Source organism: Thamnophis sirtalis, unplaced genomic scaffold, assembly GCF_051295495.1.
Source record: "Thamnophis sirtalis isolate CommonGarterSnake01/CBP01778 unplaced genomic scaffold, rThaSir2_p1.2 scaffold_11, whole genome shotgun sequence".
Lineage (NCBI taxonomy): Eukaryota > Metazoa > Chordata > Lepidosauria > Squamata > Natricidae > Thamnophis > Thamnophis sirtalis.
Genome location: NW_028261391.1, coordinates 10520231 through 10775043, shown reverse-complemented (window position 1 = coordinate 10775043; position 254813 = coordinate 10520231). Strand labels below are relative to the sequence as shown.

The 254813-nt window shown below is 42.3% G+C and overlaps 1 protein-coding gene across 3 annotated transcripts; it reads right to left on the bottom strand.

Moving 5' to 3' along the window:
* Positions 1–16079: 16079 nt before the first annotated feature.
* PEX5L (peroxisomal biogenesis factor 5 like) lies at positions 16080–218398 on the bottom strand. 3 transcript variants are annotated; one of them, XM_087725198.1, is made up of 15 exons: positions 217940–218398; positions 78832–78897; positions 73759–73863; positions 55677–55788; positions 44735–44941; positions 41983–42109; positions 40042–40138; positions 34116–34211; positions 27445–27561; positions 24433–24576; positions 22307–22377; positions 20582–20779; positions 20197–20362; positions 17945–18102; positions 16080–16860 (listed from the first exon to the last, which is right to left on the bottom strand). In XM_087725198.1, the coding sequence occupies exons 1-15, from the start codon at positions 217958–217960 to the stop codon at positions 16656–16658; spliced, it is 1890 nt and encodes a 629-aa protein (XP_087581324.1). In that variant the 5' UTR covers positions 217961–218398; the 3' UTR covers positions 16080–16655. The 3 variants fall into 3 exon arrangements, with proteins under 3 accessions (XP_087581324.1, XP_087581325.1, XP_087581326.1); XM_087725199.1 differs by lacking the exon at positions 78832–78897; XM_087725200.1 differs by lacking the exons at positions 73759–73863; positions 78832–78897.
* Between the last annotated feature and the right edge of the window lie 36415 nt (positions 218399–254813).

Genomic DNA, 254813 nt, shown 5'->3' with positions numbered 1-254813 from the left:
TTTAATCCTTAAAGACTGATGGTTGCTAAGCAGTTGCTTTGAACTAGGAATTCGTCACTCTGCTGGATGGAATCTATTTGCTAGCATGAAAAGTTGCTTATCTGGAGCCCTAAGTTTCCGATTAAAAAGGAAAAGGTAAAAAAAAAAAAAAGACCCCAGAATATTTTGCAGACTTCAGAGCTTGAAATTAAACCTAATCATTGAAGCCAAGGTGACTTATATTGTCTCCCAATACAGTCTGAATGTTCTTTTTTTTTTCCATTTGGGATTCGATCACACGCCATGATTTTTTTTTTAAATTTCTGCACTGGATGATTGATGGCCTTAAAGTTCCTGTCTAAGAAAGTGCCCATGTCATCCACTGCCATGAATCAGCGTACACACAGTTGCGTTTATATAGCTGTGTAACTGTGTCCCTGCCACCATTCTGCACAAGTGTTTATGTGGGCCTGTGGATGGATAAACATCAGTAGGGCTGTTTTTCCTTTTCTGTTACGAATTGCGAATAAAGTTGTAAACATGCATCATAGAAATGCATGGGAAATGGCTCTCAATATTGTCTTGTGATGGGATGTAAACTAGCTAGTCCTCACTGAGCAATGGCAGTTGGGACCAACAGCTTGGTTGTTAAGCGAAGCAGTCCCTCCGTGAGAAGGGTCTAGGACAACTTGCCATGGCCAACTTGCTTGGCCAACTTGCCATGGCCAACTTGCTTGGCCAACTTGCCATGGCCAACTTGCTTGGCCAACTTGCCATGGCCAACTTGCTTGGTCAACTTGCCACAGCCAACTTGCTGCGGAATAAGAGTTACACTAATACCGAAGAAATGATTGAATAGAATCATTAAAGAAAGGATGTCAAAGGAGGGACAAAATGAAATGTGTATGACAAAAATTAAAGTTATTTTTAAAATTATTTTAAATAATAAAACTGAATCGTAAAATTTCCCACGGGGAGCTGTTCCATGCCGAATTGGCTGTGGTGAGTTGGCCACGACGATTCGGCCGCGGCGAGTTAGTTGCGGCAAGTTGTGCCAAGTGAGAATCACATGACTGTAGCTGTGCTTATGATCTTACTTCAATTTTCCTTTGGTTCTTGCTACTTTCTTCAGCTGAAAAGATCGTCTTCCTCCTTCTCTTTGAGGACATCTTGGTATGAGCTAAATAAGCAAATAATTTAGCAGGGGTGTCAAATTCAAAGCCTGTAGGCTGAATCCAGCCCAGAGACTGCTTAGATCTGGTCTATGGGGCCACCCTGGAACCAGCGAAGGACCGGCTCGCGGTGCCTCTGCCAGTGAAAACAGAGCTGGGTAGAGGGTTGTAGGAGGTTGTGGCAGTCGAAAATGGAGCTCTGGAACCCATTTTTGCGGGCCAAGCACTTGGGCTACCACAGGAGCCCCTGACACAAGTGACAGTGGTGGGTTTCTACTGGTTTGGACCAGTTCAGACTGTTAGCTATGACTGCAAGCCGAGAACGAATCTGTTCTCTGTTTCCATGAAAGTGGGCCCGCCCGTCCCCGGGTTATACTGACCTTTATTTCTGCTTCCGAAGTCCAGCTGATCAATGGCAGCAGATTGAATTGCCTCCCCTCAGCTGCTTTCCTTGCTCCTTTCCTTGTTTGCAATGTGGCGCAAAACAAAGTTGCGCTTGGCGCACGCAAAACAAACCAGTTGTTTAGCCAGTAGGAACCCACTCCTGACAAGTGACATTGACGTGGCCATGCCCACCCTGGCCACACCCCCAGCCCTGGTGGAACACAACCCTGATGTGGCCCTCAATGAAATCGAGTTTGACACCCCTGTTGTGAAAGCCATAAATGTCAGGATTGATTGCTCAGTTGTTTTTTAGCACTGTTTGAGTGATGGCTAAAGGAAGCCGCCACTAAGCAAGGACTATTTATATCCCACTATTGAGCACCCTTGGATATCGTTCACTGCCAGAAAGCCATTTTTGGCACCAACACGATCGCAACACACCCTTTGGAACAAAGGTGCACCCGTCCTGTGTTTTTATTGCAAAGTTCAGCATTTTAGCATTCAAGAACCCGTGTTGTTATATGCCTTCCACTGAGAATTTTAAAATGGTAGCCCTGGTCATTTATAGAGAAATTTGATGAAGCCAGCCTCAACAACGAAGCAGTAGAAGTGATGTGCCAGTGCCTAGAGGCTGTTAGGGTCTGGATGGTAGCAAACAAGTTGGCACTCAATCCAGACAAGACCGAGTGGCTTCTGATGTTCCCTCCCAAAGATTAGCTAAGTATTCCATCTCTCAGGCTGGGGGGGTGAAATTATACGCCCCTCAGAGAGGGTCCGCAATTTGGGAGTCCTCCTGGATCCCCAGCTGACGTTAGAACACCATTTGTCGGCTGTGACCAGGGGGACCTTTGCCCAGGTTCGCCTGGTGCACCAATTGCGACCCTACCTGGATCGGGAGGCCCTTCAGACAGTCACTCACGCCCTTGTGACCTCAAGACTGGATTACTGTAATGCGCTCTACATGGGGCTGCCCTTGAAGAGTGTTTGAAGACTTCAGTTAGTCCAGAATGCAGCCGCGCGAGCGATTGTGGGTGCACCCAGGTACACCCACGTCACACCTATCCTCCGTGAGCTGCACTGGCTACCCATTAGTCTCTGGACCCGCTTCAAGGTGCTGGTCATCACCTATAAAGCCCTACATGGCATCGGACCTGGGTACCTGAGAGACCGCCTCCTGCCGATTACCTCCCTTAGACCGATCAGATCTCACAGGTTAGGTCTCCTCCGGATTCCATCTGCCAGCCAATGTCGGCTGGCGACTCCCAGGGGGAGAGCCTTCTCTGTTGTAGCTCCAGCCCTCTGGAATGACCTCCCCATGTAGATCCGGACCCTTACTACCCTCCCGAGCTTCCGCAAAGCCACCAAGTCCTGGCTGCTCCAGCAGGCCGGGGGGCTTGTGAAATATCCAGCCCCACGTTAACTGTGAATGTTGTGTATTTTAAAGTGTTGTTTTGTTTATTTATCCCCTTCCCTTGTTTATTGTAATGCCGCCCGGAGTCCTTCGGGAGTGGGCGGCATACAAGACCAATAAACTCAACTCAACTCAAACCAACAACGACATATGAGAAGAAACAGATTTGTGACAAAGCACACCTGTGCTTCCCAAACTTCTTTTCATTGCCCGAAACCACTTATCAGAATGTCCTTTTGATTCAGTGTTGGTCAAACATTTTAAATCAATTTAAATATTCCTGTTGTGATCCGATAATCGATCGTTACTCAAAGAAAAAAAACAAACCACTTTTATCCAAGTTTGGGTTATTTATCCAGGTCTGGGAAGCATTCGGATATACTGTCTTGATATCTGGCAAAGGTCTTTTAATAATTTAATTCTTGAGTGGAAATGATTGCTTAGTAAAAGTGCTGACCGATTGAGTTTTTTCCTCTTTTTCATTTTAAATACAAATCATGCTGACTCAACAGTAGTTTGCAAAGAAGTCAGTCTTCCAGCTCTTTCTCATTGCTGCATATTGGAGACTTTGCTTCTGGTTTTTTTTCTTTTTAAATATCTCTTCCTAAACTTTTTAATAGCTTTTCTAGAGGTTTTAATCTGTGTTTTGGTTGTTTACATAAATCATAACCCCGAGAAGCATTATTTTTTTTTCATATGCAGTAACATTTGATCATTGAGGTATTTACAATGGCATGTAAAATCATTTCTAATAATTGAAAAAGAAACTCAAATTGCAAGGGCAAGTAACTTGGATTAAAACAATGGAAGATTTGAAAGTGATTATAATGGATACAGGGATGCAGTGGCTCAGTGGCTGAGACCCTGAGCTTGTCGATCAGAAAGGTCGGCAGTTCAGCGGTTCAAATCCCTAGCGCCGCGTAATGGAGTGAGCTCCCGTTACTTGTCCCAGCTTCTGCCCGTGACCCGTCAAAACCGCATTCCACAAAGCGCGGTCGACGAAATCGCGTATGTGACGTCATCACAGCGCGACGAAAAAGATCGAAAAATTGAAATAAAAATTAAATTACAGCAAGCCGATTCACATAAAGATAAGGGTTAGGGTTAGGGTTAGGTTAAGGGTTAGGGTTAGGTTTAGAGCGTTAGCGTTACGTTTAGCGTTAGGTTAAGGGTTAGCGTTAGGTTTTTCGTTAGGTTTAGGGTTAGGTTTAGGGTTAGGTTTGGGGGGGTTAGGGTAAGGTTTTCGCTTTATTTTTACATTTTTCGATCTTTTTCGTTGAGCTGTGATGATGTCACATATGTGCTTTCGTCGACCGCGCTTTTGTCGACTGCGGTTTTGTGGTGGAACCGCTTCTGTCAACCTAGCAGTTCGAAAGCACATAAAAAATGCAAATAAAAAAAAAATAGGGACCACCGGAGAAAAGGTAACAGTATTCTGTGTGCCTTCGCCATTTAGTCATGCTGGCTACATGACCATGGAGACATCTTCAGACAGCACTGGCTCTTCAGCTTTGAAATGGAGATGAGCACTGCCCCCTAGAGTTGGGAACTACTAGCATGTATGTGCGAGGGGAACCTTTACCTTATGATGGATGCATGTATGAACAGATTTACATTGTGACACATTTATATACGTATCCCCTAACACATACGGAAAGGTGGGAATTATAGTTCTTTATGTTTGAGGTCAGAATTCTATATTCTGCAGTTTAAGGGCTTGTGTCTAGAAGCTCACAAGACAAGGCATAATAATACATATTACTGTTATAAATAATAATGCTGCAGGGCATCGTTTTTCAACCTTAGCAAGTTTTAAGATGTCTATTCTGCTAGAATTCCATGGCCAGCATACTGACTAGTTAATTCTAGGAATTGAAGCACACATATCTTAAACTTGCCAAGGGTTTAGAAACCCTGCTATAAGGAATATCTTGGTCTCCTTCCAATTCAATCTGGCAACTCTTGCTACTTCTCTGCAGGCATCTTGGCATACTGAACGTTCTTCCAACCTTGTCTGGAGCTGCTTTGCTTGGGGGGGTTTTCAACACAAATTTGACCTTCTGTATCAGTGGTGGGATTCAATTTTCAACTCTCTTTCTAGAGTCTCAACATCTTTTTTACATTGTGGAGACCAAAACTGAATGCAGAACTGTCATGGTTACCTCCAACAAAATCTATGCCTCACTTGTGCGAAGGTGCAATACAAAGAAAGCTTTCGTCTGCTTCCTTGGCCTAATTCAGTAACAAATACAAGAAATTAACTTCAAATAATAAGAAATGCATCACCAGTAGCAGAAATAATCCGTGTCAATGTCAAGCTAAGCAATGAACTTGAAGCCACAGAGAAAAGTTTATTTTTTTTAAAACTTATTTAAAAATCGCACAATTTTATAGAAATACAGGAAAATAAAACAGGAAGGCATGCTTCCATTACTGTACAAAAATACATTGACTGTGGTGCTCTGCAGATTTTGTCAGCCATATAAATTAAACACAGTTTTGATTCCATAAAAGTTACAAAATAAAAGCGTAAGTTGCATTAATGAGCATAGCAAAAAGAAAATCACTTTAAAGATGCAGTAAACTGTAGAAATTTGTATCTGCTGCTAATAATGCAGTAAATATATGGTAGCAAAGTTTTTCTATTGATTGGAGGTGAACCTTATTGGCTTACAAATGAGACAATAAATCCAGGTTTATCCTATCGCATGAAAAATGAACGGAACAAATCCTAAGAGGAAGGATTATTCTGCTGATACTTGCATCTTTGTTGTGTAGTCTGGAATAAACTTCTAATTTTGCAAAAATTGTGCATCTGCTTTCCCACTTGTTCAAGATTGTTTATATTCTCCCTGCCAGAGTCTAGCAATAGGTAAGGGAGGAAAAGTGGAGTGAGCAATGTAAAAAGTTGCAGATCTGAAGGGCGATTCCTTCAAAACAAACACAACCAATTTAAGCATGCTTTTTAAACATACTAAATGACTACACAATGCAGTTGGATCTTGAATGCATGGCCCCCATGCGCTAATATTTAGAGAGCTTGCCAGAGCTGATGCTGAATTCCCTTGCCCCCCTCAAAGTATGAAGTTCCATGAATTATGGCTTCTCCAACTGGTGCCCTCCAGTTGATACCCAACATATCTAGAAGACATCAGGTTGGAGACAAAATTGGCACTGTATACAGGTAGTCCTTGAGTTATGACCAGTTTGAAGTTAAAAAAAGGGACTTACAACCCACATTGAAGTTCTGAATTTCATTACCTCCCCTCCCTAGAGTCACATGACTGCATTTTTGGCAATTGGCTTGCATTTTCGGCCATTTGTAGCGTCCACAGTCATGTGACCATGATTTACTATGGTTCTTTCTTCCAGAAACTGACATTTACATACTTCTGGTTTTTGGCAAAACACCCCCACCGAGAACAATGGTTTTACTTAATGATGGCTGTTTGCTTTATGACTGCCAACAGTTGTTTTGTAACTCGTGTTCACTTAATGACCATTGCAAAAAAAAGATTGTAGGATGGGGTGGGGTTATACGAAGACCCATTTTATGACTATAATAAATTCTGATACAAATTGCAGGCCCAATTATGGTCATAAGTCAAGCACTACCTGTATAGTGATGTCAGTCCTTTGAATGTATTTTCCATGTGCCAGCAGTCAATGACATAGAGGAAAAACATGTAACATGTAAAATGCAGAAAAGTTGATAAAAGAACAGCACTCCTTAGAGCGAACAATGACCCTCCCCCCCCAAATTCATGTAACAATCCAATAATTGCAAGTTTGATGCTTACACAAATTAACTTATATATCATGATGTAAATGGGGGCAGATTCTTTCTTCTTATCGACTGTAGTTCAAAAGAAAATGCCAGGTAAATGAGCTTAAATTCCAAACATCACACAGCAAAAGCAGCACAAGATTCTCCTGTAAATTATATGCTTGAGTTTCATCTAAACCTTATACTTGAGTTATCAAATATATATATATATATGTATATTTATAAATATATCCTCTAAATGTACAGCGGGTAGCATATATTAAAAGCTGCAAACTCTTATGCAGTCTTCATATCATCTATAAGTCCTAGAAATGATGCAGACAGAGGAATAGAAAACAGAAAGACAGAAGTCTCACAAATGCAGGAATCTTCGACTTGTGTACAGAACTGTAAGACCTGAGGCTGATTCACACACACAATGGTTTCACTCTCGTGCGGTGTTTCTCAACCTCGGCAACTTGAAAAGAGGTGGACTTTAACTCCTAGAATTCTCCAGCAAGTTTTTCTGGCTGGGGAATTCTAGGAGTTGGAAGTCCCCACCTCTTCAGAAATTGACAAAAACTGAGTTACAGTGCTGTCCTGCTCTGTGGATCTATCACCTACAGCTAAGTGGATGCGTTGCCTTGATTTGGAGGGTGGATTTTGCTTGTGAGAGTTATTTCTAAGATTGATTCTGGGATGACTTTCCAGGTCTCTGATCGTGGTCTGATGCTAAGGAGATGAGGGTCTGTTTGTAAACCTGGCTTTCTTTCTTTTTTTTTAACCATAGCTACTCTTACCTATACATTACAGGCGCGCACCCCACAAATACTACACTCATGTGCTCCTTCTTTCAATCACTATAGAGATTATTAGTCATTCAGATCACAGTTGTCCCAAAGGTGCTTTTTCAGGAGGCAACTGGACTTCCTTGTTTTTTCTTTGAAGATGTTTCATTTCTCATCCAAGAAGCTTCATCAGCTCGGACTGGATGGTGGGGAATGGAAGGATTTATATTCCTTGCAAACAGCTGGTCATTTGCATCCTTTTAGAGAGTCGCTGAGGCCACTTGGAGGTTTGACTGTATCCTTGTGGTCACCTGAATAGTATTAATGGTTCCTGTAGTCTGCAATTTCCCCCCCTCCCAAATCCATTCATATTCCCACACCATTTGAAGGGTGTTTAGGGTTTTCTAAAAGTTTAGACTTTTAGCTATGCAATTTGGGATAAACGCCCTTCAAATGGTGTGGGAATATGAATGGATTTCCAGGGGGGGAAAACGTAGCAGACTACAGGAACCATTAGCACTGCTCAGATGACCCTGAGGACACAGAGAAACCTTCAAGTGACCAATGACTCTGTAAAAGGATGCAAATGACCAGCTGCCTGCAAAGAGTATAAATCCTTCCATTCTCCACCATCCAGTCAGAGCTGAAGAAGCTTCTTGGATGAGAAGTGAAACATCTTCTAAGAAAAAAACAAGGAAGTCCAGTTTGCCTCCTGAAAAAGTACCTTTCGGACTTCTTTCAATGGTGTTTCACAGTTCAGCGAACTATCTTCACACACGTAAGAGATTGTCCTATCCATAGAGCAAACTTTTCCAACCTCAGATGCCTTTCAGAGTTGCTAAAATTAACTCCTATTATCCCCAAGGAACATGGTCAGTGAATCTGCTAGCTACAGATGCTGGGATTTTAGGGGAGACTAGATCTGGGAAGCTGCTACACAGTACGTTTTGCTCTTTCTTGTTTTCTTTGTGAATCAACAAAGCTGCAAGTTTGAAGAGTGGAGAACTTTGGCTTTCTAGAAATGATCTATCCCAGTGGTCCCCAGACCCCGGAAGGCCGTAATGTCACAGGCTCTGCAAAAGTTTGGGGGGAAAAAATGTTACGATTTAAATCTTGAGTTAAGTCTTGGGAGTCCATCGCCATGGCCCATGGTCCCAAAAGGTATTTAAATGGGCGGGGTCCATGGTGAAGAAAAGGTTGAGAACCACTGACCTACCCCAAAACTTCAAGATAAATTTCAGCTGCAGAGTCAAGATAAATTTCAGCTACGGAGAATATCTGATTGAGCCAATTTCCGGGATATACAAATAGAGATCAAATCAATGTCTCTTCATTACATCCATTGTGTGACATGAATATATTTGGGTTGTTCCAGAGGTGGGTTGCCGATTTTTTCTACTACTGGTTCAAGTGCGGTCCCACGCGCACTCCTGCGTGTGCATAATGCTTCTGCGCATGCACAGAAGCGTCCAGGTGGGTGGGCGGAGTCTCCTACCACCGCTACTACTGGTTCACCCTATCCGGGCCGAACTAGCAGCAATCCACCTCCGGGTTGTTCCATCTGTGTAAGGTATTGTTCTTTTATCTTCTCCTGCACTTGGGTACATGCTGAGTGTTACATTATCATCTTAATGCTTCTCATCCTCCCATGGCTGCTAAAAATCTCATGCTTTAATGATACATCTTCCATGGCAGGAAAGATGGATGTATAGGAAGCTCTTGACTTACAACAGTTCGTTTAGTGACGGTTCAAACTTGCAACAGCACTTAAAAAGTGATTTATTATCCTTTTTAAAAAACATTTACAATCGTTTTCACACTTAAGACCTCATCACAGTCATGTGCACAAAATTCAGATGCTTGGCCACTGACTTGTATTTATGACGGCTGCAGTGTTCAAGGGTCCTATGGGCACCTTTTTGTGACCTCCTGTCAAAGCAAAATCAACGGGGAAGTCAGATTCACTTAACGGTGCTACTAACTTAACCCCTGCAGGGATTCAGTTAACAACGGTGGCAAGAAAGGTGTAAAATGGGGCAAAACGGAGAGATCCTAGCAGTTCTAAAACATTTGGAGACTGGGGAGAAAAGATCCAAAAGGACATACCCTGTTTCCCTGAAAATAAGACCTCCCTGGATAATAAGCCCAATCGGGCTTTTGAGCGCATGTGCTAAAATAAGCCCTCCCTGAAAATAAGGCCTCCCCGAAAATATTACCACACAGCATCAGCCACGAGGTAACCACGCTCACCGCCTCCTGCCCCTCAAAAATAATAAGGCCTCCCCGATAATAAGGCCAAGCGCTTATTTCAAGGGGCAAAAGAAAATAAGGCCCTGTCTCATTTTCAGGGAAACACGATACATGCCCTAAGAAAACTGGCTCATTAATGTTATTTTCTCAGGGACTGGTTAAGCCAGCTGTAACATTTACCAGGTTTTTTTAAAAAAAATCTGGCAAGCATTGTAATTGTACACTCTTGTTAAATATGGCTACATGCAGTGTACTGGTACCTGAGAGTCTATATATATATATATATTTTACAAAAAATTATCTCTTTAGCACAAACTTTTACCTCTATAAGAGCAGACACACACTCTCTCTCACCCTCATACATACACACATATACAAGCACACACACAAATATATAGTAAGGGAAAAGAAGAATGGTAATGAGATGGTATTTTGCTAACTTAAGTGGATATAGCTATGTATATTAGATAAAAATAGAAATATCCTGTAAAAAACATGATTAAAATTTAAAAGGGGCAAAGAGAACCTATAAGACCAAAATGACTTCTAAAAGGACAAATGTGATTTTTACCCTTATCGAATAATATTGGATGCATGTATAAAATGGCCAGGGGTTTTTTATTAAATGGAAGAAGTATGCATGCATAAAATGGAGGAGAAATTGTTGTCTGTTAGATCCAACATCCCCTCGACTGAAGAAGTCCAATGCATTGAAGGTTTATTGTGTCTGCAAGGGGAAAGCCAGAACATTTAAAAAATGTACCATATTTTTCGGAGTATAAGACGCACCAGAGTATAAGACGCACTGGAGTATAAGATGCACCAAGATGTTGAAGAGGCAAATAAAAAAAAAGTTTTTGCACTCTGCAGACCTCCCAAAAATGGGTCTGTTTTTTTGCCAAAAAAAGGGTATGCATAGCCTTCAAGAGGCTTCCAGAGTGCTCCTGGGGGCTGGGGAGGGCAAAAATGAGCAAAAAATGGCCTGTTTTTTGCTTGTTTTTGCCCTCCCCAGTCCCCAGGAGCACTCTAGAAGCCTCCTAAAGGCTACGCATGGCCATTTTTGCAAAGGGGTGGAGGGGTTTCGGGAAGCCAAAATGCTGTATTCAGTGTATAAGACGCACCCAGATTTTCACCCTCTTTTCTGAGGGAAAAAGGTGCATTTTATACTCCGAAAAATACGGTAATTAAAATAAAAAGGGGTCTGCCTTAGCAATAGGAAGAAGGTCAGGCAGTAGCGGGTACCACTTTGAAGTTGCTGGGTTGAATTTCTTCTCCATCCTATCATCCTGAACCATTTCACTGATGCTGTTGCACCACTTGTGAGCAGCCAGGAAAGCACCGTGCTAGACTCTTGTGAAAAGAGAAGGGAACAGAATAACCTTGACACAAGGTGGACCATTTGGGGGACAGAGCTTGTGTGTTGCATGTCATGCTACCATGATTCAGCCACCAACAACATCCGGCTAGCGGCAAGCCCCAAATTTAATCCACAGTCAGTCCTGATTGAACATTTATAAAAGGAGAGGAGCCTCCACATGAAATATTCGGTCACGTAGGCAGCCGATCTCGTCAAAGATCCTTTTCTGGGCTTGCCTCCTCTCTCCCTTATAAGGTACCCATCCATCAGGGGTGAAATCATCCCAGCTGAACTGGAAGGGACGATTGTCTTTGGTTCTGCAAACCGGTAGTAAAAAAAATGCTTCTGAGGATCGCGCCGCACCATCTTCAGAAGCTTTCCCCCCACTTTTTAAAGCATTTTTCCCTGCTGGTTCCGACAGGAAAAAATGCTTTAAAAAGCAAAAAAAGCTTTTGATAATCGCGTGGATCAGCTGTGAGACGTGCGATTGTTGGAACCTCTTTTTCCACTTTTTAAAGCATTTTTCCCTATTCGCCCAAACGGGCAGGAAAAAAAAATGCTTTAAAAAGTGAAAAAAAGTCAGCCACGCCCACCAAGTCACATGACAGCCCCCCCAACAAGCCACGCCCACAGAACCGATGCCAGAAAAAAATAGATTTCACCACTGCCATTCATGCCATTACACTGACATTCCAGTCTCCCATGAAACAATATAATGGAGTTCTTTCAGTCCCGCTAATGAACTCTTGCATCTCGACTCTCGGAGAGCCATCCGTGAGGCAGGAAGGGACTGAGGTCTTTTGCTCACTCGCCATAAAAATAAACGGCACTTTCCAATAGATATGCACTGGTAGCTTTATAACCTCACTGGAGACGCTGGGAGGGGTGAGGGAAACAGCAAGATGGATTGCAGCATTTGCATCTAAATGTTATTGCGTCTGCTAAGGTCCCTGCTTATTAGAAGCGAATCGCCTGGGCTGTGCTGAAAATACATTTGATTTCAGGCTGGTGGGAAGCCTTGCAAATTCACCTGTGGATCGACGTTTGGAGATAAGAGTGGAGTGTTGTAAGAGTTAACAAAAAGAGATCCCAGATATTTGCTTTCATCTGAAGATACATGTACCATGCTGTATGCAGTGGTGGGACTTGAATAACTAAACTACTGGTCCCCTGGCTGGATAGGCGTGGCCGGTTGGTCATGTGACTGGGTGACATGTGACTGGGTCATGTGACTGGGTGGGTGACATCACACCCAGCTCCACCTCCTGGCCACTCGCCTCAAAGGCAGAGGTAGGATTCAGCCTGTTGGGGCTAATTCCACCACTGGCTGGCCCTGCCCCACCTATTTTTCAGCCATTTTTCAGGCCAAAATGGACTGAAAAATGGGGGGGGGGGAGCCAGTGGTGGGATTTGCCAGTTCGCCAAACTGCGTGGAATCTTAACTACCAGTTCACCTGAACCGGTGAGAACTGGCAGTGGCCCACTTCTGACTGTATGTATGTATATACTGTACTGTATATATGTATATAATCTGATATCCTGTGGTGGATGGAAGTCCAGAACTGCAGGAGCAAAGAAGGGCTCTTTCCCAGAGGGCAAAGATAGTGTCTCTAGGAATATCTGGTAGGCAGGAAGAGGGCGAAGGTGGCACCACCCTAGCAGTTCACAGAGTATGTAACAGAATAGCAAAATTGGAAGAGATCTTGGTGGTCAGTGGTTAAATGCAGCACTGCAGGCTACTTCAGCTGACTGCAGTTCTGCAGTTCGGCTGTTCAAATCTCACCGGCTCAGGGTTGACTCAGCCTTCCATCCTTCCGAGGTGGGTAAAATGAGGACCCAGATTGTTGTTGGGGGCAATATGCTGACTCTGTAAACCGCTTAGAGAGGGCTGAAAGCCCTATGAAGCGGTATATAAGTCTAACTAACTGCTAACTGCTAGTCCAACCCCCTGTTCAAACAGGAGATCCTGTACCATTTCGGAAAAATGGTTATCCAATCTCTTTTTAAAAAAAAACAAACTCCAGTGATGGAGCGCCCACATCTTAGTAGTAACTGAACAATTGCAATAATTCACTTAACAACGGTGGGAAGCAAAGACGTAACAAGGGGGCAAAACTCACTTAACAAATGTTCACTTGGCAACATAAATTTTGGGCTCAGTTGTGGTGAAAAGTCGAGGGATACCTGTATTTGTACAACTATTACCTTCACGCCCAAGATCCCAAGCCCTCCTGTCTCTTTGTTGTGTGGGAAAGAGCCTCTGCAAGTCGAGGCTATGTTCCACCACATTTCTGCCTCTGAGCATTGTTGAAAACTGACAGCATGTTTTCCCAGCATTTGAAACCAGGGGTGGGATTCTACCAGTTCGGACCGGTTCGGGCGAACCTGTAGCTCCGACTATCAGCTGGGAGCGAACCGGTTCACTCTGACTTTGAAGTGGGCCCACCCACCCGCTCCAGGGTATACTCGCCTATATTTCCTTTTCTGAAGCCCAGCTGATCGGAGCAGCAGAGTGGATTCCCGCGCTTCAACTGTTTTCCTCGCCAGCAGTAATGCTGAAGGTGAGATTTTGGTTTATTGCGCATGTACACGCGGCGCATGTCAGGCATATCAGGTGCGTGGGCGAGCGCCCAGTGAACTGGTTGTTAAACCGGTAGGATCCCACCCCTATTTGAAACACCACAAAGCCTTTAAAATGAACACGGAAATGGAAAACCCTATCACCCTATCACTCTTTCTCCATCCAGAACATGCAGAAAAATCCCACCAATGGTATTCTTCCATCCACATGTGACCTTTTGTCAATGAGTTAAGGGGATTTATTTTTTATTTTTCATGAGGCACTTTATTGTCTTGAGGTACCTGGAGCCAATAGATCGCAAACTCCTGCATTTGTGTTTAAGGGAAACTATACAATACAATACAATAGCAGAGTTGGAAGGGATCTTGGAGGTCTTCTAGTCCAACCTTCTGCCTAGGCAGGAAACCCTATACCGTTTCAGACAAATGGCTATTCAACATCTTCTTAAAGACTTCCAGTGTTGGGGCATTCACAACCTCTAGAGGCAAATTCTGTTCCACTGATTCATTGTTCTCAATTTGCTTCTTTCCTAGTGGTCTTCGTGGGGTATATCTGTGTATTTTTAACCTCCCTTTAACGTTGACCAAAAGATTTGGCCATGTTTCTCTCAAGGATGGAAAGCAATTTTGCATTCCATCTGCAACTTCTTTATTATAGCAATAGAAAAGTGGGCTGGAGTTGCTTTGTTTGCCAAAGCAAGAATATAGAATAACAGAGTTGGAAGGGACCTTGGAGGTCTTCTCATCCAACCCCTTGTTTAGGCATGCTACCCTACACCACTTCGGGCACTGATCCGCCCATATGCACAGTTTCTTGAGATAGGTGAAGGAACAGTTGTACCTTCTCTCATTGCTAATATTTGTCATCCATGTTATCTCAATGCTCCACTGTAATTGTGTAACTTCTATTTTTTTTTAAAGATAGCCTTCTTCTTATGCTTTCCCAAACTTAGCAACTTTAAGGACCGTGAACTTCAACTCCCAGAATTCCCCAGCCAGCCATGGGAGTTGAAGTCCACACCCCCTAAAGCTAAGAAACCTTGATTTAGGCCAGGGGTCGGCAACCCTAAACACCGAAAGAGCCACAAAGGTCCTAACTGGAAGCCCTCCCATTTCAATTCTGAAGCTGACCGGAAGTCCGGTTCCCCCACCATGGAGTCTCCTCCTAGCATGGCCTTCTTTTTCCTCTACCTTTCCTAACCAAAAGCCCTATCAATTGTGGAGCCAACCGGTGACAGGGAGCTGCAGCAGAGGGATGAAAGAGCCACATGCAGCTCCGGAGCCACAGTTTGCTGAACCCTGGTTTAGGCCAATGCAACCACATCTACAACTTTTGAGGAGTTGAAAGCACGGCGTATGGTCTTCCTTTTAAAAAAAAGCAAGAAAGCTAGATTAAAGTGCAAGTTTTATAAATTCTATCTAAGTTGTGAGCTCTGCTCAAAACAAGGATCCGCAGATACAATGGCCAGATACCTGCTGAGACATAATGCAGCCAGCTGCTAAAAAAAACCTCCTGTTTGCTTTTCACCATACCTGTGGCCAACAGCGTTGGCCTGTTCGTTGAAGGAAGCACATTGCTGTTGCCTAGCAACTGCATGAAACCTTCTCTGACCACTTTGGGGATGGCAGCCATCTTGAACTGATTCCAATTACAGGTAGTCCTTGACTGACTTTTGTTCAAAGTTATGACAGCACTGGAAAATGTGACTTATGACCAAGTTTCACCGTTACAACCTTTGTAGCAGGATGGCGTGATTAGAATTCAGATGCTTGGTAACTGGTTCATACTTAGGACCACTGCTGTGTCCCGAGGTCATGTGATTCCCCCCTTTGAAATCATTGGACCGGAAAACCAGTTTTACTTAACCATCGGATTTTGAACTTACCAACTGCAGCGAGTCACTTAACAATGGTGGCAAGTAAGGTCGTAAAATGAGGCAAAAACTCACTTAACAAATGTCTCGCGTCACAACAGCAATTTTGAGCTCGATCGTGGTCGTAAGTCGAGGATTACCTGTACATTCTGGCATTCTTAAGTAACATCCCGCCCAATATTTCAGTGCATTTCAGAAACACCTAAAACAGATGATTGAAAGCTAATGTTCTGAAATAAGCTAGCTGTCCAATGTTACAAGGTGTGGTGTTTGGAGCTAGAAAGACAAAAGGGGCAGAGGTCACCCAGATACCTGTCTAAGGTGCCCAGTTAGGTCCAGCCCTACTCTTACCTACCCCGACATCTAGTGCAAATAGCAGTTTACAATTGCATGACACACAGCCCTGATAGATATTATTTGACATGCACACATAGTTTTGGAATTGCGTGAGAACTCTGTTGGATGGGATTCACCGGGTAACAGCTTTCAGAATAAAAATTCGGCTAATAGAATTGAAATCCCTAAGTATCTGCCAGTTTAATACAGGTATGGAGAAAACACAGCTATCTAACATGCACATATACTGAAGATCACATCTGTGGGAAATGAAACCTTGAGTTACCCATTTCCCCCACTGATGCGATGGGTCAAGGGCAGCAAATCCAGTGGACTAGAAGACGACTTTTAAGAAAACGTGCCCTTTCTTCCTGGTTTATGTGCTCTTGAGTCTCTGTAGCATGGTAAGGCAACCTTCCTTTCTTCTTTGTACCTATGGATGTTGTATAGAACATGCAAGCAAGGTTGTTTCTTGAAGTGATGTTACTTTATCCAGATAGCTGTTCTTCTCTTAATTCCATCACAGACATCCAAGCCCCGTCAGGTGTGTATTTACAAAATGTTGTGCTTATGAATGTCTTCCCCCCCCCCACCCCTCCTAGAAGATCTGATGGGATCTGCAGATCCTTCACACTGGAAAGAAGTCCAAATTCATTTCTGTTCGTGTTGTTGTTGAGGTTGCGAATGTAAAGGAGGGGGAGAGCATTGATACGATTCATTTGGAAGATGTGAGCGAGAAAGACCGAGAGGGATCGTAGTTACGACTCGATGTTGAACGCTTTTAATAGCACATCCAGGTCACCCACATTGGCAGCCTGAAAGAGTTCTGGCTGGTCCATCATAGACAACGCAATCCGGAGAGCAGCCCAAATATTACCTGAAATTACCGGCTGAGACACCTGCTGTTGATTCCGACTCTTGCGTTGCAGATTGAGAGCTGTGAGGAAGTTGCTCACCGCCTCTCTGCAGGTTAGGAAAACAAAACAACAACAAAACATGGGCAAAAATAATCCACACTTTCCACAATATCTAACCACCAAAATAGTCAAAGCACTACTCAAGTGACCCTAAGGACACAGATAAACCTCCAAGGGCTTCAACGACCCTCTAAAAAGGATGCAAATGACCAGCTGTCTGCAAGGACTATAAATCCTGCCATTCCCCACTGTCCTGTCAGAGCAGAAGAAGCTTCTTGGATGAGAAGTGAAACCTCTTCAAAGAAGAAAACAAATAAGTCCAGTTGCCTCCTGAAAAAGCACCTTCAGGACAACCATGACCTGGATGACTGAGACTGTCTACAGACTCTCAGCTGTAGAGATGAAGACCCTTTGAGATGAACACCCTTTGCATTGTGTGGGAGTAGGAATGGATCTCCAGATGGGGAAAAAACTGCAGACTATAGGAACCAGGAACACTTACTCAGGTGACCCTCAGGACACAGATAAACCTCCAAGTGGCCTCAATGACCCTCTAAAAAGGATGCAAATGACCAGCTGTCTGCAAGGACTATAAATCCTGCCATTCCCCACTATCCTGTCAGAGCTGATGAAGCTTCTTGGATGAGAAGCGAAACATCTTCAAAGAAAAAACAAGGAAGTCCAGTTGCCTCCTGAAAAAAGCCCCTTTGGGACAGCCATGACCTGGATGACTGAGAATCTCTGCAGACCTTTAGCCATACAATTTGGGATGAACATTCCTTTGAATGGTGTGGGAGTAGGAATGGATTTCCAGAGGCGGGGAAATTGCAGACTACAGGAACCAGGAGCACTTACTCAGGTGACCATAAGGGCACAGACAAACCTCCAAGTGGCCTGAATGACCCTCTAAAAGGATGCAAATGACCAGCTGTCTGCAAGGAATATAAATCCTGCCATTCCCCACTATCCTGTCAGAGCTGAAGAAGCTTCTTGGATGAGAAGCGAAACCACTTCAAAAGGAAAAAAAACACAAGAACATCCAGTTGCCTCCTGAAAAAGCACCTTTGGGACAATCATGGTCTGGATGACTTAGAATCTCTACAAACCAAAATGCATATGGGCCTGCTTACCTGTATGCACCTAGGTTGATGCAGCTGATTCCTAAATTGTATCTAGATCTTATAAAGCCAGGTTGAATCTCTAAGGCTCGAGTGTAGGCTTCTACCGCTTCTTCACTTCGATCCCCATTTGCTAAGGTTGCGCCTAGACGGTTCCACAGCGAATAATCCTGACAAGACAACAACAATTTAGGTGTAATCAGTGGTGGGATTCAGCCAGTTCGCACCACTTCGGGTGAACTGGTTGTTAACTTTCTGAGCAGTTTGGTGAACTGGTTGTTGGAAGAAATCGTTAGGGCAGAGAATGGGTTGTTAAAATATTTGAATCATTGAGTATAATACTTGTGCATCAAGTACTTTGATATGGTTTTTTTTGCTCATTCTGTTATCAGAGGTAGGTTCCTACTGGGTTTGGACCGGTTCGGCCAAACCGGTAGTAATTTGGCGGCCTTGGTCGCTGGAACCGGCAGTGACCCAGGCTTGCCACGCCCCCGGACCGGTTCTCCTGGTGGCGCCATCTTGTTTTTTGCTTCTGCACATGCACAGAGCAATTTTAGTGGTACTGCACATGGGTGCACAGCACGCATCAAGAGCATGTGCGTGCCGTGCCCCTGGGCAAACCAGCAGTAGCGGCTGCTGGAACCCACCCCTGAATGATATGGGTGGTAATAGTAAGTGTCTTCTCCTTTCACTAGTATGACATGTAACTCAATATTATTTTCTGAGATTGTCTGAAATGTTATAGGGTTTCCTGCGTGACTAGGGGGCTGGATTAGAAGACCTCCAAGGTCCCTTCCAGCTGAGTCCTGTTTCCGAATTCTGAATTCAAGATAATTTTCTGAGATTTACTCCTAATTTTTTTTGTTAGGCAAGCCAGAATTGGAAGAAGAGCTGTCACAGAAAGGAAGGGGCCAATCTGTTTTCAAAGTGCCTGAAGGCCAGACAAAGGATAATGGGTGGAAACTGATCAAGGAGAAATTCAACCTAGAATTAAGGATATTTTTTTCTGACAGCGAGAACAATCAACCCATGAAACAGAAGTTGCCTTTGGAAGTTCATCACTGGAGGCTTTCAAGAAGAGACTGGACTGCCATTTGTCAGAAATGGTGTAGGGTCTTCTGCTTGGGGGGGGGCTGGACTAGATGACCTACAAGGTCCCTTACAACTCTGTTAATCTGCTAAACTATTTAAACTACTGTATTTTTCGGAGTATAAGACACACCTTTTTTTCCTCAAAAAAGGGTGAAAATCTGGGTGCGTCTTATACACTGAATACAGCATTTTTGGCCTCCCGAAATGGCCGTGCATAGCCTTTAGGAGGCTTCCAGAGTGCTCCTGGGGGCTGGGGAGGGGGGCATTTGCCCAGGTTCACCTGGTCCATCAGTTACGACCCTACCTGAATTGGGAGGCTCTCACAACAGTCACTCGAGCCCTTGTGATCTCTAGGCTGGAATACTGCAATGTGCTCTACATGGGGCTGCCCTTGAAGTGCATCCGGCGACTGCAGTTAGTTCAGAATGCGGCCGCGCGAGTGATAGTGGGCGCACCGCGGTTCGCCCACATAACACCCATCCTCCGCGAGCTGCACTGGCTACCTGTTGATCTCCAGGTGCGCTTCAGGGTACTGATGACCACCTTTAAAGCCCTTCATGGTAGTGGATCTGAGTACTTGAGAGACCGCCTTCTGCCGATTACCTCCCTCCGACCGACAAGATCGCACAGACTGGGCCTCCTCCGAATCCCATCCGCCAGTCAATGTCGACTGGCGACTACACGGAGGAGAGCCTTTTCTGTTGCAGCTCCGACCCTGTGGAACGATCTCCCCGTCGAGATACGCACCCTCACCACCGTCCAGGCCTTCCGCGCAGCCCTCAAGACCTGGCTCTCCCAACAGGCCTGGGGATAAGTCTCTAATTTGCCCCACCCGAGTGTTGAATGTTGTATGCAAGTTGTGTTTTTATTACTTTATTTGTTTGTATATTGTTTGTTTTGATTTGCACCCCCTCCCTGGTGATTGTAAGCCGCCCTGAGTCCCCTCAGGGAAAAGGGCGGCCTATAAACCCTAATAAAATGAAATAAAATAAAAAAAATGAAAAATAGGCTGTTTTTTTCTCATTTTTGCTCCCCCAGCCCCCAGGAGCACTCTATAAAAGGGGCTTGAAATTAATGATTCACTTTAGGCACTTTAATAGCTAAAGCGAACACTAATTAATAGTTTAAAGGGCATTGGGCAATAGAAATAAACATTTTAATGCCAAACTTACCTCTGGGCGCACAGTGAGGGCTGCATTGAATGCATCTATTGCTCTGTTAAATTCCCCATTCAGATGGAAGAGCACTCCAAGTCCCGTCTGCAAGTCGGGGTCAATCAATTCACCATTATGATGAGCTCCTTCAAGAAATAACTCCTTCACTTCTTCCAGCAGGGAACTAGAAATAGCGCCGGGTAGAGATAAAGGTAGAGTAATACAAGAGCAATGAAACTATGGCCCGGGGGGGTCTCAGAACAGATGGTAGAATTCATTTGCTCCCATGTCTCCCTCCCTTTTTTTCATGGAAAACACGATTTAAATTCAGGCTGAGTTGGGTGATGTTTCAGTGTCCCAATTTTTTTTCCTTGTAAATCGGGTAATCCGGGATTATTGTTACCTTTCATCCGCTGTCTTCGACATCCTCCTGGGCAATGCCGGAGAACCTTTCTTGCTTCTGAAGAGAAATCTGTACTTGGGATTCTGTTTGATCCAGCCTCTCAAGACTTCACAGGCCTCCTGCTGGTGGCCAGTGTTTGTGAAGCTCACGGCTAAGGCCATGAGGGCTTTCAGGTTGTTTGGCTGAAGCTCTAAGCACCTTGAGCAGAGGAAAAAGGAAACTTGCTTAAGCAGATGGTTCTCAGTGGGCTGAAGAGATGGACTTACGATCACCAAGGCCCAGTGGTGGGTTTCAAAAATTGTTCGAACCTACTCTGTGGGTGTGGCCTCCTTTATGGGAGTGGCTTGCCACCCATGTGACCAGATGGGAGTGGCTTGCCGCCCATGTGACCAGATATGAAGATGCCGACGACACTTGTCAGAACCACCTTAAATTACCTCACACACAGCACTGGCATGCATAAGAATATGAGGTAAACTTGTTTTTTAAAAGGCATCTTTGGTTTGCGTTAAAACAACTTCAACACACGCAATGTTCTGATTGCACCACAAACGCAGTAGTCATCCTTACCTTTCACAGAGGCACTGAGTTTTATAAATATGAGCATGATAGTGTAGAATAATCATATCCAAGGACCAGTGGTGGGTTTCAAAAATTTTTGGAAGCTCTTCTGTAGGCGTGGCCTGCTTTCCGGGTCCACTGGTGGAACCTCTTCTAACCGGTTCGGTAGATTTGACGAACCGGTTCTACCGAATAGGTGCGAACTGGTAGGAACCCACCTCTGCCAAGGCCTCTTGCTCTATAGCAACCAGGGGTGGGCTGCTGGTGGTTTGCATGGGTTCGGGTGATCCTCTAGATAGGATTCTGCCCGGTTCAGTGAATCTCCAAATGCCACCCCTGGTTGGCCCCGCCTAACCCTCCCCTCCCAGGAGTCTCCACATGGCCCGTTCATCATTCCAGGTAAGTGCAGGGCCTGCGTAGAGGCTCGGGGAGGGCGAAAAATGGACACTCTGGAAACGGGCCTGTTTCTGTATTGTATTGTATTGTATTTAATAGATTTATAGGCCGCCCAATCCCGGAGGACTCCGGGCGGCTTACAGAAAAGAAACAAATCTTAAAAATAAAGAATTTAAAAAAAAACAGAGAAGATAGATTAAAACCTCATCATGCACCCAATCTGGTCAGGGCTGGTCCTGGGTCATGAGGTCAACAGTCCCAGGCCTGCCGGAATAGCCAGGTTTTGATAGCCTTTCGGAAGGCCATGAGAGTGGGTAGGGTCCGGATCTCTGGGGGTAGTTCATTCCATAGGGCCGGAGCGGCTACAGAGAAGGCCCTCCTCCGGGGAGCCACCAGCCAACATTGTCTGGCTGATGGCACCTGAAGAAGTCCCACCCTGTGCGATCTTATCTTTCGAACTGCCAGGTTGGCAGAAGCTGGGACAAGTAACGGGAGCTCACTCCATTGTGCGGCACTAGGGATTCGAACCACCGAACTGCCAACCTTTCTGGTTGACAAGCTCAGTGTTTTAGCCACTGAGCCACTGCATCTCTTCATTAAACTAGACGTAGTTTAAGGAATGACCAATTCCAGGGACTGGTCTTCATAAGTTTTAGCCTCCAGTCCCCTAAAGATATGTCCATGATTTACCGGGACTCCCTCTTTCCCTCTGAAAGCAATAAGGTACCCACTGGGCACATAAAACCAACAGTCATTAGCATCACTTACCGTTGGAGGGCAACTATGGCTCCCTGTTCATTTTCATTTTCTGCTTGGGTTATTCCAAGAAACTGCCAGGCCTGCAAAATGGGAAGTGTGAGCATTATACCATGCTAGGTATCAGCATAATAAACTCTGGGAAATTATTTTGTTATGAATGCCATGTCGGTCTTTATTTTAAAAAGCAAGGCTGAAAAAAAAGTGTGCTTTATTCTGGCAAGATTGATGTCAAGCTCAGAAATAAAAAAAAGATACACTGGGGTTCTAAGCAGTTTCCTTTAGATTTCTACAGACAGAGATCTTGCTAAACTAAAGCAGACTACTTGGACCATTAAACCTATATACAGGGAGTTCTTAGGGAGGAGCTTTCTTCACTCTCTTCTCCCACACAAACCATCTAAATTCCTCTGACATGCAACCCCTCCTTCCTGGGAATCCAGACTACATTCCACCACATTACCCCCTCCATTCTAAATCCTGAATGTCGACTTCAGAACCAATCAAGAAGATGTCGATTCTGACTGGACACAAGGATATGGTGCTCAAGGGAATGTAAAACAGTGTTATCACATTCAAATTATATATAAGTGAGAAAGCACCAAGGCTATGAAATATACCGTATTTTTCGGATTATAAGACGCACCTGACTATAAGACGCACCTCTGCATGCCTCATTTTTGGCCCTTTTGGGGGCCTCTTTTCGGCTCTTTTCCAGCCTTTCTTCTACCCATTTTTGACATGTTTTGGGGGCTTTTGGGCCTGTTTTTGAGGCCTTTTTGCCCCGTTTTTGAGGCATTTCTTGGCCCATTTTCAAGGGTTTTTTTTGGCCCGTTTTTGAGGCTTTTTGGGTCTGTTGGGGGAGGGTTTGACACATTTGGGGGGCTTTTTGGTCCATTTTTTAGGCTTCTTTTGGCCCATTTTTGAGGCTTTTTGGCCCATTTTCAAGGCTTTTCTTGGTCCATTTTCAAAGCCTTTTCCAGCCCCTTTTAAGACTTTTCTTGGCCCATTTTGAGGCTTTTCTTGGCCTGTTTTTGAGGCTTTTGGGGGGCATTTTTGAGGCTTTTTTGGCCCATTTTTGAGGCTTTTTGGCCCATTTTCAAGGCTTTTCTTGGTCCATTTTCAAAGCCTTTTCCAGCCCCTTTTAAGACTTTTCTTGGCCCATTTTGAGGCTTTTCTTGGCCTGTTTTTGAGGCTTTTGGGGGCCATTTTTGAGGCTTTTTTAGCCCAGTTTTGAGGCTTTTTTCAGCCCAGGTAGAAAAAAGGCATCAAAAACGGCCTGAATAAAGCCTAAGAAACTGCAGAAAAAACAATTACTGCCAACCTGCCTTCCATTGACGACTTGTATACTGCACAAGTAAAAAAGGGGGCTTTTTGACTCCTCACATTCTGAACAGTTGAAATTGTTTCAACTCCTACCCTCAAAACGACGCTATAGGGCACTGCACCCCAAGACAATTAGACACAAGAACAGTTTTCCCCAAACTCCATCTCTTTGCTAAACAAATAATTCCCTCACCGCTGTCAAACTATTCATTAAGGCTGCATTACTATTACTATTAGTCTTCTCATCATTCCTATCACCCACCTTCTCCCACTTATGACTGCAGGACTGTAACTTTGTTGCTTGTATTTATATTGATACTGATTGTTTCCTAATTGCTTATTTGTACCCTATGACTATCATTAAGTGTTGTACCTTATGAGTCGATGAATGTATCTTGTCTTTTTATGTACACTGAGAGGATATGCACCAAAGACAAACTCCTTGTGTGTCCAATCACACTTGGCCAATAAAGAATTCTGTTCTGTTCTGTTCTGTTCTGTTCTGTTCTGTTCTGTTCTACTCTACTCTACTCTACTCTACTCTACTCTACTCTACTCATCAAATAATACTCTAATCAAGGCATTAATAAAGGAGAACACCACACCTCCACCAAAACTGGAGGGGCAAGCTAATGTTTATCAACAGAGAGCAAACCCCACATTGATGATGTTACCTAGTTGGGCAATTAAAAGTCTGCACGCAAACAACCAAGCTCAGAGAGCACCAAGAAACCCAAAGCTGTTTCTTCACAACTGATAAAAGACTCTGAAGGGAATTTTAACTAGTTCCAGATATTCAACAGGGTAGATACCTCAGCATCATGTGGGTCTTGGAGAATAGCTGCCTCTAAATATAGGATGGTGAGGGGCAAATCTCCTTCCCTCAGTTTCTTTAGTCCCTCTTCAAAAGCACCAGGCCAATCTTTGAAGGGATTTTCGGTGTGAAAGTAATAACCCTGAAAAAGAAAATTAAAGTGTTGGCAGTTAGATAGGGACACTTACCTAGAAAACTATCCACATGATCGTATGGAGATCTATTCACAAGAAAGTCTCAGGGAGCCTGGGAATAAAATTTGACTACCTTAAAATGAAATTACATGGGATTGTGGAAATACCATTCCCAAGAAAACATAAATTGAGATTTGAAAGAGACACCTATAACAATAGAAAAAGAAAGGGAGGGAAGAAGGAAGGAGAGGAGAGGAGGAAGGAAGTAGTGAAAAGAGGGAAGAAAGAAGGGAAAGGAGAGGAGGATGGAAGGGAGAGAAAGAGAGATAGTAGGGAAGGAAGAGGAAGAGTGGAGGAGAGGTAAGGGAAGAAGAAAGAGATAAGGAAAGGTGGGTAGAAGGGAGAGTAAGAGAAGGAGAGGAAGGAGGAAGGGAGAAAAAAGAGAAGGAGAGAGAGTAGGAGGGGGAAGAGAGAGGGTAAGAGTAGGAGAGAGGTAAGGGAAGGAAGAAGGGGAAGGAGAGGAGGTAGGAAGGAAGTAGAGAAGGAAGGGAGAGAGAAAAGAAAAGAAAGAGAAAATAAGGTGGTGTCATAATAGATGCTTGGGATGGTAAACAATACAACCCAAACTGTACTCTATAATCTCTTAAAGGGAATAACAATAGTATAAGATTGGCAAAGAAAAAGAATAACCATGTGAATGTTTACCTGGAATTGTATGTGTATATATAGCACATTAGAGATAAACAATATTTGGTTATAAATAGCTAACTATGGAAAGGGAAAACACTAACTGCAAAGAAACCGATACGGAACTGCTGTATGATATGTGATGGAACTTCTTGTTCCTATGTTGTCTTAAGTCATGTGTTTGTTCTTGTTGATGTGTTTATGTGTGTAAAATAAAAACTTTAAATTTTTTTTAAAAAAATCAAATCGTCGATTGCCTTTCATTTATCCAGGAAGGTATTTTTGGTAAGTGTCTGAATAGCTTGCACATTATTTTATGCAATGCAGGGGGTTATTTTCAGCAATGGGACTACAGCAATGTTAGCGAAACTTTTTGGGCCTGAGTGCTGAAACGGGAGTGCACACATGCACGCAGGGGGGGCACCAGAAAGTGGAAGAACAGCTCCCTGTCGCATGTGTCAGGAGTGCCAGAAACTGGAAGAGCAGTTCACCGGAGCGCGCATGCGCATGCTGATAAGCCGATCTTCTGGTTTCTGGTCAGGGGTGGGTTCCTGCCAGTTCTAACATCTTCTATAGAAGAGGTTCCACAAATCTACAGTGCCATTTAGAACCGGTTCCAGCTCCCTCCACTCGCCCGTCCACACATCATCAAGATGAAGAGCGAGAGGAGGAATTCTGGGAGTTGAAGTCCACAAGTCTTAAAGCTGTCAAGTTTGAACACCCCTGGGTTTTTTTTCTAAAGGGTTAGGGGTGCCAGGGTCTTGTAACTTGACATCTTTAAGACTTGCATGCTTCAAAGAGTTTCTGAGCCAACATTTTGGTTGCTAAGCAAGAGCGTTATTAAGTGAGTTTCACCACATTTTACAAGCTGGCCACGCCCACCCAATCACATGGCTGGCAAGACACGCCCACCTGGTCACATGGCTGACAAGCCACTCCCACAAAGCAGGCCACACCTACAGAAGAGGTTCTAATTTTTTTTTGAAACCCACCACTGTTTCTGGTGTGCATGAGCGCATGAAGATCAGCTGGCCAGCATGCATGCACGTACCAGGAACTGCAAGCTCAGCTTCCTGGTGCGCACATGTGCACCATGGAGTTGCTCTTCCAGTTTCACACATGTGCAAAACCAGCTGGCCAACGTGCACGCACGCACTTGTACCCTGAAGAACAATGGGCAACAGCTGGTGTGCCTGGAGAGATGGCTCTGGAGCTGGAACGAAAGATGGGAGTTCAATCCCACTCCATATGCAGCACTTGGGTCTCGAACATGGGCTTGCTAACCTCCATCCCAGCATCCTAACCATGTAAGCCACCATAATCCACAGAAAGGGGTTTATTGAAAAAGATCCATGGTGTTCTGACCTAGGCTTCCACAGCAGCACGGAGCCGAGTCCTCGTCCCAATAAACCCCTTTCATTTAATTTACAGTGAATTCCTCTCCAGCAAAGTCTTTCCTCTCCCACAGTCTTTCAAGATAGTTCACAATTACCGACCTTTATCAGGCTTGGAGAGTGTCCAGGTCGATATCTCTCAGACGCCACAATACTTGGCAAGAATGCAGGAATGAACTAATTGTCTCCTGCAAACACCCATTCCCCTTTCGCTCCTCTTTTATTTTCTCTGGGAGGGGCCATTCACCATCCACCTGTTGCTTTACTCCCAAGTCGACCCTGTTCCTTAGCTGTTCCCTTCATCTGACAACTCTGTGTATGAGCACACTGGGAACAGGCTCCAGCTGTTGGCCTGCCTCTCTGCTGTCTGACTCTGACAACAGCTGATAACTGTCGGACGGCCCTGGCCCCATCTTTGCCTCTGATGCAGAGCCCTCATCAGAGTCTTCCCCTGACTCCAGAACTGGCCCATGTTCCTCTCCGATCTTCTCATTGTCCGAATCTGCTGCCAGCTCTGCTGGCCCCTGGCAGGCCACAACACATGGTAGGAGGTATTATCATGGAGGAAAGTGTTTCTACATATTAGGTGCCTTGAAGAGAAGGCCCATTTTCTAGGTCTCAAGAAGTGACCATTTTTAATTCAGAGCATGCCAACTGTACGAGATCATACAAATGACTGGGATAGATGGTCCTTTAGATAACCAGGTCCTAGGTGATGATGTGCAAATTTGCCTTTTACTTATCTTGGACTACCATAAAGATATTCTTCTCCGTTCTTCCACAATCCCAGCTTACCTTCTCATTAATGGAGACGGCCACTTGTCCTTGTGTTTCTTGGCTGTCTGAAATCCACTTTCTCCGAGCCATTTCTTCCCACTCTGCCTGCATCTTGTCCCAAAACTCTGTGTCTGACTAAGGAGAAAGGAACCAAACAAACAAGCATGAAACATGGAAGAAGTAGAATGGAACAAACAATTCCTTTAGCCCAAGGGGTCGCCAATCTGGGCAACTTTAGGACTTGTGGACTTCAACTCCAGAATTCCTCAGCCAGCGCATTGAGTTGAAGTCCACAAGTCCTAAAGTCGCCAAGGTTGGGACCCCTGCTTTAGCCTAAGGTAGGAGTGTTAAACTCGATTTCATTGAGGGCCGCATCAAGGTTGTGCTTGACCTTTGGGGCTTGGGGGTGTGGCAGAGGGCATGGCCAGGGCCAGCCCGATGCCCCTCATGTGGGGGGCATCTGGGGTGGTCTGAGCGCTCTGTTTTCGGTTGCAAAGGCCTCCTGCAACTGCCAGCAAAAATGGAGCTGGGCCAATCACCAGGAGACTGGGAGTTCTAGCCTTAAATAAATAAATAAATAAATAAATAAATAAATAAATAAATGCAACACAACTGGATAAATGAATGAACTAATACATATATTTATTCCTTGCTATTTGTCATTATTAAGCCTATATTTTTATTTCCCCAACAATAATATTGTGGTTTTTTTTTTCCCCTAGTGATTATGGAAATACTCTAACAAATGGTGTCATTTATACATACAGTGTTTCTTTTCCTTCCTTCCCTCCCTTCCCTTTTTCCTTTCATTTCCTCTTCCCTTTCCTCCTTTCCTTTCCTTCCCTCCCTTCCCTTTTTCCTTTCCTTTCCTCTTCCCTTTCCTTTCCTCCTTTCCTTTCCTTCCCTCCCTTCCCTTTTTCCTTTCGTTTCCTCTTCCCTTTCCTTTCCTCCTTTCCTTTCCTTCCCTCCCTTCCCTTTTTCCTTTCCTTTCCTCTTCCCTTTCCTTTCCTCCTTTCCTTTCCTTCCCTCCCTTCCCTTTTTCCTTTCGTTTCCTCTTTCCTTTCCTTCTTTCCTTTCATTTCCTTCCCTTCCCTCCCTTCCCTTCCCTTCCCCTTTTAAAATCCACTCTATCTAGAAATAAATTACCGCTCTAACTAATGGTCCTTTCCACCCCTATCCTGAATACTATAGTAAAAAATTGTTCTACTTATCTCTTTAAGTAAAGTATTTTAGAGAAGGATGCTATTAAAAACAGCCTCTTTATTTTTGACTCTATGTTTTGTAATTGAATAGCATAATCACTAGCACTTTATGGATATGTGGAATCTAAGCCTGGTATAGGGGGAAAAAAGCTCAGCTCTCTCACATAGCTAAGAAAATCTTAAAAGGCCCAATATTATGCATTCTGTTCTTAGAAAGGGAGGGGGGATGTTTATGGAATATTGCAAACATTTAGCATTTCTATAGTGCTGCCAGACCATTTCATGTTATCTCAATAGTTCCTTATTATTTCATTTATAATGCCCCTAAGACCATTTTCCAGACAGAAAATGCAATTTAAATAGTCCATACCAGGTCCTGAAAAACAGCCAGTCTCTCTGGATAAAGTTTCAATCTACATTTGTGTGCAATGTTAGCCACAAAGGGGGTCAGAAAAATCAAGATGGCGGCTGCTTTTAATTCCCCTCTGCCTGTGGGATTGTGCTTGCATCAACTTTTCCTTCCTTAAAATTTGCATTTATAGAAAGGAAAAGGAAAAAAAAAACCCTAAAGTATTCAAAATATTGCAAGTAGTCCTTGACTTACAACTATAATTGAGCCCACAATTATGGCCGTATGTTGTGACAGTCATTAAGTAGGTCATCACATGACTGAGCAACATTTTTTTTTGCAGCCTTTGAATGAGTGGTCCCCAACCTGTGGGCTATAGCCAATGGTGGGATTCAAATGATTTAACAACCGGTTCTCTGCCCTAATGACCAGCTGGGTAGGTGGGGCTCGGTGGTCATGTGTCTGGGTGGGCGTGGCCAACTCAACATCACTCACACCGATGGGCGCTTCGCCTTAGCTGTGACAATGTCATAAGGGTTAACTGGAGAGGCAGTTTCTATAAGCAGAGCAATAAAGATGAGGCTAGAAACAACACCAGAATGTTTCCTTCCTGCCTTCCTTACAGGATTAGCCCTGTGAAGTGGAAAAAAACAAAAGGAGATTTCTTCCAACAGCCAATTCTCCGAACTGCTTAGTTTAACAACCAGTTCTTTCGAATAGATGCCAACTGGCTAAATCCCAACACTGTGGCCCACTACTGTCTCGTGGCCTATTCACAACTGGGCCACATGAATGGTTGGCTGGCACAGCCCCATTCGCATGACACCCTGGGCACTTGAGGCCTCGCTCGTGCGAGCAATGGGTGCGGCTATCCCCTCACAAAACCATCCCCCTTTCCCCCTCTCCCCCCTCTGGGCTGCAAATCCAGAAAGGTTGGGGAAACTCTGCTTCAAGTGAATGCTCTGGTCATAAAGTGAAGACTGTGGTTGTAAAGTGAGTGCAGCAGTTATTAAGTTAACAATGCAATCATCAAGTGAATCCATTGTTGGCTATAGTTGTTTGTTGTTGTTTTTTTGCCAGAAAACAGAAGTAAACACCTGTTTCTGTCAAACACATCACAAAACACGGTCTCATGATCATGAGATGCTTCACACAGCCACAAATGCAGGACAGTTGCCAAGCGCCCATAATGTGGTCACGTGACTACGAATGGGGCATCAGAACTTCAAATCTGGGTCATAAGTTCTGGTTTGGAGAATCTTGTCAAGGGAAATTAGGAGATTCAGGCAGTTTGAATGAGTTAAAACGATTTATTGCAAACTTAAGCTCTCTAGAAGAATCTGACCAACCAATGGTCAAGGGAAATGAGCGGGAGATAAGAAAGGCATCCAAGGTGGGCTGGACTTAGATCTCTCGTGGGCAGACTTATGACGCATTTGACCCCTCCTTCAGGTTCAATTTGGTCATCTTTTACATCTCCTGTCATAACTTCAAACAATTGCTAAACATATTAACAATATTAACTTCAAACAATTGCTAAACATCCATATTTCTTCCTTAAATTATGTTATTGATCTGGAAAGGAAGAAGGAAGAAGGAAGGAAGGAAGGAAGGAAGGAAGGAAGGAAGGAAGGAAGGAAGGAAGGAAAAATGCTACGTTTCTCACCCCTTCTGCCAATGATCTATGCCAGTGTTTCTCAACCTTGGTGATTTTAAGTCTTGTGGACTTCAACTCCCAGCACTGGCTGGGGGATTCTGGGAGTTGAAGTCCACAGGACTTAAAAGTCACCAAGGTTGAGAAACACTGATCTATGCAAATGATGTTGCGGGGGAGTGTTGTGGGGGATTATGTGCTGCGCCTGCTTAATTGTGAGACAGTCACAAGTTCTGGAAACTGTATTTGCTTATTAAGGGCACAGCACACAGTTCAGTCCAATCTCTGCTAGACTTCAAATGGAAGCACAAGGGGCACATTTTGTAATTATGAGAGAAGAGGAAAACCAGGTGTTTAGGGAGATATTTAACACCACTCTAGCCTCACATATTTACATTGCTTTAATTCAGTTTACTGTGTGCAAACCTGCCCAGGTTTGGACTATTTTAGTGCCATGCATTTAATGGAGATATTTTCTTAACAAGCAATCCCTTCTAGCTGATGGGGTGGTGGGCGGGGGTGGTGGTGAAGAAGAGACAGGACATTTTCTTTTCGCTCCTCTGCTTGGCAAACTGCCACTAAAGTAATTAATTTCTAATTTTATCAGCAAACACACTCTGTGATTTAAGTTCCGTCCCTTCCTGTCCATTTCCAAAGGACTCCAGAATATAAATGTTTTTGCTTTGTTTCGTATCGAATACAAAGAGTAAGCTCAGAATTGGGGCTGTAATAAAGGTTTTCCCTGTGACACCAGTCTACGGAAGTGAAAATTGGATTTTGAAGAAGCCAGCTAGAAAGTGTATTGGTGCTTTTGAACTTTGTTATTGGAAAAGACCGCTGAGAATATCACGCACAGCCAAGGAAACACACAAATTGATCACAAAACAAACTCAACCCAGAATTGTCACTTGAGCCACAAATGGATAGGCTCAAATTGTCATGTTTTGGATACATTTCTATAATGCTAAGCAGGGTTCTTTTACTGCCGGTACACTCAGGGTTTGATGCACACCAGAGGTGGGTTCCTACCAGTTCGCACCTATTCGGTAGAACCGGTTCATCAAATCTACCGAACCGGTTAGAAGAGGTTCCACCAGTGGACCCGGAAAGCAGGCCACACCTACAGAAGAGGTTCCAAAATTTTTTGAAACCCACCACTGGCAAGGATCTTGTAACTTGACAGCTTTAAGACTTGCATGATTCAATGCCAGAGTTTCTGAATAGCTACTTGGACCGACCTAAGTACTAATTCATAATTTCATATCCGGTCACATGGACGGCAAGCCACTCCCATCCGGTCACATGGGTGGCAAGCCACTCCCACAAAGGAGGCCACACCCACAGAGTAGGTTCCAACAATTTTTGAAGCCCACCACTGATGCACACTACGTGTCCATGCGCAAAAGTAAAAAAAAAACAACAACCATTGCTACTATGCATAAGCAGAAGCAAAAATCAAGATGGTAGCCCCTTTGGCGGCACTGATAGAACCAGTTCGGATGTGTGCACGGCTGAGTTACTACCTACTTGGCCAAACCGATAGGAATGCACCTCTGATGCTAAGATAAGTGAAAGGAAACCAGAGAAGGAACATGGCTAGCATGCTGATCTAGTACAAAGGAATAAATAACAACAAGGTCACACCGATATGTTTAGCTAATTGATGTTATTAATAGTCACACCATGCTGTAATTTCCATTGTCTGCCTTTATGAGTGTCTTGTCTTTGAAATGCAGTTTAACCTCTGGTTGTGCTTTGGCACAAGGCTGCTGGGCTTTGTTTGATACCCAGGACATTCTGAACTGGGTCAAACCAGGGGCAACCCACCGGAAGTGGATTCGGGTTAATGTCAGCGTTCCAAATATCACCCAAAATTAAATCAGAGTCCAAGGCAGAACTTTCCTCAAACTTCCAATTTAGTCAGAGAGACATGTTGGCACATCTGTGGAAAACCCGAATCTGAAAGCTTCCTGGGTTTTCCACCCAGTTGAAAGTTCATGATCTTGCCCCCACACCCACAAGTCCGTCACAATCTTTCAATCTTGGACCAATGGTCCAATCTTCCATTGCCATGCTGGCATCTCCATCCATCCATTTCCGGAGAGGTGCAGAGACAAAGAATGACCTTGGGCTTCTAGAAAGGAATGTTTTATTTTGACAACAACACATTCTACTCCTTACTATTCCCCCTCCCAATTATCCTACTAATGAAACAGCAGAGTAAAATAATAGAGAGTGTGGTAGGCCAAAGATCCTAAAAGGAATATGACTGCAGGCCTGACACTCTGATTAGCACCTGCTTGGATTTAGATAAGGGACAACAGAATTCAAGGGAGGTAGGACTTATTTCACTTGTCACTATGTAGGGATTCTAGGCTGATTCCTCTTTTAACGCTGCCCTCAGGTTCTGCCACTCTTTCTCCTACACTATTACAGTACAGGGAGCCCTCAACCTAGAACAGTTCATTTCGTGACAAAGTTACAATGGCACTGAAAAAACTGACTTATGACCATTTTTCACGCTTATGACTCTTGCAGCATCCCCATGGTCCCGTGATTTACATTTGTGACCACTGACTCACATTTATGATGGTTGCAGTGTCCCGTGAGTCATGGGATCACCTTTTGCAACCTTCTGACAAGCAAAATCAACGAGGAAGCCAGATTCACTTAACATTACTAATATTCACTTAGTATTACTAATTGAACCGCTTCAATGATTCACTTAACAACTGTAGCAAGAAAAGCAGAACCACATGGGTTTGTGGTTCTGGGCAGCTGACAACATGGAGTTGAGAGTGGGTGGATTTTTATACCTTCTTTAGGCTTTGCACTCGAGCTTCCTATTCCTGTGCAAGAACATGTATTCTATTGGCTATTGTCAGATTCCTATGGAGCCACGGAGGGGTTATGTAGGGGTCATAGCTGGCTCTATAGGCAAAAAGAGAAAATGCAAATCCTAGGTGTTTGTCTGAGCTAATCTGGTTTACCTCTGTCTTATTTTTTTATCTGAGCCCCCAGGTGAAGTTTGGACTTAACGTAAGTTTGGGCTAGGGGGTCATGCAGGGGCTTGTGTTCTGAAAGGGTGTTGGGCAATTCCTAAGGGCCTTTGTCCTGGGTTGGATCTTGGGTGATGGCTGATTCTAATCCTACCATTCTGCCTTTCTTTCAAAATATCCTGTCTTGAATACCAAATCTGCATTTCTAAAAAGCTGCCTCCTCAGTTTCTGTTCAGGGGCAGGGAGATTGAATCTGCTTTCTGTCTTTTAAGAGCATGTTTTTTTTTTTTAATATTCTCCAAAATATTTCATTCTTTTTTTGGGGAGGGGGGCACTACTATAGTATAACACTACTATAGTTTAGATGGCTCATTATCACATTGTGTTTTTAATCAATGTCCAGAGTTGAGTGGAAGGCAAGGGGCCTATTGCAGGAGATGATTTCTCATTTCAATTGTACTAGTTCTTGAAATGCCAAGGAATACCTCAACTGCAGCTTTAGCGCGTTCAAATTCCTCTTCCATGGAATGATTTCGAGACAGGAGTGGTCCTGCCATCCATTGCTCTTTGGCTGACCGGCCCTGGAAGAACATCACAGTCAGAAAATAAGGCAAACTGAAGCATGATATTCATTGAAAGAGTCAGAATCAGTCAATGCTTAGGGCTAAATTGAAGTTTGTAAATTGAGGTTTATAAAGATATTTTCAAATTGAGCTTAACTCCTAGCGATTGCATCCTTTCATTTTTTTTTTCACTCGGATGTAAAAAAGTATTTCTTTATTCAAATTTACTATAGCTGCTAAACTTCAATTGACTCCTTTTTTTAGGAATAAATTTTATTTGTACATTTTTCTTTAACATAGATGAATGCTTAATAAACAGCGTATTGTCTGGTCAATTTACTTATACATAGTATCAATAATAACAACAATATTTACTTGTATATAGTGATATTCTTCCAACTTCTAATTTCTACCTTTATTGTCTAACCATTTATAAAAAATCCCATGTTAAAAAATATTCTGTATCTTCTTTATCCTTTATCCTTTATCTTTAACGTTAACCTACCCATTTCCGCACAGTCTAATACTTTTTAAATTATGTTTTCATCTGTAGGAATGTTCTCATTTTTCCAATATTGTGCAAATACAATTCTTGCTGCTGTCAACACATGTAATATTAAATATACAACCGCTTTGTCATGTTTTTCTGCTAATATACCTAACAAAAATATTTCTGGCTTTAAATCTATATGTTTCTCTAGCCATGTATGTATTTTTGTCCATTTTTTTCGCCATCGCTACCGGTACGCTGCTTGTGGTCTGTTCATGGACGCGCTGGACATGTGCAGTACGCAAGCATGCACACTCCATTGCCCCTGCGACACCCAGATGTTCATTGGAGGTCATGCAGGTGTCGCACGCTATGCACATGTGCGCAATTGGCCCGGTTGCTTCAAAAGCAGGTATGGAACCCGGGCGGGCAGGTGGGCCAAACACCACCGTATTGGTACGGGGGCCACTGCTCCCGACTTCTAGGTGGAACCCACCACTGATCTGATTGCATTTCCAACATTTGTCGGGCAAGTTTGCTAGCCTTGCCGGTGGTAAATGCCACCTGTAAAACATTTTATGTACTGCATTTTTTGGAGTATAAGACGCACCTTTTCCCCTCAAAAAAGAGGCTGAAAATCTGTTTGCATCTTATACACTGAATACAGCATTTTTTGCGTCCCGAAACCCCCCCTTCACCAAAATGGCCATGTAAGCCGTTTTTGCTCAATTTTACCCCCTCCCCCAGCCCCCAAGGAGCACTCTATAAGCTTTCTAAAGGCTATCCATGCCTTTCTTTTTTTATGAAAAACGGGCCTGTTTTCGTGAAAAATGGACTGTTTTTTGCTTGTTTTTGCTCCCCCCCCAGAGCACTCTGCAAGCCCCCTAAAGGCTATTCATGCCTTTTTTGTGGGGGGGGGAAACGGGCTCATTTTTGGGAGGTTTGCAGAGTGCAAAAACCTTTTTTTTATTTGCCTCTTCAAACCTTGGTGCATCTTATACTCTGAAAAATACGGTAAGTTTTCCTTATATGCAGTTGCCATTGTAAATTTATAATTTCTATCTCAAAGATTTTGCCATTTGTCAAATTCTATTGTATATCCAGGGATGCAGTGGCTCAGTGGCGAAGACGCTGACCACTTTGGGACAATAGGGACCACTTTGGTGGGAAGGTAACATCGTTCCGTGCGCCTTTGGCATTTAGTCATGCTGTCCACATGACCACGAAGATGTCTTCAGACAGCACTGGTTCTTCGGCTTTGAAATGGAGATGAGCACCGCCCCCTAGAGTCGGGAACAACTAGCACATTTGTGTGAGGGGGGAACCTTTTACCTAACATAGTTACTTTGTGAAGGGGTCATGTGGCTGGCATGACTCAATGCTGAAGGCGCACGGAATGCTGTTACCTCCCCACCAAAGGTGGTTCTTATTTTTCTACTTGCATTTTACGTGCTTTCGAACTGCTAGGTTGGCAGACGCTGGGACAAGTAACAGGAGCTCACTCCATTATGTGGCGCTAGGGATTCGAAACGCCGAACTGCCGACCTTTTTGATCAACAAGCTCCATGTCTTAGCCACTGAGCCACCACGTCCTAACTATGTTAGTTAGCAAGTTAACAAAATCCAAGTCATGTGCCCTTCCCTCACAAGTGCTTGGGGAAAAATAATTATTTTGAATAGAGTGGAAAGTACTTTGCTAGATGAAAGCTGGAATCATGGCTGCCTAACAACAATATTGGGGGGTCAAAGGCCAAGCTTTGCCTCGTTGTTAATCTCTTCACTTTGCCTGAAGTGAAGCCATTGCTCGATCATAGCCCAGTCCTTTATCAACAGCAGTGAAGCTCGCATCAAACATTTTCTCATCAATCTCAGCTTCTAAGCGCCCCGCTGTTTTCATTTTCCACTTTGACCAGGATTTGTAGTGATTTGTCGATATACCTGTACTATTCCTAGCTTTTTCCTTTGTTCCGGCTCTTTCTTTGGATTCCTCCCATGGGAACAAGTACAATGCAAGTTGATAAGCCCTTTTTTTTCCATTGAAAATAAAAGCCCCTTTCTAAACTCATGGACAGGGTGAAAAGAAATTTCAACTTTCAAGGCAGGGATAAGCCACGGAGTGACCTTAAAACGTTGGCTTTGCTGAGCCCATGATCTCAATACTTCTCTGAGGTCAAACTCATTAACCAGAAGTTCTTCCAACAGAAGGGGGAAAACAATATGTGCTTACATGATTTTACTTTGGATCATCATTATTTTCACAGTTACTCAGTTTTAAAGGGTGGCCAGAGTGCATAAAACACTGAGCTAGGTCTTGGGGTTTTTTCCCCTTCCTTTGGGTGGGTGAAAAGGATCTTCTGATCTTAGGCTGAGCCAGTGGTGGGATTCAACTAACTTAACAACCGGTTCTCTGCCCTAATGACTAGCTGAGTAGGTGGGGCTCGGTGGTCATGTGACTGGGTGGGTGTGGTCAACTCAACGTCACTCACATCGACCCATGCTTTGCCTTAGCTGTTAGAATGTAATAAGGGTTAACCGGAGAGGAAGTTTCTGTAAGCAAGGCGATAAAGATTAGGCTAGAAACAACACCAGAATGTTTCCTTCCTGCCTTCCTTACAGGATTAGCCCTGTAAAGTGGAAAAAAACAAAAGGAGATTTCTTCCAGCAACCAGTTCTCCCAACTGCTTAGAAAGATAACAACTGGTTCTCCTAAATAGGTACGAACTGGCTGAATCCCATCACTGGGCCGAGCACTACTGAATGAAAAAGAAGTTGGAGCAGGCTGGGGGCTGGGGAATTCTGGGAGTTGAAGTCCACACATCTTAAAGTTGCCAAGGTTGAAAAACAGTGGGTTAGAGCATGCTGCTTCACAATTCTCAGCTGATTAGGATGGCACTAGAAGTGTAATAAGCCAGTGGTGGGTTTCAATTTTTTTAGAACCTCTTCTGTAGGTGTGGCCTGCTTTGTGGGAGTGGCTTGCTGACCATGTGACCAGGTGGGAGTGGCTTGCCGACCATGTGACCAGGTGGGCATGGCCAACTTGTAAAATGTGGTGAAACTCACTTAACAACGCTCTTGCTTAGCAACTAAAATGTTGGCTCAGAAACTCTGGCATTTGAATACGCAAGTCTTAAAGCTGTCAAGTTACAAGACCCTCACACCCCTTGAAAAAGCATATTCGGGACCACCATGACCAGAATGACTGAGAATCTCCATAGATATTCATGCATATTCAACATATTCCATCCCTCTACTGTTCCCTTAATATTGCATATTTTCTGCATCTATGGAAGGAGAGGAATACTGGTGTACCATAATGGTTAAAATATTTCTCTAGCCTGAATTGGGCTTAAGCAAACTCAAGCCCTTGTAACAACATTTGTGGTAGAGTGATTCCTGTTCATATCACTTCTGCATTATTGAGTTACTATTCTGAATAAAGTATGCCCCACATTCATAGCTGTTCTGCAACTCTCACTGTTTTTTCAAAATGTTGATTTAATTCTTGTTATGTTAAGTACACATCAGAGGTGATATTCAGCAGTTCTGGAGAATCAGTAGCAGAAATTTTGAGTAGTTCAGAAAACTGGTAAACGCCACCTCTGACTGGGCCTGCCTCTTCTCTGCCTCCTGAGTCCCAGCTGATTTGGAGGAAATGGGGATTTTGCAGTAACCTTCCCCTGGAGTGGGGAGGGAATGGAGATTTTACAGCATCCTTCCCCTGCCACACCCACCAAGCCACGCCCACAGAATCGATAGTAAAAACTTTTGAATCCCACCACTGGTATGCATAGTCTTAAAAGCTGCCAATCAGTCAACTGATGAAATCAAAAACAATTCTGCAAGAGTCCAGAGGTTAAATCTGACATAATCAAACATTTTTTTAAAGGCATGCTTTCTTCTCAAGTGTCTTCAATCTTTGTGCAAGATATTTCAATGTGCATTAATTTATATGAACTTTTCCAGATGGGAACAACTGACCCCAGTGTTTGATTGATTGGCTGACTGATTTAGCATCAGAATATTTCCTGTTCACTGCTGTTCTGAAGAATGGATCAATCCTGCTTCAGGGTAACATTTAATAAATGCTACCCTAATGGTTTCTGTGCCCTTTCAAGTAGTTGTGCTTGGGAGATACATCAGCAAATGACATGGCTAGAGTAACCATCCTTGTTCTTGAAAGGGGATTGGACAACTTGCCACAGCCAACTGGCTGTGGTCAACTCACCATGGCCAACTTGCAACAGCCAACATCAACGCCAACTCGCTTTCCCGTTTCCATGGGAAAACTCACCGCAGGACAATTTTAACAATTCTATTTAAGTATTTTAAATAAATAAAAATTATTTTAGGTTTTGCCATTCACATTTCAATCTGTCTCTCCCTTTGCATCTTTTCCTTAATGACTCTATTCCACCAATTCTTTGACATCAGTGTAATTCTTGTGCTGTGATGAGTTGTCTTGACCATGGCAAGTTGGCTGTGGTGAGTTAGCCATGATCAGTTGGCCACAGTGTGCTGGCCATGGCGATCTGGCCATGGTGAATTGTCATAGACCCAAGGAATTAAACTCAAAAGGTTTCTATTGCTAGTTATCCAGATTATGACGCCTATGCATAGAGATTACAGTTTAATATAAAGGGTATAATTTGCCTTTCATAAAGGATTCTGGTTAGTCCTAGAGGAAATCAACCCTGACTGTTCTTTACAAGGCCAGATCCTGAAGATGAAACTCAAATACTTTGACCACGTAATGAGAAGGAAGAACTCACTGGAGAAGAGCCTAATGCTGGGAAAGACTGAGGGCAAAAGAAGAAGGGGATGACAGAGAATGAGATGGCTGGATGGAGTCACTGAAGCAGACAGCATGGGCTTAAATGGACTCCAGAAGATGGTAGAGGACAGGAAGGCCTGGAGGAATGTTGTCCATGGGGTCACGATGAATCAGACACGACTTCGCAACTAACAACAATGTGTAAATACACAATATAAGAAAAGGAGCAACTTTGCAATTGCTAACTTTGCAATTGCAATGATTAACTGAACAACTGTGGCAAGAAAGTTTGTAAAATGGGGGAAAGCTCACATAACAACTGTCTCCCTTAGCAGCAGAAATTTTGGGCTCAATTGTAGTTGTTAAATCACTTGTAAATTGTACCTGTAGATCCTGGACTGTTTTTATAAGGGCATCATAAAAATATTACATTGAACATCAACTACTATTAATATTACTAATAGCATTCATAAAGATGCAGATATCAGGATTAATATTATTGATTTGCAAAATATGAATGTTATCTGGAATATACAATTTTGGCCTGCTTGAAAACATGACTAGTTGAAATAAATGCCCCCTCTTACCTTTGGTGCGGGGGCTAATTCTAAATCCGTGGTTGAAATAGATTCTAATGTGGTTTTACAGGTGGCCAGTTCAGGCTGGGACCTGTTTTCTGCCAACCTACAAAAGAACAAAATTGTACATTCTCAGACTGCAACACCAACATAACTGGCCTTGATTACATCACTTCCAAATCGTGGTCCTAAGCCCTTTCGCAGTAAACAAAATTCAGGGCACAAAGTGGATAGCAGAAATACAAGAAAGGCCCCGCATTCTCAGCCTTCAGTTGCATGAGGATTTGGGTGAGGGTAGAGGAGAGGATTGCATCCTTCCCCTTCGTATCTATCTATCTATCTATCTATCTATCTATCTATCTATCTATCTATCTATCTATCTATCTATCTATCTATCTATCTATCTAGCTATCTAGCTATCTGTCTATCTATCATCTATCTATCTATCTATCTATCTATCTATCTATCTATCTATCTATCTATCTATCTATCTATCTATCTATCTTCCATCCTTCCATCCATTCTTCCATCCATCCAATTTTAGAACCATCTAACTCCAATGATTATGAAAAGCTACACACCTCTCCATTCTCAAGGTGACTGAAATACACGTGATTGTAAGAATGAGTAAGAATGAAGAATTGTTAGAATCCATGGGCTTTTGTTTTCTGACCATTTTATGTTCAGGTCATGCTTAACTTGAAATACTAACAAGCATTTCTCTTTGTGCTCTTGGTTCTCTTTCTGTAGTGTATTATTATACATTGCACACATGTCTTATTCTGAGCTTTTCTTTGCTTTCCCATTGGTTTGGGTGATCTCCTTACAGGCATGATAGTCAACTCAACTGCAGGTGTGGGATGGCAGGCTATGAATGGTGTATGGCTAAGGAATTAACTACAGGTTGCCCAGTATCTGTACAATAATAGAATAACAACGTTGGAAGGGATCTTGGAAGTCTTCTAATCCAAGTCCCTGCTCAAGCAGGAGACCCTATACCAGTGGTCACCAACTAGTGGTCCATGGACCACTGGAGGTCCATGAGAAAATTTTGGTGGTCCGCAAAAAAATATTTGCATTTTTATATTGCACTAAATCAGGGGTCCTCAAACTACGGCCCCTGGGACAGATACATGTAATGGACATTTTTATTGCTGCAGAGAATCTTGCCTTTTGGGGTCTTTTTGACAGGAGGAGAGGAGCAGGAATTCTGACTTAGAGTCTGCTTCAGCCTCCTGGTGTGGGGCTTTGGGCAAAGGCTGGAGGGAAGTGCCACTGGTGACAAAGAGCCGGAGGGCCTTGTTCCAGTGGGACTGCATCATGGCCTGGAACTGGCTGACCATCTGAGCCCGCTGAGCCTCCAGGTGCCAGCACCTGGCCTTGCACTCCCACAGGTCTTCCCTCTGCTTGGAAAGCCTATGCTCGTAGTCCTCAGTGAGGTGCTTCTGCTGAGCCTCCTTCTTGGTCAGATCCAATTTGAACTGAGCTGCTTTGCCAACTCTTTCTCGTGGTAGCTACTTAGCTCCAACAAATGCTTTCTATTGGGGCCCTAAGGAGCACGGGTGGGCAGGCGAGGAGTGGCGAGTAGAGGCTGGAGAGGTGCCCCTCGATACAAGTGACATTGAGTTGACCAAGCCCACCCAGTCACATGACCACCTGGCCACACCCACCCAGCTGGTCATTAGGCAGATCATATTAATGGTCCGCGGGATTTAAAATTATGAATTTAGTGGTCCCTGAGGTCCGAAAGGTTGTGACCACTGCCCTATACCATTTCAGACAAGTGGATGTCCAATCTCTTCTTAAAAACCTCCAGCAATGGAGCACCCACAACCTCTGAAGGCAACTTCTGTTCCACTGGTTGTTCTCACGCTTAGGATGGTACAGAAAGATGGTTGATCTCATCCAATGCCAGGATTGGCCTCAGATAAAGTTAAAAGTACAAATTACCACACAAATTCTTTGGGTGGTGCTTTAGAAGTGGATGATTTTCTCTCAGAACCTGAAGAACCTTTGCCAGCTCTTTCTCCACGATGCTTGACTTCATCCCATTTTTCTAGCTGAGCCTGGATATTGGCTAGATAAAAGAAAAGAAAACGAATTTTCAGAAGAAAAGCATATATGAAGACTCTCTTCAACATAGGAGCCTTGTAGTTTTATTAGCAACAGCAAGAATGGCTAGCTACAGGTGGTCCTCGACCTACAACAATTTGTTTAGCGACCATTCAAAGTTACGTCGGCACTGAAAACAGTGACTTATGACTGTTTTTTTCACACTTACAACCGTTGCACTCAGGTAGGGTGTGTCAAATTTTTCAACTTTCAATTTCCAAACATTAGGGGGGCTGAAAAGTTGCGACATTCCTTGGGGATTGTAAAGATGTTTTGGTTACTTTAATATAATTTAGATGCGTTTGGTAAGTAACTAGGTAATTGTCATAACTTTTTAAAACTCTGTTTCTTTCATTTGGCGTGGCTGCCCTTCCCATGGTCGCATGATCAAAATTCAGAAGCTTTACTTGCCACAGTTGTTAAGCGAATTATTGCAGTTGATAAGTTAGTAAGCCAGTTGTTAAGTGAATCTGGCTTCCCCACTGACTTTGCTTGTCAGAAGGTCACAGAGGGGAATCACATGACCTTGGGACATAGCAACCGTCATAAAGACGAACCAGTTGTCAATCATCTGAATGTTGATCACATGTCCATGGGGATGCTGCAAAGGTCGTAACTGAAAAAAGGTCGTAAGTCACATTTTTCAGTGCCGTCGTAACTTTGAACAGTCACTAAATGAACTGTTGTAAGTCAAGGACTGCCTGTACTTCTTTCTTCCAAGATGTTCACTTGACTTCTTGGTCCAGCCTATTGTCTGGACTGGAATGATGATCTTTTATTTCAGCATGAATTAAGGCTGACCTGGATTGGTTTTTCCATTTCAGAAAGGTTAGCTAACTCAGTGCAGGAAAAGGGCATCGGAGAAATAGATTCCCCCCCCCCCTCAAAACCAAAGAAAGGAGGAAATTGTCCCGAGCCCCCTCCTCTATGATTTTTATGTATGCTGTGTTGCAGTAGAGAATACAATAACAGCCTTAACCAGTTAGGGGATAACAACTTGGTGGCTTCATTCGCATCAACTACTAAACTTAGTTAGAGTTAAACTTATGTGTATTTTGGTTGGGTTGAGAGAAGCACAAACCCAGACAGATTTATAGTTATAAAATAGAGTAGAGTAGAGTAGAGTAGAGTAGAGTAGAGTAGAGTAGTGTAGTGTAGTGTAGTGTAGTGTAGAGTAGAGTAGAGTAGAGTAGAGTAGAGTAGAGTAGAATAGTGTAGAATAGTGTAGAGTGTAGTGTAGTGTAGTAGAGTAGAGTAGAGTAGAGTAGTATAGAGTGGAGGGGAGGGGAGTAAAGTAGAAAATAGAATAGAATAGAATAATAATAGAATAATAGCACAGCACAGCACAGCATATTCTTTATTGGCCAAGAGTGATTGGACACACAAGGAATTTGTCTTTGGTGCATAAGATTGTACATAAAAGCTATAAGTGATAAATCATGATCATAGTCATCCTAAAAATACATTTGTCATAAATCATACGGTACAACTCTTAGTGATAGCCATAGGATGCTAAATAAGCAATCAACATAAATCACACTAGGAAAACTAATAAAACAATATAAATCGTAGAGATACAAGCAACAAAGTTATGGTCATAAGTAGAAAAGGAGATAGGTAATAGGAAAGATGAGAAGAATTGTAGTAATAATACAGCCTTACTAGGCAGTTTGATAGTGCGGTGGGAGTATAATGTATACATTTAGAAAATGTACACTTAATTTAACAGGTTGGTTAAGCTTGTGTGAACATAGTGAAGTAATTTCAAAGGTCAGCAGATAAACAGAGTAACAAGTTGAAGATATTCTCTGAAAAAGAACGACTTTTTCCCCTGATCCATAAAACCAGCTGGAGAAGAAGAACCTTAGAAGAGCTGTAGATCATTAGAGGCCACAACTGTGAAGGTCCAGCATTTTGTATGCTGCTTCTTCCAGCTGGATCCCTTCTACATGTGTTGAACTACAACTCCCAGCATCCTCCCCTAGACAGAAACATGGGACTTCTAATCTAGCCCATCTGAAGGGTACCAGGCAGTGTGGTATTCAGTTGGTTCAGACCGATTTGGGCAAACTGGTAGGGGCGACCTGCGGGTGGCATACCCACCCGCCCTGGCTCTATGTCATTCTATTTAGCCATGTTTTCTAAGCCGCACATATACATACAAGCTGTGTGCGCGAGCAAAGTGCATGCATGGAAGACCACACAAATGTGCAGAAGGGAGGCAGTATTCATCTCTGTTTCCTAGCCCAGGGAGGTACTCTTGTCCAAAGATACTTACATGGTCATTTGGCCAGCACAAGGCACATGGAACACCATTACCTTCCCACCGAAATGGTACCTATTTATCTACTTGCATTTGCATGCTTTTGAATTGCTAGGTTGGCAGGAACTGGGACAGGTAATGGGAGATCACCCTCTTATGCGGCACTTGGGTCTCCAACCTGGGCTGTCAGCTTTCCCGCTGATAAGCTCAGTCTTTTTAACCACTGGGCCATCGCTGCCCCTAAAGATGGTGGATATGTCTAGCAATACCATGCTCTGTCTACCGTCTTCCTGATCATGGTCCCTGTTGCAGGTAAAAACTACATACCTAAATCCAATGATTTCTCTGGACCCTTGAGTGGTTGGATCTTTTGTTCGGTGTCCACAAAGATAAGATCTGGTTTGTCCGTCTTTCTTCTGAGGGTCGATCCTTTCAAGCTTTCCCTTCTTGAGGAATTTTCCCACTTCTTCACTTTGCTTTGGGTTTGGGAAACAGGTTCACTGAGGTCGAGGAGATCCAGACCTGTTGAAAGGACTAACACAGGACCATTGTGAAAAAAGAGAGAGTCATTTTAATGCCTTCGCAATGCTTTGTAACTCCAATGTTTGAAAAAAATATGCTGAGTTTCCCTTGTCTTTGTTAAGGTGGAATCCAAATTAAATGTAACATGGGATAATTATGTATGTGTATCAGAGGTGGTATTCAGCAGGTTCTGACCAGTTCTGGAGAACCGGTAGTGGATATTTCGGAGAACCGGCAAATACCACCTCTGACTGGCCCCGCCCCCATCTTTTCTCTGCCTCCAGAGTCAAAGCTGATTGGGAGGGAATGGGGATTTTGCACTAACCTTCCCCTGCCACGCCCACCAAGCCATGCCACATCCACCAAGCCACGCTCACAGAACCCATAGTGAAAAATTTGAATCCCACCACTGGTAACATGGGATAATTAAGTGTGTGCGTGCGTGCGTGCGTGCGTGCATGCGTGGGTGCGTGTGTGTGTGCTTGTGTCTGTGTTTGTGTGTGTGTGCATTTCTGTTGGCAAGGGAGGGTAGATTCCTGTATTTCAAGTTTGGATTGAAAAAACATGGTCTGTAGGAAAGGATGGTGACTCTAAATGAATCCCCTGCTTACACATATGATTTTCATTTATTATAGCCCACAAAATTACCACATTTACTTTTTATATTTTGAGAAAAAATACCACATTTACTTTTTATATTTCAAGAAAAATTGCATTTACTTTTTATATTTCAAGAAAAATTACCACATTTACTTTTTATATTTCAGGAAAAATTACCACATTTACTTTTTATATTTCAAGAAAAATTACCATATTTACTTTGTATATTTCAGGAAAAATTACCACATTTACTTTTTATATTTCAAAAAAAATTACCACATTTACTTTTTATATTTCAGGAAAAATTACCACATTTACTTCTTATATTTCAAAAAAAATTACCATATTTACTTTTTATATTTCAAGAAAAATTGCATTTACTTTTTATATTTAAAGAAAAATTACCATATTTACTTTTTATATTTCAGGAAAAATTACCACATTTACTTTTTATATTTCAAGAAAAATTGCATTTACTTTTTATATTTGAAGAAATATTACCACATTTACTTTTTATATTTCAAGAAAAATTACATTTACTTTTTATATTTCAAGAAAAATTACCATATTTACTTTTTATACTTTCCAGCTCGTAGAGGTTCTGCACTAATGATTTACATAAGGGGATCAGCTCAGGGGCTCTATTAACTTGTACCCCACTAATCAAAATCAACCTTTCTTCTTTTAATTATTATTTTTTCTTTGCTCCAGGTAATTCAAATAATCTCTTCGATAAACCTGATACCGTAGTATGGTTGTCCTAAAATGTATTCAGATGGTTTGCCACTCTCTCCTCCTGTGATTTCCCAGTGTAGCCACCAAACACACTGGAATTTTTCCTATGAAAATACCAATCAGGTGATTCTCTTAGCTTCTAAGAGTGATACCTCATCCGGATACTGCCACTTGCTGAGGTGCTTTGAGTTGTTGTTGTTAGTTGTGATGTCGTGTCTGACCCATCACAACCCTATGGACAATGTTTCTCCAGGCCTTCCTGTCCTCTACCATCCTCTGGAGTCCATTTAAGCTCAGGCCTACTGCTTCGGGAACTCCATCCAGCCACCTCATTCTCTGTCATCCCTTTCTTCTTTTGCCCTCCATCTTTCCCAGCATCAGGCTCTTCTCCAGTGAGTCCTTCCTTCTCATTAGGTGACCAAAGTATTTGAGTTTCATCTTCAGGATCTGGCCTTCGAAAGAGCAGTCAGGGTTGATATCTTCTAGGACTGACTGGTTTGATCGCCTTGCAGTCCAAGGGACTTGCAAGAGTCTTCTCCAGCACCAGAGTTCAAAGATCTCCATTCTTTGATGCTCAGCCTTCCTTATGGTCCAACTTTCACAGCCATACATTGCAACTGGGAAAACCATAGCCTTGACTATACACACTTTTGTTGGCAGGGTGATGTCTCTGCTTTTTAGTATGCTGTCTAGATTTGCCATAGCTTCCCTCCCCAGGAGCAAGCGTCTTTTAATTTCTTGGCTGCAGTCCCCATCTGTGGTGATCTTGGAACCGAGGAAAGTAAAATCTGAGGTCCGTTGAGAGTGCTAGCCAAATGAAATTTCTTGCTTTAACCCTAATTCTGATACCTCAAGACAATAGAAGCACTGAGGGAGACCCAAAAGTGTCCATGGATGTGATCCCAGCCACGAGTCCTTAACTATCAATACTTTTCCTCACATTTGGTCAGCTGGTGATTTCCTACTATTTCAGAAGGGACTTAAATTAATGTAGAAACATGATAAAATGGCTGCACAAAGCAGTGTCTTGTTAAGGAGACTGAAGGATTCAATAAAAGCACACCGATAAGATTCCAAATGAAAAACTGAACCAATTGTTGCTCATAACATTTAATGAGCATTTTCATTTTCCACATATTTTAAGTGTTTGCATTAATTAGGAATGTCCAGGCAGATAATTATCTAGGACTAAAGATAGGATTAATAAAATCTGTGCTGTGAATTATGTAATTTTTATTTCACTTCTAGTTTTCTCTTTATACTTTTTTAATCTTTCAAAACAGTGGTGGGTTAGGGTTAGGGTTAGTCTAATTTTTTTACTATTGGTTTGCTCGTGCGCACTTGCGCGCAACCCTTCTGCACATGCACAGAAGCGGGCAGGTGGGCGGAGCCTCCCACCACCACTACTACTGGCTCTCCCAATCTGGGCCGAACCAGGAGCAACCCACCTCTGTTTCAAACCCATCTCCTTAGGCATGAGAATGATCCAAAAATGAAAATGTTTAAGGCTTGTTATTTCAATGGAAGGCTTTAAATCTTATGGTCGGTGTTGACTGGCTTTCTTTGGGGGGTGGGAAAGGACTTCAGCGTTCTCAAATTTGGGATTTTGTTTTCCATTACAGGAAGACGTTTGTCATGTCTGGTTTAACCTTGGCAACATGGCCAATGTCAAAATATTCACTCAAAGTTCTGCATTGGAGATTATGAAGTAAGCAATTTAAAAGAAAGAGGCCGTTGCAAGAGCAACACAGAGGTCACATATTTTTAGGTGCTCATTAGCAATTTTGATTGAAGGCCAAGGTCTTTGTGGTTTTGAAGATTGTCCAGCCATCCTCATTTCTTAACCAAGCTCTTATAAAATTCCCTTGTTTTGGGGGTTGGCTTGATACATGGAACTTATACATCATGCCAACCTAATTAATCATGGTTGGGAAGGACCTTGGCAGCTCACTTAATCCAAACTACTTAATCACGGTTGTTAATGATTTAGCCAACTCACTTAATCCAACCTACTTCATCATGGTTGGTAATGACTTAGACAACCCCCTTAATCCAATCTACTTAATCATGGTTGGTAATGATTTAGTCAATCCACTTGATCCAATTTACTTAGGAGGGGTGGTAATGACTTAGCAGAAACACTTGCACAACACACTATGTCTAATTTTGTCAAGGTTTGTGTATGTGGTTTAATGTGCAATGATCTGATTTGTTCAGTCTATGGTTTCATGCATTTTGAGAACTAAGAAAATGAGTTGATGCTGTAACTTGGTTTAAGTGGGTCATAAGCACAGCCACTGGATCCAAATATTAAGTTGATTGGAGTCACTCAACATGCAGAAATAAAAATCAATCTGTAGTTAATACCCAAACATGTGGTGTGTATGCAACTGTTATCTCTTTAATTTGGGATGGTTAAGATTATTATGTTAATATTTTCCTTTTTATTCTTTTTATTTCTTTCATATGCTGTTTTTGTATCCCTGTAAGCTGCTTTGAGTTGCCATGTGCGAGTAGGCGGCAATATAAAATTTTAAAATAAATGACAAATAATACATAAATCTGGAATAAACACAGTCATGGAATGTGATTTTCAGCAGCAAAGAGATTGAGCAGAAAGGATTTGCATTACTCTTTCCCATCATATTGAAAGTCTTTGATTTTTAAACCAGTGAAATTAGAGAGAATTAGGGATATCCTAATTGCATATTCCTTGCTTTGTGTTAATTGTCATCTGCAGTAGTTTTAAGTGAACCCTAAAACTATATAGTTCGATTACAACAAGTTATGCTCAAAGTTTGCTTACAGAGTATTATGTGCTTCAAGCAGAAATAAGGGGTAGATACAGGTATATTACAGTACAACCTGAGTCCTATTATAAGCACTTTTTCACTTTGTCCAAACCTCATTGAGCTAATTCTATAAATAGCAATCACGGTTTATATTCATTGTTTCCTAATAGGATTTGATTGCTTATTTGTACTCTATGACTATCATTAAGTTTTGTACCTTATGATTCGTGTTGAATGTATCTTTTCTTTTATGCACACTGAGAGCATATGCTCCAAAGACAAATTCCTTGTGCATCCAATCAAACTTGGCCAATAACAAATTCTGTTCTGTTCTGTTCTGTTCTGTTCTACTCTGTTCTGCCCTGCCCTGCCCTGCTCTGCCCTGCCCTGCCCTATTCTATTCTATTCTATTCTATTCTATTCTATTCTATTCTATTCTATTCTATTCTGTTTAGAAGTGTTAAATAGAAGCCTGGCATGATTAAGTGTTAGTTGTGTGAATGTACAGCAAAATTTCAGTATCAGGAATCAGCAAGGAAGGATACAACAGATAGTCCACGACCACAATTGAGCCCCCAATTTCTGTTGTTGACATTTGTTAAGTGAGGTTTGCCCCCATTTTATGACATTTCTTGCCACCGTTGTTGAGTGAATCGCTGCAGTTGGTTAAGTCAGTAACCTGGTTTGCTAAGTGAATCTGGCTTCCCCACCGTCTTTGCTTGTCAGAAGATCACAAAACGTGATCACATGACCGTGGGATGCTGCAACGGTCATAAGTATGAACCAGTTGCCAAACATCTGGATTTTGATCCCCTGGCCATGGGGAAGGCTGCAAAGGTTGTAACTGCAAAAAACAGTCATAAACTCCACTTTTTTCAGTGCTGTTATAACTGTTGCAAGTTGAGGACTATCTATGTATGTATACTATTATTAAAAGGCTGGAATCAAGTAGGCAATGGCAAGGGATTGAATCAGGGGTGGGCTGCTACGGGTTCAGGAGAACCCATGGCTAACGTTGTGGCCAGTTCAGAGAACCTCCAAACCCATCCTCCCCTCCCAGAAGTCCCCACGCAGCCCATTTTGGATGTAAGGTAAATGCAGGGCCCACGTGGAGGCTCAGGGAGAGGGGGGAAATGGCCTCCCAGAAGGTCTCTGGAGCCTGGGGGAGGAAGTTTTCACCCTCCCCAGGGGCTCGAGGAAAGCCTCCAGGCCTGGAGAAGATGAAAACACCCCACCCCCCGGCTGCCATGGTGCAGGAGGCTGAGTAGGCCATGCCCACCATGGCCACGCCCACACAGCAATCAGGCATAGAACCCATTGCTGAAATTTTTGAAGCCAACCCTTGGATTGAATCCTACAAAAGGACTGACCCAGTGGTGGGTTCCGGATCCCGTTGCAATAGGGTCCAGCGTCCACCACATGAATGCGCACAGTATGTGCGCACATGCGTGCAGTGCATGCATGTGTCCTTACCTCCTGCGATGCTCTGCGACGCCTCTGTGATGCTCCAGCTGCTCGGCGGAGCATTGTGCAGGTGCCATACACCCCGTGTGTATGTGCGGAAGCGCCAAACAGCTCAAATACAGGTAAGGACAGTGGGCGGGCGGGTGGGCCCTCCAGAGCACCGTACCGGAACTGTACCCGGTGCTCTTGGCAGGCACCAGTACACCCGCACCGGGGCGTACTGTCTGCAACCCACCACTGGACTGACCTATAGCCCAAAATAGCAGTGGCCCAAGGCTTAAGATCTGTGTAGTTAAAAAAGAGAAACTGACATATCTTCGTCATTCTCTGGTCTTATCTTACCATTCAGGTAAATAATTAGAATAATTATATTCTAATAAAATAATCACGTACATTGTTTTCATTTTGGATGATTTCTTTTTTTTAAAAAGTAACTATTAAAAATTACATTTCCAAAAATGCAAACTAAAAAAAAAAGAAAGATTAAAAACAAAAATAGAAAATGCAGAAAAGAAGGAAAAAAATAAATATGCAGTAAAGAACAAGAAAATAAATATAATAAACAAAACATTTTCCTCTTCAACACAAGTATAAACAATTTTAGTAATTTATCACCTTCTCTTAAAATACAACTATTTATTTTTCCTCATAACCTATTTTTTTTATCTTTATAAACTCCCTTTTTAAAAGACTCCCTTCTTATGACACTGCAATCCCTTAATTTGGGGGAGAGTTGGGGCAACTGGATGGAGCTGAGTATTTAGTGGCTGGATGCCCTTCCTGATAACTATGAAGAGTTCCCAGCAGATATTTTTTCTTTTCGACCTAAGAGAGAAACATCTGCCGCTACTTAGGATTGAACTTTCAACCTTCTGAGTGAGAAGACAATGTCTTCACCACTAGGTCACCATGCCGCTCATCTTTTATCTCTGAATAAAACCCTAAACCTTATCATTTCAGTCTGATCAGCTAAAGCCCATTAAGAGTTACGCAAAATAACAGCATATCTATTTTAACCTTGATCAAATAAATCAATTTTATATCCCTTTCTTCTACTTGTAACAATCTTGATCTTTAATCTCTTCGAATAGACTTCTTTTTTCTTTGTCCTTTTTCACACAATTCTTTAAGGCTTTAACAAGCCGCCTTGTAAATCCAATATAAGGAGATTATCCAGGTTACTCTCCCTTTTATTTAGACCTCAGTTGATTTCTTTCGTATGTCTAGTGTAGCATCTTTTTTCTGTATCGTTCTTGTAGCCTGTCATTTTTAAATCCATTTCCAGATCTGTCTCAATCTTGACAGGTAAAATTTGTTCTTCTTTCATAACATCTGAAAACACAATCTATTATAGAAGCAGGCTTAACATTAACTTTTGAATCCATTGTTCAAACTTAACCTTCAACATATCCAAGGTTAAAATACTGTATCTTGCTTCATTCAGTATTAGTAAGTCATATTTAAGTGTTCTTCTCCTTTAATTGGGATATTGAGTTCTTTCTGGTTCCCTCTTTGGAGGCTCTTTTGAAATTATTGTCCTACATGCTCATTTGATTATGTAGAATAGAGGATATAAAGGTCATATTCAAGGTGTGACTACAAATATTGTTAGAGAAACCAGAAATGAATGAGAAGACAGACAAAATTTACCCTGTTTTAATGCATATTCTTTCTTTTCTTTTTTCTCCCTCCTTCCTTCCTTCCTCCCTCCCCCCTCTTTCTTTCTTTCTTTATTTCCTTCCTTCCTTCCTTCCTTCCTTCCTTCCTTCCCTCCTTCCTTCCTTCCCTCCTTCCTTCCTTCCTTCATCAAGAACCAGATCCAGCCTTGGGTGGAATGGCAATAAGACTAAAGAGCCTTAAAATTCGATCTAAACCTAATACTGTTTGTCAATCCAATATGCAAAGGTGTATTTCCCCAATGACAGCTGGGAGGACAGATTAATTTATTTGCAACCGTGTATTCAAATCAGCTCATTTGGATGCATACATAACACATCCCTTGCATGCAAATGGTTTGTGGTTCAACCTTACCAGCCCCTACACACACAAACACCCTTAGAGGGTTCTTGCCACTCAGAATGCATATGTGATTTGACAGTCTCACTTGGAATATGTAACACAACTATGTTTCTATTAGACTAAGCTAAGTGAAATAACTAGCAAAAATGTTTTAGGAAGACTGGATGTTGCCATTACATTTTCCTTCTGTAGCCAAGATTTGTTGGGATTGCATGATGGTTGGAAATTCTAAGAATGACACTTGGAGGGTATCAGGTTATTAAAAAATAGAATTTATAGGTCCACAGTGTTCTTCTCTTTGGTTCACCCCAGATAAGTTGGATTGCAAATTTCACATTTCCCAGTCAGTTTAGGACAAAGATCATCTCAAGGAAGTTGGGTTGGAGAAGGATGGCTAAAACAAGTTGTAGTAACTTCTGAAGGTGATAGAGCATGGGTGTCAAACTCAAGGTCTGGGGGCTGGATCTGGTCCACAGGGTGCTTAAATCCAGCCCGCAAACTGCCTGGAAATATCAAAGGACCAGCCTGCAGTGCCTCTGCCAGTTTTTGGCTGGCAGAGTGCTGCTGGAGTTAGTGGAGGCTGAAAACGGGGTACATGGGGTCCCATGTCCCATGGGGTCCCTCCTGCAGAGTGCAGGAGGTCGTGGAGGGTGAAAAAAAGTTGTGGGGGCCCGTTTTGGCCAACAGGGTACTGTAGGAGATGTCCACCCCATCTTCCCCCTGTTCCCCCCTCCACGCCAGGGGTGGGTTTCTGCCAGCATTACTGCCAGTTCAATGTGCACACGGTTTGTGCATTGCCTGTAAATAGGTCTGCGCATACGCACAGCATTAAAAATGTCAAAAAAACATGCCACAGCAACCAGGAATTGGTTCGGTGGTATGGCGAGCCTGCCGTCCCTACTGGTTTGGCGAGCCAGTCACAATTTCTACTACTGGTTCACCTGAACTGGTGCGAGCTGGTGGCAACCCACCTCTGCCCCATGCCAGCCTGCGGAGAACTATAATGCTGATCCGGCCCTCAAAGAAATCCAGTTTGACACCCCTGTTATGGAGAAGATTTTCTCATGTGTTGCCATCAGGCGAATGTGAGATTGTACGTTTACTGCTGTAAAATTGCCTTCAAATCTTAGGCAAAAAGCTTTTGCCTTTATGAAGTACTAATGGCTCCTGAACCTCTTAAAATTTCCTTTATGAGTCTTCCACCTTTTCCATCACTGTCAGTTTTCTTGTGAATCTCTCTCTTTTTCTCTCCCTCTCTTCCTCTGTCCCCCCCTTCTCCCTCCATCCCTCTCTCTTGACTTTGCAGAAATGCACTCCTAACTTTTTTAAAATGAGATTTCTTGGAAATCTTTGCAAAAAGAATGGCCATGAAATTGTATGGAAATAGCAACCACTTGTCTTGAATGGTATAAGGTCTCCTGCTTGATCAGGGGATCGGAGTACTAGACCTCCAAGGTCCCTTCCGAGTCTGTTATCTATATACGTATAAGTGAAATACCACTCATGCATCATCACAAAATCTCCAGGACCATAAAGCCTACAAACTTGAAATTTGGCAACTCTGTTCCTGTTAGCTTCTAGGTGCTCACTTTGACCAACAGAGCATTAGTATTTCTTATATTAACACACTCCGATGCTGAAGAGTTAGATGTTCTACTCCCCTTCCCCACCTGAAAAGACCTCTGTTCCAACTGCCACTTGGGCATGTGCATGGTCAGCGCATGACTCATCCAGTCTGTGGGCTGGGATGAGGATCAATGGGGGTCAGCCTGAGAGAGAGAAGGGGATAAGATAGAAGAGGCCTCTGTGGGGCAAGCCTGTGGGAGAGAAGGGGATAGGGGAGGATAAATGGGGCCAGCCTGAAGGAGAGAAGGGGATAGGAGAGGATAAATGGGGTAAGCCTGAGGGAGAGAAGTGGAGAGAAAGGCCGATCATAGCTACTCATTAATGTTCAAGCTTTAACTATTAATTTATCAAGCTCAATCACATAATTCCATACCGAAGCAAAATATTATTGTCCTTTTCTCTTCTAGAGAGAAATTTCTTGGCATCATGATATTTTTATCCAGGCTGACCTGACCTGCTAGACATCAACAGGAGCCAAGCAACTTGTCTTTACACCTTGTTTGCCAAAACTCAGTTTTTTTGTGCTACTCGTATTCCCACCCCCCTTACATTTATACTGAATTTTTAAAAGCAACGGTGAACTTTATTTAGCATCAAAACTATCTTCATATGCCAGATGAAAAATGTATTCCATCCAGAAACCCAGCTCTATGATTAGCCAATAACATTTTGTTTCAGGAGAGTTTTGGTTGCCACGATGTAGAAAAGATGTGGAGACTCTAGAAAGAGTGCAGAAAAGAGCAACAAAGATTATTAGGTGACTGGAGGCTAAAATATAGGAAGAACGGTTGCAGGAATTGTATATGTCTAGTTTAATGAAAAGAAGGACTAGGGGAGACATGATAGCAGTGTTCCAATATCTCAGGGGTTGCCACAAAGAAGAGGGAGTCAAACTATTCTCCAGGGCACCTGAGGGTAGAACAAGAAGCAATGGGTGGAAATTAATCAAGGAGAGAAGCAACTTAGAACTGAGGGGAAATTTCCTGACAGAACAATTAATCACTGGAAGAGCTTGCCTCCAGAGGTTGTGAGTGCCCCAACACTGGAAGTCTTTAAGAAGATGTTGAATAGCCATTTGTCTGAAATGGTACAGGATTTCCTGCCTAGGCAGGGGGTTGGACTAGAAGACCTCCAAGCTCCCTTCCAACTCTGCTATTGTATTGTAAACCAATGATATGAATATCTAAGAATATAGCTTTCAACTCACATGCCAAGTTCTGTGCTTGTATATATGCATGCAGCAGTCCTTTCTTTTGCAAGCCTCAATGATGCTCATCGGTTTTCAATTGTTCTGGACATAGTTGAACATTATCAAATACCACAAGCTATAATCATGACTTTCTAGCCCATGTGCCATGAAGAACCCACGGATTTCTTCCCCCGCAAAATGAGAGAAAAACCATTATTGTTTCTGGCACGGAGCTTCAAAAAGCAGTAGGCAGAGGAACAAACATCAGGCAGAATTTGGAAACGAACCACAACCGAACAAGAGTGAATGGAAGAGCTGTTACCTGCGGTATTGGATGTCACCGGACGTGCAATGGCTTCTGATTTGGTTTCGCAAAGAAAGTCATCTATGGAAGGACTCAGCAGGGGTCGGCTTTCTTGTTGCTCATTCACAAGCTAGTGACAAAAAAGCAAGAGGAGAGGGTTGGATGTGTGTGCATGTCGGTACCGCTTAACTACGCACACAAATGTCACAACAGCATCAAACGGCTTAATATATATATATAAATATATATTAGTCCATTTCTGAAAACATCAGGTGGCTTAAATTGGCATACGGTTTTCCTTTGAAATTAAATGAGATGAATATAAGCAACTAAATGAGAGGAAGCAGAAAAAAAAAGATAAAACAACACTCATCAGTACCTAACTTCAGATTTCAGACGTCTGCTAGGAGGGGGGTTATCGTCCTTTCAATAATTATATGCTAATCAGGTTCCAAAGGGCATGCTTTTTATGATTTGGGATCTAATGAATCCCCAATTTAGCTGGGTTCACACAACAGGTTAAACCCCACCCTCTTGTTAGCAAAATACAGTTGCTGTCCTTGTGTAACTTGCTATACTCAAATAAATAATGGATTAAGGTTTTAGGCTTATCATGGTTTAACCCGATGAGCTGCTTTCTTCAATCTGTGCCAGAAATCTATTTAGCCTACTTTAGCCTGCTGTGCAAATCCAGCCACCCGAACGGGCCGTGCAGATTCACCTGCCTTTTTGCATTTATGCATTGTTCCCTTTTCGGCAACGAGTTAGAAATACGGCAATATGCCTTTTCTCAAGAAAAGAGAGCCCACCTCAACTGCAAAAAGCAAGAGAAGGCAAGAGACCAGATCCATCATCCAGGTGCCTTTCCTTTCCATCCCTTGTTCAATTCGGCTGGATAAACCATCTCAGGCACATTTCAAAAACTTTTGGAAAACAGGATGCTATGGATGTCATCTGCATGAAGGCAAGAGCCCTTATAAGGGCAGAGGGTGCATGTGAAACTTCCATTGCCGTCTATGTTGGCTCAAAGTGAAACTTTAGATTGTCATATTCAACATTGGCCACTTCTTGATGGACTCCTTCCATCCACAGATGTCAGTGCCAATGAGGAGGAGAGTGAAAGAATGAAAATTAACCCTTAACCCTTTTCCCCTCTAAACTACGAAGATCTAATCTATGAAGTTCTCTCAAGAGCCTTTCCGCTCTAATTTATGAAGATCTCCTAAAGGTCTTTCAACAAGATGTTTTGGAGCACCATGAAGAGCCCTTATAAGGGCAGAGGGTGTATGTGAAACTTCCATTGCCGTCTATGTTGGCTCAAAGTGAAACTTTAGATTGTCATCTTCAACATTGGCCACTTCTTGATGGACTCCTTCCATCCACAGATGTCAGTGCCAATGAGGAGGAGAGTGGTCATTTCAGACCAATCATATCTGACAACTCAAGAATGAAAATTAACCCTTAACCCTTTCCCCCTCTAAACTACGAAGATCTAATCTATGAAGTTCTCTCAAGAGCCTTTCTGCTCTAATCTATGAAGATCTAATTTATGAGTCTATGAAGATCTCCTAAAGGTCTTTCAACAAGATGTTTTGGAGCACCATGAAGAGAACATTTGGTGTCTAGCATGCTAATTATGTGCCCACGTGTCCATTAAAGGTTCTGAATCTGAAATAGGAAATTGCAAGGTGAATTAAAGTTTGCTCCTGCACCTTCTTGAACATTGACCTCACACATAAGAAATGGCCGCTGATTGCATCTCTCTATTTGATTGAGCCTATTGTTATACATCCTTTCATAGCTTGTTTTTCCGGTGAGACCAGTGTATCAGGCTAACTTGGTCTACCCAATTATGAGACAGAGCATACTGCTTCCACTTTCGCCTTTCGGCCACAATCCAGGAGCCTTCACATGCAGTCACTTTCAAGACAAACTATTTTTGTGTTGAATTTACATTTATTGACCAATCTAATCTATAGCTTATAGATCTTTTCTGATTCATCCTCCTCCTTTTCTACACCATCAATGCTTTCTATTCAAGATCCAAAATGTTGAATGGCTACATAATATTCTATTTATATATTTCCCTCGAATAGCAATGGCAATAGCAGTTAGACTTATATACCTCTTCATAGGGCTTTCAGCCCTCTCTAAGCGGTTTACAGAGTCAGCAAATTGCCCCCACAGTCTGGGTCCTCATTTCACCCACCTCAGAAGGATGGAAGGCTGAGTCAACCTTGAGCCGATGAGATTTGAACCGCCGAACTGCAGATAACAGTCAGCTGAAGTGGCCTGCAGTACTGCACCCTAACCACTGCGCCACCTCGGCTCTAAGAGTCTGAGATGGTGTATGTCTTATCTGATTTCGTCTCATAACCAGAGGTGGGTTGCAAATCCCGCCGCTACCAGTTTGCTCATGCATGCACTCATGCGCAATGCTTCTGCGCATGTGCAGAAGCATCTGGGTGGAACCTGCCGCCAGTACCGGTTCACCTGAACCGGGCCGAACCGAGAGCAACCCACCTCTGCTTATAACTATCATTCCCACTAGGTTGGAGTGAGTCCCAACGATTGACTGAAGTTATTCGGTAAGCTTTCATAGCTGAAGGAAAATTGTAACTTGGTTTTTTCCCCAGGCTCACTTGCTGCCTTAGGTGCCATGCTAACACCCTTCTAATGATTTAAAAATTATCCATCAACTTGAGGAGGAAACCCACAAACAGATATAGCAATCTAGCGTCCAGGGATGGGCTGCTGGGGGGCTGCAGGGATTTGGGACAACCTCTAGCTAAGATTCTGTGCAGTTTGGAGAACCCCCAAATCTTACTCCTGGCTGGCCACGCCCTTCCTGCCCCTCCCAGGAGTCCACACGTGGCCTGTTTTGGATGCAGGCAAGTACAGAGCACATGTAGAGGCTCAGGGAGGGCAAAAAATGGACCTACCGGAAGTTCGGGAAGGCCCATTTCTGGCCTCCAGAGGGTCTCCGGAGCCTGGGGAGGCTGTTTTCACCCTCCCGGAGGCTCACCTAGCCCATCTTGGCCATGCCCACCCAGCAATCGGGCAAACAACCTTCTGCTAAAATTTTTGAAGCCCACCCCTGACTGTCTACCCATGTTAATATCCAGATGATAGATTAATCCAGATGATAGATTTATCAGAACCAATGGCATTACGCTTGGTCTCTAGAAGGAAGACTGTATTCAGTTTAATGCATGGAGGATTGGCTCTCTTTCCAGGCATCTGTGTATTGCTGAAGGAAACAAAGTTAAGGAAGGGTCAGGTTTCCTCCCCAGGGATGCTTGGTCTAATGGAGAAAAGGGGTGGTATTTTAGCCTTTAAACCTCCCCCACCCCAAGAACAGGGGTCACATTGCTTTGGCAATATCATAATGCAACCAGCCACATGCTTTGCAATCCTTTTGAGGCTGAAATTAAAGTATAAAAACAACATGGTTCCCAATTGCAAGAACATTTTCCACTTCTGGAGTTAATGTTGCTTGCAAAGTTGGAAGTACAGGCAGTCCTTGACTTACTCACTGGCTGTGATTCCCTTAATGACCACCCTGCTTAGCAACATAAATTCTGATTGTGGTCATGTATTGAAGAATATTTGTAACTATTACTGTATTGCCTTCTTCCAGATTGCTGGTTTTAAAAAAAAACAACGTTCTGATTGGGCTAAAGTTTTAGAATTTTCAGGTGGTCACCCATTCAAATATGAACCATAGCCAGTCCTGCTTAGCTTCGCCCAGATAATATAGGTGCTATCATCCATTTAGCCATAAGAATGGGAAATTATTTCTTAAATAAAGTCCTTTAGAAAAGAAAGGAAATGTCCAAGCAAATGAACCGCAGTGGCACAGTGGTTAGAGTGCAGTACTGCAGGTTATTTCTGCTGATCACTGGCTGCCAGCAGTTTGGCAGTTCGAATCTCACCAGGGTTCAAGGTTGACTCAGCCTTCCATCCTTCTGAGGTGGGTAAAATGAGGACCCAGATTGTTGGGGGCAAATAGCCTGACTCCGTAAACCGCTTAGAGAGGGCTGTAAAAGCACCATGAAGCAGTATATAAGTGCTATTGCTATCTGTGGGTTCTGCTTTCTGCAATACTGGTTTGAGCTCTGGGTTCTTTGGAGAATGAGTGCTCTGTCATACACTCATGAATTTTGCAACAAATTTTAAGCCGTGATTTTCTTGAAAAAGAGGAAAGAGACCAAACACAGGTACTTACGACCACAGATGAGCCCAAAATTTAATGTTGCTAAGGGAGACATTTGTTAAGTGAATTTAGCCCCATTTTACAACCTTTCTTGCCACCATTGTTAAGTGAATCACTGCAGTTGTTAACACAGTTAACAACACAGCGATTCAGTGAATCTGGCTCCCCCACTCACTTCACTAAGCAGAGGGTCACAAATGGTGCTCATATGATCCCGGGACACTGCAAACTCTCCTAAATACGAACTGGTTGCCAAGTGTCTGAATTTTGATCATATAGCCATAGGGATGCTGCAACGGTCATAAGTGTGAAAATGGTCATAAGCAGGGGTGGAATTCAGCTGGTTCAGACTGGTTCGGAGGAACTGGATGCTAATTTTACATCTGGTTCGCTGAACCAATAATTGCAAGAACTGGCTTGCCCCGCCCATCCTGCCCCTCCCCTCCCAGGAGTCTCCATGCGGCCCCTTTCGGATGCCAGGTGAGTGCAGGGCCTGCGTGGAGGCTCCGGGAGGGTGAAAAATGGGCATCCCGCAAGTTCCGAAAGTCTGGAAACAAGTCTGTTTTCCAGCTTCCGGAGCCTGGGGGAGGCTGTTTTCGCCCTCCCAGAGGCTCGAGGAGAGCCTCCGGAGCCTTGGGAGGGTGAAAATGCCCCCCTGCCATGGTGCAGGAGGCTGAGTAGGCCACACCTGTCACAGCCACGCCTACCCAGCAACCAGGCAGAGAACTCATTGCTGAAATTTTTGAATTTCAAGTTAGCTGTTCTGTTATTTGGAACACTGACATTGACATCACTTGTATTGGGGTTGCCTGTGGTGGCCTAAGCGCTCTGCCTGTGAGAATGGGCTCCTGAGCTCCGTTTTTGGTTGCGACGCCCTCCTGCAGCCCTCTGCCAACAAAAATGGAGCTCGAGAGAGCCGCCCATGGCCTTCCAAAGCTCCGTTTTCACTGGCAGAGTCACCACGACCTGGTCCTTCGCTGTTTTCAGGGCAACCCTGCGGGCCAGATCTAAGCAACGCACGGGCTGAATTTGGCCTTCAGGCCTTGAGTTTGATACCTCTGCTCTAGGGCACCAGAGAACAAGAAGTAATGGCTGGAAGCTTGTTAAAGAGAGATAGAAGTAAGGAGAAGCTTTCTGACCAAGCAACTAATCAGTGGGGCAGCTTGCCACCTGGTGTTGTGGATGATCCATCACTGGAGGATTTCAAAAAATAGACTAGACAACTCGTTGACTGGGATGGTATACTTCTGACTTGAGATGGGAGTTGGACTAGAAGACCTCTGAGATCCCGTCCACTGCTATGATTCTACAGCCTTAGGCAAACTTGCATCTCATATGCAAGCACTGTGCATAGAGCAAGTCAAATAGATTGTCATGGCAGACAATAGGACAATTTTTGAATCCCACCACTGGTCAGAAGTCATTTTTTTCTCATGACTTTTCAGTGCCGTTTGTACGGTCACTAAATTTAATTTAATTTGATTTAATTTAATAGATTTGTATGCCGCCCAATCCCAAAGGACTCCAGGCGGCTTACATAAAACAATTTAAAAAAGATTAAAAAAGATTAAAAACACGAGGCAGAACGACTTAAAAAACAGAAACACAACATGCACTCAGTTGTAACGGGGCTGAAGCTCAGTCATGGGCCGTTGTAAGTCAAGGGTTAGCTGTACGCCTTGTTTTTGTTATATCTGGGAAAATAAAATTTAGAGGAGTTTCTATTCTGCTGGGATTCACAGATATTGAGACCTAGTGGGGTTTGACCCATGTAAGCAATTGCTACGTCGTTTACCGCGCTTTGTAAAATTAAATGGATGTGTCAATCCTTATTTACCTGAAACTACCAGCTGCAAGTGATAAGATTTCATATGTAAGATTTCTCTTACATTGAAACACTTTCACTGATCAGATGTCCCCCTTTCCAATATTCTATTCATCTATTTATGGACAGAAAGCCAACCCTGCTACGCGGCTGAGTCTTTGTAATCAAGTTAGCCGTTCTGTGTAACGAAAGAATCCAGCCAGCTAATGCATTATCTGGAAAGATTAATTTAGACCATGTTGGCTGCCCTGTGAGATTTAAAAAAAAAAGCTCTCTGAGCTGGCACCCTTCAAACATATTAGAACTGAAGCTGTTATTAAGGAATTAATTAATTCTGCAGATGGAGTGGCAGGTTTTCAAGCCTAACTTTAAACAGAAGCTTCTTCAGGAAGAGGCAACGAAGGGGGGGAAAAAAGTGTGAAACAAGGAATAATTTAGTGTTACACATTGAGTGAGGAGAAAGGCGATGGTATGGGATAAAGGACGTGGATGTGAATAGGGATACTCAAGAATTCTTCCATACCACAAGATCAGAATTCCAAAGGACTTTTGCAATTCATTTGTTCCCTGTAGTGCAACGTGCAATCTTCCAAATACTTGAGGGAATGTCACAAAATTGACATTCTCTAGGGCAAGGGTATCAAACTCAATTTCATTGAGGGCTACATCAGGCTTGTGTTTGACCTCCAGGGGCTGGGGTGGGCGTGGCCAGAGTGGGCATGGCCAGCTTGACTGTCAGGCCTGCAGCCAGTTCCTTTTGGGATCTTTGGCCTGCCATACTAATATTCTATTCTACTATGCTGTTTCATTAGTGGGTAATTGGGAGGGGGAATAGTAAGGTGTAGAATGTGATGTTGTCAAAATAAAATTCCTTTCTAGAATCCAAGGTCATCCTTTGTCTCTACACCTCTGCACCTGGATGGGTAGAACTGCCAGCATGGCAGTGGGAGATTGGGCCATGTGGTGGACTTGTAGATGTGGGGGCAGGATCTTGAACTTTCAATTGGGTGGGGAAAACTGGGAAGCTTTCAGATTTGGGTTTTCCCAGATATTCCAACATGGCTCTCTTAATAAATTGAAACTTTGAGCAATACTTTGCCTTGGACTCTTATTTAATTTTGGATGTTATTTGGAACCCTGACATTGACATCATTTGTGTTGGGGTTGACTGTGGTGCCCTGAGTGCTCTGCCAGTGAGAATGGGCTCCTGAGCTCCGTTTTTGGTTGCAACGCCCTCCTGCAGCCCTCTGCCAACAAAAATGGAGCTCGAGAGAGCTGCCCATGGCCTTCCAAAGCTCCGTTTTCACTGGCAGAGGCACCACGACCTGGTCCTTCGCTGTTTCCAGGGCAACCCTGCGGGCCAGATCTAAGCAACCCACAGGCTGAATTTGGCCTTCAGGCCTTGAGTTTTATACCTCTGCTCTAGGGCACCAGAGAACAAGAAGTAATGGGTGGAAGCTTGTTAAAGAGAGATAGAAGTAAGGAGAAGCTTTCTGACCAAGCAACTAATCAGTGGGGCAGCTTGCCACCTGGTGTTGTGGATGATCCATCACTGGAGGATTTCAAAAAATAGACTGGACAACTCGTTGACTGGGATGGTATACTTCTGACTTGAGATGGGAGTTGGACTAGAAGACCTCTGAGATCCCGTCCACTGCTATGATTCTACAGCCTCAGGCAAACTTGCATCTCATATGCAAACACTGTGCATAGAGCAAGTCAAATAGATTGTCATGGCAGATAATAGGACAGACTGCATGTGTATAGATAAAGTATAACGGTAAATGTTCCCCTTGCACTTATGTGCTAGTAGTTCCCAACTCTAGGAGACAGTGCTAATCTCCGTTTCAAAGCCGAAGAGCTAGCACTGTCCGAGGAGTCTTTGTGGTCATGTGGCTGCCATGACTAAATGCCGAAGGCGCATGGAACACTGTTACCTTCCCACCAAAAGTGGTTCCTATTTTTCTACCTGCTTTCAAACTGCTAGTTTGGCAAAAGCCAGCAAGTAACGGGAGCTCACTCCGTTACATGGTGCTAGGGATTCAAACCCTCAAACTACCAACCTTTCTGATGGACAAGCTCAGCGTCTTAGCCACTGAGCCTTATAGATAAAGTATATTTTCCTCTAAATGAGAACACATAAGTGCATATGTGAAGTGTAGAAAGGGAATGGTGAATATGTTTTTGTGGCCCTGTCCACTGGGGACCCACAGGTGGTCTTTTCCTAAACATTGGTGGCATTCCTGAAGAAATTCTCAACTATTAATCTGGCTCTTGGCCTAAATAGATGAGCATCCAGCTTGCTTCTCTGGTATATTGTTTCTCAACCTTGGCAACCTGAAGATGTGTGGATTTCAACTCCCAGAATTCTGAGAGTTGAAGTCCACACATCTCCAAGTTGCCAAGGTTGGGAAACCCCAACCTAGTAGAAGATAGTTCATCGCTTCCTGGTTGTTGATCTAAGCACACAAACAGATGGACACCCAATTCCTTTCCATATTGAAGATGGTCCATCACTTCCCAGTGAGGTCCATCCCACCACCAAAGAGTTCCTGCTCTCAGGAGCTGCTACTAATACTACTTGAAACAGGATTCTCCTCCATTTGCTTTAGTGTGGTGTCACCGGTTACTAATGGCAAAATAAGGTTTATGTGTCCTGCAATTCCAGCCGAATACAATTAAATCAATATGCCATAGTTAAATCAATAATGGCTTAAATCCAGCCATCCATTCTTCTATAACTGCCCATCTCAGCCAGGGGAAATGGGCTGTTTACAGTTCTAAAACTATAAAACACTTAAAGATGCCATGTTTGTATCCACTCATAATTATTAATTGGGACACTGAGAATTTGGAAGGGGGAGGAAAGATGGAGGCCAGGAGAAGGCCCAATCCAGTGTTCACCCTCAGGGACTTACCTTTTCCCTGCACTTAATGGGAGCTAGTCTAGAATCACATTAGCTGTGTAAAGAGATTTATAACAGTCCTACCCCTATTTGTGAGAGTGCTAGCTCAAGAAAGTTTATAAAAGCAGCTTTAAAAATAACCTTGGAAGGAACATAGTCAATAAGAGGCTTTTAAAGTCTGCCTTACATGAAGTATTTAACTAGGAGACTCAAAAACTCAGCAGATTCAAATACATAATGTGTTAACCTGAGTTTTTTAATGGCTTAGTGTGTGAGGGTAACCTTACCTTATGAACTAATTTTAGGATTCTGTTTTTTTGCCAAAAGGGTCCCATTTTTCGTAAAAAAAAAGGGCATGGATAGCCTTTAGGAAGCTTATAGAGTGCTCCTTGGGGCTGTGGGGGGGTGTAAAATTGAGCAAAGAATGGGTCTTTTTTGCTCATTTCTACCCTCTCCAGCCCCCAGGAGCTCTCTAAAAGCTTCCTAGAGGCTATGCATGGCCATTTTGGTGAGGGGGGGGTGGGGGTTTAGGGAGGCAAAAAATGCTGTATTCAGTGTATAAGATGCACCCAGATTTTCAGCCTCTTTTTTGAGGGAAAAAGGTGTGTCTTATACTCTGAAAAATACGGTAAAACATGCTGGCAATGGCATGGGCGACCAGAGAATTGGTTCGGAGGGCGTGGCCAGCCTGGGTCGCTGCCGGTTCTGCAACCCAGCCCAACATGCCACTACCAGTTGGCCGAACCGATGCGAACCGGTAGCAACCCACCTCTGCTGTCCCTACCTTATGAAACACTCTCCCCTCCTCTGCCCTCCCCACACCCCCATGATCTGGAATTTGCATTTCTTTTTAGTGAAACAGGAGCTTTCCAGAATAGGCTATCAAGTCCTTAATCTCTCAGTATTGCATGGCAGCTTATAGCAATAGTAGTTAGACTTATATACCGCTTCATAAGGCTTTCAGCCCTCTCTAAACGGTTTACAGAGTCAGCATATTGCCCCCACAGTCTGGGTCCTCATTTTACTCACCTCGGAAGGATGGAAGGCTGAGTCAACCCTGAGCCGGTGAGATTTGAACCGCCGAATTGCAGCTAACAGTCAGCTGAAGTGGCTGCAGTACTGCACTCTAACCACTGCGCCACCTCGGCTTTTATAAACAAATCAGTCATTCAGCTAAAAAAAACAACAACCCCTATTTCATTTCTACAAAGAAATGGCAGTTTGGCAGGGAGCCAACATTTATTCCAGGCAATGTTTAAAACATGGCCTTTCAGAGGTACTGAAAGCTGATATTATACATGTCCTCCTGAAATAAATAAAACGTTGAATAATTAATTTACAAATGGTCCTACATAATCTAATAACTGTTGCGGCTGAACAGTTTTATTGGTCTTTAATTTGAAAAAAAAAATGATTTGGTAAGGTGCATGCAGATCACGTAGTTGTCATGTCCAAAAATCATAGAAGAATCCGTCTCAACCTTAGAATTCCCAGAAGCTGTCCTTTACTTTGCTTCTGTGAAAATTGAAATCCCCAAGGATGGAAACCAACATTTCAAAATGTTAGGGATTATTGAGGAGCGCCTCAAACTAATTTTCACTAGGGCCATGTTAGATTACAGGCAATCTACAGTTTAGTAAAGGTAAAGGTTCCTTCACACATATGAGCTACTTGTTCCAGACTCTAGGGGGCGGTGTTCATCTCTGTTTCAAAGCCGAAGAGCCAGAGCTGTCCGAAGACATTTCCGTGGTCATGTGGCCGGCAGAACTAAATGCCAAAGGCGCACAGAATGCTGTTACCTTCCCACCAAAGGTGGTTCCTATTTTTCTACTTGCATTTGTACATGCTTTCGACCTGCTAGGTTGGCAGAAGCTGGGACAAGTCACAGAAGCTCACTCCCTTATGCTGGAGTAGGGATTTGAACCACCAAACTGCCGACCTTTCTGATCAACAAGCTTAGTCTCTCAGTCCCTGAGCTACCACATCCCTCAATTTATAAACATTCAATTAGTGACTGTTCGAAATTGTCACTGGAAAAAAAGTTAATTAGGACTGTTTTCCATCCTTATGATCGTTGTAGCACCCCCATGGTGCTATGAGATTTGCCTTCAGAGGGCATTGTTCAATCCTTACATGATAAACATCACAACAGTGGCTCTTTAAAATATACTACAAGTATGCAGCTTGTAGTAAGCCCCATTACACCTTAGACAGCTTAACTAATCTCAGAAAAAGCTAAGGTGATTAGGCCAAGTTAATATTTGAAAGATAATTATTACAAAATCCCAAGGTTATAAGATACACTTGGAAGTTGAAAAAAAATCATACAGCTAATCCTTGGCATATAACCATTCATTTAATGACCGTTTGAAGTTACAACAGCAGTGAAAAAACTGATTTATGGCCGTTTTTCACACTTACACCTCCATGGTCATGTGATCAAAATTCAGTTGCTTGGCAACTGGTCCATATTTATCATAAGCAAAGTCAACAGGGGAGGCCAGGTTCACTTAACAACGGCGTTACTAACTTAGCAACGCAGCAATTCACTTAAGAACTGGGGCAAGAAAGGTTGTGAAATGGGGCAAAAGTTCATTTAATAAGCGCCTCGCTTAGCAATGGAAATTTTGGGCTCACTTGTGGTGGTAAGCCAAGAATTACCTGTAGATTATTCTGGAAAATGGTTCAGAGTTGAAGTAGGCTGCAATCTTTAGAAACCTGAAATTGCTGTGATTCCAATACATTTGGAAGACGTCAGGTTGAGAATGCTGCTACTTTTAGTTATCAAGCTCTTGTTAATGTTGTTACCATTCTTGGACATTAATGCTGCTGGGTAATTGCAAGCCATTAAAACAATAATGGTGCTGTCAGGACTTGGAGTTCTATTCAATACATTCGGAAGGCATTGTTCTGACCTAGGCTTCCCAAGAGCAGGAAGCAAACTCTTTGTCCTCAACAAAAACCCTTTCATTAATTTACTGTGAATTCTGCTCATTCACATCCAGCAAAGTCTTTCAAGGGAGGATTTACAGTCACAGACCTTATCTGGCTTGGAGAGCTGCCAGGCCGATATCTGCGAATCAATTAAACGAACAAATTGTCTCCTGCAAACTCCACTCCCCTTTCGCTCCTCTTTTATTTCCTCTTGGAGGGGCCATTCATCATCCACCTGTGGCCTTACTCCCAAGCCAATCCCTGTTCTTTGGCTGTTCCCTTCATCTGGCAACTCTGCGCATGCGCACACTGGGAACAGGCTCCAGCTGTTTGTCTGCTTCACTAATGTCTGACTCTGAAGCCAGCTGATAACTGGCATATGGCTCTGGCCCCCTCTCTGCCTCTGACAGAGCCCTCATCAGAGCCTTCCCCAGACTCCAGGACCGGCCCATGTTTCTCCCCAACCTCCTCACTGTCTGAATCTGCTGTCAGCTTCACTGGCAGGCCACAACAGGCATGGTTGAGAAGCTAAGGTAGACAATCTAATTTAGAATGAAATTAAATGTTTTCCTTTTCTACATTAAGCTGAGTTTGTAGACTACATACAGCCATGTCATGGAAACCACTGAAAATAGGCTCCCCATGGATAGACTCCAGCAGTGAAGAAATATCACACATCCATTCGGGTTGCATCCAATCATTTTTGATCCCACTCGTATCAACTCCAGAGGAGAGACGATTGTGCTGGGAAACAGTCACATGACCAAGGCAATCCCTTTGATCTATGCCTTTATGCATTAAGAACACAACATGGGAGTCTCTAGCATAGAGAGAATTCTTAAATGGCTTCCCTGCTACCGACGAAACACATAAAGTTGGATCTAAAACTTCCTTGCAGCATTACACGAGGTCAGACAAATGCTCACTATGAGAGGTGCGTGGGGGATCAGCATTACAAGGCAGCAAAGTATTTATAGCAGTCTGCAACACGATCAAAATACAGCAAAGCAGATCCGGAGGCAATTATCAGAAGTACGTGTCCACTTAACGATGGCAAAGATGAGGTCAGTTCACACACAGGAGGACAAAAACATGCACAAACCAAGAACGGTTCACTCTGGAAAACTCTTACGGTTACTGGAAATAAAAGCAAAATGGGCATGAAACACATTAGAATATGAATCAGGAGTTCCACTCTCTCGTTCAATGTGCCTGATTCATAAACTGGTTTGCATGTAAAACCAAAGCAGGATGTATCAAAGCAAAGCTTCCTGCACCGTCACTGTAAATATCTATAGGTCAATAAAAATGTGGCATCAAACAGGTTGATTTTCCTACAAGGATTATTACCTGTGCGTAATATACATATACAAAGACCACTCAGGTATTTATTTTTCTTTGCATGTTTGTGAAGGAGCTGCCCTTGGGAACTGGCAAGGCGTTAATACAGATTCACTTAAAATACAGACAGAATCACAATCTTCTTACATAGTGGGAAACCAATATGTTTTCACTCTAATACCTGGTGGGACCATGGCCTTCTGAAGTTATCTATTTACCTTGACGTATGTGTGTGGATAATTCAATATTGCAAATCTGTAAAAGGCAACTGAGAAGGAGTTATTTTAAGGCACAGAAGCATATTGGCAATTACTAATAACTTGAATTAAGCTGCTTTGGGATTTTATACAAATGGAGTAAATTAAATGAAATAATTGCAAGGTTTGAGCTGCCTTTGAATTACTTGGAATCCTTCAAGTAATTTAACATTCAGGGGTATTTGAATATGTAGAAATAATCATAAAAAGGTGGGCTGGTATTTTAATACATGCATTTGCAAATTGTTGATAACAACAGGGCCTATATATCGTTTATGATTGCTATGGTTACCATTATTTTAAGCATAATGTACAATTCAAACTGGCGAATGGTATAGAATTCATTTATTTCGGTTGAGGGGGAAAAATCCATTTGAATAGCTCCCATGAAGTTAAAAAGGAACATGATTCACATGAGGATGAAGCAGCTTTTGAAGCTGAATTTCCTTTGCAACCAGAAATACTTTTATTCAACGTTTGATTAAGCCATGTGTCATATTGAACTTCTTATGCTAATTATTACATGTTCCTTATTGGAAAACATGTTTGATTTGTTCCTTTGAAAGATGGAAGTTATGGGGGCTATGTTTTGATATAGAAATCATTTCTAACTGGAAACTTTTCTTAGATTATGGTTTAGTGTATGGATTTATGCCACATCCCAAATATTTCTTATTATACATTTAGTTTATATTTTAACTGTACAAGCAATTAGAATATGCGATTCTATAGTTATAATTAGATCATCTATAATTAGAATTATGTTGCCTATAATTCTAGCTATTATGTATATACCGTGTTAATCAGATACTCTTCATTTAAAGTTTTTAGGTAAAGGTAAAGTTTCCCCTTGCACATATGTGCGAGTCGTTCCCGACTAGGAGGAGGTGCTCATCTCTGTTTCAAAGTCGAAGAGCCAGTGCTGTCTGAAGACGTCTCCATGGTCATGTGGCCAGCACATGATGCCGAAGGTGCACGGAACATTGTTACTTTCCTACCAAATGTGGTTCCTATTTTTATACTTGCATTTTTTACATGTTTTCAAACTGCTAGGTTGGCAGAAGCTGGGACAAGTAATGGGAGCTCACTCCGTTACACGGTGCTAGGGATTCAAAACGCTGAACTGCTGACCTTTCTGATTGACAAGCTCAGCGTCTTAGCCACTGAGCCACCATGTTAATCTTAATTTAGTCTTAGTTTTTGTTTTACAAACCAATCAGAGGTGGGCTTCTCCCAGTTTTACTACTGGTTTGCTTTGCATTCGCACCTATCCACACAGTTCAATGTAAATTGTTCTTTGCGCATGCGCAGAACAATTTACAGTGAACTGCGCACACACGCGCACTACTAAACAACATGCTAGCAACTGCAGTGGCGACCGGGAAACTGGTTTGAGGGCCTGGCCAGCCTGGGTCGCTGCTAGTTCTGTGACTCAGGCCAAAATAACACTACCGATTCGGCCGAAGTGGGCCGAACGGGGAGCAACCCAATTCTGAAACCAATGTAACATTTGTATACAGGAAGAAGTGGTAAGTGGGGGCAGAGTCAAAAGAGGGCTTATCTTAGAATCCCTATGTAGACACAAGTGAACAAAGTCCAATTTCCCCTGAATTTCGGTAACTCCTAGCAGGTGCTAACCTTAGTTGAGACTATTCCTGTGCATAGGTATGAGTAGCAATAAATCAGTTTAATTGGACTTTCATGAGTGGATCTGATCTTCCCTGTGTTTGAGACAGCTAAAGAAACATTAATCTCCTTGACAATTCAGATCCTATGTTTACTTACATTTACTTTCTTAATTACATGTTACTATTTTTTTTTTTGGTATGTCTCTTATCTATCTTGGTTTGGTTATAGTAATGAGTTTAGTAAATAAAATGAAGTTAAAAGCATAAAGCCTTTGGGCTGTGTTTTGTTTTAAAGGTAACTTTCCATTTATTCCATAGAAAAACAACAATAATAGTAATAATAATAATGAGTATTGATCCAATAATTAAGGGAAGAACCAAAATTTAGAGTCGCAGCCCACATTTTAATGCAGAAAGTCTAAAAAAAAATAACAGTATTTCAGAGTTAATATTTAAGACTGGCCAAGGCACTTGAGGGTCCATAGATAGTACAATTCAGAACCTTAATTAAAATAGTTGATTATTAGGGTTAATTTAACAAGAGATCCCTGTCCAGGCTGTTCCTTAGAGCCCTTCCTGTTTAGTATTACTGCATCCTGTGACAACCTATTTTCCCCTCTGTTTTGTTATGCATTCAGATGAAAGATGCAATTAATGCCATTGTGTAATCAAACTACTGAAAAATCCTTGAGATTATATTATGACACTAAATTTAGCAATTTCCTCCAAATGCTAAATGTTATTCATTTTATCTCAGGGATCTGAATCAAATGTCTCCATTTATTCCACCCAAGCCTTGTTAGCTAACCACATTTTACTGAGTAACTATTTATCGTCTGGTTTATCATATTCAAAGCTTTTCTGCAGTTTCCTAAAACAAGCCTATTTCATAACAGTGAGAAGTCAACTTGTTTTTATATACGATACCTAATGCTAATCACAGTATAGATTCAAAAGTAACGCCAATGTGAAACAAAATGGAAACTTGATTTTAGATTTTCATGATTAGAATGACTTTGTTATTATAGAAATGGCTTGAAATGTTGTGAAATGTAAAGCAAATGTTTGAAGTATTTGTATTTCACTGTACAGAAAAAGTCAGAAAGCACTTTTTTCTCTCTTTGCATTTTCTCTCTCCTCTTAGTTTTCTAACTTGTTTTTTCTGTATTTTTATCTTATAATGAAACAATAATTAGTGTAGTGTAGTGTAGTGCAATGCAATGCAATGCAATGCAATGCAATACAATGCAATGCAATGCAATACAATACAATACATTACAATACAATATAATATTTATATGCTATGTGCGCAGTTAAAAAAGAACCAATATTTATTGTCCTCTCACACCAGGAATTAGAAAATTAAGGACATTCATTCCTGTTGACCTTAGAAGTTAATATATTGATTCTCAATATATTGTTGACTATATATATATATATATATATATATATATATATATATATATATGTGTGTGTGTGTGTGTGTGTGTGTGTGTGTGTGTGTGTGTGTGTGTGTGTGTGTGTGTGTGTATGTATATGTATATGTATATGTATATGTATATGTATATGTATATGTATATGTATGTATATGTACATATATATACATATATATATATATATATATATATATATATATATATATATATATATATATATATATATATATATATATATATATATATATATATAGTTTCAACTGTAAGACTGTTTCAACAAAATAGGTTGGTCATTAGATTGCTTGTTTGATTGTTGGCTTTTGAAGAAACTCTTTTTCAGTTGTGCCTTGTTTCATTGAATCTGTTAATGTATAACCTAGCTTTTCTAAAGTTGAGAACTGCAGACTGCAAAACTGAAGACAATTGGGTACAATTTGGATAAGATCTCACATGAGCCACAGCAAAAAGAACATTCTAAAGAAAAATGACCTCCACAATCAACATGGCGGACTTGGGTGAAGGAGGTAGGGATGGTAGAAATCAGTAAACATGACTATTTCAAAAGCATTAAGTACTGTGAAGTACGGCACAAAACTCAACAAACCAAGTATGTTTTATCTTTTTTGCGATTAATGTTCATTTATATCACTGCTTTATGTAACTATGGACAGCATGGATCACAGCTGGCAATTTTGAACAGTTTTAGATGCTTTGTTAATGACTAACATGCACAATCTTGTTGCGTATGCCATTTTACTTCGAACACCTGCCTTAAAAAAAAATCCAACATTAATGCAGAATATGTGAAATGGCGAACCAGAGGTAATCTTTTTCTCTGCCTTATACTATATTTTATGTCTTTCATACATTTTTGAAAAATTTTGTAGTATAATATAGTATTATAATACTGTAAGACGGACCCTGAGAGCAATGCCAAAGGGGAAAAAAAATCATAAATAGAGCTATAAATAAATGCTGGACATAGTTTATTTTTTTTTGTAAAGGATACAGGTGAAAATATTCTACTAAACACATCAGCAAGGTGATTTAAAAAATTTAACATTTTTCATCTATTATTATTATTATTATTATTGCCAATATGCCTTCAGTGTAATTTGGATGGAGAATATGTGGATTGAAATAGCTCTCTCCCAGTGTGGTGATAAAGTTAGAACAAGAGGAGCGGGAGAGAAAACGAAGAAAGAAAAAGATACAGCAAGAATAAGAGAAAGCAGAGAGAGGGAGGGAGGGAGGGGGAGAGGAAGAGAGAGGGAGGGAGGGAGAGAGAGAGGTAGGTTGGTAGGTAGATAAGTATAATTGAACATAGAAGTCAAGAAGAATGGAAGACTTCTAGAAAATGATTGTGCTACCATATCTCAGCGGAAGAGAACCAGTGACCATGGGATGGCAGCAAATAGATACTAAAATGATACTTCTCTACTGCCACCTAGTGGCTGGGTGTTTGCAACCAAAATATGGCAGCTGTACTAATGGTTGATCTCCATTTGCATTGAAATACGGCAGCTTCCTCCTTCAAATCCGGACCATTCTGCCCACCTGTGATTTCATAGTAAGGAGGGGTTTTTCCTCCGGAGACTCCTCCCTCGGTATCTCCTTCATCACCATGGCAACAGCCTTATCTGCCGCCCTAGAGCCTTTACCCTATAACAGTGAAATCAACAATGACTTGTGTCAGGAGGAAACGTATGACATTCCTGTTACAGATGTAGAAATAGCTTTAATATGACATTATTATCATCAATTTCAATTCCCTTCCTCGTCTCCTCCCGCCAAACAAACACACCAAAAAGCAAAGAAGTTAAACTAACATGTAAAATAGTGGAAGCAAATTGTTGGTGCTGGAAACAAAAATGAAAATTTTAAAGCAGTTAAGCAATCATACAAGTATTTGCACAGCTGTTAACAATAAGATGTAATATACATATTTATAGATGCATGGTGTCCAATCCAACATACTTTATCAATTTCCAAGTAATAATCGTTTGTTTTAATCCCATTTCAGTTTTCCATAGATGATACAATGGATTATTTAAAGCAATTTTTCATGGTGTCTAACCAGAAAACTTGGAGCTACAACATTAAGGAAAACATGTCCTTAATGTGGCCTCTAGAATTTGCTGCTAAATTGCCATTTTCCTGGGTCAGTAAGAGGATATGTTTAAATCCATTGGGATGACTGAATTAAGTTCAGGTTAAAATTATATTATATTTATAGCAGTAGACTTATATACCACTTCATAGGGCTTTCAGCCCTCTCTAAGCGGTTTACAGAGAGTCAGCATATTGCCCCCAACAATCTGGGTCCTCATTTTACCCACCTCGGAAGGATGGAAGGCTGAGTCAACCCTGAGCCGGTGGGATTTGAACCGCTGAACTGCTGATCTAGCAGTAGCCTGCAGTGCTGCATTTAACCACTGCGCCACCTTAGGATTTTTCCTGGCCAAGTCATTTTAGAAGCACATCTTACAGCACACCAAAGGCCATAGGAAATTCCCCACGCCCTAAAAATAGCCAAATCCTCCTATATTTTGTTTCCCGGTGGGCTGCAATTTCATAATTTCATTTATACAATAAGCAGGATGAATATTTGGACTACTTACTGCCACGGGTTAAATTATAAATCAGCCTCCAGTCTGAATCTCAGAGAGGCTGAACTCTGGAGAACTCTTAAGCCATAGCACTTCTCCGTAAAAAGATAATTTCGTTCTATTTAAGATTATTGTGGTGGACAAGAAGGCCTATCTCTCCAAGTTGCAGTGAGACACACAAAATAATGTACAGGTAGTCCTCAACGTACGGCCACAATTGAGCCCCAAATTTCTGTTGCCAAGTGAGACATTTGTTAAATACGTTTTGCTCCATTTTATGGCTTTTTTGATAAATGGATCACTGCAATTGTTAAGCTAGTAAGACAGTTGTTAAGTGAATGTGGTCACATGACACTGGAACACTGCAACCGTCATAAATATGAGAGCCAAGGTGGCGCAGTGGTTAAATGCAGCACTGCAGGCTACTGCTAGATCAGCAGGTCAGCGGTTCAAATCTCACCGGCTCAGGGTTGACTCAGCCTTCCATCCTTCCGAGGTGGGTAAAATGAGGACCCAGATTGTTGGGGGCAATATGCTGACTCTCTGTAAACCGCTTAGAGAGGCCTGAAAGGCCTATGAAGCGGTATATAAGTCTATTGCTATTGCTATAAATATGAGTCAGTTGCTAAGCGCCTGCCTTTTGATCAAGGGACCATGAAAAAAAGTCACTTTTTTCATTGTCAGGGTAACTTTTTAACGGCCATTCAATGAACTGTTTTAAGCCAAGGATTACCTGTATATGAATATTCCAAAACATTGTGTTTAATGTGGAGGTTTTGCTAGGTTAAGAAGATGCCAGATCAAAGTTAAAGTTGTAGGATTGGTCACCATGTGCGGTATTGATTGAAAAAGAATTTAGATCACAATGAACATCCCCCCCCCCCCAATTCTTATTTGCAAATACCATCCTGCTGAACCCTTTGATTGTTGTCAGTCTTCAGAGACTCTGTATCATTAACATAGTAATTCTGAATTGATCAGGTTACTGCTTTCTTCCATTGTGTCTTTTCTCTTCTTTTTTTTTTTTTGGAGACCAGAGATCGGGATATAATACAGCTCATTTCCCATCACCTGCCATGTAATGGAAGCTTCAGTGGGCCAATTATCTGAAGATAATTTTAACCATGCACTGCATGGCACAGTTAGCTAGAAAAGTATCTTAATGGCAGAAGCTACCCATTGGCACATGGCAGTGTTTTCCTCTGCAATGGAATTGCTAAAGAAGAAGAAGTATGATGATTACTAGGACATTGAGAGTGACATACCAATATTTGCAAAAAATAAAATAAAAGAGAGAGAGAGAGAGAGAGAGAGAGAGAGAGAGAGAGAGAGAAAGAGAGAGAGAGAGAGAAAGAGAAAGAGAAGGAGAAATTAATTTAATTCTCTCTAGAGCAGCAGTCCCCAATATTTGCAGCTCGCCGGGGTGAGTGGGTGGAAGGGAACTGGACTGCGTGAGTGAGCAAGTTGAACTGCGCGTGTGAGCATTCCAGCCTGCTACCCGCGCGGCCTGGTTTTAAATAGGCTACGGCCTGGTACTAGGCCACAGCCTGGGGGTTAGGGACCCCTGCTCTGGAGAATGCAATGACTCCCTTCTTTAAAACACAATTAACAAAACGCAGGTACAATATGTGTTGCCTCAGGAGACAAAGCAATTCTAAAATTCATTTTTTTTAAAGAAAAGTAAAGATAGCAGGAACCAAGGAACTTCTCTGGGAAAAACCATTCTGATGACAGGAATTTTTCCCCCCTTCAAACTGGCTTTGATATCTAAGGCCAATTGGGTGACACATCTTATTCAGATGCATGACTATAATAAAAAAAAAAACCCTTCATTCCTAAACAATATTTTGCTGACGTATAAACCATTTTAGTTCAATATGGCAGAATTTCAATTCTGCCTTTCTTGCTTACAACAGAAAAGTATCTTTTGGAGAGGTCCTACATCAATCAAACACTATTACAACTGTGTTGTAAAACCATGTAGGTCTCTGGCGTTTCTTTGAATTGTGTAATTGTGCTGTGCATATGTGATGAGGTCCTCTCCAGTAATCTGACAATGTTGATCAGATGTTCTCCTGATTTATGATAAAATGCAATTATGATCACCCTAATATCAGGTCAAAGCTGCCTGCAGGTAGTCCTCAATTTGGGACTGCCATGATTACATGCCGGTGCCAACTACCTGAATTTTGATCATGTGACTCTGCAGATGCTGTAACGGCTGTAAATGCGAGGACACAAGTTGCAGGTTACTTTTTTCAGTGCTGTGGCAATTCTGAACAGTTGCTAAATGAATGATTGTAAGTCGAAGTTCTACCTGAAGTCAACGGGAGCAAAAGATTACGGTAATAGCTTAGCTATGCTAAGTGTTGACTACTATGCTTGAGTTATTCTTTGCGTGGAGACAGCAATATCCACTTCAGTGACTTGAATTATAACTACCCTTCTATCCTCCTGATAGGGCTATAATGGGTTCTTTGATATCAACTATCAATAAAGGAGAATATTTGCCACTCGGGGTTGAAATGAGGGATCCTTGGTGCTCTCTGAATTGGCTGTTTTGTTGCAGATGTTTCATGACCAAACTAAGTACGTTGTGGCCCGCTGGTGGCTAGCAGAGCTGGCAGCAGAGTCTGAAAGTGAGGAGGTTGGGGAGGAACATGGGCCAGTCCTGGGGGCTGAGGAAGGCTCAGATGAGGACTCTGCGTTGGAGGCAGAGAGGGAGCTAGACAGCAGTGAGGCAGAGGAACAGCTGGAGCCTGTTCCCAGTGTGCTCATGTGCAGAGCTGCCAGAAGACAAGACTAACTAAGAAAGCAGGGTTGACTTGGGAGTAAAGTCACATCTTGCAGGCGATTGACCCCTCCCATAGGAAACAAAAGAGGAGCGAACAGGAGTGGGCTTTTTCAGGAAACAATTCTTTCATTTGGTCATTTCAAGGGTGGAAAGTTCTGTTTGTGACTATAAGAGACTGTGGACCACGTTTTGCCATGCCCTGAGTTTGGAAACAAGTTATTTGGCAGTTTTCCAAATGAGATAAGGTTCGTAGTGATAAACATTCCTCTGAAAGGCTGTTTGCTAAGCCTTGCGGACTGTGAATGAAAGGAATTCACAGTCGTGCAAATAAAAGGGGTTTTGCCAGGACCAAGACTCTGCTTTTGGCTTTTTAAGGAAGCCTGGGTCAGAACAGTAACATCATTAGTACAGTATTGAAACATCTTCAAGAAAACAGCCAAACTCAAAGAGCACTAAGCCACCCTTATATACATCTTAGGTTCTGCTTATTCCCATTATTTCATCTGCTTATTTTTCTAAGCAGGAATTATGATGTAGAACTTCATTGGAAGTAAAAACATGAAAAGCCACAAATGTGGCACCTGTATCTTTATTAGCAATATCTATATATCAGATTTTAGGGCAATGTTGTTTCATTCCATCCAAGTCAATCGGAGTCTGCTTGATAGTATAAATAAAATAACAATACAATTTTGTTTGTTGCTTATACAGTGCCATCAAGGAACCACAGTTCTGAATAACACCGGTGTCCAACTTAACATTTGGAAACAAGATACAAGATACAAGAATCTCCAGTCATGTCCAAAGCATGCTTATATAAAATACATCAAATCTAAACATGCTTCCTCCCTTTGCACACTTCTGTTTTATACCCAAACTGCAAAATGCACAGTGTTGTGAATTGTAATCGGGATATGGTATTTTATCCGATGAAAAGCACATTCTGTTTGCTAAGCGTCAACAAAACATTATCTGGCCAAATGTGCAGAGTTTTATGTATGATTCACTCTGTGGCAGTACCCTTGGATGCGGTAAATATATACAGTATATATAAATGGGGCTGTTGTTGCACTAGCGGTAAATAACATGCTTTTTTTTTTGGCAAAAGAGCGCACGCCTTTCGTGCTGAAGGTTGGAATAAAAGCAACTTTCGTCAGTCGGAAAAGATGCATTAGAAAACATGCGATGCTTTTGAAATGTCTGGCACAGGAGGAGGAAAAAACCCACCAAGGCAAAGAGGAGCTTGCATTTTTGAAGCCACAGCCACTTTTTCTTCAAGGTCTCACCTACTGCCTGAAAACAGTCATGATACTAATATTAGTGCTTGTTAATCTGTCAATCAATCAATCAATCAATCAAATCATCATTATCATTAATCCACTGGATGGCTGTAATCATCATGACACCATAACATTCTATTTGTTTGTTCCACAAGGATAATCCACCATTCCTGTTGTTTTCCGCTGTAGAAGACTGCAAAATCCTCACAGAAGGTGTGTTGGATGGCGAAAAGCCTGGAAAAATAGGGTGCTGTAACATAGAACCATAATCAGCTTCAAACATGCTCCTTTCCTGGCTGAAAACAGTTATGATACTCATATTAGTGCTTGTGAATCAATCAATCATCATCATTAATCCATTGGATAGCTGTAATAGCAATAGTTAAATAGCAATAGTTAGGCTTATATACCGCTTCATAGGGCTTTCAGCCCTCTCTAAGTGGTTTACAGAGTCAGCATATTGCCCCCAACAACAATCCGGGTCCTCATTTTACCCACCTCGGAAGGATGGAAGGCTGAGTCAACCTTGAGCCTGGTGGGATTTGAACAGCCAAACTGCTGAACTGCAGTGCTGCATTTAACCACTGCGCCACCTCGGCTCCACAACGTTCTATTTGTCCCGCAGAAGGATAATCCACAATTCCTGTTATTTTTGCTGGAGAACACTGCAGACGTTGTATCGAGGAAAGGGCTGGGAAAACAGGGTACTATGACACAGAACATAGGTAAAGGTAAAGGTTCCCCTTGCACATATGTGCTAGTCGTTTCCGACTCTAGGGGTCGGTGCTCATCTCCGTTTCAAAGCCGAAGAGCCAGCGCTGTCTGAAGACATCTCCGTAGTCATGTGGCTGGCATGGCTAAATGCCGAAGGCACACAGAACGCAGTTACTTTCCCACCAAAGGTGGTTCAAAGTTTTCTACTTGCATTTTTACCTGCTTTCAAACTGCTAAGTTGGCAGAAGCTGGGACAAGTAACGGGAGCTCACTCCATTACACGGCGCTAGGGATTTGAACCACTGAACTGCCGACCTTTCTGATCGACAAGCTCAGCATCTTTAGCCACTGAGCCACGGCGTCCCTACAGAACATAGTCAGCTTCAAAATTTCCCCCAGTTTCTGCATGTAACAGCAGATCCAAAAGATCTGAGAATGGCAATTGAAATTTTAGAGTGATTAATGCCTGCAATTAATGGCAGCAGGTGCAAGTTCTAAAAAGTGAAGTAGCAAATAATAATAACGCATAATTAATTAAGGGAATTTGCTGCAAAGAATCTTTCTTAGGACTCTCCTAAATTCTGTTTTTATTATAGCAAAATTCACTGAGATTCTTTGGCAAGGCTGTTGTTCTTAAGATGTGTCTTTAGAAAGCTGTTACAGTTTTTATTAGGACTGGGAGAAAAAGTACTTTAACCAAACAGTCATGGAACATTTATCGTATCTCCAAAATAAAATAAAAAAAAACCATTTTGTGAAAATGGGTTGTCTATCATTTTATTTCTATAATATTTTTTTTAGTGATTCTTCAATAGCTGGGAGACAGTCGTAAGAAAATCAACCAAACGTACCTTCGATCAGAAATCTTTTACATGAAATGCATAATAAAAAAAGAACAACAATACAAGAGAAATACGCTTTCCCTTGTACACAAAATCTGAAAATGGGAAAATATAGTAGGACAGGTGACCTAAGTAACTTCCATAAAAGTTTCTATGTTAAATTGTGAATTGGAGGATGTCTGAGGAAGGGTTAGATAGCCTTAGAGCAGGGGTGTCAAACTCGTATCATCACGGCGGCGTCTCATGATGTATCGCACATTTCCCCTCCCCCCTTCGCTAAACTGGGTGTGGCGGTGGTCAGCATGTGACACATTCGGCCTGCATTAGACAGCCCTGCCTTAGAGGAAACAGCTCTGGCCTCCTTTGAAATGCACCTGGAAAGCATATGAGCTTCTTTAAATAAAGTTTGCTGACACAGCTTATGTCCATTAACAAGATGAGGATATTTTGGTAACTGCTTTGTTTTACAGATAATATGCGTTTTCTCTGTAATCAACTTGTATTTCCTTACTGTAACTTATCTATCTATCTATCTATCTATCTATCTATCTATCTATCTATCTATCTATCTATCTATCTATCTATCTATCTATCCATCCATCCATCCATCCATCCATCCATCCATCCATCCATCCATCCATCCATCCATCCATCCATCCATCCATCCATCTATCTATCTATCTATCTATCTATCTATCATCTATCATTATCTATCTATCTATCTATCTATCTATCTATCTATCTATCTATCTATCTATCTATCTATCTATCTATCTATCTATCTATCATCTATCTATCTATCTATCTATCTATCTATCTATCTATCTATCTATCTATCTATCTATCTATCTATCTATCTATCAGGCAAACACCATTAATTCATCACGAAATCTCCAGAACTGTAAAGCTGACAAACTTGACATTTGGCATGTATGTTCCTCTTGGCTTCTAGTGTTCACTACGAAAGGATTTTTCAAAATGACCATTAGATCATCAGTATTTGTTATACAGTAATTAACACTCTCTGATGCAGGGGTGGGTTCCTGCCAGTTCTAACCTCTTCTATAGAAGAGGTTCTACAAATCTACCGTGCCGTTTAGAACCGGTTCCAGCTCCCTCCCCCCACCCATCCACACATCATCAAGATGAAGAGCAAGAGGAGGAATTCTGGGAGTTGAAGTCCACAAGTCTTAAAGCTGTCAAGTTTGAACACCCCTGGGTTTTTTTCTAAAGTGTTAGGGGTGCAAGGGTCTTGTAACTTGACAGCTTTAAGACTTACACACTTCAATGCCAGAGTTCCTGAGCCAACATGACTGGAGGAGGAATTCTGGGAGTTGAAGTCCACAAGTCTTAAAGCTGTCAAGTTTGAACACCCCTGGGGTTTTTCCCCCAAAGGGTTAGTGTTGCAAGGGTCTTGTAACTTGACAGCTTTAAGACTTCTGTGCTTCAAATGCCAGAGTTTCTGAGCCAACATTTTGGTTGCTAAACAAGGGCGTTGTTAAGTGAGTTTCACCACACTTTACAAGTTGGCCACGCCCACCCAGTCACATGGCCAGCAAGCCACTCCCACCCAGTCACATGGCTGGCAAGCCACTCCCACATAGCAGGCCACACTTACAGAAGAGGTTCTAAAAAAAATTGAAACCCACCACTGCTCTGATGCTATGGAGGTCTACTCCCCCTCCCCACCTGAAAAGAACTCTGTTCCAACTACCAGTAGCCTCACATTCCATTACCTCAGTTCAAACTGGCAGACATTCCAGTCCTTCCCTCAGGATCAATCTGGGGCTTCTTACAGTACTGAACCTCACCAAAATATCTAAGCCTTCCATCTATGGAACTGCTTCCAGACTCAAGGTGGCAGGACTGATATTCCCTTATGTGTTTCAAACACTGACCAGCACTGAGCCAATGGATTGTGAACAGAATTTCTCCTGCATAGCCCAATCACATAGTTTCATCGCGAAGGGCGGGTATCCAGCTAGTAAAATATAAATGCTGACTCAACCATTGGACGTAGTCCTTTTCCAGCCTTATGGGAGGACCCACTTTTTGTTAAGATCCAAAATAAACATGTCACTCTTCATACTGGGCTTGACCTAGACAGTGTGCAAGACAATATGAAGCTGAAATACAGCTAGTCCTCGACTTACGACAATTCATTTAGTGACCGTTTGAAGATACAATGGCCAAAAAGCGACTTATGATCGTTTTTCACGCTTATGATCTTTTTCTATGCTTTTCATCTGGCCTGAACTTCTGGAGCTGGTTTGTAAAAAGTGTGCATGCTCTAAAATATTCAAACATCGCCTATTTAAATAGCGGTTTCCAGCAAAAGGCCAGGAGAGAGGAGACCGACTTTTACAACCAAGAGGTAAATATTATTATAAGTGTAGCTCAGAACGAAAGCTGTAATATACCTTTTCTATGATCTTAACTTACTTCGCTTAAAATAACTAACTTAATGAACTGTGCTAAAATTATTATTTGCCAGGCTCTGGAACAAGATGATGACAGTCCCTGGGAATTTCCCCACTTTTAAACCCACTCAAAAGACTTTGTGGTAGAAATAAACTGACATCCGACTCTTTTCCTGCCAAATTAATGCCTAGGGAAGTGGCAAAGCTTTGCTTCAATAATGATTTAAGTAAAGCAACTCTTTGAAGCGCCTTCATTACACAATGCGTTCCTTCTCTAATGAAATAAAGCTGCTACATTACTTTGATTTAATTGGTCCTCTTATCAGTCCCAATTCCTGGAAAAGGTTCCCACATGTGTCCAGCAGAGGTGGGTTGCTGCTGGTACGGCCCGGATTGGGCAAACCAGTAGTAGCGGCGGCGGGAGGCTCTGCCCACCCGCTCGGATGCTTCTGCACATGCGCAGAAGCATCGTGTGCACGCACGAGTGAACCAGTAGGGAAAAAAAATTAGAAACCTACCACTGGTGTCCAGTGCATGATCAAAACCTGTTGTAATTACTACTGAATGTACAAAAACTAGGGAACTTACTCTCCCAAAAACTAGTCCCTTCTGAGAGACTTGCAGACAAACCTTTTGATACGCAAAAGAGCTCAGCTTAACCAAAGAAGCCACATCAAAAACATGAACCTTTGGTGCAGAAGTGAATAAACTAACATTTGAAATTAAAGAAAAGGAAGACACTGAATATTTTGAGGTATCGGATCTGTTCTGTCGATGGTTAGATGAGAGAAACAGGAGTTAGAACTTTGAAAATTACAAGAGAAAGATTAATTTTATTATTAAGGTTGTTTACTGTAACTTTTTAATTTTGATTAATCTTGATTAGTATTAATCATTAATATGTATTAATATCATGAGGGAAAAGCACTGTTATTATGAGATTACTATTGGAGAATGCTATTATTGTTACAACTCAAAAGAATTGTAACCAGACAACACACTGTTTATATGGATTTTGAACATGTTGCTCTTTTTATCTATGTTAATACAAAAAATTGTTAAAAAAACACGAACCTTTGCTTTGCCTTAATAATATAATAAGATCCACCTCCTTTGGATCTATTTTTGTACCCTTTCAGGTTTTGCAGTTAAGTTGATATATAGTGCTGAAGAAGGCAGCTCCTATCTAGTCACCAAACGTGGATGATACAAATGGAGAAGTTGGGAAAGAGGCAAGAGCATTGCATGTGTGAAAAGAAGACTAAAGGGATCAGTGAGAAAATAACCCGAGGTTATGCTACATCTAAGTTTTAAAACAAGGGTAGTATTATAGATAGCAATAGCCTCCCTAAGTGGTTTACAAAATTAGCATATTGCCCCACAAGTACCTGGGTCCTCTTGGGGTGAAGGATGGAAGGCTGAGTCAACCTCGAGAATCGAACTGCCAAACTGCAGGCAGCCGGTAGTCAGCAGAAGTAGCCTGCAGTACTGCACTCTAACCATTGCGCCACCATGACTCTTGGAAAGGTAACCTCGGATTTTGCCTTCAATGGAATGCTTAGGAATTAATTCTTGTTTGTCCAGCACCCTTTCACCTGACCCTGTTTCTCAAACACCAATGAAGTACTAAATGAACCTGTACGGGTGGTGTCACAATATACCAGGAAGCTCTTAAGAGACACTCACTCCTTCTCCTCCTCCTCCTCTTCCCTGCCTTACTTCCAATTTCCACCTTTCTTTTTCTCTTCCCCATATTTAGGAGGCGGAACCTTATAATCGAACTATCAAGTTCGATAGAGGTCAGGGACTGACCCACTCTTTTGTCTGGATGTCTTCCCAGCCTACAGCTCTACCGAGTTCTTAGTACCCTGGGTTTACAAGCCAACATTCTCACTGACTAATATGTTGTGATCTGTGGAGAATTGCTCCCAGCCCAAAGATAAGGGGCAAATTTGAGATCCATGGTTTAGCTGTTATCAGGCCAGGTATTTCATTACAAGCACTGTAAATAATCGATCTATCTTCCCATGTCCCAAAGTATAATACTACTGGTAATATGTAGCATGTTCACAATGTCAACCTTGAGAACCTCTACATGGGGCAGCCCTTGAAGAGCATTCGGAGACTTCAGCTCGTCCAGAATGCAGCCGCGCGAGCGATTGTGGGTGCACCTCGGTACACCCACGTTACACCTATCCTCCGCGAGCTGCACTGGTTACCGATTGGTCTCCAGATACGCTTCAAGGTTTTAGTCGTCACTTATAAAGCCCTTCATGGTATTGGACCTGGGTACTTGAGAGACCGTCTGCTGCCAATTACCTCCCAAAGACCCATTAGATCTCACAGGGTTGGCCTCCTCCGGGTTCCGTCTACCAGCCAATGCCATCTGGCTACTACCCGGAGGAGGGCCTTCTCTGTGGTAGCTCCAGCCCTCTGGAATGAACTCCCCGCAGGGATTCGGACCCTCACCTCTCTCCAGGCCTTCCGAAAAGCCATTAAAACCTGGCTGTGTCGGCAGGCCTGGGGTTGATGAGTTCCCTTCCCCTCTCGATTGTGTGTCTGTTGATTATTTTAAATGCTTGTATTTGTAGTTCTTGTGTTTCCCTTCCACTCTTGGGTTTGTGAGCCGCCCTGAGTCCCGCTGGGAATAGGGCGGCATATAAATAAAACGAAACCGAAACCGAAACCGAAACCGAATGTCATTAAACGTATTAACTGCATCCAAATTAGGGAGAAGAGAGTTGTTGTTTTTTAAAAAAAACTTTAAAGTTTGGTATCTATTAATTGTGACAGCAACTTAGCTTTCCAGTGTTATATTCTGGGATGAAGGGAGAGTAATATTATTTTCTTTTCATAAAGGAAGCCCCTTAAAAAAAAAATTGGCAGATGAATTTGTAATATGGAAACTTTAAATTCAACACGCCAGACGCAAAAACTGAAACCTGCTAAGGTTTTTTGGCACGCTGTACTAGGACACAGGCAAGCTTTATTTTCAGAGAATTCATTCTAACATTGAGAGCTAAGTCTGATGCTCTAGTTTTCACCCAGCAGTAGACGCAAGAAAGAAAGGTAATTCCTGGGATTCAAATCAAGATGCTGAGAAAATCCATTGATGCAAGTTTAAAAATTGGGACATATTAAAGCTACAGGAAACAAAAAGTGAACATAATAAAAACATGAACAGAATGCTGGCAAGGAAAAGCATTTCATGGCCAATGAGGGCAAAGTGGATAAAGATAAAACCTGGCAATGACTTATAGTATAGAGCCTTAAAAAGAAAAAAAAAAGAAAGAAACCGAAAGCTTAGATTTTGGCTATGCAATATTCAAACTAATGCAATCAAAGCCAGAATGCAATCAAGGCCAGAATTGAAAAAAGTTCAGAAAGGGATGAAAAGCAAAAGAAACAGTAGAACATATACTCAGTTTGTGCAACAGGATTGTATAAATTGATTATAAACTATGACATAAGGTAGTCACCAAACTGATTCACTGGAACATCTGAAGAGGAACTAAAGAGCCTCTTGATGAGGGTGAAGAAGGAGAGGGCAAAAGTTGGCTTGAAACTCAATATTAAGAAAACTAAGATCATGGCATTCAGCCCTCTCAATTCCTGGCAAATAGATGGGGAAGAAATGGAGGTAGTGACAGATCTTTTTTCCTGGTCTTGAAGATCACCGCAGATGGGGAATTGCAGCCACGAAATCAAAAGACGCTTGCTCCTGGGGAGGAAAGCTATGGCAAATCTAGACAGCACACTAAAAAGCAGAGACATCACCCTGCCAACAAAAGTGCGACCAGCCAGCGGTGTCTGAAGATGTCTCTGTGGTCATGTGGCCGGCATGACTAAATGCCGAAGATGCACGGAGCGCTATTACCTGCCCACCAAATTGGTCTCTATTTTTTTTACTTGCATTTTTACGTGGTTTCGAACTGCTAGGTTGGCAGAAGCTGGGACAAGTCATGAGAGCTCACTCCATTGTGTGGTGCCAGGGATTTGAACTGCTGAACTGCCGACCTTTTGATTGACGAGCTCAGCATCTTAGCCACTGCGCCACTGGGACCCTGCATTTGTAGATTACCCATAAAATAATAATAATTTTAGCTCAATCTAGCATGTTGCTGGAACCTAGTTTGGGATTTTGCAAGTGGCCTTTTCTTTTCGAAATCAAAACTATAGGACAGTGCCACAAATAGGCACTAAGGTAAATGATGCTTTAAAGATCAGTAGTTTAATATATCGATCCCTTTACAAAACATTGGGAATATGACATTGTCCTCATATGATGTTCCAACTCAATGCTTGACAAATGGGTTAGATTTTCTCTGTTCCCCACAGTAGCAAACCTCCAACTACAATGTTTGCCAATACTAATTTATTCTCCTATATAACACAGCCTTTCTGGAGTGGTTTATTTATAAGCCTAAAATAAACTTTGATAATATGACCTCAGATTTTGCCGGCTAGGTGCCCTTCAGTGCTATAAGGTTGCAATTTTTGAAATGTCCAGGAAGTACAAATATTAGGTAATTTTATTGCATCCCTCTTGGCTTTTATCCAGATAATAAAGTCAAAGTTTATTCCCACAATAGCCAACTTAGGAAATTATTTAGGCTTATAGTCACCCAATGAGTTAATAGGGTTGGGGAAAAAAATCTGAACCTGGGTCTCCAGATTTCAAAGATATAATTAGTTCACAGGGAATATATGACCAACCATGCATTGGACTATTGAAATGCAAACTGTTCCCTTCTTATACTTGAGATTTGTCATATACATAAACACACACAAATGCATACACAAACACAGACACACAATAAGGGACAGCGCCCAACACATATCATCATTCTAATGAAGTCTTGTCTTGTTGTGGATGGCCCTGAATCAGTCTGATTTCTAATTTAATTTTAAACACAAAATGAAGACCTATTATTAAACCAGGAGGCAAAACCGCTAATTGGTTAAATTACTGTATATACTCGAGTATAAGCCTAGTTTTTCAGCCCACTTTTTGGGCTGAAAAAAGCCGCCTCGGCTTATACTCGAGTCAGTGAAAAATTTGCCCGAAATGGAGGAGAAAAAGGGGCGGGGCCATGCCGCTGGGTGACACTCGTGAATGGCCCAGTGCCCCTGTGAGTTTCCCCTCCCTCTGTGTCAGTTTGCCGCGCAGCGCGCACCGCACCATCCCCCCTCCTCACGTTCTAATGTAATGCAGGGCTATCTTACGATTCCCCTTCCTCCCCCTCCTGCCGCTCTGCAACGATGTCCCACCTCCTCCTTGTTATGGCAAGCAGCCACATAGCGATGTCCCACCTCCTCTGGTACAGTGATCCAATGATAGGAATCACTGTGCCGTGTGTCATAGGAGGCGGGACATCGCTCCCGCGGCTGCACGGGACATCATCATCACAGCGGGACATCAGCATCATGAGGTGAGTGAAGTATTTCATTGAATACACCGCTAGTTTACTGTTTTTCTTTGAAATAAATATTCAAAAACATTATTGGTATCTATTTTTATTTTTGAAATTTACCGGTAGCTGCTGCATTTCCCACCCTAGGCTTATACTCGAGTCAATAACTTTTCCAGTTTTTTGTGGTAAAATTAGGTGCCTCGGCTTATATTCGGGTCGGCCTATACTCGAGTATATACGGTATGTATTGGATATTGTATCTATTTTTAATGATGCACTTCCACAGGGCGTGTTGAAGAAACAACCTCTAGGGAACATTAGGCTTAAAAACATTAGTCTTAAATGTGTGATATCCCACCTCGTTTGCCTGTCTATGTGAGTGGGACTTTACACAGAGTGGAACAAGTTCTACATTTAGGCAAGAAAAACAAAACACACAGGTACGGTATATGTGGTACCTTGCTCAATAATAATAACTGTGAGAGGGATCTTGGAGTCCTAGTGAACAACCATTTAAATATGAGTCAGCAGTGTGCAGCAGCTGCCAAAAAAGCCAACACAGTTCTAGGCTGCATAAACAGAGGGATAGAATCAAGATCACGTGAAGGGTTAATACCACTTTATAAGGCCTTGCTAAGGCCACACTTGGAAGACTGCATTCAGTTTTGGTCGCTATGGTGTAGAAAAGATGTGGAGGCTCTGGAAAGAGTGCAGAGAAGAGCAACAAAGATGATTAGGGGACTGGAGGCTAAAACATATGAAGAACGGTTGCAGGAATTGGATATGTCTAGTTTAATGAAAAGAAGGACCAGGGGAGACATGATAGCTGTGTTCCAGTATCTCCGCGGCTGCCACAAAGAAGGAAGAATCAAACTATTCTCCAAGGCACCTGAGAGTAGAACAAGAAGCAATGGATGGAAACTTATCAAGGAGTTAAGCAACTTAGAACTGAGGAGAAATTTCCTGACAGTGAGAACAATTAATCAGTGGAACAATTTGCCTCTAGAGGTTGTGAATGCGCCAACACTGGAAGTCTTTAAGAAGATGTTGGACAAACATTTGTCTTAAGCGGTGTAGAGTTTCCTGCCTAAGCAGGGAATTGGACTAGAAGACCTCTATTCTATTCTATTCTGTTCTGTTCTGTTCTGTTCTGTTCTGTTCTATTCTAATTCTGAAGTGAAATTATCAAAACTAACCACTTCACAAACAGATGGCAGAACATAGAAGAACAAACTCATCAGGACAAGATTCAGTGGCCCATATAAAAAGAAAAGGCCACTCTTTTGAAGATAGCAAAGCCTACATTTTGTACAGAGAAGACCACTGGTTTGAAATAGAGGTCAAAGAAGCCATCTATGTCAAAATTAAAAAGCCTTCTCTCAACAGAGGGGAGGGATACGATATCATCTATCTCCAGTTTACAACACAGTCCTTCCAAGAATGCTCCACACCCATTTGCACTACTCAGGTGACCCTGAGGACACAATAAACCTCCAAGTGGCCTCAATCACTCTCTAAAAGGATGCAAATGACCAGCTGTCTGCAAGTAGCATATGATCCTTCCACTCCCCACCATCCAGTCACAGCTGAAGAAGCTTCTTGGATGACAAGCGAAACATCAAACCAAAAAAGTCCAGTTGCCTCTTGAAGAAAGCACCTTTGGGACAATCATGACCTGGATGACTGGGAATCTCCACAGATATTAAAAGTAACTAAAAAGTGACTCAGCAATTCAAAACTATAACAATACCTTTTATTTTAACAGGGGGAAAAAAGAATTCTCAACTTAAAAATTGTTCATATTTCAAGAAGTCCTTGATGAAAGATCTCTCCAGCTTGATGTGTACAGCTAGGCAGAGTAGAGTGAGTCAGGAAGTTGTGGTGACAACCATTATATTTATCTCCTAAGGGGGCACGATGGCTCAGCAGTTAAAGATGATGAGCTTGTCAATTGGAAAGCTGACAGTCCAAGTTTGAGACCTGAGCACCATGTGATGGGGTGAGCTCCCGTTATTTGCTCTAGCTCCTGCCAACCTAGCAGTTCGAAAGCATGCAAACATGAGTAGATAAATATGTGGGAATGTAACAACATTTTGTGCGCCTCAGCATATAGTCATGGTGGTCACATGATCACAGAAGTGTGTTTGGAAAACACTGGCTCCCTGAGCTAGGAAAAAGAGCATCGTCACAAAAACTCTTGAAAAGAAGTATCTGACAGCAAGATTTCAAATTACCTCCCATCCTAGTCCTTAATAGCCACTATTGGGGGTGGGGGGATCATACATGAAGTGATCCTTAGTTTCTTGTAATAATAGAATAGAGTAGAGTGGAGTGGAGTGGAGTGGAGTGGAGTGGAGTGGAGTGGAATGGGACGGAACGGAATAGAATATTTTTTTTTATTGGCCAAGTATGATTGGACACACAAGGAATTTGTCTTTGCCGCATAGGCTCTCACTGTACATAAGAAGAATAAAATATATTCATCAAGAATAAAAAGATACAACACTTACTGATAGTCAAGGTTATTAATAAGCTATCAAATTGTACTAGGAAACAAATAAAAACAATATAAATCGAAAGACTCAAGCAATATGGTTACCATATTTTTCGGAATATTAGACGCACCTTCCCCCCCCAAAGAGTGTGGAAACGTTGGTGCATCTTATACACCGAATACAGCCATTTTTGGCCTCCAGAAGCCCTGTCCCCGCATCCAATTTTTGTGAAAAATAGACAAAAAAACTTTTTTTAAAATAAAAAAACAGGGGAGTTTTTGCCTTCCCACACCCCTCAGAAGCACTCTGTAGGCTTCAGCAGGGCTGCGGGAAGGGAAAAATGCCCATGTTTTGGTAAAAAAACAGGTGAAAAACGGGCTGGTTTTTGCAAAAATGGGAGCGTTTTTGCCTTCCCCCATCCCCCAGAAACACTCTGCAGGCTTCAGCAGGGCTGGGGGAAGGGAAAATGCCCCCGTTTTGGTGAAAAACAGGGGCATTTTGCCTTCCTCCAGCCCTGCTGAAGTCTGCAAAGTGCTCCTGGGGGGCTGAGGAGGACAAAAACTTTTTTTCTTACTTACCTTTTTGAAATCTTGGTGCGTCTTATAGTCCGAAAAATACCGTATATTCATAAGTGTGGAGAGATAGATACTAGGAAGGAAGAGAAGAATAATAGTAATATATTCTTAGTAAATTATTGACAGTGTTGTGGGAATTGGTTGTTAAGCAGAGTGATGGCATTTGGGGAAAAATGTCCTTGTGCCTAGTTGTATTTAGTATTAGTATTTATTGGTTTTGTATGCCGCCCACTCCCGAAGGGCTCTGGTGTTCTGGTGTGCAGTGCTCTATAGTGTTGTTTTGAGGTTAGAAGTTGAAACAATTTATGTCTAGGATGTGAGGGGTCTGTAGATATTTTCAGAGCCCTCTTTTTGACTCGTGCAGTGTACAGGTCCTCAGTGGAAGGCAGGTTGGTAGCCATTGTTTTTTCTGCAGTTCTAATTATCCGTTGAAGTCTGTCTTTGTCTTGTTTCATTGCAGAGCCAAACTGGACAAATTAGACCAGAGTATTAAATCTGAAAAAAAATTAGCATTTGTAAATCACTGCTTTGGTAGAAAACCCAAAGCAGAAACAAATATTTTGACTGAGATTGGATGTAAACCTCAGCACAGTTCTACTTTGCATGTTTTATTTAGTTTTATTTCTCCTAACATTTTCATGGTGTATTTTAGCTTTTTAAAGAAAGATGTTACATGTATAATTGCTCAGCCAGGCCGGCACAAAAATTAAGTGCTCCCAAGAATGCACTCTTGATTTTGAAAAAAAAATGCCTGCCTTTTCTTGATTTATTTAAACCAGATTCCTTCCAGCAAGCAAGGAACCAGCAAAAGTGCAGTCATCCATTCAAATTTGGCCGCTGGCCAATTGCTGAAGTCATTACCCTACCTACCACCTGATCCCCTCTTGATCCATTATTAGTAGTAACATGTCACCTTTCTGGTTGCTGGTCCTCCTATGCAGCTGTTTTGATGAAGATTCAGTTCTTATAAGAACTATTTAATGAGGTTTTAATTAAACTACAGCTATAGAAAATTAATTCGAAAGCTCTAAGACAATTAGATGGGGCTTGTCACTCAACCAAAGTACTTAATCATTCAAAGATGTCAGAAGGCAAAATAATTTAACTATCTCACATTGAAGCCCCTGATTTTTTTTTTTAATTGCAGGCTTTGAAGAACATAACAGTCTCTAAAACTCAGGCTAGGGTAATTGTTAAGATGTTGGCCTGGGATTGAGAAAATACAGTTTGAAACCTACATGTGATCTTGAAGTAGGTGAGCTTCATGTATTCTTTTTGAGTGCCCCCAACTCGCGGGTCTATTGTTGAGAGCACTCTGAGAAGGGTGGCATATACATTTATCCATTTTATTTATTAAGACCCGGTCTAATGACCTATGGATGCTATCATAGATTTCAAATGCCTAGGAAATCTGGAGTAGCTTTCACAAAATCCCTGAAGATGTAAGATGACATCCCAGGCACTGTGTCTCCCTACCCCAGTGGTTCCCAAACTTGGCAACTTTAAGACTTGTGGACTTCAACTCCCAGAATTCTCCAGCCAGCAGAGCTCTTCAACTCTGGGAGTTGAAGTCCACAATTCTTAAAGTTGCCAAGTTTGGGAACCACTGCCCTACCCAAATCTTTAGAAATAATCTAGACAGAACTACATTTAAAGAACTAAACTCTCACAGGTATCTTCATATACAATCAAGGTTGAATCCTGCAGAAAGATTTTAGTATGCTGAGAAAGTTTTATGCTCTTTTTATAGCCTCCCTCCCTCCAACGCTACCTAGTTTGTTAATGAAACATTATCAAGAAAACAACCAAGCCCAGAATCAAACCTTCCTTCCTTCCTTCCTTCCTTCCTCCCTCCCTCCCTCCCTCCCTCTGATGATACATAGTTTGATAATGAAACATTATCAAGAAAACAAACAAGCTGAGACAGCACCAAAACTCCCTTCCTTCTTTCCTTCCCTCCCTCCTCTCTCCCTCCCTTCCTCGGACTTGTCTGAAATATTTACTCATTTTGACTAAGCCAAGTCCAATAACATCAGAGAATTCCTGGAAGCCTGGCACTTAAGCTGAATCGGCCATCAATAGGCTCATAGAGATAAACAACATTTATACACCCTTCAAAAAAGATAACCAGAAAGCTAAAAAGGGAACAAAAAGACCCATGCACCACCATACCTACAATCCATACCCAGATGAGCAGAGAATAACACCCTGTGAATTTATTTCTCCATCCTTTTTATTCTCTTTATTTACAATCATATTTAAATCTTTCATAGTCTGAGAAGAGAGAGATAGAGCTATGAACACAAGCTATTTCTGCTTTTTTCAAATTCTTAAGGTTTAGATACAGATGCGTAGCAGCAAATATTAATGTTTTATGGAGAGGAAATGAGGAGATGGAAGATGAGTATGTACCTATTAAAAATTCCTTTAGGATTTTGTCTTAATTGATTTAAAAAAAAAACACCTTTTACATTTAAAAGTATCATCTGAAAACTTTCATTTATATTGTAGTCTGTCTAATTCTTGGGGATGATTTAAATGTTGTATAAATGAAAGTGCAGTAACAATGCAGAAAGAAGAAAAAAAGTGCCCATGAAAACTGCACAATTCTAAAATAAGAACTATACACAGCATTATTCCCATTCTTCCACTTTTTAATATAACCATCACAAACACATTATATGCAGTAGTGGGATTCATATTTTTTTTTTACTAACAGTTCTGTGGGCGTGGCGTGGCGGGCGTGGCATGGCTTGGTGGGCATGGCTTGGTGAGCATGGCAGGGGAAGGATACTGCAAAATCCCTATTCCCTCCTCATCCCACTAACCTGCTTTCCAGCTTCGTTCTCCTGTTCAGGGCAACAAAAGAAGATCAGCTGGGAGGCAGCAGGGGCGGGGCCAGCCTATTTGCTGGTTCTCTGAACTACTCAAAATGTCTGCTACCGGTTCTCCAGAACCTGTCAGAACTGGCTGAATACCACCTCTGATTGTATGGGCCCTATTAACATTTAAAAAGAAACCTGGTTTGCACTCCTTTGAGCCTATTTAATAATGTATTGCATTGTTTTTTTTAACTGTTAAGATAATGGCAACACCAGAAAGTGCTACTCTAGCTGACATCACTAACATTTCCTGGAAAAAATCAGTAATTCAAGACCGATTGGTTTTAGATATGAGACCCCCATGGTCAAGAAATCAATATATGTTATTAAAACAGTAAGATCTGCATCAGCTTCTCTTTCTTTGATCTCAGAATGTCTTTAATCTTAGGGCTATTTGTTTTTTCTGAATGAGAAATTTCATACTCTTTTTAAGGAAAAAAAACCTCCTCCTATTATTATTATTATTATTATTATTGTTGTTGTTGTTGTTGTTGTTGTTGTTGTTGTTGTTGTTGTACAATTGTTTCACAGCGGCCAGTTGTTTCACCGGATTTGGCATTGGTTACTAGTCGGGCCCCACCCAGGGGCCTAGGACGTCGTAACGTATTTTCGTAATATGCGTGCAGATCCAAGCAGTGCGGCTTTTTGCATTTGACTGATGGTGATTTTGTCAATTTTTAACTGTTTTAAATGTAATTCCAGTGCTTTTGGAATAGCACCCAGTGTGCCAATTACCACTGGAATTACCACTGCTGGTTTGTGCCATAGTCGTTGAATTTTGATTTTTAAGTCCTGGTATTTTGCGATATTTTCATGTTCCTTCTCGGCGACCCTGCTATCACCTGGTATTGCGATCTCTATGATTGTGACCTTATTTTTCTCAACCAGTGTGATGTCTGGTGTATTATGCACCAGTATTTTGTCCGTTTGTATACGGAAATCCCACAAGATTTTGACCATCTGATTTTCGGTGACTTTTTCAGGCTGATGTTCCCACCAGTTTGTTGCTGTTTTAATATTATAATTTTTGCACAAATTCCAATGGATCATTTGTGCTACTGAATTGTGCTGCAATTTATAATTAGTCTGCACGATTTTTTTACAGCAGCTGAGGATGTGATCAACAGTTTCCCAACTCTCCTGGTTTCTAGACTGCTGCCTTAACCATTACACCAAACTGGCTACATCTTTTTAAAAAATTAAAATTGAGTCTTTATTAAGCCATTAACCCAGAACAATAAATATCATGATTTTATATTAAATTTGGCTTATTATATTGCATAAGTGGAAGCAAAAATTATTCTAATGCTAGAATTACATTATACTTTATAGCTGAATACAGTAATGTTTCTCCCCCCTCCAGCTTCAGTGAAAAGCAGATAATTTCCAATGCCTTTTCTCAAAAAGCAGGTATACAAAATTAATCAGCCTTCTAGCATACATTCATCATATTGAATGACTCACTAGCTATTTTTGTACAATAGACTTAATCAGGTGAGTTAAAAGACCCAGCAGCTGCACAGCTGCATTTACACCACAGGCTAACTTAGATCAGGGTTAGCCTTGATTTAGCCCAAAATAGAATTCTTGGGGTTAGTATATGTGGCTCAGTGAATTAGCTGAACCCAGAAAATGAAAATTAATTCAATAGCCTAGTTAGTGCGCTGCGGATTTTGTATATCTAGGCAGCTACTGAATCTACTTTATAAAAAAATATATAGAAATATTATATAAAAGTATATACAAATGCATAGGTACAGAATAGGAGTACTACTGGCTCTACAGCAGTAATTGTGAAAGAGAGGTATGGGGTCTTAGTGGGCTACTATTTAAATATGAGCCAGCAGTGTGCTGCAGCTGCTCAAATAGCCAATGCAGTCCTAGGTTGTAGCACAGATACATGGATAGCATCAAAATCACAAGAAGTGACAATACCACTTTACATCACACTAGTAAGGCCACACTGAGATACTGGGATGCTGGAAAGTGTGCAGCGAAGAGCAAGAAAGGTGATAAGCACCTCTGCCCTCTGGAATATCTTTCCCACTGGTTTGAGGTCCCTGATTTTCTGGGCGAGCCTAAAGACCTACCTCTGCCAATTAGCTTGGGGCTCCAATGGGAAAGAATTACAGTGGAAGTGGTTGATTAATAAGAGATCCCACAATCCTGGCTTCCTCCCCATCTTTAATTGGATAATAATGTTTGGTTTGTATTAACTTATATGAATGGATGGATGCATGAATGGATGGTTTGGAGGCTAAATCATATGATGAATGGTTGAGGGAGCTAGCTATGTTTAGTCTTTCAAGGAGAATGCTTAGGAGGGGGAGGACATGATAACTGTCTTTCAGTAATTGGGGGAAGAGTCACAGAGAAGAGGGGATTGACTCATTCTTCAAAGCAGGGGTAAAATTCAGCAGGTTCTGGAGAACCGGCAGCAGAAACTTTGAGTAGTTCAGAGAATTGGCAAATATCACCTCTGGCTGGCTCCAGAGTGGAGTGGGAATGGAGATTTTGCAGTATCCTTCCCCTGCCACGCCCACCAAGCCACGCCCACAGAATAAGTTGAGGACTGCCTATAGGCTCACCAAATCCTGTTTTGCCTTTTGAATCTAGAGGATAACTTTCACCGCAATCACAATTTTCGTTTTCTATTAACGCTTGTAAGGCCTTTGTGGAGCCCAGAAGCATCACTGGAAATTGAGATGGAGTGCATTGAGTCTACGCATGTAAAAGCAACATTAAATGACAAGTCGTTATTCCCTTTTCTGAAGCCCAGCTGATAGGCACAGCAGATTGGCATGCCTCAGTTGTTTTCCTCTCCAGCAGTAATGCGGAAAGTGATTTCTCTGTCAACTGTGCATGGGTGTGCAGCCCCCATCCGGCGCTTGCACGAGCGAATCTGGCGCACATGTGCAAAGCATGCGCTCAGCAAACCAGTTGTTAAACCAGTAGGATCCCACCCCATTTTTTAACTGATTTGGATAAGAGGTGTTGTGTGAACTCTTCCAGCATTTTGCCTTCTGCTGCTCTTCAATCTTCTGCTCCCAACGACTACATTATCGCTTGAGCTGGTTTCTTAGCTCCCATTACCCCGAATGACCCCAGAGTACAAAACGCACTGTGGTGTAAGCGATTTGGAGGAAAGTTATGCAACGACCTAGATTAGAAGGGCAAAAGGTGATTCAGAGCGTGGGAGGACATGCCTGCTGCTTCTACCAAAAATGTGTTCACCTTCCAATGAACACCTTCTCTTTCCAGGATGACGTTGCCAATCACCCAAGCTGATAAAAGACTCAGCTGCTTTAATACAGTTAATACAGTTTAATATACTGTATTTTTCGGAGTATAAGACACACCGGAGTATGAGACGCACCAAGGTTTTGAAGAGGCAAATAAAAAAAAAAAGTTTTTGCACTCTGCAAACCTCCCAAAAATGGCCTTGGTTTTTTTGCAAAAAATGGGCCCGTTTTTTTTTTAAAAAAGGGGCATGAATAGCCTTTAGGAGGCTTATAGAGTGCTCCGGAGGAGGGGTGGGCAAAGATGAGCAAAAAACAGCTCATTTTTCACAAAAATTTGTCAAAAAAGGGCATGGATAGCCTTTAGGAGGCTTATGAGTACTCCTGGGTGCTGGGGTAAAATTGAGCAAAATATGGCCCATTTTCTACTCATTTCTGCCCTCTCCAGCCCTCAGGAGCACTCTGCAAGCCTCCTACAAGCTATTCACTGCCATTTTGGTGAAGGGGGAGGGGTTTCGGGAGGCAAGAAATGGTGTATTCAGTGTATAAGATGCACCCAAATTTTCAGCCTCTTTTTTGAGGAAAAAGGGTGTGTCTTATACTCCGAAAAAATACAGTAGTCCTCCTAGATCTATAACCATTTGTTTAGTGATTGTTTGAAATTACAACAGCACTGAAAAATGTGACTTTATGACCGTTTTTCTGTTTTATGGCTTTAAATCTCTTTGGCTGCCCATCCTGGTAGTCTTGGAATTACAACCATTTGCTTTGTTACTGTTTGAAGTTATAACGGCAATGAAAAAAGTGATTTATGACCAGTTTTCATATTTATGATTACTGCAGTTTCCCTATGGTCACGTGATCAAAATTCAGATACTTGGCAACTGGCAGGTACTTATGACGGTTGCAGTGTCCTGGGGTCATGGGGTCACTTTTTGCGACCTTCTGACCTGCAAAATCAACGTGGAAGCCAAATTCATTCAGTAACAATAAATTAACAACTGCAGTGATTCCTGTAGCAACTGTGGCAGGAAAGGTGTTAAAACGGGGCCAAATCCTCTAAACAGCTGTCTCATTTAACCACAGAGGTTTTGGGCTCAGTTGTGATCATAAGTTGAGGACTGCCTATCTGCTCACCAAATCTCATTTTGCCTTTTGAATCTAGAGGATAACTTTCACCGCAATCACAATTCCCGTTTTCTACTAACGCGCGTAAGGCCTTTGTGGAGCCCAGAAGTGAATTGAGTCTACGCATGTAAAAGCAACATGAAATGACAAGTCATTTGGCTGTGAGCAATTCAGGAACAGACAAATATCCAATTTCCAGAGCTTACGTCCCACCTCCTTCAACGCCTCGTCTCTGCATCTCCATCCTATGATAAAAAGCCAGTATATTGGAATTGCTCACGATTGTATCGCTGTAATTAAATGAGGATTACAACAACACAGTATTGAAAAACAACAAATAATGAAGCAGCCCAACGAGATGGGACTTTGGACCCAATTTTTGTTCAGGGAAAAATGTGTATTCAGTCAAACCTAAAGGGATGGGGTATCTAGCAATACAAAAATGAAATAGACCAAAAAGAAAACCAACCAAACCCCATAGAGCTACAGTTTAATGACTGTACTCAGCAGGGTGATTCGCTTTCTAATGTTGTCTATTTTTTTTATTTAGGGTTGCACATTTTAAACATTTTGATGTATGTGTATTAGGATGGAAACGCACCAAAGGGCCTTTTTGGATGGACAAACCTAAATTTCTCCTACGTTCTGAATGAGTACAGTGTTTAGGAATCCGGTTAAAGATGCACAAGAGTGAGGCTCCCCATTTTAATTCAAACCCCAGATGTGCCTGCCAGAAGCCTGAGAATGACCCGACACTGAAATTCATCTCTGACAGAAAGGGACATTTTGTTAAACGTTATCAGTGGAAGCATATTAATTACGTTTAACTGAACTTAAAAATAAACTCAGTACAACCTTTATCTCCTTTCCCCCCATTCTTTCGCAATTTGGGGTTTCTGGCACACGACTCATAGGTCATATTATTAAAATTAGACTGGCAGCCATTTTAACAATAGCAATAGCAATAGCAATAGCAGTTAGACTTATATACCGCTTCATAGGGCTTTCAGCCCTCTCTAAGCGGTTTACAGAGTGAGCATATTGCCCCCAACCACAATCCGGGTCCTCATTTTACCCACCTCGGAAGGATGGAAGGCTGAGTCAGCCCTGAGCCGGTGAGATTTGAACAGCCGAGCTGCAGAACTGCAGTCAGCTGAAGTAGCCTGCAGTGCTGCATTTAACCACTGTGCCACACTCTGTCCTAATGCCCTGAAGACTTGGTTTTGCCAGTGGCCTGGATAACCCAGAGTGAATGACACACATAAGCTAAAAATCCATGTGAGACAATGTGATGGAGTGGTTAAGGGTTGAAGCAAGAATGGGAAGACTCAGGTTCCTTGAGTCTTTTTCATCCATGGAAACTTCTTGGGCAATTTTTGGCTACATACTCAGTCTCGTTCCAAGCTACCACACAGGGTTGTGATGAGTGGGGATAAAATAAGTGTGGAAGTGTTATGGGGCTGCCTTTAGTCTTGGAGGAAACACTGGGTCTAAACCTAATAAACTGATTAATAATGTGATGCTGATATAGTCCTTCAGACCAGGCTTATGTCAAGAATTAAACTTGCTGCAAAGCTTCTTTAGAGATTTTCTTTTCTTGGAAAGCTACGTCAAGCTATGTAATGCTGTGTGCATTTCCAAATTGGATTATAGGACAAGGCAATGCCTTTTGTTGAACTGTAATTCTAATCAGGTGCATCTATGGCAAGAAGATAAATCAGCAGTTAGGAATAAGGTAAAGGTAAAGGTTTCACTTGCACATATGTGCTAGTCGTTCCCAACTCTAGGGGACGGTGCTCATCTCCGTTTCAAAGCCGAAGAGCCAGTGCTGTCCGAAGACATCTCTGTGGTCATGTGGTTGGCATGACTGAACGCCGAAGGCACACAGAACGCAGTTACCTTCCCACCAAAGGTGGTTCATAGTTTTCTACTTGCATTTTTACATGCTTTCGAACTGCTAGGTTGTCAGAAGCTGGGACAACTAACGGGAGCTCACTCCATTACGTGGTGCTAGGGATTCGAACCACCGAACTGCTGACCTTTCTGATCGACAAGTTCAGTAACAGCCACTGAGCCACCTTTTCAGTTAGGAATAAACGCCCATAATTTCTTTATTGCTCAAGGCACCATCGTATACAATAGTGGTGGGTTTCAAAAAAAATTGGAACCTCTTCTATAGGTGTGGCCTGCTTTCCGGGTCCACTGGTGGAACCTCTTCTAACCGGTTCGGTAGATTTGACGAACCGGTTCTACCAAATAGGTGCGAACTGGTAGGAACCCACCTCTGGTATACAAATACTCCTTGACTTTCAACAGTGACCATTCAAATTTATAATGGCCCTGAAAAAAGTGACTTATGATCATTTTCCACACCACTGCAGTCATCCTCATGTGATCAAAATTCAGGCGCTTGGCCACTGATTCATATTTATGACGGTTGCAATGTCCTGGGACATTGCAAAACCTGTCCCCACATGTGGATCATGTTTTGCGACCTTCTGGCAAGCAAAGTCAATGGGGAAGTCAGATTTGATTTGATTTTGATTTTGATTTGATTTTAACTTTATTTGTATGCCGCCCTTTTCCCTGGGGGACTCAGGGCGGCTCACAATTCAGGGGGAGGGAGGTACAAAACAAGTTATACACATAAAGACAATACATCATTAAAAAAACACAACAGTCATACTATTCGGGTGGGGTTGAAATCTTTAGCCCCAGGCCTGTCGGGACAGCCAGGTTTTAAGGGCTACGCGGAAGGTCTGGAGGGTGGTGAGGGTATGAATCTCCACGGGGAGTTCGTTCCATAGGGTCGGAGCAGCCACCGAGAAGGCTCTCCTCCGGGTAGTTGCCAGTCGACATTGACCGGCTGATGGAATTCGGAGGAGGCCTAATCTATGGGATCTTATTGGCCTAGTGGAGGTAATTGGCAGTAGGTGGTCTCTCAATTCACTTAACAACTGTGTTAAGTTACTAACTACTTCAGTGATTCACTTAACCACAGTGCCATGAAAGGTCGTAAAACGAGGCAAAATTGACAACTGTCACTTCGCGACACAAAGTTTGAGCTCTATTGTGGTCATAAGTCGAGGACTAGCTGTAAAATGTGGGAGGTTGAACCAAATGACAGGCAGGTTGGCTTGGCTTCAAAAACATTATTGATGAGATTTTCCTGACTGTATCCTGGGCTACAGTTTCAGGACATCTTCCTGGGAGTCTCCCTTCCAGCTTCTGCAGGAGGCTGTTCTCATCCATCAAAATCAATTTTCCTCAAGGGAGGGCAGGTCGATGTAGCAGAACTGCTCGGAGTAGGAAATCATAATTTGCTTGCTGGTCGAGAAAGAACATTTTCTACCTAACAAGTTGAAGGAAGGGCTGAATTAAAGAAGCTGGAGACAAATCTTCGCCCCACATTTTTCTCTCATAATTTTGGGTTGTACTTTCAAGAGCTTGAGAATTTAGTTTTCTTCCTGAGGTAATTTTTGGATGTATTTGGTTCGAAGGTGATGGAGGTGGCTTCTTATCGTTGGCTGGGAGTTGCATATTCTGTGGCATGGCTTTGAATCTCCTTGGCTGCCCATCCTGGTAGTCTTGGAATTACAACCATTTGCTTCGTTACTGTTTGAAGTTATAACGGCAATGAAAAAAATGACTCATGAGCACTTTTCATACTTTTGACCATTGCAGCATCCCCTTGGTCACGTGATCATAATTGAGGTGCTTGGCAACTGGCATGTACTTATGACAGTTGTTTTAAATATTGAGGGAAGACGCAGGAGCCATGGCTGAGAACAAGCTGTTTATTAGGTACAAGATGACAGCGATTCAAACCGGCGGAGATCGCGCCAAGGTATTTATACCCATAATGTAACTGATTAGAACCAATCAGGGGCCGAGGACTATCCAGCAACTGCTGACGCAGTACCTCGGCCAATCAGGGAAGATTAGCTGGCTAGCAACAAGCTATGCTGCGTCCCAGCCAATCGGGGCGCAGCATAGGCTGTTGCTGGCCCTTTAGAATAACTTGGAATATTCTACAAGTTGCACTCTCCTGGGGTCATGTGATCCCCATTTGTAACCTTCCCAACTGGCTTCTGACAAGCAAAGTCAATGGGGGAAGCCAGTTTCGCTTAAGAACACACAATCTGAGGGTCCTTGGTACTTTCTGAATTTGCTTGTTTTCTTCCAGACGTTTCATTACCCAACTAGGCAACATCATCAGTGCTAATAAAGTGTGCAGTTTGTTGTCAATTTACTAGAATATTCTAGTAGAATATAAACTGACAATATAGAATATAAACCTCACTCCTTATCAGCACTGATGATGTTACCTAGATGGGTAATGAAATGTCTGCAAGAAAACAAGCAAGGTCAAAGAGCACCAAGGACCCCCCATGTCAACCCTGAGCTACAAATATTCTCCTTTATTAGTAACTCTAAATTTGCGTAACAACAACAGTGATAATAGAAGAGAATAGAATAAGATTTGCTTAACAATTGTGGCAAGAAAGATAATAAATGGGGCAAAGCTCACTTAACAACTGCTTTGCTTAACAACAGACACTTTGGGCTCAATTGTCAAAGTGGCGCAGTGGTTAAATGCAGCACTGCAGGCTACTGCTAGATCAGCAGGTCAGCGGTTCAAATCTCACCGGCTCAGGGTTGACTCAGCCTTCCATCCTTCCGAGGTGGGTAAAATGAGGACCCAGATTGTTGGGGGCAGTATGCTGACTCTCTGTAAACCGCTTAGAGAGGCCTGAAAGGCCTATGAAGCGGTATATAAGTCTACTGCTATTGCTATATTGCTAATTGTGGTCAGTCAATAATTCCTCATTCAAAAATGCATCCTGGGAGGAATTCCTCTATGGTGTCTCACTTTGCGACTCAAGTGCAGAAGAGAGCTGCTGGGAGTTCGCAGGGGTTCGGGAGAACCTCTAGCTGAGATTCTGTGCAGTTCGGAGAACCTCCCAAAACCCACTCCTGGCTGGCCCCGCCCCACCCACCCCTCCCACGTGGCCTGTTTTGGATGCAGGTAAGTGCAGGGCACGCACGGAGGCTCAGGGGGGGCCTACAGGAGCCCCCCCCCGCTATGGTACAGAAGGCCAACAAGGCCATACCCACCATGACCATGCCCAGCCAGCAACCAGGGAGAGAACCCCTTGCTAAAATTTTTGAAGCCCACCCCTGCTCAAATGATGTGGCCAGAAGCTAAAGAAGCCGCAGAAGAAATCTGGAAGCCAGATTTGGCTATTGCAATGACAAGAGAGTCACCCACTATCATTGGACAACTCAAAATTATATAATGGTAAGAAGAGCTATTCTTACGGTGAGTCCTGGTGGCGCAGTGGCTAGAATGCAAATCCATGGCAATTCACCATGGGCAAAGTGGGATAAGTCACTGGCAAGAGTTACATTAGCATCAAAGAAATGGTGGAATAGAATTATTTTTTAAAAAAGGATGCAAAAGGAGGGACAGAATGAAATGTGAACGACAAAAAATAAAACATTGTTTATTTATTTTAAATAATGAAACTGAATTGTTAAATTTTCCTGCATCAAGTTGGTTGTGGTGAGTTGTCCCATTCCATTAGAAGGCAGAATTGCAAGCAAACTCTGCCCACAGTCTGGAGTTCAATCCTGAGGATTGGAAGGATGACTTCCAACCTACCGAGGTTGATAAGATGAGGACCAAGTTTGTTTGGGGCAATATGCTGACATTTGTAAACTGGTCAGAGAGTGCTGTAAAACACTATGGGGTAGTATATACGGTAAGTCTAATCAGTGTTTCTCAACCTTGGCAACTTGAAGATGTCCGGACTTCAACTCCCAGAATTCCCCAGCCAGCATTCGCTGGCTGGGGAATTCTGGGAGTTGAAGTCCGGACATCTTCAAGTTGCTAAGGTTGAGAAACACTGGTCTAAGTGCTATTGTTATTGCTTTTTTTAAAATTTAAATTGCATCAACATTTTCTTCTGGCTTAAAAGATGCTTCAAAGCACCTTTTTGAGAGGTGTTTTAAAAAGAAATTATCTTTCATCACACTAAAAGAAAACAACAAGATAGATGGATGGATGGATAGATAGTTTTTTCCAGCCCCCTTCGAGGTTATGACTGTTGTTGTATTTTAAATTTCTGTTTTCTATTTTTATTTTTGTACCTCCTCCCCTTCTGATTGTTAGCCGCCCTGAGTCTTTCGGGAATAGGACGGCATACAAGTCAAATAAAACCTAAACCTAAACCTTTTTAAATGCTAATTCTTTTACCAATTAGTAGTTTGAGGGCGAAAAATACTTTCTAGTGACTCCGGGCAAATTACTCGGCAATTAAAATGTGCATTGTACCTCCAATTAATGTTTAATTACTGAAGGATAAGTGCAGAGAAGTCAGAGGTAGAGGATAATTATTATGCCAATTAGAAAAAAAACCCTGATTTTTACCTCCAGCATTTCTATTTAGAAAAAACATGTACATATTTAAGTAATCTCTGCTAATGGAGTTTTTTTTTTTTTTTAAAGAAACACCTATGCTCACACTTTGTTAGAAAGGCAGATTATAGTAAACCTAAAGGCTGGGGACAACCAGATGTAAGTAAGCCTTGAATAATGTGCAGTTACGTATTTTCCATTAAGAGCACATCAACGCAGGACATGCTGTAAAGGAAATAAATGCCCTTGCAATACATTATTTAGTGATTGTTCTGGTCACAGATGGCATCAAGTAGACTTATAAAAATCTAGCCCATGTATAGTAAATTCTACAGCCAGAAAAACCACATTTTTCACCAGAATCATTTTATCTGCATTATACATTGTTTCCAAAATTATTATTTTTTTCCAAAGACATTTGAGATGTAAATGATCATTGAAGTGCGTGGGCCATAGTGAAAAAAGACATCAATTTGCCCCAAGAAAAGGGAGGATAGCTAGGTTGCAAGATGCTATATTTGTCAGGGGCAAGAAATCAGAAAGCAAGGTGGTTCCAATGGCTACAGGTTTATCACATACTAATTTACTCTGTACAGGAATCTGAACTACTAACAGTCAAGGCAAATTGGCGGTAGATAAGAGTCAATGGAATTCAAGGTGGCTTGGATTTAGATCTCTTGTGAGCATGAAGGGACTCAAGGCTGATGATGTGGTTGATGCCTCCCTCGGTTTTATCCTGGTCATCTCCTACAATATTTTTGCCACCAAGGCACAAAAATACTTGCTTAATACTCATTGCAGATTAACTTCCATCAGGTTTTGGTTTGAGGATAAACCTAGAAAAAGAATTAACCAAAGAGTGATTCTTCATTAAAAACTGAAAGTGGTTTGTCAGATGCAAAGAATTGGGACCATTAAGTTCCAGTTAAGCTCATGCTTATACACAAGAATCTAGTGAACTATTGGTCAGCTCTAAATTGGCGCTAGATAAAAGTTAACAGATTGACCACTTGTGGGAACATAATGATTCTAGGTTGATTCCTCTCTTGACTCCTCCCCTGGGCCCTTCTGGACCTCTATACTATTCTAGATAATAGTTGATCTCACAGATGGTGTCCTTAATCTTCCAAATCTATTCCTCCAGAATTTACTTTCATACTTTCTATTTCTCCACCCAAGCAGACATCTCTCTCTTCTCTCTCTCTCTCTCTCTCTCTCTCTCTCTCTCTCTCTCTGTCTCTGTCTCTGTCTCTGTCTCTGTCTCTGTCTTTCTCTCTCTCTGTCTGTCTCTGTCTTTCTCTCTGTGTCTATCTCCTCTATTATTTCTTCATCCACAAACTCCTTGATTATCATTCCTCTTCAAGCCAACTGTTCCTCATTAATGCCCCCAGACAGCTTAATTAGTGATGAGGAATGCTGGGAACTGTAGTTCAATCATTTCCGGGGGCCATAAATTTATCGCCCCGTTTCTGCAAGAAAAGATAATTAGAAATGGTGATGCTGTCCTGAAGATATCGATCTTGCCAAAAGGAACCTTGATAGCCCTCAAAGGGCATTCGGGGTTCTTTGGAATACAATTCTAATTGCTAGTGCTATATTAAATCCTTCCTGGCAAAGCTACTTTAAAAGGTCCACCTATATAAAGTAAGATGTATTCGATTATTCATTTCCTGAGCCAGTGGCTCCTTGAGTTAATATCCTGCATGACAGGACTAAATCTATTAGAAACTATTTCAGGGCCTGTTCTAATTTCCCCTGGCTCTCACACATTTCTTTTTCAAGGATGCTTCTTTGCCAGCCTGAAAGCACCGAGAACAATGCGAGTGTCTGGAGTTCTTGTTCAAACCAAGAATGGAAGAGCAACTCCATCTCGGCTGATGGAGAGACCTGCCAATTTCCAATGGATCATTGGCCTTGCTTCTCCTTTCCATCGCTTTAGCCAGGGCTGAGATTCTCAGCCCAGAGTTAATTGCATTTTCTTGGCAGAGGGCAAGCAAAGGGATTGCAAATTTATGAAGCCGATTGAAACACTAAGAATGACAAGTATTCTGACTGACGACTGCCCAGCTTCTCACAAGCAAACAAAGGGAGTGTGTTGTGGCCCACCAGCAGAACTGGCAGCAGATTTGGAGAGTGAGGAGGTTGGGGAGGAACATGGGCCAGTCCTGGAGTCTGGGGAAGGCTCTGATGAGGGCTCTGTGTCGGAGGCAGAGGGAGGGTGGCGCAGTGGTTAGGGTGCAGTACTGCAGCCACTTCAGCTGACTGCTAGTTCTGCAGCTCGGCGGTTCAAATCTCACCGGCTCAGGCTTGACTCAGCCTTCCATCCTTCCGAGGTGGGTAAAATGAGGACCCAGATTGTGCAGGCAATATGCTGACTCTGTAAACCGCTTAGAGAGGGCTGAAAGCCCTATGAAGCAGTATATAAGTCTAACTGCTATTGCTATTGCTATGCCAGTTATCAGCTGCTTTCAGAGTCAGACACCAGTGAGGCAGATGAACAGCTGGAGCCTGTTCCCGGTGTGGGCATGCGCAGAGTTGTCAGATGAAGAAAACAGCTAAAGAACAGGGTTCGACTTGGGAGTAAGGCCACAGTTGGATGATGAATGGCCTCTCCCAGAGGAAATAAAAGAGGACTGAAAGGGGAGTAGAGTTTGAAGGAGACAATTAGTTTGCTTAATTGGTTCATGAATCTCCGAGACTCCTTGCCAAGTTTTGCAGATATCAGCCTGGCAGCTCTCCAAGCCAGATAAGGTCGGTAACTGTAAATCCTCCCTTGAAAGCCTTTGCTGGATGTGAATGAGCAGAATTCACAGTAAATTAATAAAAAGGGGTTTTTGTTGGGACAAGTGGTTTGCTTCACGCTCTTGGGAAGCCTCAGTCAGAACAGAGTGGTGGGCTTTTTAAAGATTCGGTGATGGGACAAACGAGGTTCGGCCTGAAAAAGCCCTTGACTTACAACCACAATTGAGCCCAGAATTTATGTTGCTAAACAAGACAGTTGTTAAGGGAGCTTTGCCCCCTTTTACGACCTTTCTTGCCCCAGCTTTAAGTGAATTGCTACAGTCATTAAATTAGTTACACAGTTGTTAAGTGAATCTGCCTTCCCCATTGACTTTGCTTGTCGGATGGTTTGCTTAAGGGCGATCACGTGATCCATGGACACTGCAACCATCATAAGGATGAGTCAATTGCCAAGCGGTCGAATTTCTATCACGTGACCTTGGGGAAGCTGCAACGGTTGTAAGTGTGAAAATTGGTCCCAAATCACTTTTTTCAGGACCGCTGTAACTTTGAGTGGTCGCTAAATGGTTGCCAGTCAAGGACTACCTCTATACCTCCTATGAGCCTTGGTGGAGTTACAATAATGTAGATGAAAACATAGTCACCATCAGTGACCTGAACAAAGCAATTAATATAGCATTGAATTGTCCTACGGTGAGTTGTGGCGAGTTGGCCATGGTGAGTTGGACACAGTAGTGTATTTTTTGGAGTATAAGACTCACTAAGATTTTGAAGAGGCAAATTAAAAAAGAAGTTTTTGCACTCTGTAGACCTCCCAAAAATGACCCTTTCTTTGCAAAAATGGGCCCGTTTTTTCTCTCCAAAAAAGGGCAGGCATACCCTTTAGGAGGCTTATAGGGTGCTCCTGGGGGGCTGGGGGGCACAAATGAGCAAAAAACGGCCCATTTTTCACTCATTTCTGCCCTCCCCAGCCTCCAGGAGCACTCTGAAAGCCTCTTAAAGGCTCTGCATGGCGATTTTGGTGAAGGGGCAGGGTTTCAGGAGGCAACAAATGCTGTATTCAGTGTATAAGACCCACCCAGATTTTCATCCGGCGCCTCTCCGGTGGCGCAGTGGTTAGGGTGCAGTACTGCAGCCACTTCAGCTGACTGCTAATTCAGCGGTTCAAATCTCACCGGCTCAGGGTTGACTCAGCCTTCCATCCTTCCGAGGTGGGTAAAAGGAGGACCCGGATTGTTGGGGACAATATGCTGACTCTGAAAACTGCTTAGAGAGGGCTGAAAGCCCTATGAAGCGGTATATAAGTCTAACTGCTATTGCTATTGCTATTTTTTTTTAGGGAAAAAGGTGCGTCTTATACTCTGAAAAATGCAATAGGTTGTCTTAGACCCTGCCATAGTAGCCCCTTGTAATAGTCTCAGAAACAGTATATCTAATTGTTTCTCAACCTTGGCTGCTTGAAGATGTGTGGACTTCAATTCTCAGAATTCCCTAGCTAGCAGTTCATACATCTTCAAGCTGCTAAGGTCAATCAACACTGATCCAGTTAAATGATTTATGCCTGGTAAAGGTCCAGTCTCATTAGTCTCATTATTATTGAAGCCAGTTGAAGCAATTTGAATTGGTAGACCAATTTTGGTCTCCCTTTTTACATTAGTGAATAGCGTTTCTCAACCTTGGCAAATTTAAGATGCATTTTAATTTTGGGAGTTGAAGCCCATGTGTCTTAAAATTTCTTAGAATCTTTATCTTAGATTGAGAAACTCTGTTCTTCTTAGGCTCCAAAACCAAAAATGACATGTGGTGAGTTCTATGGTGTTTCCACACCTAGAGACAGAATCTTGCCCGATTAAGCACTCTACTATCTGCATCTACAATACAGTAAGTGAATTATTAAGGAGGGACTGTCTTCATCCTCTTTCTCTCACACAAAATATCTGAGCTGAGTTCTCTCTTATTCCTCTACAATGGACCTCCTCCCTTCTAGGAATCTAGTTTACTATAGCCCATCGCAATCATAGACAGTAAGGAACTGATTGCAAAGAAAACTGGTTTGGCTTCATAGACGTTTCTTCTTGGGGGGGGGGGGAATGAATTGGAATTGGAATTGGAAAAAGGAAAAGGAATATGCTAATGACAGGTCCATTAGCCTCCTTAGCAGACAATAAATATTCTATTAATTTACATAATACCATATTTTTCAGAGTATAAGACGCACCTTTTCCCCTCAAAAAAGAAAGGCTGAAAATCTGGTTCGTCTTATAGACTGAATACAGCATTTTTGAAACCCCGCCCCTTCCTGAAACCCCGCCCCTTCACCAATAACCTTTAGGAGACTTCCAGAGTGTTCCTGGAGGCTGGGGAGGGCAGAAATGATGAAAAAGTGATCAATTTTTTGCTCAATTTTACCCCCCCCCCGTCCCCAGGAGCACTCTATAAGCCCCATAAAGGCTGTGCATGCTGTTTTTTTTACAAAAAATGGGCCCACAAACAGCTTATACCCCAGTGCATCTTATACTCCAAAAATATGGTACTCAAAATTTCTGCTACTCTTTCTCCAGAACTGGTCAGAACCTGCTGAATACCACCTCTGCCCACCTTCCTTCAAAATTGAAGGTTGGACACATTGCAATCCTGCTTAGGCAGATGATGCCAGACCACTATCTCCAAAAGGCCTAAAGTGCGTTTTAGCCCTTTAAGCTATATGTTGCTAAAAGTGACGTATCTAAAAATTAAACTCTTATTTTTTGTTAAGCACCCTAACAATTCATAATCTCCTTAACTGAACCAAATCTTCAAGTTATTAATAGTGTTCCAATATCTCAGGGGCTGCCACAAAGAAGAGGGAATCAAGCTATTCTCCCAAGCAGTTGACGGTAGGACAAGAGGCAATGGATGGAAACTAATCAAGGAGAGAAGCAATCTTGAACTAAGGAGAAACTTCCAGACAGAACAATTAATCAGTGGAACAACTTATCTCCAGAAGTTGTGGCAGTGGTGGGATTCAATTTTTTTTACTACTGGTTCTATGGGGGTGGCTTGGTGGGGGTGGCATGGATTGGTGGGGGTGGCTTGTTGGGCATGGCAGGGGAAGGATACTGTAAAATCTCCATTCCTCCCCACTCCAGGGGAAGGATACTGCAAAATCCCCATTCCTTCCCAATCAGCTGGGACTCAGGAGGCAGAAAATAGATGGGGTGGGGCCAGCCAGAGATGGTATTTACCAGTTCTCTGAACTACTCAAAACTTCTGCTACTGGTTCTGCAGAACTGGTCAGAACCTGCTAAATACCACCTCTGAGTGGTGGTCTTTTAAGAAGATATTGGACAACCAATTTGTCTGAAATGTTATAAGGTTTCCTGCCTGAGCAGGGGATTAGACTAGAAGACCTCTAAGGTCCCTTCCAACTCTGTTATTTCACATGTGGGATGTGTTCCGCAAAATGCACAGATATCAGGCCTAGTTGTGCAGTGTTTTTTATGATTTAGAGGTGCCCTTATTCATTTTTTGCTGCACTAAAACTATTTTCAGCCACAGTCTGGGTACAACTTCTATTCTGAGCATAGCTGGGACCATATAGAGTCAATGCGCTGTTCCCAGGACAGGGTGCAATCAAATACTTAAGGAACAAATATCAAGTCCCTTTGTGTTCCTAATATTATTTTGCACAATGAGGCCAGAGGGATCAAAATTGTGACTCATATTTGGGCATCCATCCTCACATTTTGGCTAAAGCTCCTCCCTCCCCCCCCCAATTTTAACTGATGATTTTGTTTTATCCTGAGTAGGACATTGCGTGATAAAGGGAAATACTATGACCTCCTACTTGAAGTTTCACACACCATTGCTTATTTTAAGTCTGCAGGAACGATCCAAATCTCCTAAGAAATGTTGAATTTTCTACCCTAACCAGTTCATCACCTCCAAGCTCAGCACGCTGTGAGAACGGGAAGCGGTATAGAAATAGATTAAACTGGCATGTATTTATGATGGTTGACATCGATGGTGGGATTCAAAATTTTTACTACTGGTTCTGTGGGCGTGGCTTGGTGGGCGTGGCAGGGGAAGGATGCTGTAAAATCCCCATTTCCTCCCGATCAGCTGTGACTCGGGAGGCAGAGAATAGATGGAGGCGGGGCCAGTCAGAGGTGGCATTTACCGGTTCTCCAAATTACTCAAAATTTCAGCTACCAGTTCTCCAGAACTGGTCAGAACCTGCTGAATACCACCTCTGTGTGTCCCCGAGTTATGTGATCACCTGTTGTGACCTTCTGACAAACAAAGTCAATGAGGAAGCCAGATTCAATTCACAACCGGGTTATAAACTTAACAACTGCAGTGATTCGCTGAACAACTGTGGCAAGTAAGTTTGTAAAATGGGGCAAAATTCACTTAATTCTTGCTTAATGTCTACGGAGATTCTCAGTTATTCAGGTTGTCCCAAAGGAGCTATTTCAAGAGGGAACTGGACTTTCTGGTTTTTCTTTGAAGACGTTTCGCTTCTCATCCAAGGAGCTGAAGAGCTAAAGAAGCTTCTCATTCTGAAGAGCTGAAAAAGCCTCTTAGATGAGAAGCGAAATGTCTTCACAGAAAAACCAGAAAGTCCTGTTGCCTCTTGAAAAAGCACATTTGGGACAACTATCTTGCTTAGCAACATAAAGTTTGGGCTCATATCTGGTTATAAATCAAGGATTAAAGGTAAAGGTAACACATACGTGCTAGCAGGGGTGGGCTTCAAAAATTTCAAGAACAGGTTCTCTTCCCGGTTGCTGGGTGGGTGTGGCCATGGTGGGCGTGGTCTAGTCGGCCTCCTGCACCACAGCAGGGGGAGGGTTACCTTCCCCATGCTCCGGAGATTTTCATCGAGCCTCTGGGAGGGCGATAACCAGTGGTGGGATTCAAATAATTTAACAACCAGTTCTCTGCCCTAGTGACCAGTTGGGAAGGCGTGGCTCGGTGGTCATGTGACTGGGTGGGTGTGGCCAACTCAATGTCACTCACGTCGATGGGTGCATCATCTTAGGTGTTACAATGTATAATAAGGGTTAACCGGAGAGGCAGTTTCTGTAAGCAGGGCAATAAAGATTAGGCTAGAAACAACACCAGAATGTTTCCTTCCTGCCTTCCTTACAGGATTAGCCCTGCAATGTGGGAAAAAACAAAAGGAGATTTCTTCCAACAACCAATTCTCCGAACTGCTTAGAAAGTTAACAACCGGTTCTCCCGAATAGGTGCGAACTGGCTGAATCCCACCACTGTGTGCTAGTCATTTCTGGCTCCAGGGGGTGGTGCTCATTTCCGTTTCAAAGCCGAAGAGCCAGTGCTGTCTGAAGACGTCTCCGTGGTTATTTGGCTGGCATGACTAAATGCTGAAGGCGCACGGAATGCTGTTACCTTCCCACCAAAAGTGGTTCCTATTTTTCTACTTTCATTTTTACATGCTTTCGAACTGCTAGGTTGGCAGAAGCTGGGACAAGTAACGGAAGCTCACTCCATTATGCGGCGCTAGGGATTTGAACCACTGAACTGCTGACCTTCTGATCGACAAGCTCAGTGTCTTAACCACTGAACCACCGCGTCCCTAAATCAAGGATTACCTGTAGCACAATTTGAACTCTCTGAAATACAGGGAAACAAATGCCAGATTACAGAGAAAAGATCACCTTTATGTCTTAATTATGGGTTTTCAGAAATATATCTGGTTGCCCAGCAGTTATAGAATTGCAAGGTTAGGTCCAACAAGATTTCCCTACATTTTACAAGGATCTTAACATTTCAAAGTAGTAGAGAGAGGAACAAAACCGTTAATTCGATGACCTCTGCTAAATGGAGAGTGAGTTTAAATAAACTTCATGGTCCACTTTGCTGCCCTTTTTCCTCTCTGAAAATAAAAGTGGATTTTTATGTTCCAGCTGGTGAGACATCATTTCCTCCAGCTGTACATTCTATGCTTGTGCGCAGAGATTTTTTCACTCTTCTGCATATTCTCATCTCATTAGTCAAAGTTATCATCATTTTAACAACTGTGTTCCACCCTGAAGAATGTATTGGTTTAACAGTTCGATCCACCTACACCTTTTTTATGTATATAAAAAAGGAATAAAACAACTATAGAACCCTCCTACACACCTAACATGCATTTTTAATCATTTCTTTGTATTATATTCTCGGCTGAGAGAATTCAGTTTTTGAGGGTTTTTTTTTTGGGAATTAGCACAGACCATTTTTACTCTAATTAGTTTCTAACTAGTGGCTTCATCTCTCTGAAAATGCACACAGAAAGATCCCTAGGAAAGTAGTACAGTGTTCCTATTACAGGTAGTTTGCAGTTTAACAGAGTTGGAAGGGACCTTGTAGGTCATCTAGTCCAACCCCCGCCCTATCCTCAACTTACGGCAGCAATTGGGAAAGGATTTTTCCGTTGCAAAGTGATGTACCCGTTCCTGGATTCGGAAGCTCTGCTCACAATTACACATGTCCCAATTATGGCTAGTTCTGGACTTATGACCACAGGTGTGAGCCCAACGTTTATGTTACTAAGTGAGAAATTTGTTAAATGAGAAATTTGAAACGGCATTGAACACTGCAAAAAAGTCCCCCCAAAAGTCACATGACCCGTGGGACACAGCAACCGTCATAGATATGAACCAGTTGTCAAGAATCTGAATGCAAATCACATGACCATGGGGATGCTGTAACATTTTTCATAAGTGTAAAAAATGGTCCTAAGTCCCTTTTTTTTCAGTGGCGTTGTAACTTTGAACGATCACTAAATGAACTGTTGTAAGACGAGGACTACCTGTAGCTCCATAATAGACTACTGTATTGCACTCTACATGGAGCTGCCCTTGAAGAGAATCCGGAAGCTTCAACTGGTGCCAAATGAGATGGCATGGGCAGTTATGTGCCCCCCCTTAAGTGAGCAAATGGTACGGCCCAGTTTTGTGAGCCTCTCTGGTTACGAGTTTGCTCCTGGATCAGTAGTGGGTTCCGGATCCCATTCCAACCAATACGGTTGGAACAGGCCCAGCATCGCCCACATGGACGGGCGTGGCACGCTTGCACACACATGCAGTGCGCTCATGTGTTGCAGCTGCAAATGACGCTTCCACAAGCGTCCGTGATGCTCCAGCTGCTCGGCAGAGCATCGCGCAGGCGCTGTACATGCCACGCGCCTGCGCAGAAGTGCCGAAAGCTTTAAAACACGGTAAGGAGCTTGGGTGGGCGGGCAGGTCCTCCGGAGCACCGGAACGGAAGGGTACCCAGTGCTCCGGGCAGGCTCCGGTACACCCAAAATGGGGCGTACCGCCTGCAACCCACCACTGTCCTGGATCCCATTCAAGGTGTTTTTTTACCTTTAAGGCTCTATGTGGCACAGAGGCTGGTTACCTGAGGGACTACCTCTCCCCTCAGGTATCACAGGAAAAGCATGTTGCACGTCTTGTCTGAAAAGAGTTCCATCTTTTGGGAGAGTTGTGGTGGCGCAGTGGTTGGAATGCAGTATTGCAGGCTAACTCTGCTGAGTGCCAGCAGTTCGATTTTCACTGGCTCATTTTTTAACTCCGCTTTCCATCGTTCCAAAGTCAGTAAAACGTGAACCCAGATTGTTGGGGGGCAATAGGCTGACTCTGTAAACCGCTTAGACAGGGCTGTAAAGCATTGTGAAGCGGTATATAAGTCTAAGTGCTACAGCTATCTGATGGGACCTTGAAGGAAAGACTTTTTTTGTGCCATGGGACCTGTTCTCTGGAACTTCATCCCTCCAGAGGTGAGATTAGCCTCACGGCCTTCTTGGCCTTCCAGAAAACTGTTAAGACCTGGGTTTTCCTAGTAACAGGGAGCTTACATGTTGGTTGCTTGAAGTGCAATGTTGTCCTGCTTTTGTTTTTGTTTTTATTTTTGTTTACTATTTTAATTGTTTTTTATTTGTTTTCTAGTACATTTTTGATAGTGGCTTTTATTCAGTGGTGGGATTCATTTTTTTACTACAGGTCTGTGGGCGTGACTTGGTGGCCATGGTGTGGTTTGGTGGGCATGCCTTGGTGGGTGTGGCAGGGGAAGGTTACTGTAAAATTCCCATTCTCTCCTCACTCCAGGGGAAGGTTACTGCAAAATCCCCATTCCCTCCTCACACCAGGGGAAGGATACTGCAAAATTCCCATTCCCTCCTCACTCCAAGGGAAAGTCACTGCAAAATTCCCATTCCCTCTTCACACCAGGGGAAGGATACTGCAAAATCCCCATCCCTCCTCACTCCGGTGGAAGGTTACTGCAAAATCCGCATTCCCTCCTCATTCCAGGGGAAGGTTACTGCAAAATCCCCATTCTCTCCTCACTCCAGGGGAAGGTTACTGCAAAATCCTCTCTCTCCCCACTCCAGGGGAGGTTACTGCAAAATTCCCATTCTCTCCTCACACCAGAGGAAGGTTACTGCAAATTCCCAATTCTCTCCACACTCCAGGGGTAGGCTACTGCAAAATTCCCATTCCCTCCTCACACCAGAGGAAGGTTACTGCAAAATCCCCATTCCCTCCCGATCAGCTGCAACTCGGGAGGCAGAGAATATATGGGGGCAGGGCCATTCAGAGGTGGTATTTGCCGGTTCTCCGAACTACTCAAAATTTCCGCTATTGTTTATGCCATCCAGAGTTACTTTGTGATGCCAGCTGAGGAATTCTGGGAGTTGAAGCCTGCAAGTCATAAAGTTGGTGAGATTGGGCACCCCCGATCTAATCCATAACTTTCTCTTTAAATAATTGAAGGGAACGATACCTATTCCAGCTACCTGTGTTCTGAGCTGCACTATAAAGGTCAGTCGGATGGGGACCATCGTTATAGGTTATCGTCCCTCCACCCAATCACCCTGCAAATTCTGAGCGTTTCAACATACTTGCAGGACACCTCGATGGCAAAGACACCGGCGTTATTTGTCATTAACCTTGTCAGGTTCCGAAGGCTTAAAAACTTGTCATGGGGAAAAAAAAACAGAGTTTTTTTTTTTTCTCTCTCAAGCCATTGCTTTTAGAGTTGTTTACACTTTTTTTTCCTTTTTGGCAAAATTATCTTTGGTTGTTCCTGTTCTTCAATTGCTTGGGAAGCTAATTGGGTCTCTGGGCACCCCGCTCAGTGCAGCTTCGCTGTTGTGGCGCTCATTAGCAATTCTGCAGGTGCTTTTGAAAGAACATTCAAGCTTTCAAGGTTGAAGCCACACTTTCCACCGGAGGTGGGGGTGGCCGACTGTTTCATCTCCCTTGACACTTCCAGGGACACTTTGAACTTGCTGGTTCAATATTTTTTGGGTGGAGGGTTGGGTAATGGAACCACCTCCCTGGTTCCTCTGGCTATATGACGTACGGCATATATGGTACACACCAAGCTTAATCTGATTTAACCCAGTTAATTGGGTATGTGTAGTTTAATGAAAAGAAGGGCTAGGGGTGACAGGATAGGAGTGTTCCAATGTCTCAGGGGTTGCCACAAAGAAGAGGGAGTCAAGCTATTCTCCAAAGCACATGAGGGCAGGACAAGAAGAAATGGGTGGAAACTAATTAAGGAGAGAATCAACCTAGAACTAAGGCAGGGGTCAGCAACCTGTGGTTCTGAGCCGCATGTGGCTCTTTCATCCCTCTGCTGCAGCTCCCTGTTGCTGCTCAGCTCCACAATTGATAGGGCTTTTGGTTAGGACAGATAGAGGAAAATGGATGCCACACTCGGAGGAGACTCTATGGTGTGGGAACCGGACTTCCAGTGGGCTCCAGAATTGAGCTTCCAGTTAGGACCTTTGTGGCTCTTTGAGTGTTTAAGGTTACTGACCCTTGAACTAAGGAGAAATTTCCTGACAAATAGAACAATTAATCAGCACCTCCAGACGTTGTGAATGCTCCAATGCTGGAAGTTTTTAATAAGAGATTGGACAACCATTTGTCTGAAATGGTAATAGGGATTCCTGCCTGAGCAAGGGGTTGAAGGTTCCTTCCAAGTCTTCTCTTCTCTTCTCTTCTCTTCTCTTCTCTTCTCTTCTCTTCTCTTCCCTTCCCATTCCATTCCACTCCATTCCACTCCACTCCACTCCACTCCTCTCCTCTCCTCTCCACTCCACTCCTCTCCTCTCCTCTCCACCCCACCCCACCCCACCCCACTCCACTCCACTTCACTCCACTCCACTCCACTCTATTCTAGTTTTCCAACCCATTTTCTGTGTTCTCACAGTTTATACCAAGCAATAAACTCAGAAACTCAACTTGCTGGCTTTACACAGGACCCTAAACTATAGGAAAACAAACCAAGTACAGATAGTCCTCAACCTATGACCACAATTGAGCCCAAAATCTGGCTTTCCCCATTGACTTTGCTTTTCAAAAGGTAGCAAAGGGTGATCAAATGACTCCGTGGGACACTGCAACTGTCATCAGTATGAGTCAATTGCCCAGCATGTGAATTTCAATTACATGGCCATTGGGGTGCAATAGTTATAAGTGTGAAAAACGGTCAATGCCATTATAGCTTCAGATGGCCCCTAAACAAATAGTTGCAAGTCGGGGACTACCTGTAGGCAAAAAGAAAGATGACAATGGGTTGCTAAACTATTACAGCATTCATTGTATGATTGTGCCATTTGATTTATGACTGTGGCGTTCGCCTGACAACCACAGCATTTGCCCAAGAACTGCCCGCAAAAAGTGTTGCAAAATTAGGTTGCTCACCATGACGATCTGTTTAACAACTGGCATGAGTTACAACTGTAATTCTTGGCTCAATTATAGTTATAAGTGAACAACTACAATATGGTACGAAATGGTGACACCAAGCCATACCCTGGGTAATAAAAGTATAAAGGTAAAGGTTCCCCTCCCACATATGTGCTAGTTGTTCCCGACTCTAGGGGGTGATATTCATCTGTTTCAAAGCCAAAGAGCCAGCACTGACCGAAGATGTCTCCACGGTCATGTGGCTGGCATGACTAAATGCTGAAGGCGCATGGAACACTGTTACCTTCCTACCAAAGGTTCCTATTTTTCTACTTGTATTTTTTACATGCTTTCAGAATGCTAGGTTGGCAGAAGCTGGGACAAGTAACGGGAGCTCACTCCGTTACGCGGCACTAGGGATTCGAACCACCTAACTGCCGAGCTTTCTGATCAATAAGCTCAGTGTCTTAGCCACTGTTTCTAAACCACCAGTTCTTTAACTGACCCGGTTAAGCAAGCAGTGTGATCTTTACATGAGTTAAAACCTTATTTTTGCCAAAATGCTTCCGCCCCCTATCTCTGGGAAGTCCACTGAAGGCAAATTCACATCTCCTTGTCATTTGGTGACATATATCCTCGGAAATTTTATTTTGCTTTTTTACGTAACTGTAATGTATAAGGGACACGGTGGCTCAGTGGCTAAGATGCTGAGCTTTTCGACCAAAAAGGTTGACAGTTCAGCGGTTCGAATCCCTAGCACCGTGTAATGGAGTGAGCTCCCGTCACTTGTCCCAGCTTCTGCCAACCTAGGAATTTGAAAGCACGTAAAAATGCAAGTAGAAAAATAGGAACCACCTTTGGTGGGAAGGTAACAGCATTCCATGCGCCTTCAGCATTTAGTCATGCTGGGCACATGACCACAAAGACGTCTTCGTACAGCGCTGGCTCTTTGGCTTTGAAACAGATGAATATCACCCCCTAGAGTCAGGAACAACTAGCATCTTTGAAATGGAGATGAGCACTGCTTCCTAGAGCCAGAAATGACTAGCACATATGTGCGAGGAGAACCTTTACCTTTATATATATATTTCTAATCGTGTTTATTTCACAAGTATGTTTTCATGTGGTTGGGAAGCACTACAGCGTTCTTCGTTGTTCTTTGGGGCCTACAGAATGCTTTGTGTAAGAGCAGAGACATTGAGATTAACACTTGATCAACAACCAAGAATTAAACAATATCTCAATCAAGGAGCCATCAAAGCAGACAAGCAAATTAATAATAAACAACAGCCTTATAAAGGAACCACCACAACCGTTCTCACCAACACTGAGACGGCAAGCCACTAATATATAAAAATTAAGAGCAAACTCTTACAGCACTGATGACGTTACCTAGTTTGGTAATGAAAGAGTATAAGAAAACCATCAAATCCAGATGTCAGCATTCCGAAATTATCCAAAGTTAAATCAGAGTCCAAGGCAAAGCATTGCTCTAAGTTCCAATTTATTAAGAGAGACATGTTGGCACATCTGTGGAAACCCGAATCTGAAAACTTCCTGGGGTTTCCACCCCAGTTGAAAGTTCATGAACTTGCCCCCACACCCACAAGTCCATCACATGGTCCAATCTTCCATTGCCATGCTGGCATCTTCACCCATCCACTTCCGGAGAGGTGCAGAAACAAAGAATGAACTTGGGCTTCTAGAAAGAAATGTTTTATTTTGACAACAACAAATTCTACTCCTTACTATTCCCCCTCCCAATTACCCCACAGCATAGTAAAATAACAGAGAGTGTGGCAAGCCAAAGATCCTAAAAGAAATATGACTGCAGGCCTGACACCAGGGACAACAAAGAACCTCAACGTTACAAATATTCTCTTCTGCTGGCGCTTTGTATAAGCATTGTATAAATACACATAGAAACATATTCTTTGCTCAACGGAAGAGCAGCCACATTTATTAATCTTCTAAGCTATCAGTTGCTTGGAATTTCTATTTTACACTGTAGGAAAATACCAGTTGGATTTTTTTTTTAAAGCGAGAATTAAGCCCTACTAAACTTTTCCCGGGAATCATGCTTGTCCTCACCAATATGCAGACATGAATAAAATTCATTTTCCAGTTGCAAAGTTTTATTCTAACAATGGTGGCCTAAGGAAAGTAAAACAACCCAACAAGACAGACACAGACTTCAGAGGAAAATTAGAACTGCAGAAAAAAACAATTACTACAAACCTGGCTTCCATTGAGGACCTGTACACTGCATGGATCAAAAAGAGGACTATGAAAATATCTACAGACCCCTCGCATCCTGGACATTGTTTCAACTCCTACTCTCAAAACGATGCTATAGGGCACTGCACACCAGAACAACTAGACACAAGAACAGTTTTTCCCCGAACGCCATCACTCTGCTAAACAAATAATTCCCTCAACAGTGTCAAACTATTCACTAAGTCTGCATTGCTATTACTATTAATCTTCTCATCGTTCTTATCACCCATCTCCTCCCACTTATGACTGTAACTTTGTTGCTTGTATCCTTACAATTTATATTTATTATTTCCTAGTATGATTTGATTGCTTACTTGTTCCCTATGACTATCATTAAATGTTGTACCTTATGATTTGTGATGAATGTATCTCTTCTTTTATGTACATTAGAGCATATGCACCAAAGACAAATTCCTTGTTTGGCCAATAAAGAATTCTATTCTATTCTATTCTATTCTGTTCTGTTCTATTCTATTCTATTCTATTCTATTCTATTCTATTCTATTCTAGTCTAGTCTAGTCTAGTCTAGTCTAGTCTAGTCTAGTCTATTCAGCAGTTTTAATTCCATAATTTTGCCTCTGATGCGAAATAAAGGAGGAACACTCTCAAGAGAATGGGACTCTATCAGTTCTGAAGCCTGGTCTATGCCTCCAAAGATAATCTGATAAGGTCTGAACTTGTAAATTCTATTCATTGCCATGTTAAAATAAAAAAGCAAATGCTGTATGTTGAGTAGAAAAAAGGGCCACCAATATCTTTGTTTATAGAAGCCCTAGTTTCTAACCTGCATATGATTTTCTACCAAATCTACTGATTTTATAGCCCTGCTTATTTCCAATGAATATCCACGAAGACATAGTTGGATGCTTAGCTGAAAAAGGAGGTATGGCATTCATTGGAAGGAAGCCAAGTGGACATTACATGTTTACACAGGAAAAGCATTACTCCTATTTTGCTTAATTACTGTATATTTCAGTATAATCTGTGGAATTCTACGGAGGTGCCCTATTGTCTTCCAATATATGCTGACAAAATATATTTTGGAAGGTAGCGAATGATCCTAGATTTTCCTTCAACGAAAGTTAGGGCTATTGTTCTCATTGAATATTGAGTGGGACAGCCACTGGTATTCCTTTTCTAAAATATTTATGATGTTGAACCGAACTTGTATGATGAACCTTGTTAAGATCATCTATAACAGATACTGGCTAAAGATAATGGAAGTTGAATACAGCTGAAGGCTAGAGTAAGCCATAAATACTCTAAAAATGGATATAAACTGTCCATGGTACTGAAATTCTTCTTTCAAAGTGTGCTCTGCTCTTATTCGGGATTCCTGCCTAAAAGCCAATTTCTCTTATACGTCATTCCATTCCATCTAGACTTACAGTGTCAAGTGAGATTTACAAACCTATGTATTTTCATTTTTCACTAGATTCCCCCCTCCCCTTCCTGGTCTAGTTAGGTATCTTGTTTTTCTGGAGAATTTGTGAACCTTTCCACTTCAAAATTAAAAGTAAGAATACTCTCCTGGAAGACAATTCAGTTTTGTTGAATGCAGGTAACACTGCTAAAGCATTTTGTGAAACCTGGAATGCTATATTTCTTCTCTGTAAATGAAACTGATTTTATACCAAATTATCTTCGCAACAATCCATTTTATACCCTCATCATCTCATAGTATCAGCTGTGTCCAACCTATTTTCAGACACATAGAGCCCTTTGTTCTATGTTGAAGTAGTATTATCCTCAATAGACTCCTTAATTACCACTATCTGCTCCTTCTGTCTAACCTGCTGTTCTGCAAGCCATCTGTCACTTTGATTAATGTTCAAAAAAGTATTCTCTAAATTCAGTTCTAATGATCTAAGTTCAACCTTTTTTTAAATAGATACACCAGAATACAATCTGGGTATCTTTAACAAGCACCATGATTAATGTTGCTAAGGGTCTTGTAGAGCCATGGCTGGCATATCTATGGTAGCTGAGGGTCATTCTTAACATCTGAAAATACCAGTGGACAAAATGATAGTGCCATGGGGGGAAAGATTTGCTTTTTTAAAATTTTCTATTAAAGTATAGAATACACATTAACAGAGTTGGAAGGAACCTTGGAGGTCTTCTAGTCCAACCCTCTGCTTAGGCAGGAAACCTTACAACACTTCAGACAAATGGTTATCCAACATCTTCTTTAAAACTTCCAGCGTTGGAGCATTCACAACTTCTGGAGGCAAATTGTTCCACTGATTAATTGTTCTACCTGTCAGGAAATTTCTCCTCAGTTCTAAGTTGCTTCTCTTCTTGATTAGTTTCCATCCATTGCTTCTTGTTCTATCCCCAGGTGCCTTGGAGAATTGTTTGACTCCCTCTTCTTTGTGGCAACTCCTGTGATATTGGAACACTGCTATCATGTCTCCCCTAGTCCTTCTTTTCATTAAACTAGACATACCCAGTTCCTGTGATTGTTATTCATATGTTTTAGCCTCCAGTCCCCTAATCATCTTTGTTGCTCTTCTCTGCACTCTTTCTAGAGTCTCCACATCTTTTTTACATTGTGGTGACCAAAATTGGATGCAGTGGTATTAACACTTCACGTGATCTTGATTCTATCCCTCTGGAATATATATTCCTTCTCAAAAATTTAGATCAGTGGTAGTCAACCTGGTCCCTACCGCCTACTTGTGGGTGTTCCACCTTTCATGGTGGGTGGTAGGGATTTTGTCTGATACTGAAGCACTTTCCTTTTTTAAATTTAATTGACTTCCCTACTTTATAAATCACCATTACTGTGGAACCAGTGGGCAGTTAGAAAATTTTACTACTAACAGAGATACAAAAGTGGGCGGTAGGTATAAAAAGGTTGACTACCCCTGATTTAGATAGATGAAAGATAGCTAGCTAGCTAGATAGATAGATAGATAGATAGGTAGGTATAGATGGAAATATATAGATACAGATATATAGATATAACTTGCTTTCATTATGTCACTTTCTCAAAAACAAAATCTGAGCAGATAATAGCCAAAGCAGAATATCTTGGTGCTAGATCTCACTTAAGAGTTTTCACACTGGCTAAAATAAGAGTGGGCTGCTTTGTGCAAACCAAGGTATTCTCAAAGAGTTTAAACTTGTCATTTCCTTGTTCTCTGAGAAACTAATTAAACATCAAACAAGTATTCCTACTCTTTTTGCTCTTATGATGAGAAACACAAGTAAAAGTCTAATTTACATCAGTTCTCAGCAACGGATGGGTAGGAAAAAGACAATTCATACAGTTCACACCTCTCTGCTTCCCACCCAGTGATATCTTATAATTTGCCTTCTTTCATTTCTTTGTCTTTTCCCTATCCCTTGACTTTAAAAATGCCCTAAGAAGACAATATATGGACAGCTTACTTACTTATTTATAGTTGCGTGCATCATATATCAAATGAAAATACCCATGTTGAGAGATTAGCATCACTGTAATTGTCTCCATGAAAATATAGAGACCTCCATAGTAAATTAAGCTTGTGACAGATTGGAAGTTAATAGCTTTACAATGCCGTAGGCTTACAGAAATTATTGTTAACTTCGTTATATGCAATAAGAGAGATAAAAAAGCAACTGTGAATAACAATCAAGTATTTACTGTAGTAAATTAGAGTATCAAATCTGGACTGCCAATCTCTAGATCACCACTAGAGGGCAACAAGGAATTAGATTAGAGCTTTCTGTTTCTCTTTGCTGCCAACTATTGGTGGTGATTGTTGTTGTTGTTGTTGTTGTTGTTCTTCTTCTTCTTCTTCTTCTTCTTCTTCTTCTTCTTCTTCTTCTTCTTCTTCTTCTTCTTCTTCTTCTTCTTCTTCCTCCTCTTCTTCTTCTTCTTCTCCTTCTCCTCCTCCTCCTCCTCCTCCTTTCCCTCTTCCTCTTTAAATAATTTCGAAATCTGAAAGTCTTACAATAGGCTTTATAATGCAAATCCTGCAATCTATTGCTATTGGTGCCACATTTTAATAGCGCCAGCATGCTTTAACATGCCCATTCAGTTCTGCAGTCATTATTTGGGGGGAAAAGTGAGGTGCAAAGTAAATTTGAAGAAGAGCAGAGTTCAACATTTTCACTTACAGTTCTTCCATCCAGACAACTTATACTTCTCCTGAGCTGAGGACATAATTTACGGGCCAACGCATAAGGACACAATAATACAATAGCTTTCTCATAGCCTTAACGCTGTAGCAGCAATCACTTTGAATTGTCAGAGTTACACAAGGGATAATTCTAACTGACTATCTAGGTCAGGGATCTCAAACTCAATTTCATCGAGGGCCGTATCAGGGCAGTGGTTGACCTCAGGAGCCCTGGTGGGCGTGGCCAGCTTGACGCCACTCCCCAAACTGCTGACATGTTTCCTCTTCGCAATGCGTAGACCGGGCCGAAGGGATGCTGGATTGATGTTTCCTCTTCACGTTGGGTAGACCGGGCTGTAGCAACACAGGTCAGCCCCTTACATTTTCAAGGATGGCCCCATGGGCCAGATCCAACTACATTGCAATTGAATCTGGCCCTCAGTTCTTGAGTTTGACACCCCTGATCTAGGTAATACAAGTTGAATCAGAGGAGGAAAGACTTGGAAAAGGGGACTAGTATAAATCAATCTAGACACAAAGGGCCCAAACTGGAAGGTGTGCACCCACCCGTGAGCATACGGATGCCCCACAGCACCAGAAACCCAATAACCAGCTGTCCAGCACACATGTGCACCTCGGAAACCTGACCAGCTGGCCGACACGCAGGCATGCCTTGAAAACCCAGCGACCAACTGGCTGGGACACATGCGCATCTTGGAAACCCAACCACCAGCTGACCGAGCTGGGATGATAGTGCACATGCCCACAGACAGGGCTCTGTGTGCCACCTTTGGCACGCATGCCATAGCCTTGCCATCATGGATCTAGGCCAGTGGTTCCCAAACTTGGCAACTTTAAGATTTGTGGAGAGCTGGCTGGAGAATTCTGGGAGTTGAAGTCCACAAGTCTTAAAGTTGCCAAGTTTGGGAACCACTGATCTAGGCTGTAGCAATTAGCAGGAGTCCAATCAAACATTAGAGGTGCCAAAGCATAATAACCAACAACAAAGAAACAAGCTAAGCACTATTGAATAGACCTTGTTCTGGCAAATATTCCATTAAGGGTTTACTCATAAGCGAGATCTTAGTCACAACTAGGCAGCCAACAATTAAAAATAAAGCAAAATCTAAAAATGCAAGTGTAAAAAAACATGACTAGGAAAGCACACAACATACTTAACAAGGTTAGAGAAAGAGCTGGTGTTTGCATTTATACAATATGTTAAGCTTAGTAGATTATTTTTGGTGGTTCGGTATGTAGCATATTATGAACCACAGCAAAAGGTTAACCACATTCAATGTGATGAATATTATTTCCAACTTCTGAATTATAATGGAAGCACGAACTTTCATAATTATCTTGCCCAAAGCTTGCCCCAGGTACGAAGTATGTGCCTGACTACAGAAGGTGTTGGAGATTTTGCATTCCTATATAAACTTGGATGTTATGCCAAGATGCAGGCAGGTCATATACTTCCAACATGTAAGATCTAGCTAGCTGTTGTATCAGCTCCTTCTGTCCTCCATACCCTTGCCTGAAATAACTGTTCTCTCTTGTCAATCAGAGTTTCCCCTCTGCATATCTGAAGGAGGTGTGCACAGTGCCCCAATTTCAAACTAGTTCCTTAACTGTTCCAAGCTTGAGAGAAAACCCATCTGATTCTCTGCTTTATCTCAAACCTGGAATAGAAGTTGCCATTTTGACCCAAGCTCAAGATTAAAAACAAAGGACGTCTTCTTATATTGTCCTGAGTGTTGGGCCATCCCATGACGTACCTGGTATTTTGTTTTTCAGTTTGTCAGTCGACCAACTAGAGAGGATTTGTCTCCAAATGTAGTCAGGAGACTCAAGTTCATTTCTGTAGCCATTAAAGGTAAAGGTTCCCCTCGGACATATGTGCTAGTCGTTCCCGACTCTAGGGGGCGGTGCTCATCTCTGTTTCAAAGCCAAAGAGCCAGAGCTGTCCAAAGATGTCTCTGTGGTTATATGGCTGGCATGACTAAATGCCGAAGGTGTATGGAATGCTGTTACTTTCCCACCAAAGGTGGTTCTTATTTTTCTACTTGTATTTTTACGTGCTTTAGAACTGCTAGGTTGGCAGAAGCTGGGAAAACTAATGGGAGCTCACTCTGTTATGTGGCGCGAGGGATTTGAACCGCCAGATTGCTGACCTTTCTGATCGACAAGCCCGCATCTTAGCCACTGAATGACTGCATCCCTTCTATAGCCATTAGGCAGAACCAAATGAATGGATTGTGGCCAAGAGCCAAGGTGGCGCAGTGGTTAAATGCAGCACTGCAGGCTACTGCTAGATCAGCAGTTCAGCGGTTCAAATCTCACCGGCTCAGGGTTGACTCAGCCTTCCATCCTTCCGAGGTGGGTAAAATGAGGACCCAGATTGTTGGGGGCAATATGCTGACTCTCTGTAAACCGCTTAGAGAGGCCTGAAAGGCCTATGAAGCGGTATATAAGTCTACTGCTATTGCTATTGCTATAATGAGGAAAAGCGAGTTAAACTGGAAGGCTGGGTAGCACACCTTGGACCCAGGAGAGCAAATTTGAAAGGCATTCTTTTAAAAAGTTTTAAAAGCATACCAGTCAGGAGATTGGTTTCTCGGCTTTCCTTCGCCATCAAGTCAGTTGGTGCTTTTTCAAAAGGCAACTGGACTTTGTTTTTCCCTGAAGACATTTTACTTCTCATCCAAGAAGCTTCATGAGAACTATTCTATTCTGTTCTATTCTATTCTATTCCAATCCATTCCATTCCATATTCCATTCTATTCTATTCTATTCCATTCCATTCCATATTCTATTCTATTCCACATTCTATTCTATTCCATATTCTATTCTATTCTGTTCTGTTCTATTCCATTCCATTCCAATCCAATCCATTCCATATTCTATTCTATTCCATTCCATTCCATTCCATTCCATTCCAATCCATTCCATATTCTATTCTATTCTATTCCAATCCGTTCCGTTCCATTCCGTTCCACTCCACTTCACTCCATCCCATCCCATCCCTACAAGGCCAACAATTGTTACCAATAATAAACAGTGTTCTAAGTTCAGAACTGATGAAACCTCTTTGATGAGAAGCAAAACATCTTCAAGACAAAACAAAGAACGTCCACTTGCCTTTTGAAAAAGCACCTTTGGGACAACCAGCTGACATAAACAACATCACAACATCACAACACAAGCCTTGTCCTTCTTTTTAAGAAAAAAAAATCTGCTTCCCAACATTTCACGCGTGGCCCAAAGAGGCACAGTTGTGGCACGCTGCAGATGCTGCTGGGTACACCTGTCACAGAGTGACGGCTCTTGTCACTCTGAGCTGTCAAAAGCTTTTATGATAGTCTTTTTCCAGCTACCGTTCAGAAAATGTCATGCTTGGCAAGAACCAAGCAGGTTTCCACACTGTATGTCGGACATTAATACGATCGAGCGGGTCCAGAGGTACTTCATGAGAAAAGTACTCCACTCCTCTGCTTACAATAAAATCCCTTATGCCACCAGGCTCGAAATGTTGGGCTTGAACAATCTGGAACTCCACTGCCTGCAGTCGGACCTAAGCATAGTACCCAAAATTTACAACGTCCTACCTGTCAATGACTACTTCAGCTTCAACCTCAATAATACACGGGCAAACAATCGATACAAACTCAAGGTGAACCGCTCCAAACTCGATTGCAGAAAATACAGCTTCACCAACAGAGTTGTCAACGCCTGGAATGCTCTACCCGACTCCATTGTTACATCCTCAAACCCCCACAGCTTCAACCTCAAACTGTCTACCATGAACCTCACCTCATTCCTAAGAGGTCCATAAAGGGGGCGTGCATAAGCGCATCAGCGTGCCTACCGTCGCTGTCCTACTGTTCCAGTGGTGGGATTCAGCCAGTTCGCACCTATTCGGGAGAACCGGTTGGTAACTTTCTAAGTAGTTCAGAGAACCGATTGTTGGAAGAAATCTCCTTTTGTTTTTTTCCCCACTTTACAGGGCTAATCCTGTAAGGCAGGCAGGAATCCTGGTGTTGTTTCTAGCCTCATCTTTATTGACCTGCTTACAGAAACTGCCTCTCCGGTTAACCCTTGTTACATTGTAACAGCTAAGGCGAAGCGCCCATCGACCTGAGTGACCTTGAGTTGGCCAAGCCCACCCAGTCACATGACCGCCGAGCCCCACCTACCCAGATAGTCATTAGGGCAGAGAACCGGTTGTTAAATTATTTGAATGCCACCACTGTACTGTTCCCATTTCATTTCCTTTATTCATGTCTATGTTGATACTTATACCTGTTATCTTGTACAAGTTTGTCAAACTAATGAATGAATGAATGAATGAATGAATGAATAAATAAATAAATAAATAAATAAGTGGATTTTAACGCGACCCTAGCTGTGTTCTAACTTTCCAAAATGTGCTTGCAACGACCCTCAAATGAGGGAGAATGTAGTTCCGACTCCATTGATCAAAAAATATCATTTGTCTGTGCCTCAGGTTATTGAGCTGCGTATCCCCAAACAGTTGGAAATTAATGCTGAAAATCACTGAAGGTAATGACCAGTAACAGAACAGCTGTAATAAGACATTATTGGAGAGAACGGATGCTCCATACCAACAGAAACTCTGTAAATACTGTATGTCATTGTCACAGGAAGGGATTTTGTTCAAAAGAAGGGCAATCATGATTAAGCAAGGATCAGGTGAGGGCTGAGGCAATTTGCATCCTCTCCAAAAGAGTAATGCCTTTATATTTTTTTTATCCCCGTGTTCCTGTAATGAGTAAGCGCAACCAAGCAAGGAATAGTTATTAGAAAGCATGCCAGTAAACACATTCTCATTTGCCTGCTAAATTTCTTACCCTGATTCAGGCAAGTGATTCATCAAATTAGAGCTTTCATCATTAAATGAGACAACAGGCCCAAGATACTTCTTGCTTGAGGCGATGAAAAAGATGGCTCCCTCATTCACGCCACGCACAAATTCTGAACTGGAGAGGCAGTTGTGTCTTTGTTTTTGTTGTTGTTTTGTTTGAACTCTGGGCATGGCATTGTGTTGTGAACTGAGCTGACTGCTGCAAAAAGGGGGTTAAATCTGGACAGTCCCATAGGTAACCTGCTTTTCATAAGGGGCAGTCTCTGTCACAGTCACAAGTTCAGGACTACCTTCATATAGGTACAGGTAAAGGTTCCCCTCGTATATATGTGCTAGTTGTTCCCGACTCTAGGTGGCGGTGCTCATCTCCGTTTCAAAGCTGAAGAGCCAGCACTGTCCGAAGACATCTTTGTGGTCATGTGGCCGGCATGACTAAACAATAAACACTGAAGGCGCACAGAATGCTGTTACCTTCCCACCAAAGGTGGTCACTGTTTTTCTACTTGCATTTTTACATGCTTTCGAACTTCTAGGTTGGCAGAAGCTGGGACAAGCAACAGGAGCTCACCCCATTATGCAGCGCTAGGGATTCGAACCGCCTAACTGCCGACCTTTCTGATCGACAAGCTCAGCGTCTTAGCCACTGAGCCTAACCCTAACCCTTACCTTAATATATTAAACTATAAACTCAACCAACCAAGCTTAAGATTAACCAGACTTAGCATGCTAATTAAATCTATCCACTGGGTCTTTAGCTGTCCTGGTTAAGTATACTTACATGGGCTGAGTTTTAGGCTTTATTGCAACGTGTAAGTCTGCCAGGCCAGGTCCTTGTCCCCCCAAATCCCAAACCCCATACAAACCTCTATTTATCTGCTAGTATCTTTTGTAGAATCTTGAATTGAGCAGATAAATGAACACACCAAGATAGCTTTGGAAAAGGCTGTCTGTTGTTAGGGTCTCCTCAGTGGTGGGATACAAAAACTTTTACTACTGGTTCTGTGGGCGTGGTTTGGTGGGCATGGCATGGCTTGGTGGGCATGGCAGGGGAAGGATACTACAAAATCTCCATTCCCTCCCGATCAGCTGGGACTCGGGAGGCCGAGATTAAATGGAGGCGGAGCCAGTTAGAGGTAGTTTTTACTGATTCTCTGAACTACTCAAAATTTCCGCTACCGGTTTTCCAGAACTGGTCAGAACCTGCTGAATGCCACCGCTGGTCTCCATTCATCTTGGATTCTTAAATAACTTTCCAACAGGAAGACATTTTTTCCTGTTTTTATGTTAAATAAGTTAGCCTAAGTCAACCCTTCCTCCCAGGAGGAAGAGGAGGATGGAGAGGGATAAGGAGAAGGGCCGAGGTGGCGCAGTGGTTAGGGTGCAGTACTGTAGGCCACTTCAGCTGTCTGTGATCTGCAGTTCAGCAGTTCAAATCTCACCGGCTCAAGGTCGACTCAGCCTTCCATCCTTCCGAGGTGGGTGAAATGAGGACCCAGACTGTGGGGGCAAGTTGCTGACTCAATTTGCTAAAAAAATCTGTAAACCGCTTAGAGAGGGCTGAAAGCCCTATGAAGCGGTATATAAGTCTAATAAATAAATAAATAAATAATAAATAAATAAATAAGTAAATAAATAAATAAGATGAGAAAAAGCAGAAGTGACAACCAGGGAATAGGCCTAGTGTCGTTTAGTCTGAAAAAAATACTGCCGTATTTTTTTTAATTGAAAAATATTTGAACATTAGTATTGGCAGTAATATAAACATATTGAATACACTTCTGATGGAAATGTGTTGTGACTCAGCAGTTCTGCTGAGAGTCTTTTCGGGATACAAGATTCAGTATGCAGCTGGGGCTTGTGGGAGGAAGTTTGGAGATAAAAGGACGGATGCTGCCACGCCCCAGTCGCTGGAGTCAACGTCGTTCCTTCGTGTGTTCCGTGTTTGGTACAACATTGCTTGATGATTTATGCTTGTTACACTTGGATAAGTGCTTTGGTGTTTCATGTAAACCTGATCCGTGGAGACGGTGGAAGAAGTGCAGTGTTTGTAAGAGCTTTTGTTTTTGAATTCTTATCGGAGATTTGTGTTTATGTTATTTCTGGGCTCGAAGCCAGTTTGAACTGAGAACTGATAAAGAAAGACTTCCTTTTAAGTTGCCTGCCTGCGTTTGTTAACGAGCCGTGAAGGGGGGGACAGAATAGAAATGTATTTGAATATATTCTTTCTGATTTGGGGGTAGCATGACTCTGCTTGTATAATTTACTCGAAGAAACTGATATTGTCTATGCATTATTCAGCCTTACCCTCTTCACAAAAGACTATTTTAAGAACTGAAAAGTGATGCCAGAATGGTCCTTTTCTTCATTCTTTCAGAGTTCTAATACTAGACTCTGTAGACAGGTATCATTAATTAAACCAATCTTCAACTCTATAAGGCAGTTCTGGCGAAGTCACAGTTCCTTTTAATGAATTGTCGTGATTAAATGATCTACGGATAAGATGGATAGCAGACCAAATTTCTTTCACTTTTAGTTATCTTTACTATTTTTCTTCTCCAGCGTTCAGAAAACAATTTACATATGTTGTGCATTTTTGCTCTTCGGCTAAAGGACAAGAAGACGGGTTATTTTTATTCACGTTTATCTTACCAAAGCTTGGGAAAAAAAGATAACTTTTGCTTCTTACTTTCCTTTCTAGAGAAAAGTAATATAATATACATGAGATAAAAAGCGTTTATGGGGAAACTGATCAATTGGTAATGTATTCTGACCACCTCCTCCATCCAGTAACGAAAGCCGAGACAAGCTTAACTAGAATGTACTTTAATAGCAAGAAACCAAAACCTCGGTGGCTGAAAGCTAAGCATAACAAACAGATAAGGACCTTGGCAGCAACTCAGACAAACCTTGGCAGCAATCCATCCTGCCAAGTTAGTTACAAAAGTTCTCGTTAGTCAATGCGTGACTTCTGCAAGAGGGGTGTGTGTACAAGCAGTCTTTTTATAGTCTGGAGAGGAGCCTAATGACCACCAGCTGAGTGCAATTACCTCCTGTACTTGCATAACTGTTCCTGATGCTTATTAGCTCTTCGATTCTGGGCATCCAGGAACAACAACTCACTGCTGGCTTCTGGATCACTCTCCCTTGTCTCCTCCCCACTGGTCCAAGGCTCAGGCACCACCTGGTGGCCAACCAGTCTCTCTGCGCTCTGCTCGGAGTTGGAACCCTATCCAGGGTCCTCCACATCCTTCAGAGCCGATTCATAGGGCCCCTCGCTGTCGGAGTCTGGTGGCAGCTCCAATGGCACCTGCTGGGCCACAACAGTAATGTATCAAGTCATCGCCAATCCTTAGTGACTACAGATTTTCCCTGTGACAATTTGTCCCCAGTCTGGTCTTTCAGTTTTCCAGTGGTGCACCTGTCAGCTGTCCCAACTAGGTCAGTTAGAAAAAAAAGATCCTCAGGCCAGAGGTGGGTTGCAACCGGTTCACACCAGTTCAGGCGAACTGGTAGTGGAAATTGCAACTGGGTTGCTGAACTGGTAGGGACTGCAGGCTTGCCACATGCCCGAGCCGATTCCCCGGTCACCGCGGCATAGGTTTTTTTGGTCATTTTTTATGTTTTGCGCATGCACAGACCTATTTACAGGCAACTGCACATGGGTGCGGATCGTGCCACAGGCGCGTGAGTGAGCGAAATGAGTGCACATGGACAAATTGCACGGGCACCAAACCTGCAGTAATACTGGCAGAAACCCACCCCTTTACAAGTGGTTACAAAAGAAGCAAAGCTGGATCTGAGGTTTTCACGCCCAAAATTAACTTTTCCCTGTTCCCTTCCATCCCCCTGGTTGTCAAGAAGTGTTCAATTAGGTGTTAACAGATTGTTTTGGGAAACAGCCCCTATCTTTTGCAGCTGGCTGCATTCCTTTGCTGGACTTGGCACCACCAGTGATTCTCACGGAATGGGTGGGAGGCTTGATTTCATTTCCTCATGGTATCCCTCCTGCCTGTCCCACCCCACAGCTGCCTCATCCCGTTTCTATGGCTGGCTGCCAGCAGCAATGCAGTACACCGCATAACTGAATAGCAATAGTACTTAGACTTATATACCGCTTTACAATGCTTTACAGTCCTCTCTAAGCAGTTTACAGAGTCAGCCTATTGCCCCCAACAATCTGGGTCCTCATTTTACCGACCTTGGAAGATTGGAAGGCTGAGTCAACCTTGAGCCTGGTGAGATTCGATCTGCCAAACTGCTGACAGCCGGCAGTCAGCAGAAGTAGCTTGCAGTACTGCACTCCAACCACTGCGCCACCATAGCTCATGAATGGCGGCCCTGACAGCACTCATCACCATCCCCTATCCATCTTCCTTCCAATGGGAAAACTAAGCTGTCCTTAAATTGGTGGCATTCGACATGTGGGACTACTATTCCTAGCCTCCACAAATAGTATGGCTTTGGTGGCTGAGGATGACAATCTTTTTAGATGTGGAGAGAGCAGCCTGGAGAATGTGGTCAGTCCATGTATTCAAATTGTATTGAATATCGCTATATTGTATTGCTAACTAGGACATACAAAACCTTTGCCAGACCAATTCTTGAATACACCTCGTCTGCCTGGAACCCACACTGTACATATATCAGACATTAACATGATTGATCGGGTCCAGAGGTATTTCACAAGAAGAGTCCTCCACTCCTCTACTCAGAATCCCTTAGTAGAATCTCTTATGCCACCAGGCTTGAAATTTTGGCCTTGAACAATCTGGAACTTCGCTGCTTGCAGTCAGACCTAAGCATAGTACACAAAATTGTCTGCTACAATGTCTTGCCTGTCAACAACTTCTTCAGCTTCATCCACAATAATACACGGGCAAACAATCGATACAAACTCAAGGCGAGCCGCTTCAAACTTGATTGCAGAAAATACGACTTCAGCAACAGAGTGGTCAATGCCTGGAATGCTTTATCCGACTCCAGAGTTACAGCCTCAAACCCTCTCAGCTTCAATCTCAAACTGTCTACCATCACATTCCACAGTGGTGGGTTTCAAAAATTGTTCGAACCTACTCTGTGGGTGTGGCCTCCTTTGTGGGAGTGCTTGCTGCCCATGTGACCAGATGGGAATGGCTTGCTGCCCATGTGACCGGATATGAAGATGCCGACGACACTTGTCAAAACCACCTTAAATTACCTCACACACAGCACTGGCATGCATAAGAATATAAGGTAAACTTGTTTTTTAAAAGGCATCTTTGGTTTGCGTTAAAACAACTTCAACACACACAATGTTCTGATTGCACCACAAACGCAGTAGTCATCCTTACCTTTCACAGAGGCACTGAGTTTTATAAATAGGAGCATGATAGTGTAGAATAATCATATCCAAGGACCAGTGGTGGGTTTCAAAAAAATTTGGAACCTCTTCTGTAGGTATGGCCTGCTTTCCGGGTCCACTGGTGGAACCTCTTCTAACCGGTTCGGCAGATTTGACGAACCAGTTCTACCGAATAGGTGCGAACTGGTAGGAACCCACCTCTGACATTCTTGACCTCATATCATTCCTAGAAGGTCCTTAAAGGGGGCATGGATGCATAAGTGCACCATCCCTGTCCTACTGTCCCCATTTATTTGTACTCATTTCCTTTGTTCATGTCCATGTTCATACTTATACCTGCTATCTTGTACATGTTTGACAAATAAATAAATAAAGTAAGTAAATTTACTTGCTTTAAAGTAAGTAATAAAATAAATAAATGCTGCCTTTGGTTTTATTTTTATTTTATAGGCAGAACTATATTGCCAGTAACTAAACCAAGATAAAGGAAACAAATGAATTCTGTCCAAGGAAAAATCTGGTTTTCCCTCAGTGGTAGATAAGCTCATTTTTGGGGAAATTGAGTGTCTTTTGGGTTGATTTATTTGTGCATTGTCTGATATACTGGTTATGAACTTAATTTTGATTTGTAATCATGGTTTTCTGATTGATTTTTACTTGATGTGTGCTACACGGAGTCACTTTTGAGTTGTACAGCTGTATAACTATACAATCCATCAGTCACTCAGTCAGTTAGTCAATCAATACCTCCTTCTGTAAGAACCCAGCTCGCTTTTAATGTTTGCTTTTGGGGTCTTTCTCGAAATAAATGTTTCTCACTTCAACCTCCATAATTCCTCAGCCAATTTTGGGAGCTGAAGTTCATACAACTTAAAGTTCAATCAATCATAATAGAGCTGGAAGGGACCTTGGAGGACTTCTATTCCAACCTCCTGCTCAAACAAGAAGTCCTATACCCAGTGGTGGGATTCAAATAATTTAACAACTGGTTCTCTGCCCTAATGATTTCTTCCAACAACCAGCTCACTAAACTGCTCAGAAAGTTAACAACTGGTTCGCCGGAAAGGGTGCGAACTGACTGAATCCCACCACTGCCTATACCTACAACTTCTGAAGGCAAGATGTTCCGTTGGTTAATTGTCATCACTGTGATGAAGCATCTCCTTAATTCCAGATTGCTTCTCTCCTTGATTAATTTCCATCCATTTTTTCTTGTCTTGCCTTCTGGAGCTTTGGAAAAATAAGTTGACCCCCTCTTCTATGTGGCAGCCCAGCAAATACTGGAATGCTGCTATCATGTCACCCCTAGTCCTTCTTTTCTCTAGACTCAGTTCTTGAAATCGTTCTTCATATGTTTTTGCCTCCTTCTGCCTCCTTAATCATTTTACTTGCTCTTCTCTGCACTTTCCCCCCCCCCCTAAAGTCTCAACATTATTTTTGTAATGTAGTGCTTGAAACTGGAGGCAGTATTTCAGGGGTGGTCTATACTAGAACTTTATAAAACGGTACTAATATTTCACGTGATTTTGATCCTATGCCTCTGTTTATACAACCAAGGATTGTGTTAGCTCTTTGGGCTGTTGCCACACACTGCTGACCGACTCATGTTTAAGCGATTGTCCACTAGGACTCCATCTCACAGTTACTGTTTTTGAGCCAAGCTTTACCTAATCTGTATTTGTAACTATGTTTTTTTTTTCATGCGTAGGTATAAAACCTTGCTTTTCTCCACATTACATTTCATATTGTTGGATAGGACCCGTTGTTCAAGTCTGTTAAGATCTTTTTGGATCCTGAGCTGGTCTTCTGGGGTGTTGGCTATTTCTGCCAGCTTAGTGTCATCTGCAAATTTGATGACATGATCCTTCTATTCTCTTATCTAAGTCATTTATGAAGATATTGAAGTGTACTGGGTCTAAAACGGAAGTTTGTGTTACCCCCACTGTTTGCTCGATGCTTTAAATATATGCCCCTTTGGAGACAAGGGTAGCACTCTGAATTCTTATTTTCCTTTAAGTCAGGGGCCAGCAACCTGAGGCTCTGGAGCTGCATGTGGCTCTTTCATCCCTCTACTGCGGCTCCCTGTTGCTCAAAACATGCGTCACAACCGCCAATGTGCAACACCCTCCAGCATGAAATTTATTGAGCTTTTTGACCCCCTGTAGGCTAAAAATGGATAAATCCAAGGAAAGAAAAGTTTCAGAAGAAAAACAGAATGTTTAGTTCAACTACATATGCCACTTCTGCGGCCGCTCAGGAAATGGTCAGGCACAGGAAAGGTTTTGTGGCTCCCAGTGTTTTCTTTTCTGTGGGAAACGGGTCCAAGTGGCTCTGAGTGTTTAAGGTTGCTGATCCCAGCTTTAAGTCATTGCTATCCTTAATATGAGACAGTGTTCACTTCAGGAGTGGGTTCCTGCAGGCACTACTGCCGGTTTGCTCATGGGTGCGCTATGCGTGCATGCATAGCTAATAAAAATTGTTATGTGCAGAAGCAAAAATCAAGATGGTAGCACCTATGGTGCTGCTCAGGGAACCAATTCGGGGGGGTGGCAGGCCTGGGTTGCTGACCAAACCAGTCCGAACCAGTAGGACCCAGCCAGTGGTTCACTTTCTTGCAGAAGATTCTGTTTCTTCAGATCTTGGAAGGCATAAATCCACAGGAGAAATAGTGGTTCGGATTCAATGGAATGGAAGAACTCAACAGGGAGTTTCTATATGATTTGTGCCAGGTAAATGGACCATATTCAGTCAACAGAAGCTGCCAGACCAACTGCTCCAGTTTTTGCCCAAGCAAAGACATTCCAGCTCCTAGATCAAGGTCATACAGATATAGAATTCACATCGCAATGAGGTATACCAAAACATGTGCTGAATCTAGTACAATGTGACATTGGTGGCTGCGTAATGAATTTCCACAACCGTTGGAGATTGCATTATCTCCTTGCACCCAATGAATCTATTTGACCACGGCTGCAAATAGCTAAAGATAGAGGACGTGCTAGTCGTTCCTGACTCTAGTGGTCGGTGCTGATCTCCTTTTCAAAGCCTAAGAGCCAGCGTTGTCCAAAGACGTCTCCGTGGTCATGTGGCTGACATGACTAAATGCCAAAGGCGCACGGAACGCTGTTACTTTCCCACCAAAGGTGGTTCCTATTTTTCTACTTGCATTTTTACATGCTTTCGAACGGCTAAGTTGGCAGAAGATGGGAGAAGTAACAGGAGCTCACTCCGTTACACGATGCTAGGGATTCGAACCACCAAACTGCCGACCTTTCTGATCGACAAGCTCAGCATCTTAGCCACTGAGCCACCACATCCCTCTTATACAACTGTATGCAAGTCCTAATCTGACTCCTCTTGTTATTCAATGATTAATACCTTTCCAGTAAATAGGAAATCTTAAGAAAGGAAATAACGCAGAGAGCCAGCAATTTTAATTAGGAGTGATTTAAAGTAAATAGCCTTGAAGGCGACATGATCCCTGATGGGATGGGTAAAAAATAATGTCTTCAATACTACGCACCTTGGTTGTGTCTCATTTGCTCTCATTAAGTTGACCTCCTCGATCCCAGGTGTCAAATATTCCGCAAAGACAAATCGTTTCAACAAGAGAGCTTCTGCAGGTGTGTGTGTGTGGTTTTTTTGCAGACCACAACGCAACTGAGTAATAAGCAATGAAGCTACCGTTACCAAACTGCTTCGGTTGTTTCAACACTTTTGGGATTGTAGAATGTTAGCACCTACCCCTCTCCTAGAAGAATGAAATATTTTGAGAAATATCAAAAAGGGGACTGGAGGCTAAAACATATGAAGAACGGTTGCAGGAACTGAATATATCTAATTTAATGAAAAGAAGGACTACGGGAGATATGATCGCAGTGTTCCAATATCTCAGGAGCTGCCACAAAGAAGAGGGAGTCAATCTATTCTCCAAAGCACCTGAGGGTAGAACAAGAAGCAATAGGTGGAAACTAATCAAGTAGAGAAGCCACGTAGAACTAAGGAGAAATTTCCTGCCAGTTAGAACAATGAATCAGTGGAACAACTTGCCTCCAGAAGTTGTGATTTCTCCAACACTGGAAGTTTTTAAGACGATGTTGGATAACTATTGTCTGAAGTGGTGTAGGGTTTCCTGCCTAAGCAGGGGGTTGGACTAAAAGACCTCCAAGGTCCCTTCTAACTCTATTATTCTATTCTAAAAAGGCAGAATATTATATTTCCCTGGATGGGAAATGGAGAAACATGCTCTTGGAAACCAGCCCCAACCTTCCTTAATAGCCCCCAGCAGATGTCAGCACTTAAAAGATAAAGAGATAGCTGGCTCTATTCATAAGCAAATACCCTCACTCAGGATCCAACAAAGGTAGGATTAGCCTTCAGCCAGAATCGGAATTGCCCAACACCCTTTCAGAATACAAGCCCCTTCATTGCATCATCTCAATTGCACCACCCCCAGCAAACTCCAACCAAACCTAGCTCAGACAAACTCCTAGGATTTGTACATGGCCCCATGGGAGTCTGACAACAGCCAGTAGAATACATGTTCTCGCAGAGGAACAGGAAGTTCAAGTGCAAAGCCCAAGAGAAGGTATAGATGCTCCTCACTCTCAACTCCATGTAGTCAGCTGCCCAGAACTACCTATCTGCTTCTGCTTCATCAATAAACCATCTTCCCAATCAACCTCCAGCCTCCATTTTGTCTCCAGCGCCTTTCTCCCAGCTTGGACCTGGGCCTGGATATTTCTTCCAACAGGAGGATACCCAGGAAGGAAGTGCATGCTGTTTATTTCAAAGCACTGGCATTCCAGAATAAAACGAACAAAAGGAAATGGAAAGAGGGTGGAATGCAGCGCTACAATCCATATTTCATATAGAGAAAATCACAGACGAAGTCCCTGTTAGAAACAGGACATAGAATCTGTTCTGACCACCCTTCTCTGTCCAGGAATGAAAGCCAAAAGCCACATAAACAAAAAGGTTTCTTTTAATCAGTCCAAGCTCTTGTTGGCTGCAAGTCCAAATAAACAAAGATAATTAGCTCTGGCAGAAAGTCCTATAACTAACACCAAAATGCAAACCCGGCTTCTCTTATCTCAAACCACTTATCCAAGTTGGCTTCTCTCGGTTTGTGAACGTGAACAAGAACAATCACTAGAACGGGAACAGAACGTTGACTTCTGCAACCAGGGCGTGGCACCAGCAGTCTCTTTATAATCAGGAGAGGATCCCAATGAGCAACAGCTGCTCGCAATCATCTCCTGTAAGTACTCAGTTTTTCCTTCCGTCGAGTAACCCTTCGATGGGGTGCATCCTGCAACAACTCCCAAGTGTTTCCCTGAACACTCCCTCTGATCCAATGCTCTGCCGCCACCTGGTGGCCAATGGCTCCTGCTGGGCCACAACAGAATCCTAGGGCTGGAAGGGACCTGGGAGGGCTTCTAGTCCCTCCCCCTGCTCAAGGCAGGAAACCTAATCCCATCCTGGTAAAATGGTTGTCCAGTCTATTTTTGAAAAACCTCCAATGATGGAGCATCCACAACTCCAGAAGGCAAGCTAAAGAAGGACTAGAATTCACTGTCTCCTACTGATTAGCCCATAATTACCCAGCTGTCTTTCAAGTCTAAGGAGGGACTAGAACTCCCAGTCTCCTGGTTTTTAACCTGGTGACTTAACCACTAAACCAATTAAATTACAGAAAGTCCATAACAGTGGTGAGTTCCGGATCCTGTTGCAACCGGTACGGTGCAACGGGGTCGGGCGTCCACCATATGAATGTGTGCAGCGCGTGCATGCGTACTTACTGCCTGTGACACTCCAGTGGCTCGGCGGAGCATCGCGCAGGCACTGTACACTCGGTGTGTGTGCACGGAAGCCCCGAAAACCTCAAATACTGGTAAGGAGTGTGGGCGGGTGGCCCTTGTGGAGCACTGTATCGGAAGGGTACCTGGTACTCCCGGCAAGCACCGGTACGCCAATTCCAGGGCATACCAGTCGTAACCCACCACTGGTCCATAACAATCCTAGTAGTTTAACAATGGACCCATAAACATAGAGAGAGGTTCCCTTTCATGAAATTTTGCAATTCTATTATTCTACTGCCTTTTTTTAAAAAAAGTACTTTAAACATATTTTGGTTCAACTGCTAAGAATGTTTTTTTATAGCCAAATGCAATTTTCACTCATCCTTTAATCTGCAACAATCTTGTGATCTCAGTACAGAAATAATACTGTACGTTTAATGACCTTATGACTTTAGCATTGCCCTTAGAAAATACAGCATGTCACTCTCTCTGATGGGTTTTTTTTAAAAAAAAGGCAGCTATCCTTAACACCTTTTCTACACAATTTTTTCTAATTTATATATTCTTTTAAAATGTATCTTCACATTTGTATTTTGTGGACAATGTGTGAGACTCTGGGAGACTCTGTTAATAGGTGCCTGCTCTCCTCCTCCTTGTGCAGGGTCTGATTTTCAGAACAGTGAACACAGGGGTGAAGTCTACTTACTTTTGCTACCAGTTCAGTAGCAATGTGAACGCGCGCCACCTCCGCGCATGCACAGGAAGCGGTTTCATTTATTTCACAACCGGTTCAGGCGAACGAATAGCAGTTTTACTACCGGTTTGGGAAAACCGATAGCATTTCACCCCTGAACGAACACCATTTCATTGCCTTCTAGTGCTGTGGCAATATTCACGTCAAATTGGATGAAACTTTTCCTCACAATTTTTGCTTGTTCTCCAAGTCCTATTCAAACATGTCCATGCTGTACCGCACTGGCGATCAGTATTATACACTGGTTCACCCTATGACAACCACCATGTCAGTTAACGCCAAAATGGATTCAGCTAAACTAGAACAGGTTCAAAGCAGGGTGTAAGTAAGGGTGTTCAATAATGTGCCACGGTTAAGGTGTTAGGCTAGGACAGGGGTGAGCAATCTGCAGCTCTGGAGCCGCATGTGGCTCTTTCATCCCTCTGCTGCGGCTCCCTATTGCCGGTCGGCTCCACCATTGATAGGGCTTTCGGTTAGGTCAGGTAGAGGAAAAAAGATGCTGCGCTAGGAGGAGACTCTATGGTGGGGGAACCGGACTTCCGGTTGAATTGAATGGGGGGGCTTCCGGTTAGGACCTTTGAGTGTTTAAGCTTGCCGACCCCTGGGCCAAGATGACAGAAATCCAGGTCCTTCTTTAGCCATAGAAATTCCTGGATGATTTTGAGCCATTGATTCTACCTGAGCCCAACCTACTTTACAGGGCAGTTATTGTGTAGCTAAAATGAATGTGTAAGTAACTTTGAGCTGCTGCTGGAGGCTTTAATTTGGATTCCTCAACATGTTTTTCAAGTTCTACGATTCCTTAGTTCGCTCTGAAGATATCTCAAGATTTCTTTAGAAAAGTTTTCAGAGCTCTGTATCTAGGGCATGTACTATTATTAATCCAGCCTTATCTCCAAATTTATTGAAGCACTGGGATTCCTTTTACTTCGGCATTTAAAGATTTTCCCCCTAGAACCTTCTTCCTTTACTAAATCGAAATCTTCTCTCAGACCAAACACATTCCATTCTAATTGATTCCGATCGTTTGCATGGGGAACAAATAATGAGGTTAGACAGTTTGATTCCCTTGTTCTCATCTCATCAGTCTCTTTATAACTTAAGTCACAAGTTCCAAAGAAATGTCAAAATTCATCAACATCTCTGACAGGGTTGCTGGCTTCTTGCTAACTTACATAATAAGGAAAAGTGTCTGTCAAGCAAAGAAATTATCATGAACTCTAGGAAAGTTCAAGGGACTGAACATATACACATTCTTACAAAAGAATCTAATTAAATATAACTCCTCCCAGTGCCAGTAGATATAGTAATCAATAATTGAATTTTTAGATGAACCAAAGAAAGAAAATAGCATAAAGAAGACCATAAATAAGAAAATGAATGAGATCTTCACAATCACTGGTTGTAATTAAGGACCTAATTTGGTTCTCTGCTGATTTCTTAGTCTTGACCACAATCAACATCTCAGACTAGAATACCGTGTTTTCCCTTTGATCCCCGAAATAAGCACTTGGCCTTATTTTCGGGGAGGTCTTATTATTTTTGAGGTGCAGGAGGCTGCTGCTGTGTTACAATATTTTTGGGGAGGGCTTATTTTCAGGGGAGGGCTTATTTTAGCACATGCACTCAAAAGCCTGATTGGGCTTATTATCTGTGGGAGGTCTTATTTTTGGGAAAACAAGATAGTAGATAAAATGGATACAATAAATAAACAATTATCCCATATTATGGACACTTCAGGATGGAGAAGTGGTAATTTTCTGACAAATGAGTGTGTGATACTGGGGGGGGGGCATGATAGCAGTATTCCAGTATTTGAAAGGCTGCCACAAAGAGGAGGGGTGTCAATTTATTTCCCTCAGCACTAGAGGGCTGGAAAAGAAATGATGTAATTGCTAATGTTGGATTTTCCCCCTTACCAGAGGGTGCCCCCTTGTGGAGTACTGTGAAGCTGTTACCATGGCAACTCCACTGTGCTGTACAGTAGAAGCCATTTTACGGCACTACAGTAGAAGCCACTTAAAGGCACAATAGACTACATCTTAACAGAACACCCACACCGAGGGGCGTTAGGGGTGTCTTATTCCCACAATATTTGTTTTCAGAGTGTAAGTCATCTGTACACCAAATTTGGTTGAAATTGCTCGAGGCGTTCCAGAGTTATGCTGGAACATAGACACACACATCCATTTATATATATATATATAGAAGAAGACGAAAAAGATTTCACCTGCTGACCTTAGATGCAGTGGGAGGGAAGTTATCCTATCATTATTGCTGAACTCAATGTTAATTTAAATAGGATGGGAAAAAGTGTTACCACCTCATCCTTTGCCTCAGGCAGCAAAATGCCTTGTGCAAAGCCTCTGGGAAAGATTGTATGGGATTGAAAGGTTCTGATCATAGCTGCTCATATCTTAGTCACCTCCCATGGGAGGCTACTGCAATATACTCCACATGGATCTGTCCTTGTAGAGCATCCAAAAGCTTCATCAGGTTCAGGACATGGCATCGCAGGAAGTTTATGAGCCCCTCTTGTTCCACGTTAGACTCCTGCTCCGTGAAATGCACTAATACCAGTAGACTTCTAGATGCAAAGACACGATCTCATTGGTCATGTCTAAAAATGGCCTGATTACTTGCAGGAAGCCTTATTATTTCTGCCTGCTCCAGAATATCTGGCACATCAATGAAGAAGTACCATCGTATGAGACACAGAAATGAAGCTTTTTGTGTGCCCTCTGGCACTAGGACAGGGGTCGGCAATCTTAAACACCCAAAGATCAATTGTTCTGACCTAGGTTTCCTGAGAAAACAAACCACAATCTTGGTCCCCAAAACCCTCTTTTATTTATACAGCTATGAATTATGGTCATTCACAGCCTGCAAGGCTTCACAAACAGTCGGTGAAGATTCTGATAGATGTCTGCTCGAGTTACCACAGTCTTTCAGGGGAATGTTGATAAGCACCCACCTTTATCTCCCTTGAAATGCTGCCAGAGACCTAATTGCCAAATTAGGTTTGCAAGGCCAAACTTAGCACAGAGTCAAACAGAACTTTTCAAAGCTTGAACTGACCAGATGAACTAATTGCTTCCTGCAAAAGTTCATGTCCCATTTGCTCCTCTTTTATGTCTTATGGGAGGGGCCAATCATCTCCAAGTCTTACTCCCAAGCCAACCCTGTTTTCTTAATTGTTCTTGCCTTCTGGCAGCTCTGCGCATGAAGCCCACCACTCTGTTCTGTGGGCTTCCCAAGAGCATGAAGCAAACCACTTGTCCCGACAAAAACCCCTTTTTATTAATTTACTGTGAATTCTGCTCATTCACATCCAGCAAAGGCTTTCAAGGGAGGATTTACAGTCACTGACCTTATCTGGCTTGGAGAGCTGCCAGGCCGATATCTGCAAAACTTGGCAAGGAGTCTCAGAGAGTCAAGAACCAATTAGCGAACTAATTGTCTCCTGAAAACTCCACCCCCCTTTTGCTCCTCTTTTATTTCCTCTGGGAGGGGCCATTCATCATCCACTTGTGGCCTTACTCCCAAGTCGACCCCTGTTCTTTAGCTGTTTTCTTCATCTGGAAACTCTGTGCATGCCCACACTGGGAACAGGCTCACTGATGTCAGACTCCGGAGGCAGCAAATAACTACCAGATGGCCTTGGCCCCATCTCTGCCTCCGACGCAGAGCCCTCGTCTGAGCCTTCCCCAGACTCCAGGACTGTCCCATATTCCTCCCCAACCTCCTCACTGTCTGACTCTGCTGCCAGCTCCACAGGCAGCCCCCCATTCAATTCTGGAGCCAGAAGTCCGGTTCCCCCATCATAGTCTCTTCCTAGCACAGCGTCCTTTTTCCTCTACTGACCAGAAGTTGGTTCCCCCACCAGTCTCCTCCTAGTGTGGCATCCTTTTTCCTCTACCTGTCCTAACTGAAAGCCCTATCAATTGTGGAGCTGACCAGCAACATGGAGCCGCAGCAGAGGGATGAAAGAGCCGCATGTGGCTCCAGAGCTACGGGTTGCTGACTCCATAGATTATATTAGCCCCGAAGAATTGATGTCCATACATCTTAAAATTGCCAAGGTTGAGAAACACTAAATGATCGAACATTTGACTCTGCGATGAGTCTGACCTATGAAATTTCACTACAAACTTAATTCTCAGGAAAATAACTTCTGTGCTTCAAATAGAGGGTTTTTTTTGCACTTTGAACAATACTTGATCTGTCTGTCTTTGTGCTAAGTGCAATCATCAGTGTGCTTGGGTCAATTAAATATTCATTTTAAAAAGCCTGCTACAAACTTATAAAGTCTTAACAGGGAAGAGAGAAGTCATGGGTCAGCCATTTTAGATGCATGCCGGCTGGGGAATTCTGGGAGTTGAAGTGCTCGACACATGTTAAACCTGCCAATGTTGAGAAACGTGGCTCTAATTGATTGAACATTTTATTTTGCATATGGCTCTGATATTTGAGATTTGACCAAATATTATCACAAACTTTGAAAGTCCTAATTCTAAAAAAAAAAAAAAAAAAAAGACTTCTGTGCCTCAAATTATATTTTGGATTTTGCACAATAGTTGATATCTGTCTTTTGTGATCAGCATGTTTGTGTCAATTAAATATTCATTTTTAAAGTTTGTTACAAACTATTCTCAATTCTAGCAGGGAAAGAAGAAGTCATAAGTCAGCCACTCTAGATGTATGCTGGCTGGGGAATTCTGGGAGTTGAAATTCTCCACATATCTACTTCTTCTTCTTCTTGTGCCATATCCGTCATCAGACGCTGGAGATCATGTTGGCAATTCTATTTTTATCAACAGCCACATGAAAAAATGCGGCTGAGTTTTGTCCAAACCAGTCCCTTAGGTTTTGAAGCCATGATGTTCTTCTTCTGCCTGGACCTCATTTGCCTTCAATCTTTCCCTGGAGGATTAAGTGAAGGATGCTGTATTTTTCTGGGTGTCGCATCACATGTCCAAAATCTACAATCCACATATCTACAAGTCAGTGATGGGATTCAAATAATTTAACAACCAGTTCTCTGCCCTAATGACCAGCTGGGTAGGTGGGGCTCGGTGGTCATGTGACTGTTTGGGTGTGGCCAACTCAATGTCAATCACGTCGATGGGCGCTTCACCTTAGCTGTTACAATGTAATTAGGGTTAACCCGGAGAGGCAGTTTCTGTAAGCAGGGCAATCAAGATGAGGCTAGAAACAGCACCGGAATGTTTCCTCCCTGCCTTCCTTACAGGATTAGCCCTGTAAAGTGGAAAAAAACAAAAGGAGATTTCTTCCAACAACCGGTTCTCCCAACTGCTCATAAAGTTAACAACCGGGTCTCCCGAATAGGTGCGAACTGGCTGAATCCCACCACTGCTACAAGTTCTTAAAATTTTCTTCCAGGTTGAAGACCAGAATTTCATTTCCCTATTTGGATCTATTGGTTTCTCGAATATTATTGGCACTTAAAATCTATATGTTTTTTTTTAGAAATATGCATTTCAGGACTACAAAATATTCAGAATTTTACAACAGAAATTAAAGACCAGATGCGATATTTTAGGCCTTGTTAGTTTTCGAAGGACGGCCACTCAAGTAAAACACTTTGCACCTCAGTCAACTCATATGAATGTTTAACCCAACACTGGCTTCATAGCTGCAGCTGCACACTGAAATAATACATGAATGAGGTGGTCAGTTCACAAACTTTATAGATAGCTGGGCCCATTCATCAAATACCGTTCCAGACACTGAAGTTAAAGGAAGGAAGCATAACATAATTGTAATAAATAAATAAATAAGGGCAATAAAGACAATGATGGTGGATTAACTGAAGTAGAGAAATAAGCTGTCAGAAGCAATCACTCTGCGTTGCAACTCTCTGAACAGGACTACCCAGATCTGTATTTAGCCTGAGCAATTATTATCTCTGGTAGGAGTAGATAACATGGCCTCTTGTCCATCATATTGCAATGTTTAATATTTTAATTAAAACCCTTGAAGATAACATGCTACAGATTAAAGTTCCAGCCTCTAGCAATGTTTTATTTTATTTTATTTTCAAGGGTCCTGAATTGAAGTGGTGGGAGGACGAAGCCCAGCACTTTGTTGAAAAAAACTGCCTGTTTTCCCAGCAGAAAAGAGATATTCCATACTCTGGAACTTGAACTTAAAGGGTGTTCTGGACAATCATCCCTTATCTTTCAAGGCCTTCTGGAGGAATATGTGCCTTTTCCTGGATTGGCATGGTAGCAACATGGTTCCAGGTCAACACTGCACCACAGACCGTGGTGGGATCTTACCAGTTTAACAACTGGTTCGGTGTCACGCACTGTGTGTGCACGCAAAGTTTTGAGAAAAGAGCATTACTGCTGTGGAGGAAAACGGCTGAAGTGCTGCAATCCACTCTGCCGTGTGACTCAGCTGAGAGGATATAGGTTAGTAAAACACAAGGGTGGGTGGGCAGGCCCAGCTGATCATCGGAGAGAACCAGTTCTCTCTCAGCTGATCGTTGGAGCTACCGGTTCGCTCGAACTGGTCTGAACTGGTAGAATCCCATCCCTGAGTCTGCAGACATTTGAGTTAAGTGGAATGATGAAGTGGTTGGCAATGCCTTGGGATGTCATGGTCAAGTTAAAATTCTAGATAACGTTTATGTTGCCATCCTGGGCAAAAGTCTATTGTGATTCTCAGTTATCCAGGTCTTGGTTATCCCAAAGGTGTTTTTCCAAAAGGCAACTGGACTTTCTTATTTTTTTCCTTGGAAAAAGATTCTCATCCAAGAACTGTCTTCAGTTCACTGTTCAATTCTCGAACTGAAGAAGCATTCTGTCTCAAATGTAGAATCCAAATTGAGTAGATCCATTTTATGAAATCCACACCCAATTAAATGTCTTTGCTTCCCCTAAGAAGTTTTTCCCCTAAAAAGGCTCTTTTGAGATGACTTGTCTTCCTTCTTTCCTTCCTTCCTTCCTCCCTCTCTTTCTTTTTCTCCTTTTCTGTTTTTTCCTTCCTTCCTTCCTTCCTTCCTTCCTTCCTCTTTCTTTCTTTTTCTATGTCTCCCTCCCTTCCTCCCTCCCTTTCTTTTTTCTTTTTTCTTTTTCCCTTCTTTCCTTCCTCTTTCTTTCTTTCTATTTGTCCCTCCCTCCCTCCCTTCCTTCCTCCCTCCTTCCCTTCCCATGTCTATTCAAAGTACATTCAACTCAGTAAAAAAAGGGGAAAGAGGCTTTTTAGAAGGAGAATTTAATGAAATATAAAAGTACAAGCATGCTGTAGCTTTTCCCTCATAATACCCATCACTGCTTTCCGTTTTGTTTGAAAGAAAGTTGAAATAAAAATGGGAAACTTTAAAAATACTCATCTGTAAGTATAAAATAGAAGTGCAAAGTCATGTAAACTTTAAGACACATTTAATTACTTTAAAGGTCAAATTGAACTTGACTGGTGATTTCATTGGCAAGAATTTGTACTTTTCTTGGCAGCTGTGCAGAAATGGCTTGCCAATGCTTTTTTTTTCAGGTTATATTTTAAATTTCCTAATCTGGGTTACAGTACTGTGATCTCTTGGTGGCCTTTTATCCAATTATTAGCCAGATTTAATTATTCTTAGATTTTTTAATAGATTAGCTAGATTCTGTGATCTAGCCCGATGTAATTAAAAGAGAGATATAGTAAGTAGACATCTAATCAACAAGACATCTAATCAACCAACAAATCATTTTTCATTATAAGAGCAAAGCTCAGGTTAAGAATCCAACCTGTATTGCAAAAGATCACAAATAAAGAAACCAACTTGGATATTGTTCGTTCTCTTTGTGTGTCTCTGTCTCCATCTCCCTCTCCTTCTCCCCCCTCCTTCTTTTAAACAATTTTACACTTGGTCAAAATGTTACCGTCTTTGCAAAAAATCATTCACCTTTTAAGAGGAAATTATTTGTGATGGGAAATTGCGTATGTATTTTCCCTCTGGAAACTTTCTGCAATTATCCAGACATTCTAAATTACTATACTGTCCTTCTACACATGAACTCTCAAATAACTGCCTTTTTAAGGCAGATTGAAGAGAGGTGGTATCATAGTAAGGAAGTCACTTCAAGGCACTAAAACTGATAATTTATTGGAGACATCCAGTTCTTCTTCACATTATGAGAAAGGTGGGGCTAGACGAATCAAAAATTGGGATTAAGATTGCCGGGAGAAATATCAACAACCTCAGATATGCAGATGATATCACTCTAATGGCAGAAAGTGAAGAAGTACTAAAGAGCCTCTTGATGCAGGTGAAGAAGGAGATTGCAAAAGTTGGCTTGAAACTCAACATTAGGAAAACCAAGATCATGGCATCCAGCCCTCTCAATTCCTGGCAAATAGATGGGGAAGAAATGGAGGTAGTGACAGATTTTATTTTCCTGGGCTCCAAGATCACTGCGGATGGGGACTGCAGCCAAGAAATTAAAAGACGCTTGCTCCTGGGGAGGAAAGCTATGGCAAATCTAGACAGCATACTAAAAAGCAGAGACATCACCCTGCTAACAAAAGTGCTTATAGTCAAGGCTATGATTTTTCCAGTTGCAATGGATGGCTATGAAGATTGGACCATAAGAAAGGCTGAGCGCCAAAGAATTGAGACCTTTCAACTATGGTGCTGGAGAAGACTTCTGCTAGTCCCATGGACTGCAAGGCGATCAAACCGGTCAGTCCTAGAGGAGATCAACCCTGACTGCTCTTTAGAAGGCCACATCCTGAAGATGAAACTCAAATACTTTGGCCACCTAATGAGAAGGAAGGACTCACTGGAGAAGAGCCTAATGCTGGGGAAGATGGAGGGCAAAAGAAGAAGGGGACAAAGAATGAGGTGGCTGGATGGATGGAGTCACCAAAGCAGTAGACGTGAGCTTAAAGGGACTCCAGAGGATGGTAGAGGACAGGAAGGCCTGGAGGAACATTGTCCATGGGCTCATGATGGGTCACACACAAATTCTTAACTAACAACAACAACAACAGTCCTTCCTTCCTCCCTTCCTCATTCCTAGTTAAAGAATTCAACATCACTTTTAACTGGTTGCTAAAGTAACCTGCTTGTACTCACTTTGCACAATATGTTAAGCAGTAAATGTGGGCTGTCTTCACCCAACATGCCAAGACATTAGCCAAACTTAGTGTCTGGTACAAATACATCTGCCAGATCTTTAGCTGATCTAATTAAGTGTGATATCCAAGTGCGATGTTAAGTGCTCTCACTCAGCCACAACACAATGCAGAGCAGGCAACAGGATCTTCAATTCATCCAGCCTCGAATTAAAGGATTTTAGATGAGAGGACTGGGGGCAACTTGTGAGTTTGGACGATGCTGTCAAACCAGGCTAGTTAATGAGCTAATAATTTAACTCCTGCACATAGGAACATCAGAAGCTGCTAGATACTGAGTGGCACATGAATTGACTTGGAGCATGCTGTGTACAAATGAACCCACTGTAATTTCCAAACAGTTTTTGGGGATGATTTAACTTGAGTTTCCTGAAGTGGACTACTAGACTCCTAAACAACTTAGAAGCGATCTAGTAAAAAGAAAAGTCAACCAAAACAGCAAGATGCAAACAAAAGCAAATAAAATACCCCCAGGAGCAAAACAAATTAAAGTTTAATTTGTGTGTATTGTTTAATGGACTGCTAAAGTGGCAAAATGGACAGCTAAATTGGCCACGCCCACCCAGTCACATGCGCACCTAGCCACGCCCACCCAGTCACGCCCACCCAGTCGGTCCGGCTTCCCAACAATCTGAGGGACTGTGAATTGGTCCCCTGCTTAAAAAGTTTGAGGACCCCTAGTTTAGCACCTGAACTGAGCTAGCGCTTAGCCATAGTTTATCAGGTAAGATCTCTCTACATTGTTTCCCTGCAATAGAAAATTCGTTCTGCTGGCAACCTCGCAAACTTTAGAGATTTTGAGAGTAGACAACTGTAATAAACTGTAATAAATAACAATAGTATTAGTTATTACCCTTCAATCAAGAAGTTTCAAAGTTTATCCTCCACGTCTGAATCAGCAGGACAACTAAACAAACAAGAAGTATAAACATGATTTTCAGAAATACCAGTTCAACCAAAAGCAAAACAAAACAGAAATACAAAAAATGAACAGAAGAATTCAAATCTCTTCTAGGTAACTCCAAAGTGGCTAAAATGAACATTGATAGTTTATGGCTCCCTAACATAATCTTGCATCTTTTAAAGACCAAGGTAGGAACTAATTGGCATGGAGAAAATCTATCCATGTGATCATTAAGGATTAATACTGACTTGATGACATATAATCAATCAACAAATCAATCAATCAGTCACACAGCCGTAGGTTCAAGCGGTCTCATCTGTTTTCTTCAATCCACAGAATGATTGGATTGATTAAGAAAATACCCTGAAGCTTTTATCCCACAAACAAACTATTAGTCCGGAATCTTCAAAATTCTATACTCAGGTAAATTATATAAACTTAATTCTACATCCTGAATAAAGTGAGTAACTACGGGCTTTTTTTCTCATAATATTTCTCTTATGCATAGTGAAAATATAAAATTCTATGTTACTCTGGCAATGTACAGATCAATTTACTATTGCCTATTCAAAATGTTCACTTCCGATGAGAACATGGCAAGCTAGTTACCTAGCCAATTTTTGGGGACATACTCTTTAAAACATTAATTATGGAATTCACAATATTTCATAAGGTACAAGAGCATTTTAACTCCCCTTCATGAAAACAGTGGCATCTATCATCTATCTATCTATCTATCTATCTATCTATCTATCTATCTATCTATCTATCTATCTATCTATCTATCTATCTATCTATCTACTATTTTGCCACTCATCTCACTCTGAAAAGCAAATTATTTTGAAGTGCCTGTTCTATGGAACAGCATCCTCTTGGAGATGTAGAATAGTGGAATAATAAGAGATTTAGAAGGACCCTTGGAGGTCTTCTAGTCCAACCTAGGCAGGAAACCCTACACCACTTCATAGAAATGGTTATCCAACATCTTCTTAAAAACATCGAGTGTTGGAACATCCGCAACTTCTGGAGGCAACTGATCCACTAATTAATTGTTCTAACTGTCAGGAAATTTTTCCTTAGTTCTAGGTTGCTTCTCTCCTTGATTAGTTTCCATCCATTGCTTCTCGTCCTGCCTTCAGGGGCTTTGGAGAATAGCTTGACTCCCTCTTCTTTGTGATAGCACCTTAGATATTGGAAGATCCCCAATCCTTCTTTTCATTTAAACTATTCCTGCTATTCTAGACCCAATTCCTGCAACTGTTCTTCATATGTTTTAGCCTCCAGTCCCCTAATAATCTTTGTTGCTCTTCTCTGCACTCTTTCTAGAGTCTCCACATTTTTTTTATATCATGACAACCAAAACTAGATGCCATATTCCACGTATGGTCTTCTTACCAAGGCATTATAAAGTGGAATCGATTTCTGGTTGATTTCTGACTCTATTGCTGTCTTGAAAGGCATTAAAACTTGGCTATTCCCTCCCAGAGTTTTGGAGCAGGAGATTAAGGGAGCCCTGTCAGCTCATCTGTTTGGTTCCAGTCTAGGATTGTTTCCAGCTGTTATTCTGTATTTTGGTTTTGATCCTACACTTTGCTTGTGAAATGTGTGGCTAGGCAGCTATATACATTGTTCAAAGACTTTCTTTTTGTTAAAAAATAAATGCAGATCTGCATTCTTTCGCTGACAGATAAATTCCCCAGATACAGATTTTTTTAAAATGCAAATTTCCCCAATGTGATGTCTTTTTTTAAACTTCAAGACTGCTGTTTGTCTGTAACATAGTTCCCTTTTTTCCTCCCACTCATTTTTGATCATAGAAAAATAAATGGCGATAGGTTTTGTTTGAAATCTAGATGGAGCAAAATCCAGTAGAACTAATATATCTCTGTGCAAGATATTTGATACACCCCAACTTCTAGCTTTGAAATAAACCTCCCATCATACCACCATGACATCGACATAGCCCATGGTGAAATTTATTTTCCGAGGTTTGGTAGCTGGAATTATTTTTAAAATCAGCAGGTCGATTTCTTCACCCAGTACGAATGCTTGTTTCCCAAGATGTGAAGATTATACATTTTCTACATTCTATATGCAGGCCCTGTTGGCATCATCTTGCATTATTTTTTTCCATTCTGCACCCCCATCCTTAACTTGGAACACTTTTGATGCTTCTCTATTGTTATGTAGCAAAAGCAGCCACAGGGGATCATAGAATATTCTCTAATTCACAGTTAGGCACTGGTGCATGTTTAAAAAGCAATATACAGCCTCTACAATTAGTGATTCATTAACAGGGGATAAAAAAATAAAAATATAACAGCGTTAACAGGAATGTTTCTGTAATAAGGAATAGCTTTGAAGAACCCTTGGCATTTAAAAGAAGCTGAAATTAAAATATGGAATTTAAAAAACTGAAGCATCTTTTTTTAAAAAAATGTTGTTATGATTAACTTAGAACTGGTTGAATCTCAACTGTAGTTCTGAAATGACATAAATCAAGGTCATACAGAGAACAACAGGCCTCTCCAAAACCAATGTGGTTTTTCCTTAAGAATCCTTCCAGTTAAAAGTCTGTAGAGATTCTCAGTCATCCAGGTCATGGTTATCCCAAAGGTGCTTTTTCAGGAAGCAACTGGAGTTTCTTGTTTTTTCTTTTGAAAACATTTTGCCTCTCATCTAAGAAGCTTCTTCAGCTCTGATAGGATAGTGGGGAATGGAAGGATTTATATTCCTTGCAGACAGCTGGTCATTTGCATCCTTTTAGAGGGTCCAGGGGTGGGTTCCTGTCAGTTCTAACCTCTTCTAAAGAAGAGGTTCCACAAATCTACTGTGCCGTTTAGAACCGGTTCCAGCTCCTTCCCCCTGCCCGTCCGCACATCATCAAGATGAAGAGCTAGAAGAGGAATTCTGGGAGTTGAAGTCCACAAATCTTAAAGCTGTCAAGTTTGAACACCCCTGGGTTTTTCCCCCTAATAATAAACAAATAAGGCACTTCTCCACTCCCTTGCTTTTACTTCCTGGAGCACTGAAGATGGTCTTCCTCAGATGCTTTCCATTCCTCCATTCCTTGTCTGGGCTCAGATATCTCTTCTTTGCAGCTCTTCCTTCTGTCTCCCAAAGTTGTTCTCATAGCCCATTATCCTTTAGCACTTTTCTCCGGTAACCTTTGTGCAACCCAACACTGCTGACAAATGCGTTCAATCTACAAACACCATTTTGAGTCTGATTAACAAGCTGCACAGCTGAAACATCTGACCTAATTTCTAAAGCATACCGCATTCTTTTTTTCACCAGCAACTTCTTCAAACTCCCTGATTTTTCATGAGATCTTGCCTGATGAAAAGTTCTGGAGAAATGAAATCAGTGGTGGGATCCTACCGGTTCAGACCAGTTCAGCCAAACCGGCAGTGACCCAGGCCTGCCATGTCCCTGAACCAGTTCTCCTAGTGGCGCCATAGACGCTGCCATCTTGTTCTTGGCTCCTGCGCATGCGCAGAACAATTTCTATTGAACTGCGCATGTGTGTACTGCGTTCATCAAGCATGCACGCACGCGGCACAACCCTTTGCAAATTGACAGTAGTCCCTGCTGGGACCCACCCCTGAATCAAATGCTTGTAACTTTGGGTTGATCCTAATACCAATAGCGCTTAGACTTATATACCACTTCATAGTGCTTTACAGCACCCTCTAAGCCAGGGGTGTCAAACTCGATTTCATTGAGGGCTGCATCATGGTTGTGTTTGACCTCAGGGGGCTGACCAGCTTGACATCATTTGTTTTGGGCATGCCTGTGGAGGCCCTGTGCTCTGCCAGCGAAAAATGGACTCCAGAACTCCGTTTCCAGCTGCGATGGACTCCTGCAATCCTCTGCCAGAGAAAATGGAGCTCGTGAGGGCTGCATGCGGCCCTCCTGAACTCCATTTTCACTGACAGAGGCACTGTGGGCCAGTCCTCCGCTGTTTCCAGGGCAGCCTCACAGGCCACATCTAAATACCCTGTGGGCCAGATGTGGTCCCCAGGCCTTGTGTTTGACACCCCTATTCTAAACCATTTAGAAAGCCATCTTACTTCCCCCAACAATCTGGGCCCTCATTTTACCGAACTTGGAAGAATGGAAGGCTGAGGCAACCTCGGACCAGGATTGAATTCCTGGCTGGGGGCAGAATTAGCTTGCGGTGGTTGCAGGGAAACAGCCATAAAAGGTAAAGATAAAGTTTCCCCTCGCACATATATGCTAGTTGTTCCTGACTCTAGGGGGTGGTGCTCATCTCCTTTTCAAAGCCGAAGAGCCAGCGCTGTCCGAAGACATCTCCGTGGTCATGTGGCCAGCATGACTAAATACCAAAGGCACACAGAATGCTGTTACCTTCCCACCAAAGGTGGTTCCTATTTTTCTATTTGCATTTTACATGCTTTCGAACTGCTAGGTTGTCAGAAGCTGGGACAAGTAACGGGAGCTCACTCTGTTATGCGGCGCTAGGGATTCGAACTGCCGACCTTTCTGATCGACAAGCTCCGCGTCTTAGCCACTGAGCCACTGCGTCCCTGAAACAGCCATAGAAGGTAGAATTCTCTGAACCAGTTATACATATACATACACACAGACATATGCACACACAAACTCACACATTTGTGAAGGAAGAGAATGCTTTCTTCACAGACATAATTGTAAAACTGGGCCAGGGTCTTTTCCTAGCGCCAGGTGTTCTGCAAGATAAAATGGTTGGCAGGCAGTCTTTGGAGGAAAAGAAATTAATTCCCCACCTAGAGAAAAGGACCGGTGTAATTACGCAACTCCAGCGGCAAGCAGGCAACAAACAAAAAGCTCAGCTCAACAATTAAGCAAGAAACCTAATTTATTTTCCCCAAAGAGCATCCAGCTGGGAACTGATATTCCAAAATCAGAATCAAAGGCGAGCCTGTTGGCCTTTGCGGCAGATGCTTTCTTGGCTGTTGTGAGTCAGCACAACATTTCAAGATTGCAAACCATTTGTAAAATGTCAGAGGCATGAAGTTTTCAGTGCTGCTGACATGCCCTCCCTCCATCCGTGTCTTGTGGATTAAGGGGGGAAATGGTTTCGGGTGAGAGAGAGCACCAATTTGGGGGGTGGGGAGCCAGCTCCTCTCTTTGGTAGCCTGCATCCCTCTTTTTTAGTTGTATCAAAAGTTGCCAGTGGATAAGATTCATTTGCAATCTTTATTCTTTATTCTATTTTATTTATTTATTTAATTTTATTTTATTATTTTATTTTATTATTTTATTTTATTTTACATTTTATTATTTTATTTTATTATTTTATTTTATTTCATTATTTTATTTTATTTTATTTTACATTTTATTATTTTATTATTTATTTATTTTATTTTATTATTTTACATTTTATTATTTTATTTTATTATTTTATTATTTTATTTTATTTTATTATTTTATTTTATTTTATTATTTATTTTATTATTTTATTTTATTATTTATTTTATTATTTTATTTTATTTTACATTTTATTATTTTATTATTTATTTATTTTATTTTATTATTTTACATTTTATTATTTTATTTTATTATTTTATTATTTTATTTTATTTTATTATTTTATTTTATTTTATTATTTATTTTATTATTTTATTTTATTATTTATTTTATTATTTTATTTTATTTTACATTTTATTATTTTATTTTATTTTACATTTTATTATCTTATTTTATTTTACATTTTATTATTTTATTTTATTGTATTATTTTCTATTCTATTCTATTCTTATTCTATTCTTATTCAATTCTATTTCTCTTTTCTCCTCTCCTCTCATCCTCATTCTCATTCCCTATCCCCATGATGGCGAAGCTATGGCATGTGTGTCAGCTTCATCTTTGGCATTCTGAAGAGCGAGGGGAAGCTGTTTTTGCCCTCCCCAGGCTTCAGGAAAGCCTCCAGAGCCTGGGGAGGCCGAAAAACAGATCCAGTGGGCAACCGGAAGTTCAGGAAGAAGGGGCCGCATGCACATGCGTGGGGTGGGGTTGTGCATGCATGCGCAGGTGGGTTTAGCCCTTGGGCCATATCAAAGTGCAGAGTTCCAGAAACAAATTATTAATATAATTTAATAAAAGCAATTTAAAATGAAATTGGAATAAAATATGATTTAAAACAAAATTGGAATAAAATGCAATCTAAAATGAAATTGGAATAAAATACAATAATGTAAGATATAGATAAAATATCATAAATGTTTATTTTGGTGTCACGCCTACAATCTGTCAGGGTTCCGACGGATGCCCTAATAAACTCATGAGAGTCAAGCCAAGTTTCAAAAGAAATCCAGTTATTTATTAGGAGCAACATGTCAATGCATACCCGAGTGAAGTCAGCTCTGACCGACGTAATTTACGGCTCAACTATGACCCTGTTTCCCCACCCCCACCCCACTCCTCCCAGGGTGTGTCATAAATCACATTTTCCAACTGGAGCACTTTCACGGGCTGTAGAGACCACGCCTGTGGGATACAGCCTTGAGAAAGATATGTGTGGAATATGCTTCTGTTTGTGGCTGCCATGCTGCTGCGTCAGTTCCCCCCCCCCACCTATGGCAACTCAATAGCAAGCTAGGAATGCTTTACAAGTTGCTTTACAAGTTGCCACTACTTCGATCAGTCCCACATAACTGAACAATTTTGCTTAAATACTGTGCTGTGTTAAATGTTATTTTCTGATTCTGGCCACGCATAAAATAAGTTCTTTTGATATGGGGATCCCAATTCATTTGGTCTATAGACCGAGGTACCTGTGTCCCACCTTCTTATAAAGTGATTTTAGAACAATTTGGAATTAATGCCCAAATGAATGTAATTTGAGAGCGCCTGAATTAATTCAATTTACAACTCATTTCATCCTGAACTGGCTAGTCATATTTTCAATGATGAAATTGGCAAAGCAGGGACTTTGCCAAGCCATTAGAAGGAATGAAAGTCACCACTGAAATGAATTCATAGGTAAAAGCAATTCTGCAAATTTAATGTAAAATTATACCATTTTCAGTCTTCATTCTCATTACCAATCATTTTAATTACAATGTTGCATATGCATGCTTAATATATATACGTGTGTGTGTGTGTGTGTGTGTGTGTGTGTGTGTGTGTAGTATTTGTGCTGATAAATAAATAAAGGGAGACTAGTATAGATCCATTTCAAGCTATTTAGCTCTCATCAGCTAGCCATACCCTTACTGGGATTCTATATATTGATCTTGGTGTATTCGGGTGTAAGATCTTACACGGGAAAAGATCCAAGTCCAGCATACCTACACACCTGAAAATCTACAAAAACATTATTATATATACATACAACACACACACACACACACACACACACACACACACACACACATATCCTCTGCCACTTTTTAGTTTAGAGGAAGTAATGAACTTTCTGCTTTTAAAGGGCAGTTTGAATTCTTTCTCTGGATTTTAATTAATGAAGTGGCAGCTGGGAAAACTAAGGTTAATTATATGGAAGTTAATAAGTCAATAAAATTGCAATGTAATTACAGTTCAATTTTATTAACTAGAGGGTGGAGATTTTAAAGTTATTTTTCAATATCATAAACCGATGTGCAGAATAACATGATACTATATAAAAATTTGTCATTGGAAGCACTCTTTGCAGAAAAACAGTAAACGTACAGCACTGATATGTTTCTTTCATGTGTACAGGATAACCAATGGGGTTACGCAAAAACAGAAGGTTTCTTTATAAAACTGTTATTGATAGATTGCATTACATGTTATTTCTATATATGTTTTATAGAGTTATAGATTACATCTCCTTTTTATAGATCCCAAAGTGTTCAGGAAGCAAAATCTTTGTTTCAATCAAGCAGAAAATAATACCCTAATCCAAGGAAGAAATCACACATACACAAAACTTTCAGGGCAAACTACTGTATAAAAACACACCAAAATGCTTAATTACTGGCACTGGTAATGTTACTTAGTCAAGTAATGAAACATCTATAAGCAAACAACAAAACTTAGAGAATAGCAAGGATCATACTATGCAACCTGAGTTATATATAGCAATAGCGTTCAGACTTATATACTGCTTCACAGTGCTTTATAGCCCTCTCTAAGCAGTTTACAGAGTCAGCATATTTGCCCCCAACAATTTGGGTCCTCATTTTACCCACCTCGGAAGGATGGAAAGCTGAGTCAACCTTAAACCTGGTGAGATTCGAACTGCCAAACTGCAGGCAGCCGGCCGTTAGCAGAAGTAGCCTGCAGTACTGCACTCTAACCACTGTGCAACCACTGCTCATATACAGGGATTCTCAACTTACAACAGTTTGTTAAGTGACCGTTCTAAGTTACATCAGCACAGAAGAATGTGACAAATGACCATTTTTCACAGTTACGACCTTCGTTAGCTTACCCATGATCATGTGATCAGATACTTGGCAACTGGTTCACACTTATGACCGTTGCTGTGTCCCAAGGTCACGTGATCCCCTTTTGCGACTTTCTGACCAGCAAAGGCAACTGGGAAGCCAGATCCACTTAACAACCGTGTTACTAACTTATCAACTGCAGTGGTTCACTTAACAACTGTGGCCAGAAAGATCGTAAAATGGGGCAAAAGCTCACTAAAGAAATGTCTCGCTTAACAACAGACATTTTGGACTCAATTGTGTTCATAAGGCAAGGACTACCTGTATCCTCTTCTACTATGGTTGTATCTTTGGTGTAAAACACTTTTTTGGGAATCAAATCTAAAGCAGTGATCTCCAACCTTGGCAACTTTAAGACCTGTGGACTTCAACTTCCAGAGTTCCTCAGCCAGCAAAGCTGGCTGAGGAACTCTGGGAGTTGAAGTCCACAGGTCTTAAAATTGCCGTGGTTGAAGACCACTGATCTAAAGGACTAAGACAGCCTTAGAATATACGTAATCTTACCAGTGATGGGTTGCTTCCGGTTCGGCCCGGTTCTAGCGGTGGTGGAAAGCCCTGGACACTTCTGCGCATGCGCAGTAGCATTGCGCACATGTGCGAACGAGCTTGAACTGGTAGTAAAAATATTTGCAACCCACCGCTGAATCTTATGTATAGTATGAAGTTGTCCTTGGTAATAGAAAAAAAAAAGTCCCCTTCAATTAAAAGATGCTTAAGAAATGTCAAGAATTTAAAGCCTATTATTTGCAGGTCCTTGGGGCTTAGAAAAACCTGAATGTATTTGCACTTACTTTCTTTTTCTACAGTAATTAATATCAGATTATAGGCCTACGATGACTACTCTAGTTCTGCTTTGCCTGACTGCGTTTTAATTATTCCACATTTTTTTTCCTTTGCATCTCCTTGCTTTAGAAATGTTTCTGGAAAGGATTATTAAATATAAGCTGACAGGCAACATGTAGATATGCCTTTTTGTGCCATTGGCTGGAATCTCCCACTCCAACAGGGAATCTCCCACTCCAACAGGGAATAATCAACAGGTCATCTTGGGAAAGGTGCATTGCCTGTCAGAAAGATTCACTGCCTGGAAGCATTTCAGCATTCAGTACTGCAGAATCTAAGAATGCATTTATATCACAGCGACATCAACCTGGAACCCTACAGTTGTCTTAGGGCTCCCAGTCCCAACCTTCCTAAGCACTGTGGCAATGTTGAAAATTGTAAAGATAAAGGTAAAGATTTCCTTTGTCCAGATGTGTCTGGACATAAGATACGAGATACGCACCCTCACCACCGTCCAGGCCTTCCGCGCAGCCCTCAAGACCTGGCTCTCCCAACAGGCCTGGGGATAAGTCCTTAAATTGCCCCACCCGAGTGTTGAATGTAGAATGCATGTTGTGTTTTTACTACTTATTTTGTTTATATATTGTTTATTTTGTATTGTACCCCCTCCCTAATGGTTGTAAGCCGCCCTGAGTCCCCTCAGGGAAAAGGGCGGCCTATAAATTTTAATAAAATACCTAAAAAAAAACAAAAAACTGGGTGTGAAGGGGGGGGGGTTACTCATCTCCATTTCCTAGCTAAGGGAGCTAGTATTGTCCACAGATATTTCTGTGGTCATAAGGCTGGCATGACTTTACGACTCGAGGCACATGGAATGCTATTACCTTCCCATCAAAGTGGTACCTATTTATCTACTTGCATTTGCATGCTTTCGAACTGCTAGGATGGCAGGAGCTGGGGCAAGGACGGGAGCACACTCCGTCACCCAATGCTTGGGTCTCAAACTGTCAACTTTCTGGTTGACAAGCCCAGCAACTTAACTGCTAGGAGTTATTTGGAAGGCACCATTGTACAAGGCTAAAATATGCACTAAAGGAAAAGAAAGAAAGAAAGAAAGGAGGGAGGGAGGGAGGGAGGGAGGATGGAAGGAAGGAAGGAAGGAAGGAAGGAAGGAAGGAAGGAAGGAAGGAAGGAAGGAAGGAAGGAAGGAAACACACATACACATCAGCCTAACAGTAGTAAAATACCAGCAATGTACAATTTTTCATTGCATTTTTTGTATTTAAGCTGAAGTGAATCCATCACGTTTTCATAACTTCTTTCAAATTGTCTCTTGTATGGGAGTGTAAAATCTCTAATATCTTTTCCTCCAAAAGAGATTGAAGTTGATATCAAAGGAACCATGGCAAGTTATCAGTTATTTGTTGCTCAATCCAATCTTTATATAAAGTTTCCTTCTTATTATATTAGACTATAAAGACTACATATATATATTCCTTCAAATATTTCATTTTAGCAAAACCATGATAATCATCCTGACTGACAGATGTTATTAGCGGAGTTAAAGGGGAAATATCTTTTATCAAAACTACATTTGTTCCATATTTGAAGCATTTTCTGGTAAAGACATTTTCAATCTTTTCTATTCTAGAAAAATATTGTGGGTAAAAAATTGATTTATAACGTTTTATAAACTTATGTAGTTCTAATATAATTTCAATACGAATCCATTGTTTGGAAGAGTCTCTTATAACATATATGCTTTAAGTGTGCTTCTTAGTACTATATTAACAAATTGTTTCTAATGTCTAATATAAAATCCTTTTATTTAATTTCAGATTTTGTGCATGGAAACGAAAGTTTTCTAGTTTGCTTTACCAAAGATTTAAAGCCTGATCTGGAATTGCCAGTGGGAGGCATTGAAATGAAAAGTTAAGCCATGCAAGAATTTTCATTTTAAGCCCTGCAATTTAGCCTAAAACACTGAAAAGTTCTGGAGTCCAGTTTTTCCTTTCCTGATTTAATTTCTTCCAGATTGGTACGTAGTAATTGTAAAGGTTTTTTTATTAATATAGTTAGTTACGGCAATATCTAGACATTTTAAAGGTTTATTTGTTGTTTATTTGCTGAAAGTGTAGAAATTACCTTCCGAATTTTGGGGAATGTATCAAGGAACATTAAATGCTAATGGTGATGATGTTTTCTTGTCCGATTCGATGGGCCAGGCGTCTCCACATCTTCTGATCTTGCATTACTTTTTTGAATTTTTCTATGCTCTAATTTAGGGACACAATAGCTCAGTGGCTAAGATGCTGAGCTTGCCAATCAGAAAGGTCAGCAGTTCGGCAGTTCAAATCCCTAGGGCCACGTAACGGAGTGAGCTCCCGTTACTTGTCCCAGCTTCTGCCAACCTAGCAGTTCGAAAGCATGTAAAAATGCAAGTAGAAAAATAGGGGCCACATTTGGTGGGAAGGTAACAGCGTTCCGTGCGCTTTTGGCATTGAGTCATGCCGGCCACATGACCACGGAGAGCCGAGGTGGTGCAGTGGTTAGGGTGCAGTACTGCAGGCCACTTCAGCTGACTGTTATCTGCAGTTCAGCGGTTCTAATCTCATCGGCTCAAGGTTGACTCAGCCTTCCATCCTTCCGAGGTGGGTGAAATGAGGACCCAGACTGTGGGGGGCGATATGCTGACTCTGTAAACCGCTTAGAGAGGGCTGAAAGCCCTATGAAGCGGTATATAAGTCTAACTGCTATTGCTATTGCTATCTTTGGACAGTGCTGGCTCTTCGGCTTTGAAATGGAGATGAGCACCGCCCCCTAGAGTCAGAAATGACTAGCACATATGTACGAGAGGAACCTTTACCTTTACCTATGCTCTAATTGGTGTCAGATTTGATGGTGTCTGGTCACCGTGTTCTTTGGCGGCCTGGTTTCCTTTTACTGCTAACATGAGGTTATTTATTAAAATTAACTAATAATCTTTGCAGCGTCCTGTAGCTCCTTAATATAGCTAGCTGAATAAGAAGCTTTTGAGAGAGGCAACATCCTATTATCTGCAAATAGATTTAAAAGATATGGTACAACTTGTTTCCCACTTTTATCCTGTTAATCTGATTATTAGATCTAACAACTGTTGCCAGCACTAGTTAAGCTAAACAGTAAACGTGAAAAGGATAACCTTTGCTTGGTACAAGTCTGTAGAGATTCTCAGTCATCCAGGTCATGGTTGCCCCAAAGGTGCTTTTTTCGGGAGACAACTGGACTTTCTTGTTTTTCCTCTTTTGAAGACGTTTCGCTTCTCATCCAAGAAGCTTCTTCAGCTCTGAAGGACAGCGTGGAATGGAAGGATTTATATTCCTTGCAGACAGCTGGTCATTTGCATCCTTTTAGAGGGTTAGGAGGTTTATCTGTGTCTTCAGGGTCACCTGAGTAGTGCTCCTGGTTCCTGTAGTCTCCAATTTTTCCTCTGGAGATCCATTCCACACCATTCAAAGGCCGTTCATCCCAAATTGTATAGCTAAAAGTCTGTAGAGATTCTCAAGTCATCCAGGTCATGGTTGTCCCGAAAGTGCTTTTTTCTGGAGGCAACTGGACTTTCTAACTGTCTGCAAGGAATATAAATCCTTCCATTCCCCATTGCCCTGTCGGATGAGAAGAAACTTCTTGGATGAGAAGCGAAACTTATAGAAAGAAAGAAAGAAAGAAAGAAAGAAAGAAAGGAAGGAAGGAAGGAAGGAAGGAAGGAAGGAAGGAAGGAAGGAAGGAAGGAAGGAAGGAAGGAAGGAAGTTCAATTCCCCCCTGAAAAAAGCAATTTTGGGACATTGCTTGGTACTTGTTGAATTAATAATGGGATCTGATTCATAACCGTGGCACGACAAAACCGCGCTTGACTAAAGCACGCCCGATTAAACCGCATCGCTGACGTCATCAACAGGGCAACAACAGCGAGCGCGGAGAAAGAAGGGCGCTTTAAATAGCACTTTGAAAGCAAGCCGATTCCAGTTAAGGTAAGGGTTAGGTTTAGGGTTAGGTTTAGGGTTAGGTTTAGGGTTAGGTTTAGGTTTAGGTTTAGGTTTAGGTTTAGGGTTAGGTTAAGGGTTAGGATTAGGTTTAGGGTTAGGTTAAGGGTTAGGGTTAGGTTTAGGGTTAGGTTAAGGGTTAGGATTAGGTTTAGCGTTAGGTTAAGGGTTAGGTTTAGGGTTAGGTTTAGGGTTAGGTTAAGGGTTAGGTTTAGGGTTAGGTTTAGGATTAGGATTAGGATTAGGATTAGGTTTAGGGGGGTTAGGTTTAGGTTTAGGGGTTAATTTTAGGTTTAGCGTTTACAGCGTGCTTTTTTCTCCGCGCTGTTGTCGCGCTGTGATGACGTCAGCTACGCGGTTTCGTCGAGCGCCCTTTAGTCGAACGCGGTTTTGTGGTGGAACCATTCATAACAGTTAAAGTCTTATCTGAGCTTTAGTTGGTCCATAGATATGTTCAGTCATCTTACAGCATCAAATTTAAATTTAATTCATATTTATTTTAAAAATTGTATTTCGAGAGGCAAAGGCTTTAAATGTAACTAAAGAATATATGGCTTAATTTTTACTAATTTGTATGCTACTTAATGATGTCTTGATAAGGATAGATATATTATGGTTTGGAATCCATATGGATATTTTGTCTATAATCATTTAATGGATTAGATAACTGTTCTGACCCCCCCTCGTCCTACACCAAAGCACGCCGAGACAAAGATACTTCAAGGATTTATTAACACACAGATCTGACCTTGGCAGCACTCCAGCACAGTCCAGGCCTTGGCAGCAATCCAGCACAGACTAACCTTGGCAGCAATCCAGCCTGCCAAGCTAGCCATGAGAGTTCTCCAACTTTAATGAATACGTTGACTCCTGCAAAGGGCGTATGAACACTCATTCCTTTTATAGTCTTGAGGAGCCTAATTACCACCAGCTGAGTGCAATTATCTCCTGTAACTGTGTAACTGCTCCTTACGCCTATTAGCTCTTCAGTGCTGGGCATCCAGGAACAACCCCCTTGGCTCCTCCCCACTGCTCCAATGCATGACGTCTGGATCACACTCCCTTGTCTCATCCCCACTGCTCCAAGGCTCAGGTGCCTCCTGGTGGCCAGCCAGCCTCTCTGCGCCCTGCTCGGAGTTGGAACCCTGTCCAGAGTCCTCCACATCCTCCAGAGCCGACTCATAGGGCCCCTCGCTGTCGAAGTCTGGTGGCAGCTCCAACGGCTCCTGCTGGGCCACAACAGGATGCTGTCTGCCATACAGTATATAATCTATCCCAGAATGTGATTTATATCTACCTGAATATAAATCTGGTCTGGTTTTAGTTGTCCCTGTATTTATGAGTTCAAGGCTATGAATTAAGTTTTGATTTCTCCTGCGCGTTCCTGTCTGAGGATTTAATGCATCAATAGCGAAGTCCGCCTTCTATTTATAAAATTGTCTGGATTACTTTTTGTTGCTTTATAATCTTTCATGGATAACTGATTTGACCCTGATTAGGATTATAAACAGATGCTGGAGTTAATTACTATCAAATCCCCTTCTATATATATATATATATATATATATATATATATATATATATATATATATATATATATATATATATATATATATATATATATATATATATATATATATATATATATATATATATATATATATATATATATATATATATATATATATATATATACTGAATGAAGAAGAATTGTCCTGGGCCACATATAAAATATATAATATACCGTATTTTTTGGAGTATAAGATGTATCGGAGTATAAGACGCACCAAGGTTTTGAAGAGGAAATTTTTAAAAAAGGAGGTAGGTAGATAGAGGGATAGAGAGGGAGAGAAATAGAGAGAAATACAGAGGTAGGGAGGGAGAGAGAGTAGGTAGGTAAGTAGGTAGATAAATAGATAAAGGGAGAGAGAGAGAGAAAGAGAGAGAAATACAGTAGGTAGGTAGAGAGAGAAAGGGTGTCAGTAGCAGGGGTGGGTTTCGACCGGTTCGCACCGGTCCCTGCGATCCGGTTGGTCGCCGAACCTGGAAGTAAGTAACTTCCAGGAACGGCGAAGCCCCCCCCCCCCCGCGCCCGCGCGCGCCCGCACCCCCGCACCCCCTCCTTACCCGGTTTTTACTAATTCTGCGCTTCTACGCATGCGCAGAACGCATACAGCGCCTGCGCGATCCTCCAGGAGCAGCTGGAGCATCACGCGGACGCTAGTACGCATGCGCGCGCCATGTGCGTGCGCGAGGACTCCGCATGCGTGCGCGAGGACGCCGCCGGCCTCGTTCCAACCGAACCGGTTGGAACGGGGCGAGAAACCCACCCCTGGTCAGTAGGTAGGTAGAGGGATAGAGAGAGAGAAATAGAAAAAGAGAGAGAGAGAGAAATAAAGTAGATAGGTAGGGAGAGAGAGAGAGTAGGTAGGTATGTAGGTAGATAGGGGGGAGAGAGAAATACAGTAGATAAGCAGGGAGAGAGTAGGTAGGTAGGTAGATGTTTCCAGGTGTATTTATCCATGTGCGGGAGAAGGATATCGCTGACAATCTGCAGCATCTAAGACAGTGGTTCCCAAACTTTTTCAGTCCACCGCCCCCTTGGTGCTACAAACTGATCCTCAGTGCCCTCCCACCCAGTGGTGGAATTCATTTTTTTTTACTATTGGTTCTGTGGGCGTGGCTTTGTGGGCGTGGCTGGGGGGTCATGTGACTGGGCGGTTTGCCCGACGGAAAGAAGATAGTAACAGTAAAATTCAAAACTAACAATTAATTGCACATTTATTCCAAATCCAATTTAAAAACCTTTTTAGTTAATGTTAATCCAACAAAATTGTTGAACATGATCCAGTGATACCAGGTTTTCAAAGTCTGATAGTCATTTATCAAGAACCTTAGTAACTTAGTATACTCAGTAAAATTTAACTACTTCACTGTTCAGTACATTCTTCATGTGATGGATGGGCTTGATGAAGTGATACCAGAAAAAAATGTCTTTTCAAAGGAAGTGGCAATCAGCTATTTCCCAAACTGTAGGCAGGACTCCAGGATGTGGGACCCGGAGGATCACACAAATCTCCCTTGCGGGTATGACAAACGTATTTCCCACCCGCCTCCTCAGCTTCCCTGCTGTATTTATGATTGGCAGGACACTCTTCTCTCTGGGGCCAGGGAGCAGCCTGAGCACCGGCGGTAGGAAGGGCAGCGGCAGAACAATCTGGGCCAGAGGTTTTGGGGGGAGGCGGGGTGGAGGGACGGAAGACGAGGTTTTTGAGGAGAATAAAGCTCTGTCGCTATGCAGGAAGGCCTCTGCCGTTGAAATCACTAGGTCTCCCTTCAGTTCCCTTTGCATGCTCGCCTTCCCTCAAAACCTGCTCCGCCTCACCTTTGGCCTGCTCCGTGCTTAATGAAACCGGCGGGACCTGGGCCGAAGCAGCCGGGGGACGCTGCAGGCTTGACATGCGGTGGGATGAGGTGGGTGGATGGGTGGGTGGGAGAGAAACAGGATCTAACAGCGGGACAGGTAGTGCCCTCGTTCTGTGCTGCCAGCTGGCAAGGGCTGCTACTGCAGCACAGGCCGGCAGAGAGAGGCAGCCCATCCTCTGCCTCATCTTGCAAAGAGACTCAACAGCCCCTCTCTCTCTCTCTCTCTCTCTCTCTCTCTCTCCCTCCCTCCCTCCCTCCCCCTCCCCCTCCCTCCCTCATGGGCTTAGGAATTTGCCTCTCCACTCTCCGCTTCCCGGCTGCAAAGCAGATGGGAGGTCAATACACTTGGGCTTTGGTGCCTCAACTTGCCGAAGGAAGCTCGGCTCCTACGGCGACCCTGGATCGTTTCTTTTCAATCCGGGTTTTTAAAAAATAAATAAATCAGGGAGGAGGGGCACAAAACGGAATAGCCAGGCAAAGCCCTTGCTTTGTGGGTAAGGATTTCGAGAGGAGCTCCCAAGCGGGGAGAAGGAGCCTTGGGAAAGAAACGAGTTGGCTTCTCTGCTTTGCTTTTAAATGCACCCATAGGTGTGCGTTTCTCCGTTTTCTTCCCTATCGCTGGTATGAGGCTCTCGCTGGAGGCTGGATGGCCTTTCTGGGGCTTGTTATTTACACACAACACACTATATCCCTTCTATGGCCCTGTCATTCCAAGTAGAGTCTTGCGCCCTGCGAGGGGGCCACCTCCAGCACTACTCTGCCACCTTCCTTGCCTCTTAGCGCCCCCTAAGTCATCCACCACCCTCCAGGGGGCGGTACCGCCCACTTTGGGAACCACTGATCTAAGACTTTCTTTCTGCTGGCACAGCACTTGATCAATGTAATTCTCATCAATCAGTTAAAGAGTAGTTAATGTACATGATTGCACATAATAAATGTTAAACTCTTGTGGGGCTGCATTACTAGTAGTCCAGGTTCACACACCTGGCCTGAGGGGGTGTGACTTACTGATATTCCTTCTCCTCCTGACCGACCAATAATCCTCTAAATTTGCCAGAAGTTCTTTAGCCATAGTTTTATGGCTTTTGTTAACTAGCTTTAACACAGGGGTGTAAAACGCAAGGCCCGTGGGCCGGATCTGGCCCATGGAGTGCTTAGAACTGGCCCGCGGGGCCGCCCTGGAAACAGCAAAGGACAGGCCCGCTGTGCCTCTGCTAGTGAAAATGGAGCTTGGAAGGGTCACGTGAAGCCCTCACGAGCTCCATTTCCTCTGGCAGAGAGTTGCAGGAGTCCATCGCAGCTAGAAATGGAGTTTGGGAGTCCATCTTCACTGGCAGAGCACTTGGGCATCCACAGGCTCCCCCAACACAAGTGATGTCAAGCTGGCCACCCCCTGAGGTCAACACAACCATGATGCAGCTCAAGAGGGCTGCAGGAGGATGTCACAGCCAAAACTGGAGCCCAGAGGGCTGCACGCGGCCCTCCTGAGCTGTTTTTGCTGGAAGATGGCTGCAGGATGTCAAGCTGGCCATGCCCACCCTAGCAACGCCCACCCCTGCCATGCCCACCCCAGACCCCTGAGGTCAAACACAACCCTCATGTGGCCCTCAATGAACACCCCTGCTTTAACACCTGCATTTTTTATTTGACTCCTTATTGCAGTGATGGGCAACCTTTTTGGCGTGGTGTGTCAAAAACCGGCAAAAAATCGAGCATAACTCGCGTTGTGTGTCACTTCGACAAAAACATAATTTTGCGCAATTTATAGTTTAAACTACAAAAATGTATAATTGCAATATATAATTGTATTTAATAAACCAAAAACAAATTATTTAACATAACTGCTTAGTAACTTCTTTGTTAAGCGCTTTTGCATGCTGAGCTATGGAGTGAGCAATGCTCAAACTTGCAGAGTTTAAATTTGTAGACCCATTCATAAATTTAAGGATGGAGTTAGATTGGCTCTTATAAAGGTGTGGCTTCCTGGAAATGTATTCCCTCCTTTCATCCTCACTTTTTTCCAAGAGCTGGGAATGATTAGTTTCAAAATGTCTATTTATATTCCACGTTCTGCTTACTACCGTTTCAGTACATAGAACGCAAAATGATCTGCCATTTTTTTCTATAATGCCATACATCTCGCTCCATGTCTCTTGAAAGGGTCGGCCACTGCCACTACCACTCCCTTTACTTAACCTTTGTTTTTTATTTTTTGGGTGCTCCATCAGTGGGCCAGTGACAGCAGATAGAATTATAGATAGCCAATTAGGGGTTAACTAGCCTAACAAGCTAACACAACCTCCCCCTCACTTATCTCAGTTATTGTGGGCAATTACAAGTCCATGGCACCCCAATAGTTGCTGCTAATGGCGCTCACAGTTTCCCGTTGGCACTCCGCTGTTCCCTGCTGTGGTGCGGTCGTAACCGACAGTCCCAGGAGTAGACTCTCTGTGCTGGCCTGACTGGAGAGAGGCACGCACTGTTCCCGCGCTCCTCTCCTGCGGGTCCTCCCTCGCCACGCTGATGACGTGTGTGCGCACGGCACGCACGCCTTACCAGCAGCCCCTGCGCTCAGAAAGGGGCGGCGGCAATACAGTAAGTGAGTGTGGGCGGGGAGATCACACGTCCCCCCCCGTTCCTCCAGCACAGATTCTTTCAATCCTCGGCATCCGCGGCCGTGCAGGAGCCGAGGATGAATCGCATGAAATCCTGTGCGTGTCACCCCAAATGGCTACGCGTGTCAGCACTGACACGCGTGTCATAGGTTCGCCATCACTGCCTTATTGCATTGCATTGGGCTTTTAATGTTGATTCAAATTGCCTCCCCCCCCAATAAAGCATAATCCTGCCAAAACACCATTATGTTCTCATTGAAACTCAAGGAAATTAGTTTCAAGCATTCTCTGAAGCTCAATGGAAGCTAGGTTAGTTCATGGGCTGGATCGTGAGTTTATTGTTTTATAATTGCTGCGTGTGTCATTCTTTTCAGTACTTGGTACAGCAAAATGGAAGTTGAAGCTCTGTGAAATAAACACATCTTCCAGCAGGATCCCCAGGAGAATGCAATAGTTTGTTTTCCAGTTCTAGGACACCTGGCTCCCTTCTTCAGTATCCAGAGAAGTAATTCTGCCCCACAAGTATTTCCAGGGAAGAGTTATTTTTGTTCTGAAAAGCCCAAGAGGGTCCTGCTTTCATATAATAATACTGAGATTTTAAATGATACATTTCCTATATTCAGCATGCTTCAGACATATCCATTGTCCCAGTAAGGATCGCACATAAGGAAGGCTGAGCGCCAAAGAATTGAGGCCTTTGAACTCTGGTGCTGGAGAAGACTCCTGCGAGTCCCTTGGACTGCAAGGCGATCCAACCGGTCAGTCCTAGAGGAGATCCACCCTGACTGCTCTTTAGAAGGCCAGATCCCGAAGATGAAACTCAAATACTTTGGCCACCTAATGAGAAGGAAGGACTCATTGGAGAAGAGCCTGATGCTGGGAAAGATGGAGGGCGAAAGAAGAAGGGGACGACAGAGAATGAGGTGGCTGGATGGAGTCACCGAAGCAGTAAGCATGAGCTTCAATGGACTCCAGAGGATGGTAAAGGACAGGAAGGCCAGGAGGAACATTTTCCATAGGGTCGCGATGGGTTGGACATGACTTTGCAACTAGCAACAACATAAAGGATTGCATAGAAGTGAAGGCATTATTTTGTCGTATCTGTACAATGTGGCAAGTCCCACCTACATCTTTTTGAACTCAGGAGGACAGACCCAACTTCTTCCTAATGGGGAAGTATTTTTCCTCTACCACTGATCAGTTGATAAAGAGGGAGTTAACTGGAAAATAAAACTGAAATGAACAATGAAACAACAGGTATTTTGGATCAAGCCATATCCTTTCTTTATGTGTCCCTTTTTCCCCCTTCCTCCTCCGATCCACCTCCTCTCCTTACAGTAGATTATTCAAGACAGGAAAAGTTGATCAGAAAACTCCTTCCTTCCTTCCTTCCTTCCTTCCTTCCTTCCTTCCTTCCTTCCTTTCTTTCCTTCCTTTCCTTCCTTCCTCCCTCCCTCCCTCCCTCCTTTCACTTCCCATTACTTCTCTTCCCTTTCAACCCCCCACTTTCTTCTCAGCTTCTGTGCTTCCTTGCGGCAACATTTTAAAACACGGTAAGTTCAAATGTTTAAATCTCTGCCATCATTAAAATCTAGAGCAAGATTTCACCATTAGGTGAAAATGAACTTCAGTCCACACTAAACTACAATCCACATTAACGACAATTATTACTTGTCGTTGCTTGTCGGGCCCCAAGAACAAAGAATGGCATTACTTAAGAGTGGTTTACTATGCTTCACCTAGACACAAAATCTTGCCGGACTAAAGCCACTTTTTGCACAACTACAGCTATACTCTGGGAATCGCTAGAAAGGAGCCATTCTAACCTTCTTCCTGCTAACTGAACTTTCCAAACTAAGCTACCTTTACTTTCTGGAAAGCAGCCCCTCCCTTCCAGGAATCCAGACTACATTCCACCCCATGCATGTTTAACAAGGGGAAGGTGGGTGGGACTGTAAAGGCACATTTATCTAAGGAGGGTGTGATGAAATGTGGATCTCTCCACAGAAAAAGAGGGAGTGTAAAGTAGTCCTCAAGGTAACGCGGTGGCTCAGTGACTAAGACACTGAGCTTGTCAATCAGAAAGGTCGGCAGTTCAAATCCCTAGTGCCACGTAATGGAGTGAGCTCCAGTTACTTGTCCTCACTTCTGCCAACCTAGCAGTTTGAAAGCACGTAAAAATGCAAGTAGAAAAATAGGGGCCACATTTGGTGGGAAGGTAACAGCGTTCCGTGCGCTTTTGGCATTTAGTCAACCTAGCAGTTCGAAAGCACATAAAAATACAAGTAGAAAAATAGGAACCACCTTTGGTGGGAAGGTAATAGCGTTCTGTGCGCCTTCGGCGTTTAGTCATGCTGGCCACATGAGCATGGAGACGTCTTCAGACAGCGCTGGCTCTTCAGCTTTGAAACAGAGATGAGCACCGCCCTCTAGAGTTTGGAACAACTAGCACATATGTGCGAGGGGAACCTTTACCTTTTAAAGTAGTCCTCATCTTAGAATCACTGTTTAGCAACCATTCAGTTACAACAGCACTGACAAAAATGACTTACAACCCATCCTAGCGCTTACGACTGTTGCAGCATCCCACAGTCAAATGATCAAAATCCGGGCGCTTGGCAACCAGCACGTATTTATGACGGATGCAGTCTCCCAAGGTCATGTGATCATTATTTGCAAATTTCTCATCCAGCTTCCGACAAGCAAAGTCAATGAGGGAAGATGAATTCGCTTAACCACCTCACGGTTCACTTAACAATTGCAACTATTCGCTCACTGCACAATCACAGCCAAAAAATTGTAAAATCAGATGCGGCTCACTTAACAATTTGCTTAGCAATAGAAATTCTGGTTCCCGTTGTGGTTGTAAGTTGAGGACTACCTGTATAAATGGTGTAATCCAGCCCCACAATTCATGTCGATGGCTGCAGGGATAGAGCAAATGATACCTTATAATGGCAATAAAAGGAATCATAACATCTTGTTTACTGAGTTGCCTTTTTCAACTGAGGAAATAATATCAATTTTGAATTAAACCAATTAAACAAATGGATGCCTGGTTGTACTCTCTCACACACATGCTCAGGAAATTAATGGCATTAAACATTTCCATAACTTTTGATCTTCCAAAGCAGCAACATTCTTTCCTTCTTCTAGTACAACTTTTAAATATGACCAGAATCTAATTTCTTGCCATCCGTCCTCCGCTGCTCCACACAGACATATCACACAGACTTAATTTTATTTGTTTTTTTCTTCCCAGGTGTTGCTGAAATTTATCAAACAGAATGCCTTGCTGCAGAAGGTGCAGTAGTTTAATTTAAAAAAATAGGGAAATTATATTTATAAGCAAGTGAATTTGCTAGGTAAGTTACCGTGCTCTGGTATGTTATCCAGAGTGAAAATTCCAATAACGTTTATGGGACTGTTTTAAAAACGGTGTCTGGAGGGAAAAGCTCAGTCCCAGATAATTAATAATAATTAATTTCCTATTTTGGTATGGTTAGGATGAAGTTTAGAGAGTCAAATGACCATATATATTTTTTTGCAATTTTTTCTTTTGGCGAACTTTGCGAAGCTTCTTCTCCGGTAACATTGTACTGCTAACTAGGGCATACAAAACCTTTGCCAGACCAATTCTTGAATACAGCTCGTCTGCCTGGATTCCACACTGTTTATCGGACATTAATACAATTGAACAGGTCCAGAAGTATTTTACGAGAAGAGTACTCCTCTGCTTGCAATAGAAACCCTTAGGCCACCAGGCTTGAAATTTTGGGACAACCTGGAATTACTCCACCTACGGTCTGACCTAAGCACAGTACACAAAATTGTCTGCTACAACTTCCTACCTGTCAACAACGACTTCAGCTTCCACCTCAATAATACTCGGGCAAACAATAGATACAAACTCAAGGTAAACCGCTCTAAACTCGATTGCAGAAAATACAACATCAGCAACAGAGTGGTTAACACCTGGAATACTCTACCTGACTCCATTGTTACATCCTCAAACCCCCACAGCTTTAACCTTAAATTGTCTACCATGGACCTCACCCATTTCCTAAGAGGTCCGTAAAGGGGGCATGTATAAGCGCACCAGTGTGCCTACCATCCCTGTCCTGCTGTCCCCATTTATTTGTACTCCTTTCTTTGTTCATGCCCATGTTTATACTTATACCTTTTATCTTGTACCTGTTTGACAAAACAAACAAACAAATAAAATAAAAATAAATAAATAGTTGCATTAAAAATCTTCCCTCTGAGCCGCCCTGAGTCTTTCGGGAATAGGGCGGCATACAAGTCAAATAAAACCTAAAACCTAAAAACCTAAAAAGCAAAGGATCTATCCAGCAACTCGAGTGGGATTCAGAACAATCCAAATAATGCACAATACATCCAACTACAACCTCCCCCCCCCCCCCCCCGGTTCCTTTTGTGGGGAAATGAATCGATTTATTCTGTGGATAGAGGCACGCTGCCATTCATTTCTACCACATGGCTCGCTTCTTTCCAGAATCCCAGCTAACTGTGACTCAGCATCTTTTCTGCACCAAACAAGATTATGTAGCATCTTTTAACCCTAAAATTATATTTCAGGGCCACGGCGACTAATAGAACTTCCTTACTCATTTCTGGAAGCCAGCATGATTCAGCTAAGCAGAGATGATCCTAAACCTGTAATATAAGGAACTAGGCCTCGGAAACAAGCTAGCCTAGAGAATTCAGAAAGAAATTTGAGCCAGGCAAGACTTTTGTTACTGTCAGCCCAGATTGATCGGTCTTCGTTCAGGAACTGCATCGTTTCCCCTACAGGCAGAAACTTTCCACGCTGGTCTTTAAACCCCCTCTAATCCAGAGGGAAGATTTTTGCCCCGTGGATCAGCGTGAACCTCTCTCCTCTTCTGAAAATTAAGCTATGACTCTGCCAATCCGCAGGAAGCAGGAACTTCAAAAATTGGAGAAACTCTCCTTGAATCCCTCTTCGCATCTGGCATCTTTTGCAATAAGCCCTTAAGTGCCTCGGAAGAATCCTTAAGACTCAGCCCTCTTGTTTCGGTTTATTACCTTCCAACATACTGTCTCTAGCTGCTTGCCCTCGGAGGCTCACCCCTTACCTTGTAATATTTGGGAAGCATGCTAGTCCTCAGATCATTGGTGGAATTTGGCAACGTGGTCCTAAAGCGATCGTCCAGAAAAACCGATAAAGCCCCAATTAAAAGAGAGGAGCGTAATGCTCTCATTCTGCTTGCTCCTGCAAGACTCTGGGGCAGTCGATTACTTTGCAGACTCTCTCTGCTCTGCTGTTCTATGTATATCTCTAAAAGACTGAGTAAGGATGCTACAAATGGCCAAATGTACAAATGCGGTACACTGAAAGCAGGAAGCTTTTACTAGAACCTGATTCCTATCGGGGCAACTAATTCAATCTTTGCACAGCATTGGAACAAATTCCACATGAAAAATTAAGGGAACTCTAGCCGGCAGCTGTACTCTTTGTGTTTTCCTGACCTCACTGCGTTGTTTTTATTTTTATGTATTTGTTTTCTTACTACCTTTGGATTCCTGGTGGCTTTGAGCCAATTCCATATTCCTGGACTCAAGGTATAACCGAACCCTGACCTTATTGCAAAATATCTTAACTTGCACTCTATTTAGACACCAATGTCGGCTGGCGACTCCCCGGGGGAGAGCCTTCTCTGTTGCAGCTCCGGCCCTCTGGAACGAGCTCCCTGTCGAGATCCGGACCCTTACTATCCTCCCGGCCTTCCGCAAAGCCACCAAGTCCTGGCTGTTCCAGCAGGCTGGGGGGGGGGGGGGGGCTGAGAAGCATCTACCTCCATGGAAATTGTGAATGTTGGTTTTGTTTTTAATATGTTGTCTTTGTCTCGTTTCCCCTCTCCCTTGTCTTTTGTGAGCCGCCCGGAGTCCTCCGGGAGTGGGCGGCATACAAGACAAATAAATAAATAAATAAATAAATAAATAAATAAATAATCTCCTCCACATCGGAGGCAGTGTTCTCTTTCTGCAATAAAGTGAGGCAGCCCCAATACTCTAAGCAAAATTGCCTTTAGGTTGGGGAACCTGCCGTCCATTTATCTTGTAGCTGCAGGTAATTCATCATATCCTTCAAGCGTATCCTCTTGGTTATAAGATGCCCTAAAGAGACTCAGGAGACAAAGCCAGATCAAAAGAAGGGATGGGGATGGGCCTTTAGAAGACTATTTTCCCATCAGGGCAATTTCCATGGTTATTGCTGAGAAATCTTGGTGGTGAAGTATATACACATCTGGGAGTTGTCCTGATTGGGAAACACCAATTATACTCCAGCAACTGCTTAGCAGGGATTCAATTCTCTGGAGAGCAGAACAGCCTTCAGCACAAACATCACTTAGATGATGAAGCTCTCCCTTCTATCATGTGATTATGCCTTTTGCTAGCAGCTCTTTCTCCTGCTGATGGTCCTTTTTGCCCCCCACACACAACCCACAGTTCGTAGTCGAGCCATTGGAAAAGCCAGTCGTAAGGTGAGGAAAATCCAGGAACAGTTCTATACCTGAGTGAAGGAAACATTTTTTCCCCAAAATCTGATTCCATATTTCACTACTCAGGGATGATATTTGACGTGTTTTCCGCATTCTTTTGTAAGATGGTTGCAGGTGCTACTGTTGTCTACCAGACTACAATCTGAAATCTATCGCATATACTGGAGTTGAATTACCAATATTAATAGAAGAGAATATCTATAGCTCAGGGTTGAACTGTGGGATCGTTGGTGCTGTCTGAGCTTGGGTGTCCCCTAAAGAGCTTTTATTTCAAAATAAAACTGAAGAGGAGGAAGGGAGGAGAGAGGAGGGAGGATAAGAGGAGGAGGAGGAGGAGGAGGAGGAGGAGGAGGAGGAGGAGGAGGAGGAGGAGGAGGAGGAGGAGGAGGAGGAGGGAATGAGAAGATTATTTTTAGCTTCCTGGTTGAGAAGCAAAATGTTTTCAAGGAAAAAAAACGCAAAAAGTCCAGTTGCCTTTTGGAAAAGCACCTTTGGGGCAACCATGATCTGGAGGACTGAGAATCTCCGTACAGTGTCAGTGCTAGTGGTGATAGGTCTAGCATTGATGATGTTACCTAGTTTGGTAAAGAAATGTCTGCAAGGAAACAATCAAACTCAACAAGCAATCAGGACCCCCTAATTACCAACATGCCTTGCTGGAATGTCATTCAATGTCTTTGGAACTAAGTCAGTGGGGGAAAGAAAGAAGACTGTATCAATGGTGGGATTCAAATTTTTTACTACCAGTTCTGTGGGGTGTGGCTTGGTGGGCGTGGCAGGGGAAGGATACTGTAAAATCTCCATTCCCACCCCACTCCAGAGAATGGATACTGCAAAATCACAATTTCCTCCCAATCAGCTGGGACTCAGGAAGCAGAGAATAGATGGGGTGGGGCCAGCCAGAGGTGATATTTACCGTTTCTCCGAATTACCAAAAATTTCTGCTACCGGTTCTCCAGAACTGGTCAGAACCTGCTGAATACCACCTCTGGACTGCATATATATATATAACTGACCTGGCTGAAATGTCAGATTTAGCAGCAAACCGTTGGCAAGGCCACCTGACATCTGTTTGGGCAGCAGGAGAAGAAGGGAAAAACCAAATCCCATGTTCTGCTTTTCTCCCATGCTGAGCTTGGCAATAAAACTGATAATTTGGCTCCCTGACTCAGCTGCATCACAAGTGAGAATCAAATTACAGAAACCTGATTCATATACTATCTGCCATGAACAGGCTGAACAAAAGCTTCTGCTTATTATTAGAAAGAAAGGCCCTCCTCTCTTTTCATCCCTTACTGCAATAATATGCCAGAATTTTAAAAAAATATTACCTCAAGAATAAGTCTCCCTAATTCCAATTCAAATGGCTTACCGTGTATCTGGGAGACAGTGGAGGGCAGGGAGACCTAGCCTGCTATTGGTCCATGGGGCTGTGAAGAGTCAGGCCCTTGATTCAACAACAACAATAACAAAATACTGAACTGATTGGACCATCACAAGTGCCAGATCCCATTTAGTGTATACAAAGGAAAGTGGCAAAGGAAAGAGCAACTAGGATGATTAGATGACTGGAGGCTAAAACATATGAAGAACGCTTACAGGAACTGGGCATGTCTAGTCTAGTGAAGAGAAGGACCAGGGGAGACAGGATAGCAGTCTTCCAATATCTTAGGGCAGTGGTTCCCAAACTTGGCAACTTTAAGACTTGTGGACTTCAACTCCCAGAATTCTCCAGCCAGCAGAGTTGAAGTCCACAAGTCTTAAAGTTGCCAAGTTTGGGAACCACTGTCTTAGGGGATGCCACAGAGAAGAAGCGGTCAAGGTATTTTCCAAGGCACCTGAAGGCCACACATGGAATAATGGATGGAAACTGATCAAGGAGAGATTCAACCTAGAAATAAGGAGACATTTTCTGATAGTGAGAACAATCAACCCATGGAACAGAAGTTGCCTTCGCAGGTTGTGGGAGCTTCATCTCTGGAGGCTTTCAAGAAGACATGGTCAGAAATGGTGTAAGTCTCCTGCTTGGGTGGTGGGTTGGACTAGATAGCAATAGCAATAGCAGTTAGACTTATATACCGCTTCATAGGACTTTCAGCCCTCTCTAAGCGGTTTACAGAGTCAGCATATTGCCCCCAACAACAATCCAGGTCCTCATTTTACCTACCTTGGAAGGATGGAAGGCTGAGTCAACCCTGAGCCGGTGAGATTTGAATAGCCGAACTGCAGAACTGCAGTCAGCTGAAGTAGCCTGCAGTGCTGCATTTAACCACTGCGCCACCTCGGCTCCACCTCGTCTATAGATGACCTATAAGGTCCCTTCCAAATCTGTTAATCTGTAATCTAGGCTAGAAGGATCATTTTGACTACAGCCTACATCTTCCCTGGCCAGAGTCTTATCTTGAGCTCCAAGTGGTCAGTCTGTAGCAAGGCGAACAAAATCAAAGTAAGTCATTCTCGAGTTTGATTAGAATCATAAAATGGATCGGTCAAGTGACTGGCCCAACATTGTGACATTTTGTGTGGTGTTCATTAAGTGAATCACTGCACTCATTAAGCAAACACTGTAATCGTGAGATAAGCCAATGGTTTGCCATAGCTGCAATTTACACCAAAAACTAGAAGTAAAACATGGCCTTGACTGCGGGATGCTGCAAATGGCTGTAAATACAGCCCAGTTGCTGAGTAGCTGAAGGGCAATCAGGGACCATAGGGGGGAAGGGGCTGACCATCAGAACTTTGAATCTGGGTTGTAAGTATCCCCAGGTAGATCCTTCAGAACGTCAACAGAACATCGCTATGGTCATAAGTTGAGATCTACCTGTAAACCGTTCCAATTCATATGAGTCACACAATCTCACAGAAAGTCATTTTCAAGTTACCCCTTTAAAAAGAGAACAACATTACAGCAATATAGAGAATGGTTCAGAACTAGACAGGGCAAAAGGGGCCTGTTATATTTCCCCTGTGAAGGCATTGAATCATTTGCACATTAATGTGAGGGGTGGGGGAGAGAATGAGACAGAATGAGAAAGAGAGAATGAGAGAGAGAGAGAGAAAACAAGAGAATGAGAGGGAGAGGGACATGGAGGGAGAGAGAGAAAGAGAGAGGGAGAGAATGAGAGAGAGAAAACAAGAGGGAGAGAATGAGAGTAAGAGAGAGACAGACAGAGAGACAGAATGAGAGAGAGAAAGAGAGAATGAGAGAAAATGAGAGGGAGAGAATGAGAGAGAAAATGAGAGGGAGAGAGAGGGGAGAGAGAGAAAGAGAGAGAGAGAAGAGAGGAGAGGGAGAGAATGAGAGAGAAAATGAGAGGGAGAGAGAGGGGAGAGAGAGAGAAAGAGAGAGGAGAGGGAGAGAATGAGAGAGAGAGAAAACAAGAGAGAGAGAAAGAGAGGGAGAGAGAAAGAGAGTGAAACAGAATGAGAGAGGGGGAGAAGGAGAGAGAATGAAAGAGAGAGAAAGAGAAAATGAGAGGGAGAGAGGGGGGAGAGAGAGAATGAGAGGGAGATAATGAGAGAGAGAGAATTTGGGGGGGGGGATGACTTCCGACCAAGGAAATGTGACCTTCAGCTCTTTCGCAAAATCAATCCTGTCAAGTGTTCTCCCACAATTATTTGCCTCATCAGTCACTAACTTCTTGCTAATGACCTTTCTCTCACTCTCTGTCTACACTCTGAGCCCCTCTAACTGCTGCAAGGAATCAAAAAGCCAATTTCTCAATGGACATATTAAGCTTTTGAATTTCTAATAACCGATGAGGTCCAGTAATAATAATATCATTGTAGATTCCCGCTGCGTTTTTAAAAAGCAAATTAAAAAGGATTAAGAAATACGATGCCATATTGCTGGAGGTTAATGGGAATAATAGAATAACAGAATTGGAAGGGACCTTGGAGATCTTCTAGTCCAACCTCTATACCAATTCAGACAAACAATAGCCCAATCTCTTCTTAAAAACCTCCAGTGATGGAGCACTCACAACTTCTGAAGGCAAGTCTTCCCACTGATTAATTGTGCTCAGAATCAGGAAATTTCTTCTAGGTTCTAGGTTGCTTCTCTCCTTGATTGGTTTCCATCCAATCAAGGATGCTTCTTGTCCTAGTAGTTCTAGGCGGGGCTAGGGATTCGAACCGCCGAACTGCCGACCTTTCTGATTGACAAGCTCAGCGTCTTAGCCACTGAGCCACCCTTACTTATCTTCTTACTTATACATAAATTAAAAGATATGACTCTATCTTTGCAATAGTGACAAATAACTGTAGCTTGGGTATAGGATAAGGACGAAGGTTTGTTCTCCGAGCTTGTGGGTTGGTTATAAACAGAGATGATTTTCAGCCAGTTCGGACCGGTTCATTCAAACTGGTAGCGGAAATCGTGGGTGGGCCTGCCCACCTGCCTCGGCTCTATGCTATTCTATTTAGGCACATCTTTGAGGCCGGGCGAATGCACGAAGCGAGTGGGCGCACGGCAAACCGGTGGTAACAAAATGTGAAACCCACCACTGGTTGTACAGATTTGGGATCGTGATGTCTGACTGCCAGCTGGTGTTCATGGATCCTGGTTTTAATTGACATGGTGTTTGTCCCACATAGAATTGGTTGCAATTATTACAGTTGATTTTGTAGATTGCATTGTTTCTTTCTTTCATCCTTCTGTATTTGTCTTTGGTTCAGGATCGTGACCCGTCAAAACCGCGTTCCACAAAAGCGCGGTTGACGAAAGCGCGTATGTGACGTCATCACAGCGCGACGAAAAAGATCGAAAAATTGAAATAAAAATTAAATTACAGCAAGCCGATTCACATAAAGGTAAGGGTTAGGTTTAGGTTTAGGGTTAGGGTTAGGTTAAGGGTTAGGGTTAGGTTTAGAGCGTTAGCGTTACGTTTAGCGTTAGGTTAAGGGTTAGCGTTAGGTTTTTCGTTAGGTTAAGGGTTAGGTTTAGGATTAGGTTTAGGGTTAGGTTAAGGGTTAGGTTTAGGGTTAGGGTTAGGTTTAGGGTTAGGTTTGGGGGGGTTAGGGTAAGGTTTTCGCTTTATTTTTACATTTTTCGATCTTTTTCGTCGCGCTGTGATGACGTCACATACGCACTTTCGTCGACCGCGCTTTTGTCTACCGCGGTTTTGTGGTGGAACCGTTCAGGATAATTCCTGGCGGAGTGTGGCTGTGGGTTTGTGGGCTATTGCTGGAGGATTCTGGCTGTCACTTCCGACACCCCTTTTGTGTACGTTAGGGTTAGCTTTTGCATGGTGCTTGGCTGTGTGGAGTGTTGTGGTCTGGTGCTGTGTGTCTGAGTATGAAGTTTTTTGGCTAGCCATTACAGAGAAAGGCATCGAGCAGCCATTTCTCTTCTGCTTTTCTTACTGTTGTGGTATCGCACAACACTACACATCCTGGTCCTTCTGAAGAGGGTCTGGACACAGCTTCTTTTCGTTTCGTTCATTTCGTTTCGTTTATTGGTTTTGTGTGCCATGAGGTGGTTGCTTGCTCCCCTAAACTCCACTGAAGATGTTACTAAGCTTGGTAACAAAACATCCGGAAACCAACCCATAAGCTTGGAGAATGAACCTTCAGCCTTTATTAATTGATCTTATTAATTCTGGCTCAGATGTTATTTTGGCCAGGGGCACCCCAGGCTAAGAACCTTACCATGATTGATGGCTAATGCTTAAGCCTGAAATCAAGCAAACAAATTAATGCTGTATGAATTATTGCATGCAATAATGTTATTACCAAAATAATTGCATAATATTAATGTTATTATAAAAATAATTTATAATAATGTTATTAGAAAAATAATTGCATAGAATAATTGTAATAATTGTAATTTATTATATAACTGCCTGATATGTAATACAGCCCAGGTTCGATTCCCAGTAAGAGTATGGCTAGCTGATGAGAGCTAAATAGCTTGAAATAGATCTATACTAGTCCCCCTTTATTTATTTATTAGCACAAATGCAACACAAATGTAACATAGGCAACAGTAAAAATAATGGCTTTCTGTCGTGATGATCTCTTGTGACGAGTCGATAGACAGAGAAAGAAAGCAGTATGCTTCCTCCCATATTTGGGCATACCAGGGGTTGTGACATAATACATATCTATTTCCCTGGCCTAGCTGATAAAGGAAGAGATCCTGTGGCTTAGTAGCTAACATAACTGCTTGATATGTAATACAGCCCAGGTTCGATTCCCAGTAAGGGTATGGCTAGCTGATGAGAGCTAAATAGCTTGAAATAGATCTATACTAGTCTCCCTTTATTTATTTATCAGCACAAATGCAACATATATATATATATATATATATATATATATATATATATATATATATATATATATATATATATATATATATATATATATATATATATATATATATATATATGTGTGTGTGACAAACACAGACTTCAACGGATAATTAGATCGGCAGAAAAAATGATTGCTACCAATCTCCCTTCCATTGAGGACCTGTATACTGCACGAGTCAAGAAGAGGGCTATGGAAATATCTACAGATCCCTCGCATCCTGGACATGAATTATTTCAACTTCTATCCTCAAAACGATGCTATCGGGCACTGCCCCAGAACAACTAAACCCAAGGACAGTTTTTTTTCCTGGATGCCACACACTGTCAAATATTTTACTGAGACTGTATTGCTATTCTTCTTTTCCTTTCTAGTATCTATCTCTTCCCACTTATGACTATAACCATGTTGCTCGTATCTTTTAATTTATGTTGTTTTATTTGTTCACTAGTACGATTTGATATCTTATTAGTAATCTTGACTATCACTAAGTGTTGTATCTTTTTATTCTTGATGAATGTATTTTTTATTCTCCTTATGTACACTGAGAGCTTATGCACCGGAGACAAATTCTTTGTGTGTCCAATCACACTTGACCAATAAAAAATTCTATTCTATTCTAATTATTCTTTAATGTAATTTCAGAGTAAAATATTTGACCTGAATGAATGGGGAACCTTCGGATGTTGCTGAATTGTCATTCTCAGCATTGCCTCCTAGAAGGAGCAGATGGAAACTGTAGTATTTAATTAATTACTAATACTAATTAATTCATTTTTATGCTGCCCAACTCCCCTATATAAGAAGACTCTTACATTTCTCTAGGAAATTCTGGAGTGACCCTAAAAGTACATTCCGTTGCACATGGCCTTTCAAGACATGGTGCCAAGGCAGAGAAAGAAAGTGGATTATCTCTAAACCCAGATGGGAGATCTTGTAAGCAATGTTCCCTCTAATTTTTTTTCAGTGTGAGCGGAAAAGTATAGTGTTTGAGCGGCACATTTTCATGCCTGAGCACCTGAATTTTTTTCACAGATGTCACCTAAGACAACAACGAAATCAGTATTATTTGAAACTCAAAGTTATGTTTATTCAAGGTACCCGCTTAATTAAAAGTGTTATATAATATCAGTATCACTTAACAACGGTCCTGCTTAGCAACCAAAATGTTGGCTCAGAAACTCTGGCATTGAAGCATGCAAGTCTTAAAGCTGTCAAGTTACAAGACCCTCGCACCCCTAACCCTTTAGGAAAAAAACCCCAGGGGTCTTCAAACCTGACAGCTTTAAGCCTTGTGGACTTCAACTCCCAGAATTCCTCCTCCAGTCATGTTGCAGCAACGTCATCTGCGTGGATCTGCTCCATCTTCGGTTTTTTCACAGGGGGCAGGGCTGCTGCTGAAGATGCCAACGAGCTCCCGCCGCCACTAGAATATGCATTTGTTTAGCATGACATAGAATAGTCTTTCAACCAGAAGTATGGAATAAAAGAGAGACTGATAAATATTAAAAAAAATAAAACCAAAAAGCAGCTATTTATTTGAGTTCTAGATAAACATTTAGTTCAGAAGAGATTAGAATAGAACAGAGAAAGAATAGAATATAGAGAATACAATAGAAATAGAATTGGAAGGGACCTTGGAGGTCTTCTAGTCCAACCCCCTGCCTAGGCAGGAAACCCTACACTACTTAAGACAAACGGTTATCCAAAATCTTCTTTAAAACTTCCAGTGTTGGAGCATTCCCAACTTCTGGAGGCAAGTTGGTCCATTGGTTAATTGTTCTAACTGTCAGGAAATTTATCCTTAGTTCTAGGTTGCTTCTCTCCTTGATTAGTTTCCATCCATTGCTTCTTGTCCAGCCTTCAGGTGCCTTGGAGAATAGTTTGACTCCCTCTTCTTTGGAGCAACCCTGGGCCCTGAGATATTGGAAGACTGCTATCATGTCTCCCCTAGTCCTTCTTTTCATCAAACTGGACATACCCAGTTCCTACAACCGTTCTTTATATGTCAATATCATTTAGACAAAGTTGATCCCCTTATTCTCCACTCCAGAACCTTGGAGTTTGAAGTTCTTTGGTTCTCTTCTCCCACCCTCTGTGTTCCCACGAGGGGATTAGCATCATAGCTCAACTGCCCCCCTCCCACCCATAAAGACCAGGAGAGCATCGCTGCGCATAGCCAAATGCTACCATAGCAACTATGGCGTTGTCTGATGTCTTTCTTGCACGCTAAGATGGACTGACGGGGTGAAGCATAGCTTGCATTGTCCCTAGTGCGGATTCTTTTCCCAGCCTTGGTCACTTTACGAGGGGTGGACTTCAGTTCCCAGAATTCTTCAGCCCTCCCTTATTCCTGTTTCCTTTTCCTTCATTATATTCAATTGTTTCAATATTAAGTGTAATTCTTCCTTCCTAACATTTTTCCATTTTTTCCCTTATATTCTTTTCCATTTCAACATTGTCTTTGTTCCTTCCATTCTTTCTTCCTTCTTTCAATCCTTCCAATATTTTTTCCTTCATTCCCTTGTCTGTTTCAATATTAAGTACATTTCTTCCTTTCTTCCTATACTTTTTCCCATTTTCTTCCTTATATTCTTTTCCATTTCAACATTGTCTTCCTTTTTTCCTTCCTTCCTTCCTATACGTCTTTCCATTTTCTTCCTTATGTTATCTTTTCTGTTTCAACAGTCTTTGTTTCTTTCTTTCTTCCTTCCTTCCCTTCCTATACTTCTTCTTTCATTCATTATATTTTCTTTTCCATTTCAATATTAAGTGTAATTCTTTGTTCCTCCTTCCTTCTTTCAATCCTTCCAATACTTTTTCCTTCATTCTCTTTTCCTTCAATATTAAGTGCAATTCCTTCCTTCCTTCCTTCCTTCCTTCCTTCCTAAGTTATTTCCATTTTCTTCCTTATATAATATTTTCTGTTTCAACATAAAGTGCCTTCCTTCCTTCCCTCCCTCCCATCCCTTTCTTTATGTTTTCTTCATGCTTTCTTTTCTTTTTCCTCTGCTCTTTTTAAATCCCCCCCTTCTTCTCCTCCTCTACATTTAGGTTGGATTAGTTTGTACAACGGTCATCAAACTTCTGAAGTAAAAATAAATAAATAAATCATATTTAAGAAGAAGAAGAAAAAGGAAGACGTTTTTAGTTAAGTCAAACGTTTTAATAAAAGTTTCATCTTTTAAGATTTGTCCAACACATCCAATTGTAACCTTAACAGTAAAGAATATCACCCCAGCTGCTAAAGGTTCAACCAGTCTGAGAACCATTGAAAAGACAACAGTGCAAAATCCAAAAGACACAACTTCCTCACCGCCATTGCTTTGGTACCAAATCTTTGAGGAAGGGGCTCCAGAAAGAAGGAGGAGGAGGAGGAGGGGGAGGAGGAGGGAACTAAAGAGAGCTTTTACCGAGTCTGCGCCCCACAGCCAGGACTGTCCTTGCGCCCCTCAAGCCGCGTTTCTTCCCCGCAAAGCCCTTCGGGCAACCCGAGAGTTCCTTTTGGCGCCAGAAGGGCTTTGCAGGAAGAAACGCGGCGTTTCTTCCTGCAAAGCCCTTCTGGCGTCAAGCGGAACTCTCGGGTTGCCCGAAGGGCTTTGCAGGAAGAAACGCGGCTTGAGGGGCGCAAGGACAGTCCTGGCTGTGGGGCGCAGACTCGGTAAAAGCTCTCTTTAGTTCCCTCCTCCTCCCCCTCCTTCCACAGTCTGAGTGACGCTGCCGCCAGGCTGAGAGCTGCCGCTGAAACAAGTTTGGGAAGGTCCTTTGCGGGCGGCCAGTTCTAGCCGCCTGCAAAGGACTCCCCCACGTTTGCTTTGAAAGAAACCTCTGCGCGGAAGTTAGAAACCTCTGCGCGGGGGTTTCTTGCCATGTGCGCGGCCGCGCGGCCGCGCACCTTAGAGGGAACAGTGCTTGTAAGAGGCTTATCAAGTACACAGACTTTGCTCCCTTATGCAAATATTCCGACGGAAAAAGATTCAAAGAGATTCTGCCTTAAAAGAACTTGGAAGTTGCTATCCCCATCTTCCACCTGAAATAATCCTTAACCAATCCCCATAATGCCTTGCAGAAAGAAAAAGGAATCCCTTTGATCTGAAAAAAATAAAAATAAAATAAAAATAAAAATAAAGATAGCAGGAATCCTTTCCAAATATCTTAGATCCAAAATACAAATATATCACTGTAGGTTATTTGCACTTTTAAAAAAAAAGATAAGATAACTGGGATGAGTGCAGTTGCAGAGAGGGGAAATTATTGCAATCTGGAGAAAACCCCTAATCCATATTTTGAGATTTTTATTTGAGATTTTATTAACATTTGTAGGCCGCCCTTTTCCCTAAGGGGACTCAGGGCGGCTCACATAAAATCAGGGAGGGGAAGTACAGACAGTGACATAGACACATATAATAAAAGTAATAAGCAACATACATTCATCATTCGGGAGGGGCAACTATCCTTGTCCCCAGGCCTGACGGGCTAGCCAGTTCTTGAGGGCTGTGCGGAAGGCCTGGACGGTGGTGAGGGTACGAATCTCCACGGGGAGTTCGTTCCAAAGGGTCGGGGCTACTACTGAGAAGGCCCTCCTCCTTGTGGTTGCCAGCCGGCACTGGCTGGCCGATGGAATACGGAGGAGGCCCAATCTGTGTGATCTAATTGGTCGCAGGGAGGTGATTGGCATCTACTGTTTGCAATGGCAAGAAATCCTCCATTGGCAAATAGAGAGGCATACATAATGTAGTGCTACATTTTCCATTCGAGTGAGCTTTGGATTTCCCTGTTGATGGCTTCCAGGGCACATTTTAAGGTAGTAAAAGCATCTCTCTCTCTCTCTCTCTCTTATTTTTTTCTCCTCTCCTGATATTGTCAAATAAGAATGCAACTTTTTCAGAACTGATGATCTTGCAAGACAGCAAAGTTATTTAAGAACAGCTTGTCTAGAATGATAGATGCAAACGGTTGTGCAGGGATTAACACAGCTTTTTGACTGGGGTGCCTTAAAGAAATTGGATTTTTGCAGTGTGGCGGTGGCTCAGCAGTTAAGATGCTGAGCTTGTTGACCAGAAAGGTCGGCAGTTCGGCGGTTTGAACCTCTAGCGCCGCGTAATGGCGTGAGCTCCAGTTACTTGTCCCAGCTTCTGCCAACCTAGCAGTTCGAAAGCATGTAAACAATGCAAGTAGAAAAATAGGGACCACCTTTGGGGGGAATGGAGCAGTGTTCCGTGCACCTTCGGTGTTTAGTCATGCTGGCCACATGACCACGGAGATGTTTTTGGACAACGCTGGCTCTTCGGTTTTGAAACGGAGATGAACACTGTCCCCTAGAATTGGGAATGGATAGCACGTATGTGCGAGGGGAAATCTTTCCCTTGAACTTAGCTTCCCTAAAAAAGTCACGATGAGAGCAAACCGCATTTTCTTTTTATATGTATTTTCAGGCAGCCATAACTATAGCACTGAAATCTTTGAGTTATTTCCACAATAGCGGTATGGTACACTGGTTTAACTGCTGCAGACAGGAAGGCACTACAGAGAGTGATCAATTCGGCACAAGAAACCACTGGTTGCCCTCTAACCCCATTGGATGATTTCACCAAGTCTCGCTGCTTTAGCGGAGTAAGGAAGATACTCAGAGGTGATTCACACCCTGGTCCGTGTCTCTTCACACTTCTACCATCGGGCAGAAGATATCGAAGCATAGCTAGCCGAACAAATAGGTTTAAAAATAGTTTCTATCCTTGAGCTGTCAGACTCTTAAACGCAACCGCAATCACTCCATGGAAATGTATGACTAATTTTTATTTTCCTTCCTTTTTCTCTGCCCCCTCCAACTACTTGCATAGGGATTATTCTTTATACTATTTATGTTGTTTGTATTTGTTGTCATGGATTGCATCAGTGAGGCTAAAACCAATTTTCTTGTATACATGGTGTACAATGAAAATAAAGGCTATACTGTATTATTTGTATTATTGAGCCGAGGTGGTGCAGTGGTTAGGGTGCAGTTCTGCAGGACACTTCAGCTGACTGTTATCTGCAGTTCAGCGGTTCAAATCTCACCGGCTCAAGGTTGACTCAGCCTTCCATCCTTTCGAGGTGGGTAAAATGAGGACCCAGACTGTGGGGGCAATATGCTGACTCAATTTGCTAAAAATCTGTAAACCGCTTAGAGAGGGCTGAAAGCCCTATGAAGCGGTATATAAGTCCAATTAATAATAAATAAATAAATAAATAAATTTTATGATGGATTGTGTTTGTAGTTGGAGTAAAGAAGGAAGCAATGTTTGTATTGTCCCAAATAAATTTTTTTCGGCAACTGGACTTTCTGGTTTTCCTTTGAAGATGTTTCGCTTCTCATCCAAGAAGTTTCTTCGGCTCTGAGCTGAAGAAATTTCTTGGATGAGAAGCTAAATGTCTTCAAAAGAAAAACCAGGAAGTCCAGTTGCCTCTTAAAAAAACATCTTTGGGACAACCATGACCTGGATGACTGAGAATCTTTATAGACAAACATCCGTATTGTGTCTATTGTGCTAAGTTCCTACAAGCATCACTTTTGATTCAAACTGGAGGGCCACCAAGATGACTCCTTGACCAAGTACAGGTTGTCCTTGACTTATCACAGTTCATTTAGTGACCATTTCAAAGTTGCAATGGCACTGAAAAAAAAGTGACGCATGACCATTTTTCACATTTATGATCTTTGAAGCATCCCCATAATCATGTGATCAAACTTCAGATGCTTGGCAAGTGGTCCATATTTATGACCGTTGCTGTGCCCCCAAGGTCCTGTCATCCCCTTTTGCAACCTTCTGACAAGCAAAGTCAACGGGGAAGCCAGATCCATTTAACACCCAGGTTACTAACTTATCAATTGCATTGATTCACTCAACAACTGGGGCAAGAAAAGTCGTAAAATGGGGCAAAACTCAGTTAAGAACAGAAATGTTGGGCTCAGTTGTGGTGATACGTCAAGGGCCACCTGTACTCTATAACCCAAACATCTTGACAATTTCATAATTTTTAATGTCTTGTTTCTAAGTATCTAAGCTTCAGATATTTATGGAGATTCTCAGTCATCCAGGTCATTGTTCTCCCAAAGGTGTTTTTTTTTCAAGAGGCTACGGGACAAAGTCCAGTTGCCTCTCGAAAAAGCACCTTTGGGATAAGCTCCAAAGGTACCAAAAAATGCATGGCCAATGGCAGTGCCCCATTTGGGACTGGGATACAATCTTAGTTTATTTGAGAACCTTTTGAATCTAGCACATTCAGTGTGTGCCATGCATAAATACCATTAGCAACAAAAGGACTCGAGTTATTTCAAATGCACTCCTTTGCCGGTAGTCCCTGACTATGACCACAACTGGGAATTTTTATTGTTAAGAAAGACATGTGAGCCATGCCCAGTTTTGTGGATTTTTAAGCAAATCACTGCAGTTGTTAAGTGAATCACGAGTGCCCAAAGCAAATCCAGCTTCCCCCCATTTAGTTCACTTGCTGGAAGACAGCTGGGAAGGTCACAAATGGTGATCACATGACCCAAGATGCTGCAACCATTCTAATTACATGCTGCTTGCCTAATCACATGACCTAATCACATGATCAAAGGCTATAAGTACGAAGACTTGTAAGTCTTTTTTAAAAAATTCCATTGTAAGTTGAGGACTACCTGAATACATCTGAAAAGATCACTCAAAAAATTCTTTTTGGGACTCAGTTTTTTTTATTCCACAACTAAACTAATTGCAAACTAAAAAGCCCTTAGCTTTCATTGTGCAGAAAATACTCATTGTTGTCTTGTTCAATTTAGCTGACAGTTCTGGTTTCAGTTGATATTCCACACTGGGCAATATGCCATTCAATGGAGAGTAGCAATGCACTTTTGCAATCTTCAGTAAAAGGACAATCTTGCATTGAATCTCAATCCCATTTTGTGACAAATCCAACTTTCCATCTCTGTTCATTTCTGGATAATACGTTCTCAATGAAACACTTTTAGATCTTTAACAGAATAACAGAAGAGTTGGAAGGGACCCTGGGGGTCTTCTAGTCCAACCACCTCTTCAAGCAAAAGACCCTACACCATTTCAGACAAATGGGTGTCCAATCTCTTGTTTACAACCTCCAGTGTTGGAGCATTCACAATTTCTGGAGGCAAGTTGTTCCACTGATAAATTGTTCTAACTATCAAGAAATTTCTCTTTGGTTCTAGATTGGATCTCTCCTTGATTGGTTCCCATCCATTGCTTCTTGTTCTGCCCTCAGGTGCTTTGGAGAATACGTTTACTCCCTCTTTTTTATGGCAACCCTTTAGATATCGGGAAACTGTCATCATGTCACTCCTAGTCTTTTTCTGAATTGGGTAATTTGGATAGTGGTGGGTAATTTGGTAGATAGGACAGCTGTCTTGGAAAAACATTGCGATAAACATTGGAATAAACATTGCGATAAACGTTGGGATGCAGTTAACAATTTCAATATTCTACAAGTATTGAAATAAAGACTGTTACAAGTAATGCATTCTTCAAATTTTCAAGAAAAATTGCTTGTGATTGTTCCACATTGAATCTCAAAACAAGTGGACAATATTCTAAGTAAGTGTTTTTTTAGTTTTTCTGATGCAGTATTTAATTTCAAGTTGAACTGCTATAATTTCAGAACACATGTTAGCATTCTTGATGGGTATCTCCAATGATGCTTGCTTTAATTTTTCAAGAACATGACAGGCTTCTAAGTTGCTGACAAATTTGGCAAGTTAAGGACTTTTGCAATCCAGCTAAATACCCTATTATTGAACATTGGCAGGAAAGCGACTGATTCCAATGGCATTTATTCAAAACTGTCAAAGCAGAAGAAGCAAATTGAGAATGTTTCCCACGGCAAGAGTAAAGTTAAAAGAATGCCAAGGATTCCAAGGAGGAAATATATATATATATTTAAAAATGACAAAGCTGTGAAAAAGATTTGCTGAATAATCTGTTGCTCTCTGAATCTGTAGATATGCAATGATTTGGGGTAGATTTGACCGATGCTGGAGAAAACTATTCATAACTATTCTCTTGTGTTAGAGAGATCAAAAGAAATCTTAAGACGGGGAAAAAAATCAATAGGAGTCTGATTGCACCTTTTCCAAGTATAACAAATGTTATTAAGAGGCGTAAACAAAAAACCCTTTTCATAAAATCTGTTAGCTGGAAAAGCTGCTAACAGACTTTCTGATTTTTTCTCTCTCTTTTTTTCCTACCTTAGACTACAGTAATGTAATTCTCTTCCTACAAAAGGCTCAAAGAGGAAAATCTCCCTTCTTAAAAGCATGATTATGTTTCGGGCAAGTGTTAACACACGGAAAGACATTGTAGTAGTTGAATATGTGTTAACACACGGAAAGACATTGTAGTAGTTGAAAATATATATATATATATATATATATATATATATATATATATATATATATATATATATATATATATATATATATATATATATATATATATATATATATATATATATATATATATATATATATATATATATATATATATATATATATATCTTCTGTCAAAGCACATGGTCTGCCCAAATATGGGAGGGAGCATACTGCTTCCCTTTCACCTTTCAGCCCCATTCCAGGAGCCTTCCAGGCAGCTACTTACACAACAAACCATTTTGTGTTACATTTTTGCTGATAAATAAATGACAGAAGAAAAAACACTGAATCTCTCCCCTGGCTCAGCTGATAAAGAGAGAAGAATTTGTGGCTTAGAGGTTAATACAACTGCCTAATATGTAAGCAGCCCAAGTTCAAATCCCAACAAGGGTATGGCTAGCTTGGAATAGATCTATACTAGTCTCCCTTCATTCCTTTATCAGCAAAAATGTAACACAAAATGGTTTGTCATGGAAGCCACGCCCACCAAGCCACGCCCACAGAACCAGTAGTAAAAAAATTTGAATCCCACCACTGAAGTCAAACTATATTCCAAGGCATCTGAGGGTAGAACAAAAAACAATGGGCGGAAACTGATCAAGGAGAGAAGCAACTTAAAACCAAGGAGAAATTTCCTGACAGTTAGAACAATTAATCAGTAGAACAGTTTGCCTCCCAAAGTTGTAAATGCTCCAACACTGGGAGTTTTTAAGATGTTGGAGTGGTGTAGGGTTTCCTCCTGCCTAAGCAGAGAGTGGGACTAGAAGATCTTCAAGGTCCCTTCCAACTCTTATTCTATTCTATTCTATTCTATTCCACTCAATCTAATCTAGTAGAATGGGCAGATAACTTCAGGGAGAGAAAATCCAACAAATCAACTATTAAAGGTAAGCTTTAAAGGTGAGAACTAGCACCTTGATTTGCACCCAGAAAGGAACTAGGAGCTGCTGTAGTTCACACAGCACTGGTGAATTATGGGGCACCCAAAACTGTGTGTGTTACTCTGTTTTGGACCAGTTGCAGGTTCTGGATAGTCTTCAAGGGGAGTCCCATGGAGGATGAGTCCCAGTAATCCAACAGGAACACATTTCACCTTAATCCAAAGCAATCCAACCTTTCTCTTAAGGTTAATCAATTAACCTGGCGGGCAATATTTAGAAATAACGGCTTGAGTTTTTCTCACATCCAATGTGAAAAATAGTCACCAGCATAGAAATTACTGAGAAAGAATTACAGTTCACAGTTATGATGGACCTCCCCCCCAAAGAACTTACAACCCAGTTCCAAAATCCCGACAGCCACAGATAGTCCTCCATGGTCACATGACCACATTTTGGGCACTCAGTTTCAACCCCCCCCCCCATTGCTCACAAACCCACACTTGGGCACTGGGCAACTAGAGCATGTTTATGCCAGGGGTGGGTTTCAACCAGTTCGCGGCGGTCCCTGCAAACCGGTTGGTCGGCGAACCCGGAAGTAAGTAACTTCCGGGAACGGCGAAGGGCCCGCCCGCGCGCCCGCGGTGCTTACCTGGTTTTGACGAGTTCTGCACTTCCACGCATGCGCAGGATGCATACAGCGCCTGCGCGATCCTCCAGGAGCACCTGGAGCATCGCGCAGACGCTAGTACGCATGCATGCACCGCGCGCGGGCACGAGGACGCCGCCGGCCCCGTTCCAACCGAACCGGTTGGAACGGGGCGAGAAACCCACCCCTGGTTTATGCCCTGTTGTTTGCAGAGTCCTGTGGTCACATGACCACGATTTATTTATTTATTTCTGAAACCCAACACTTACTTTCCTACAAGAATGCCGTATAGCAAACATAGGGTTTGTTTAACGCCTGCATCATTCGCTTAACGTCTGAGGCATTTGCTTTACAACCATGGCAATTGCTTAATGACCGCCCAAAAAATTGAGTCAGTCATGGGTGACCCGTTTCACAACGATTATGACTTATGACCAGAATGGAAATTTAAAGGACTATTTGTAAGTTTAAGTAGCGGCAATCTCTGGATGTGTTCTGCTTGTAATTCCCAGAATTACTATCTACAATGCTGGGATTCACTTACCTCCCCTATCGGTTCACAAATGTGAGTGCATGTGCCGTGTCTGTGCATGCGCACCGCATTCTGTGCACATTACGTTGGGGTGGGTAGGCGGAGCCTCCCCCATCCTCCGCTACCGGTTCACCTGAACCGGAGAGAACCGGCGGAATATAACCTCTGACTATCTAGCATCAACAATACAACACTTATATTCACACTGGTAGGTATAAAATACCTCCCTGAGCAGAATCGTTTTTGCTCTAAATGCCAGAAGTTGGAGGTCAAGTAACAGTTAGAATAGAAGAGTCCTCTTGGATCGAGGCAGCAGGTAAACAAATAAACAAATCAATATTAGGTGCCAAAAACAATGGAATTGGCTTTCTCCTAAGCCTCTCTGCTCTACCTGTGAGCTCAAAGGTGCTTCTTTCTTCAAAAGGCAACTGGATTGTTGTTTTTTTTCCCTTGAGGAAGAAGAAGTTTTGCTTCTCATCCAAGAAGCTTCATTAGTTCTGATGGCGGGGAGATTTTATGGTATCTTTCCCCTGCCACGCACACCAAGCCACGTCCACAGAACTGCTAGTAAAAAAAAAAAAATTGAATCCCACCACTGACATGGACTTCAACTCCTAGAATTCCCCCGAAACACTGACCTAGACTACACCCTGGATAATAATCAATATTTTAATAGCTCAGAAGACTTATGCCAGAAGCATGACAAAAAAAAATCATTTGGCAATGATCTCATGCATTGGAAACTCTCACTGGCATCATTCCTGGATGTCTGCAATGAGAGACATGAAGAAATGCTTCAATGAACATTTGAAAAAGGAAAGAAACAGCAAAAACTGCAACACATAAATGAATGTTTCTCAGCAACATATCAAAATCAAGTTATCTTATTCTTAGGGAGTACAAAGTGAATTGGATATGTAACAGAAAAAAAAAACATTTTTATTTTATTTATATAGTGTCCGGCAAGATTATGTTGGGGTAGACTTGGAAAAACAAACCATTCTGCATTTTAATTATGCCATTCGTTTCCAGCGGAAAAGATAATTTTTCTTCTTTTTTTCTTGTGGAAAGAAATCCTGTTATAATAAACAGCCAAATATAGTATTTTTTTTTCTTTGTCATAGGGGGGAAAATCCCTTGCACAATTGAAAGCCTGTCTTATTTTCAGCTTTCTCATCTTGTCAAGAAAACAATACACTTTATTTACCATTAGCTGATAACCTGTCATTTTCCGGGTATTTATTTATAGGGGGAAAAATGTCTGGACCAAACGTAATTTATAATGTTGAATTTTCCTCTTTACCAGAGGGAGCCCCCTTGTGGAGTACCATGAAGCCGTTACCATGGCAACTTCACTGCACTGTACAGTAGAAGACATTTTATGGCAGTCAGATAGATAGATAGATAGATAGATAGATAGATAGATAGATAGATAGATAGATAGATAGATAGACAGACAGACAGACAGACAGACAGACAGACAGACAGACAGACAGACAGACAGACAGACAGACAGACAGATGATTATGCCGGACAGGAGAAGAAATCTCTCAAAATTATAGTTTACTAGGCCAAAGATATTTTGATTAAAAAATATTTAAACCAAAGCAGTCAGTATTGTCCCTGCTTCATCTTGCAAGGGGATTCTCCCAACATTTGTAGAACGTACAATGTTTATAAGGAAAAATAACTCATAGTTTTGTTTACTTAGTAACTTTTCTTTTCCCGCCTTCCCAAATATTGGCTAATGAAAATCTGTTGGGCCCTTGCATTTAGACATTAACAAGAAAGTGGTTGTCATATTTCATGGCCAAAGGAAAAAAATGTTCTGGGTTTCAAACGGAATATCTCAAAATGAATGCCAACATTGTGGGGGTTTTTTCTTCCTTTCATCAGCGATTAAAACACTTCAGACAAAATTTTTGTTCTGTCATAGTTCTATATCATAAAATCCAGTGGAGTTCCAATAATTTTTCCTTCAAAAACCTCTTCATTTCCCAACCTTTACCTTTACCTTTTTTTTTAATCCGAACAAAATATTAAGAAAAGTTGGATTGCACCCTATGATCAATGGCTAAAGATAATTCAGTAGCACGTCTCCAGCTTCTACAATGAAAGACATTTGGTCAACCTATCCTCCGCGAGCTGCGCTGGCTACCTGTTGATCTCCGGATGTGCTTCAAGGTGCTACTCACCATCCATAAATCTCTCCATGGTAGTGGATCTGAGTACTTGAGAGACCGCCTCCTGCCGATTACCTCCCTTCGACCGATTAGATCGCATAGATTAGGCCTCCTCCGAGTTCCATCCGCCAGTCAGTGCCGACTGGCGACTACGCGGAGGAGAGCCTTCTCAGTAGCAGCTCCGACCCTTTGGAACGATCTCCCCGTGGAGATTCGCACCCTCACCACCGTCCAGACCTTCCGCACAGCCCTTAGGATCTGGCTATCCCGTCAGGCCTGGGGATAAGATTCTAATTTGCCCTACCCGAATGTTGAATGAAAGTTGTGTTTTATTGTTTTATTTTTATTTATGCACTGTCTTGTGTTTTTGTTTTGCACCCCCCTTCCCATGTATTGTAAGCCGCCCTGAATCCCCTCAGGGAAAAGGGCAGCCTATAAATCATAATAAACTAAACTAAACTAAAGTAAACTTTCTCCCAGGGAAACAGTCAGTTTTAACAGATTAAATACCATTCATTCAGACTCATCTTGAACCATGAGATGGATGGGAAATAAATTTAATGATTTAAAAAAGATGATGAATTGAGAAGATAGCGACGGACAGAAAAGGCCATATCTGCAAAGAAGCTAAAGAAATAATGGCCCAACTGGTTAGCTGCTGCAAGAAGATCACACAGATTGACCACAAACAACAGCATGACAAAGTGGCAACAATGATCTACAAGAAGATCTACAAGAAATGCCATTTGCCTGCAAGCAAGAAATGATGGAGGGAGGGGCATAAAATAGAGAGCATCATAGAAAATGAACAAACGAAAGTGCTCCGGGACGTCAAATTCAAACCAACAGGCAATAACCTTTTTCTTGAGGATAGTAACAGTAGACAGGGAAGTAACTTGAGGTTTGCTAATTATGAACAGCTATGTTTACATCATTATCTCTGTTTACATTAATGGGACGGAGTGGCTCAGTGGGTAAGATGCTGAACTTGTCAATCAGAAGGTCAGCAATTCAGTGGTTCGAATCCCTAGTGCTCCCGTTACTTGTCCCAGCTTCTGCCAACCTAGCAGTTCGAAAGCACATAAAAAATGCAAGTAGAAAAATAGGGACCACTTTGGTGGGAAGATAACAGTGCTCCGTGTGCCTTCGGCATTGAGTCATGCCAACCACAGGACCACAGATACGTCTTTGGACAGAGCTGGCTCTTCATCTTAGAAATGGAGATGAGCACTGCCCCCTAGAACCAGAAAAGACTAGCACACATGTGCGAGGGAACATTTACGTTTACCTATGTTTATATCATCTATTACCTATGCTTATGTTTCAATTTCTCCTTCTTCTGGAAATATATTTACGTATATGAGTGCATCTATATGTCTGCAGGAGTCCCTCCCTTTATTTTCTGGAGGAAGTTCCTCCAGCCCATACTGAATAAATAAATGAGTCTTGATTATTGGTTTTTGGGTCCTGCATATGATTCCATACTATTCATATTGGTCTATGAAAATAAAGCATGGACTTGTTCATGGCTAAGCTTGACCTAGTATTCTCAGTTTTGGGTGTCCTATTTTATTTTACTTTACTGGAACAAAATGTTAACAGTTCTCCTTGGGTTTTCTGTCACTGTCACAGGACTTGCTGAATAAAGAGTTTTAGTGCCTTCGGATAGTTTGCTTAATAATGGCATTAGACAGTGATGAGAAATTTGTTGCTATAGACGGTGCACTCTTAATTTACATTTATGCCAAGCAATCTGCTCCATGATATCAACACGAGGCCATTTGATTATGTCAGCTCTTTCAGAAATAGATCATAGATCTATATGGAGTAATTGGCTGATGGCTCATCAGTTTGTTACCGAAATTGGCCATTTCAGAAAACCTAAAACATCAATCCTTTTCTAACAGATTGCTAGTGGCAAAGTATATGGTGTTTTTTTTGCTGAAATCAGAAGGCGTAAAAATAACTTTTGCTCACCAAGCTATAACTTTTAGCTGACGGAGAAACAGTTAATATGGCTCTTTTCCCTTTTTCTTTTCCCCCACCAACCGTTTTTATGGCCCGCCAATGAGTTCTTCAAGCAAAACAAAGTATCTTTGAAGGCATTCTACATGCTCTATTTATTTGTACAATAATCGTGTAGCTTGAGTTTTCATTGATAAAATTTTGCAGAGACTTCCCGTGTGAATTTTTGTCATTGCCAAAAAGGCATTAAGAGTCATCTTAACCTCATTTTGCGAAGCTTCTTCCCCGGTAACGTTGTACTGCTAACTAGGGCATACAAAACCTTTGCCAGACCAATTCTCCCAGCTCACCTGCCTGGAATCCACACTGTTTATCGGACATTAATACAACTGAGCAGGTCGAATATTACACGGGCAAACAATAGATGCAAACTCAAGGTAAATCACTCCAAACTCGATTGCAGAAAACACGACTTCAGCAACAGAGTGGTCAACACCTGGAATGCTCTACCTGACTCCGTTGTCACATCCTCAACACCCCCCCCCACAGCTTCAATCTCAAACTGCCTACCATAGATCTCACCCCATTCCTAAGAGGTCCGTAAATAAGTAAATAAGTAAATAAGTAAATAAGTAAATAAGTAAGTAAGTAAGTAAATAAGTAAATAAGTAAATAAGTAAATAAGTAAATAAGTAAATAAGTAAATAAGTAAATAAGTAAATAAGTAAATAAGTAAATAAGTAAATAAGTAAATAAGTAAATAAGTAAATAAGTAAATAAGTAAATAAGTAAATAAGTAAATAAGTAAATAAGTAAATAAGTAAATAAGTAAATAAGTAAATAAGTAAATAAGTAAATAGTTATCTGCTGTTGGGCAAAATCCTTTGAACATGAGATTCAGCAGGCAAAAAAGGAACCCAAGTGGTTAACTCTAATAAAAGCACTGATCTTTAGCATCAAAGCTGTTAAGCAATAAAAGAAACCCCTACGGTAAATATTTGGTGATTATTTATCTTAAAATTGCAATTTGGTCAAAGTCCGTTTCACTTTTTTAAAAAAAAAAAAATCAAATACAGTATTTTATTATCTCTGAAAACAAAAAACCACAGCTGACTTTGGCCCTCGAGAGGCAATCCTATCAGTTGCTCATCAAACTGTTGCACAAATTTATAAGTCAGTATTATGAATACATTTTCTCTTGATTTAAACAGCATTGATTTATTTATTTAGTAGACATTCGTGAAAAATTAAGGATCTCCTGTTCTCTAATATATGGGTAAATTTGACTTGGCCATCTTTTTTTTTCCAGACAGCAGGTAGAAAATGCACTTTTAATACCTACCCCTATGAAAAGATATTTCTTCTACAAATAAAAGCAAAATTTGGAGGGCTTTATAGCCTAGCGGCTTACTGAAACCTAATTTCCTATGAATTAAAAAAAAAAAGACAAATTCCCTGAAAAAAAAATTCCAATCAACAAAAGATCGGCCCACAGTAAATTGTATTCACACCGTAGATACAGATTTAATGCTCTACTGGAAACTAAGCCAAAGTAGATAGATAAATTGTAAAGGCGCTCATCCATCTAACTCAGATCTCAGTTCCTGTAGCAATTATGTCCAGCTACATTGGGACATTTCAGAACGAAATAGTTGCCAAGACTCTTTGCTCATTTACTTGACTGAGCAAGGGAACACCAGTAGTTCTTTGGATCAGATGTGCTGACGGATCCTCTTCCTCTGAATGGTTCCTCTTAACAGCTAGGATTCCCTACTGATTCCCTACTATCAGTTACCCTCTGCTTACTTTTCCAAGATGAAAGAGGGAGGGTTTAGAGATGTGGCATATTTGCAAAGCAGGGTGATTTGTTGGGATGTTGGAGGAAGATAAATCTGAGAGCCAGTTTGGTCTAGTTGTGGGTAAGGCACCAAGTTAGAAAGCAGGAGATTGTGAGTTTTTGTTGTTGTTGTTGTTAGTTGTGAAGTCATGTCTGACCCACCACAACCCCATGGACAACGTTCCTCCAGGCCTTCCTGTCCTCTACCATCCCCTAGAGTCCATTTAGACTCACACTTACTGCTTTAGTGACTCCATCCAGCTACCTCATTCTCTGTCGTCAACTTCTTCTTTTGTCCTCAATCATTCCCAACATTAGGCTCTTCTCCATGGAGTCCTTCTTTCTCATTAGGTGGCCAAAGTATTTGAGTTTCATCTTCAAGAACTGCCCTTCTAAAGAGCAGTCAGGGTTGAGCTCCTCTAGGACTGACCAGTTGGATTGCCTTGCAGTCCAAGGGACTCACAGGAGTCTTCTCCAGCACCAGAGTTCAAAAGCCCCAATTCTTTGGCATTCAGCCTTTAGTTCTAGTCCTGCCTTAAGTACGGAAGCCAACTGGGTGACTTTGGACCAGCCACTCCCTCTCAGCCCAACCCATCTCACAGGTCACCCATCACGCTGACCACAAGCTTGTTGTTATGGGGGACATGGGAAAAGGAAAGTGTGTTGGATATGTTGGCTCCCCTGAGTTACAAACAGACAAACAGATACATAAAATAAAGATAAACTGAGCTTTGAGTAATGATAAGCCCTAAAATAACCTTCATTTCTCCCTATCCGGTTTCATTCCACTTATTGAATGAATTTTTTAAACATTCTTCCAAAGGGGAAAATGAATTCAGTGAAAATCTGCTTGGTATGGAATGAGGGTCTTGCCACTCTTTATAGAGATGAGTTGGCCAAAATGTTCAGCCTTTCACTGCATAATCATTTCTTGACCAATCTGAATTCTCCTTGGCTTCTGGTGCTTCGCTTAAATCCCAAGAGAAAAAATATTGAGAGAAAGGAAAAAACCCTCTTCAGCTGCAAATTAGCAAAAGTATGAAACTGCTGGGGAATGAAAAAGATGCCTAGCAAAACAATCAAAGAAAGAAAAACTCCCCCCAAAGAAACACACATACCCTAAACCAGTGTTTCTCAACCTTGGCAACTTGAAGATGTCCGGACTTCAACTCCCAGAATTCCCCAGCCAGCATTCGCATTTGCTGGCTGGGGAATTCTGGGAGTTGAAGTCCGGACATCTTCAAGTTGCCAAGGTTGAGAAACACTGCCCTAAACCAGTGGTAGTCAACCTTTTTCTACCTACCGCCCACTAATGGATCTTTCTTGATGGAAAAATTTCCTTACCGCCCACCAGTTTTTGCGCAAGTGCGGAACATGAGCATATTTCTTTTTTTTCAGACATGGGTTCTAAATCTGTTTCACAATTTAACAACTACTTTTACTCTTACGTTTTCATTTGCACTCCACACAGTGCTTTTCCCCCTCCTCTTTTCCCTTTTATTACAAAGACCAAAAACAATGCTGTATTAGGTGCCAATTTTTATTAAGTGTCACCATCAAAACAAAATTCCTTTTCCTGCCTTCTTCTTCTTTACCTTTCTTATAGTATTTCACTACATCAAGGATCTCTTTTTCCCTTTTTTTATTTTCTCCTTCTTCTTCCTTTACTTATTTCTTTCTTTTATTTTATAAGATAACAAAACTTAATTTATGAGCCAGACTAAACACTGCTTACTCTCCTCCTTTATTTTATCCCCTTTTCTCTATTTTTCTTCCCTTTTTTGTTATTTTTTATCTTTTCCATTTTATCTCCTTTTTTTAACCTTCCTTAGGGCAATGTACAAAAGTAAGGCTGAGCTAGTTAGCCCACTTATTATTATTAGCCAACAACAATTCTCTCCTGCCTATAACTTTTCTTTCTCCTATTTTGCAACTGCTCTGCTCCGCTTTATTTTATAAGATAACAAAACTTATCTGCCTGTCCCTGCTATCAGTTTCCACTCCTCCCCTTCCGCTTCCCACATGTTAGCTTGTTTGCGTGCACGCGCATATTGGTTTATTACCTCCAGTAGACCGATTAGATCGCACAGATTAGGGCTCCTCCGAATTCCATCCGCCGGCCAGTGTCGACTGGCGACTACTCGGAGGAGAGCCTTCTCTGTGGCTGCTCCGACCCTCTGGAACGAACTCCCCGTGGAGATTCGAACCCTCACCACCCTCCAGGCCTTCCGCAAAGCCCTTAAAACCTGGCTGTTCCGACAGGCCTGGGGCTAAAGAGCTGTTGCCCCCGTCTCGAATTGGTATGACTGTTGTGTTTTAATCATGCATTGTTTTTTATGTCGTTTTAAATTCTTGTTTGTATCCCCCTTCCCTGGTTGAATTGTGAGCCGCCCTGAGTCCCCTTCGGGGAAAAGGGCGGCATATAAATAAAATCAACATCAACATCAACATTTATTGATGCGTGCGCTCGCGCTTGCCCACTCGCTCAAACGGAGGTTTTAACCTCCGAAGCCCCTACCGCCCACCTGGAATCCTGAAACGCCCACTAGTGGGCGGTAGGGACCAGGTTGACGACCCATGCCCTAAACCAACAGTAGCATCCACCATCACCTTCCAAAATTAAAGAGAAATCCTACCATATGAAATTTCATTATCTCAGCTATTACAGTTTGCAAACAATAGATCAAAAATCAGAATATATTTTTTTTCCAGGCTTGCTTGCTTCCAAGGTATTTTTTTTTTTTTACTCTGTGCCTTTCAACGCAAGATTGGATTTAGAAATGAGTTTGTGCAATTTTGTACACTTATCGCTTTGAAGCAAAAGTGTTTTTTACTGACAATACCCAGTGTCAGCTTTCTCAGGTAAACCAGACAGGAAACATGACCCAGGTGAGCTAATTCTACTTTATTGTAAGGCAGAGTCTTGCAAGTTTGAAAGTGCAAATCTCCCACTGTCTCCTTTACAGCCTGAGAAGCTAGGGAGGGTCCCTTCTAGCTTCTTTCTCCACCCATTATGCAGCTGGGGGCTATGACTCTCTTATAACTAGCTGATAACCCGGGGTTGTCCAGGAACAACCTATCTGTCACTATTTATTTATCCCAATCCATACATTTGTCCTCAAACATAATCCCGGACCAAACGTAATTTCTAATGTTCAATTTTCCCCCATACCAGATGAAGCCCCCTTCTGGAGTACTGTGAAGCTGTTACTATGGCAACTCCACTGACCTGTACAATAGAAATCATTTTATGGCAGTACGGTAGAAGCCATTTTAAGGCACAACAAGCTGTATCTTAACAGAACACATACTCCGGGGGGGAGGTGTTAGTGGTGTCTTACCCCACAGTATTTGTTTCCAGAGAGTAAGTCATCTGTGTACAGTTTGGTTGAAATTGCTCAAGGCATTCCAGAGTTATACACACACACACACACACACACACACACACAAACACACACACACACACACACACACAGAGATATCTTTCCTTAGGCAATATCTTTGCCCTGTTTTTCAAGATCTTTTTTTGCATACCATTACACTAATAAACTTTCCTTTTCCTGCTGTCAAAAGCTTGGAGTTTGTTACAAGTGCCATCCATTTTTCAAAGCACCCATCAGTAGCTGAATCATCTTCGTTATAAAAAAAATTATGGATGAATAAATATTGGATTTCTGATAACTGCATTAGCATATCCATTCTGACATTTCCTATTTATTTGTGAATGATTGCTGATCCATCAGCAGGAATAAAGAGGTGGGATGCCACTCCGAGCACTATTGTATTGAAAATGATTAGGAGTAGATTATGACAGAGCAGCCTTTACTGTAGTGAGTTACTGCAAGAATGGGCAGCTTTTGAGAATCGTTACTGGGAAGTATGTGGCCAGAGAGAGTTATTGAAGTCTTTCCCAGGGAAATTTGCAATATGATAGCTTTATCTACAACAGGGGTGTCAAACTCAAGGCCCGTGGGCTGGATCTAGCCCACGGGGTGCTTAGATCTGCCCATGGGGCAATCCTGGAAACAATGAAGGACTGTCCCGTGTTGCCTCTACCAGTAAAAACGGAGCTCGGGAGGGCCGCATGCATCCTTCCTGAGCTTCATTTTCAGTGGCAACGGCCAGCTACAGCAGTTTTCCAGTGAAAACAGATGTTGGCCTAGCCACACCCTTTCTTTCTTTCTTTCTTTCTTTCTTTCTTTCTTTCTTTCTTTCTTTCTTCTTCTTCTTCTTCTTCATCCTCCTCCTCCTCTTCTTTCTCCTCCCCCTTGAGCAATTTCAAAGAGGAGGTAAGAAGGTTAATCAACAAAATTTCAATATTGTCTGAAGCCTCCCAGAAGGATCTCCACTGCTGTTCTTCTACCGATAAAGTAATCTAAATTTGGTGCACTAAGAAACTGCAGTATGAATCAGGAACTTTTGATTTCAAATGATAGAGAACTGCAGTAAATTCACCAGAAGTCTTCAGGCAAGCTCTTGCCCTCAATATATCATCTCTCCATCTATGGGCAATTATGGGATTATTATTAAGAATTATTAAATAATGTAGATGAGATACCTGGAATGTTCCAAAATTTATTTCAATAAAGAGATACTGGAAAGATACTTCTAGAGAGATACTGGAAAGCTTCTACTTCTTCTCTACGGCCAAAGAAAAAAAAGATCACCAGAAGTTTCTATCTACTTGGAAAGCTTATAAAGTTTTTACAAAGAAATGAAGCTGCATATAACTTCAACAAGAGAAATAAAGAAGCAAAAGCAGAAAATTTGCAGCTTAATAAGGACAACATTGTTGGGCACAAATATATGGAACACATGGAGCCAGAGAAAAATATCTAGAGCCGGGGTGTCAAACTCACATCCTGCAGGGATGTGTTGCAGGCTGGCCACACCCATCCCCGATTTAGCGAAGGAGAAAAAAGTCACGTGGCAATGTGTGTGATGTCGCGAGTTTAATACCTGTGATCTAGAGGCACTTCCCAGATGTCTTTTGACAAACTCACTCCTAATCCCACTCAGCTTCAAGAGTAGGACGATAAGAGATGGCTTTGAGATCTCCTCTGGAAAGGGCCTTTGGAAGACTTCTCCTCCTGGGAAACCTGATGTCAAAGAAAGACTTTGCTCTTATCTTCAATTTGGAAGTTCGTGTGACAAAAGGCTTGAGTCTCCATTTTTGCCTCTTGTCCAAAAGAAATAGAATCCATAGGAACTCTGCCAGGACCTCCTTATTCTTGATCTATTACATGTAAAGCAGCCAAACTCCCATCGCAAGTTTGGGTGCAATGCAATATTAATCATTTTGAACAATGTACAGTAAGTTTTTAAAAAAATAATAATTTTATCTAATATTGTGTGTGTACAAAATATGCATCATTTAATGTGGATTTTTACATTTTGTATTGACTGCCTTTATATACTCATCATTTATTGGATTGTCAAAATTCTCTCCTTCGTTAGTTTCCACCCATTGTTTCTTTCCCTGCCTTCAGGTGCTTTGGAAAATCGGTTCTTTGTGGCAGCCCTTCAAACATTGCAACATGGCTATCATGTCTCCCCTCTAGTCCTTCTGTTCACTAGACAAGACAAACCCAATTCTTGCAACCATTATTCTTATGTTTTAGCCTCCAGCCCCATAGACATCTTTGTTGCTCTTTTCTGCACTCTTTCCAGAGTGTCTACATCAGGGGTGAAATCAACTTACCTCTGCTACCAGTTCGTAAATGTGAGCCCTTGCATGTACCACCTCAGCGCATGTGCAGAGCGTCAAAAACGACGGGATGACGTTTGGGTGGGTGGTTGGAGCCTGCTACCAAGTGCGCCTACAAAAGTAAGTGGAACAGCGAGGGGGGGAATCTGCAGTATTTCCGATGATTAGCTGTGCCATGCGATTTAGATTAGCTAGAAAGCAGGAAATCCGACAATTCTAGCTAATATAAATCGCACGTCACAGCTGACTGTCAGAAATACCGCTTCGCCCGAATCGGTAGCATTTTTTTTAAACTACTGGTTCAGGTGAACCGGTAGCATTTATTTTACTACTGGTTCAGGTAAACCAGTAGCATTTTTTTTTACTACTGGTTCAGGCCAACTGGTAGCATTTTTTTTACTACTGATTCAAGTGAACAATAGCATTTTTTTACTACCGGTTCAGGCGAACCAGTAGCATTTTTTCTACTACTAGTTCAGGCGAACCAGTAGCATTTTTCGGGTGAACCAGTAGCATTTTTACTAATGGTTCAGGTGAACCGGTAGCATTTTTTTCACTACTGATTCAGGTGAACAGTAGCATTTTTTTTACCACCATTTTGGGTGAACCAGTAGCATTTTTACTAATGGTTCAGGTGAACCGGTAGCATTTTTTTCACTACTGATTCAGGTGAACAGTAGCATTTTTTTTACCACCATTTTGGGTGAACCAGTAGCATTTTTACTACAGGTTCAGGCGAACTGGTAGCATTTTTTTTTACAACCGGTTCAGGTGAACTGGTCCGAACCGGTAGCATTTCATCCCTGCTTTACATCTTTTTTTATAATATGGTGACCAAAACTGGATGCGGCATTCCAAGTATGGTCTTACCCAGGCTATAAAATGGAAAGAAATTGAAAACACAGAAGAAATAGCAGATGTAGAAGAAAAATGAATTTTAAGCGGACAAGGGGACAGCTAAACCACCATTCACCACACAGACACAACCAGGCAAGGCTACACAATCCCATCTACTCGGCTATCAAAACAGGTATTTAAATAGCTCTGCTGTGTCCTAGAAAAATGAACTGGAAGATTTTCTTTTATCTCCTGGTGTATTATTGGCTAGCAGAGGGAAACATCCATTCAGTTGAAAAGAATGGAGCAACAATTTCTCCAAGGGTCAAGTCAATTTTTAGTTTCTCTCCCAGCTCAGAGACATTAAGTAGCATCCAGAGCTTTTTGGATGGATCCAGTTATTTAGCCAGTTATAACAAATCAGTTATATTTAGAGTTTAAAGTGAAGCCCTGAAGATATATGTCACGATCAGCAAAAGCTAAGCCAAGGGCTGTAAGAACAGCCTTATATTCCAAAGGTCTTTAATTTTGTTTTGTTTTGGTTTCCGAAGCAGAGATTAAAGGCATGCCACAGGTCATGAGTTTTCTCTTCTTCAGTCCCCTGCTGATCATAGGCACATCTCAGTTTCTTGCTTCAGTCTTAATTTGACCTGAAAACCAAACTCAGAAATTATTATTCCTGGGATGGTGTGGATATTTGACCTGTGGTTTGGAGGTAAAGCCTCTGAGTCAATCAGGAGATTATTATTTTTTTTTTTTTTAAATATAGTTTTTATTAAACATTACCTTTAAAAAACAGAAAAACACAATACATCGACATAAATACAACGACATAAACAAGACAAATCATACATAACAATATAAAGTAAAACATACAGATACAGATACCGTTTTAGACATACAACCCCCCCTCCCCCTCCCACGGTGACAGTCATTCACAGCCCAGTTTTTCTTTCTTTCCTCAATTATTAGATCTCTAAGCCACATCTTCTCATTGCAAGATTCAGGGATCTATTACAGTACTTATGTTAACTTTCCCCATTTTAAGTCCCTGCTGTTCTCCTAGTCGCCCACATATACCATAGGTTCCAGCTAAGATAATGTTCTGTTTCTCCTTTATCCCTCAGCCAACCCGTCATTCTATCCATTTCTGCACATTCGTAGATCTTTTTAATTAATGCGTCTTCCGGCGGTATAGTGGTGGATTTCCAAAATTGTGCATAGGTTATTCTTGCGGCCACAATTATATGCAGGCTCAAATGCCATATTGAACTACTTATGTTATCTGGTTTGATGCTTAGTAACAGGTTCTCAGGTCTCCATTCAATGTTTGCCCCGGTAACCTCTTTTAACCATTTTTTAATCCTTTTCCAATATTTCGTGGCCTCAGTACAGGACCACCAAATATGGTAGAATGTGCCATCCTTTCTTCCACATTTCCAACACAATGGAGATAACCCAGGAAACATCTTAGCTAACCTCGTTGGGGGGAAGTGCCACCTATAAACCATCTTGTATATGTTTTCTTTGAATGCAGTGGATGTTGTAAGTTTAATGGTCTTACTCCATAGATCCCACCATTTGCCCATTTCAATTTCATAACCTAGGTTTCTCTCCCATACTGTTAGAAGGCTTTTGTCCATCTCTTCATTAGTATCGTGGCAGGTCAAAAATTGGTAGATCTTCGATAACATTTTTTTGTCTCCACCAAACAAGATCTTATCTAGCCCCTGAGGGTTTGGGTAGATCCCGAAACGTGCCTTATCACTTTTAAACCTGTTTCTAACCTGTAAATATTCCCACCATTCCAAATTCCTGCCCTGTTGCTCTAATTCCATCTTTGTTTTTATGTTGCCCTCTTCTGTCATAATATCTTTATATGTTATGTTTCTTGTCCAATTAAATAAACTCGGATGCGTTAAGGCTTCTAATGGTGCCAACCAACACGGAACCCTAAGATAATATTTTTTCCTCATTTTTTCCCAGACCCCCATCAAAATCTTCCGAATATAATGTCCCATGAAGTACCTATGGGGGGTGTCTCTTTCTTGCCAGAGGGAGGCATGCCATCCCTGGGGGAGGTCATGTCCCTCTATAGCCAATAGGCGCCTTCTATTCAGCATCACCCAATCTTTCACCCATGTCATGATTGCTGCGTTGTAGTATGCTTCCCAGTTGGGTACTCCGAAGCCTCCCAGTTCTCTGCGTTTTTGTAAAGTTTGGGCTTTAATTCGTGCTTTCTTGCCTTGCCATATAAACTGTGTCACTATTGTCTCCAAGGATTTAAAAAAATTTTTGTCCAATTTAGTTGGTGCCGTTTGAAACAAAAACAAAAATTTTGGTAATACATAAGTCTTGACTGTCGCGATCCTGCCCATCAGAGACAATTGTTTGCTACTCCAATTAGTCATATCTTTGGATACCTGTTGTAGTAATTTCATATAGTTATCTACCTTGATAGAGGAACATCTCTCCGTCAGCCAAATTCCCAAATATTGTATTTTGTGGGCCATGTTGATCCCTAACAGGCTTTGTACTTCCCTTTTCTGGTTCAGAGTCATATTTTTAATTAGCAGTTTTGTCTTCTCTTTGTTTATACGTAGCCCCGCTATCCTACCGTACTCTTCTATTTTACATAAAAGTTGTATCCCAGACTCCATAGGGTCCTCCAGGATAAAGACAAGGTCGTCGGCGAAAGCCTGGACCTTGAATTCCTGAGCTTTAACTCGTAACCCTTTAATTTGTGTATCGCTTCTCACTATTCTAAGAAGGGGTTCTAATGTGAGGATAAACAGTAGGGGGGATAGCGGGCATCCTTGTCTTGTGCCTTTGCCAATCACAATGTCACCCGCCTCTTCTCCATTTACCAATATTGTCGCGGTTTGTCGTACATAAATTGCCCGAATTGCATTTAAAAAACTTTCTCCAAACTTCATGTTTTCTAGTTGTGACAACATAAAATTCCAATTTACCCGATCAAAAGCCTTTTGTGCGTCAAGAAACATAAATGCCACTTGTTTATCTGGCCGAGCTTCATAATATTCTAAGGCATCCAAAATAATTCTGACATTGTCTTTCAAATGCCTTGACGGCAGGAAGCCGTTCTGATCCGAGTGTATAAATTTGTTAAGGAAAAATTTGAGTCTATCTGCCAGTATAGCTGCAAAGATTTTATAATCCACATTCAAAAGTGAAATGGGCCTATAGTTTTTAATTTGGGTACGGTCAGCTCCAACTTTAGGCAAAAGGGTTATATAAGCCTCGGCCCATGATTTCGGTGATTAGGAGATTATTTGGTAAACCGCGTGCAATAGAGAAGGGATTGCAAAAATTAATCTTATTTCTAATATTCTATAACACCTTTTGGAAGTTCCAAAATATGAAGTTTGAGTGTAGATCAAGAGCACATCTGAATGTAAAGAGTAGAGAGCTATATATCTTACTTAGGATTGTTGATAAGGGTTAGAAAGGAAGAATAAAGAAAGAAAATGAAAAAAGTAGATAGAACAACGTTCATTTGATATTGTCACTATGTATAGCAATAGCAATAGCAGTTAGACTTATATACCGCTTCATACGGTTTTCAGCCCTCTCTAAGCAGTTTACAGAGTCAGCATATCGCCCCCAACAATCCGGATCCTCATTTTACCCACCTCGGAAGGATGGAAGGCTGAGTCAACCTTGAGCTGGTGAGATTTGAACCGCTGAACTGCAGATAGCAGTCAGCTGAAGTGGCCTGCAGTACTGCACCCTAACCACTGCGCCACCTCGGTTGGTTGGTTGATTCAGTTGATCTACCAACTGAATAGACTCTAATCATAAAGTTTCAGAGTTTTCTACCTAAAAAGAGTATTATACTTGAATGCATACACCTCTGTAAGGTAAAGGTAAAGGTTCCCCTTACACATATGTGCTAGTTGTTCCTGACTCTAGGGGCGGTGCTCAACACTGTTTCAAAGCCAAAGAGCCAGCGCTGTCTGAAGACGTCTCCGTGGTCATGTGGCCAGCTTGACTAAATGCCAAAGGCACACGGAATGCTATTACCTTCCCACCAAAGGTGGTTCCTATTTTTCTACTTGCATTTTACATGCTTTCGAACTGCTAGGTTGGTAGAAGCTGGCACAAATAACGGGAGCTCACTCCATTATGCGGCGCTAGGGGTTTGAACTGCTGAATTGCTGAACTTTCTGATCGACAAGCTCAGCATCTTAGCCACTGAGCTAGTGCGTCCCTACACCTCTGCAGGGTGCATATTATGTTCCAATCTGCTATGTTTTAAGAAAAAGTCTTATTGAAGCAAATATAATATTTCAAACATTAATCATTTAAGGATATAAGGATTTAATAAAAGGCACACTTAAGAACCGAAACTCCAATGCCCAACACAATGGAGCATCGTGTTGGAGAATGTTGATTGAATGCAGAGCTCCAAAATGTGATGTCTTAAAACTCACTGATATAAACATAATTTATCTTTTGTTCTCCTTACTTCATTTAGTGACTATTTGAAGTTATAACAGCACTGAAAAAAGTGAGTTTTCACACTTACTACCATTACGGCAAACCCCATAGTCACATGTTCAAAATTTAGTTACTTGGAAATCCATTCATCTACCATACAAGCCATATAGTTTTAAAGGCTCAGCTAATAGCTGTGGACAATTGTAATGTTCCCCCGCCACAAAAAAATGTTTCTTTTGAGACCCTCTGACAAGTAAAGTCAATGGAGAAGTAAGATTCATTTAACAACCAGGTTACTAATTTAACAACTGCAGTGATTCACTTAACAACTGTGGCAAGAAGGGTCATAAAATAGAGAAAAAGCTCACTTAACAAATGTCTCACTTGGCAACAGAAAATTGGCCTCATTTATGGTTATAAGTTGAGGACTACCTGTATAGATATCTACATATATAAAAGCCAAATTCCTCTTGCCCTCAGAAGCTGTGGTTACTCCCATCACATGATTAAAAAAGTTAACCAATTTCGTTGTATTTAAGTACAATGGCAATAAAGATTATACTTATCTGTGGGAAGAACAGAACTATGATTTGCAATGTGGGAGGGAGGAAATGGAATTGCTAAGATTGTAACTGTTGCAATGAAGATTGGAAGTCTCTTCTTTAGGCATCATTTCCTTGCTTTTTGCCACTCCTCACTTTTACTTTTAAAATCTTTATAGAATTTTTTTTAATAAGGATTATTCATGAAAACAGTCCAGATGATGGCTAAAACATGGCCAAGCCAATATAAGTTCAGCCCTTTTTTACGGGTATCCCAATGCACATATTAAAAAAATGCTTTTATGGTATAATTGTGGCTCCTACTTTTTATTCCGTCACCTTCTCCCTCCTTCTCCCGGACACTGGTGGAAACTCTCAAAATCCATACAAAAATCCAAAAGGCACACAGAACGCTGTTACCTTCCCACCAAAGGTGGTCTCTATTTTTCTACTTGCATTTTTACATGCTTTCGAACTGCTAGGTTGGCAGAAACTGGGACAAGTAATGAGAGCTCACTCCGTTACGCGGTGCTAGGGCTTCGAACCACCAAACTGCTGGCTATTCTGATCAACAAGCTCAGCGTCTTAGCCAATGAGCCTTTTATAACTACCTGGGCTTTATTTTCATAGAAAATGGCCCAATTTGGACAACTCTTTCACCTTAATACTGTCATTTGTTCACAAACACTACACACAAGTCGGTACTGTTTTAGATATAATATACACTTTCATTCCCACCAGGAAATGATAGATGCCACTGTGAAGAAAGCCATGATAAAATCTAGCTTCATCCCAGGGGTGAAGATTTTGGCTAATTCCAAAACTGTTGTGTCTTTCTGCTATCTATTGCTTATATATTGGTTTTAACTCTTTTAAGAATTGCAATGGGCAGTTATATACATTGTTCGGGTAGGTAAGAAGATAGGGGCAGCTTGTGGAAGGGTATGATTACCTGGAGCAAGTAGGTTTCTGCTGCCATTTTCAAGATTGAAAGAAAGATATGGTTATTATCCCCCGGATCATTGGTTTCATTGATTTTATACTGACAGATTTTGTCGAACATTCAGCCAGAATATGTCTGCCTATAGCGTTACTCCGTATCTTGCACACTTGAAAAATAATAAATAGTTTTGGACTTCTTTGGTATGCTTCCGTGGTGGGTTCCGGGCGGTACAGCCCAGTACGGTCATACCGGTAGTAGCTGGGAGCAGCAGCCACCGTACCAGTACGATGGCTCGTTTGGCCCACCCATCCGCCTGCGTTCCATGGCTGTTTATAACACAACCAGCCCATTGGGTACGCGCGCAGAGCATGACCTCCGGCGACCAGGTGGGTATCACAAGGCGGTGGCATGCACATGCGTGTGTAGCGCATGTGCCCGTCTAGGACGCCAGGCCCCGTGTGCTGCTTACTGGCTGCGCCGGGGCCCAGAACCTACCACTGGTCTGCTTCTCTTTCAAATAGTTGGAGAAATTACCACGTCTCTTCTCTTTCCAAGTGCCAAAGATGCTTTTTCAAGAGGCAACTGGATTTTTCTGTTTTTTCTTGAACGACATTTTGCTTCTCATTTTTTCAAGAGGCAACTGGACTTTCTGGTTTTTCTTGGAAGATGTTTTCACTTCTCATCCAAGAAGCTTCTGCAGCTCTGAAGAAGCTTGTCAGATGAGAAGCGAAATGTCGTCCAAGAAAAACCAGGAAGTCCAGTTGCCTCTTGCAAAAAGCACCTTTGGGACAACCGGGACCTGGATGACTGAGCATCTCCATAGACGTTCTCGTTCCAAGGGTAAACATATCTCAATCTCCCATTTGTTTGCAGGCTTTTTCAAGTCTGCGCCCAAAACTGAATACAATAGATTCTAGATCGGGTATGATGGAAAGAATTAAAGGGAAAAGAAATACTTCTATGTTAAGCACACTTATTTGGCAGTGCCCCATTGTGTTAAATAAAGCATATTCGCACTGGTAGGTTCATGGGACTGCAGACTAAATATTTCTTAGGTGGGTTGATTATCCTCAAAGACTTTAAAAGTCTGGGGAGCCAGTTCATAACACAACCGTGTCTAGATCACCTGAAAATTCCCTTATGAGATTTCTACTTTTAAAATAGCCTGCCGCATTCATTCATAGAGAAATCTGAAAACAAATACTATCAGAGACAGGAAAAGAAAGAAAAAAACAACAGAGAGCTTTCTGAAACAATTTCTTTTTTGCCTGACCAATGGAGCAGTGAATTCAGAAAAACTATAGAGGAGCAATAAACTCAGAAGAAAAATCATTTTTTGTAGCTAAACCTTCTATTCACTTTATTTAAGCATGTCCCAGCATTCTAAGAATCTCAAATCCGATGCAAAAGAGCTCTAAAAAGCAAATTGTCTACCTAATATTCTAATAACGCAAAGCAACTTTTAATTCTATCTCTCTGCTACTCAATTAATTGGATTTACACTATTATTTGAAAGAACAGGCAAATTTGGCACCTGGCAAACTATGTCTAGATCCCCATGGCAGATTTCTGTTTTTACAAAACCTGGCAGACACCCTTTTTTTGAAAGAGCGAAGGTGAATTTTAAAAAATAATTTCACTTTTGTTGTTGTTATTTTGTTATTCCAACTTTTCCAATTTGTTAATGTCCTACTACCTAAACCAGAAACTAGTCAAGATAAACTTAACTGGAAAAATATTGTAAGGGGAAAAAAAGAACAATGGAAAAAGATAAAGAGTTGGTCCAAAGTTGAGGTCAAAATCAGAGAACTGGACAAAGGATAAATGTTAAAAGACAGAAAATATGTATCTGGTCAATGAAAAACAAAACTGGATCAAATAAGAAAAAGAAAGTTGTGGGGATCTAGCAGATTTCTAGTGAAAAATAATAAAAGTTTGAACATTTTGAAAGTTTGTGAAATCAGATCATCAGTTAAACATATTATCCTTAGATTAATGATATACAACCGAAAGCAGAGATCCTGTCAAATCCATAAGTAGCATTATATAAACTGGCCATTTTAAAAAAGGGATGATTGAACAAAAGTCCTGATGGATTATTCCTAGTTTTTCCATGGGCCTTTTGATTCCAGTCAACCGTTTCAAGATTTTTAAGTAATTTAGTTCTCTGGAGATTAAATAAATGCCTCAGAAATCTGAATTGCTTAAGATTTAAAACAGTTGATATTGTACTTCATCTATTTTCTTCCATGCCAGGTAATTTCCAGGTTTATCTCCCCAATGCAAATTTTGAGGGAAAACCCCCCTGCAATCTGTGTATTTTTCATAATGAAATAGATCAATATAGTAATATGATTTTTAAAAAAACATATTACCCACACCAGTTAACTTTAAGTTGTATTTAAACGATTGCAGAATACAAAATATCCCAATATAGAGCTCATAAATAAATCAGAAAGAGAAAATATACTGAACTCAAGTTGTGACTCCAGTGATGATGCTGGAGTGATTCCTGCTGAAATCGACAGAGAAAAATAAATTTGTAACCTGATCTTGGGCATCAAGATTACCTGCACAGGATTTTAACTGACAGAGCAATAACACTGTATTTTCGGGGTTCGTTTAGCATGTAACAGGATTTTTAAAAAAAACAAACAAACAGGGTTTATGCAAAAGAGAGGAAGCATTTAAATTGTCTGAGGTTTTTAACGTTTATTTCTTCTCTTTTGTTATAATGGTTTTCTGATTTACTTGCTACAGACCTCCTCGTCTTCACTTCTAGATATTGCTGAGATACAAAGTTAGGGAAGCAAAAAGAGAGGAGTTTGAAAAACATTTTAGTTTTAGAAAACCAAGAATTGCTGAGTCAGGATGCTCATTTGACTTGTCTTGTCTTGTTATATATGCACCTCTGCAGTTGACAGTGACATCTGTAAGGGTTAATCAATCACCCCCAAACCACAGAAAATGATAAAAAGAGGGATATTTTTCTCCATTCCGAGGCTTTCTCTCTATACAACACACATTTGCTATTTCCACATGTTAGATCCCAATCAGCACTCACACAATATCAGAGGGTAGAAATATTTTCTAATCTAGGAGAAAGAGGGAGAAATTCGAGGTGAGGGAGTCAGATTTCTGTGGCATGTGGGATGGGGGGGGGAGAAACAAAACCAAGAGGCGCAGAGATGTCATCGGTCCACAATGGGAACGCTTCCTGCCACAATAACACCGCTTTTCTTTAAAGGAGAAGGACCACGTGAAGAGAGAATAAAGAGAGTCAAGGTTAAACTCATAATTCCACCGTGTACCAAGAAAAAAAAAAGCACCAGTGCCATACCTGGGTTTGGATCAATAGAAGCAGGAGGCTACATCCGTAGATGCTGAAGAGATGAGTTTGGAATTCTAAACCTTACACACACACACACACACACACCAATATATATATATATATATATATATATATATATATATATATATATATATATATATATATATATATATATATATATATATATATATATATATATATATATATATATATATATATATATATATATATATATATATATATATATATATATATATATATATATATATTTTGCTTGGATTTGGGGGAGTTTTGGAAAGCCAGGCCAGAGGTGAAGAACGAGAAGGACTTAGAAATGACCCTGAGAAGACAGTCATAACAATTCCAAATGGGGGAATACCACATGCATTTGGGTTTTTTTTTGGGGGGGGGGGAACCCCATAGATAGGACATCTCCTTGGCCATAGAGGGAGACCAAGGAAAGGTCCCTAAAAAGAACAAAAAACAAAGTTCACAACGCAGGAGGGAATTTGGGGGTTGAGATCCCCAGCAGATCTTTCAGACCCACTTAAAAAAAAAAAAAATTATTGTCTGCCCTTCAGTTGACACCCAGGGCATTTCAAGTCCTCTCATCCCCACATGCTTCCCTTAACCTGGGAGAGGACCGACCTGTTGGAAAGGTCAAACCCAGAGCCAGGTGACATCCTTAAAGTTCCTCCTGAAAGTCCCCAGCTGTGGAACGAGGCAGGCATCCACCTGTTGTGACAGGCAGGGACCCATTCCTCCCCCCACCACCCCATCCGATGAGAAGGGGGGGGGGTCCCAGCCACCCCGCCTCATCCCCTCCAAACTTGACCGCTCCGGAGGTGACTTACCTGCATGTGGCCCTGATACATTCTCGCTCCTCCGGCTTCAAACTCCCCTGCGGCTGACAGGTGATGGGCTGGCTAAGGTACCCGAAGAAAGCAAAGCCACGCGTCTCCCCCCTCTTCTTGGCAGCGGCCAGGTGCAATCACATTCAAGCGAGGCAAATAAATAAATAGATAAATAAATAAAGGAGAGTCCTTCCCGGCTTCGGGAGTTGAGCTGGGAAATCTTGCCGCTTCTGATGCTCAGAGGTGACCTCCTCCTCCTCCTCCTCCTCTCCCCAGGTGATCGGACGCCGGAATCGGGCGCCCAGGGGATCGGGCAGCAAGGTGAGAGAAAGGGGGGGGGGAAGAGCAAGAGAAAGGTGGAAGAAGAGAAAAGAAGAAAGCAAGAAAAGAAGGGAGAAGGAGGAGGAGGAAGGGAGAAAAGCCTGAAGGTGGATTAAGGTTAGGCGAGCGGCTTGCCAAGGCCAAAAGAAAGAATGAAAGAAAGAAAGAAAAAAAAAAGGAAAAGGGAAGAAAAAGAAAAAGAAAAGCGAGGATGGAGAGCGAGCAAACTCCGTTGCCGGCGCTGCCTTCAGAACTCTGCCTCGCTCTTTTTCAAGCGAACTCTTTTGGGTTTCCTCCTCGGCCCCTTCATGTCGCTTCCTCTCCACCGCCACCCCTCCTCCTCCTCTTCCTCCTCCTCCTCCTCTTTCCTCGCACTGCCGCTGGACCGAGATGGAGGCGGCCTCCCTCCCTCCCTCCCTCCCGCTTTTCCCCTCCCTCCGCCAGCAGCGGAGCAAAGCAGAGAGGAGCGCGCGCCATCCGGGGACCGTTCGGCAGACCGGCGCGCGCTCCGTCCTTGCTGCTTCTTGCCGCCGCCGCTGCTGCTGCCGCCGCCGCCGCCTTGACTGCAGAGCGCCAAAACGGGCGTCTGCTTGGTTGGCGCTTGCCTCTCGCGTTCCCTCCAGGCCGCCTCCGTCCGTTCGTTCCTTGCGGGCGCGAGGATTTCGGGGAAGAAACCTGCCTGCCTGCCTGCTTGCCGGCTTCCTGGAGCCTCGCCGCCGGGGAGAAAGGACCTGCAGGAAGGAATAAAAACCCGGGCTGGTCTTGGTTCCAGAAGCGCCCAAAGGCTGGCCTTGAAATCGTCCTGGCGGAGGGCAGGATGCGTCACTCCCCCCCGTCCTTGGTTTTGCAAACCTTTGGACGGCTCAGAGTTTTATTTTACTTTATTTATTTCTTATTTATTTTGGTTTGTCAAGCATGTGTGAGAAAACAAGTATAAGTATGAATCAAACATACACTATATTGCCAAAAGTATTCGCTCACCTGCCTTTACTGGCATATGAACTTACTGTAAGTGACATCCCATTCCTAATCCATAGGGTTCAATATGACGTCGGTCCACCCTTTGCAGCTATAACAGCTTCAACTCTTCTGGGAAAGCTGTCCACAACAGGAGTGTGTTTATGGGAAATTTTGACTATTCTTCCAGAAGTGCATTTGTGAGGTCACACACTGATGTTGGACAAGTATATGTGGCCTACCACTTCGTGGCTGAGTTGCTGTCGTTCCCAAACACTTCCACGTTCTTATAATACAGCTGACAATTGACTGTGGAATATTTAGGAGCAAGGAAATTTCACGACTGGATTTGTTGCACAGGTGGCATCCTATCACAGTTCCACGCTGGAATTCATTGAGATCCTAAGAGGACCCATTCTTTCACAAATGTTTGTAAAAACAGTCTGGATGCCTAGGTACTTGATTTTATACACCTGTGGCCATGGAAGTGATTGGAACACCTGATTCTGATTATTTGGATGGGTAAGAGAATACTTTTGGCAATATAGTGTATAAACATATTATAAGCAGGTGTACGTAAATACATAAGAAGTGAGTACAAATAGATGGGCACAGTAGGACAGGTAGGCATGCTGGTGTGATTATGCACGCCCCCTTTACGGATCCCTTAGGAATGGGGGGGGGAGGTCCACGCTAGACAGTTAGAGGTTAAAGTTAACGGGTGTTTGAGGATGTAATAAAGGAGTCAGGTAGAGCATTCCAGGCGTTGACCACTCTGTTGCTGACGTCGTATTTTCTGCAATCAATTTCGGAGCAGTTTACTTTGAGTTTGTATCTATTGTATTATCACGGTTGAAGCTGAAGTACTGGTTGACAGGTAGGACGTTGTAGCAGACAATTTTGTGTAGTAAGCTTAGATCAGATCGTAGGTGGTGTAATTCTAGATTGTCCAGGTCCAAAATTTCAAGCCTTGTGGCATAAGGGATTCTATTGGGAGCAGAGGGGTGGAGGGGCTTCATCCAGAAACCATGTTTCATGATTTAGAGGCTGGAAGGCCCAGATACATTGGGAGGGTTCTTGCATTTGTTGGTTTGTTGATCAAATTACTATCCTGCCCATCTCACCTAAGTGACTTTGGATGGATTACAATAAAGGCAATTTAAAAAACAAAAATAAGAACAGAATTAAAACAAGGTTAAAATCGGGAGGGGGGGGGTGTTGGAAAGTTAAAAGAGGCGAAGGAAATGCCTATCAATCCAAAAAGTATACAGCATAGCAGGATGTAGTTTTTCTTCAAGCAGTGCAATATATGCCAGTGTGTCAGCTCCATCCTTTGAAGACAATTCATAATCAGCATTATATTTCTGTTTTCTTAAAAAGTGTAATATTTTTGCTGGCTGAGAAATAACAATATCATCTGATATTAATAATGGTATACTACCTCTTGGTGCATTCCATGTATTATCTATTACACTGATTTTCAATGGTGCACCTGAAAACCTGGCATAAGTCATGACAACGAGGCACTCGGCGTGCACCGAAGGCAACCCCCAGTCGCCGCCCCAGCAACTCAGCTCCATTGAAGATGCCATGTTGACACCGTTCACCTTTGGCCTCCAAAATGCATATCATTTTTAGTCTTGTAGGTCCAAGGAACCAAGAATGACAGATGAAGTTATTTCCGAGTGTTGTTTTTTTCTGGTGAGACCAGTCTATCAAGGCAACCTGGTCTACCCAATTATGGGACGGAACATACTGCTTCGGCTTCCAAATCCCAGGGTATGGCTAGCTGATGAGAGCTAAATAGCTTGAAATAGTCCCTCTTTGTTTCTTTGTCGGTAAAACATAAATTCAACCAAAAAAAAATTACTTCTGAATAGTTTCTTAACTGTTGTTCTCCTGTAGGCAGAATGTTGCCAGACTAAAGCAACAATCTGCATAGCTACTAGCTATGTACTGTGTGAACTGTTAAGGAGAGTCGGCCATCACCCTCTTCCTGCACAACAGAGGTTCTAAATTCTCCTGACTCTTTGTCCACCACACTTAAAACCCTGTGCCAATTGGCGGAGCCATGTTTGGCACTGTTCCAGAAAGCCAGAAAAAGGGGAGTAAGTTATTTCAAAGAGTGGAAGTAATGGAAGAGAACTCTCTCTTCCTGGATTCCACCAGCTGAGATTCTTTAACCTAGGATCATACCTTCCTTCCTGCCTGCCTGACTGTTGGAAGAAATGTCTTACTGGGTTCAGCTCCAAGTGGGGAAAAAGACACTGGAGACATGGAGGCTGCTTCGAAAGGTGGTTTAATAATGGACAGGACCACATGGCTTGAGTTCCTGAACAGAAAAGGGGGATCATGTGTTTCAGTGTTGGGTGAAGAAGAAGAAAGAAAGAAGGGCTGAAAGTTCCTGGCTTTATACTCTCAGTTCAGCCCCACCTCTCTGTTTCCTGTTCCTGTGTAAGAAATGTATTCTGATTGGTTGTCAGACTCCCATGAGGTCATGCAGGGGCAACTCTCTCGGCTGTGTTTTGAGTCCCAAGTTTGAGTTTCCAGATGCCATGCGGGAAAAAATGCTGCTATCAAGGCAACAGTCGGATAAGATGGGCTTCAGCCCAGGCCAAGAAAATAACGAGGAAACATCTCAAACAGGATCCTCCCTAGTTCACATGAAGATAAAGGGAGGAAGGAAGGAAGCACATTGAGAATTGCAAGACTCTTGAATTGGATAGAAAAGTAGTCCTACACAATATTTTTTTTAGTCTAGTCTACCTTGTAGGGCTGACACTGAATCGGTCCATTTTCTGGATTTGCACAACAGTTTGACGCACATCCTGTTCAAATGGTGTGCACCTCATATTAAGTCACCCCCTTCCCAAACGATCAGAAGTAACCAAGCTTTGATATTGTGCAGTCCTTGATGGTATCTAAGGTTGTTTGTTGTTTGCTGTTTGCAGACGTTTCATCACCCAACTAGGTAACATCATCACTGCTAGCATGTGTGGGGTTTGCTGCCTGTTTATATACAGTAATTGCCCACATAAGCAGGGCTTAATAGCAGATGAACAATACCCTAATCAAGGAAATACCAAGAAGCAAAATATACCCCCACCAGCACTGGAAAGGCAAGGTACGGTACCTAAAATAGAGCAAGCCCCACACTCCCTAGCCTGATGATGTTATCTAGTTGGGTAATGAAATGTCTGGAAGCAAACAATCGAGCTCAGACAGCACCAAAGATTCCACAGTTTAGTCCTGAGCTACATATATTCTCTTCTATTGGAAGCTTTAATACTGTCCGTACCAAGAGCCACGTTTTCTGGCAATAATATGTTCTGTAGACACTTCTCTAAATTTTCAAAGGCATCATGGAAAACGATGCTGCCATCTCTCTGATCCTACCTTGCCTCTCCAGGATTCCAGCTTCCCTTGGAAGGCTTTTGGTCAGTCAAAAGGAAGATTAGCTTCCTTCTGATTGGGAACCAGCTGAGTTGTTTCCCTCCTGAAAGGGTCACCTCTGCTCAGCCATGGGAGGAATATGGTTGAGAGCAAGCTTAGAAGGTTGAAGGGTTAGCAGCACAGCTCTTGCAAGATAATAAGCCTACTACAGCATTTTGGGAAAACCAGAAAAACTTACCAGAAGGAAGGTGATGATTTCTCAGTCCCTTTCTGAATCCTGAACAGAGTCAGTTCTGGTTGGGGAATTCTGAGAGTCCTCAGTTCACTGAATGAATCTAGATCCAATATCATCTCTCCCTCCTCCTCCTCCTCCTCCTCCTCCTCCTCCTCCTCCTCCTCCTCCTCCTCCTCCTCCTCCTCCTCCTCCTCCTCCTCCTTGTTCTTCTTTTTTCCATTCTTCTCCTCCTCCTCCTTTCTTTTCTTCTTCCTCCTCCTTTCTTTTCTTCTTCCTCCTCCTCCTTGTTCCTCTTTCTTTTTGTTCTTCCTTTTCCCCTTCTTCCTCTTCCTCCTCTTCCTTGTCCTTTCTTCTTCTCCTTCCTCCTCATTCTTCTTTCTTTTCTTCTCCTTCCTTCTCCCATCTTCCTTCTTCTTTCTTTTCTTCTTCCTTCTTCTTTCTTTTCTTCTTCTTCCTCCTCCTCCTTCTTTCTTTTCTCCTTCTGTCTTATTCTTCCATCTTCCTCCTTCTGTCTTCTTCTTCTTTCTTTTCCCCTCCTCCTCCTTCCTTCTTCTTCCATCTTTCTTCTTCCTCATCCTCTTCCTCCCTCTTTCTTTTCTTCTTTTTCTTCTTTTTCTTTTTCTTACTCCTCCTCCTTCCTTGAGCAATTTCAATGGGGAGACAAGAAGCATTCTCAGCATTCTCCTCCTCCTCCTCCTTCTCAAGGAAAAAAAATCACAATATGATCAATTAAACTTAAAAGATGGGAAGTGTGATGAAGTGATGGGTATTGAGCTATTTATAAAAATAATAAAGGTGGGGTAAATTAACCATAAAGTATTGATTATGAAATTTGTGGGTCATTTGCAGCTCTGGGGCCACAAGAGGGTTGGGGAATTCTGGGAATTGGCATCCACACAGCATTTGATGTTTGTGCAGTATTTTGACGCCTGTCTTTGTGCTAACCATAGTCATCAGCACGTTTGTGTCAATTAAATATTAATTTTTAAAAGTTTAACAAATTAGTAAAGTCTAAAGAAATAAAAGGGGAGAAGTCATGAGTCAGGCATTTTAGATGCTTGCACAGTGCTCTGAATTCATTTCCTATAGGGGGGAAAAATGAGCCGTTTCCAGATTGGCTTCTTTGCAAAATAAATAAATGCATGAGCAGTCAATAGTGCGTCAATTTAGCACTTTGAACTTATTTAAGTCACTCCCTTGGATGGACCAAGCAAATGAAATCACCGCCACTCAAATAACTATTTTAAATTAGGGAGAAGAACACAGGTCTCTTCCAGTGGTGGGATTCAAATTTTTTTACTGCCAGTTCTGTGGGCGTGGCTTGGTGAGTGTGGCGTGGCTTGGTGGGTGTGGCAGGGGAAGGTTACTGCAAAATCCCTATTTCCTCCTGATCAGCTGGGACTCGGGAGGCAGAGAATAGATGGGGGCGGGGCCAGTCAGAGGTGGTATTTACCGGTTCTCCGAACTACTTAAAATTTCTGCTACCGATTCTCCAGAACTGGTCAGAACCTGCAGAATACCACCTCTGGTTTCTTCCCATCAGCCAACGGATGCCCATGGGATATGGTCAAGATGACAGCCACAATGTACAATATTAGCTCCTCCCATTTTTAAGTGCAAAAGACCCCCTCCTACAACCCACCAAGGTTGTAAGATCTGTAGGTGGCAGATTAAGTGCATAGTTAAAACAGATCCCTTCTCATCTTTTCTAATCTGCTAACATTTTGATTGTATTGGACTACAGTTGGCCACACTCACCCAGTTGGCCATGCCCCCCCAGCCCTTCCCCCCAGCTCAATCATATCCCTGATGCAGCTCTCAATGAAATTGAGTTTGACACCCCGTGTTAAGGCTACAACCCCAACTTTCGTTGGAATGACACATCCTGAAGCTGAAGTTCAAATCCTTTGGCCACCTAATGAGAAGAGGGGACTCATCGGAAAAGACCCTGATGTTGGGAAAGATGCAAGGCAAAAGGAGAAGGGAGCAGCAGAGAATGAGATGGTTAGAGAATATCATAGATGCAATGGACATGAATTAGAGCAAATTCTGGGAGACAGTGGAGGATGGCGGGGCTGGTATACTGTGGTACTGTGGGGTCGCAAAGAATCAGATACGACTTAGAGACTGAACAACAACAGTTAAGAATAATAACCATTGGGTGTGGCCTAGTCAATGGGTGTGGCCATGGTGGGCATTGCCTAGTCAGCCTCCTGCACCACGATGGGGGGGGGGAAGGGTCATTTTCACCTTCCTCAGGCTCTGGAGGCTTTCCTCGATCCTCTGGGAGGGTGAAAACTGCCTCCCTCAGTCTCCGGAGGCACTCTGGAGCCTCCAGAACTTCCAGGAGGACTGTTTCCCCCCTCCGAGCCTGTACACGGGCCCTGCACTTACCTCGCATCCAAAATGGGCTGCATGGAGACTCCTAGGAAGGGCAGGGAGTAGTGGGAAAGATGGAGTTGGGTGTGGCCAGTCCTGGGTGGGATTTGGAGGTTCTCTGAACTGGCCATAATGTTAGCTAAGAGTTCTCCCGAACCCGAGCAAACTTGTAGCAGCCCACCCCTGTAACTTCTTCTGCAGCAGAGGTGGGTTCCTACCAGTTTGCACCTATTTAGTAGAACCGGTTCATCAAATCTACTGAACCGGTTAGAAGAGGTTCCACCAGTGGACCTGGAAAGCAGGCCACACCTACAGAAGAGGTTCCAAACTTTTGAAACCCACCACTGGTCCTTGGATATGATTATTCTACACTATCATGCCCATATTTATTAAACTCAGTGCCTCTGTGAAAGGTAAGGATGACTACTGCATTTGTGGTGCAAACAGAACATTGCATGTGTTGAAGTTGTTTTAACGCAAACCAAAGATGCCTTTTAAACAACAAGTTTACATCATATTCTTATGCATGCCAGTGCTGTGTGTGAGGTAATTTAAGGTGGTTCTGACAAGTGTCGTCGGCATCTTCATATCCGGTCACATGGATGGCAAGCCACTCCCACAAAGGAGGCCACACCCACAGAGTAGGTTCGAACAATTTTTGAAACCCACCACTGTTCTTCAGTCACATTGTGGTTGAGTTGTGGCTTCTGAGTGATCTTCCAGGTTGGACTTAGCTCTGCCCATTTTTGAAAATTGATTCCTGTATACCATTTACTCTGCTCTGAAACAGGTTGCGAAGCCCAGCCACAGGGACCATAATGTAATGCTCACAATCAGCACAGGGTGTAAACAACTCAATGTTCTTTAGCTTAGTACATTGGCATAGAACTCTCAGCATTATTGCCTATCTAGCTAGTGATTAAACATAAATTCATCTGTACATTCATAATAATAAAGGGAAAGGCATGTCCATGGCAGAAACTAATTTAAGAAAGTAATTAGATACAGCCTCCGCATTGTTACTTCCAGTGGATGAAAACTGATTAATAAACAACTGGTCCTTATCAGTGTTGTGATTAAGCTTTGTGTGACCTTTCTTAAAAAAAAACCTGATTACTAGGAAGGGGAATTCCTGGTGTAATCAATCTGTGGCTGTAAAAGTGCTATAAAAGGAGCTTTAAGGAGACCAGGTTCTATAAAGTGTCAAGCAAAAAACAAACAAACACAAAAACCTTCCAGGGATTGCTGTCTTGTTCTAATGTTTAATGTTTATTACCTACAAGAGTAATTTGATCAGAATAAGAATAGGCAGAGTCGGTCTTTCATACCTGGTCTGCAAAATCTAGATGTCCATTAGATGCCAGGAAAGTATATGTATCTTTTTTGCTGTTGTCTAAGAGTCACCCGTTTTTTTTGTAGCCTGGACAGGATAGCTTGAGTTACTGTTCAAAGTAATTAATTTTCTATTCTCTACTTTGTTTTCCAACAATCCTTAGAATGATATAGTACAACCAGGGAAACCTTTCCAGCTACTATCTATCCTTTCCTTTCCTTTCCTTTCCTTTCCTATCCTATCCTATCCTATCCTATCCTATCCTATCCTATCCATCTGCCTGCCTGCCTGCCTGCCTGCCTGCCTGCCTGCCTGCCTGCCTATCTATCTATCCATCCATCCATCCATCCATCCATCCATCCATCCATCCATCCATCCATCCATCTATCTTCTATCATCTAGCATCCATCATCTATCTATATCTATCTATCTATCTATCTATCTATCTATCTATCTATCTATCTATCTATCTATCTATCTATCTATCTATCTATCTATCTATCATCTACAAGGATGAGGAGGTCGAACTACTTTCCAAATTACCAAAAGGCAAGAGAAGAAACAATGGCTGGAAACTAACCAAGGAGAGAAGTAACCTTGAACTAAGGAGAAATTTCCTAAAGGTGTGTGAGCAATTAACCAGTAGAATGGCTTTCCTCCAGAAGATGTAGATACTCCATCACTTGGAGGTTTTCCAAAAAGAGAATGGACAGCCATTTGTCTGAAATGGTATAAGGCAGCGATGGCGAACCTTTTTTGGCTCACGTGCCGTAAGTGGGGGGAGCACAGGGGGGTCGTGCATGGGCATGCCACACCCATAATGCAATGCATGACACACACACACCCAGTGCACCCATAAGAGGCGCTCCCCCCAAATTTTTTGCATGCTTCTTTCGCCCTTCCCAGGCTCCAGAGGCTTTATAGGAGCCTGGAGAGGGCGAAAACAGTCTCCCCCCCCCCCGTCCCGGAGGTCCTACAGATGCTTCAGGGACGTTCAGGAGGCTTCCCTGAAGCCTCCGGAGGCCAAAATAACCCTATGAGCAAACCGGAAGTGACTTCTGGTTTGTTTATAGGGTTGGTTTAAGCCCTCCGGAGGCTTCAGGGACCTTCAGGAAACTTCCCCTGAAGCCTCCAGAGGACTAAAAACGACCCTATGAGCAAACTGGTAGGGACAGTTTAAGTCCTCCGGAGCCTTCAGGGAAGCCTCCTGAAGGTCCCTGAAGCCTCCGGAGGGCTTAAACTGACCCTACGAGCAAACCGGAAGTCCACTCCAGAACTTCCGGTGTGCCCATAGGGATGGTTTTTTGTACTTCGGAGGCTTAAGGAAGCTCCTGAAGCCTCTGGAGGGGCTCCGGGGGGCTCTTTTCACCCTCCCTAGGTTCCTATAAAGCCTCTGGAGCCTGGGGAGGGCGAAAAATGGCTTAAAAAAAGGCTGAACTCAGCTGGCCAGCACGCCCATGCATGCTGGCCAGCTGACAGGGCAACGCTTTGCATGCCCCGACAAATGGCTCTGCGTGGCACCTGTGGAACGCATGCCATAGATTCACCATTCCGGATATAAGGTCTCCTTCTTGAGCCGGGGGTTGGACTAGAAGACCTCCGAGGTCCCTTCCAATTCTATTATTCTATTGAATTTATGTTTTGCCCACAAAGAAATGAGGAGAGACTCGTATAGATCTATTTCAAGCTATTTAGCTAGCCATACCCATCTGGGATTTGAACCTAGGCTATTGCATACTAGGTAGGTGTATTAACCTCTAAGCCACAGGCTCTCCTCACTATGTTGGCTATACCAGAGAAGAGATTAAGTGTTTTTTCCCGTGAGATTGGTCTATTGGGGCAACCTGGTCTACCCAATTATGGGATGGAGCATACTGTTATCCTATGTTCTAAATCAGGGGTAGTCAACCTTTTTATACCTAGCGTCCACTTTTGTATCTCTTACTAGTAAAATTTTCTAACCACCCACCGGTTCCACAGTAATGGTGATTTATAAAGTAGGGAAATAACTTTACTTTATAAAATTTATAAAGCAGAGTTACAGAAAACCCCTACCGCCCACCATGAAAGCTGGAACGCCCACTAGTGGGTGGTAGGGACCAGGTTGACTACCACTGCTCCAGTGGTGGGATTCAAATAATTTAACAACCGGTTCTCTGCCCTAATGATCAGCTGGGTAGGTGGGGCTTGGTGGTCACATGACTGGGTGGGCGTGGCCAACTAAAACATCACTCAGGTCGATGGGCGCTTCGCCTTAGCTGTTACAATGTAATAAGGGTTAACCGGAGAGGCAGTTTCTGTAAGCAGGGCAATAAAGATTAGGCTAGAAACAACACCAGAATGTTTCCTTCTTGCCTTCCTTACAGGATTAGCCCTGTAAAGTGGAAAAAAACAAAAGGAGATTTCTTCCAACAACCAATTCTCCAAACTGCTCAGAAAGTTAACAACTGCTTCTCCCGAATAAGTGCGAACCGGCTGAATCCCACCACTGCACTGCTCTAAATAGAAATGCCTTATGATGATGTTACCTAATTCGGGTAATTTAGTTTAGTTTATTTGTCTTGTATGCCGCCCACTCCCGAAGGACTCCGGGCGGCTCACAATAGACAAGGGAAGGGGGGGATAAATAGACAAAGACAACACTTTAATGACATGTTTGCAATAAAACAACCAGGCTCGGAGAGCACCAAGGACCCCTCAGAAATGCCTTCGTTGTCTGGCAGAAGACAAGCGTGGAGAAATATGATGATAGGTCTTTGCTATATATGAGAAACCCCCCAAAGGCTTTGGCTTGTAGGCTAGCAGTTCCGGCTGAATGAAACAAACACTGTTCAGTTCTCACATGGCAATCTATCTGTGCTAGCCCTGAAGGAAAAAGATTCCCCTCGTTGCCTCCTTTCTTCTTTCCAATCACTGTCTCCACTCTTGATGGGCACTCCATGACAAAAGGTTAGAGAAAAGAGCCAGATGGTCTGCCTTTCCATTCTTCTCTCCCAGGTAAAAATTTTAGCCTGATGCTCTTGAAAGCATTCCATCTGCCTGAATGCTAATCATAGTGTAGGAAATTAGCACCTACCCCTCTCTTAGGAAAATGAAATATTTTAGGAAATATTAAAAGGGGAGGCAGAAACTCATCCCCGACCTTTGTCAATGGGCCATTAAGGCCTGGGCCAGTCTATTCTACATAACAAAAGGTCTGCCTCCTTCAGGCAGAGCTATAATAGGAATCCCAAAACCCTTCAATTACATCATCACCAGTGGTGGGTTTCAAAAATTGTTCAAACCTACTCTGTGGGTGTGGTCTCCTTTGTAGGAGTGGCTTGCCACCCATGTGACTGGATGGGAGTGGCTTGCTGCCCATGTGATTGGATATGAAGATGCCGACGACACTTGTCAGAACCACCTTAAATTACCTCACACACAGCACTGGCATGCATAAGAATATGATGTAAACTTCTTTTTTAAAAGGCATCTTTGGTTTGCGTTAAAACAACTTCAACACACGCAATGTTCTGATTGCACCACAAACGCAGTAGTCATCCTTACCTTTCACAGAGGCACTCAGTTTTATAAATATGAGCATGATAGTGTAGAATAATCAAGGACCAGTGGTGGGTTTCAAAAAATTTTGGAACCTCTTCTGTAGGTGTGGCCTGCTTTCCGGGTCCACTGGTGGAACCTCTTCTAACCGGTTCAGTAGATTTGACGAACCGGTTCTACCGAATAGGTGCGAACTGGTAGGAACCCACCTCTGATCATCACCCAGCAAAAGTCAACCAAGCTTAGGACTCAGGGCAGCTTCCCCATGGGAGCCTGATAACCAATCGGAATACAAGCTCAAATTCAAGAGCCCAGAGCCCAGAGAGGGCATAAAACCGAGGGACTCTCAGCATCTCTTCCCTTTTTTCTTCTTCGCTGGAGATCTTCAAGGCATGTGATCCTGTCCACCATTAAAAACCATCTTTCCAAGCAGCCTCCGTGTTTCCAGTGTCTTTTTCCCCACTTGGAACTGAACCCAGAAAGATATTTCTTCCAACAATAGCTTTTCCACTCCTATCTCACCCACACCCACTCTTTCCTCCAATGGAGCTTATCTCTTGATCACTGCTGACCAATTCATCCCCTTTCTTCTCTTCAAACTTTTCTTTTTTGTCCTGTGCTTAACTTTCCAGGCCTTTGTGATGTCTTCATTTTCTGCTTCCTCTCCAACCGCCTCCCAGCTGCCATCGGGATGCTCTTCTCTAACCCACAGTTCTTCTGCCCTGCTAAATTTTGACTCTCTCTATTTAATACTTTTCAGTTCTTTTGCGAACTTTCCAGTAAGGTGCTCATTTACCCATCACAGAATTTATTGTTGTTGTTATTGTTGTTGTTGTTTATTTCCATTCTACTTTTATTATTTTTACAAACAACTCAAGGCGGTAAACATATCCAACACAGGATCCAATCTGGGTCAGTCACTGGGACCAGAGCAGGGGTGAAATCCAGCAGGTTCTGACAGGTTCTGGAGAACCGGGAGCGGAAATTTTGAGTAGTTCGGAGAACTGGCAAATGCTACCTCTGGCCTCAGAGTGGGGTGGGAATGGAGATTTTGCAGTATCCTTCCTCTGCCATGCCCACCAAGCCACACCATGCCCACCAAGCCACGTGGGATTTTCCACAGATGTGCCAACATGTCTGGCTTATTAAATTGGAACTTTAAGGATAGCTCTGCCTTGGACTCTGATTTAATTCTGCATGATAATTGGAACGCTGACATTATCCCAATTCTCCTTTTAAAATAAATCACCAGCACCCCGAAAAGGGTCTGGTGAGAGGGGGTGCTGATTTCCCAACAGTGACCAAGTCAGCATAAAATATCAGTGAACAATTAAGAGAAAAGAAGCTAATGATGAATTGCTTCTCTGAAGTTCTTCCGAAGTACAAATGAATTTCCATGGGAGGAATTTTTCATCTTTATAGCATCTGGAATGATGCATGCACAGCCGAAGGAGGATGGCTGGAGCGGGCTCCCAGACCAACTTCTTCAGCCAAACATGAGTCAATCTCCCCCCCCTTCACTAGTGAAAGCTGCAATGGACTGGCCTCAGAGTGGGGTAGGAATGGAGATTTTGCAGTATCCTTCCTCGGCCATGCCCACCAAGCCACACCCACCAAGCCACACCACGCCCACCAAGCCACGTCCACTGAACCGGTAGTAAAAAAGTTGAATTTCACCACTGGACCAGAGGTTTCATCTTCCAAGCTTTCGGACTGGAGTCCATCCTCTGAGAGTTTCTCTCTGTATGAATGACACATTCTAGTAGGGAGACGATTCCTGATGAATGGGCTCCAGCACAAGTCTGAAAGCTCAGAAAACTAAACCTCTGACATGTTCATTTGCTTTCATTTGTGATGTCCAATGTACCTTCCTCTCCCTATTTTCCCCACAATAACAATCCTGTGAGGTGAGTTGGGCTAAGAGAGTGTGACTGGCCCAAAATCACACAGAGGGCTTTCGTGATTAAGGCAGGACGTAGCCTGATTGCTTTATCCACTGAACTAAGCTGGCTGTCAGGCCTGTAGTTATGTTCCTCTTTGGCCTGCCACACTCTCTATTATTTCACTATGCTGTTTCATTAGTGTAGTAATTGGGAGGGGGAATAGAAAGGAGTAGAATTGTGGAATGTGTTGTTGTCATTCCTTTCTAGAAGCCAAGGTCATCTTTTGTCTCCGCACCTCTGCACCTGACTGGAACCAGCTGGGTGGAGATGCCAGTGTGGCTGAAGAAGATTGGGCCATGTGATGGATTTATAGGTGTGGGGATAAGATCATGAACTTTCAACTGGGTGGAATCCCAGGAAGTTTTCAGAATTGGAATTTTCCACAGATGTGCCAACATGTCTGACTTATTAAATTGGAACTTTAAGGATAGCTCTGCCTTGGACTCTGATTTAATTCTGCATGATAATTGGAACGCTAACACTGGCTCTAGTGGGAAACACTAACTCAAGGATGTTAAACTCAAGGCCCATGGGGCCGGCCTGAAAATAGCAAAGGACCATTCTTACCTAGGCTTCACAAAATCATGAGGCAAACTCCTTGTCCCAACCAAACCCCTTTTTTTATTAAGCTGATGTGAATTCCTCTCATTCACATCCAGCAAAGTCCCGGCAAACAGTCTTTCAAGGGTGAATTTACAACCACAGACCTTATCAGGCTTGGAAAGCTGCCAGGCTGATATCTTCCAAACGCAACTGCATTACCAGAAAATACTTGGCAAGGAGTTTCTGAGAGTCACGAACAAATCTTCACACTAATTAAGCAAACAAATGTTCTCCTGCAAACTCCCTTTTGCTCCTCTTTATTCCCTATAGGAAGGGCCATTCACTGTTCCCCTGTGCCTTTACTCCCGAGTCAGCCCTTGTTCCTTAACTGTTCCTTTCTCCTGGTAGTTCATTGGGAAAAGGCTCCAGCTGTTCTTCTGCCCCACTATATCCAACTCCAAAGGCAGCTGAAAACTGCCAGACTGCTCTGGCCCCATTCTGCCTCTGACGCAAAGCACTCATCCGAGCCTTCCCCAGACTTCAGGACTGGCCCATGTTCCTCCCCGACCCACTCACTGTCTGAGTCTGCCACCAGCTCTGCTGGCTACTGGCGGGCCACAACACGACAGCCATCAACATATGGATGACATGAACTTCCGAACTCCAATTAAATTAACTTGAGGCTCCAAAAATAATTGAGTCGGGCATTTGATGTGAGTACCATTCATTTGAAGGCAAATGTAGACAATCTGTTATTTGACTTTTGGAGTCTCTTATCCTGTTCCAGTACCTCCTACACTGAACCAGAAAACCTTCCATTGCTTTCTACTCAGAACACCATCCAGCCTAAACTCAAGATAACAACACTGTGTAGCCTTTAAAGGCATCTCTCTTTGTGAAATGAAATTCAAACGAAGCATGGTATTAGAGAGCAGGCTATGTTTTGAGGTGCAGGGCCATGTTGGGGTCAATGTGTTGGGCTAGGATTGGAACCAGAGGTGGTATTCTAACAGTTTGAACCGGTTCATCCAAACCAGTAGTTGAAATTGCAGGTGATCCCGCCCACCTGCCCCAACTCTACGACATCCCATTTAGGGCATCACCAAAAGCGCATGTGCGGATGTGGCGCATGCAAGCGAAGCGAGCATGCATGCGCGCACATTCACATTTGCGAAGAGGTAGGGAAGGGAAGTGAATGCCACCCCTGATTGGAACACATTAAATTCCCACTTGACCCTAGCGGTTTGCTGATTGACCTTGAGCCAGCTGCTCGACGCTAATCTCCCTCATTATTTATATGGAATTAAGTAAAGCTTCTACATAAAACATATAATGAACGGCTGCAGGAACTGGGCATGGCTAGTGAAGAAAAGGACCAGGGGAGATATGAGAGAAGTGTTCCAATAGTTGAGGGGCTGCCACAGAGAGGAGGGAGGGGTCACGCTATTTTCCAAAGCACCTGAAGGCCAGACAAGGAATAATGGATGGAAACTGAACAAAGGAGAGATTCAATCTGAAAATAAGGAGAAATGTTTTTGACAGTGAGAGCACTCAACCAATGGAACAGAAGTTGCCTTCAGAAGTTGTGGGAGCTTCCTCACTGAAAGCTTTCAAGAAGAGACTGGGCTGCCATCTGTTAAAAATGCTATAGGTTCTGCTGGGTGTGTGTGTGTGTGTGTGTTGAACTAGATGACCTACAAGGTTACTTTCAACATCTGTATCTGTATAACCCAGGGACAAAAAGGTATAAGAAACTATTGGCCTTGTCGTCGTCATCGTCATCATCATCATCATGATGATCTTCATCAAAATGTTAAGAATCCTTTGTAATCTCAGATGGAAAACTGTATCTACAATTTGCTATGTGATCCTTTTGAAGGGACCTGCCAGGATCCAGGAGGCTTTGTTTGAGGTCTGCTGAGCTATAACCGGAACACGAAATTTCCATAAACTGTTGCTTGATACCTGCAAAACACTAAATAAAAAATGTCTCGGCACATCTGAGCCTAGTCTATTGTACCCCTCCGGACGGTGTAGTCACTTTACAGTTTACAGCTGAGTGGGAAATGCAAACTCAGAAAATAGCCTTTATGATTGTATAAACTCTCTTATTCTATAAACTCAATAAGCCATGATTAAGCCACACAAATAATTCAGTAGCTCAGCTAGTCCTCGACTTACAACTATTCCTTTAATGCCTGTTCAAATTTGCAACGGCAAAAGTGGGGGGAGTGCTGACTTTCTACACAATCTAACTAATCTGATTTAGTCAATAACTGACAGTTGGGACAATTAATCAGTGGAACAACTTGCCTCCAGAAGTTGTGAATGCTCCAACCCTAGAAGTTTTTAAGAAGATGTTCAGAGGTAGGTTCCTACCAGTTCGCACCTATTCGGTAGAACTGAACCGGTTAGAAGAGGTTCCACCATGGACATGGAAAGCAGGCCACACCTATAGAAGAGGCTCCAAAATTTTTTGAAACCCACCACATATTTATAAAACTCAGTGCCTCTGTGAAAGGTAAGGATGACTCCTGCGTTTGTGGTGCAATCATAACATTGCGTGTGTTGAAGTTGTTTTAATGCAAACCAAAGATGCCTTTAAAAAAACAAGTTTACATCATATTCTTATGCATGCCAGTGCTGTGTGTGAGGTAATTTAAAGTGGTTCTGAGAAGTGTCATCGGCATCTTCATATCTGGTCACATGGGCAGCAAGCCACTCCCATCTGGTCACATGGGCAGCAAGCCGCTCCCACAAAGGAGGCCACACCCACAGAATAGGTTCGAACAATTTTTGAAACCGACCACTGAAGATGTTGGATAATCATTTGTCTGAAGTGGTGTAGGGTTTCCTGCCTAAGCAGGGGGTTGGACTAGAAGACCTCCCAGGTCCCTTCTTACTCTGTTATTCTATTCATGGTTAGTCATGTAAGCATCCCATCTTGCTATGCTGTAGAAACTCAGGTTGGTAATGCCAACCTGACAAGTACCTACAATTGATGCCTTTCTGAATCTGGATATAAGCACCACAGATGGCAAGGCTGCCCCTGAGAAGCAGTGTGGGTTGGTTACCTCCTTGGACTGCATTCTCCTAAAAATAAATCCCTGTAGGGACAAGCAAGGAAGTGGTGAATTAAGCTTCACCTAGGCAATCTATGAGGGACGCAGTGTCTCAGTGGCTAAGAGGCTGAGCTTGTTGATCAGAAAGGCCGGCAGTTCAGCAATTCGAATCCCTAGCGCTGCATAATGGAGTGAGCTCCCGTTACTTGTCCTCCCTTCTGCCAACCTAGCAGTTAGAAAGGACGTAAAAATGCAAGTAGAAAAATAGAAACCACCTTTGTTGGGAAGGTAACAGCATTCCATGCACTTTCGACATTTAGGCATGTCGGCCACATGGCCAAGGAGACGTCTTCAGACAGCGCTGGCTCTTCAGCTTTGAAGCGGAGATGAGCACCAGCCCCTAGAGTCGGGAATGACTAGCACATATGTGCGAGGGAAACCTTTACAAGTCACCTTTTCCATGCTCCATGGCAGCAGTAATGTCAGACGAAGAGGCTGATTGTGAGGAGTCTACTAGCTGCCATTCAAATACGTGAGCTCAATCCAAGATCCATTTAGAACCGTATAAAGCACAGAGCTTAAAATCTGAGGTCTTATTCATGACTGGACTGCAATGCTAAAAGCTATCTGCATGTTTAGATTGCTACAATACGTATTTCTGCAGTGCTAGGCTCTTGCTATATCCTTGTGAGTTTTGAATTAATCTTACAGCTTTTCTTGCAAGTCAGTGGCACTAATGTGATCCCCTGCTACAATGTGCCATCAGCAAAGATGCCCAAAAAAACAGCACATGTCCAGAGAACTGATGTGAGAAAAATCCACCCACAGGTCCCGCTTACTGCCTTGAAATCCTGTTTCATGCTGCGCAGAGATCTGCATAGCGGCTAAATTCTGGAAACTTCTACAAAATATGCTTCTATTACTGCATTGATTTTCCCTGGGTGGTTTTAAACTTACTTTATCATTGAGACTCTTGGAGAACTCTGCGGGAGCTGGACTTGTACATCACCTCATTACTCATAAGTTGAGTAATCACCCATAACTCTCTGGCTGCTCCTTTTTCACGTGGTCAGCACACAAATGATGCAAATGAAATAACCCACATGATGTCACTTTTCCGGTGCTTGGACTGCTATGCGTATACCCGTTGGCCATTTACAATGAAATCAGTACAAGAAGATCACATTTATAATCCCTGAGAATTTATCCAAAATGTCATCCTCCTTGGAAGTGTTGGAAGACCCTAAACCTAACCCTAACCCTTAACCTAACCCTAAACCTAATCCTAACCCTTAACCTAACCCTAAACCTAACCCTAAAGCTAACCCTAAAGCTAACCCTAAAGCTAACCCTTACCTTAAGTTGAATTGGCTTGCTTTCAAAGCGCTATTTAAAGCACCCTTCTTTCTCCACGCTCGCTGTTGTCGCCCTGTTGATGATGTCAGCGACGCGGTTTAATCGGGCGCACTTTAGTCAAGCGCGGTTTTGTCATGTCACAGGAAGAAATGTCCTTCTGGGTTCAGTTCCAAGTGGGGAAAAAGACACTGGAAACACGGAGGCTGCTTGGAAAGATGGTTTAATGGTGGACAGGATCACATGGCTTGAGCTCCTGAACAGAAAAGGGGGGTCACATGCTTCCAGATGTTGGGTAAAGAAAAAAAGAGGCAGAGATGCTGAAAGTCCCTGGTTTTATGCCCTCTCTGACCTTTGATCTTGATCTTATATTCTGATTGGTTGTCAGACTCCTGTCCAGGTTTGGTTGAGCATTGTTTCTTCCCACATGCCCTGTGGTGAGATGGGTAAACGGCTAATACTATCATGCCTTAATCCCACCACCCTGGAGCTGAAGGGAGAGATCTTTGTTATGTAGAATAGACTGGATCAGGCCTTTTAATGGCCCATTGGCAAAGACGGGGACTATTAAGAGTGAGTCTCTTTCTTGCCCCAAAAACATGTTTCCCCATTTCTTATCCACATAAATATAATATTCTGCCTTTTCAATATTTTCCCAGGATATTTCATTTTTCTAGGAGACTTTTAACTTCCTACAGAAGGAAAAAGGAAGCAAAGTTGCACTCATCACACTGTATGAAACCTGGTAGGAGAAATGCACCTTGTTATTATATACACTTCTTCTTCTTGTGCCATATCCGTCATCGGAGGTTGGAGATCGTGTCGGCAATCCTATTTTTGTCAACAGCCGCATGAAAAAGTGCTGATGGGTGTTGTCCAAACCAGTCCCTTAGGTTTTGAAGCCATGATGTTCTTCTTCTGCCTGGACTTTGTTTACCTTCAATTTTCCCCTGGAGGATTAAGTGAAGGATGCCATATTTTTCTGGCTGTCGCATCACATGTCGAAAATACTCTAACTTTCGCTTTTTAATGGCTTTGATGATTTCCCTTGGCTTTCACCACCTCATTTGTGATTTTTGTCAACCCAGCTTATACGTAACAGCTGTCTGTAAATCCACATTTCAAATGCTTCTAGTTTCTTCAAGTGACTTTCTGACAGAGACCAACTTGTGAGTTTTGAATTAATCTTAGAGCTTTTCTTGCAAGTGGCACTAATGTGATCCCTTGCTACGATGTGCCATCAGCAAAGATGCCCAAAAAAACAGCAGCTGTCCAGAGAACTGATGTAAGAAAATCCACCCACAGGTCCCGCTTACTGCCTTGAAATCCTGTTTCATGCTGCGCAGAGATCTGCATAGCGGCTAAATTCTTGAAACTTCTACAAAATATGCTTCTATTACTGCATTGATTTTCCCTGGGTGGTTTTAAACTTAACTTTATCATTGAGACTCTGGGAGAACTCTACTGGAGCTGTGCATTATCTCATTACTCATAAAAATGCTTCTAGTTTCTTCAAGTGGCTTTCTATCAGAGACCAACTCTCTACTCCGTAGAGCAGGATAGAAAAGATGTAACATCTGACATCTAACTGGTTTTCAGTCTTAGGCTTATGTCGTGACTGCAGAAGACCTTTTTCATTTTGAAGAATGCTGTTCGAGCTTCCTCAATCCTTGCCTTTACTTCACTGAGCATGTCCCAGCTGTCAAGTGAATTAAAACCAAGGTAGGTGATCCTTTTGGAACGTCCCCTTTGGAATGAGCTCCCCGTGGAGATTCGTACCCTCACCACCGTCCAGGCCTTCCGCACAGCCCTTAAGAACTGGCTAGCCGTCAGGCCTGGGGACAAAGATAGCCGCCCACCCGAATGATGAATGAATGTTGCTCATTATTTTTACTTTATGTGTGTCTACGTCATTGTTTGTATTCCCCTTTCCTGATTTTATGTGAGCCGCCCTGAGTCCCCTCAGGGAAAAGGGCGGCCTACAAATGTTAATAAACATTCTAAAAAAAAAACATTCTAAACAAACATTCTTTCAACTTTTCCTAGTGTTATTCCTTCCGAATTTATCAGTGGTAAATTAATGGGTTGTTTGCTGACGATCATGATCTTGGTTTTTGAGGTGTTATGCTTCTAGCTGTATTTTTCAGATATTTCTGTGACTCTGTTGCAGAGGTGGGTTGTCAATTTATTTACTACCAGTTCGAACGTGCTCCCACTCAATGCTTCTGCGCATGCACAGAAGTGTCCGGGCAGGTGGGCGGGGCCTTTCTGCTGCTGCTATTATCAGTTTGACCGATCCTGGCCAAACTGGCAGCTGTTATATATGCAAATGTTAGAGGAGTGTTGAGTATGCAAATAACTGGGGGGAAGGAGTGTTATATATGCAAATGTTCCCTGTTACCAGCTCTCTGATTGGCTGGTCATTTGACAGTTGCTTTGGGCTCGAGTATAAATACCCTGACAGTTGCAGGGACGTTTTGAATCGCTGTCATCTATGCTTTAATAAAGATCTTGTTCCTCACATCCATGGCTCCTGCGTCTTTCTCTCACAACATATATAACACTGGCGACGAGAATGGGATATGCGATTCCCGCAGAGCCTGGAAAACAACAACGAAGAATAAGCCAATCGCGGCCCCGCGAAAATCAGACACAAAAGCCACAACAGAGAACCAATGGCCAGCATGCACTCAGCAGCAGCAGTAGCCACCGTGAAGCCTTCCATCTACACCAACTTGAAGGACGAGCCACGCCAACTCCAAGGACGAGCCATCTACGCCAACTTGAAGGACGAGGAACATTTGCATATATAACAGCAGCATCCCACCTTTGCTCTGTTGATGAGGAGCTGAAGGTCTTCATGCTTATATTATATACACAGAGAGGTGAAATCACGCCTGCCAGTTCTTTAACTGGTGTTGGCCTTCATGGCATCAAGTTTTTCCCAAGGACCTAGGATGTCATAGTGATTGGTATAGTGTTGTGGCCCAGCAGGAGCCGTTGGAGCTGCCACCAGACTCCGACAGCGAGGGGCCCTATGAGTCGGCTCTGGAGGATGTGGAGGGCCCTGGACAGGGTTCCGATGCCAAGCAGGGCACAGAGAGGCTGGTTGGCCACCAGGAGGCACCTGAGCCTTGGAGCAGTGAGGAGGAGACAAGGGAGTGTGATCCTGATGTCATGCATTGGAGCAGTGGGGAAATTGGTTTAGCCTCTACTGGTTCAGTCCATAACAAAAATACAAGACAACATGAATAGTATAGAGAATAATCCTTATACAAATAATTGGGGGTGGGGAGAGAACCTAGTCATATGTTTCCATATGTAGGTGGAGTGATTGGAATTGTGTTTAGGAGACTGACAGCCCATGGGTAGAAGCTGTTTTTAAACCTGTTTGCCCAGCTGTCTATACTTTGGGGTTTTCTGCCCGATGGTGAAAGTGAAAAGAGACACTGACCAGAAGACGTTTCACTTCTCATCCAAGAAGCTTCTTCAGCTCTGAAGGATAGTGGGGAATGGAAGGGTTTATATTCCTTGTAGACAGCTGGTCATTTGCTTTTAGAGGGTCCTTGAAGCACTTGGAGGTTTATCTGTGTCCTCAGGGTCACCTGAGTAAGTGCTCCTGGTTCCTGTACTCAAAGCTGAAGAAGCTTCTTGGATGAGAAGTGAAACATCTTCAAAGAAAAAACCAGAAAGTCCAGTTGCCTCCTGAAAAAAGCACCTTTGGGACAACCATGACCTGGATGACTGAGAATCTGTCCAGAGCTTTAGCTATATAATTTAGGAAGAACACCCTTTGAATGGTGTGGGAGTAGGAATGGATCTCCAGATGGGGAAAAAATGCAGACTATAGGAACCAGGAGCACTTACTCAGGTGACCCTGAGGACACAGATAAACCTCCAAGTGCTTCAACGACCCTCTAAAAGGATGCAAATGACCAGCTGTCTGCAAGGAATATCAATTCTTCCATTCCCCACTATCCTGTCAGAGCTGAAGAAGCTTCTTGGATGAGAAGCGAAACATCTTCAAAAAGAAAACAAGGAAGTCCAGTTGCCTCCTGAAAAAAGCCCCTTTGGGACAGCCATGACCTGGATGACTGAGAATCTCTACAGACCTTTAGCCATACAATTTGGGATGAACATTCCTTTGAATGGTGTGGGAGTAGGAATGGATTTCCAGAGACAGGGAAATTGCAGACTTCACGAACCAGGAGCACTTACTCAGGTGACCATAAGAGCACAGAAACCTCCAAGTGGCCTGAATGACCCTCTAAAAGGATGCAAATGACCAGCTGTCTTCAAGGAGCATAAATCCTTCCATTTCCCACTATCCTGTCAGCTGAAGAAGCTTCTTGGATGTCTTCAAAAGAAAAAAAGAAGAAAGTCCAGTTGTCTCCTGAAACAGCACCTTTGGGATAACCATCACCTGGATGACTGAGAATCTCTACAGATGTTGAGGTATACAGTTTGGAATGAACACCCTTTGAATTTAAAAAAATAAATAAAGTTACAATTAGTTAGTTGTCCCAGGAACAACTAAAGATAGTGACAAGAATTAATTGGGTAGTGATGGGATTCAAAAAGTGTAATTAAAATGCATGAAAATTTATATTCTTTTTAAAAATCATTTAGCAGAGAGAGACCTCTGAGGAAATACCTGGGAGGAAATCTGGTATAAATCATGAGCAGTCCCATGGTGACAGGTGATAAAATTGGGTTCGCCAAATTGTTCTGTAAATATCTTTCTTAAGCGAAGCTTATTTTCTTTCAAATCTCTTCTTTAGGTAAATCAGGGATGAGAAATAGTTACAAATCCCTGGCCAGTCTCAATTGAAGGGAAATGATAAGGCCCTGAACATAGAAATGTCATATATATGTAGTTGCTATGGAGACAGCATAAATATAATCAGTTTCAATCCAGGCTCTGTAGTATTACTTTTATCAGTTTTATTTGATGCCTTCTCCTTGGGTGTGTCTGAACTTTGCAGACCTGTGTTTCTGAGTGTATCTCTTAAAACTGAATTGGTCTGGAAGATGACTTGCCCTATAAGTAGTTTTAGGAAAAATGATTTACACGATTATATGAACGGAAGTTGGGATGCGGTGGCTCAGTGGCTAAGACGCTGAGCTTGTCAATCAGAAAAGTTGGCAGCTCAGCGGTTCGAATCCCTAGCATTGCATAATGGAGTGAGCTCCCGTTACTTGTCCCAACCTAGAAGTTCGAAAACACGTAAAAAAATGCAAGTAGAAAAAATAGGGAAGGTAACAGCGCTCCATGTGCCTTTGGCATTTAGTCATGCTGGCCACATGGCCATGGAGAGGTCTTTGGACACCACTGGCTCTTTGGCTTTGAAACAGAGATGAGCACCGCCCCCTAGAGTTGGGAACGACAGAGGTGGGTTCCTACCAGTTCGCACCTATTCGGTAGAACCGGTTCGTCAAATCTACCGAACCGGTTAGAAGAGGTTCCACCAGTGGACCCGGAAAGCAGGCCACACCTACAGAAAAGGTTCCAAAAATTTTTGAAACCCACCACTGGACCTTGGATATGATTATTTTACACTATCATGCTCATATTTATAAAACTCAGTGCCTCTGTGAAAGGTAAGGATGACTACTGCGTTTGTGGTGCAATCAGAACATTGCGTGTGTTGAAGTTGTTTTAACGCAAACCAAAGATGCCTTTTAAAAAACAAGTTTACATCACATTCTTATGCATGCCAGTGCTGTGGGTGAGGTAATTTAAGGTGGTTCTGACAAGTGTCATCGGCATCTTCATATCCGGTCACATGGGCGGCAAGCCACTCCCATCCGGTCACATGGGCAGCAAGCCACTCCCACAAAGGAGCCCACACCCACAGAGTAGGTTCGAACAATTTTTGAAACCCACCACTGGGGAATGACTAGCACATCTGTGCAAGGGGAACCTTTACCTTTATGAACTGAAATGCTGTTCTTTTTTTTTCCTAATAGGTGTCTCACTGTTACCTTTTAAAGAAAAAAACCCCATTCTTCCACTGCCTTTTCTTACAAATGTGAAATATTTCCCGTATTTTGCTTTTTTGCTTTTGGCTTGAATTCCAGATCTTGCCATCAAACAGAATGAGACATCTTAGTACCCGTATCTTTTTCTAGTCCTACAACCTTAGATGCCATGGCTGGCAGTTTTCCAGGTGTTGATTGGCTGTTGGGGTTTTTTTTATAGATAACCTGAGGGGAAGTCTACCTTGGAAACCTTCATTGAGCCGCTGGCAACCTCTCAGCTAATCCGGTTAAGAAGAATCAGAAAGCATTAGCTGATTGTCTGTAGCTTGACGGGGCATAATTACTGCCTTCTCTTCATTAAGTTGCACGTGTTCAGTCTCTATTTTGATTTGACCTGAAGCAGTTTTGCTATGGAAAACCCTGCCAAAGTATGTGTCAAATAGTCCCACAAAGATCTTAGCTTTGTCCTATGAAAACGCCACTCAGTGAAATAGGGGGCTGGAGGCTAAAACATATAAAGAACAGTTGCAGGAACTGGGCATGTCTAGTTTAATGAAAAGAAGGACTAGAACCTCTCCGCCGGTGCCGGGAACGTGGGCGGGCTCCCCAGCTGCCGCGGCGCTGGAACAATCTTAACCAATACATTTTTATGTTTGTTTATGAGTCATATGCGTAGAATTTCTCCTTATTTTCGGTTCAGTGTTGTAGTGTTCACTGTTTTTAGAATAGTGTAATTTTAATTTTGCTAACAATTTGAATGTAGGCCCCTTTTGATCTTGAGGCCCTAGGCTGAAGCCTAGTCAGCCTATAGGAAAATCCAGCCCTGACTAGGGGTTACATAAACAGAGGGATAGATTCAAGATCATGTGAAGTGTTAATACCACTTTATAATGCCTTGGTAAGGCCACACTTGGAATACGGCATTCAGTTTTGGTCACCACGATGTAGAAAAGATGTGGAGACTCTAGAAAGAGTGCAGAGAAGAGCAACAAAGAGGTTTAGTGGAGTGGAGACTAAAACATATGAAGAACGGTTACAGGAACTTGGGTATGTCTAGTTTAATAGAAAGAAGGACTAGGAGAGACATGATAGCAGTCTTCCAATATCTCAGGGCTTTCCACAAAGAAGGGGGAGTCAAGCTATTCTTCCAAGGCACCTGAGGGTAGGACAAGAAGCAGTGAGTGGAAACTAATCAAGGAGAGAAGCAACTTAGAACTAAGGAGAAATTTCCTGACAGTTAAAAGAATTAATCAGTGGAATAACTTGCCTCCAGAATTTGTGAATGCTCCAACACTGTAAGTTTTTAAAGAAGAGAATAGACAACCATTTGTCTGAAATGGTATAGGGGTTCCCTGCCTGAGCAGGGGGCTGGACTAGAAGACCTCCAAGGTCCCTTCCAACTCTGTTATTATTCTGCTATTCGGTTACTGCTACTTGATATCAAGAGTTTTCCCCCAATCTCCCTCAGGCATTGAAACCATGCAAAGCTTATTCCTGTCTTCTCTCTATGTGCCATCATGAAGTTTCTTATCCAAGCTTCACTGCGTGAAGAGGAAATTTTCGCAATGGGTGAACACATCACCTATGACAGATGGGATCAATCTATGGGGACAATGTTTGAGGTAGAAATGGATGGATTGGTGTGAAAGTCATTCAGTTTGGCAGGACAGATTTCAAAGCATTGTAGGGTGACCTCCAGAGGCTACTTCTGTGGGCCACACTTCTTGAAATGACCTTGTGGCCACGCAGTAGGACCTTTCTTATTGGTTTAGCATGATGATATAGTCAACAAACTAGCATTCATAACAGAAACATTCATATCCGAATAATTAAACAGCACCTTAGCAAACCTGAAACAAATAAAATGTCTTGAGGAGGGGTATTCAGTCAAGATCTGCAAAGAGCTAAATGAGCAAATTCTTCTTCCTTCTTCTTATTAAGATTAAGAAATCTTAATAAGAAATTAAACAAAAGAGGATAAAGCTGTATTCAATAAATATGTGGCGTCAAATTTTTGCTTGGTGTTACACATTCTACCCTTGAAAACAAATGTTCATCACCGCTAATTAGCTCCAGAGGAGGACCACAAGTGCCAGTAAATCTCTTGAAATTATAAACGGCAAAACTGCTCATTATGATATGAATTCTCAATACAGACCTGAGAAGCTAATGGTGTCCAGAAGGCTCCATGACCTACAGAGTACTATCTAAATACAGAACAGAATAACAGAATTGGAAGGGACCTTGGAGGTCTTCTAGTCCACACCCCATGCAGGAAACCCTACATCATTTTAAGACAAATGGTTGTTTGATCTCTTCTTAAAAACTCCCAGTGTTGGAGCATTCACAACTTCTGGAGGCAAGTTGTTCTACTGATTAATTGTTTTGTTGGGAAATTTCTTCTTATTTCTAAGTTGCTTCTCTCCTTGATTAGTTTCTATCCATTGCTTCTTGTCCTGCCCTCAGGTGCTTTGGAGAATAGTTGGACTCTCTCTTCTTTACAGCAACCCCTCAAATACTGAAACACTGCTATCATGTCCCTGATTGATGTAAACAGAAATAGTTAGTTCTCAACTCAAAGTTATCCAGGAAACAATTCACACTGTTACAGGGCATTAACTGATACCATAAATTCAACCTAGAAGTAACTATCAAGCCAAAGTGAACACTATATTCACCTAAGAGCCAAGGTGGAGCAGTGGTTAAATGCAGCATTGCAGGCTACTTCAGCTGACTGCAGTTCAGCAGTTTGGCTGTTCAAATCCCACCAGGCTCAAGGTTGACTCAGCCTTCCATCCTTCCGAGGTGGGTAAAATGAGGACCCGGATTGTTGGGGGCGATATGCTGACTCTGTAAACCGCTTAGAGAGGGCTGAAAGCCCTATGAAGCGGTATATAAGTCTAACTATTGCTTTGCTTTATATTCAAGGAAGTACAGTTTTATTTTTGCCCTCTAGTTAGTGATTTAGCCGGGTAATAAAAAATAAAATATTATTCTAGCAGGCAACCCTATTGTAACTTGAACATCATAAAAACTAGTCATAAAAATTCACTCAAAACTATCTTTCCATTAACTGTAAGCACAGCTTTAAGGAAACCTATCATAGTACTCAAAACTATAATCCTTCAAAGGAAGAGAACGGCAAATATTACTCACTGTTGTTCCATATTCAGTGTGATCTAAAACAGGGATCACCAACCTTTTGGATCTCAGGGACCACTAAATTCATAATTTTAAATCATGAGGACCACTAACACAATCTTCCTAGTGACAGGCTGGGTGGCCATGGATAGGTGGTCATGCGATTGAGTGGACATGGCCAACTTGATGTCACTCATGTTGAGGGTCACCTTGCCAGCCACTACACACCCCTCCCCTCCCAGCCACTCCTCGCCTCCCTGCCCAGGCTCCTTAGGGCCCCAACAAGAAGCAGTTGTTGGAGCTGAGCAGCCACCATGAGAAAAAGTTGGCAAAACTGCTAAATTCAAATTGGATCTGACAGAGAAGGAGGCTCAGCAGAACCACCTCACTGAGCAGAAGCTTTCCAAGCAGAGGGAAGACCTGTGGGAGTGCAAGGCCAGGTGCCAACACCTGGAGGCTCAGCAGGCTGAGATGGTCAGCCAGTTCCAGGCCATGACGCAGTCCCACTGGAACAAGGCCCTCCGGCTCTTTGCCACCAGCGGTGCTTCCCTCCAGCCTTTCTCCAAAGCCCCACACCAGGAGGCCGAAGCAGACCCCAAGTCAGAAGTTCTGCCCACCTCCAACCCACACAAAAAGACCCCGAAGGGGAGTCTTTCTGCAGCAACACAAGCGTTCACTACACATCCCAGTTTGAGGACCCCTGATTTAGTGCAATATAAAAAATGCAAATAATTTTTCTGCGAATCATCGGTGGTCCACGAACCACCAATTGGTGATCACTGATCTAAAAGAAGCGATCTAAAAATGGTGGTGGTGGTGGAGGAGGAGGAGGAGGAGGAGTAGAGAGATAGAGAAGGAGGAGGAGGAAGAGAAGAAGAAGAAGAAGAAGAAGAAGAAGAAGAAGAAGAAGAAGAAGGAGGAGGAGGAGGAGGAGGAGGAGGAGGAGGAGGAGGAGGAGGAGGAGGAGGAGGAAGAAGAAGATAGAAGATGGAAGGAGGAAGGAGGAAGAGAAGTTCATTGGCTTCCCATTCCCAGTCATTATGCTTCTTGTAAAACTGTGCATAAATGTCCATGAACTAAACGGAGATGGGAGAATCCTGGGTTGTTGAGGGTTTCTCTCCCATGGCCAACAGCAACTTTGGACAGCTTTAAATCTACAAATGAGGACACGGGGACAAAACTTAGCTCTTTTACTCCTTCAAAGGGCCTTCTGGTTGCCTCATTTGAGAAGAAAGGAAAACTTTGTTTGGCCCAAATTAGTCTGTTGACAAAGAAATATGATAAAAGCATCCGAGCAAATAAAGTAGGTAGTTCTCATTTATCTCCCCTCCTTCATTAAACAACTGCCAGTTAAAGGTGGATCAAATTACATGTGTTGTGACATCAATGACTACTTCAAAGGAGTACTGAATTGTGCTTTCTGAAACACTTAGATCTCTGATTGAGCTGGAGCTGTGTATGCACACAATTAGGACATTCATTTCCTTATTATTAATGGTACTCTCTGAAGAATGCTAGTCATTCTGGGTTCATTTTCCAGGACATGTAGCTCTTGATATTGACAGTGTATGTTCCTTTGCCTTGAAAGTAATCTTTTTATGTTTGGATCAAAGAATTTTGAAACACTAGTTTCCTTTTATACATATTTATAATTTCTGCAAGCCATTTCAAAACTAATGGAAAGGCTCCTATGATACCCAGGTTACAGCACTTAGCTTAACACGTGTTTATTTGTTTTTTTGGCCTTATCCCCTTGCCAAACTTTTACTTTTATTATTATTACTAGCTGATAACCCGGCGTTGCCCAGGTGTTTATTTATAAGGGGGAAAATATCCGGATCAAATGTAATGTCTAACGTTGGATTTCCCCCCTGACCAGAGGGAACCCCCTTGTGGAGTACTGTGAAGCCTGCAAGAGCAACTTCTCCCTGAGCCCTGATTTCGGCGACAATTAAATTAGTTAAAAATGTTTTCCCTGTGCCCCCAGAACAGAGATGGGTTCCTACCGGTTTGGACCGGTTCAGCTGAACAGGTAGTAACTTGGCAGTCTGGTTGCTGGAACCGGCAGTGACCCAGGCCTGCCACACCCCCAAACTGGTTCTCCTATGGTGGTGCCATCTTGTTTTTTTAATTCTGTGCATGCGCAGAACAATTTTCATTGCAATTTTTTTTGTAAGGTTTTGCGCATGTGCAGAAATTTTTTGTGTGTGCACCGAACCGGCAGTAATGCCGGCAGCAACCCACCCCTGTCCCAGAAGCATAATTTCTAATGTTGGATTTTCCCCCTTATCAGAGGGAGCCCTCTTGTGGAATACTGTGAAACTGTTACAATGGCAACTCCACTGCACTGTACAGTAGAAGCCATTTTAAGGCACAACAGACTGTATCTTAACAGAACACATACCCTGATGGGTGTGGGGTCTCTTACCCCCATAGTATTTGTTTTCAGTGTGTAAGTCATCTCTGTACCAGGTTTGGTTGAAATTGCTCAAAGCGTTCCAGCGTTCTGCTGGGGGACACACACGAACACACACACACACACACACACACACACACACACACACACACACACACATTTTATATGTAGATTATAGTTTTTAATGTTTAATACCAGTACTATCTTGTTGAGGTCAGGATGTCCTAGAATTCTACTTTATTGCCTTGGTGTATTTCTCTTCATCACTTAAATCGTGAATAGAAAAACTGATAGAAAATACAGTTGTGATCTCTTTCAGCTGAAACTGGGTTGGGAATTTACTGACAGACATTTGTGAAATTTTCCCTTTAAAAAAACTGGGCAAACTGAGACCAACTTGAGTGGTTAAGGATTTTGTCTGGCTTTTATTTTTTAAGTAAGGATGTATAAATAAATGAATCTGAGGAAAAGTTGGTGGCTTCATATCTGCATTGCTCAGCTGGAGTTTCGCCTCCTCTTTCTAAGAAAGCTATTTTTTAACAATACAAGGTCCTTTTTATGCTTAGATTAGCAGCTTTATAAGAATCTATTGCATTCAGAAAAATTGGCTACACTTCCTGTAAAGCCAGTGAAGAAAATCCAACTGCTGTGTTTACATAACTGATTGACTATGTGCTGTCAAGTCATTTATGACTCCCAGGGACCACATACTTAGTTTTTCTCCATTAGTTTATATAATACAAGGTCCCTAAATAATTGATATGATAGCTTAGTATTTGGGACAAATTAACCCAATGGCTGGGTCAAACCAAAACAACATTTGGGGAACAAATTCGGTGAACTTGAAGTCCTAGTACATGAGGTTCATTGTAATCTAATGGCAATTACTGAAACCAGGTGGAATGAAACGCATGACTGGAACATACCAATGGAAGGATGCAAACTCTTTCCAAAGAAAGAGATTGAATAAAAGATGAAGTGGAGCTGCATCATACGTAAGAGATTGCTACATCTCTACAGAAATGCACGAAACAAAGGATGAAAACTTCCTAGAATGCATATGGGACAATATAAAAGGGGGAAAAACACAGCCATAGGTCTATACCAGGGGTGTCCAACTCAATTTCATTGAGGGCTTCATTAGGGTTGTGTTTGACCTTGGGAGGCTGGGTTGGGCATGGCCAGCTCGATGTCACTCATGTTGGGGCCACCTGTGGTGGCCTGAACCAGAGGTGGTATTCAGCAAGTTCTGACCAGTTCTGGAGACAGCAAAAATTTTGAGTAGTTTGGAGAACCGGTAAATATCACCTCTGTGTGGCCATGCCCCCATCTATTCTCTGCCTCCCAAGTCCCAGCTGATTGGGAGGAAATGGGGATTTTGCAGTATCCTTCCCTTGGAGTGGGGTGGGAATGGAAATTTTACAGTCTCCTTCCCCTGTCATGTTCACCAAGCCACGGCCACAGAACCGGTAGTAAAAAAATTTGGATTCCCACCACTGGCCTGAATGCTCTGCCAGTGACAATGGGCTCCCGAACTCCATTTTCGCTGGCAGAGAGATGCAGGAGGCTGTGGCAACTGAAAACGGAGCTCAGGAGCCCATTGTCACTGGCAGAAGCACCATAGGCCAGTCCTTTGCTATTTCCAGGGTGGTCCCATGGGCCAGATCTAAGTACCCCGTGGGTTTGACACCCCTGGTCAATAATATAGGCCACCCAACCAAACATAAAAAATAGATGAACTTTTTGGTTAATCGGTTAACCAATGTATGTAGGAAATTTGCCACATTAGCTCCATTTTTTGCATCTATTTGGGGGTGCAAAACCCAAGCGGTCTATCATAAAACAGGCAGACAAGAATTTGGGATAAAGCAGATGAACCAATGACAAGATGGGTATTCAGCAGCTGTCTCTACCCTCAAAGAACGTAAACTGAAGATGCCTTTTATTCAAGGTTATGAGCCAGATGGGAAAAGAGTCTTGACATTTGACTTTGCATGCACTACTGAGCACTACAAAACTGGAGAAAATGGATGTGGACAAAATTGGAGAGGGATTTTGCAACGTCTAAAAGGTTTATTTTGCAGTTGTCTACATAGCACACCTCCCATTGGTTAGATTGATATTGTAGGGACTTTCATCCCTTCGTTCTCCTCTGATTCATTTCTTCTTTTCTTCTGCTTTGATCTGCCTACTTCAAGAGCTGATTCGATCTGCTGCCTCAGTATAATGGAGGAAAACACAATGTTGGCTTTTAGGTCTACACAGTCACTGTTGGCCCAGCAGGAGCCGTTGGAGCTGCCAACAGACTCCAATAGCGAACGACCCTATGAGTCAGCTCTGGAAGATGTGGAGGATCCTGGACAGGGTTCAGACTCCAAGCAGGGACCAGAGAGGCTGGTTGGTCACCAGGAGGCACCTGAGGCATGGAGCAGTGGTGAAAGCCAAAGGGAGTGTGCCCATGACATCAGGCCCTGGAGCAGTGGTGAAGACATCAGGCCTTTGAGCAGTCCCGGACGTCCAGCAGAGGTGGGCGGATAAACGCCGGAAGCAATTAAGGAGACAAAGGAGATAATTGGACCCAGGTGGTTGTGATTAGGCCCCTCCCAAGAGAGTATATAAGGAGAGACTTTGGGAGGAGGCTGTTTGCAGGATATACTTACGCTGGAGAAGCTCTCGTGTGTATTTCTTATCTTGGAAGTCTGGGTTGCTGCCAAAGTCGGTGTGTTAATTTACTGTGAATAAATTGTCTAGCAGTAATCGTGTGTCGGCGTGCCTCACTGTACGGAGGAGGGGGGGTCAGAACAAGTCACTATTGCATTCTTTTTAGCTTTATTTTTTATTAATGCCAGCACTAGCCTCAAAACAGCTTCTTACTAAAGTTATACTCCTAAAAATAGGGTTTCTCCATATACTTGTTCTGGTGCTATTCAGTGAAGGCTAAGGTACTGTATATGTTGAGAAAGATGGATGGCTTCATGCAGGATACTTTCACACCATATTATCTTAAAAGCTAGCAGAAATAAGAGCCCAGCCTATGAGGATTATCATTATACCAACTGTAACTAAAGGAAAAACACTTCCAATTTTCAATATAAGATACAGCCAGGCTCTAATCATCTGTTGTCAGTCATTGTATAAGTATGCAGCGAGGGAAGAAGAGAGTGCTATTCGAAAAGTCGACATTATATTCCGACAAATTACAATAGAGAGACTGTATTTTGTTTCTCATTCCTTAATGCTTGATTCATTTTGCTTTTGCAATTTCACGGCGATTGGATCTAGGAGCACTTCTATGATCTGTCCGTTATCATGTTGCATTTTAGGATAGTAAAGCAATAGTTTATAAATTGCATTTCCCTATAAATGTAGAAAGAGGAGAAGCAAAGCCTGGGGTGGAGTCAAGAGAGGAATCAGCCTAGAGTTGTTACATTGTCACAAGTAGTCAGCTATTGTTGAATTCCGTTACCTCTTGCCTAATGCCAATTCAGTGCTGAATGTTAGTAGACGAGAGTTGACAGTGCAACTGAAGAAGGCAGGCCACACCCACCCCAGCTCCGCAAATGGGGAAAACATTGCAAAACATCACATGATGTCAAGTTGACACCATGCTTTTGATAGCCATGCTGTCATATATAGACAGAGAGCAAACCCCACTCCGTTCTAGCACTGAAGATGTTACCTACTTACTGTAGGTTATGAAATGTTTGCAAGAAAACCACTGTTGTCCCTAATTAGGGTCTGAGCCTGGTGCCGAAGCCAATGATGGACGCCAGACACGAGGTGCAGGTTTTCTAATTGCTTTTTATTGGAGTACTCCAAGGAAAAGGGTTCCTGGTCAAAAGGCCAAGAAAACCAGAGCAAAGGATTAAGTAAGCTTCATACACTTTCACTAAAGGAGAAGGTGGGACAAGGTGAGATAACAAGAAATATCATCTAATGAACATTTGAGTAATAATTCTACAATTTGTTCTATTGGTCTCTAGCTCTCTCTATTGCTAAGCCTTGGCTAATGAATGCTCCAGGAGTTATCTAAAACACATTTCATTTGCTGCCGGCCATCTCTATTTCTAACTTTTAGCTGAGTTCTGCAAGTTGTCTTAACTCTTGTTACTTTTTATCAGCTCTTTAACTACCCGTAATTGTTACAAGCTTTGCACATGCATATTTCCTGTTGATAAGCATTTTTTGTTCTTGCCAGGCAGACTGCACAATTACAGTCTTCCTGATTTACTTTCAAGTGTGGGCCATAACCTTGCTTACCACATTTTTCGGAGTATAAGACATACCTTTTTCCCTCAAAAAAGAGGCTGAAAATCTGGGTGCATCTTATACACTGAATGCAGCATTTTTTGCCTCCCGATACCCCACCCCCTTCACTAAAAAGGCCGTGCATAGCCTTTAGGAGGCTTCCAGAGTGCTCCTGGGGGCTGGGGAGGGCAGACATGAGCAAAAAATGGGGTGTTTTCTGCCCAATTGTGCTCCCCCCCAGGCCAAGAGGCTATGCATGCTCTATTTTGGCAAAAACCAGCCCGTTTTCATGAAAACCTGGGCATTTTTGCTCATTTTTTGGGGGGGTCACCCCTAGGAGCACTCTACAAGCCTCCTAAAGTCTATGCCTGCCCTTTTTTGAAAAAAAAATGGGCCCGTTTTCAGGAGGTTTACAGAGTGCAAAAACTTTTTTTAAATTTGCCTCTTCAAAATCTTGGTGCGTCTTATACTCCGGTGCATCTTATACTCCAAAAATATGGTACTTTTTCAGACAGCCCATTACCACCAAGCTCAGTAAACATCAAGGATGCCACAGTTTAACCCCTGAGCTATAAACATGCTCTTCTGTTGGTATTGGTACTTTACTTGCTTCTCTATTTTGGACAAATGTAAGCAGACTAACCAAAGAGAATAGTACGATTTTTCAGGCGCACAGTAATTTCTTCTTATTGCATAGAATATTCCTTTTCATGCTTTTGGGTTTTGACTCAATATTATCTTTAACAGCTGCTTCCATTTAGGTACGTGACGGAGAGGCAAGAACATTCTTTCTTTCCCAACTTCAAAAAGCTCATGTATTTTAATGTGTTTGTTTTTGTTCTGTTTGTCAAAGCTCTTTGGTTGAATATGCATGACACCATTTTCCAACTAAATACCCAATAAACATTTTATAGTACCGCTTATTTACGAAATAAAAACCAAATCTTTCTTGGGATTGAAAAAAGATCAGCTGAATACACTTAGAATTAGAGGGGGAAATCCTAGGGTGTAGCACGGCAGATGGCAATGAAGGTGTTATAATTCTTTCTATGTTGCTTTTCAATGAACTATTTTGATATCAGCACAAAAACTAAAAAATACAGTTAAAAAGGAAGGTAAAGAAAGAATTAAACCAAAGGCAAATAAGAAGGAGGAAAGGTAGCATTTATGCACTTATCTAGTCTTAAAAAGAATATTTTTGCCCAGAATTTGTATTGAATTGGATAGTGGTTTTTTTTTTTTAAGGAGAAATGTTAATATATTAAGAAATGGTCACCAGATTGGAACAAAATTATCCTTAATTGTAGATTATCTTCTACAATTACTTCTGTGGACATTTTCAGCCAATGCAATTGTCCCCACTAAAAGCCTCTAATCAGGGTAAATATGCATTTAGGTTTTCTAGTGCTTTGTAATAACAAATTAGGAGCTTATTCAGTGCTTTACATCACTTCTGTTTATGCAACTTGAGGAAATCCATGTTGTAAACCAAGGGCAAATTTCATTATCAAAGACTAGCTGAATACCGGTGCTCCTCTAAAAATCTGTGATCGGGCTTGATAAATCAACACTTAAGAGCTTGAAAATAAATGAGTAGTTATGATCGGCTTCTCCTCTCCCCTTCTCTCCCTCAGGCTTGCCCCAGAGAATCCTCTCTCCTCTCCTCTTTCCCCCCTCAGGCTTGCCCCACTGATCCTCTCCTATCCCCCTCTCTCCCTCAGGCTTGCCCCAAATAGCAGTTAGACTTATATACCGCTTCATAGGGCTTTCAGCCCTCTCTAAGCGGTTTACAGAGTCAGCATATCGCCCCCAACAATCCGGGTCCTCATTTTACCCACCTCGGAAGGATGGAAGGCTGAGTCAACCTTGAGCCGGTGAGATTAGAACCGCTGAACTGCAGATAACAGTCAGCTGAAGTGGCCTGCAGTACTGCACCCTAACCACTGCGTCACCTCGGCTCCCAAAGAGGCCTCTCCTATCTTATCCCCTTCTCTCCCTCAGTTTAATTCCTTAGCATCAGAGCGTTTT

Excerpts from the sequence above, each read along its gene's own strand:
- PEX5L (XM_087725198.1), bottom strand. The coding sequence starts at position 217,960 with ATGTATCAGGGCCACATGCAG. Across the intron at positions 22,378-24,432 it reads AAGACCCACATGATGCTGAG|GCCTGGCAGTTTCTTGGAAT; the intron begins GTATCTACCCTG and ends CCCATTTTGCAG. Across the intron at positions 16,861-17,944 it reads ATCAACCTAGGTGCATACAG|AGAGGCGGTGAGCAACTTCC; the intron begins GTAAGCAGGCCC and ends CCTAACCTGCAG.